The sequence below is a fragment of the Fringilla coelebs genome, assembly GCF_963513975.1.
Source record: "Fringilla coelebs genome assembly, chromosome: 25".
NCBI classification, from domain to species: Eukaryota; Metazoa; Chordata; class Aves; order Passeriformes; family Fringillidae; genus Fringilla; species Fringilla coelebs.
In genome coordinates this window covers 2,398,514-2,654,574 of record NC_140051.1, presented here as the reverse complement: position 1 = coordinate 2,654,574, position 256,061 = coordinate 2,398,514, and the positions used below count along the sequence as shown (strand labels likewise).

The following is a 256,061-nucleotide window of genomic DNA, read 5'->3' as shown; positions in this document are numbered from 1 at the left end:
TCCAGCACTGACCCTGCCAACCTGGCCCAGCAGGAGCTGTCCCTGCCCGTGGCAGGGGGCTGGAATGAGATGAGCTTTGCAGTCCCTTCCAACCCAAACCAATTTGTGACCCTGTGGTTCAAACAGAGCCAGCATTTCCCCAGCCAAGCACGGGATAAATCTCACAGATGCTTCAGGAGGTTTTGCTGCACTCTGTCTCCTGTCTGCAGGGTGGCACGGGAGGAGCAGTGCCACCACCGCTGTGGCCTTCCTCCAGTGAGCAGAGATCACTTGGCCTCGTTCACAGAGCGTGACACAGAGCCCCACAAAGTAACAGACATGGCCTCAGCATGAAAAACAAATTTGCTCCCTGGGCAAAGCCACCGTGGCCAGGTTAGCTGCAATCAGGCTGGCCGTGCTCCTGGCTCAGCAGCACTCCCAAAACTGCTCCCAGAGCACTCATCCTCATCAGTGATGTCCAATTTCCAAACTGAGCAAGGAGCAGCCCTTCCCAGAGCTGGCTTTGCAGTTGTTCTCATCGCTGGCTTGACATCAATTCCAGTTAAATGAGGGAAGGACAAAGTTATGCCCAAGCTGAGCGCTCTGAAATCCTCATCCCATCACTCTCCTCCAGCTCCAGCATGAATTGTCCTCATTAAGCAGGCTCAGCCCAACTTTAATGTTTATATCCTGACCTATAATCCACCCAGACCCCAGCACCACGTGCTAATGCAGCTGTCACCTCAAGGCCACAGTGACAGCCTGCCTGGCCAGATGAGCCACCAGGACTCAGGGATGTGACATCCTGAATCTGCTCTTTCCATCCAGACACTTCTGCTTGTGTGTCAACAGCAGAGAAAAAGAGGATTAAACAGCTGAGCTTTCAACACCCACTTCTGTGCCCAGCCTCAATCAATCTGGAATAGGATGGCCAGCTCCCAGCCAAATTTCGTGGGGATGCAGGCTCAGAAAAAACTCCTGGTTTCTCTGAGTTTCATGAAAGCACAGTCTGCTAGAGGAGAGGAAGATTTCCTCTCAGAGGGAAGGGCGGCATGTCTAGCTCAGCTCCCATCAGGCACCAATGAATCCACCAGGGAAGGACGTTATGCATGCCCTAAATGTGGGGAAATCATCAATTAGAGCTTGCTGAGCTCAGCCATGAGGCATAAACAACTCTCCAGGCTGCTGTAACTCCCCAGCTCATGGGAACCACTTGGGTTTTATTCCCCCACCCGCTGGAATTCTCTTCACCTCAGCCCCTCTCCAAGCAGAGGGAGTTTGGAGTGGCTGTGATTCAGCACAGCTCATTTTGAAGCAGTCTGGAGCCCAGCAGGCTTCCAAACCCTTCCAGGAGCCACTGGCCCAGCTGATTGCTGCTGACTGCTGTCAAATGGCAGCCTCTGAGCCTCCCCCTGCCCCCAAGAAGAAAAGCTGTTAATGCTAAAATTCACATTATTCCTTCCCAAAAGTAGTTTCCTTACTGCTGGTGGGAGAGAACAGCACTGAAGGTGGAGCAAGGCTCTTGATCAGACCCCCAGCCTGAGCTGGAGCAGCTTTTCCTGCCCTCCATCCTCAGCCTGAATTAAATCACAAACATCAGGGGGCCATTCTCTCTCTGCCACCCCCAGCAAACGCTGCTGCTCCAACAACAAACCCTCAGAGAGCTCGGGGAGGTGGTGACCTGTCATTAACAGAGCAAGGGCAGCCTGTTGTGGGCAAACAGAGCCTTAAATCAGCAACCAAACCAGCTGCCAGCACCTCGGTGGTCCCTGGTGGGGCAGCATCCCTGCCCTGAGCTCAGAGGGAGCTCTGTGCCCCCACCACTGCACCCCTTCTCCCCCAGCAGTGGGGTGAGAACACAGCAGGAAGGTCATTTCACACCTGGGTGATCTGGGTGTCATCTGTCATCTGTGGGGGCCCCAGTTCCACCCCATGGCACAGGGATGGGGCTGGGTGCTGACAGCAACAGAGGGAAAAGGGTGAGGAGCACAGCCCAAAAGGGTGAGGAGCACAGCCCAAAAGGGTGAGGAGCACAGCCCAGAGTGGTGAGGAGCACAGCCCAGAGTGGTGAGGAGCACAGCCCAAAAGGGTGAGGAGCACAGCCCAAAGTTCCACCCCATGGCACAGGGATGGGGCTGGGTGCTGACAGCACAGAGGGGAAATGGTGAGGAGCACAGCCCAAAGTGGTGAGGAGCACAGCCCAAAAGGGTGATGAGCACAGCCCAAAGTTCCATCCCATGGCACAGGGATGGGGCTGGATCTGACAGCACAGAGGGAAAATGGTGAGGAGCACAGCCCAAAAGGGTGAGGAGCACAGCCCAAAAGGGTGAGGAGCACAGCCCAGAGTGGTGAGGAGCACAGCCCAGAGTGGTGAGGAGCACAGCCCAAAGTCCTGCAGGGACACCAGGCAGGAGCCTGGCCAAGCACCAGGCACAGCCTCCTCTTCCTCCAGCAGCAGCTTCAGCCAGGGAATGCAGCAAAGAACGATCGGTGCAGAAAGCCTTTGACACACCAAGGGGAAAGAAAAGCCCAGAAAACAACACTCTCAGCAATAAACAGCGCATAAATTGCTGTTCCTGAGGCGCTGGATTAACTCTGGCCCCTGAGCAGGCTCAGACTCTCCATCCTGCAGGACCTCTCGGAGCAGCACTTCCAAGGAGCTGCTCATTAGGGCTGCAAACACCCAGAGCCCTTCAGACCCAGCTGCTCCCTGCAGTTCCTGCTCCCTCTCTCCTGCACCACTGCAGTCATCCAAGCCCCTCTAAAAACAGAGCCCAGCTCCCTCACTGGGGGTGTTTATCCCAACAGCTCCCTGCTGGGGTTTGCTCCACCCTGACACCCCCTGAGCCGGGCAGTGCTCGTCAGGAGCACTGAAAACAGAAGCAGCTCGGCTCCTGTGCTGCCTGCTGCAGCCGGGGTGATGAGTGCCTGTCCTTTTTTTCCCTGACTCCCACCTGCATCTGAGCATCCCCCTTTTTCTGCCATCCCCATGGCTACCAGCACTCTCTGCCAGCTGCCTGCCAAACCCCCTCCTCGGGGAGGAGGCACCAGTGCCTGCCTCCCCCTGCTCTGGAACTCGTTCCCTGGGATTGGATCCTGCTGTTCTCCCCCCAGATCCCCTGTTTATCCAAGCTGGGTGCGGTTTTCCCTGTGCCCTGAACTTCCCTGGCAGGGGTTGTCCCCAGGTGTGGTGCTGTTATCCATCCTCATGTGGCACAAGGAGGAAATCTCTCCTCTAGCAGATTGTGATTTCATGAAACTCAGAGAAACCAGGAGTTTTTTCTGAGCCTGCATCCCCACAAAATTTGGCTGGGAGCTGGCCATCCTATTCCAGATTGATTGAGGCTAGGCAAGAAGTGGGTGCTGTCCCACAGGGGACACAGAGCCCCCCCAGAGCCCCCACACAGCCAAACCAACCTCAGGACCATCAGAAGGCAGGGGGAGAGGCACAGCAAGGAAAGCTGAGTGGGAAATGCCTGGTGCTGCAGCTCCTGGGCTGGAGGGAAGCAGGCAAAGCCCCCAGACTCACTGAGGCACTGCCATCCCCCTCTGCCATCCTCCACCACAGCCGGGCAGCCCAGGAGCTGCAGGATCCTGTGAGAGCAGCTGCTTTTCTGGGGCATTTTAACTCAGGCCAGCTCAAATCCTTTCCTTGGGGTCAGCTCCACCAGCCTTGGCCAGAGAGGAGATGAGAGGCCCAGGGATGGGTGGCAGAATCCTGGTCAGGAAGAATTCCTGCACTGGAAGGGTTGTTAAACATTGGCAGGGGCTGCCCAGGGAGGTTTGGAGTCCCCATCCCTGGAGGTGCCCAAGGAACCCCTCAGTGCTCTGGGCAAGGTGGAGTTTGGACAGCTTGGGCTCGGAGTCTTGGAAGTCTTTTCCAACCTAAATATTGGATTCTAAACCTGATTCTGTCCAGTCCTGCCCCCAGTGCTTCAGCTTCCTTCCCTCCCCATCCCAGAGAGGGGCACAGGAGCAGGAGACAGGAATTTCAGTGTCTGGGGAAGAGGAGGAGTTAAGGACACTGAGCATTCAGAGCAGGGAGAGGCCACACTTAGCCTAAACCCAAGCCAGGCTGGAGGCAGGAGCAGAGCATCCAAACCCCAGGGAAGGGATGGACAGCCTCCAGATCCCTGGATTGGTGTCAGCCTGGAGCCCAGACAAGGACCCATTAATTCCTGAGCTGTCCAAGCAAGAATTGGATGAGTGACAGCTGCAGCACAACGGCCTGTGTCCCTGGGGTGCCCAGGAGAGGATGCTGGCTCTGAGCAAAGCTCCAGGAGAGCTCCCAATTCCCCTCCCCACCCTCCTCACGCTCCCAGCCAGGAGCCCTCTCCACCCCCGTGCCTTGGGAAGGGCTGATAAAGGAGCTGCCTGGCAGCACTGGAGCCTCTCCTCCTCCTCCTCCCATCCCTGTCCCTCTCTGCTCTGCCACTCAGGCAGGAATTGCTCTCTGGGGAGGGATGGGGGGCACAGGATTTTCAAATCCCTCCCTTGGAGCTGACAGCAGCCTTTCAGCCCAACAACAGATCCAAACGCTGCTGAGCAGAGATATTTTTATGAAAGCTTCCCCCCCCCCACATCTTCCCAAAATCATTCTAAGCTCCTTTTCTTAGGCACTTTGAAATAATTAAAGTCTTCCATCAAATTATACTGAAGATCTCTATGAAAAGCCTTTAATTTCCATTCACTTAATGTAACTCCATCCACCAGATGAACTCTGCAGGGGGCTCTTTTTGTTTGGAGTTTTTCCTTTTATCCCATCTCTTTTTTTATTATTATTATTTTTTTTTCCTACTCCTCCTCAAAAAACACCACGCTGGGAAACTTTAATTTGATTTTAGCCTGGCTGGAATTTTGGGCTGTGCCACATCCTGCATGGCTGCAGTGGGAATCCCTAGCTCTCCTTAACATTCAATCAGCTCCTGGTGGGCAGCAGCAACGTCTGAGTGTGGGGTGGGGACGTGAGAAATCCTCTGAGTGAGCAAAGAACCAGCACCAGGATCTCCCCAAGTCCATTGCTCCCTCTCACAGGAGTGCTGGGATAACAAAAATCACTCCAGAAAGCCCAGGCAGCAGAGAGGGGAGGGTTTCTTATTTTTATCTAAGTAGGGGAGATTGCCAGCCTGACCTTTAGCTCAGGGAATAAATAGCAGGGATTTTCCACCGGGCAGAAATGGCTCTTTCCACCCCAGTGACTTCTCCAGGTGATAAACCCCTTAATGAGCCAGAAGTTTCCCAAAAGAGAGCCAAAATCAGCTCCCAGGGACAGCTGGGAGGTGCTGGGCAAGTGTGTGCCAGGAGGCCACAGCTCAGGATGTCACCAGGGCTGCAGGAGTCCCCCTGTGTGTGCCACCACCTCTGGCTGTGCCTGCAGCAACCAAACCTGACAACAACCCCCAAAAACCCCTGACTGCCCCCATCACTCCTGCTGTGGCAGCTCAGGCACTTCAAGGCCTGTTTGCCTTGACACAAATGAAGAGAATCTGCTCCCCAAACTGTTGGGGCCATCTGTGCAGGGAGGGGGGGCTCAGCAGCACTGCCAGCACTGAGTGCAGGGCAGGCACACAGAGCCCTTCATCCTGATCCAGCTGTGTCCAGGGTGATGGAGAAGCAGAGCCCTTTTCCTCCCTTTTATCCTGATCCAGCTCTCCCAGGGTGATGGAGAAGCAGAGCCCTTTTCCCCGCTTCATCCTGATCCAGCTCTCCCCAGAGTGATGGAGAAGCAGAGCCCTTCTTCCTTTTGTTGTCCTTATCCAGCTCTCCCAGGGTGATGGAGAAGCAGAGCCCTTTTCCTCCCTTTTATCCTGATCCATGTCTCCCAGGGTGATGGAGAAGCAGAGCCCTTCTTCCTTTTGTTGTCCTTATCCAGCTCTCCCAGGGTGATGGAGAAGCAGAGCCCTTTCCCCCCCTTTATCCTGATCCATCTCTCCCAGGGTGATGGAGCAGAGCCCTTTCCCCCCTTTATCCTGATCCATCTCTCTCAGGGTGATGGAGGAGCAGAGCCCTTTCCCCCCTCTTTATCCTGATCCAGCTCTCTCAGGGTGATGGAGAAGCAGAGCCAACACCCTGGAAGCAAGGGGAATCCAAAGAAAAGAGCAGATCAGGAGGGAAGGCACATGCTCCTATCCAAAAGAGGATTTCCCTGATTTTTGTGGCTTTTCCTGGCTTTGTCCCTGCTCCCACTGCTGCTGACCCACTCTTCCTCGCTGGGTGTCTCCTGGCCAGCACATTTTCCCTGGCAGTGGGGTTAGATAAAGGAGACCAAAAAATGAGAGTCAGGTCTTGGCAGATCCCTGGGTTGGAGCAGAAGGGCTCCAATGGATCCAGGCAAGGAAAAATAAGGAAAAAAAGCCCCACAAACTTCAAGAAACAAATTTTAGCTGCTAATAACTGAGAGCTACAGGGCAGGAAACAGGGACAAGACAGAGGGATGCAGAGTTCTGCACCCTGAGAGAGGAACCAGACAGGGACAGAGGATACAGATGCATTTCAGGAGCAAGCAATGCGTCCTGGTCTACTTCAGAGCTTAAATTTAGTTTGTCCATGCTAAAGTGAGGATTCTGCCCCAAAACCAGGATAAGAAAAGGGGTGCCAGTGTCCCTGGGACTGGGCAGCCCTGCTCACATGGGTGTCACCCTATCCATAGGCCACATCCCAAACCAGCCATGGCTCCTTCCCAAGGCTTTTTAGGGACCTGTAGAAGCTTTGACATCCCCCCAAAAAACCCTCAAAAGTTTTGCAACAACCTCTGAGAGCAGTCTGGGAGAGTTAAAGCACTGGCACGTGGCACTGCCAGCAGGTGCCCAGCAGAAGGGAGATGGTAATGATAAACTGATTTTCTCCCTGGCAGAAGGGGGGACATGGGGTTCAGAGCCCCTTGTGGCACTCCACCAGACAAAGAATTATGGAGGAACAAGGGGAATAAAGCTTGCTGAGCCTCCAGAACAACAGGGCTTGATTTAGTAATCACAGCACCAGCAAACTCCAGGAGCTGGGAATTTGCTGGGAATTTCAAGGCCCCTGTGAGGCAAAGCCTGACACTGCTTCAGGATACCGAGATCTCCTCCCCAGCTCTGCTGCTTGGCCAAACTTTCTCTCCTCATGCATTAATTTTACCACCTGTACCTAGTGAGAATAATGTCACAGACCTCTCCAGCAGGGGTGTCAGGATGAAGAGTGTTCTGCAAGGCTCATACATCATCATTAGCTCTGGCCAGGAATAACCCAGGCACTGAGAACCTGGAGCAGCATTTTTCCAGCTGCACTTGGAATGTGTTTCCCCTCCTTCCAGCCCACAGCCTGCTCCTTCTGCCTAGCTGGCCTTTATTGCCATTTATTTGCACACCCTAAATGAAATCATCACGGCTCCTTATCCCCAAAAATGCGTCCTGTCAGTCAAATCAAGCTCTGCTTTGCACAGCAAAAAAACCAAAAAAGACAGAAAATCATGGAATCTCCTCAGCTGGAAAGGACCCACAAGGATCATCTGAGTCCCTGCACAGCACACAACCCCAACAATTCCACCCCATGCCTCAAAATCCCAAAACAAAACTAGAAGATGCTGCCATGAACGTTTCACACCTAGAGTCTACAGACAGCGCTCACAGAAAAACCTAAATATTTAGCAAAATGAGGAAATAACAGCTTTTAACAACATTTCCACAGGGATTCCTGCCCTGTGGTGCAGCAGCTCAGCCATTCCTATCCCCACAGCGGGACAGGGCATGGGAAATGTCACTCCAAGAGTCAACTGCAGACACAAACCGGGTGGGTTATGCGAGGTAAATTCCCTCTGCAAAATCCCTTCTCTCTTACCCCCAAACCAGAGCAGTGATTCACCAGATGAAGAGACTCTCATAATTCTCCCCCTGACAGCTCAGGACAAGCAGCACAGCTCTGGTAGCATCAGGTCAGTGCTCTGCCTCAGAGCGTGGGCCAGAACAGCGCGGGGATGAAGGTAATTAACGACGCGGTAACGAAGCTGTTTAGTCATCCGCTGTGCCGGCAATTCATCGCTGTCATGTGCAAAGGGAGAATCAAAGCTGCCAGCAGGGCTCTGGAGCTGCCTGCTGGCCCCACACGCTCCTGATGGGCTTTGGAGAGGAGCTGGAGTGGCCTTCTCCAAAAATCCAGATAAACCCCACACTGGCACCAGCGGGAGGTGACAGACGCAAGGAGCCCTCGTGGCATTTTTCCATCATCACGTTAAAAACCAAGACCCAAAGGCTCTCTCCCTTTTCCAGAATCCCAAAGGGGTTTTCCAGAACCCCACAGTGCCCGTGGCTGGCAGGACACTGAATGTCCTGGGTTGTCAGGTGAGTGTGGATTCTGTTCCCAGAGCTGGGGCAGCTCCCTGCTGTTCATGGGGCAGTTTTCTTTATTTCCCACAGCCAATCCTCCCTCCAGATCTCTTCTGTTCACAGGCCATTAATTATTAATTATCTTCTGTCCATGGCCAGTGAGTGTCCCTGCAGGGCTGATCAAATTCCATCATCCCATGGGGAGATGCTCCACCCAGGGGAGGAGCCAAGCATTCCTACCTGGATACAATCTGAGGTTTGGGACATTACAGCAGCCTTTGCCCACTGCATTCCCAGAGGAATTCCAGGCCCATCTTGATCAGCCCTGGAGCTGCAGAGGAAAACTCCCCCCTTGTGCAGGATCCTGCTGCAGCAGAACTACAGCTGGCACTGCAGGAGGGCTGAGCCCCCACATTCAGGTGTGTGCTTGGAAAACACTTCTGTGCCCAGATTTTGGGTTTATTTCAAAAGGTGGGGGGGCACCCAAGCAATTTCCTGGATGGGAACCAGATTTTTGACAACAAAAATGCACCAAAACCTCAACTCTGGGTTGATTTCAGCCTTTGCAGCAATACCTGAGAGCAGCCCAAACACCCAGCTGAGTTACTGCTGCCCTGACGCTGATTCTGTCTTCTTCCCTATCCACCCCCAATTTCTATCACTATTTTATTGTCAGCATTTGTGGTTTAATTTCCACTTCTCCTCTACCTTTTTTTCCCTTCCCCAACACCACTAAAAGCTGGCAGGTTTTAAAATCCCCGAGTATCTCGACGAGAGGAGGGCTGGAACAGCTCCTTTGGGGACAATGGATTCTATTCTCCTGCAGTGTGCCTACAAAGTCAAACCCAAATTCTTCCTTTTTATAGGAATTCATTCAAAGCCTATTGATCTGAGCCTTCACTCTGCTCTTAACAGCCTCTGACTTGGATTTTTTTTTTTTTAATCAAGGTTTCTAAAATGACATTCAGGTCTGTGCCTTTATCTTTTTAACCAGCCCCTTTACTCCTCCTTGCCCCAGCGCTGCTTCCCACGCTCCAACTCCATGGCAAAACCCCACAAACTGCCCCAAACTTTCTTTGCTCCCACCCCACCACCACAGCTGTGGCTCCTCCCAGGAATCCCAGGATTATGGATGTTGGATCTGCTCCCTGGGAGTGATTACAAGCCATTCCTAAGTTGGACCTGGGGACTCCTTATCCCTGAATTATTCTCCTGGAAGCAGCTCCTGCAATCTGCTGAGGCCTTGTGCAGCAGGGCTCACACTTATGGATGGTGGCAGCTTGGATTTACTCTGCCTCAAGGTGGGAAAGAGGAAACTCCACATGGGAATGGTTCTAAGAGCAGTCACTGGCTCCTGCCTGAGCATTCCAGGGCAGTGGAATTGCTGGTGCACCCCTGGGATCATCCCTGCAGCCCTCCAGGTACCAGAGCATTCCAGATTTTTGAGGTGGGTGCACAACCCTGACAATTCCAGAGCACAAACCCAGGATTGGGAAATCCTTATCCACGAGCAAAACAAGGACCTTACAGCACCTCCTTTGAAATGGCTTCCTTTATGGCAAATAATCCAAAATACGGGTGGCACCCAAGCCTTGACAGCTCCTGGAATTCCCTGAGCCACCTCCAGGTTGGGAGATGTTTTCCCAGGTTTTCCAGCCTGCTCTTCCTCACCCTTATTCCCACACCCAGCGAGTTTTGCTCAGGTGTCACAGCAGAGAAGCTGCTCCAGCTGGGGGAGCACAACCCTCACCCACCTCACCAGGCAAGCTGCAGATAAGCAAGGACACAGCCCAAGGAATGGGAATGTGAGCCCTGGAGAGGCAGCAGGCAGACAGACAGACATGGAACAGCGAGCACGAGGCTGCTCTGAGCTCCCCAGCGTGGCTGGGAGAGGCAGCAGCCCCGGATTTATGGCCAGGCTGGAATGCCTGGAGGAGCAGGAGGTCAGGGAAGAGCAGCAGTAAATCCTGCCTCCCCCAGCACAGCTGGGAATGGCAGCAGGAGGATGAAACCCTGGCACACCAACCTGAAAGATTCCCTGGTAACATCGCTCGAAATTTCAGCTCTCGTTTGGGCTGGGTTATTAGCAGGAGATTAATTAGAGGCAAACAAGGAAGGAGGTTAAGATGCAGCAGGGTGGGATCATGTCCACAGCCACAGGACTCTGCTCTGAGGGCAGGGACGCAGCCAAGAAACCCAAGAGTTTTAATTTGAGCCCACCATCATCCAGATAAAACAGAGTTTTATGCTGGTTTAATGCAAATACATGGCTTAAAGGCAGATAAAAGGGAGAGGAGGCAGCAAGGACAGCAAAAATATGCCAAGTCCTGAAGGGAAAAGGCATTTTACTCATTTTAATAAATAAAGCACATTTCCATTCATTCAGAAAGTGGATAAACACTCGGCTTGCAGAGCAGGAATTACTCCAGGTTGGTTCCTCCCCTCCCTGTTTGGAAAAACACTCCAGAACTGGGGCTCTTTTGCACCCAACTGGTGGGAACAGCAGTGCCAGGTGCTATTAATAGGAGCTGCCTACAGCCTGAGGGAGCTCTGCTGCTCTCACCAGGGCTCTCTACCCATTCTCAGATTTCATTTTCATTCATTAAAAATACCAAAAAAAAATTAAAAAACAAATAAACCAACCCCCCCCCACCCAAAAAAAGGTTTCCAACACACTTAATGAATTAACACATAGATGCTTCTCCCCCTGTTGCTTTCCCCTCTAACAACTTTGCCAAAGCAGGGAAAAAATAATTCAAGAACAGGGTTTCAGAAGTGTTTGTTGTTTTCTGGCTGTTTGTTGTGCTTAATTATAGACGTGTTACAGCTCCCGTGCCCACCTTCCCCTTCCTGCAGTTACATAATCAGCCCCAGCACACACTCCCACCCACCACAACAACATTCCCAACGAGTTTTCTACTCAGAAAACTCAATTTTCCCAGAGTTTTCTACTCAGAGAAGCAAAAATGAGGATGCTCATCAGCCTTGCTGCCCGTGGAGGGGGGCTGGGGTGGCCAGGAGGGCTCAGAGGTTTTTGTAACAGCTGGGAAAAAAAACCTTCCAGCCCCGTGCTGAGGTTTTATCCACGTGGTTGTGGAGCTGCTCCCTCCTCTTGGAGCAGCTGATGCTGAAGGTTTGGAGCATCAGTGTCCTGCCTTCCCACCTGAAGGGCTTCTCCAGGTTACAGCTCCACTGTCCCTGATGATTTATGGGATTTGTGAGAATTTCAGCAGATCCCACGCTTCCAACACGAGCACATCGAGGCATTGAACCAGGCATCCTCCATTACACACACACAAAGAATAAATCACACACTGTCCCTCATAAACAACCCCAGCCAAAATCCCAAGCTGAGGGAACAATTCCAATGTCACCACACAAAGTCACAGCAAAAATAATAAATCTCCAGCACACACAGGGAGAAACAGGTGAATGCCAATGGTGTGGAACCACTGAGTGGCCTGGGTTGGAATGGACCTCAAAAATCATAAATTCCACCCCCTGCCATGGGCAGGGACACCTCCCACTGCCCCAGGCTGCTCCAGCCTGGCCTTGGACACTTCCAGGGATGGGGCAGCCACAGCTTCTCTGGGAAAACTGTGCCAGGTCCTCACAGGAAAAAAAAAAATCAACAAAAATCCCATCAAACCCTACCCTCAGTTTGAAATCATTCCACCCTCTCCTGTCACTGCATGCTGGAATCAACTGGAATTGGTAATCCAGCTAATCAATTCAATTAATTAAGCCAATTAATCCAAAGAATCGTTCATTTCCTCCTGGTTCTGACCACGTTTGCTGTGCCCAAGGTTTGTTTAGCAAACCAGAGACTGAATCTGGTTAAGAAAGGGACAGTAGAAGTTGCAGGGGAGCAGGAGCTGAGACCTCCTTGGAAACAACGAGCCTGTTCAAACATCTGCAGCAAAACCAACTTTTGGGTGACTCCTGAACTCCTCAGAGTACAGAGATGCAGAATTGACCCTCTTGGTATTGATCAGGATTTCACTGCTCCCAGAGCTGTGCCTGGATGTGACCCCTGCCCTGCTCAAATCCCTCCTGCAAGCAGAGCTTTGGGAATATGGCACAGACAGGAAGCTGGGAAAAGGAAAGGGCATAACCTGACAAATTGGTGCCCCTGTGTGAGGCAAATAACTCAACATATCATAAGAAACACTTATAATGCATTGTAATCAGGAAATTATTGTCTTCAGATTGTAATAGCATAAATTACACCACCTGCATCGTCTCACCCTTCACATGAGACTGAAAACAGGGAAATTCAGGTTGACTATTAGGGAAAAGTTTTTACAGAAAGGGTGATAAAGTTCTGGAATGTTCTGCCCAGGGAGGTGGTGGGGTCCCCATCCCTGGGTGGGTTTAACAAAGCCTGGGCTGGCACTGGGTGCCAGGGGTGAGTTGAGGTGTTGGGGCTGGGTTGGACTGGGTGATCTTTGAGGTCTCCTCCAACCCAGTGATTCTGTGAATTCTGTGAAAATGGAATAAAAGATTTCAAAACACCTCTCAGCTGCCCCATCCCTGGGTCAGAAAAGGGCACAGTCCCACAGAACCAACAGTGGGGCTGGGGCCACAGCAGCACCCAGATCCGGGAGGTGACAATCCCTGGGAGGCTGAGGAGCCCCACGGGGAGGAGGAGGAGGCAGAGGGGGCCCAGTCTGGGGTCACAGAGCCCAGCCCAGGCAGGGACAGGCAGGGACAGAGGAGCCTGCTCTGTGCTGGTCACAGGGATGCACTCAGAGCCTCCAGCAGCCTCACAGATCCATCAGAGCCCCGGCCTCCAGCCAAGCTCCAGCCACAGGAGCCATTTATCACAATAATTAAAGGGAAAAAAGCAGCATTACAAGGATTCTGGAGCCATCAGTCAAGGAGCAGAAGAAAGGGGAAAAAAGCTTTCCCTGGATTCTTTTTCCAGCTTTCCTCCAGCAGCACCACGAGGTGACAGCTCCAGGAGCCTGGCACACCACTGGCCTTTCCCTCCTCAAATCCCATTCCCTTTGTGCCTTTTGGTCCAGCCCCCCCATCAAAACAAGGAGGAATATTAAAAAAAATGATTAAGACATAAAAGTTTATTGATTGATTTAAAATTATGCTTTGAAACAAAACCCTCTGGATTGGAAAGCTTGTATTTCACCGTGGGAAGGGGTGGTGGAACGCAGGGAACACGAGGAGAAACAAACAGCCCCGTCTCAGAGCATATATTCTGCCTTCATTATGCCCCTGAGAAGGTGTTAATATACAATGTACAACGTATTAATCACCCCTCTAACTTCCAAATGCGAAATGCATCATTAACATTCATGTTGTTTTCAATTAGTTTGCTGGATGGGAAGGAGGGAACAAAGACAGGTTCACCCAGTAAATTTTGTTGCCTTCCCAAAGAGTAGGGACCATAAAAAGCAGCCGGGGTGAAACTCCTGCACTCCCCACCATCCAGCAGGGGCTGCTGGCAGCAGCACCAGGGAAGCTTTTAATTGATGTGGCAATTAGGAAAAGGCAGGGTTTGCAGGCAGGCAGGTAATTTAGAAGTGTAAATTTCCAGAAGTGTTTTGGGATGGATTTTCAAAGGGTATCAGCCGCCAAAAGAGGCAGAAAAGCGCCTCGTGGGATTTGTAAGAGCCCCTCAACCAAAGCCCCCTGACTCCTGTTGATAATTTCATTTATAAAAAAGGGCTTTGAAGATTGTTTTTGATCCCAAGTCTTAGAAGTTTTCCTGTTCAGATACAAGCTGTCCTACAGAGAAAAGCTGTTTGTTTCTCATTCCTGAGGCTCTCATCCCTCACGGGCTCCTTTGCCAAAGGACAGAAGGTTCAAAGTCCCTCCTGTGGGACACCTGCTCAGTGCTGCCCATTCAGAGATGTCATCACTGAAATTGTTTCATTTCTGGGTGCTGAGCACTTCTGGAAGCTCCTAAGAGCTGCAAGGGCAGCACCACCAAGAGATGAGCTGGGAACTTTTCCCTCCAGCCAAACTCTCCCAAACCTTGTGGCCACTTCAGCTTTGCCACCGACGCCAATTTCAGGAATTTGGCTTTGGTGGCAAAGCTGGAGCAGCTCAAAAGAAGTCTGGGAAGAAAGCTGGGTTCTTCTGCTAAAGCAGCTCCCTCTGACAGATCAGTCAGGACTCCTGTGGCTGTCCAGGCCCCCTTCCAAAACAACCAGCCATGGGCCTTCCTGAGCTCGTTCCAGCCCCAGCTTTATCCTTCAGGAAAAGCATCCAATCACCAGCTGAAGTTGCCATTCATGGATAATTGACCACAAGCCTTAGGGGGGATATTACAGTTTTTAATTACTCTCACTTCTCAGGGCCGTCTGTCTCAGTCCTAAGGCAGAGCTCCTCGAGCTCCTGCTCCTTACAAGTGGCTCCTGCTGTATTTCTTAGACAAAAAATAAATAAATAAAAAATGCAGTCACCTTGGCAGTGGGAAGAAAACACAGGATTTCATAAAAAGGGAAAGACAAGCTGAGCCCAGAGGATGAGTCACATCTGAGATGTCACCTCAGAGGGAACACAGGCCAATTGCTCTCTGTTGACTCAAAGAGATGTGAAGGTAAGGGGGACGGATCTGGGCTGAGGGACGGGAGGAAAACCCAAACCACATCCCCTCAGCAGTCCTTGGCTGAATATGGGATTTAAAAGGATGCACCCAGAGCTGAGACAGGACGGAGCTCACCCTGCTCTGGTCAGAGATACCCAGCACAAACACCTGTCCCTGCAGGAGCAGCATCCCTCTGTGCTGGCTCCACTCACGAGGCACCAGCAGGGAGCTGTTCTCCCCCAAAAGTGGGAGAAAAAAATAAACAAAAACCTCCCACGGCGCCAAATCCCAGCCCCTCCCTAACTCACGGGAGCCGCGTGCATCCCCCTTGAAGTGTGGCAGCAAATCCCACTTAATCCCCCTCATTCCAGCACGTGAGCTGCTCAATAAAACAGCTTTTGTTTGAAAGTGACACCACCAGGGACAGAGCTGCTGCCTCAGCCTCCAATCCAGCACAAAACCGCCTCTCTCCCTTCTCCTAAAATCCACGATTCCCCCATGGATGGCACCTGCACAGCAGCCCCGGGGGTATCAGCCAAGCCAAAAAAAGTTGCCATGTGCTGGAGACCTGAATCCACCCAGTGGAACAGGTTGCTATGGTTCCCAAGATCGGATCCAGAACGATACAGGTATAAAAAAGAGAAAAATGCAGTGATTAAAAATAAATAAATAGACAAATCTGGGCCCGGTGCCATGAAAAATGTGAAGTTGTCCTTGACTCCAGAAGCAAATGAGGCATGAAATGTATCAAAATGTGATATTGAATATAAGGATGTATTTAATATTTTACAACACTGGAAATCTTGTTACAAAAGGGCTGGATCATAAATCAAGCTGAGAGGGGGCCAGGTCTTCCCTTCTGTCCCTTCTCACTGCTCCTGGAAAAGTTTGAGCAGGGAGGAAAGCTGAGCATCACTCCCAGGAGGAGTGGAGCTGCTGGGTTTGTCCATCAGCAGCAACAATCCCTCATTAATCACCTCATTATCAATCTCAGCATTCCATCCCCTGCTCTGCTCCAGAGTCACTGCTTATTTATTTTTATTTGTCTGAATTCCTGAAGATGTCCATCCCTCCAGAAACTCAGCCCAGAGGAGATCACTGCCCTCAGCTCATTAACCCCTTGTGTTAATTGCCTGCCTGGGCTGCCACTTATCAGCTTCTCATTATTATCTGTACAGAAAGATTTGTCACTGTGCCCTGCTGAGTTTGCCCCTGGATTTTCACTCTTTTATTGGATGCTGGAGAGCAGCAGCACCATCCCATCAGGAGCTGGGGGAATTCAGCCTGTGGAGCTCCCAGGCAAGGAATGAAACACACATTTCACTCCTTTCCCTCCTTATTGCCCAGCCACTCTGTTTTTGTTTAATCACACTCTTAAAAACAAATAACAGCAAAAAAAAAGTAAAGGGAATTTAGGAAAATTGCATCTCCAGTGGAGAAATGGATTTTGTTGGGTTTTTTTTTAAATACTGCATGCAATGGAAGCAACCCAGTGGTAAAAAAATGCAGCTTTGGTACCAAGCATTGCAATCCCATCCCCTGGTCATGGCAAACGAGCAGTTTTAATTTAAGCACCACCCTGGCATGTCAAGTCCTGTTTGTCACCATGTTAATGGACGTGTTTATTCACACATTCCCCGGAAAAAACATCCTCCTCCCTCCTCTCAGAGTCCAGAAATGGTGGCACCGACTCCACCAGGTCCTCCTGCCAAAAATATCCTTTACCCACCTATCCTCCCAACCTGCTTTCCTATGGAAACAGCAGAGCCACCCACAAACGAGCCCACCTGCAGCACATTGTCCAGAGCCAGCTCCTCCAAACCCTTCCAGCTCCACAAAAACAGAGGCCAGACAACAACCAGGCTCTCAGCATCCCCAGGGACAGGCAGGATGCAAGGAGAGCTCGCTCCTTATTAGAGAATTTACACCCAATCCAGCTTTTCCTGTGGCTGGGGCGCTCAGTCAAAGCCTGAAATTATTTAGTTATCAAAGAAGCCAACCATGAGAAAGCAATCCATAGGAAACCAGGCTTCATTACTCCCACTGCTGATGATACTACCCTGAAGACTGGGAGAAAAAAAAGAAAAACATTGGTACTTCAAGTGATGGAGCTTCCAACATTTACCTTGAAATTTATTGCCCAGAGTAATTGAATTGCTGGATTGCAAACTAACACCTGCTCAAGGCTTTAAAAAAGTTCAGCAGAGGCAGAGGAAGGCTTTGCTTAAATCACCACCCCTTGCACACCTGGAAAATAAAAAAAAACCTAGCAGTGGTTTCCAGTCTGGAGGAGCCACCCTGAACTCCCAGGGGGCTGCTGGGAGGGGGGGAAATAAAAAAGAGAATTCTTTGTTTCAGGCTGAGCAAAATGCTTTGTTCCAATTTCAATATTTATAACCTTAATAAAAAGATGAAGCGCATTTCAAAACTAAATTCTCCCTTCATGGCAAACAATCAAAGCTTGTTTCCCAGCAGATGCCAAACGAGCACGTGTGCTGTTGTACAGAATTTTAGCTCGAACATTTCATTTTCCTGCGCGTTTGTTTTGTGATGAATTTACCTAAAGCTGCTCCCTTCTCCAGGTATCAAACAGCTCCCGTGGATCTTGTAATCACTGGGCCAGAACCCCAGAGTGGTTTTAATTCCCACTGCCAAGGGGGAATGGAGTGGCTGGGCTGATCTCCACCTTCTCCTGCCTTGGAAAACCCCCTGTGCTCCACAGGAGGATGCTGAGGCCGAGGTGGAGTGGGGAGCCCTTCCCAGCAGAGCCTGTGGTGCCTTTGGGACTCCCCTTCCTCCTCCAGCCAGCCCTGCCACTGCCTCCTGCAGCCCCCAGCCCCAGGGACCCTCTGGGAGACCAAAAACCACCTCTGGGAGACCAAAAACCACCCCTGGGAGACCAAAAACCACCCCTGGGAGACCAAAAACCGCCCCTGGGAGACCCCAAACCACTTCTGGGAGCCCAAAAACCCTCTCTGGGAGAACAAAAACCATCTCTGGGAGAACAAAAACCATCTCTGGGAGCCCAAAAACCATCCCTGGGAGCCCAAAAACCATCCCTGGGAGCCCAAAAACCATCCCTGGGAGCCCAAAAACCATCCCTGGGAGCCCAAAAACCATCCCTGGGAGACCAAAAACCATCCCTGGGAGACCAAAAACCATCTCTGGGAGGTCAAAGCCACCTCCAAGCATGGCAGGGTGGAGTTTTGGTTGCTGTCTCTCCATCCCCTCCTGTGCTGGGCTTGGCTTCCCTTCAGGCTCTGAGTGCCCCAGCCCTAGAAAATGTAAATTCTGCAATAGGGAGTGAGCCTGCCTCGCATCCTGCCCGCCCTGAGGGGATGGTTGTTGGCTGTGCTCTGTTTTTGGGGGGTTGGAAGGATTTTTAGGGGAGATAAGCTTCGGAAACAGCAGGAAAAGCTGGAATTTTCAGGGATAAACATCCTGCCCCAAAACATCCCGCCTAAATGTCCCTGCTGGAAACTGACACCTTGATTTCCTCCTCTCCCCTCTCCAGGAGCCATTTCCCACCCAGCACTCTCTGCCTCAGCAACTCTGAGTAAAACATGTGAAAGTGTCTTTATTCATCTCTCCAAAAAGTAATTAGAAGCAGGAACAGGAGTCAGGAACGTAAACGTTATCCTTCCTCAAGGAAAGCAGATTTCTAATTAGCCAAGAAAGAGGCTTCTGTGGGATTCTTTCTGCAAACAGCTGCTGCTGAGGGATCATCTGTCTCTCTTCTTTTCCTCTTTTGCAGTGAAAAGTTCATTTATTTTAACATATAGAGCTGGTGCAGCACCCAATTAAGGCAGGCAGGGAGTCAAGGAATGGAGACAACTCAATGAACCCTGAGATGAACACAGATGCCACTTAAACCACCCTCATTTTCCTGTGCTCCACTCAATCCACGCAAAAGGTGGGAAAACAGTGCCAGGACCAGCTCAGCTCACAAGGAACAGGGAGAAAAAAGTGCATTCCTGGCTTCTTTAGCCCCTCTGAGAGGTCAGACAACTTCCATCCAAATATTCCACTTTATTTCTGCTGGCTTCATTTCCTCTCCTCCCTTCTAGGACATGACAAAGCTGATTGGTTTTAAATCACAGAAAAATCAAAGCTGTGCTACTTCTCACACACACATGAGATTTTTCGCATCAAAAAAGACATTTTCCATTAAGGAAGGTTTTTCACAAGGCACCTCTTTCTTACCCATTGTAATTTTTTTTTTTTTTTTTTTTTTTGCTTCATTATCACCAAGTTTGACAAGTTCATCTGAAGGAGGAAATGTAAATCACCCCCTACAGTGCTGCAGTGACAAGGGCACATTTTAATTTTGTGCTGAAGGGGACTTTTAAGCAAACCCCCAACCCATGGAGGACCATCCATCCAGCTGGGATGCACAATTCCAGTCTGAGATAAATCCAGTGGATAATCTCTGTGATTATTGATACCCAAGAAAAAAAAAAATGGTTTATATTACAGTAATAACAATAGTTAATGGGGCTAAGCAAGCTCTGGAATTAATTTTGGCTGCCATTAGAGCTGGAAATGCCTTCCCAAAAATTAATAAGAGGGAAAAATTAATAAAAGGGAAAAAGGAGCAGGTTGGAGGTGGGTGCTTGAGGAGCCTTCCCAAGGCAGGTACCTGCAATTGCAGGGGCTGGGTGGCTCCCAAGGTCCCTGTCTAGGCTCACATCCAAAATTCCTTCAACACATCACATGGGGAGAACAGAGCAACGTGTCCATCTGTGCCACAGGCAGCGCTTGCAGCCAAGCCCTCCCCTCCTTCCAGGAGAAGGTGGCTGTGCCATGCACAGACATATTGTGCACCTAAGAAATTGCATCAACAAACACACCTACAGAGGCTCAGCTGGGTCCTCTCCAGCCTGGCACAGCTTCCCGAGGAAGCAGCACAAACAGCGCAGAGCTGAGCGCTGAAATTCAAATTATTTCATAATCATCCCTAAATAATCCCTAAATAATCCCAACAGTCAGTGTCTGACCCCTCAAAGGCCACACTACTCCAAGGCACCCAGGGTCCATCACACATGTGTTCCTCTCTGCTGGTAAATTATTCCATGTGGAGAAGAGGAGAAAGGGGAAAAAAACCCCAAATAAACCAGAGCTGAGCTCTGAAATTCAAATAATTTCATAATAATCCCTAAATAATCCCAACAGTCAGTGTCTGACCCCTCGAAGGCCACTCTGTCCCAAGGCTCCATCACATACGTGCTCTTCCCTGCTGGTAAATTATTCGATGTGGAGAAGAGGAGAAAGGGGAAAAAAACCCAAAATAAACCAGATCTGAGTGCCAAAATTCAAATAATTTCATAATAATACCTAAATAATCCTGACAGTCAGTGTCTGACCCCTTGAAGGCCACGCTGTCCCAAGGCTCCATCACACACGTGCTCCTCTCTGCTGGTAAATTATTCCACGTGGAAATGGGGAAAAAAGGAAAAAAATCCCAAAATAAACCAGAGCTGAGTGCTGGAATTCAAATAATTTCAAAATAATCCCTAAATAATCCCTAAATAATCCCGGCAGTCAGTGTCTGACCCCTCAAAGGCCACACTGCTCCAAGGCACCCAGGCTCCATCACACACGTGCTCCTCTCTGCTGGTAAATTATTCCATGTGGGAAAGGGGAAAAAGGGGGAAAAAACCCCAAAATAAACCAGATCTGAGCGCCAAAATTCAAATAATTTCACAATAATCCCGACAGTCAGTGTCTGACCCCTCAAATGCCACGCTGTCCCAAGGCTCCATCACACACATGTTCCTCTCTGCTGGTAAATTATTCCATGTGGAGAAGGGGAAAAAGGGGGAAAAAACCCAAAATAAACCAGAGATGAGAGCTGAAATTCAAATTATTTCATAATAATCCCTAAATAATCCTGACAGTCAGTGTCTGACCCCTCAAAGGCCATATTGTCCCAAGGCTCCATCACACACATGTTCCTCTCTGCTGGTAAATTATTCCATGTGGAGAAGGGGAAAAAGGGGGAAAAAACCAAAATAAAGGAAATCCATAAGAGTAAAACCAGAGATCGTCCCGAGCGCTCAGTCGCTGCTGGTACAAACACACAAATCAAGAGGTGAGATCTCTATCAGTGCTCTGGAAACTGAGAAAAACAAAGAGGGGAGGGCAGAGAGAGCCCCAGAGCAGGGGGACCCAGAGGTGTCAGCACCACAGGGGGCTCTGCTCATCATCAGGGGAGCAGCTGCAGATTTTCAAAAGACAAATTTTCCAATAGCTGGAATGGAGCCTGATCAAAGGAACGCCTCAGGAATCTCTGGGAGGGGGCACAGCAGCAGACACTGCAGAGAAATCCTTTGTTCACGTCACTCCTCCTGCAAAACTCCAGTCTCTGGCCTCCCTCAGCCCTGGATATTCAGAATATTGACACCAGGTTTCCTGTGCACTTCAGCTCCCATTACACCATCTCAATCCAGCCCATCATAAACATCAGCTTGATTACAGAGCCTGCTGCACATAATAAATGTTTATAATGTGTATGTAGGAAGAGAGAGACACCTCAATATTTTTGCTTTGGTAAAGACAAATAGCCTCAATTGTTTAATCAATAAAAATGCCTCTCTGACTCCTGCTGTTATTACAAAGCTGTTCCAGACAGAGTGAAAAAGAACCTTTGCATCTGTGTTGGTGTCAGAGGAGATTCTGGGCACATCTGTGTGCTCCCCAAACCCGGCTCTGAGCACCCCAGCCCCATGAGTGATCTCAGCCAATTTACAGCCTCCCATTAAGGAAATGAGGATTCTTCCAGGAAAGGACTCGGCACCTCAGCCAAGAGGAACTGAATTATTCAGCAGGTGGCAATGACAGGGAGGGGACAGGCTGGCCTGGGGGCTGTGGGTGCACCAGGAGGAGAGCTGGGGGCTGGATTGGGGGAATGAGGAACATTTTGGGGTCCTTCAGTCCTGGATTTTGGGAATGAGGAACATCTTGGGGTCCTTCAGTCCTGGATTGTGGGAATGAGGAACATTTTGGGGTCCTTCCCTCCTGGATTGTGGGAATGAGGAACATCTTGGGGTCCTTTCCTCCAGGATTGTGGGAATGAGGAACATTTTGATGTCCTTCAGTCCTGGATTTTGGGGAATGAGGAACATTTTGGGGTTTTTTCCACCCAGATTTATGGGAATGAGGAACATTTTGGGATCCTTTCCTCTGGGATTTATGGGAATGAGGAACATTTTGGGGTCCTTCCCTCCTGGATTGTGGGAATGAGGAACATCTTGGGGTCCTTTCCTCCAGGATTGTGGGAATGAGGAACATTTTGATGTCCTTCAGTCCTGGATTTTGGGGAATGAGGAGCATTTTGAGGTTTTTTCCACCCAGATTTCTGGGAATGAAGAACATTTTGGGGTCCTTTCCTCCCAGATTGTGGGAATGAGAAACATTTTTGGGTTTTTTCCACCCAGATTTCTGGGAATGAGGAGCATTTTGAGGTCCTTTTCTCCTCGATTTCTGGGAATGAGGAACATTTTGAGGTTTTTTCCCACCCAGATTTATGGGAATGAGGAACATTTCGAGGTCCTTCCTTCCTGGATTGTGGCAATGAGGAACATTTTGGGGTCCTTTCCTCTGGGATTTATGGGAATGAGGAACATTTTGGGGTCCTTTCCTCTGGGATTTCTGGGAATGAGGAACATTTTGGGGTTTTTTCCACACAGATTTGTGGGAATGAGGAACATTTTGAGGTCCTTTGCTCCCAGATTTGTGGAAATTTTGAGGTTTTATCCCTCCCAGATTAATGAGAATGAGGAACATTTTGGGGTCCTTTCATTCTGGATTTGTGGGAATGAGGAACATTTTGGGGTCCTTTCCTCCTGGATTTGTGGGAATGAGGAACATTTTGGGGTCCTTCCCTCCTGGAACAAATCCAGGAACTCCAATGGACAAAATTTGAAGCACAGCAGAGGACAAAGTGCTGCCCTCCCCGAGGCAAAAGCAGAAACAGGAAACCACTCCCCACCTGGACATTTCTGCATCCCAACAATCCAGATTTGACCCAGACCCTCCAGTTTGGAGGGTATGACCCCTCCAGTTCCAACCTGTGCCAAAAGCAGATTCCCCACACCTGGCCCTGAGGACAGCCCTTGCTCAGCTCTGGGATTTCTCCTCTGTCTCGCTCAGAACCTCCCTGTGGTGCCAGGGAAAGCTGCAGGACAAGGATTTCCTTCAGGACAAGGATTTCCTTCAGCTCCTGGGGAAGGTGGGGTTGGCAGTGAGCAGGACACCCAGGAGGAGGAGGAACCCCAGGAGCCAGGAGGATTTCCACCTCACCATCCACCCTCACCATCCACCCTCTTCTCCACCATTTGCTTCTTCTCCACAAAGACATTTTCCCCCCTCTTCTCTTCCCTCTCTCTCCCTGGAGACTGTAAATTAACTGTCAATTCCCTGGTATTTTGCACCCTGTTCTTTCTGGCTCTTTTCCAGATCTCCAGGGTGCCATTCTTTATTTTTTCTTCTTTATTCCTCCTCCTTGCTGCTCTCTTTCCTTCACCCCTCTGCTCCTCCTGGCTGTCCCCTGGGGTTTCCAGCTCTGCACAGCTCCAGGCTGAAGGACTCCAGCTTGGCAGAGCCCAGCCAGGCTGATCTCACCCTCACCAGCTCCATCTCCTCCTCTTCCTCACCCTTTGCACTCTGCCAGTGAAGCCTGGCTGCCCTTTCTCCTGCGGGTGGCAGATTCCCAATGGGAAGGGAAAGGGGGAAAGAGGGAAATAAATCACCAGAGCCCACAAAATCCCAGAGATCCCCTGTCAATCAGAGCCTGCCCTTCAGCCCTGTCCAAGGCTGCTGCTGGCTGGGAGTAGAACTCATTTCAGTTATCAGTGCAGGAAAAGAGATTAGAGATGTTCTGGAGAAGGGAAGAATCAGGCAGTGGAGGAAGAAAAGGTTCTTGCAGAAAAGGAGAGCAGATATCTGCTTGTCAGGCACTGGTGGAAGCAAAGGGAATTAAGTGGGTTGAGAAGTGAGGGATGAGAGAGGGAGGCAGATCCTGCAAACCCCTCTGCCCCGCACCTCAGCGGAGTTGGGGTGAGGAGAAGAAATCAACGCCAAAAGCTCCTTCCTCCTGCTGCAGCAAACAGAGCTGGGAGCACCTGAACACCCAAACCTGACTGGGCCAGCTCTGCCCAAACCCACCCTGCCTCTGCAGGGATTTCCTCTCCATCCCACCCTGCCAAAGCCTCACCTCAGCCCTTCCCTGTCCTCCCCCAAAAAACCCACACGTGGATTTCTGCCCCCCAACATCATCCCCATCCCCAGATGCTGCAGGTCCTGCCCCCTTCCCTGGCACAGCTCTCCCTCATTAAGCTCCTGGCTGTTACTCATGCCTGGCTAAAAGCTCAGCTGAAGCCCAGCCAGACTCCAAAGGTCTCGCAGGCAGGTGAAATACAGCCCCTGGGATGATCTGAGAGCTGAGCCAGGCCTAAGGAGAGGAGAGAGGGATGCGGGAGATGGAGAGATGGGAAAGCAGGGGATGCATTTCTGCCCGAGCTCCTTCCATCAGCTCCCCTCCATCCACGAGGGCCCTGCAAATTCCCACAAATCCAGGGGAAAAAACCTCAAAATCCACCTCATCCCACACATCTGGGAGGAAAAACCTCAAAATGCACCTCATCCCTCAAATCTGGGAGGAAAAAAACCTAAAAATATACCTAATTCCATAAATCCTGGAAGCAAAAATCTCCAAAGGTACCTCATCCCACAAATCCAGAAGGAAAAAACCTCAAAATGTACCTTGTCCCACACATCTGGGAGGAAAAACACCTCAAAATACAACTAATTCCATAAATCCTGGAGGCAAAAACCTCCAAAGGTACCTCATCCCACAAATCCAGAAGGAAAAAACCTCAAAATGTACCTCGTCCCACACATCTGGGAGGAAAAACCTCAAAATGCACCTCATCCCTCAAATCTGGGAGGGAAAAAACCTAAAAATATACCTAATTCCATAAATCCTGGAGGCAAAAACCTCCAAAGGTACCTCATCCCACAAATCCAGGAGGAAAAAACCTCAAAATGCACCTCATCCCACACATCTGGGAGGAAAAACTTCAAAATGCACCTCGTCCCACACATCTGGGAGGAAAAAGACCTCAAAATATACCTAATTCCATAAATCCTGGAGGCAAAAACCTCCAAAGGTACCTCATCCCACAAATCTAAGAGGAAAAAACCTCAAAATGTACCTCATGGCACAAATATGGGAGGAGGAAACCTCAAAATGTACCTCGTTCCCAAAATTCAGGGGGAAAAGGACCTCAAAATGTGCCTCATCCCACAAAATTGGGAGGAAAAACCCTCAATATGGTCCTCGTTCCCAGAAAACCCAGAGGAAAAAACCTCAAAATGTACCTCATGCCATAAATCTGGGAGGAGAAAACCTCAAGATGTACCTCATTCCCAAAATCCAGGGGGAAAAGGACCTCAAAATGCACCTCATCCCACAAATCTGGGAGGAAAAAAACTTCAAAACATGCCTCATTCCCAAAATCCAGGGGGGAAAGGACCTCAGGATGTACCTCATTCCATAAATCTGTGAGGAAAAAAAACCTCAAAACGTGCCTCATCCCACAAATCCGGGAGGAAAGGACTTCAAAAGGTACCTCAAAGTACTTCCAATCAGCTCAGAAAACTCACACAAAAATGGAGATGAAATCAGAGGTTGAAAGGGAGGAAAGTGAGCAGTGGAGTAGATTCAAGCCACAGAATTTCTGCAGGGAAAAAGGGGGGGGAAAAAAAGAAATCCAACCTCCTGCTCCTAAAAAGGAAGGAGTGGGCACTCAGCTTATGGAGATTTCTCCCTCTGAAAAATTAATCCTGACAATACAAAGATGTAGACGAAAAAAGGAACAACTCTCTGCAGAGCACCCAGGAAAGAGAAAGCCAAGTTTGGTCAGGGAAGATGATTATTTTAACATAATCATGCCTCCCCCCAAGGCTTTTGAGAGGAGCTGTTTTGTGTTTTCCTCCACTGCAAGGCTGTAATAACCCCACAAACACTCAGTCAGCTACAGTAAAAGCCACATCACAACAAAGGCCATTATATGAAACACATTTTCAATAAAACTTAAAAATAAAAAAGAAGAAAAAAGAGAGAAAAAACAATAAAGCCAACATTTTCAGGGCAAAACCTCAATCAGTGCCTCTTGCCTGCCACTTTCAGAGGTGCTGAGATGGATTTCTGCTGGTTTTTAAGCAGATCAAGACAAATGTCCACCCTGAATATCTGAATATTTCCCCTCTCACATAATTTTCCACCTCTCTTCAGCATTACCCACCCACAGCTCCCTCAGTTCTTAAATGTTTATGTTGTTCCCCTCAGGAACAATTTGTGGGGGAGAAAGTCCTGCTTTCCCAGGGTCTGGAAGGTGGCAGGAGAGGGCAAGACCTCATTTCCTTCACCAACATTCCCAAAAGGATCCAAACCACCTTGAGCCAGCCCAGCAATGAGAAAAGAACACAGAAATTTCTTGATTTTTGTACAAAACCCTCCTCATTTTTGTACAAAACCATCCCAGTGAGATGCCTGGAAAGGCAGGACCTTAGCAACAACTGCTCCCCTCGGGAACAATTTTTGGGGGGCACTATCAGCCCTACAGAAAATGCTTTTTCCATCATCCTGCATTCCCAGTGTCTGGATCCTGGCAGGAGAGGGCAAGACCTCATTTCCTTCACGAAAACTCCCATGTGGATGGAACCACCTTGAGCCAGCACAGCAATGAGAAAAGAACAATGAGAAAATTCCTGATTTTTGTACAAAACTATCCTGATTTTTGTACAAAACCATCCCAGTGGGATGCCTGGAAAGGCAGCATCTCCTTCCCAGGGCCAGCAGATGATTGGGGTGAGCACAACCCTTCCCAAACCTCCCTTGGGGTTTTCCATTGGTCTCCTTGGGCTCAGCCAGCACTGAGTTTTGAGAGGGAAATACAAAAGCAGAGGAGAGAGAGCTTGTCCTGGGGTTAAGTCTCTGCTCAGTCTCGTTAAGCAGAGCTTAGGCCATATCCTGAAGCACAAGAACTTACAACTTTCTATTCATTTATGCTCTTACACTCCCAAGTCCCTAAAAAGTCTGATAAGCCCCATAAATATCAGCCCTGGGTTTCAATTACACGGGGTGAGGATGAACACCACGGGCTATTTTTCCACGATACTCAGGAATTAACCCACATATCAGCAACTGGAGTTTGACTGGAAATTACCTCTTTTTCTCCTGAATTAAAACATTCTAGAACAGGGAAGGGCAATGGAGGAGGAAAGGGGATGGGGGGCACTCCCAGCTCCCCCATTTCTCTTTTTCTCAGGAAAAAACCCCACGATGGCTTTTTATTATTCACTGGGTTTTAAAGTTATTGTCACAAGTCCTTAAGATGTCAACAATGAAGAATCCCATTGTTCTCCTAATTAATTCGGCAATCTCAGTGAAATAATACAAGCTGCAATTGTAATTCCAGGCTCACCCCTCGACCACTGGAATCAAGTAATTAAATAACAATCAGTGCTACCACTTGCATTTAGAAGATGGACTATTCCTTTTTATTGCTGCAATTAGGGAATGCACTCAATAATCGGAATGAAATACAAATTTACCCAGGAGCCTACTAAATTATGACCATTCATACTTTGTTGTCTTTCCATCCTAGCAAAAAAAAAAAAAGAAAGAAAAAAAAGGCAATTTTCCCCTTTCCCAGCTCCCTCAGCTGGAAAGGGCATTGCCAGCTCCCAGTGCAGGCCCAGCTGTGCCTTTCCTTCCTCCCAGTTAGGATAAGCTCTGTCTTTTTGATGAAGGTCCTTCATAATCACCTCAGATTTGAATAAATCAGGGCTGCAGACACGCTCACTCACAGACTGGGGCTGAGCAGGGGCCTGTCCTGGTGGTACAGGTCACAGCCAGATCTCATTCTCTCATGCAAATGCTAAATGTTATTTACAGAGCAAGAATATCATCAGAAAAATACCTGGGGGACACAGGTAGCTTTAAATGATGATATCTGGCTATAATTCCCATATTTTGGGTCTTGCCTTCCTCTGTCCCCCTGCACCTCGAGGTCCTGCACTTTGCATTTCAGTGCCAGAATTCCCAGCTCAGCTGAGCTGGAAAAATCCTCTGTGGAGTCAAGGCAGAGCCCTGTCCAAATTATTGGATCCCATCTAGGGTGGCACTAAAATGAAAGGGAACAGATCCCGCAGCCAGTGGGGAGAGCCCTGGCTACTGCCAACCTTCCTGAGCCGGGCAGGGATCACGTCGGGGTCACCAGTTATCACCAAAGGGGATCAGGGACAGACAGAGGTCTCTGACATACAGACTCCCTCATCAGAAGGCATGAAAGGCACTTTTTTATTAGAAATCCGCAGTTCTTACAGAAACAATGGTGGATCTACAACCTGATTGACTTTCAGGAATATTCTCTCACCTACTGGTCACAAAGGGACAGCTCCTTCTTGTAAACATCTTTGACAAACAGAGATTACCTGCCAGCTGCAGAGATTGAGGCAGTAATTGTTTTAATTCTTTCTCACAGCTTCCCAGGAAAATCCTGGGAGAACTATGTCTCTCTCTGTTCACAGGATCTGTGATTGCCACAGGCAGGGATAAAAACAGGGGCAGCACTCAGCTTCAGGAAATTATTACCAACCAAATCAGATCCTGAGAAATAACCCCAAACCTTAAAGCAGTTTTTCCAACCCCTTCCTTCTTCCCCCTGGTACTTTTTTTCTCTATTATCCAGGGGTGCTCCCACCACTGCTGGGGGCTTGGCCTCAGAACTTTGGGGCAGTTTGAAACAAAAGCTCCCCAAGCCTTGCTGGGCACTCCAAGCAGGGTGGCACAAGCATCCTGTGAGCCCCAATTCCTCATCAGGAACTCCTCCTCTGTCTCTGCTCTCCTCTCCTGCCCACCCTGCAGGCTCAGATGGCAGCTGGGCCTCGATGAGCCACAAACATCAGAGGCCAGACTCAGGTTCTGGCTCTGTTCTGGGGACAGAGAGCTGCAGTTGCCTGACCCTTCAGCTGAGACTTCATCAGCACTTGTGGTGCTGGCAGAGGCAGAGCTGCTGACTTGTCCTCCAGCTGCTGCTCTGGCTCTGCAGGGCTGGCAGGAGCCAGGAGGAGCAGCCTGGCTAAAAGCAGAACGAGGGCTGGAAGCACACTGCAGGGTGGGCACCGACACCGAGAGGGGATGCTCCTGGGAGGGATGCGGGAGATGGAGAGCTGGGAAAGCAGGGCGTGCATTTCTGCCCGAGCTCCTTCCATCAGCTCCCCTCCATCCAGGAGGGCCCTGCAAATTCCCACAAATCCAGGGGGAAAGGACCTCAAAATGCACCTCATCCCACAAATCTGGGAGGAAAAAAAAACTCAGAATGTACCTAATTCCATAAATCCTGGAGGCAAAAACCTCCAAAGGTACCTCATCCCACAAATTGGGGAGGAAAGGACCTCAAAACGTACCTCATTCCCACAAATCCAGGGGGGAAAGGACCTCAAAATGTACTTAATTCCAAAATCCAGGAGGAAAAGACCTTAAAATGTACCTCATTCCATAAATCTGGGAGGAAAGAACCTCAAAATATACCTAATTCCCAAAATCCAGGGGGGAAAGGATGTCAAAATGTACCTAATTCCCAAAATATGGGAGGAAAAAAACCTCCAAATGTACTTCATCCCCCAAATCTGGGAGGACAGGACCTGAAGTAAAGAAGCCCTGAGGAAAACCCCAGAAGAGGAACATTCCACTGCCCCCACCCTGCTGGGGTGCTGATATCACACAGACAACCAAGGTTTAAATCCAAACCAACACAAATTCACAGCTGGCCTTGTGCTTTAGCCCTGTCCTGCTGGGAATCTGAGGTGTTTTCCCCCAGCTATGACCAGAGCCAGCAGGATTATGGAAGCCACTTTGGGATGGGAACCTTCAAGGCAATCAGTGCAATAAAGGAAAAGACACCCACTGCAGAAGCACAGAGATAACTGGCAAGGACAGCAGCAGCAGGAGGAGGTGTGAAAATTAAATTGGATAAAAGGCAGGTGCTCAGGGAGGAGTGGGGGCTGAGGGGAGGGGGGAGGCAGAGAGGTAAAGAACCAAACTGAGCCGTGCTGCTGTCACTGGGACCTCAGAACACTGCAAAACGTTCCTGTCCCCTCCAAGGAGAAGGAGCAGCAGGAGATTTAAGCTGCAGAATCAACCCAGCACCCAGAGTTAAAGGAAATGACATCTTCCCCACGCTCTAGCCCTGCTCAGAGGTGGGAGTCAAGGAATCCACCCTTCCAGCTGGGACTGAGGTATAGAGGGAGGGCACAGATGCTGCTCTGGGACCCCATGCCCTGCTACACCACAATCCAGACATGGCCAAGGGGGTTTGAAAGCATTCCTGAGACCCTGGAACCCTGCAAAGCCAACCAGCCTCCAGGCGGAAAAGCCACGTGCCATCCATGGGATTGTCCCCAGATTCCCTACCTGTCCAGATCAGAGGGGAGCCACCACCTTGCCAGCAGGGTCAGAGGGGAGCAGGTCTGTGCTGCTGCCTGAGGCATCATCATTCCCTCACTTGAGGGATATTTCAGATGAGGCAGCATCCGTGCTTCAGAAATAATGAACTGTGATTACACAGGATGGTGGCCAAAACACATTAGAGCGAGAGCTGGGGAGAAATTCTCAAATAGTTTTTGTCAAACGAATGGCCCTCTTCCAAAAATCGGTAATTTTTGCAATTCAGCCCCCTCACCAAGAAGTTTCCAATTTTTCCCACAAACCCCTCAAGTAACACATTCAATTTCTTGTCTCCTTTATTAAGGGTTACTGAAGAAAACAGATTCTACCAAAATCAAAAAAGAAAAAGGGAAAAAAGAGCAGAAGGGAGACTGTGAGAAGGAATAATCAGTGTTTTGCTTTTTCACCTCTGAAACTGCAACTACATTTCCACGTGTGTATTTTTGCTATTTTGGAGCTTCCTCCAACTCCCACAGGTTTATTTAAGCCTGCAGAGAGGCCAAGGCAGAGGGGATGAGCCAGGTTGGGTGAGGATCCCAGAGGAGAGGGCACACAGCAGGAACACACGCTGCCTTTGCCTCCTCTCCCTAGTGCAGGGGTTCCCACAGCCTCCAAGACAAGCTTCAATCACTGGATTGGAAGAGATCTTAAAGATCATCAAGTCCACCCCAGCCCCAACACCTCAACCAAACCCTGGCACCCAGAGCCACATCCAGGCTTTGTTAAACACACCCAGGGATGGGGACTGCACCACCTCCCCAGGCAGAACATTCCAGAACTTTATCACCCTTTCTGGAAAACCTTTTCCTGCTCTCCAGCCTGTATTTCCCTTGGTGCAGCTGCAGGCTGTGTGCTCTGGCTGTGTCAGTGCTGCTGCAGACAGAGCCCAGCCCAGCTGAGCACAGGCACCTTTCAGGAGCTGTGCAGGGTGATGAGGGCACCCCTGAGTCTCCTTTTCTCCAGGCTGGGCACCCCCAGCTCCCTCAGGGCTCCTCTCAGGGTTTGTGTTCCCAGCCCCTCTCCAGCCCCGCTGTCCCCTCTGGGTGTGCTCAGTGTCCCAAGGTCCTTCCCAGGCTGAGGGGCAGAGCTGGGCACAGCACTCAGGGTGTGCCCTCCCAGTGCCCAGGGCAGGGCTCCCACCCTGCTGGCACAAGTCACTGCTCCAGCTGATTGTGCCACTCGTGTCTTTTTCCACAGAAAACATCCCCACCTTCCCTTCCACTTCAATGCCTCAGAGGAGTTTCCTGCAACAACTGCTGGGACCTCCCTCCTCTGCCTGGGTGCTGGTGCCCCTTCCTGGCTGCTGGGCTGCACATCTGACACGTTTACACCCAAAAAAAAGGAGTCAGTGCACTCAGAGTGAGGTTTGTTCCACTGATTTCTGCGCCATCCTTGGGGTATTTCTATTCCTGTGTTATCTGCAGCAAACAGAACAGCAAGGAAAAGCCTGGTCCTTGCAGCAAGGGAGATGTGACCTCTGCTTCCCTTCTCCAGCCCAAATATTCTCTGCCAGTCGCCCTTTCCCTGCTCCAGCTGTTCTGGCTGAGCTAGAGCAGAGGCTGGGCAGAGCTAAAGAATAAAGCAGGGATTTATTAAAAGCATCTCCTCATGGATGCACCTTGGGCAGCACAAGAGCCCAGCCAGGGCTGCACCCAAGGTGAACCAAAATGGTCCCAAAATGAACCCAAGGTTAACCAAAATGGTCCCAAAATGAACCCAGGATTAACCAAAATGGTCCCAAAAATGTACTACAGCTCACAGGGTCTCTCACTTTGATCAGTTCTGCTCCATTTGCATCTTGCAGTTCATTGTCCAATTCCAGTTTTAGGTTATGAAGTCCCATCCCCTCTTGTCCTTCTCTCCTCAATTCACTGTTGTTTACTCTTTTTGGGCCTGGAGCCTGTATCAATTGTCCTTGATCTCAAGTTGGAAAAGGATTGTTCAGTCAATCCTGTGAGGAGAGCTCGCTAACACTCACACAAAGCTCAGAGTTACACACTAAAGCAGCGCAGAATCTGAAAAACACGAAAGCTCAGACTCCAGGCATCACTGGAGCACAGCCCAGGCTGATGTTCCTTTCCTGCAGCTGCAGGAGCAGCTCCAGCTCGGGCTGGCACTGCCAGGGGCGAGGCAGTGCCTGCAGCTCCCGTGCTGGCTTTGTCCCCACGGGCAGCAAACAAGGCTCCCAACCTGTCCCTGCTCTCTGCCTGGCTGCTCGCAGCTCCAGGAGGTTTGGGAGGGCGCCTATTAATTACCCAAGCATAATGAACTAAAGCAATTTGTAGCAGAGCTTGTTTTGCTCGAGTCAGGAGTCTTTTATCTCGCGAATCAGTGACCCGAACATTCCGCCGCGGAGCTCGCAGATCCCAGGGATGCAACGCTGGGGTTTGTGCTCCCAGCAGTCCCTCTGCCTAGGGATAAACACACTTCACCCCTTCACAACACCTTGCTTTTTTCCCAGCAAAACCGCCCCAAAAATTGCCTGGAGGCTTTTCCCATGAAGGAGAGATAGCAGCTGGTCTGATTGGAGGCAATTCACCCACAGCACACAGCCTGCCCTGAAGCTGGTTTTAGAGCCACCAAAAGATTTCAAGTTCATTCCCTTTCCTGCTTCTGTGAAATCTGGTGGGCCATAATTGCTCCACGAGATTAAATTCTGGCACGCCTGTCCTAGATCTGGTGTCCTAAACTGAAAAATTTGGACTGAGTTGCAAGGAAAAACAGATTAACATGTCTTGAGGGAGAATGATGCCTTTGCCACCTCCAGCACCAGAAACATTTCTGTCCTCTAGGATAAAATAATGCAAAATATTCTGACTGCATAATAATTTCGCTTCTCTCTTTTGATTCTCCATTGTCCCTGAGAGTGCCCAATCTGAATGACTTTGAACTCAAGGATATCTTGGAGCAGGCAGAGGCTGCACGACGTGGGAAAAGATGAATTCACAGCTCACACGGAGGCTCAGCTGCAGGGCAGAGGGCCAGGAGATCCCAGCAGAGATCCCCTCACCCAGGAGATCCCAGCAGAGATTCCCCTCATTCAGGAGATCCTCTCATTCATGAGATCCCAGCACAGATCCCCCTCATTCAGGAGATCCTCTTATCCAGGAGATCCCAGCAGAGCTCCCCTCCATCCAGGAGACCCCAGCCAAAGCCCTGTGGCAGGGCCAGGGACAATCCCAGCACTCCTGCAGGGATGTGATCCCTGCCACATCAGCCAGGGATCCCTCATTGCAAGGAGCACCTTGAGCTCAAGTGGAAAAGGGAGTAAAGTGGAAAGTAAGCAAAACTCTCAATTCATCCCCCAAACCAGTGCAGACAGCACAATTTCAGAGCAGAATAAGGTTCTCCAGTTCTACAGCAAGGCAGGGAAAAAAACAGAACTTCACCAATAATTCAAACTGCTGCATCCAAAGGAAATCATGAGGCTGCTCTTGTTCCCTTAAAGATTTCTTTTTTTCTTCCTATTAAAAATATTGAACCCCAAACCTTTTCCACTGCAACACCTCCAAAAGAATAAATAAAAATCTACTCTCGAGGAAGGGAAATGCAATGCCACGAGGAGGAGGGGAAGGAAACCAAAAGAACAAAGCAGAATGGAGGCACCTCTGCCATCGATGTATTGAAAGCCCTAATCACAATCCCATAAAACAGTTACCTTGATTAAGGCAAGCATGATTTAGGCATGGCTCCCCCACTGCTGCTCCCTGCTTCCCTGACAGGGCTGGATGTGCCAGGGGGAGGCTGCTCCAGCCAGGCAGGGTCGTTTGGGATTCTGGAGATGCCTCTCACCTTCCCCTCTCCCTAATCAACTCAGCCACACTCACACAGCACCAATTCTCCTTCCCCACGTGCCCCCACTCCTGCACAACTCGTCCCAATTCCTGCCTGCTAATTAAAGGAAGAGCCTGGAGACGACGAGAGGGATGCTCTCCTTGGGTGCAGCTTCAAAACCTTCCCAGCCCCTGTGATGTTCCCGAGCCCTCGGGGCACAAACCACACAAATCCCAGCCCTAACCAGGGCCTGTTTGTGCTGCTGGAAACAAACAAGCAGGCAAACAACACCCAGAAAACCAAACCATTTCCTCTGGGTCTAAGGCAGGACCCCCTGGCACGGAGATGCCACAACCAGTGAGTTTTCACAACCAGTCCTATTTTCTGGAAAAATCCACTTGCTCAGGATTCTTCTCCTGGGAAGCTGAGAAGCCCCAAGAAAAAGGAAAACAATATTATCTCAGTTCCTTCTCCTGTGTTTTGCTGCTTTGGAATGTGGTTGGAGGTTGTTTCACTGGTTTCATGTGAATTGTTTTGACTTAATGGCCAACCAGTGCCAAGCTGTGTTGAGGATCTGGAAAGGAGTCAAGTTCTTATTATGATTCTTTCTAGCTTTCTGTAAGTATCCTTTCTGCATTCTTTACTATAGTTTAGTATAGTGTTCTTTAATATAATATGGTACCAGAATATTATAAATTCGCCTTCTAAGAACATGGAGTCAGATGCATCATTCCTCCCTCATCTAGGGAACCCAACAAACACAAGAGGAACAGGGCTGGAGCTGCCAGCAGCCCCAAAAACCTGTTGCACTCCCAGGAACACTCTTGCAACAAGTGTCCTTGGCCGTGTGAGCTGTGAGGGATGTGAGGGATGGGTGTTTGGGTGATTTACACCGAGCTGACAGGCAGAACAGGCTGCTCAGAGACGTCTCCTGGGAGGCTGATGCTGGAGGACAACATCCTCCAAGCCTTGCTGAGCAGACCAATATCAGCCCCGAGCCAATAAACTGAGATAAATCAACAGCAGCACTTCACTCCTGCTGAAGTCAGACTAATTACACCACACAGCACGGCCCAGAGGGGCCCAGGCACGCCTGCCTCAGAGAGAAACTGCTCACAAGGGCACCTGGTGACAGGACAGGGGAACAAATGTCAGCTTTGAGCTGACAGAGAGGAGGTTTAAATGAAATACTAGGGAAAAAAGCCGTTCCCTGCGAGGGTGGGGAGGGCCTGGGATGGATTTCCCAGAGAAGATGTGGCTCCATCCCTGGAATGGATTTCCCAGAGAGGATGTGGCTCCATCCCTGGGATGGATTTCCCAGAGAGGATGTGGCTCCATCCCTGGGAGTGCCCAAGGCCAGGCTGGAGCAGCCTGGGATTGTGACAGTGATCGCAGGGTCCCAGGGTGAGGGGAGAGATGACAAAGTTGACTCCATGTTCAGAAGGCTGATTTATTATTTTAGGATATATATTATGTTAAAAACTATACTGAAAGAATAGAAGGAAGGATTTCATCAGAAGGTTGGCTGAGAATAGAAAAGGAATGAATAACAAAGGCTCAGACTGACTGAGACAGTCTGGACAGCCGGACTGGGATTGGCCATTAATGAGAAACAACCACATGAGCCCAATCCCAGCTCCACCTGCTGCATCTCACAGCAGCAGACAATCATTGTTTGCATTTTGTTCCTGAGGCCTCTCAGCTTCTCAGGAGGAAAAACCCTTTCCTTAGGATTTTTCACAAAACATGTCTGTGACATGGGGTAGTGAAGATGTCCCTGCCCATGGCAGGGGTGGCACTGGATGGTCTGAGGGTCCCTCCAAGCCAAACCATTCCATAATCCTGTGTGAGCAGCCTGCCTTGCCCTCTGCCCTGTGCTTGATCTGCCTTTGGCCCCTGGTGGAGAGGCCACCCCCAGCAGGTCACAGCAGCAGGAGTGACCAGCACGTCCTGCACACAAAGGGAACAACAGCCTGCCCAATTAAACCAGCCAAGGAAAGCACTCAGAAGGCTGGGGGGTTACACAGCAAAGACCTGACATTTGAAAGGTGAGAAAACGGGAGGAAAAAACCACACATCTTGAACCCAAGGCTGCAGCAAAAGGAGCATTTGAATCACCCACTGCAGACAAGGTGAAATCAATCTGACAGTCCCAGAGTACAGGTAACAATCTAAAAACCCCTTGGAGTGGATTTGCTGCTGTAACAACCTAATTTTTATTTCAGTCCTCTCACACTCTTGGTGAGTAAACTCCCCTTTATGTGCACAGGGAGGGGATGTTCTGCATGGGCAAAATGAATATATATACACAACAGCTACACAGAAATCCTGGCCTTTTTGCTCCCCCATCTCTTGGCTGTCCTCACTGCCACCACCAGACACCTGCATCATCTGCAGCCATGAAGATTATTAATTTTTTAAAGTCTCATTTATTTTAGCTGCTTTCCTGAAAGCCAGCCCCAACCTGGAGCCCTTCTGCTGACACAAGGCCTTTAAAAAAATAAAAAAAAATTATAAAAAACCTTATTGTTGCTGTCGACGTTTACAAATTCTGCTGGATCCATCTGTCCAGTTAATTACTTTGTGCAGTAGCCTGTTAGCTCCTTAAAAAAATGAAAAAGCACCCAATTATCATTCTGGGCAGCTCGCTGGATCCCAGAGAAGCAGCAGCAGCACATCCCCAGTGCCACGGATGCTTTTGTTCCCCTTGTGAGCTGACAAACAAGCAGAGAGGGAGGGGAGCCCTGCAAGGATTGCTTCTGCTGCTGGGATGAGGGCAGAATTCCCAGCTCCTGGTGACGTGGGGCTCTGTCACTGTGACACTGCTGCTGGCTCTCCCTGTCCCACCCCCTCCAGCAGCTCCCCCCTACCCATCCCTGTCCCATCCCCAAATCTTCCCCACATCCCTGGCCATCCCTGTCCCCTCCCCAAATCTTCCCCACATCCCTGGCCATCCCTGTCCCCTCTCCAGATCTTCCCCACATCCCTGGCCATCCCTGTCCCCTCCCCAAATCCTCCTCTCTTCCCCACATCCCTGGCCATCAGGCACTTCCCAAGACCAGGGACAAGGATGGGGACACGGCTCTGGGGGACAGCTCCCCCCACACAGCCTGTGGTGATCACAGATCCTCTGAACAGGGAGAGGCAGAGCTTTCCCAGGAAGATCCTGGGAAGCTGTGAGAAAGCTCAGAGAGAGAATTAAAACAATTACCGCCTCAATCTCTGCAGCTGGCAGGCAATCTCTGTTTGTCAAAGATGTTTACAAGGAGGAGCTGTCCCTTCTTGACCAAGAGGTGAGAGAAGATTCCTAAAGGCCAATCAAGTCTTAGGCCCACCATTGTTTCTGTAAGAACTGTGGATTTCTAATTAAAAAGTGCCTTTTCATGCCTTCTGATGATGGAGTCTGTGTCACTTTTGTCTGTCCCTGATCCCCTTTGTGGTAACACCCCAACTCCTAAATGTCCCTCTGGGTGCTGGGTCCTTCAGCAGGGGGGTTTGGCTCGGGCTGCCCTTCAATGAGAGCATTTTTTTGCTGGAACAAGGGGCTGAATTCAGCTGCTTGGTGCTGTCTGCCTGCAGTTTGTTGCCAGAGTAACCGAGGCACCGGAGCTGCCAGGGCCATGCTTCAGGGGAGGGCAGGGGCTGCTGCCTGGCACCCACTGCCACGGCCCTGGGGACACGGGCAGAGGGTCCCCAGGTCCTTCAGGGGGCCAGCTCAGCCTGCACAGCTCCCAGATTACAAAAGGGAGATGCAAAATCACTTCACAAACAACTGTGAGCCAGCCACTGTGAAACTGGGGTTCCAATTCCCACTGGGCCACCTTGCTCCGAGCCTTTGGACCCATCTCTGAGCCATCTCCAAGCCTGTGCCTCGCTGCAGTCACCCCCCAGCCTGCCACCCAGGTTTTTCCAGAGGTTTTCCCACCTTCAAGAACCTGGATGTGCAGCACAAGAGCAGCAGCAAGGTTTGCCAGGTGCCTGTGTCACCCTCTGGCTGGAGTGACACAGCCCCAGCCGTGTCCCCTGCCTGCAGCAGCCAAACCTGCCCTGGGGCAGCCAGCAGAGGCTGAACAGAAGTGGTTTTCTTCCAGAGAGAGAATAATTTGTGCTTTGTACGCCCAGAGTGCAAGCACAGCCCTGTCAGACAGAGAATGCAGTCTCTGCACATCAAATCAAACACCCCCTGATTTTCCTGTTTCAGGGCTGAGGTTTGCCCAGCACAGCTGAGCTCTGCAGACCACCAGGCCACCCCTGCCCCTCCCTCCTTCCCCTCTCCCCACGCTGATGGATTTATAAATTGGGTTTTTCATCTGTAACCTACCACTCAGCTCGCTGCCCAGCCCATTTTGGAGCTGTTTCCACAGATGAAAACAGAAGGTGAAAAGACACAAACACAGGGCTCCCCTGACTTCTCAGCACCACAGAGGGCAGGGAAAACACAGAGCTGCAGACACGGGCTGAGCACAGCGTGGGGAGAGCTGCCGTTCCCCTGCACATGCAAAGGAAGCCCCAGCCCTGCCTCACGTGGGGTTTGGAGACTTCTCTGCATATGAAGGAGCTCTGTCTGTCTGCTGATTCCCTCTCCCAGCCTCTGTGAAGTCAGGAGACCCAGCCAACCCTGCCACGCACAGCGACTTGCTCCCTCGCCGCCTGCTTTGCAATTTTAATTTCTCACCTTCCTAAACAGAAAAAGATTTAGCATACCCTAGTCAGAAATATTTAATTTTCCAAAATTCTTCTCTCCTTTTTTTTAAAAAATTTTTTTTGCCTTCCAGAGCCCTGAAAGCCTTGAGATAATGACGTTTTCACATAACACCCATCTCAATTTACATAAATCTGCTCGGGAAGGATGGACTGCACATCACAGGGAGCACAACCACACTCAAAAAATCCTTCCCTGTGAGGGTGGGGAGGCCCTGGAATGGATTTCCCAGAAAAGCTGTGGCTGCCCCATCCCTGGAAGTGCCCAAGGCGAGGCTGGATGGGCTTTGGAGCACCCTGGGACAGTGGAAGGTGTCCCTGCCCATGGCACTGGATGAGCTTTGAGGTCCTTCCAACCCATTGTTATTCTATAATTAGCTCTATCTCTAATCAACCATGGACTGAAAAAGGCCAAAAAAACTCATCTCAGTCCCTAACAAGGAGAGCTCTACTTGTTGCTGAAGGTCTGGCCTGTGCTCAAGAGGTTCTGATGATGTCCCTGAGGTGCCAGAGTGAGGAATTAACCCCAAACCCATGCGTTATTGCCAATACCGGCACAGGCTGCTCAGCGCCCACGAGGCTAAAACACAGCACCACGAGAGAGGCAGGAAACCCCAAATTCCCTGTGCCCAGGGCCGTGGCAGCCCCAGGAGCAGGCAGAGGCTGAGTTTGGGGCTCTCTGTGTGGGGACAGAGGCCGGCACGGGGCAGTGCAGGCTGTGGCACTGATGGAGGAGCCCTGGGAAGCAGGCAGTAAATGAAGAGCTCTGTTAGTGCTCCTGTCCATCCAACAAGCTCAATCCTTCCCAAGCCATTTGTCTAATCTGTTCTTTAAAATCTCCAGTGACAGATCCTCTGCAAACTCCCTTAGCAATCTATTTTAGCTCTTCACTATTTTTACTGTTCAACAATGTTTCCCGATGTCCAGCCTCAATTTTTCTTGCTGCAATTTCTGCTGTTGAGGAGAGTTCATTCTCTCTCTTTCTTTGGAGATTGTTTCTCTTTGATTCCTGGGGGCTTGTGTTCAGGTTTGCAGGCATTAATAAATCAAACATTACAGCACAGAACTGATGGCCCAGCTTATCTGAGCTGCCCTCTGCAAGCCCAGCTCAGGAATTTGCTGTTGCTGAATTGCCACCTTTGCATACAGCCCAACACAAACAGGAGCTCTGCGGGTCAGAATCCCAAACTGGCAACCAAAATTTAACAGGAACAAATAAAACAAATTAAATCTACACAGCCCTGATTCTCCCTTACACAGAGCACCCAGACCCAGGCACCCAAAGCAGCAGTTTCTGTTCCAGACACGTTTGTTATTTTCAGCTCCAAGGTGATTTTTGTGCCCAAACTGCACAGATGAGAGCTCCCACCTTGGAAACTTTGCCTTCTGACCTTGGGAAAGAAGAGGAGAGGGAAGCAGTGCCCTGCCACAACCCTGCTGGGACCTAGAAACCACCAAGGCCACCAAAATGAGTTGTTCAACAGAGGAGGAAAAAAATTTGGAACACGCTGGGAAGCAAATGGAAAAAGAGCAAAGCTCTCCCAGTAACCACAACCAGAGAGGGGCACAAACTGGGGAGGGACATCTCTGCTCCAGGCCCTCCTCACACACACATTTCCCTCTCTAGCCCCCCGAACATGAAGCAGGTGCTGGAAGGAGCTGCCTGCACCCCATCCATGGGAAATGGAGCTGTGCTGATGCCATGGTCCTTGCCCTGATCCCTGTCCGGGTCACTGTGTGCTCCAACACCGTGCCCCCAGCCCTGGCTGGCCCCAAACACCAACTGCAGGGCCAGCTGTGTGTCCTGCCGTGTTTTGGGGCGTCCCTGGAGCCCATCCCAGCACCCCCCATCCCCAGGGGCACAGGGACAGCCCAGCAGGCACCACACAGCTCGTGCCATGGCTGGAGCCAGCACAGCCCTGCTCGTGGCTCCAGCAGAGCCCAAAAACCTCACCAGACCAGCCCAGAGCAAGAACAAACCCCCAGCACGCCCAGCCAAGCCCTGGATCTGCCCTGGCTGCCCTCACACCTCTCTTACAGCATTCTCCTGTTTGATGACATTTTGACCATGGCTCAGCATTCCAGGCTGTCCTGCAGCCTCCCAGGCCAGCCCTGGGGACAGGGACATCCCTCAGTGCTCCTAAACCAGCCAGCCCTGCCTGCATGTCCCACATCCAACACCACAGCACTCAGGAGCTCCTCACCCTCCCAGAGGATGGGGAGAGGAAGCAATGCAGTGAGTTTTCCCCCCTGCTCTCCATGCCAGAGCAGCCTGGCAGTGCCTGCAGGGAGCTGGGATCCAGGGACTGCCTCCAGCAGAACCCTCCCTGTCCTTTTTCATCCCTCCAGACCACTCCATAACGCTGTGACACCCCTGGTGTGCTCCTTTATCTCTCTTTACTCCACCCAGGCGCTGTTCCCAGGAAGGATGGGCCAGCAGCTCCCAGCTCATCACCTGAGACATTAACAAAAGCAGATGCAATTATTTGGAAGTGCTGCTCCCCTGATGGATTCCGTGCTGAGCCTCTGCAGGCTGTACCCATTTGTTGCCTGCCTTTTGCTCCCAGATCCCATAAAGAACTTTTCCCTGTCATCATTATGGGCTGGTGCCTTTTTGTATTCACTGACTAACTGCTCCCAGTGGCTCCACATTAAAAAAAAAAAAAAATAATCAAATCAGTGTAACTTGATTCCAGTTGCAAAATAACAATACCCCAAACACAGAACAATTCTCCTGGACAGGAGTAGAAACATGACAGGAAAACACAGAAAGCCCAGCACAGCTCCTTCTGCCAGACCAGAACCACACCAATCACATCTCCCTGCTGTTTAAATTAAAGAGCTTCATCCACACCTAGGAGGGAAAAAAGAAACCAAAAAGCCAGCACACGCACAGCAGCTGGTTTGATAATTCTCAGCCATTTCCCTGATAATTAGAGGTTTTAGATGCTCTAACAAGGGGAGCACCGGTTCCACCCACGGGGCAAAGTTCAGGAGGAGAAGCTGGAGGAAAGTGAACAAAAAAAAAAAAAAGTGCAGTGAATTAAAATTCAGCAGCTCGTCATCTCCGTAGGAACACCCAAGTACACAAGACAACAGCTTCCTTTAATTAAAAAAAGACTCATCTCAATCTGTTTTCCACAGTCTTTTTTTTTTTCTTTTAATTCTTCTTTTTAGGAAGGCCATTTGACATTTTTTGATAGAAAAATTCACAGCTGCTCGTCCAAAGCTACCTGTTTCCACAGCTCCAATTATTCACGGTTAAGAAGGGCAAAACAGGGTCACAGGAACCCAAATTCTCACCCATCCTTTCTGAATATACAGACCCAGTGCTCCTGGGGGAGGGAGTGGAAGGAAAGTGAAGTCAAACATCCACCTGCTCTTCCCAACCCTGTCATACCATACCCCAAAGGGCATCCCAGTGAGCCCAGCCTGGCCACCATCCTAAACCTGAATTTCACAGATGTTTTTTAAGCTGAATTTAGCTCAGTGAGCTGCCCAGCTGTGCTTCAGGAGCCAGGGGGAATTATTTATTTAAAATATTCTTAGCTTCTCTCCTGGTTTTTGTGCGTGTGTTGTTTTTTTTTTTTGTTGCCCACTCCAAGAGCATTCCCAGGGCTGCCCGATCTCTGAAATCCTCAGTGCCAGGGAAGGATCAGCCCAGGCAGAGTTGGGGGCACAGGGATGAGCTCAGACAGATGGCACAACAGACCCTGGGTCAGCTGCTGAGCTCCTCGGTGTGGAACACAAAACCTTGTGCAGGAGAGAGAGAGAAAAGCCAAGGCAGAAATAACTCCAGAGACCCCAGAGCAGGAGTGGGCCCTGCCCATGACCTTGGGAAGCACCCAGGGCTGAACTGAGCACAGAAATGACCCCAGACAGGGATCCTGCTGGAGCAGGGACACCCAGGGGACAATGACAACGACACCAGCCCAGGCCCTGACAAGTTCAAGGCTTCAGAGCTTCCCTTGAGCCAAAGCCCATCCCTTCTCCAGGAAGGATCCATTTCATCCCCACACTGGAGCTGTTTATTGAGGCACAAAGAGCCCAGCAGTGGGAATAAAAGGAGCTGAAACCTCCCTGGAAGGCAGCACATTTCCTGGTGGTCCCACAGAACACAGCCCTGGCTCAGCCAAGGATTCCCAGGGGGATGCACTCTTTAGAAAGATCACTAAATAACAAAAGGTTTGGGTTGGAAGGGATTTAAGGATCATCCCACGAGCCCAGGCTGCCCCAAGCACGTCCAACCTGGCCTTGAAGCACCTCCAAACTGGAGGCAGCACCCCAGCTTTAATCTCTGAATCATTTCTTTAGCTCCCAGATCCCTCCCTCCTGGGCTGGGGGAAAAAAGGAGGCTCAGCTTCCCACTGAAAGCACCAGCCCTGCAGTATCAAACTGTGGGAAAGGAAAAATCAAACACTAAAAAGCCCTTTTTAGGTGTCCACTCCACAAGGAGCTGCAGCAGAACTCTTCATTAGTCATGGCAAACTCGAAAGGAGCAAAAGGAACTAATGAGTAATGCAGCACCATAAAAAGGTAACAACCTCAATAAGAGGAAAATCAAACCCCAGCTCGAAACCTGCACGTAAACAAAGCCACAGAACCAGGGAGGGCTCGAGCCAAGGTGATCCAGCCCAGAAATTCCATCTGCACAAGTGCATTTGGAGCACTGCAGCCATCCAGAGCAGCTTGGAAATGGTGGGATCCTAGCCCTGGCATACGCACTAAAGCACAGAGACAACCATCATCTCCCTCATCTTGGCAATCCCTGCCAGGAATTGCCACTCCAGGAAGGAGCAGGTGAGGGCTAGTGGCTCCATCAAGCATATGTGACAGCTCTAAAAGCTGCATTTATGCAAGCAAATGGAGCAGAGCAGCTGCACTGCATTAACACCACTGCCTCTAAATGGGACTCGGGTATTTTTGTGACTGGAAATCTGCTCAAGGAGAAAAGAGCTCCGAGTTCTGTGCTCAGAGCAGCATTTCCAGCTCCTGGAGCACCATCCCATGCTCGTCTGCACATTCCAGCAGCACAGGCTTGTCCATGCTTTACAGGATGAGCAGTGAGAGTGTCCCTCTGCGGCATTCACATTCTCTGAAAAATCCCCTTGCCCAGGATTTTTTCCCTGGGAAGCTGAGAAGCCTCAGAGAAAAATGAAAACAATTCTGATCTCATTTGCTTCTCCTGTGTTTTGCTGCTTTGGAATGTGGTTGGAGATTGTTTCACTGGTTTCTTGTGAATTGTTTTGACTCAGTGGCCGACCAGTGCCAAGCTGCATCCAGACTCTGGAGAGAGTCACAAGTTTTCATTATTATCTTTTTAGCCTTCTGTCTGTATCCTGTATTCTTTAGCATAGTATTCTTTAATATAATATAGTAACATAAAATAATAAATTAGCCTTCTGAGAACATGGAGTCAGATGCACCATTCCTTCCTCCCTGCCACAGGGATCTCTGCAAATACAATATCCCTCACCAAAAAAACCCAGCCCAGAGAGGAGAACTGCTCCAACCACTGGAATTCCCAGCAGGAGGAACCGTGCAGACAACTAAAACCACACAGACCCCACCCATGACCTCAGCTAAGGGCTATAAAGAAAGATTTGAGCATTGACTTCAGTGTTTGCTCATCCAACTCAGGATTTCTGACCTGTTGTAAAAGTCCCCAGCAAGGGAATTTCCACCTCCACCTTCCCAGGCTGATGGAAAATGAGTTTCTGGTTCTTGTGGCCCTCAAGACGAGGTTAAAGCTGCACGTTGCCAAAAACTGAATGGACAAAACGACTCTAACTTATATTTTTTACCACCACACATCTCTTAAGCCACTTTCCTATTCCTGGAGGCCACCTGTGGGTAGAAACTTGGGCAATCCTTTCAACTCTGCAGGATTTTCCTCTTGACATGATGATATTCCCAGAAACCAGAGAGCCATGGAGTAAATTCTTATATAATATGATAATTGACTTGGTCTCTGAAGGATAAGCATGTCAAGATCCTAAAAATCATTTTTTTCCTTACCAATGCAATAAAGATGTGATTGAAAGTGTCGTGTTCTGGGTCTATGAGCAATATTCTCATAACTCATCATCTAAAACAAATTGTTCTTTCATTTGTACAAGTTAGAGGAGATTCCCAGTCAGACAAGCTGAAGGCAGGAGTTTAAACAGATTCTGCATGGCAGAAGGAATATTAATTTCCCTCCCCCCTGTTATGAATGTTAAATCACAGCTTCTCACCTAGGGTTAATTAATCTTTCCAAAGGTGCTCCAGCCCACCAAACACACCAGGAAGATCCTTCACACCAGGGAAGCCCCACCACAAATCTCAGAGCTCTGCTGCACGACCTTCCCTGGCAGGGAAGGAATAATTGAATGTGCAGAGAACTGCACTGGGAGCCTCATTCTTTGGAGGGAAAACAAAATTATCCCAGATCACGGGGTGGGTGTGGGAGAGGAGCTCCTTGGTGCTGGGGATCACTGGGATGAGCTGCCAGCTCCTGGCTGGGTTTGGGGAGGACTGGGAGGACACAAGGAGGTGTGGATGCCATGGTGTGTCCAGTTCACCTTGGTGTGCCCTGCCAGCTCCTGGCTGGGTTTGGGGGAGGACACAAGGAGGGATGGATGCCATGGTGTGTCCAGCTCATCTTGGTGTGCCCTGCCAGCTCCTGGCTGGGTTGGAGCAGGACTGGGAGGACCCAAGGAGGTGTGGATGCCATGGTGTGTCCAGCTCACCTTGGTGTGCCCTGCCAGGTCCTGGCTGGGTTTGGGGAGGACTGGGAGGACCCAAGGAGGGGTGGATGCCATGGTCTGTCCAGCCCTCCTGCTCCAGCTCACCTTGGTGTGCCCTGCCAGCTCTGAGCTGGATTTGGGGAGGACTGGGAGGACCCAAGGAGGGGTGGATGCCATGGTGTGTCCAGCTCATCTTTGTGTCCTGCCAGCTCCTGGCTGGGTTTGGGAGAGGACACAAAGAGGGGTGGATGCCACGCTGTGTCCAGCCCTCCTGCTCCAGCTCACCTTGGCGTGCCCTGCACAGGATCCTCCCTCACCTGAGCGCTCCCCACCCCCGCCGGGAGCCGGAGCAGCTTCCCTGGAGCACAAAAAGGCTCCGAAAGGTCTCCGGTGGAAGAATTACACAAGTCCCGTCACCAGCACGACTCAGGCGCGATTACCTGATTACAGAGCCATTTCCATAACAGACACCATTAGCACAGAGAGCTTTTGGCTTCTCCTTCCCCACCTCTATTGCCATAAAACACCATTCACTCCCATAATTGAACCTCCGGCAACAAAGGACCTCTAATGAACAGAGCAATTGCTGGGGGAGCTCAGACCCTAAATCCAGGCAGACAACAGCTCCTGGACCGAGTTCAAGCACATCCCCTGCTTAAATTCTTGTCTAGGGCCACTTGAAAACCCTGAAGTATTAAAGCATTAAAGGTGCTTGGGAGAGAACAAGGACGGTGTGCGGGCTGAGCAGGCTCCAAAGAGGAGGAGATGATGCTAATTATCCAGCTGGTAAAATGGAATCACTGGGGGGAAGAAATGAACAGCCAAGCCTGTTCCTGGTGCAAGAGCAGCTCTGTTTAAGCAGGGGTAGGGCACCAGCCCGGGAGGAGCAGAATTACATCAGGGTGGTGACAGGCAATCAATGAACACTCAATTAACACTTACAATATTACTAACTTAAGCAAAACATGTTTTTGCAAATGGTAATCTCTCCCTTGTACTGATACAGCCCTAATTTAATTTTCTTCAGCGCGCCAGCATCAAGCATGGAAAAGAAAAAGAATGAGGAGCCACCCTCTGAATGGGAATATCCTTCAAGAGAGGACTCAGAGTGGGGATGCAGACAGGGCAAGGCTGGGATTCCCACCTGGAATCACTTTCCATGAGGAGGCAACACTGGCCAAGCCTCCCCATGCCAATCCCTGCTGAAGCTGGGTTTATTTCCAGCTTCATTTCCTTGCCTCTTCTCCTTTCCCTCTCTGCAGCTTTAAGGTTGGTGAGGTAAGAGGTGAAAGTAACCTTCCAGAGCCCCGTGCCCTAATTAACATGCCAGCCACCCACTGAACGTAATGATGCCTCTTAATCTCTCTCCCTGGGTCTGCTGAGCTCCTCTGGGAGGTGGCACAGGGGATTTGTGGCTGCAGCATCCCCCAGGTGTGTGCGGGAGGCTCGGGGGTTGGTCAGTCTCATGGGGCAGCAGGAGGAGAGCAGAACCCTTCAGACACCCTGAACACATCCAAACAGAACCCTTCAGACACCCTGAACACATCCAAACAGAACCCTTCAGACACCCTGAACACCCCCAAACAGAACCCTTCAGACACCCTGAACACATCCAAGCAGAACCCTTCAGACACCCTGAACACATCCAAACAGGCCCATCCAGCCCTAAAAGCAGTGGGAAAAGGGCTTTTTTTTTTAAACTGGATAAGCCCTACACACGGGCTCAGCTGTCAGCAGCCCAATCCCTTCTGCACCACAGCCCTGCTGGATTTCACATCCCTGCTCTCCCCCACATCAGAAAAAAAAGCCTAAAAATTCATAACATAACTGCAAGATTTGAAGGGCAATAATGACCATTTTGAAAATCTTGTTTGAGTTGTGATTGACTCATGCTGAGCTTTTCCCACTCCAAACCTGCAGTTGACCTAAAAGAACGCTGGCAAGATGTATCATTTCAATTTAAAGAACAGCAAATGTACCAAGTCCTGGGTAATTTGCTCCTGTGCTTAAATATAAAGCTGTACAAAAATAAAACATGGCTTTTTCTTGTCTGGATTTATCCAGCTTGAGCACCCAGCCACAGAACCATGGCCTGCCTCCCAACCTTTGCCTAGCAGAACTCTCTCCCCCTGCTTAAGTACTCCTGGACAATAATCAAATCACTCTCTTTTGTGAGGAGAAGATTGGGCTTCAGTCTCTCTCTCTCCAGCCTGTTTTACAGCCCTCGCATCATCCCCGTGGCTCTCCCCTTATCTCCCTCCAGTTTGCCAACATCATTTTTAAGGTATAGATACCAGGGCTGCACACAATGCTCTTCCTGCTTGTATTCATTATTTCTCTGCTTAGACAGCCCGAGATAGCATTAGCACTCCTGAGGATTCACAGCACAGCACAAGACCAGCCAGTTATTGATAAGATAATGAAATTAAGCCCCTGCTTCTCACCTTGATGTGGCAGCTCCCAGGGGTTCCTCTCTCCAAGTGTGGGTTTTACTCCCCTCTCTCGTTAGCGTGGATTAGTAAATTATCACAGGGGCTACCTGTGCCCTCAGCCCTTCCCTCTGTAACCCAGGGAACTGGCTAAACCCCACACCCTCACACTCATCCACGTGGGAACACGGACAACTCGGCTCAGAGGTGCTGCAGACACCCCAAAATCCAATGTTTGCCACCAGAGCTCCGGGCTGGAGGAGGGGAGTCCCTGCCCAGGCACAGCCACAGCCGCTGTGCCTTGGTGCTGCTGCCTCCTGGGAGCCCAACAAGCTCCAGCAGCCCGATCCCAGCACTGCCAGGACATCCCTGCTCCTGCCAGGACCTGCCCTGCCACGCCAGCACCACCGTGTTCCCTCCAGGGCATCTCCCACGCGCAGCACAGCTCCCGCCAGAGCCTCCTTCCCAAGCCATGCTCCCCCTTCCCAAGCCATGCTCCCCCTTCCCAAGCCATGCTCCCCCTTCCCTGGCTCCAGCAGGATTTTGGGAGCTGGGAAAGCCCCTGGCCCCACTCCCCCACCCCGAGGTGCCTCTTGGGCAGCACTGCCAGCACGCTGCAGGCTCAGGGATGCCAGCTGGAAACTGCAAACTCATCCAGGATCCTCACCCAGGGGTTTGCTCCCAGCGCCTTCCCCTCTTCCCTACCCCCAGCCCCAGCAGTTGGGAGTTCATATGGCTGGATTTTCTCACCCACAGTCAGGGGAAAGGAAAAAAAAAAATTGTCATAGAAAATGTGCGAGCACTGACATCTTAAGACAAAAAAAGATGCAGATTTCTCAACTGTTCACAGCACATTATGGAAATACATTCTCAGGGACTATTAAATATGGGATTATTGACTAGATGAGCAGCAGCTCAATGGACTGGCTTGCAAATATGTCTTTAGACAATTCTTAAAATGCAGATTAATTATCTAACAGACAAGAATATTTTTTTTTTCCTACAGACTTTCTAATGATCTGTTGCATAAACAAGCATCCAGACAGTTTTGTTTGCACTTGTGGTGGCTGCGATGTTCTTCAAGAACTAAACGGTGACTGAGACTTAAATCTTATTTAACACCCAGCAGGAACACAACAAAAGGCACGTCAGTCCAAATCACTGAAAGCCACGTCTCCTGAGAGACCCTTGGGAGGTCCAGCTGCCAAAAGACCCCAATTCCCAAACACCAAAGTCCTGATATTCCACAGAGCATTCAATTCTTTCCATGTTTATGCCATTAAAACAACTGCATCAGTGTCCATCATTTAACCCCCCAACCCCTTTGGAAATGAGGGAGGAATGTAGGTCTAAAGAGATATTTTCAGTGCTCTGCAGGTTCAGGAAAACATCCCTGTGGGAATTCCATTTGAAATTCCTACTGGAATTCCCTTGGAGGTTGGAGCTGGGGGAGCCATTGCACCGAGCTCTGCCCTCACCTGCAGATTCCTTCTCACCTGTTCAGCCAGAATTTAAAATTCCCATCTTGACTTTCAGTTTATCATGGGTGTAATGCAGAGCCCAGTGGTCTATTTCCTCCCTGAAGGTAATTAACTTGTTATTTGTCAGCTGTGCTTCCAGCTCCCAACCCTCCACTGCTCGGTGCCTTTTGTGACGGGTTCAAATGCTGCTGGGTGTCAAACCCACCGCAAAGCAAGTGTGAAACATTATTATTCCAGCTTCACACCCACTTTCCCCCGGTGTGAACAATAATGCAACGTGTGAGACAGTGATGAATGGGGCCTGGAGAGGACCAGATGCTCGGTGAGCATCAGCACAGGCTCTGCCCCAAACGTTTCTGGGGCTAAAATGAGATGTGATGGCCAGAGCTGCACACACAGCCCTGAGCAGCACTCGGGAGCAGGAACAGGAAATAAGCAGAGAGCAAACAAGAAAGCAGCAAGGGCAAACAAGCAGTGTGGGTAGATGTCACTGTCACAGTTCCTGAAAAGTCCCTTCGCCAGGATTTCTTCTCCTGGGAAGCTGAGAAGCCTCAGAAAAGAGTGAAAACAATAATTATCTGATTGCCTCTCCTGTGTTTGCTGCTTTGGAATGTGGTTTGGACATTGTTTACCAACTGTCCCTTGTTTCATGGGAATTGTTTTTACTTAAAGACCAATCACCATCAGCTGTGTCAGACTCTGAGGAGTCAGTCACGAGTTTTTCATTATCATTCTTGTTAAACCTTCTGCATTTATCCTTTCTCTATTCTGTAGCACAGTTTTAGTATAGCCTTCTTTTATATAATATAATATAAAATAATAAATCAGCCTTCTAAGAACATGGAGTCAGATTCACTCATCTCGCCCCTACAAATACCACAGGTAGAAGGTGAGATTCTTTGATTACCTCTTTTTTGGGGTGGAAGAAAGCGGTTTTGGCACACCTAGGAGCGTACAGCTCAGCAGTGGTTGCCATGAACTGAGTTTGCAGCCCCTGGCTCAGCCACTTCACCCAAACCAAGCCAGATTTAGAGCAATTCTCCCAGCCACAGCAGCAATTTGCTGCTTCATCACAGCCTAGAAAGGACAAGCTGCCCGGTGTGGGTCCCACCACAGCCTCCAGCAGCAGTGACGAGGAGCCCTGCAGTCCCTGTGTCTCTGAGCAGGGACAGAGAGCCATCAAACAAACCCTCAGCATCAAAACACCGCAAAGAAAACATCAGAAAACATCAGAAAACATCAGCTCCTGTCACCTGAAACTCTGGGGTTTGAGCAGAAGGTTTGCACAAAGGTCGAGGCTGAACAGGGGGTTCTCAGGAATCCATCCCCTCCTGAGGGGGCACAGATGATCTCTGTGATCAGATCCAGCTGTGGGGAGAGGGGGAAGAGGCAAGGGAAGCTGATTTCCTGCTGGAGCAGCTGAGGTGTGAGCACACAGCTCAGATCCTGACCTGAAACCGCTCCAGCAGGAGCCAGGGATGCTCCCAGGTGTCACACAGCTCAGGGAGAGCTGCTCCCCACGGCTTGTTCTCCTCCTCCCCGACAAACACACCACAACAGCCCCCAAAAAGGTGAAAAAACTGCTTTTTAAAAATAGCAAAGTCTTCAAGGAGCCGAGCACATGCCTGAGTGGGTGGGAAATTAGTGTTTTATTGTGGCTCTCTGCTCACAGGGGCTGAGACCTCAGATGACTTGTTTGTGCCCTGCACGGATTTTTGCAGACTCATTATAAACCCTGGCAAAGAGGGGTTTGTAAGGTCACAGGAGAATTTCCATTAACTGGAGCCTGGCTGGGGATTGCCAGCATGATCTATGTCTCCCATTTATGCATATGCAGGGAGGCCAAGAGGAAGCTCCTTTGCTTTATTTCCACATCATTGTGCTGATGCTGAGCTCACCAAATAAACAAACTGAAAAGCCAGTGGGGAAGCAGGGGGAGGGAAAAAAAAAAAGAAAAAAAAAATTACAAAATGCTGTGCCTGGCTGTCTCCTTCATGAAGGATGCAAATGAATTCTGCAGACTTTGAAGGCAGAGATGAAAATCCCCCAGTGCTGGATGGCTCAGCAGGTGAGGCACTGGGTGGGAATTCTGTTGGTATTTTGTTACAGAGCTGCTCACGTGTGATGGGGACAAGGAATAAACGTTGGTATGGGGATGAGAGCTGCCTCAGGGAGGAGCAATTCAGAACCCTCTGGGCTCTCCAGTCCCCCTCCCAGCACCGAGGCACCACAGACCTCTCAAAGGCTGAATTTCAAACACGGAACGTCCCCAAGGAGCCAGGATGGAAGCACCACGGACCTGGGGGAAGTCACCCCTGGAGAAGGACGGCTGATGCCAGCTCCTTCATCCCTGAGCCATCCCCTGCCCCCTCGGGAATCCAGGGCTGGCCCCACCAGGAGCTCAGGGCTCAGCAGGGCTCCCCTGATCAACTCCACAGCAGCAAATCCAGCAGGATGCTGGCACAGCCCCGGCACCCAGAGCCCCGGCTCCAGCAGCAGCACATCCCCGAGCTGGTGGGCTTTGGGAAGAGCTGATGTCACTGCAGAGCCCCCTCTGAGCCACCCAGAGATGGGGAGAGCCCTGTTTGCCCAGCAGAGCATCTCCTGGGGCTGCCCAGCACCTGCAGCTCGTCCACACAGCCCCAGACCGCCTCAGCTGCACACAAACCACACCAACTCTTCATGTCCCTGCGTGTTCTCCCACAGAATCACCCAGGATTTGTTTTCAGGGAAGGGCTCGTTCAGGTTTTCCCTTTTTTGCTCAAATCTGAGTTACACCAGCTGCACACTCCAACCCAGCAGCTTTCCCTCTGAATTCTTGCAAAAGCAACCCCTTCCTGTCAGCATGTTCACTCTGCCTAACCCAGCTCTGATCCATTTCCACCTCCAAATCATTAAAGATAATAAATAAGCCCAGCCTCAGTGTGAGGAACCTTCACATAATCACATATCTACGCTCCCATCAGCACTCGGCCATTACACTTCTATTTTCTGCAGCTTAACTAAGAAAGCCAGCACTGAACTCTGCCCCTTATCCCACAGCTATTTATTGCCCACATTCTGCTATTTATTTCCTAAAATAGTCTCTTTTGGGTGGATTTAATGAAATATCCAAATAAATTAGGCCCTTTGGAAGATGTTGAACTCTTATTTCCTCAGCCTCAGGAAGGAAGGCTTCCCTACTGGGCAGCCATCCTCTGCATATAAACGGTGGTGATTTGACCCCCAGGGATAAACCAGCCAAGTATTTGAGGGATAATTACACCCTCCCAGCAGGCATAGAAGAAAAAACTCAGTTACCTGATATCCCAGCTCTTCCTCAGGTTTGGTTTCTGTACAGGCAGAGTGTGGCAAAAATTCCTGCTGCATCCATCAGCTCCCTCTGCCCACTGGGGCCTTGGAAATGGCTGGGAGGAGGAGGAGGAGAAGAACAAAAGAGGTGTCCTCCCCTTTTTGTTTACACCTGTTGCTATTTTACACCTGATTTATCCCAGATTACTGATTTGGATCACCCTGGGTCCATCTCTCCATCTTTGAACAATCCACTCCCTGCTAACTGCCCTCAGCTGGGCACTGCCAGCTCTGTCCTGCCCAGCAGCCCCTCCCTGTGACCAGCATGGAAACCATCCTGGTTTGTCCTCTGCAAGGTGTCCCTGCCCATGGAATGAGATGAGCTCCAAGTTCCCTTCCAACCCAAACCATTCTGGCCTTCTCCAGTCTGCTCCTCACTGCATTTTCCTCCTCCTTCATCCTAACCAAGTCCCACATCCATCAGCAACCCAAATCTTCCAGAGGCACCAGGACAAACACCAAAATCCCTGTGTGTAACCACCACAATCTGTCCTGCAGGCTCCATGCCACAAATGAAGTTATGATGGAATCCTTAAAGCTGCTCCATGACCTCCTCACAGCTTTTACCCCTTCTTTTATCTCCTCAAGCCCCCCATTTTTCCTGTCAGGGACCCCATGGCTGCCCTGAGGTGACAAAGTGGAGTTTGCATCCTGCTGTGCACAGGCACAGCTCCAGCCATCCCACAATCTCCTTCCTGGACAAATTTTTCCTTGTGGAGCTGCTGACACCCCAGTGATTCCTCCCTGCAAGCTGTTCTCCTGCTCAGCCACAATTTCACTGTTCCTCCTGTTCACACACAGCAAGAGGTGCCTGGTTTTAACAGATTCCTCACCTTTTACGTGCTGCCTCAGAAACCCCTTGCCCCAGAACAAAAAGCATTTCTGAGGAGGCTTGCAGAACTTCTGTCTTGCCTTCTGCCTGCCCAGAAGCATGAAAAATAAATAAAATCTGACCCCAACAAGTGCTGCCCACAAAGATCTCTCCCCAAAGTCAGTGAAAATCAATATCCACACCTCAGGAACATCAGCAAGCCTTTAAAAAGGGCAAGACACCGACTGTCTGGTCATGCTGAGTGCTGAGCAAAACCAGGATAAAGCTTAAATTGCCTTCAAAAAAATGAAGTTTCTTGGAGGAGAGTGTTCTCCTCTGCCTGCCTGACCCTAGGGATGCTTCAGCTCCTTCATCTCTCGTGTCAGCCCTTCCTCCTCCTCTCCCCAGTGAAAAGCCCCAGCTTCTCCTCCAGCCAAGCCTTCCCTCTGGCCCTGTTCCACATGGAAAACCAGCAGGCTCCTCCAGGAGGAGCAGGAATCTGATCCCACGTGGAGCACAGAGCTCCCACACCACAGCCAGGTGCTTTCCCACCAGAATTCCCCCTGCCATCAGCCAGGATTTAGCTGAGCATCCTCCCAGCTCCTGGGTGAGTTTGAAGTTCGCTCTCTGCTTTTCCTCCAAGCAGAGACATGGCTGTGAGCACACACAGATGAGATTTCCTGGCACACTGAAGCTTCCAGGCTGCTCTGCAGGCAGCCCTGCCCCTGCCTTGCCTCGCTGCTCCTTTGAGGAGCTCTCAGAAGCCCAAGTCCCTCAAATCCTGCCCCCCTCACCCCCAGATTGCTGAGTGCTCCTTGGCACCCAGCTGTCCAGACCTCTGCCAGCCCACATGACTCCTTGGCTGATTTTCCTTGCACAGCTTGCAAAAGAAATCTCCAGCAAGAAACTTGCAGCAGCATCTCTGTGCTACTGGAAGCTGCAGGCAGCTGCTCCAATTCAGCCACTGAGAACCAATCTTTTCAAGGAGATGTTCGTGTCTTTATCCCAAGATTTTGGGATAAAACCCTTCATTTTTGGGGTTCACCTTCCCCAGGCAGCCTGTTCCCACCACACACATTACAAAGGGTCTAAAAGAAATTGAAAGGGTCTAAAGGAAATTTTTTTAAAGGAGCATTCTCCTTCCCTGTGCTGCCACTCTCTGCTCAGCACAGCCTGTCAGCAGCTCCCTCTTCCCCAAAATTCCAGCTGTCTCATCCCAGGGTATTAATTCCTGCTGCCAGGTGCAGGGGAAGGCACCACCTGCGAACCACAGAGAGCCACAGAGCAACTTTCCCAACTTCTGGCTCTGCTCGTCAGGCCCAGCCCTGAAATGGAAACCGAGAGGGGCCGGTTCTGCCTCTCACCATCGATTTCTGCACGCAGATGGTTCCCTTCAAATCCCCAGCCTCAGACACATCAATACCCAAGCAGGCTCGCATCGAGACACTTTAAACACGCCTCGGCGCGGTGGGAGCCTCACTGCGGATCGTTTCTCCCCCTCTGGGATACGAGACTCGAGCAAAGCACGGCAGGGAAGCCCCAGCACGGCCGCATCCCCCTCCTACCTGCGAGCACACACGGCCGAGCACCCGGGAGCCGGCGGCAGAGGCGGCTGCCGGCTCTGTCAGACTCCTGGGGGATGCTCCCGGCTCTCTCCGATGCCGTAGACTCCCGACTCGCTGCCCAGGGAGGCGGGCAGGGCTCTGCCCCCGGCTGCCTGCAGCGGTCACATCCAGCCGGGATGTGGCTGCCGGAGGAAAAGCTGCCTCGCCTCGCCGAGACAAAGGGGCTGGCTCCTCCTGGGGGGCTCTCCCGAGGGGTGGGCGCTGCTGGAGCCCCGTCAGAGCGGCCGGGATGCGGTGGCAGAGCGAGCGGAGCTGTCCCTCAGCATCTCTCGCTAGCGGCTGGTCCCCGGGGAGGCGGGCACGGCGCTGGATGCTCCGGCCAGCGGCACCTCCCCGCGAAGGACACGCGTGTGGCGACAAAGCCAGCCCCGCGGGGGTCCGCTTAACTCCCCCGGGGCCACAACCCCGCCGTCTCAATCCTAGCCGGCCAAAGAATCCAGCCCGGTGGATGGCGAGAGCCGAGCGGCACTTGCAGCATCGCGCACCTACGCAGAGCCCCGGCCCGAGCCGCAGCTAAGCCGGAGTTTGGGCATCAATCAGCCGGAATAAAGTTGGGCCTAGGAAGAGGTTTCTGCGCGGAGTTTTCCCCGCACGCTGCCCGGGCTCGGCGCTGCCGGCTCACCGGAGGAGTCTGCGAGCATCAGCCCCGCACGTCTGCGCACACAGCGAGCGCCTCAGCGATCCCAGCGCGAATCATTCCCGAGCACAACTCCGCACAAACGCCTTCCAGAACAGCGACCCTTCCCTCCCCCATCCAAAGCCTGAGCGAATACGAGTTAAAGAGCGTTTTCCTCGCCGCCTCCGAGCGCGGCACGCAGGCTGCGAGCCCGGCAAGCCGCGGGCAGCATCCCTCCCTGCCCGCCGCACGCTCCCGCACCCGGGAGCCGCTCCCAGGTGATCCGCACGAGTTGGAGCCACACCGAGTGTCCCCTCCCCGCGCTCTTTGAACTTCAGCTCTGCTAAGAAGAGCCCGAGCGTGGCATTTTTCAACTCTTGGTGCTCTAAAACACCGCAAAGGGCTGGTCCCAAAGTCCTTCAGCGAGTGCGGGAGGCGGTCGGGGAGCACCGGCTGTGGCCGAGGGGGGCTGGATGTGACCGGGGAGGGCTGGATGTGGCCGGGGAGGGGGGGACCGAGTGCCAGCCGGGGGCACCGCCGGCAGCCAGCGAGCGGCGGCAGCCGCGGCTCCGAGCGCTCCCGGCCCCGCGGCTCCGCAGCGGCGGGCAGCGGCCGCACCGAGCATCCCGCGGGGGTCCCGGGGGAGCCGTGCCCGCCCCCCGCCCCAGCCGCCATCCCCCCTGCGCCCCGCATCCCCCCATGGCTGCCCGCGGCTCGTACCTGGGCTGGGCTCTGCCCGCGGCTGCTCCGGCCCCGCTCGGCAGCGGCGGCCGCGGGTCCCCGGCGGCGGCCGCGGGAACTGCAGGGGGCGGGCGGGGGGCGCTGCCCGGGCACCGGGACCGCCGGGCCCTACGGCACGGCTCGGCACGGCACGGCACGGCACGGCTCGGCACGGCTCGGCACGGCTCGGCACGGCTCGGCACGGCTCGGCACGGCTCGGCAGGGAGAGAGCGGCGCAACGGGATGGAGGCGGGGATGACAGAGGGACAGGGGACAGGGATGGATCAGGGGATGCGGCGCAACCCGGGGACCAGGATGGATGGAGAGATGAGAGAACAGGGCTGGATGGAGGGATGCAGGGAGAGCAGGGGATGCGGGATGGATGGGGGGATGAGAGCAGAACAGGGGACAAGAATGGATCAGGGGATGAGAGGAGAACAAGGCGAGATGGAGGGATGCGGGGAGAGGACAGGATCCGGGATGGAGGGAGGGATGAGATAAAGGGATGTGGGGAGAGCAGGAGAGTGGGATGGATCAGGGGATGCAAGGAGAGCAGGGGGTTAAGGATGGAAGGAGGACCAGGCAGGATGGAGGGATGCAGGGAGAACGGGGCAGGAAGAGCAACGGACCGGGGATGAACAGAGGAGTGGGCAGGATGGAGAGAGGCAGGAAGAAGAGGACACTAAGGATGGAAAGAGGATGGAATGCAGAGAGGATGGAAGGAGGACCAGGCAGGTTGGAGGGATGGAAGGAGGAGCAGGCAGGATGCAGAGAGGATGGGGCACTGAGCTGTGCCAGGGGAGGTTTGGGATGGAGCTCAGGAAAAGGTTCTTCCCCCAGAGGGTGCTGGCACTGCCCAGGCTCCCCAGGGAATGGGCACAGCCCCGAGGCTGCCAGAGCTCCAGGAGGGGTTGGACAGTGCTCCAGGGATGCCCAGGGTGGGATTTGGGGGTGTCTGAGCGGGGCCAGGAGCTGCACTGGATGATCCTGGGGGGTCTCTCCCAGCTCAGCCTGTTCTGTGGTTTGCTGATTCTAAGGATGGAGGGAGCACAAGAATCTGGGATGGAGGGCAAGGACCAGTGTGGCACTGGAACTATTGCTGCCAACAGTGACCAGCTTAAGCCCAGACTAAACATCTCTGACTGGGACAGCTGGGTTTGTAAAAGCTGTGCTTGCTCCCCCACACATCCCAAATCCTCAACTGCTTTGGGACTCCCTGCCAGCACCCCGAGTGCCCCTCCTTCTCCCCTCCCTGAGAAGGACATAAGTGAGATAATTTTGCTCCCAGCTGCTGAAATCTTCATATTAAAGCTCAACCTCCTCCTGGTGCCCTGAGCAGCGACCCAGGCTGGGGAAAGCATCATCCAGCCCTGGGCAGCAGGGGTGGGACAGAGCCCTCCCTGGTGTGAGCCTGGGAAAGGCCAGGCAGGATCCTGATCCTGATCCTGATCCTGGGATGCTCCAGCCTGGCCTGCAGTGCTGCAGTCCGTCCTCCTGCTTCTGTTTGTTTGTCATGGCAAGGAAAGCAAAGCTTTTAAAGCATCAATTAATTGGACTCTTGCATTAAGAGCAATGAACTATTATTTGACAGAAATTCATCTTCCCCTCCTGCTGAGAAGAAATAAGCTGGAGGAAAAGAATCAGCTTCAGAGGAGAAAAATAAAACGCCTCTGCCTCAGAGACAAATTACTCATGAGATACACAGGTAACAGGCACGGGGAGTTTGAGCTCATCCTTTTACACATCATTTCCCTCAGGACAACAGCCACAAGTCAGTGGCTTTGTGGCAGATCCCTTTGTCCCCATGTCCCTGCCCAGCAGGCCGTTCCCAGCATTTATTATTCCTGGAATTGATGAGCATTCCCCTCATCTGGGCTGCTAATTAACAACTGTGGCCCCTGCAGGTCCAGGTTCAGCCCTGCCTGGGCGAGCAGAGGTTTGGCTGACAGAGCTGGGGTACCCAGAGCAGCCTCAGAGCCACGTCCAGGAGTGGGAGCTGGACAGATCCCACCTCTCACCTCAGCTCTGAGCACACCTGGGCCAGGCTGGGCTCCCCCACCCACCTTGATCCAGGTGGATTCTGCATCCTCCCCGTGGCTCCTGCCTTGGGCCAGCACCCCACTCTCTTTTAGGGATTTTTTGAGTGGTTCAGATCCATCTCTGCCACGCCCTGAGCCCTCCATGCAGTTACTGGAGCCTCAACTCAAGACCTGGAAACCCAGAATTTCTCCAGAATCTCCACGGCATGGCCTAAATCAGAGCAGAATCCCCAGTTAAAGCACCCTGGCAGCCAACAGGGTGAGCAGAAAGCAGGAAAACAGAGGAGGCAGCTCCAGAAACTGCCTGCAAAGAAACCTGGTTTGGTTTGGGGGGGAAAAAACCCAGGATTCCAACCAGAGGAGAGAGGTTTCCAAAGTGCCTTCTGCTGGGAAGTGTTACGTGGGGAGAGGAGGGGGAGGGAAGGCACCCAGCGGGGTTTAAAATAGAGTTTGGTCATTTTATGAATGAGGGGATGTGACACAGCTCCCTGCCAAAGCTGGAGGGTTTGCTGACCTAGAAAAGGCTGTTTGGGGAAGGAGCTGTTGTTGGTGTGAGGCTGCAGATCCAAGTGTTACGGAGGGGGAGGGATCCCACTCACACTCAGGGCGCTCAGGGAGGAGGTGCTGAGGCTTCCAAAATCCCTCAGGGGTGCTCAGGGCAGGGCTCTGCTCCCCCCCAGCCAGCCCGGGGTGCCCCTGCCTGGGGAATCCCTGCCAGGACCTGCCCTGAGGTCACCCAGGCACGGGGGGCAGCAGGGCTGGGGAAGGGAGCAGCACAAAGGGCTGGGGCCAGGGCAGGGCAGACCCAAACCCCTCTGGGGTCTCAGTCCAGACACAAACACTTTTTGGGGTCACAATCCAGACCCAAACCTGTTATGGGGTCTCAATCCAGACTCAAACAATTTTTGGGGTCTCAATCCAGACCCAAATGCACTTCAGGGTCTCAATCCAACCCAGGGTCACAATCCAGACCCAAACACTTTATGAGGTCTCAACCCAGACCCAAACACACTTTATGGGGTCTCAATCCAACCCAGGGTCACAATCCAGACCCAAATACAGTCCAGGATCTCAGCACAGACCCAAATACTTCATGGGTCACAATCCAGACCCAAACACACTTTATGGGGTCTCAATCCACACCCAAACACACTTTATGGGGTCTGAGTCCAGACCTAAACCTGTTTTGGCGTCTCAGTCCAGACTCAAACACTTTTTGGGGTCTCAATCCAAACCCAAATACACTTCAGGGTCTTGATCCAACCCAGGGTCACAATCCAGACCCAAACACTCTATGGGGTCTCAGTCCAGACCCAGGGTCACAACCCAGACCCAAATGCACTTTATGGGGTCTCAGTCCAGACCCAAACTCTTTATGGGGCCTCAGCCCAGACCCAAACAAATTTTGGGGTCTCCATCCACTCCCAAACACCTTTTGAGGCCTCAATCCAGATGCAAACATGATTTGGGGGCTTAGTCCAGACCTAAATACGCTTTGGGGTCTCAATCCAGTCTCTGGGTCTCAACCCAGCCCCAAACACTTTCTGGTGCCTCCATCCAGCCCCAAACCCTTTCCCCAGCAGCAGCTTTGCCAGGAGGGTGTAGGGAATCCTGCACATGGATGAATCTGCCCCAATATTCCCCACATTTCAGGCTGGTTTTTTTGGGAATAATCCCACACCTCCAGCTCCAGACATCTGGAACAAAGAGCCCCCAGCAGTGCCCACTGCTTCCCTCCTAGCAGGTTTATTTATCCAAGCAATTAAATTCTCTTTTCCCTGTCAGCTGCAGGGAGAGGGGCTCTGATCTCAGACTGACGTGGAGGTGAGCAGTGAATCATTTAAAAAAAAAAACTGCTACATTTATCTTCATAGGTGGCTGTATTTCAGCAGAACAGTAAATAACAGCCCCTCTGCAAAAAAAAAAGAAAATAAAAGCCAAATTCAGGCAGAGCTGAGAGATTTCAGGGGATAAAAGGCACTGAAAGTCAAGATTTGACTGAGACACAAAGAATAAATCTATTATGGGTGTGATTTTTTTTCACCCAGGTTCATAACAAGTTTTTTATTGGTAATAGAAGACATCCAAATGAGATAATTTTATAGATAAGAGCTGCTCTGAAGGAAGCAGTGAGAGGAACAAGTAGCCTGTGGTAGTTATATAAAAAAGCCCAGCTAATTATAAATATATATTTAGATAGCTCCAAGAAGTTGGTAGGATGAGTTAGATAAATAAGGAACATTCTGTGGAACAGTTTGTTTGCCTTGTCTTCCATGCAAAAAGGAAAATGTGGGTGAATTTCACCGAGCTGGAGAGGCAGGAGTGGCATCTGCCACATCCTGATGCAGGGTTTGGGAGGATATTCCTGGTCCCAGCTGGGGAGGCAGCTCCCCAGCCTGATTTGGGAACTGCCAGGAATGCACGTGGGGTTGGGGATTTTAGTGCCCAAAGCTTCCCAAAAAGGGATCCCACCCCCCCCTCAGGTGCTGCACTCGCAGTGGGAGAACCCTGGGAGATCAGAGAGCCTAAAGAAGGTGCAATATTGAAGGAATTTGGGATTTTTGCCACTTTAGGGACGGGGAGCAGAGGGTGGCAGCAGCGACAGGATCTCAGGGAGGTCCCACAGGACATCTCAGGATCCATCCCCTCAGGCAATCATAAAAATCATAAATATTGGACTGATCATTTCCAGCCATCACTCTGTTCTTTTTTTTTTTTTAATTTTTTTGTTCTCCTCCTCCTCATTACTGCATCAAAGGATGTTTTCTCCTCTGTGCATTCCATTCACACCCCAAAGAGAAAGGGAAGCAGAAAAGTCGTTCAAGTGAGGCAGAAAATAAAAAAGAATCCAACCAAAACCCAACCTCTCTTTGAAATGTGGGGGAAACAAAAGATGAAGAGACAAAAGATGAAGAGACTTTCAAGGGAGGAAGGAAGAATGAAATGAGTCATGGGCAGGCTGGGACAAGGATTCAGGAGGGGACCTCTCATTGCTGCAACAGGTTCAGGGAATTCCCTGGCTGTGATTTTTGGGGTGATTTCACCTGCTTTTAGATCTCCACCAGTTTGTAAAACCTTCCTTTTCCAGGCAGAGGTCAGAGGGGTGGAGGCACCTCGAATCCCTGCAGAACTTTTCCCATCAGCACAGGGCACAGCATTGTCCAGCTCTCAGAATTCCATGGAGAGTTCCAGCTCTCAGAATTCCATGGAGAGTTCCAGCTCTCAGAATTCCATGGAGAGCTCCAGCTCTCAGAATTCCATGGAGAGTTCCAGCTCTCAGAATTCCATGGAGAGCTCCAGCTCTCAGAATTCCAGCTCTCAGAATCTCAGCTCTCAGAATTCCATGGAGAGTCAGGAAAGGAAGGCAGCAAAGGGAAGGCTCAGTCCTGGGGCAAGGAGCACCTGAGCAGGGAGATTTGGGTCTGCTGAGAGCTCAAAGCCTGAATTTTGTAAGGGAATTTCAAGCATGGAGCCCCTGAAGGAGCTCTTGGAATTCCAGCTCTTGTAATTTCATGGAGGGAAAGGGGAAAGGAAAAGGGGAAAGGAAAAGGGGAAAGGAAAAGGGGAAAGGAAAAGGGGAAAGGAAAAGGGGAAAGGAAAAGGGGAAAGGAAAAGGGGAAAGGAAAAGGGGAAAGGAAAAGGGGAAAGGAAAAGGGGAAAGGAAAAGGGGAAAGGAAAAGGGGAAAGGAAAAGGGGAAAGGAAAAGGGGAAAGGAAAAGGGGAAAGGAAAAGGGGAAAGGAAAAGGGGAAAGGAAAGGAAAGGAAAGGAAAGGAAAGGAAAGGAAAGGAAAGGAAAGGAAAGGAAAGGAAAGGAAAGGAAAGGAAAGGAAAGGAAAGGAAAGGAAAGGAAAGGAAAGGAAAGGAAAGGAAAGGAAAGGAAAGGAAAGGAAAGGAAAGGAAAGGAAAAAGGAAAAAGGAAAAAGGGAAAAAAAAGGGAAAAAAAAGGGAAAAAAGGGGGAAAAAAGGGGGAAAAAAGGGGGAAAAAAGGAAAAAAGGAAAGGAAAAGGGAAGTAAAAAGGCAAAGGGAACAAGGCTAGGCCAGTCCTAGGGGAAGGAGCCCCTGAGCAGGAGATCTGGATCTGCTGAGAGCCCTGAGCTCTGTCAGGGAATTCCGAGCACGGAGCCCTGAGGAGCAGCTGGAGCAGAGACCACGCTGCTGCCCTGGATTGTGGGGCAGGAATTTGTGCCTAAATCAGAGAAATAGGTTTGCTGAGAAGGAGAAGCCAAGGCTGGAGCCATTTGCTGTTCTGGGGGGGCTGTCACAGCATTTCCAGCAGGAAAAAACAACTTTGTTTCTCTGGGATGAGAATTTTCCCAGGTTCTGAGGAGCACTGAGCCAGCCCAGCCTCAGCAGAGTTTTCTCTCAGCTCCCATCTCGCAGAGGGAGACAGATGAGGCAGAGCTCAGCAGTGACAGGGGCAGCTTTATTATGGCACAATGAAGAAATTGCAGAGCAGAAAAGATGAGTTCAGTAGAGGCTGCAATCGAGGCTATTTGACTTGTGCTGCATGCACGGCCCAAAAGGAGGGTGATGAATCGCTCAGGGGGGTTCTGAAATGCAGTGCACCCACTAAATCCAAAGAAACACATCAGAAAAAAAAAAAAAATCAGTATTTGGAGGTGAAAAACCAGGTTAAGGGCAGGCACAGGGGGACGTGGGCAGTTCTGGAGTGGAGTTTTTGTGGTGAAGAGCCAGAGGAATGGGATGAAACTGAAGATGGTAGAAGGATTTAAAAACGCCACCAAGAAGGGTTTGATCTCCCCCTCACCACGAGGCCCAAGCAGCTGGAGCTGCATCAATCCCATCTTCATAAAACTGAGAGAAAAGGGTTTTTTCAAAGGGAGCTGACAAAAGGAAAGCACAAAGCTCTCTCCTCTCTGTGCTAATTCAGAGCTGAGGAGTTGTTTCAGCACCAGAAGTGGGCTCTGAATTGAATTTTGGAGAGACAGAAGGGAGGGAGATGTGCTCATTAATATCCCAGCATAACAATAACCCCAGATAATGCAAATTATTGCCAAAGCTCCAGAGAGCTGAGAGAGATGGAGATTCACTCTGGAGCTGCACTCCACGGAGTTTATTCAGCAGCTCTGAGTAAATATCAACAAGAAGGTTAAAATATTGATCAGGGGAGATGCTCCACGCTGAATAAGCTGCAGACATCTGGAAACAAACAAACTGCTGCAAGAAAAGAAGAGGCTGGGATATTTTGGGGGTTTCATTCTGCCAAAAAAGCCCAACTCGATGATTTGCAGCTGTAAACTCCCAGCAGCTGAGGAAGAAGGAGAAAAAAAATAAATAAATTATTTTCCTGATGAAAGGAAAAGCTGGTGGATTTTTGGTTTGGGATGGGGAGAAGAGCAGGAGGCTGAAGCAAGAAATGCACTGGGATGGAATAATGGAATTTTAAGGAATTTTAATTTTTTAAGGCTGGAAATGCCCTTTAAGATCAGTAAGTGACAAAATCAACCCATCAGCCACAACAGCACCACCAAACCACATCCACAGGTCTGGACATCCCCAGGGATGCTGAACCCACCCTGCCCTGCTCCAAGCCCTGGAATTCCCACCCTCAATCTCACCTGGAACAACTCCAGGCTGTCTCCTCTCATTCCCACCTTCCTTCTCCCAGGATTATTCTCCAGAAGTGATGGAATCAGGGCTGGACACCAACTTGCAGAAAGGCTCTGAAACCCCTCACAAATCACAGCTTTATTTTCACTGCCTGACCTCACCAGGGTGCAGCTGAAAGTGGCATCAAAAATTTTTGGCTCCTTCAAAAACCTCCCCTGAGCCTCCTTTTTTTAACAGCATTTTTAATATAGATATAAGTTTTATATATCTAATTTTTAATATTAATAACAGGTGTCTAAAAATGTTGGAAGATTTCTCAAATCAATATTTTAACCCAGGCATATGCTCAGTGTTAACCCCAGGCTCTTTCCCATTTAATTCTGGATCACACTTTGAAGGAAACACATCCAAATTTTTTTTAATTTTTTGGTTTTTTTCTTCCCTCCATTCTGGGAGTGCTGGGAAATATTTTCCCCCAAAATTTGCTCAGCCCAACTGGCAAAGAACTCGTGCCAGGGACTGGACAACTTCCATCCCACACCAACCTCCCATCAATATTTTGAAATAAAACCTTAAATCCATTGAGGAGTTGACAAAAACAAGGGGAAATTATGGGATTTTTTCCCAGCAAATACCAAAGGGATCTTTGCTGTGAGAACAAACGGATTAAACAGTTGGTTTTTATCATTTAGGGGGGGTGGATGGACAGAATTCCACCCTCACTGCTCAGAGCCCCCTGGAATCATGGAATGGTTAAATTGGAAGGGACCCTAAAGCTCCTATAACCCAAAAATGACTTGAAATGACCCAAAAATGAATCAAAATGACCCAAAAATGACTCAACATGACCCAAAAATGACCCAAAAATGACTCAAAATGACCCAAAAATGACTCAAAATGACCCAAAAAATGACTCAACACGACCCCAACCCCACCTGCACCGACTCCCTGAATCCCCCTGGTGCCTCCCCAGATGAATTCCAGGATTGTGGATGTGGAACCAGCCCAAATCTGCAGCCCAGCTCTCCCCCAGCCCCAGCTGGGATTCCTCTGAGCTGCTGAGGTTTTGAATCATTTATTTACAGCAAGGCAGTAAAGGGAATATCTAAAATAACATTTAAATAGGCAAAACACGAAGAGCATCATTAGGAAAGTGTAATAGAGCTCAGATTACCAATTATAATAAAGTAATAAAGAAATCTCTCAAGGAGCTTCATGTTCATAATGCAGACAGAGAAGGGGAAAAAAATAAAAAGGAAAAGCTCCCAAGATTTTAGGAATAAAGATGATTTGTTTCCTGTTTTGGTGGTGTTCTTATTTTATTTATTTTTGCCAGGGAAAGACAGGAATGTCACTAAAGGCAGGGAGCTCAGAAATCACCAAACTCTCAGCACAGATGTTCCCTGCTCAAAAATTCACAGGTTCCCTCAACAGCTGAGTTTTAATTTCACTTCTTTTTTACAGTTCTGGGTGGGTCCCAGTGGAGGGGAACAAGATCCAGCAGAAAAAATGGGAATTCAAATAAATATTGAGGTGAAATATCACCTGGAAGGGTTGTAGAGCAAGGATCCCCAACCTTCAGAACAAATTCCCTTTTAAAAATAACAATAAATGGAGAGGATTAGTTAATTTAATGGAATGATGGTTCTGGTTGGATTTAAGATGAAAAAATAAGACAGAAATGATTTGGGATTGAGAGCAGCACTCCCTGCTCGGGCTGAGTTGTCTCAGAGATTCATTAAATTGCTTTTTGTGAGCAGGGTGAGCAGAAATCCCTTAAAAAGGGCAGAAATCCCTGAAAAAGGGCAGGAATTCCCTAAAAAGGGCAGAAATTCCTGACAAAGGGGCAGGAATTCTTGAAAAAGGGCAGAAATCCCTTAAAAAGGGCAGAAATCCCCCAAAAAGGGCAGAAATTCCTGAAAAAGGGGCAGGAATTCCTGAAAAAGGGGCAGGAATTCCCTTAAAAGGGCAGAAATTACCTAAAAAGGGCAGAAATCCCTGAAAAGGGGCAGAAATTCCTTAAAAAGGGCAGAAATTCCCTAAAAATGGCAGAAATTCCCTGAAAAGGGGCAGGAATTCCCTAAAAAGGGCAGGAATTCCTGAAAATGGGCAGAAATTCTTTAAAAAGGGCAGAAATTCACTAAAAGGGGCAGAAATTCCTGGAAAAGGGGCAGAAATCTCTTAAAAAGGGCAGAATTCTATTAAAAAGGGCAGGAATTCCCTAAAAAGAGCAGGAATTCCCTAAAAAGAGCAGGAATTCCCTAAAAAGGGCAGAAATCCCTTAGAAAGGGCAGAAATTCCTGAAAAGGGGCAGAAATCTCTTAAAAAGGGCAGAAATTCCTGAAAAAGGGCAGAAATCTCCTAAAAAGGGGAGAAATTCCCTAAAAAGGGCAGAAATCCCCTAAAAAGGGCAGAAATTCCTGAAATAGGGCAAAAATTCCTTAAAAAGGGCAGAAATTCCTGAAAAAGGCAGAAATCCCTTTAAAAGGGCAGAAATTCCCTAAAAAGAGCAGGAATTCCCTTTCTGATCTCACCTGCAGCAGCAGCAGGACTCACCAAGGCTCCAATTCCTGCAGGGAATGTCCTGGAGGCTCAGCCCAGCTTGGAGCAAAGGGGGGATTTCTTTTCTCTGCCAATTAATTAATTAATTAATTAATAATTCACGAACTGTAAGCAGCAAAAAATACAATCAAGGTGCTTCAATCTCTGGGAAAAAAAATTTCCTTTGCCATCATTTGTCCTGCAAACACTCCAGGAATGAAATTACAGCCAAACCACCCCAAAAAATCCACCAGACAAAGCTCATTTTCCTTTAAGCTTATTTAATGATATTTGAAACGTTTAAATTTTCTATTTCCCAGCTCCTGAAAACAGATTTCTTTTTTTTTTTTCTTTTTTTTTTTCTTTTTAAGTGACCAATATTTAATTCCAGAAACATACAACCCGATCAGCTAAGTCATAAAAGAGCTATTTTACAAACATACATCTGGATAATTAGAACAATAAAGTCTTTTTTAGACATTCAAACATGATCAGTAAAAATACAGGATTATTAATAAAGATTTTTGTGTATTTTTGTTTTTTTAAAGAATACTTCCAGATTTTTTTTTTTCTTTCTTCTCTTTAAAGTAAATCTCTGTTAAGAGTACATGATTGTATGTTGTACAAAGAAAATAAAAATATTCTAGTATGAAGAGAGCTCCAGGAGACTGAATTCAAAATAAAACAGCAGTTTTGGCTGCAGTGTCCCTTTTGCAGTACATCTGCTTTCAGTTGGCACCTTTGGGGAGGGGAGGGAATCCAGGGATTTCTTTGGGGATCAGGGAGAAAATGCTGGATCCAGGAGAAGGAGAACTAAGAGCAGGGAGATTTAAATGAGAAAATGCAATTTTAACACTGGAATTTTAAATGAGAATAAGTAATTTTAAACAGTGGGATTTTAAATGAGAATATCTAATTTTTAACACTGGAATTTGAAATGAGAAAATGCAATTTTAAATACTGGAATTTTTAAATCAGAATGTCCAATTTTAAACACTGGAATTTTACATCAGAAAATCCAATTTTAAACAGTGGAATTTGAAATCAGAATATCCAATTTTATACACTGGAATTTTAAAATCAGAATATCCAATTTTAAACACTGGAATTTTAAATGAGAAAATCCAGTTTTAAACAGTGGAATTTTAAATCAGAATGTCTAATTTTAAACACTGGAATTTTAAATGAGAAAGTCCAATTTTAAACACTGGAATTTTAAATAAGAATATCCAATTTTAAACACTGGAATTTTAAATCAGTATGTCCAATTTTAAATGAGAATGTCCAATTTTAAACACTGGAATTTGAAATCAGAAAATCCAATTTTAAACACAGGAATTTTAAATGAGAAAATCCAGTTTTAAACAGTGGAATTTTAAATCAGAATGTCCAATTTTAAACACTGGAATTTTAAATGAGAAAATCCAATTTTAAACACTGGAATTTGAAATCAGAATGTCCAATTTAAACACTGGAATTTTGAATCAGAATATCCAATTTTAAACAGTGGAATTTTAAATGAGAATGTCCAATTTTAGGCACTGGAATTTGAAATGAGAATGCCCAATTTTAAGCACTGGAATTTGAAATCAGAATTCAAATCCAATTTTAAGCGCAGGCCAGGCGCTGTCTGGGAGCTCCTGAGGTTTGCACTCCTCCCTGTCCCAGGGCACTCAGGGATCTTCTGCAGGACCAGGGAATTCCCACACTCCAGAAAATTCCATCTTCAGCTTCTGCCTTGCCCACGAGCTGTGAGGCAGCAGAAGGGAAAGGATCCCCCAGAAAATGTTCCTAAATCCCATCCTTGTTCCCAGAACAAAAAATCTGATTGGGGAGGGGGAAAAAAAAATATATTTTTGGGATGAGGGACTGGGACAAAAAAAACTCCAGAGAATTTTTGGATAAGGGAATGCCCAAGCAAGATTAAAGTGAAAATTCTGTTTTAAAAGAAAGGGGAATCTTATGGCTTAAAGGAGGAAAAAACCCCGTGGGAATCCTGAATATCCTGAATATCCTGAATAGTGCACCTGAGCTCCAGCCCCGGGGTCTGGGGAGCTGCAGGTGTGCCAGGGAGGGAGAAGGAATTCCCTGGGGAAGGGAATTCAGTGGGAAAAGGAATTTAGGGGGAAAAGGAATTCCATGGAAAAAGTAATTTAGTGGGAAAAGGAATTACCTGGAAAAAGGAATTCAGTGGAAAAAGGAATTTAGTGGGAAAAGGAATTTCATGGAAAGGAATACCCTGGGAAATTAATTCCCTGGGGAAGGAATTTCATGGAAAAAGGAATTCCCTGGGTAAAGAATTTAATGGAGAAAGGAATTCCCAGGGAAAAGGAATTTAGTGGGGAAAAGGAATTCCTGGGAAAGGAATTCCCTGGAAAGAAATTCCCTGGGGAACGAATTTAATGGGAAAAGGAATTCCCTGGGAAAAGGGATTTCATGGAAAAAGGAATTCCCTGGGAAAAGGGATTTCATGGAAAAAGGAATTCCCTGGGGGAGGAATTTAGTGGGAAAAGGAATTCCCTGGGAGAGGCATTTCATGGGAAAGGCATTTCATGGGAAAGGAATTTAGTGGAAAAAGGAATTCCTTGGGGAAGGAATTTAGTGGAAAAAGGAACTCCCTGGGAGAGGCAGCCCCTGGGAAAAAGAATTTAGTGGGAAAAGGAATTACCTGGGAAATTAATCTCCTGGGAAAAGGAACTCCCTGGGAAGGGCATCCCTGTCCCCCCGGGGAGGGGATCCTGCCCCAGCCCCATCCCTGTGTGTGAGGATGGCCCAGGGCTGGAGCCCCCCGGGTTCTGTCACCCCCAGGGCTGGGGGACACCCCGGGCTCCTCCTGGGGATTGTCCCCACCCACCCTGGGGGTGACAGGGACACCTGGGCAGGGGGAATGAGGGGATTTGGGGGAAAAGCCTCTCCCAGCAGGCAGAAATGTGAATTCCCACCCTGGCTGCTGCCACAAGCACCAGAGGTGACCCCACAGCCCCCGGAATTCAGAACCTGGAGAGCCCCAGGGAGGATTCTGTGTCCCACCACACCACCCCAGCCTCCCCCAGCCCCACCTCTGCTGCCCTTCCAGAACATTCTTCCAGCGCCAGGCTGAGCCCCCTCTGCTCTGGAGCTCCATGGAAGCCTCTGGAACCCTCGAGGTCACAACAGCTGCTCCTGGTTTTGGGGTGTGAGGGGGGAAAGGGGTCCAAGCCCGGGGCTGGGCTGGTTCCCAGCTCCTCCTGGCAGCATTCCAGGCTGGGGGGCTCTCAGAGGGAATTTGGGTGTTCAAAACCTGGGAATTGTGGGGCTGAGGTGAAGAGGGGAGTGCTGGGTCAATACTGACAATAATCCCACCCAGAAGGACAGGCCTGAGTGCATCCCAAAATTCCAGGGAGCTCCTGGCAGCCTGCAGGAGCTGCTCCCCAACACCAGAACTCCTCCCTGCCCTCCCTCCGAGGGCTCCTGGCTGCCACTCCCGCACCAAAACCCCAAAACCGCCTCTGCTCCCTCTCCTGCCGCCTGAACTCAGCCCCACGGCGGGGAAGAACCAGAGCTGGGGCTCCTCTGACCAGGGACAGAGCTGATTTCCTGCCAAAGGGAAACAGAGGAGCAGGGGGATCCTGGTGCTGAGCAAGGATCTGTCTGTCTGTCTGTCCGTGGGGTGTGCAGCATGCTCAGCAAACCTGGAGGAGGCTGTGATCCCTACCTGGAGGAGGGTGTGATCCCTGCCTGGAGGAGGATGTGATCCCTCCCTGGAGGAGGCTGTGATCCCTACCTGGAGGAGGCTGTGATCCCTACCTGGAGGAGGCTGTGATCCCTGCCTGGAGGAGGGTGTGATCCCTGCCTGGAGGAAGGTGTGATCCCTCCCTGGAGGAAGGTGTGATCCCTGCCTGGACGAAGGTGTGATCCCTCCCTGGAGGAAGGTGTGATCCCTACCTGGAGGAAGGTGTGATCCCTGCCTGGAGGAAGGTGTGATCCCTCCCTGGAGGAAGGTGTGATCCCTACCTGGAGGAGGCTGTGATCCCTACCTGGAGGAAGGTGTGATCCCTACCTGGAGGAAGGTGTGATCCCTACCTGGAGGAAGGTGTGCTCCCTACCTGGAGGAGGCTGTGATCCCTACCTGGAGGAAGGTGTGATCCCTACCTGGAGGAGGGTGTGATCCCTCCCTGGAGGAGGCTGTGATCCCTACCTGGAGGAGGCTGTGATCCCTACCTGGAGGAGGCTGTGACCCCTACCTGGAGGAGGCTGTGATCCCTGCCTGGAGGAGGGTGTGATCCCTACCTGGAGGAAGGTGTGATCCCTACCTGGAGGAAGGTGTGATCCCTCCCTGGAGGAGGCTGTGATCCCTACCTGGAGGAGGCTGTGATCCCTACCTGGAGGAAGGTGTGATCCCTACCTGGAGGAGGCTGTGATCCCTACCTGGAGGAGGCTGTGATCCCTACCTGGAGGAAGGTGTGATCCCTGCCTGGAGGAAGGTGTGATCCCTACCTGGAGGAAGGTGTGATCCCTGCCTGGAGGAAGGTGTGATCCCTACCTGGAGGAGGGTGTGATCCCTACCTGGAGGATGGTCTGTGTTCCCCACACACCTGGCAGGAGCAGCCAGCCCAGTGACCCTGGGGACAGCCTGACCCACCCTGTGCCAAGCAGGACAGTAAAAATTCATTTTCACCAAATTCATTTGACAGACAAAACCAGCACAACAAGGAGATGCCTCGAAGGGCAGAGATCCAGAACTCCCTGCTGTCAGAGCCCTCTGGTGTGAAATCCAGCCTGGGGGATGGAAAATGAACGGAAATGGGCTCAGGCTGTGCCCAGGGTCACCCCAGCTCCCACCCTGGCAGGAATCCCAGCTGCAAACCCCACCAGGACAGCCTGAGGAGGTGCCCAGGAGCTGCTCCAGCCTCCCCAGGTCACCCATCTCCCTCTCATTGGCACGAACGATTTCCAAGAAAAAAAAAAGCAAAATTCCACAAAAACCACCCCAAAAAAACAACCCCAAAGCCCACCCCGAGCCCTCAGCAAGACATACTCCAGGTACTAAAACTTACTGGCCCTAAAATCAGCAGTACCTGTGGCTAACTCCACGGCAGCCCTTGTTCATTCAGTAGTGAACCAGGGGCACAGCTGCCCCACATCTTTGAAACACTTCTGGGTTTGCATTTTTTCTGGTTTTTTTCCTTTTTTTTTATGATCCAGAGAAGAGTTACAAAAGTGCTGCAGGTCCAAGTATTTTTTTTTTTATCACTTTACAAAGGAGACAATGATCAAAGCCAACAAAGTCGAGAAAAAAAACCCCAAAATTAAACCTCTTTCTCCTCTCCCAGCAAAGGAATGGGAAAGGGGAAAAGGAAAATTTGCCCATCTCAAGTGCCTGGCTGTTTTAGTGCATGGAAAATTCCTGTTCCACACGTGGTGACACGAGCAATTCCCATGCAGTTGGTTGGATGCAGACAAATTCCAGCCATAAATTCCATCCTAACACCTTCATGAGTAGCTCTTGGTAAGTCTGAGTGCCAGCAGGGAGTGCAGAGTCCAGTCCAGTGAGGAATCACCTGCACACAGGTCCCCCCTGTCCCCTCACCAGGCAGGGTGGGACACGTGCAGGGAGCCAGAACTGTCACTACCCAAAAATAGAACCAAAAAAAAAAAAAAAAAAAAGGCAGATTAAAAAATTAAAATGTGCTTTTGATACACGGAATGAAGTCAAATAAATACATTGATTTTTTTTTCTTTTAAATGTCTAAATACATTTTTTTTTTATATCCTACACCCAAAGCTCTGTACATTTGGTTTGGTTTTTTTTTTTTTTTTTCCTGTTCTGAAAAAAAAAAAAAAATTGAATTTCTGGTAGCAAGGAGAGGAGCAGAATAGAATAGACTCCCTCACTGACAAGATAGTGCAGATGCCCCACAGGAAAAGCACCCCATGCCCACTTTGCTAGAGAATGGTTCTGTTTGGATGCTCCAAACCCTCATCCCAGAGTCCACAGGGGAGACAGCGGGTGCTGTGTCCTGATTCTCTTCCTCCCATCTTCAGCCACTCCTGGAAACACGACTAGCTTTTGTCTGAAAAGGCGGAAAAAAGGGAAAAACAAAGGTGGTGAGAGAGAGGGATGGGCTGGGAGAGGAGTGTGTGGCATTTCTGACTCACTGAGAGCTCCAGACCCCCCTCACCCCCAGCCCCTGGTCAGGTGTCACTGTCAGAGCCTCTGAAAATCCCTTGGCCAGGATTTCTCTCCTGGGAAGCTGAGAAGCCTCAGAGAAAAAGGAAAACAATAATTATCTGATTGCTTCTCCTGTGTTTGCTGCTTTGGAATGTGGTTTGAGATTGTTTATCCAACATGTGAATTGTTTTTATTTAATGACCAATCACAGCCAGGCTGTGTGGGGACTCTGAGGAGTCAGCCCTGAGTTTTTCATTCTTATCTTGTTAAACCTTCTGATGTATCCTGTCGTGGTTTGAGAGGAAGTAGGTCACCTCTGTCCACAACTCCATCACAGCACTGCCCTTTCTTGGCTCTGAGTCACTGCCTCCCCCTAAATTCAGTCTCTGTGTCACAGGAAAAAGTGGTTTGACCACAGCATCCCAAAAAAACCTACTTCCTCTCAAACCACAACATATCCTGTCTCTATTCTTCAGTTTCCTTTTAGTATAGCATTCTTTAATACAATATATATCTATTATGAGAAGGCTGCTCTCCTATCCTAAGACATTAGTGAGCTGTGAGACTGCAGAACTTCCTTCCCTAAAGTCAAATAATAACTGACTTTCTCTTATACCCATTTCTTTTCAAATCAGCTATTGCTAGAACCTACTGAATTCCTTTTGAGAACTATTTATTTTTCATATACATAAACCTAGCATATTAATTGTTCTTAGGAATGGATCTTTCAACTAACCTACTGCTCTTTCTCACAAAAACACTTTTCTAAGACAAAAAGAATTAACGACCTGTACGACTTTTTTTTTTTTAATGCTGGTCACTACATCTTTAGGGCATCAATGTGACCCAGACTTTCAAACAGTTTCCTAATGAAACACAGAGTTTCAAAAATTATTTTGACCTTCTTTATGCAGAATTACTTGTAATATTCCTATCTATTTTGATACACAAAAAATCCCAGACTGTCAATTCCTCCTGGAAACCCAACAAACACCAGGAGCTCAGCAATTCCACCTGCAGGGATTTCCCCACCTTTTCCCCCCAGGGAAAGCAGAGCCAGGCTCAGCATCCCAGGAGCTCCCTGTGGGAATTCCCATCCCTCTGGCCTGCCTGGAGGAAAAGTTCACCCCGGGATGGAGATGGAACAGAACCTGGCAGAGCAGGAACCAGCTCAGCTGAGCCGCCAGGGATGAGCTGACCTTTCCTGCAGGCAGCACTGCCAGAGCTGCTCGAGGAGCTGAAACCTTTTCTGGGCATGTGAGAAAGGCCAGTTGGACCTCTGATCCCTCAGGATTTTCTATTTTCCTTCTATTTGTAGCCCTGCAGTTCTTTAGTGCAGAACTCCAAACTCCACACACAGTGGGAGCTGCTGCTTCCCCATTCTGGGCAGACACAACAATTCCTCCCCAGGCCTGGCAATCAAGGACACCTCACTGCCTCAGGGATGGAAACAAAAGGGAGTTGGGGGCAGCAAACTTGGGGTCAATGACTTCATCAGCTGGAGCTGGAATTGGCAGATTCACCCCCAAAATGCAAATGGACCAAACTTATAAAAGTGTGAAACCATGACCAATTCTCCATTTTTGGGTGGGTTTTGTCTGCCCTAAATGTATCAAAAGGACCTTCAATAAACAGAACTGCTTTTTATTCCCATAATCCTGCCTGGCCTATGTTTTTTAGGTGGCCCCAACAGTGGGTTTTGTGCTCTGGGTTGATTCTGGGTCCTACCTGAGTGCTCTCCTGTGGAGGCTGAGCCAGCCAGCCCCTGGCGCCGCAGAACGCTGTAATCCTCCTCCACCTCCTGCAAAACAGCAACAACAGCCCCACAACTCAACTGGCTCCCCCTCTGCCAGGCAAACAAAGAGGGCTTCAAACAGGAAAAGAGAAGTTTCACCACTGCAAAGACCCAGGTTGGAGTGAGCCCCCTCAACTCCTTCATCAGCAGCTTCATTTGCATGCAATATTCTGATTTCAGTGAAATTCAAGGCTGGCCACTGGGTGTTTCACATGTCAAACCTTCTGGAGTTATTCTGCAAAGAGAATCCCTGTCCCATGCAAAAATAATTCAGAATATATTTGGAAAATGATTTGGAATATATAGAGCCTGAAAACCTCAGTATTGGTCTGATATCCTCAGTGCAACTCAGAATCTTCATCTGACACCACGAGCACACAAGAGATTTCACAGAATCAGCAAGGCTGGAAAAGACCTTGGAGATCTTTGAGTCCAACCTGTGCCCTCAGACCACATCCAGCAGGGATGGAGACTCCAGCCCCTCCCACCTCTCCCTGAAGAACTTCTCCCCAGGAATCCACATTCCTTAAAGGAATCCATTCCTTTATGCCTGGACTCCACATTCCTCAGGTCCTGTTGAGAACTCCACTTTTGCAGGCTTGTCCTACCCCTCAGAAATTTCTCCAGATTAAAATCAAAGCAATAAAGAGCCCTCCAGCTCCAGCAGAGCTACTGGCCTGCTGTGATCCACACCTCAATGCACACAAAACAGCAAAAAAAGCAAAAGATCCTGCTCTAAAGTCTTCTGTGGCAGTCACATTCTCTAGAAAAACCCCTTTGCTTGGGATTTTTCTCCTGGGAAGCTGAGAAGCCTCAGAGAAAAGGAAAACAATTTTATCTCATTTGCTTCTCCTGTGTTTTGCTGACGTGGAATGTGTTTGGAGATTGTTTATCACAGGTGATTGTGTCATTGCATTCTGCTGGGAGTTGTTTTCACTCTTTGGCCAACCAGGGCCAAGCTGTGTCAGGGCTCTGGAAAGAGTCAGGAATTTTCATTATTATCTTTTTAACATTTACTAAGTATCTTTTCTGTACTCTTTAGTATAGTATAGTATTCTTTAATATAATATAAATCATAAAGTAATAATTTAGCCTTGTGAGAACACGGAGCCAGATTCATCCTTCCTCCCTGCCACGGGGATCCCTGCAAAGACAACAATCTTCCAGGAGTAAGAGCCAGAGATGAAGAGAATTGTGGCTGTGTGCTTGCCCACCAAAATTGTTTTAAAGCTTTTTTCTAACCCAAAACTGAACAGGCAGGGAAACGATCAAACACTCGGGCGAGCATCCAACCTTCTACGTGCAGTAAAAATGAAAAGAATAATGAAAAGAACAACAAAAAGAGCAAAAAGCAGCGCACCTTTAGCTTCTCCAGGGCGTCCTGGATGTTGTGGATGTACTGCATGAGCTGCACTCGGGTCTCCAGAGGGAGCTGGGGGCTGCCCAGGAAGGGACAGGGCTCCTCCAGCCCTGCCCAGCGCAGCTCCTCGGGGAAGGGCGAGCTGCCCCCGTCCGACCGCGCGTCCCTTGGCGACAGGGGCTGCTGCTGCTGCTGCTGCTGCTGGGGACAGTCCAGGGGTGGCTGCCTGTGTGAGGTGCACTGCAGGACCAGGGCTGACACCTCCTCGTCCGTGGAGCTCTCCTGCACCGTCCCGTATCCATCGAGGATCAAATAATTTCCTACGGAGACAGCGGGGATTGGAGCGTCAGGGCTCGGGGGGGCTGAGAAGAGACAGAAGTGGGGATGTGCCACAGCTCATCTCATGGGAAAAGAAGTCCCACAGCCCATCTCCTGAGAAATGAAGTCCCACAGCCCATCTCCTGAGAGAAATCAAATAATTTCCTGCAAAGACAAAGGGGTTTGATTCAACCATCCCCAAAAAGCTCCGGGGTTTGATTCAACCATCCCCAAAAAACTCCAGGGCTCAGGAGGGTTTGAGGAGATTTTTTAGGGGGGATGTCCCACAGCCCATCTCCTAAGCAAAGAAGTCCCACAGCCCATCTCCTGAGAGAAATCAAATCATTTCCTGCAGAGGCAAAGGGGTTTGAGTCAACCATCCCCAAAAAGCTTCAGGGCTCAGGAGGGTTTGAGCACATTTTTAGGGGGGATGTCCCACAGCCCATCTCCTGAGAAAAATCAAATCATTTCCTGTAGAGGCAAAGGGGTTTGAGTCAACCATCCCCAAAACGCTCAGGGGTTTGATTCAAACCTCCCCAAAAAGGCTTCAGGGCTCAGGAGGGTTTGAGCACATTTTTAGGGGGGATGTCCCACAGCCCATGTCCTGAGAAAAGAAGTCCCACAGCCCATCTCCTGAGAAAAACCAAATAATTTCCTGCAGAGACAAAGGGGTTTGATTCAACTGTCCCCAAAAAGCTTCAGGGCTCAGGGGTGTTTGAGCACATTTTTAAGGGGGATGTCCCACAGCCCATCTATCTCCTGAGGAAAACCATCTGTGAACACTCCAAAGATCAGTGGTGCTGTCAGACTCAGCTGGTTCTGAACAGGTTCAGGGACCAGGGATGGTTTTTACACTGTACATTAAAAAATAAAAGGTAATTAAATGGACAGCACCTGGACTCAATGATCCTCCTGGCTCCTCTCCAGCTCAGGGTATTCTGTGAGCTCATCCTTCCTGCTTGCCCAAAATCTCTGTTTTTATGACAATATCTGAAAATCCTGCTCTTGCACCCATGGCACCTGACAAACCCAGCTGCTGGCATTCCCAAACCCCACTCCCCAGCCCTGGCACTTTGGATGCATTTAAAGCAGAACTTGCTGATAAGCTAAAAGATAAAGGAATTACAGACAGAAAATGCTTTCACAACCTGCACCCAGAAACAGGAGTCCATTTAATGAATTTTTCCATAACACCACAGGCAAAGCCAGCACAGGAGACTCAGAACTGACTAAAACCAGATCCATCTCATTTTGATGTCCCCATACAGTTAAAAAAGTAAACAGTGGAAGAGGTGACAAATAAATTAGATGCTTCAAGTTGTTGGCTCAGTTTTAATAATTTAAAATGTCTCAGGGAGAAAAATTATTTGCACTATGTAGTTGGAAAGCAGCATTGGGGCAGTCATAAATTGGCTTATCCACGTGGATATAATCCAATTTTTAAATAAGAGCATATTTATGGATAAGAGACTTCTGTGGGGCTGTTAGTGCTGAATCCACCTGACAGCAGCTGCTTCTACCAGGAAATGCACATGAGATAAACCTCAGCTTCTGTGGTGTGCTCAGGAACCTGTCAAATAGTCCATGAGCAGCAAAACCAAAAAAAATAATAAAATAATCAACTTTTCAGAGGTTCAGAGTGTGGTAAGGTTACAGGAGACTATTACAGTGTAAAATTAACGTCGTGAGTTTCTTTCCTGAAGCTTGATCAGGAAAAGGGCTTTAAAAAGTGCTTTGCCTCCAGGGAAAACCTTTAGGGAGCAGAGAGATGAAGAAAACCCCAGAAAAACAAGGAGATGCCTGAAGCCCAGTGCCTGGATTCCCAACTCCCTGCTGTCAGATCCAGCCAGGGAGATGGATAATGGATGGAAATGGGTGTGGGACCAAACCCCAGCTGCAGAGCCCAGCCCAGGGGGGCACTCAGGCCAGCCACAATCGAGGGCTTGGCAACTCCAGGCTGTCACAGGGGGTGCCTGTGTCCCCCAGCACTTCAGCTCCTCCTCCAGAACATGAAGAATCAACCAGCTCCAAGTTTCTTTCCTGAAGCCCGATCAGGAAAAGGGCTTTGAAAAGGGCTTTGCCTCCAGGGAAAACCTTTTTTCTACAGGTCCCTTTAGGGAGCAGAGAGATGAAGTGATCCAGGCCAGCCACAATCGAGGGCTTGGCAATTCCAGGCTGTGTCCTGTGTCCCCCAGCACTTCAGCTTCTGCAGCACATGAGGAATGAACCAGCTCCAAATTTGCACGGGGCTAAAATGACTTGGTGAGAGCTGGGAGCTGACTGTCCTACCCCAGACAAGCAAAAGTGAAGTGCTGAACAGACCTGGCCAGGCCATCACCTCCTGCAGGAATGCCCCAGGCTCACCTGAGATCCGAATTTGCACCTCTTCCTCCTCCTCCTCTTCCTCCTCCTCCTCCTCCTTCCTGTCCAGCAGCTCGCTCTCGCCGGGGTTCTCGTCGCTGTGAGCTTCCCGAGCATCAAAGAAATGCTCCCCGCTCTCCTCAGCCCCCAGCCCCTCCAGCTCCGAGCTGGAGCCCTCCAGGTTCGTGCTGTCCATGGGCAAACTGCCCCTGGCAGGGGGCTCGGTGCCCACCAGCTGCAGGGCATCCCCCGAGGCCGGGCACTCCGCTGCAGTCCGGGGGCCGTGCCTCTCCTCTCCAGTTCTGCCAAGGGCTCTGTCCTCTGCAGGCTGCTGGAATTTGCTCTCAGAGCTTGGAGTTTGCTGCAGCTCGGTGCCACTCTCTGTCTGGGCTTCCTGGGACGTGCTCCTGAACCTGGGCAAGCGCTGTCTGTCCTCCAGGGTGCCCTTCTCAGCCAGGCCCAGCTGCTGCACCAAGAGCTGCTTCAGCAGCCCCACTGCAAGGACAGGCAAGGGTCAGGCAACAGCTCTGTGAGCACCCAGGAACACAAAATCACAGAATGATTCTATGCAGGGGCTGTTATTGAAGAGCTCTGGGTGTCAGGGGTGCAAACCCAAATCTGACTCTGACCATACAGTCAAGATGAGCATGTTTTATATTCTATCGTTATATAACTTTCATGTTAATTATTAAACTTATATTGTTCTATTATATATATATAAATTTCAGCTAAGCAAAGCCCCCCTTAAATTTCCAGCATAGTTTCTCATGATTCTTCTTATGGTTATATAATAATTATATTTAATCACTAAACAATCATCACATCTAACAATTATATCATTTATCACACTGCTTACTCAGGTGCAGTTGATCTGGGAAAACACAAAGCCTAACATTTTCAGATTCTATCTTTAACATTTTCCAGGGTTCCACTATCAGCTCCACAAAGGGGTGAACAGGATTTGGGCTCAAAGGGACCAAATGACTCCAACTTAGACCCTGCACAGGAGCTCACAGCTGTGGTTAGAGCAGGGGATTCCCACCTCAAGGAAATCGGGAATATTCCACTCAGGTTTGAAATGACAGCAAAAAAAGAAAAAGGGAAAAAATCTAAGAAGGGAGGTTTGAGCAGATTTTAAGAGACTGAAGTGGGGATGTGCCACAGCCCATCCCCTAAGAAAAGAAGCCCCACAGCCCAACTCCTGAAAAAAATCAAATAATCTCCTGCAGAGACAAAGGGGTTTGACTCAACCACCCCCAAGAAGCTTTAGAGCTCAGGGGTGTTTGAGCAGATTTTTACTGGGGATGCCCCACAGCCCATCTCCTAAGAAAAGAAGTCCCACAGCCCATCTATCTCCTGAAAAAAAACCATTTGTGAACACTCCAAAGATCAGTGGTGCTGATCAGGTTCAGGGATGGTTTTTACACTGTACATTAAAAAATAAAAGGTAATTAACTGGACAGCACCTGGACTCAGTGATCCTCCTGGCTCCTCTCCAGCTCAGGATTTTCTGTGAGCTCATCACCTCCCTTCCTGCTTGCCCAAAATCTCTGTTTCTATCATAATGTCTGCAAACCCTGCTCTGGCACTAATGGCACCTGACAAATGCAGGCAAAGCTCACAGAGCACAGAAGGGATTAAAGCAGACACAAAGGTCACCCTCTGACAGAGGTGTGACTCCTTGCTCTTGGTGGGAAAAACAGGGATAAAAATAAATGTATTAAAGGCTCCAGCCTCACTCTCCTGTTTTACCTTACAGTATGTCAGGACAAGTTGCATCTCCTTGGAGAAAACCAAAGAAATTGTCTCCAGAAATGATCCTGAGTGCTTGGGTTTCACCCTGCTCAGGAGCTCACAGCTGTGGTTAGAGCAGGGGATTCCCACCTCAGGGAAATTGGGAATATTCCACTCAGGTTTGAAATGTCAGCAAAAAAAAAAAAAAAAAAAAAAAAAAAAAAAAAAAAGGAAAAGAAATCTAAGAAACATTTTCCCTAAAATTCAATGCAAATTTATGCCTGGTTGAACTTCAACCCACATTCCTTTAGCTCCCAAATTATCCCAAGCAAACACTTCATAATAGGGACATATTGTTCCAAACAAAAACGTGCTGCTGTCAAGAGCCCCAGATTGTTCCTCCTCACCACAAAATGCTCCTGCAACACCCAAAAAAAGCTGTGATGTCACACAGCAGAACTGTCACTCAGCTCAGGCTCTTGTCACAATGTTGGAGAGCTGCTCTTTTAACTCTCAACACTCAGGAGATGCTGTAGGGTCACTAAAAGCGTCCTTACACACCCCCAGACTAAGATTATTTTAGCTGTGGTCTCTTAAAACAAGTCCCAAGAATATCTGTCCAATATTCAGAACTAGAAAAGAACTTTGAATCCTCTAAGAAGGAGAATAAATGGAATTAAAGGTCTGAGATAACTCTGAGACTGCAGAGAGCTGTCATTGCTTGGACAGAGAGATGGAAAAGGCAACTGGGGCCAAGGATGTGAGAGTTCTGCATTTTGGTAAAAGCAAATGTTGCACAGACTCTTCCCTCCAAGTACATCTGAGGGACTTTTTGTCCCTTCCAGAGTTGCCAAGGAGAGATTTGTGAATTAATGAATTCACTGAAATTTTAGGGAGTTATATTTAGGAGTTGCACTGCCAGAGCTGATCCAGCAGGCTGCAGAGCCCTGCGTTCCTCCTCTGAAAGGAGAGCAGAAAAAGTGATTGAAAACCTTCAAAACAATTTCAAACAATGATTTGCCCATCAGGAAAACTTCTCAACACACACAAGTGTTGATCTAATGAATCCCAACCACCTCCCAAGTACTCAGGAAATCTGAGCCTGGGCTTTGGATATGAGTTTAACAACGTGCAGGCTCTTACAACAACAACAAAAAAAAAAGGGGAAAATTGTATTCTGCAACACAAGCAACCTCTCCAGTTCTGCTCCAGTGCTACAGAAATAAGGCCAGGGCTGACTGCCTTGTCTTTAAAAACTGCTGACCAGCAATGGCACTGTGCACTCAGTTCTGCAATATAATTTTGCCATCAAAGCACTCCATGGATGGTAGGAATTCATGATCAGCCTCATCTGATACAGAAAACCCCAGAAAAACAAGGAGATGCTAAAGCCCAGTGCGTGGATTCCCAACTCCCTGCTGTCAGATCCAGCCCAGGGAGGTGGGTAATGGATGGGAAGGGGCTGTGTGACCAAATCCCACCTACAGATCCAGCCCAGGGAGGTGGGTAATGGATGGAAGGGGCTGTGTGACCAAATCCCAGCTGCAGATCCAGCCCAGGGAGGTGGGTAATGGATGGAAGGGGCTGTGTGACCAAATCCCAGCTGCAGAGCCCAGCCCAGGGAGATAGACAGTGGATGGGAAGGGGCTCTTGGACCAAATCCCACCCACAGATCCCAGCCCAGGGAGGTGGGTAATGGATGGGAAGGGGCTGTGTGACCAAATCCCTGCTGTCAGATCCAGCCCAGGGAGGTGGACAATGGAAAGGAGCTGTGTGACCAAACCCCAGCTGCAGATCCAGCCCAGGGAGGTGGATAAGGGATGGGAAGGGGCTGTGTGACCAAATCCCAGCCACAGATCCCAGCCCAGAGAGGTGGGTAATGGATGGGAAGGGGCTGTGTGACCAAATCCCAGCTGCAGAGCCCAGCCCAGAGAGGTGGGTAATGGATGGGAAGGGGCTGTGTGACCAAATCCCAGCCACAGATCCCAGCCCAGGGAGGTGGGTAATGGATGGGAAGGGGCTCTTGGACCAAACCCCAGGTGCAGATCCAGCCCAGGGAGGTGGGTAAGGGATGGGAAGGGGCTGTGTGACCAAATCCCAGCTGCAGAGCCCAGCCCAGGGAGGTGGGTAATGGATGGGAAGGGGCTCTTGGACCAAACCCCAGGTGCAGATCCAGCCCAGGGAGGTGGGTAAGGGATGGAAAGGGGCTGTGTGACCAAACCCCAGCTGCAGATCCAGCCCAGGGAGGTGGGTAAGGGATGGAAAGGGGCTGTGTGACCAAACCCCAGGTGCAGAGCCCAGCCCAGGGTGGTGGGTAATGCATGGAAAGGGGCTGTGTGACCAAATCCCAGCTGCAGATCCAGCCCAGGGTGGTGGGTAAGGGATGGGAAGGGGCTGTGTGACCAAATCCCAGCTGCAGATCCAGCCCAGGGTGGTGGGTAAGGGATGGGAAGGAGCTGTGTGACCAAATCCCAGCCATAGATCCCAGCCCAGGGAGGTGGGTAATGGATGGGAAGGGGCTGTGTGACCAAACCCCAGCTGCAGAGCCCAGCCCAGGGTGGTACTCACAGTTCCTCAGGGCGTCCCGTGCCCACTGCCCCTCGGGCACTGAGGCTGAGCTGCTGGCCGGGTGCTCAAAGCAGCCAGAGGAGTCCTTGAGCGCCAGCTCTGCCTGCTGCCCCTTCTCAAACTGCCCCTCAGCCCCCAGCAGCCCCTCCACCTTGGCCTTCTCAGACAGCATGGGGGAGGAGGACTGAGGGTTCAGCATCAAGGGAGACTCCAGGCCCAGATCTTTATCTAGAGGACAGAAAACGAAAATTCAGGTCAAACAAAGGTGATAAAACTGCAGAAAATTCCACTCTGGAAACACTAAGATTCTTCAGCATGGCTTTAGGGTTCTTTCCAGGGTTTAAAAAAGACAGACTCTCTAAGCAGAGAGAGATGGAAATAATAAAAGATGCATTTCCAAAAGGTTCTGAATGACTTGTAAAGAAATCATCCCTTTCCAAAAAAAATCTCAAAGCTGCCCTAGGATCCCCAGTCCCCTGGGACTATGGCTGGGCACACCTGCACTCCCTGGAGCAAATCTCCTTCTCCACTTCCCTGAGTCCCTGCTTTACCTGGACTCTGCAGGCTGCTGGCAGGAATGTCATGCTGCTCCTTGAGCTTCTGCTGCTCCTCTTCCTCACGCTCCTCTCTGCAGGGAGGGAAGAACAAACACATCCTTTCAGTCAGCTTCATCTGCACGACAATCCATGCTTTGGAGGACAATTTTTAGGCAGGAAAAGGGATGCTGGAGAAAGAAAAATCAGCTTTTCTTCCTCCTGCAGCTTTGACTTACTCGCCAGGGCCTGACTGGGGCAGTGGGATCACTCTTCTGCTGCTCCCCATCTTCACAGTTCCTGCCATCTGAGCTATAAGGTCCTGCCAGCTGCAGCAGAAACAGCAAATAAAACCATGCAGCAAGTGAGACACAATGAGCATTTCTCTATGCAATCCTCTCAAACCCAGCTGATTTTTTTTTTTACCAAAAAGAAATGTCTTTTTATTTTTTAAGTCCCCCCAGAACAGCCTGAAATCTCCACAGCAGAAAGCTCAGCTCACCTGGCTGCTCTTCAGCAGACTGAAATGATAGACAGGACCTTATCACTTGTCAGATCAACCAGTTAACTGGTATTTAAATACATAAAAAAACATGATTTCACACATCACTGAAGTGTATAGATGCAACAACAGGCACAGATCCCATAAAAACATCTATCCCTGGGTATTCTTTGGGAGAAAAGAGTTTCTCCCAATAAAGCTTTTAGCCATGGAATCCAGTTCCTGCAGTGGGGTGTTCATGATGCCAGAACGGGAATCTGCAAAGATCTCTGGTGTTGCATAAAGATGCAGGATTGTTTCTGTGTCTGATCTGGCAGTCAAGCCCAAAAAACCAGATTTTTAAGGGTAAATAAAAACATTTTGGAGGTCAGGAGAGTCTGGAGTGAGACAGTTGGGAGGGATTATCTGCAGATAATTCCTAAAGAGACCACCAGGCTTCCAGCTGAATTTGGAGAAGGAACTCAGGGAATTCATGGGGCAAAAGAGCTCTCAGGTCCAACAAAGCCAGCACAGCTGGGACTGACCCCAGGACTTACACATTCTTCTCTGAGACAGTCTGTGCCACCAGCTCGTAGATGTGAGCCCCCGTCGCCGACATGGAGATGACGAAGAAAGCTTTGTTATCTGCACCAACACAGGGAAGGGAACTGAAACTTCCCAAAAAGTTCACAAATTCACTTCCCAAAAATTCCCACATAACCCCAGCCCAAAGCAGGGAAAAGTCCATGAGATAACTTTCCAACACTAATACAGAAACGCTGACCTTGTCCTATCAAAGTGCCCTCAAAGGGAAAAAACCCATTTTGAAAAAGCTCCATTTCTCCTCTTTTCCCTTCTAATAATTTCCAAAGTGCTTTTCCTCTAACACAATCAGAGTACTTTCATTTAGAAGTCTATTTAAAACTCAAGCAAATGCCTATTACTGATGCAAAGAAGTTAAACAGCTCATCCATACTAAGCACGATGTTGGACAACCAAGAATTAAGCCTACGCAGTTTTCCGTGTTCTGCTCTGAAAATCTACACAAAATCATCTTCCTCAACTGAGCTAATCTTTATTTTTGGCTCCTCTCCTCGCTGTCTCAGTGGGCTGCACTGACCTGTGGCCACCTGGCGAACCAGCACAGTGTTGAGTTTGATGATGGGGCTGAAGGTGTGTTTGCTGTCAGCTGTGGATGCCAGGATCTTGCTGTGGCACTTCAGCACCAGTTTGTCATCTTGTTTCTGCAGCAGCACCAGGATGTCCTCCAGCAGCAGAGTGTACAGATCTGCCCAGAATGCAAAAAAAAGCCCAGAATGAGTTAAAAAGATTGCCATCAGAAAGCTGCATTTCTGATTACTCATGCAGAGGCAGCAATCAGTGCTGTGCCATTCCAGGCAAAGCTTGCAAATCTTCCTGGTGAAAACTCCAGCAGAAAGCTACAGATGGAAGTGGATCAGCTCATGACTGACTGCTGTGTCCCTGCGTGGCCCTAATGATACTCCAGCACATTTCAGAATTGACAAGAATAATTTAATCAGCTCAGAGAAGCACACAGGCATTATTAGAGGTGGCAGTAAGAAGCATAATTGCTGCAGCAGAGCTTTTCCCTCCTCTCCTTCCCAGCAAACTCCCCCAGAGGCAGGGGATGGGGGGATGGCCCAGACTCACCGATGGTTTTGTCACGATTCACCTTCCAGGTCAGGGGCCCTTCATGAAGCATTTTTCTCTTTGTTAGATCCAGGTTCTGTCACCAGGGGGAAAAAAAAAATGAAATTTCCATGGAAGCAAGTGATGATAAAACAGAGGAATGGCAGAGGGACTCCAGTTTGGAGCTAAGCAGCTGAATCCAGGCTGGGAAAAGAAACAAGGAGCAGGGAACCCAAAATCTTGTCAGAGATGCTGTTTATCACTTTTCCTCTCCCACTGCTCTTTTCCACGTGCCAAGTGCCACAGAGTGGGGGATTCTCCCACCAAGTCAAGCTCCTGGGGCATTAGGATGTCACCTGTTTCCTAGGAGGAGTTTTTCCAACCCCCCATATTCAGCTCCAGCATTCCAACTGATTAATGCTGCAGCACTCGATTTGCAAGTCAAGTGTGCCTACAAATTATTTACAAATCATCCCAATGATCTGACAGGCTTTGTAATGTCAATGGATTCTTCAGGCACTTCAGTGCTTGTGACATTTAGATCTGCAGGCAAGCAGAAGTGACAATTTTCACAATTCATCCCTTCCAAGTCTCAGAGTCTGCAATCAATGACAGCGAGATTTCGTGGCTGCCAGAAGTTCTTCCTTCCCTTGCTGAATGCTTGCAAGTTTATTTGGGGAAGGATACATGACACAGTTTTATAGAAAAGTTGGGGTTTTTTAATTCACACTGACTTTGAGGGAGATGGGGAAGCAACCAGCAGGTGACCAGCTTCCAACAGAACTGCAAAGATTTACAGGAGCCATGGAACAGAATATTTTTAATATTGGACTTCAGGATTTATTTGGCTGTGTGAATCTCCCACGTTTTTGTACAGGCTCTCCTTTAAAAGCCAATTCCACTGTTATCCCTCAGGGCTCTCCAAGGCCTCCCCAGCTCCAACAGCATCACTAAGAAATGCACTCACATGAGATAAATATCCACAAGAATCTCATTATCCATCAGATCTCTCTTCTGGGATACAGTGCTTGAGCTTGCAGGCCATAAAGGTTTGTTGCACAGAGCTGACAAGCTTCATCAGCACCATGATGTGCAGAACTGAGCTGTTAGAGCCACAGAAATCTTCAGGAAGGTGGCAAAACTCACATTTTGAGACTAATTGTTTTCATTTTCACACAGAAATATTTATCTCCAAAGACCACTTGACTGTGCACCAGAAGAAGCACAAAGTGAACATCGGGGCTGCAAACTCCATTCACACAGGGCTGGTTTTAATGCTCCCAACTCACCCTGAACTCATCCATCATGGGATCCTCCGACTGCTTCAAGTAGGAGAGGTCGAGTCTCCGCTGATAATCCTCCAGGTGCTGCAGGAAATGCAAGGAAATGTCACTTGGAGAAATGTCCAGAGTGGAGTGCAGGAAATGCAAGGAAATGCAAGGAAATGCAAGGAAATGCAAGGAAATGCAAGGAAATGCAAGGAAATGCAAGGAAATGTCACTTGGAGCAGCAGAACTGCCCAGAGCAGAGTGCAGGAAATGCAAGGAAATGTCACTTGGAGCAGCAGAACTGCCCAGAGTGGAGTGCAGGAAATGCAAGGAAATGTCACTTGGAGCAGCAGAACTGCCCAGAGCAGAGTGCAGGAAATGCAGGGAAATGCAAGGAAATGTCACTTGGAGCAGCAGAACTGCCCAGAGTGGAGTGCAGGAAATGCAAGGAAATGCAAGGAAATGTCACTTGCAGCAGGAGAACTGCCCAGAGTGGAGGAAATGCAGGGAAATATCACTTGGAGCAGCAGAACTGCCCAGAGTGGAGTGCAGGAAATGCAAGGAAATGTCACTTGGAGCAGCAGAACTGCCCAGAGCAAAGTGCAGGAAATGCAGGGAAATGTCACTTGGAGAAATGCCCAGAGCAGAGTGCAGGAAATGCAGGGAAATGCAAGGAAATGTAACTTGGAGCAGCAGAACTGCCCAGAGCAGAGTGCAGGAAATGCAGGGAAATGTCACTTGGAGAACTGCCCAGAGTGGAGTGCAGGAAATGCAAGGAAATGCAGGGAAATGTCACTTGGAGCAGCAGAAATGCCCAGAGTGGAGTGCAGGAAATGCAGGGAAATGCAAGGAAATGCAGGGAAATGTCACTTGGAGCAGCAGAACTTCCCAGAGTGCAGCTCTACTGCTGTGCCCAGCCCTGGGTGCTCCCTCTGGCCCTCCCACCTGCTTGTTCTCTGACTCTTTGACAGCCTGGTTGACGTGGTTGAGGATCTGGCGGCAGTGATCTGCTGCTTTCTTGACTTTCTCCTTCTCCTCAGGCAGCTCTGCAAGAATAACACAAAGTGGGACAGTGCTTCCAGCAAAGATCTGGCCAGCCCTGCAGTGCAGCTTGCTGACCTCAAACTGGACAAAGAGGAGTTAAACTCACAGAGGAGTCACCAACAGTGATAAAAATGAGATTTGTGACAGGAGAGAACTGATTGTGACCTGCACATCATCACACATAATGCAATTGTTACTCTCCCTTTTTTAGGGCCTTGTGACAACTACTCACAATAATCTGAGAGACCTAAAATCCTTATAAAATCCATATAAAATCCTTACTAAGAGTACAGGCACAGGTGAACCCATCAATTCTCAGCAGCAGCAGCAGCCACACTGAGAATTCACTTAACAGGAACATCACCCAGTACATCAAAGATAATGGAGTATCACATGCTTTCCTAATTAGGATTAGAGGGAACTTGTAGCTGCAGTCTATTTTTATGAGTAATGAAATTACCCTGCAGCAGGTATCAGATAGTAAAGCTGGGAAGGCATTTTGTGCTGTTATTTATCACATTTTTACCTGTTGTGCTGGAAATATCTTTCAGTGTAACAGATCCTAATTAAACCCCACCCTCTGCAAGAGCATGAGGACATTCTGTGCTGCTTTAGAGGTCTGATAGAATCACTTATTTCACACTGGATTTCCTTTTTATTTTCCTAAGGAGGAACCAACACTGAGTTTTGCTTTTTATTCTTATTTTTTACACCTCCTGTGCAGACAGCAGCAGCGAGGTCGCAATGAAAACAGAGAAACATAAAATTAAAGTGTTATTTAACACATTTACCTAAACAAAACCTGCAGAGATGGGTGCCCAAATCCCAGTGGCAAGGCTTTACCTGTGTATTTAGCAATGTTATCCAGCAGAAGGGGGTATTTAGTCAACCTCTGCATCTCTGTGGGGATGATATCCTTCAGCTGCAGCCGCCGGCACAGGGGATTGCTCTCAGCATCCTAAATTTCAACAGCACAATATCTGCATTTGTCATTTTTATTAAGGCCATAATTACCTGAATGCACAACATCTATTCATCACTTAAACATCTATTACTTCACTTTCCAGTAATTAAATACAAGACAAGAGATGCCAAGATCTATCACCCAGACGACACATCCGCTCCCCATCTGCAATTACCCAGAGGAAAAGCTCATCACAGCAGCAGTGCCTTCCTCCCCTCATTACTCCCCATGGGCATGGGCCCATCCCCAATCCATCTCAGTCAGCAGCTCCCAGGGAACACATCAGTCTGGCCTTTCACAGCACAGCAAAACTCAGGAGATTTGTCAAGATGATCTCCCAGAGCTCCTCCCAGCCTGTGCTGATGGAGATAACGCCACGTGGACCCAAAGCCCAGCCCAGGCAGGCAGAGCAGCTGTGCAGCATCTGTCTCCTGCTCCTGGCACTCTGAGCACTCTGCCCCACAGGATTTGGCATCCTCGGGCAGCAGGCACCTCGAGGGAGATGGCATCTCCTGCCTGGGACACTGTGCTGCCCTGCATTCCATCTGTGCTCCCCAGAACCGAGGGCTCCTCCCTGCAGAAACCACCAGGAGAGATAAATACAGCGCTGGACGTGGTCCCCAGCTGAAGGCAGCCTCAGCCATGACGTCACTAATAACCAGCATTAATTATCAGAACTTTATCTAGGAGGATTCATCGGGCTGGGCTGAGGCTACTCCAAGCCTGGTGGAGAAACTGAGAGCTTAGGGGGAAAATCTCAAAGCCTGGTGGAGAAAACTCAAAGCTTGGTAGAGAAAATTCAAAAGCCTGGTGGAGAAAACTCAAAGCTTGGTGGAGAAAACTCAAAAGCCTGGTGGAGAAAACTCAAAGCCTGGTAGAGAAACTGAGAGCTAAGGGAAAAAAGCTCAGAGCCTCGTTGGAAAAAACTCAAAAGCCTGGTGGAGAAAACTCAAAGCTTGGTGGAGAAAATTCAAAGCCTGATGGAGGCAACTCAAAGCCTGGTGGAGAAAACTCAAAGCCTGGTGGAGAAGAAAACTCAAAGCTTGGAGAAGAAAACTCAAAAGCTTGGAGAAGAAAACTCAAAGCTTGGAAAAGAAACTGAGAGCTTAGGGGGAAAAAACTCAGAGTGTGGTGAAAAACTCAAAGCCTGGTGGAGAAACTCAAAAGTCTAGTGGAGAAAACTCAGAGCTTAGGGGGAAAACTTAGAGCTTAGGGGGAAAAATCAGAGCTTAGGGGAAAAACTCAGAAGCCTGATGGAAAAAACTCAAAGCTTGGTAGAGAAAATTCAAAGCCTGATGGAGGCAACTCAAAGCCTGGTGGAGAAAACTCAAAAGCCTGGTGGAGAAAACTCCAAGCTTAGGGGAAAAAATTAGAGCTTAGGGGAAAAAACTCAAAAGCCTGGTGGAGAAAACTCCAAGCCCTGTGGCAAACCCACCTGCACGAAGGTCTGGAAGCGCGAATCCTTCTTCTGGCGGGACTTGATGACCTCGAGAGCAAAGGGTTGGTTGCTGCAGAAGGTGGCAGTGGCAAGTTTCAGCTTCTCCTCTGCTGCTCCACTAAACTGTGCCAGAAAGCCAAAAAAGCCAAGTTTAGATAGGCTGGAGCTCAGCACGAGGCACTCTCGGCAGGCAGAGCCACACGGGACTGGGATCACCGGGGAACAAAGGAATTACTGACAAAAATCAGGAGGCATTTCTGCTCTGCCTTAAGGCTTTGTCTTCTCAGAGGAGACTTTTACATCTCAAACTCTTCAGTTCTCCTGAATCCAGCCCTCCCACATCACAGAATCCCAGACTGGTTTGGTTGAAAGGGATTTTAAAGCTGATCCCCATCACGGGCAGGGACACATTCCACTACCCCAGAACATCCTGATCACTTCCAGGGATAGGGGCAGCCAAATCTCTCCATGAAGATCTCAAAAGTGAAGCCTGAAGCAGCACGATAAACTCCAAATTTATACATTCTAAGATTAGAAATCAGTATTTCTAACCATTTTTAACTGCACCAGGCTCACACTTCAGTGTTACTGAAATAAATCGTGCCACTACATTTTCCAAAATCCCACTCTCACCTTTATGTACCCAAAGTACCTTTCTATTCTACCCACACATCTTAAGGATATTATTCTTGTGCCTTAAATGACTCTTATTCCAGTCAGATGAAAATTCTCTGAGTTCCTCCTGCTTTCCTTCCCCCCTCATCCTCCTGCTCTGTTTTGGCTCCACAACTCGCAGCCCTTCAGCTCCCACTGCTGGGAATTACCTCCTCCCACCTCTGGCTCTGTTGGTCATTCCATGACACATTATTTTCAAATATAAGAAATATTAAAAGAATTTTACCCAGGAGAGCAAATCTTCCCCAATTTGGCCAATGACAGAAGTCTCGTTCCTTTTTCGGACAGATTTCATCTGATCGTTCAGTGCAACTTAAAAACAAGGGGAAAAAAAGGTAAATTTTATTAATAGTGGTCAAAATGCTGGCTTAATTTTCAGCATTTAACATAAAAACTATTCTAGGAAAAGGCTGGATTTGAAATAATTTTAATTAGATAATAAACAATATCCTGCAACTTAATAAATTTAGGATATCTAATGAAATGTGATGTAACTCCTTTGCACTTGTGCCTCACCTGGCTTCAAAGGACCCCTAAGAACCATTCCAAACTCATCTTTTCTGAGGCTCAATATCATTTTTCTATAAACAGGAATAACACAGAAGCCAGAAAAGCACACAGCTGATGATTCAGTGGCTGAAATTCCTACTGTGAGCAGTCCTTTCCCTAAACAACGAGGAAGGGCCACCCTTCAGAAACAAAGACATCAATCTTCATCAATCTGTTTTCTGCTGGACACATGATTCCTCATCAAAATATCTTTGTGAATCAGAGATGGAACAACTGTGAGCAGAATCAAGCCCAGGGCAGTGTCCTGAAGAATTCCTGAAGAATTCTGCTCCATCTCAAATATTGGGTGAAGCTGCCTCATGTTCCACCACCCTTCAGAAACAAAGACATCAATGTTCATAAATCTGTTTTCTGCTCTCCTCAGGAGCAGTTGTAGCATCTCAAACCCTGGCCCATAAAGCTCACTGCTCCTTTCATCAAGCCTGAATCAACACAGAAAAGGAACACTGGACACAATATTCCTCATTAAAAAATATCTTTGTGAATCAGAGATTGAACAACTGTGAGCACAAGCAAGCCCAGGGCAGTGCTGAAGAATTCCTGAAGAATTCTGCTCCATCTCAAGCATTGGGTGAAGCTGCCTCATGTTCCACCACCCTTCAGAAACAAAGATCTCAATCTTCATAAATCTCTTTGCTGCTCTCCTCAGGAGCAGTTGTACCATCTCAAACCCTGGCCCATAAAGCTCACTGCTCCTTTCATCAAGCCTGAATCAACAGAGAAAAGGAACACTGGACACAATATTCCTCATTAAAAAATATCTCTGTGAATCAGAGATGGAACAACTGAGCAGAATCAAGCCCAGGGCAGTGCTGAAGAATTCCTGAAGAATTCTGCTCCATCTCGAGCACTGGGTGAAGCTGCCTCGTGCTCCAGGGTCGCTTTGCTCCAATTTTCCAGCCACAGGAAGCCCAAATTCCAGTGTCCAGCTGCTCCTACCATGCAGCCCAAGGATGTCCTCCAGGTTGGAGAAGATTTTCCTCTTGTCACTGGAGCTGAGGATGCCCTCCCTGGTGACCCTCTGGTAGAAGACGTTGTGCAGGACCTTCAGCGTGCGCACGTGGGCTCGCTCCGTGTAGAACAGCTCTGGGGAGACAGGGACAGCAACGTGCAGCTCAGAGCAGGGCCCTCAGCTGCATTTCCCTCCCTGGTCCTGCTGTAATTCCATGTTTGAGTTGTTTGGAAAAGCCCATCCTTTACCCCAAACCAACAGCTCTGAGCTCACAAATCCATGCAGGGATTTGCTCAAATCTGCTGAAGTTTGGGAGCAGCATTTCCATCACCTGCTTCCCAAAGAAACCAAGCTTTTCTTGTTTTCTTTTACAGAACATATTAAAAACCTGACCTTTCAGTGCCTTAATATTTAATAACTACTTGATATTGTTTATTTCTCCTCTAAGGATTGGATCCATCTCACCTCAGGTTATTTCCCAGTAACAAGCAGGGGTTTCACACCTAAGAACTCCTCAAACCAAAAGTTCTACAATTCTCCAGCCACTACTTCACAAAATCACTGAAGAGAAACCTGATTGTAAATTTTAAGAACTTCAAAGCTCCAGGGGAAGGTTTCAGCTCTGAGCTTGGCCAGGTAGGACAGAACCCCCCATCTCACCATTTATCACTTCCTGACGTTTGATTTCGTAGGGTTTGAGCCCCATCAGCACCTCCCTGCTCACAAGCTGCTGCCAGCTGGGAGGGTCCATGTCCATGTCAAAGTCATAGAGCTCATCCTCACTCTGCACATCTGCAAAGCCAACACTGTCCATCCTGATGGGAGGAGAAAAAGAGTGAGTCAATTCCCATTTCAGGGAGAAGCTGAGTACATCAATCAGCTTTATGAATACACTGTCCCTGCCAGCTGGGGGCTGTTTGATGCCTGAACCTCTGGGCACATTCTCTAATTTTGCCCTTTACAGATTGACTGTTCTGACAGTGTTTTCATAACCCTCCTTTTAATGACACAGATCAAATCATTTGCAGTCAGATATGAAGGCAGTGAAAAGGGCAGGTTACAGCTTCTTGCCTCAGTCTATCTGCAGGTACAGAACCAACAGCAACACAGGTTGAAAAGGAAAATTGGGATCTCTCTACTCCCTAACTCAACTGCCATCCATCCAAATCAGTGGATACAGCAATCATTCCACTTCACTCACAGATCAAAGGGGTATTTTTGCATATGACTCACTCCACCTGCCCCACAAATGGCTGCCAGTGTCTGATTTCATGTGTTCTTAAAGAAAAGAGATCATGCAGACAACTGTGCTGCCTCAGAACAGAGAGCACTGCTGCATTCCGTTTCAGAACTGCTTGAAATCCAAACAAATTCAGTCAAGTTCAAACATTTCTAAGCACACTCACTTGCGAAAAGGCTTCGGTGTTCCCATGTCAACCATCCTGCAAGGAAGGAAAGGAATCATTAGGGAGCTTGTGCCTGAATTTCTCCCAGCTCAGAATGGAGGTCTGAGCTCCAAAGCAGAGCATTCTGTCCCCTCTCCTGACAGTTTTCTATCACAGCAGAGAAAAAAACCAAAGTTTCCTAATTCTACCAACAATATTTAACACAAACAACGTCACTGTCCTTTTATGCACTAAATTCCAGCAGCCACTGATCTCTCTACACTGATCTTTTCCAACCCATTCCAAGCTTTCCTGATTCTCTCTCAAGGCTCCCTCAAGCACCCAGAGTTACCTCTCAGACTCTCCCTCCTCCTCCTGCAGGTTTTCCAAAGGAGATGGGAATTCAAAGGTGTTGTTGGGTGTGCGGGGGGTGCCATCCATGGACTCGCTGGCAGGTGGGGCTTCCCCAGGCTGCTTCACACCTGGACACAGGATCAATGGGAAAGGTGAGGAACCAAGTGAGAGGACATCTGAGAAACATCTGAGAACCTCCCAGCCTCTCCAGAGCCTCCTGATTCCACCTTCAGAGCTGGAGGAACTCGATTCCCAGGGCGGTAAGAACAAATCCCAGTGACAAAAGCTTCAGGTGGCACCTGCTGGGTTTTTCCTGTTGGGTGATCCAAATGCCACACTGGCAGAACCCACTAACAACCCCTGCTGCTCGTGGCAACATTCCCTAATTGAGGAAAGCTGATTAAGGTGAGGAAGAGCAGCTCAAATGACATCAAAGCATTGCCTAATTGGCCCAGCTGGTTGCGTCAGTGCCCTGCACATCCTGTTCACAGCACACAACCTTCAACCACTCTTCATTCCACCCTACCTGTGTCACTGTCCTTGCTGCCCTCTGGAGAGGCAAAGGGCCCCGTGGCCAGGGGGGACATGGGGTTGGCAGGGGGGTAGGGGGCATCTGTGCCATCGCTGGAGGAGCCGCTCTGGCGCGCCTTGCTGGACTCGGGGGGCTCTGGGCTCACAGAAGAGGCTGTGGGTGAATGCTTGGGGTGCCTGGGCTTCTGCATCTCCATGGCCCTGCCAACTGGACAGAGAGAACCATCAGCCTGCTGAGAGCAGCCTCTCAGTGCTCAGAGAGGCAGCACGGCAGGGCCGAACAGGTTTGTGCGTCTTGGAGGCTGGGTTTTAACAAGAAGGTGTTTAAAATCACTCAGTCCTGCTGAAAATCACTCAGTCCTACTGAAAAATCACTCAAATCTAATGAAAATCATTCATTTCTAATGAAAATCACTCAGTCCTACTGAAAATCACTCAGTCCTACTGAAAAATCACTCAAATCTAATGAAAATCATTCATTTCTAATGAAAATCACTCAGTCCTACTGAAAATCACTCAGTCCTACTGAAAATCATTCAATTCTAATGAAAATCATTCATTTCTAATCAAAATCACTCAGTCCTACTGACAAATCACTCAATCCTACTGAAAATCACTCAATCTTACTGAAAGTCATTAATTTCTAATGAAAATCACTCAATCCTAATAAAAATCACTCAATCTTACTGAAAATCACTCAATTCTAATGAAAATCATTCAGTCCTACTGAAAATCATTCAATTCTACTGAAAATCATTCAATTCTACTGAAAATCACTCAGTCCTACTGAAAATCATTAATTTCTAATCAAAATCACTCAGTCCTACTGAAAATCACTCAGTCCTACTGAAAATCACTCAATTCTAATGAAAATCACTCAATCTTACTGAAAGTCATTCATTTCTAATGAAAATCACTCAATCCTAATGAAAATCATTCAATCTTACTGAAAATCACTCAATCCTACTGAAAATCACTCAGTCCTACTGAAAATCATCCAATTCTAACGAAAATCCCTCAGTCCCAGCCCAAAAAGCCTCAATCCCAGCCCAAAATTCCATTCCACACCCTGTCAGGGTGAGACAGGGCTGGAAGGGAATTGAGAGAAGTGGGGTCCAGATTGGGAGGAGCAGGATGGGGTGAGGCAGGATGGGTGGGATGAGGTTTAGGGGGGAAATGGGGCTCCTGGCAGGGATTTTCTGTGGCTCTCAGGGCACAGGGGCTCCTGACATACTTGCACTGCTGTCGTGTCGGCTCGGTCTCCTTGGGGGGCCCAGGATGTTGGGGAATCCTCTCCTCTTCCCTTTCTCCTCTCCTTCTTTCTCTTTCTTGATGCTTTGCTGCAGAAAGGGAAAAGCAAACTCATCACTCACTGCTTCAGATCCAGCTGTTTACTGAGATTTTAATTAGCCCTTTAAGGGAGGGGACACAAAGCTTCAAAAAGGTTTCACACTGTTTCACCTTTTTGGCTAGTGCAGAACTGCTTGAAATTCTCTTAATGTTTCAAAGGAAGCTGAAATGCTGATGAAAATAAGCAGCTACTGTGACCAGATACACCCCCATGCTGTGGGAGACAAGGGATCACACCCACAGGGATGAGGTTTTGGTGGAAATAATCATTATGTAACTGGAAAGGTGGGGGTGGCAGGGAGAGGAGCTCTCCTGCATCTCAAACCAGGAGGGTTTGGGTAAATTTCTCCAGAAAAAACTGAAGTAAACAAGGCAACAGCTTTAATGAGACCCTCCTGTGGTTCAAGGTTGTGTTCTATGAAATATTTCTCACCCCAAGTTTTAATAACAGCCAAAACCAAGGTGAACTCAGGGGTAGAGACAAAGGAAATAATTCCAATTATTTCCAATTCACGCCTCTACCAACGTAGATGCAGAACCCAATTCCAGCTCTTAGGTTTGCTGTGCAGCTCAGCACTCCAAGATCCTCTTGAAACACAAAAATCCCACCCATTTTTACATTTTTTTCCTGCAAAACCGGGGGTTGAACTGCACACAAATCCCCCGTGGCCACGGCAGCCGTACCTTGATCTTTGGCAGGAAACCAATGCGGCCCCGCTTCTGCTCCAGGTTCCGAGGCTCTTTCACTTTCACTCCCAGGTGTTTCATGTAGGTGAGGATCACATATTGCATCGTGGAGCTGCCAAACACAGAAAAAAAACAGGGAGCTTCAACAGGAAAATATTGGGAAAATGCACTGAGTCAATAAAATTAAGGTCAAGTGCCAAGGTTCTGTCCAGAAGTTAGTTTTTAAATTGGAGTGATGAAATGAAGGGAAATAAATCACCACAGAAAAATGGGAAGGCTCAGCCAACAGCAGAATTTATCATTTTTTAATTTAAAAATCAGGGGGGTTTAATTTATTTATTTATTTGTTTTTAATTTTTTTACTTATAGAGTAAATAAAGATGGACTACATGGATAGGGAGGCTCTGCACAGGCTGCCCCTGGATCCCTGCAAGTGTCCAAAGCCAGCTTGGAGCACCCTGGGACAGTGGAAGGTGTCTCTGGCCATGGCAGGGGTTGGAATTAAATCACCTTTAAGGTCCCTCCCAACCCAAATCATTCTGTGATAAAAGGCACAGAAGCCCAGGAGGTGAAAATACAATTTTGAGAATTACACAGAAGGTCCTAAAATTCTACACTAAACCCATATTTGATGTCACATTACAGCTTTGAGTTATGGTAGAAATAAGCAGCAGTAAAAGGTGACTGCAAAAAGGAGGAAAAGCTGCTCAGATAAAAAACTGAGCAGGACAAGGCACACACAGGAAAATAAATGTTAGAGCAGATTGAAGCAGTTACAACACAAAACAAAAATAAACACAAACTCTCGGCGACAGCAATTTTTAAGATGTGAAAAACAGGCAACAAACATCAGCAAAGAAGAGGCTGATGCTCTGAATTGCAATGATTTGTGCCAGGGGATTCAGGAGTTTGGAGAACAGCCGGGAGAGGGCTGTCGTGCTCCACCAGCACACACAGCCCGGGCTCCCAGCTCCCATTACCTCTTGTCTTCCTCCAGAGGCTGAGATGTCATCCTGAAAACAAGAAAGGCTTTTCAAATGAAGCTCCAAACCCAATTAACACCCGGTCCCATCCACCCAGAGCATCAGTAGTTGTGTTGAAGTGTCCTTTAGAATGTTCAGCAGTCCCAGCAGGGGGGGGAAAAAAATAAAATCAAGAATCAAAAGTGAAGGTTCAGCTGTGGAAATTGGATTCAGCCCACATTAAAAAGGAGAAAATGGGTTGTGAAGCTGTTGTTTCTGCAGGAAAAGGGCTCTGATCTAATAATGCACAGGCTGACAATGCCTGCACTATTTCACAGCAGTCTCCTGGACAAAAGAGCCTCCTGAGCCTCCCCTTCCCTCCTGAGCCTCCTCTTCCCTCCTGAGCCTCCTCTTCCTCCTGCCCCAGCCCTGGCTGCCGCCACCCCAACGAACACTCAGGGCAGCAATCTACACACAGCAACACCAAACCCCACTCCCCAATTCCTCCATCCCGCTTTTCCCAGCACCTTTAAGGTTCTTTTTCTCCCCCCACACTCCTGTTTGGTGTCACTTACAGGACCTCCTCGATTTTGGCCAGGATCTGCTCGGCACAGCTCCTCTCCTTCTCCACGGCGTTGCGGTCGCGGAGCCGCTCCGCGTCCAGCCTGCTCAGCTCCCCCTCGGCCAGGGTCAGCCCCATGCTCCTCTTCTGCCTGCAAGAGGGCACAGGGAGCATCACCTGCAGCTGGGCACGGCCCTGGGGCACGCAGGGTGGGTCACAGAGGGGTTTTGGGGTTGTTCTGTGAGGATTTTGGGTATGAAAACGTTCATCGCGGAGCTCTTAGCGCTCCAAGTGAGAAAGCAAATTAATTATCAACTTCTACTGCATGACTGTGAGAGCTCACAGAACTCACAGGTTGGATGAGACCTTCAAGATCATCGAGTCCAACCCAGCCCCAACACCTCAAGCAAACCCTGGCACCCAGTGCCACATCCAGGTTGTGCTAAACACACCCAGGGATGGGGACTGCAGCACCTTGGGCACCTCCATCACCTCCCTGGGCAGACCACCCTTCCTGTAAAGAAAGATCACCCTTCCTATAAAGACCATCCTTCCTGTAAAGAACATCCTTTCTGTAAAGGTCTTTACCCTTTCTGTAAAGGTCTTTACCCTTCCTGTAAAGGTCTTTACCCTTTATCACCCTTTCTGTCAAAAACTTTTTTCTGATATCCAACCTAAATTTCCCTTGGCCCAGCTTGAGCTCTGTGAAGGGAATTATTCCCTGCCCAAAGGGGAGAGGGAAGGAAAACAGGGACAGGAAAAAAAAAAAAAAGAAGATATAAGCTGATTATAAACACAATCAGTAAGAGAGATTTATACAACAAAACCAGAAGAAAAAATACTCTGACATTTCCTCACACAGCTTCCAGGAATGAAGAATCCAAACTTTAGGATTGCAATTGATGATTTAAGGATTGGCCATGGGGTGTATTCCTGGTATGTTCCTATCCAATCCAAGAGGAATTTTGTCTCCCTCAAGTTTCCCTGTGCTGGAACACTGACCAAAATCAAATATGAATGAAAAGGAAATTCCACAGAGAGCTTTTGGTACCTGAAATCTTCCAGGTTCCTCTGAACCTCTGGGCAGACTTTATCCTGCATGGTTTGGATGAACTGGCGGTGCAGCTCTTCAGGGAGGAGCTCTGGCCTTCTCCTGTCTGGGAGGCAGAAAATTCACCAATTATTCCTCTGGGAACAGCCCCCACCTTCAATAAATGACTTCAATAAAGTCATTTCCCTGAATTAACCCACCCTCTGCCCTTCACCCCCACCCTACCTAATTCCAAGGAGATTTCCTCTGGAACTGGGACTTTCAGGTTCTGCAAAAGGAAAGAAAGGATGGGAGAACCCACAGAGAACCCCAATAAAACACACAAATCGCTCCAGGAAATTCCCTCAAAAGCCAAAATCGTCCAATCTGAGCACCTGAGCAAACCATTTATTGCTGGTTTGAAAAGGGGAGGCTCCCATGAATGGATTATCATTCACAGGATTATTTAGGGTGAACATGTGGTACATAAAGCTCTGCTGCACTTTCTGGGAGTTTAATTCATGACAGCAAAGAATTTTCTCAGCTTTCCAACAGAGACATGAAATTTCCCAATCCTTGGAACAGCCACATCAATACCCACAGCAATTATTAACTCAAAAGCAACACAGAGGAGCCAGAACTTGCTGAATTAAATTATTTCAATTAAATTATTTCTCCTATCAACAACAAATCCCCTGGGATTTACTTTGTCACCAGGCACCTGAGGCCATTCATTCTCTGGTATCATTTCAACAAAAATACTTCAAATTTTTATTACATTTTTACATTTTATCAAGTTATTTATTAAACATTACTCTGATTTTGATTTTTAAACCTGCTTCTTTTGGAGGGCTTTAAACCCTCTTAGTTTTTCACAGTTCAGAAGTGGAGAAAGGTCAAAGTCAACTTGCTGGAGGGATAAAAATGAGGAAAATAAAAGGAACCTACTGCAGCTCTGTCCAGGAAAAACTGGTAAAACTCCAGGAAAACACGCCGGGTCTCTTTGGAGTTGGTCTGTTTGTACAGGTCTGTGTAAAGGTAGCACAGCTGTGGGCAACAGGAGGACAAGAAACAAGGTGAAAACCATGAAAACTCCAAGTTTTCTTTCCAGTGTTTGAAGGAATTCAGCAGTGAAAGCTTCCCCAGCTCCTCAGGGAGGTGCCCTGGTGATGGGGGCAGAGGGAAGAGGCTGGGAAAGGAGCACAGAGAGGCCAAAGATCCCCTGTAGACAACTGATCCCACACCTTGGGGTGGAATGAGAGGCTTTCAGGAGATTAATCATTATTTGTAAGCAGCCAGACATAAAGGGAACAGTTATTTCTGTGTTTCTCCCTTTATCCGAGGAGATAAATGAGGATTTTTCACCCCCAGGCCTGCACAGAGCCTGCATTTCCCTCCTTGCAGGGAGTGCTGCACAACATCTGGTAAATTCTGGTGAAGATCCCCAAATGTGAGCCAGGGAAACAATTCCAGAGCTGCTCACCAGCGCTGCAGGATCAAACTGGGACACAATCAAACTGGGAAACAATCACACTGGGAAACAATTCCAGAGGTGCTCACCAGTGCTGCAGGATCAAACTGGGACACAATCAAACTGGGAAACAATTCCAGAGGTGCTCACCAGTGCTGCAGGATCAAACTGGGACACCACGTGGTGCAGGAGGACAGCCAGGTGAGCCGGGCGGGATTTCAGGAGCTCGATGTTCTGGAAGCAGCTGCACTGCCCATTGATCTGCAGGGGACAGGGAATCACAGCTGAATTATTCAGGAATAGGAGAAAGGACAGCAAAAATAATTCTGAGTGAGGATGGGGGAGCTGTGCTGCTCTGACAGGAATGCAGGGTTTAATAAAAAGTAAAGAATGTGAAATAAATTATAAATAAATACATTTATAATTAATTATAAAATTATATCTCATTAAAAAAAAATAATAAGTTGAGGTTTGGAGAAGAAAGAAAAATCACAGACTCAAAGATGGATAGTGTCATAAACTCCCCAAATATTTCTGTTTGGAAAGATCAGCAACAACAGGAATTCCCAAATTCTTGTTTCACCATACAAGGAGTACTCAGCACTTTAGGAACAGGGGAGGAGAATTCTGCTTGGTGGAGGGAAAAAAGGCTAAAAGTCATTCCTTGTTGGAATTCAGGACATCCCTCTGTCCGTCCTGGAGTGCAGCACCCCTGCCAGGGGGCTCAGAGATCCTGGCACAGAGCCCAAGACCCCTGGGACTTTGATTATGAGCCATGGAAAAAGTTACCAACCTTATATGAGGATCTGCAAGCCATGAAAGTCTAAGTAGAATAATAGTTAGTTTGTCACGGGGTGGAAAATAGAGTTTTGGGGTTTTCAGAATGGGGGTTCAGGGGGAAAGATGGAGGAATCTGGGTGTGTCCAGCCTTTCTCCTTCTTCTCCTTGGCCTCCATCTCCTGCTGTGCTGGTGGCACTTTTGGGTTGGTTTAGAGTAGAAGCTCACTGTCTGACACAGCACAGGTGGAATTGGTTTGGACCAACTGGAATTGGTCTAACACAGGATAGGAATTGGGAAGTTATGGTAAATAATGCACATGTAGTTTTTAGTATAAAAAGAAAACACCAGAGTGTCTCTGCCTGACCTGCTGAACAGACCTCAGCAGGCCAGAGAAAGAATTTCATAGATAAGGAACAATAAACAACCTTGAGAACGAGAATAGAAGAGCTTTGAGTCCTTCTTTGACTGCCAGGCTGGGCAAAGAGACTTTGAGACACACCTGGGGGTCAGTGTGGGCAGCAAAGCCCCAGACTCACCTGCTCCTGCTCCGTGTCAAAGTCATCATCCTCTGCCCCGATGATCTGCGTCCCCACTCGGGACAGGGGGCTTCCAACACTGGACTGGGAGTCCTGGGGAAGAGAGGGAGAAAAGCACAACCTTGGGATTGTCCCTCTCAGGGGAACCTGGAGACGTCCTGATCGTTTCAACTCTGCACAAACTCCACCTTGGATGCCCCTCCCAAAATCCAAACATTCCCAAACATCAAATCAGGCAGGAGCACAGCCCAGTGTCATCCCTGCACAGAGGGGAAATGTGGTGCTGGGAGGAGGGCAAGGAGAAGCCAGGAGTGGTGCCAAGGATGATGAGACAGCTCTGCACTTCCTGCTGAGCTCCACTTGCAGCCCTGCTGGAAATGGCAGCCCCCAAATGAGTGAATATCCTAAAAAAAAAGGGCTGGACTCAAGAATAAAACACGTGCACCACGTCCTTGTGGCAGGCCCAGCTGTTTCACTGCTGATCAGGTATTTCTCACCTCTAAATGGCCCTGCTCTTAAGCTCCATAAACATTTACTCAGCTAATTAACTTTCCCTGCACCGCTTTAATTGCACTTTATTTTTTAAAGCAAAGTTCAGGCATTCTCCATTTAGAAAGCAGGGGAAAGCAGCAAGATTTTAATGGGACTGCTAGAGGAGATGTGAGACTTGATGCTTTGTACTCACAGTGTCTTGAAGCTCAGCCTTTTCTGGGCTCTCATCTGGATAAATCCTCTCCTTCAGGCCACTGCGAGGGCTCTGGGAAAGAAGGAAGTTCAGTTCTGGTAAGTACCAGCAGATCCAGGGAAGGGAGAACTGCACAGGGCACTTTGTCAGCCACAACAGCCAAAAACTTCTCCTTTCTCACAGGAAAAGGAGGTGTGAAAAACCAGAGTAAAATCTGTCTCCTACATGTGCAGTAAAACAAAAAAACCCCAAAACTCAAGTGAATGCAGAAGTTTGGTCAGAAATCTGGTGACAGTGAGCAACAGCAGAGCTGTACAATCCCCAGCCCTTGGCTTTTCCTTGATTTCTCCACTTTTTCTCACAGTTCAGCTCTCTCCTCCCATCTGCCAGCAATCCTCTTGCTGGGGAAGCCCAGCAGAGCCTTATTTGCAAAACCCACGTGCTGCTGGCTCATCCTCAGGGTGCCCAAAGGTTTTCCCAGCCAGGCCACTGCTCAGGCTGTTGCTTTCCAGCCTGGCTTTTTCCCAGCTGCAGAACTCTTCCCACTTCCAAAGCTTTCTTTTCACCCCTGATCCTTAAGTTCCTCAGAGCTGGATGGGAAAGCTGGAATGTTTGGTGTGCCAATCACCTGCACTGATCAAACACCATCCCATAACTGACAGCATGATGATTATTATTAGGAATGATGATTATTAGTTAGCTAATTATGAATTTTGTTGTTGCATTTATTAAACACAAACACTGAGCAGGATCTGGTCAGATTTGCAATGTTTCAAAACAGAGTTGTGGAGGCCTCCATCTCACCCACCTCCCTTCCACTTCCAACTGCTGGGACAAATTTAGCTCCCACACCCTTAAGTTAATCAACAAACTCAGGCCAAATCCAAGCAGAGAGCCTCAATTCCCCAGCACTAATCAGATGACTTAATTAAGGATTAGGCACCAAGGGAGAGCACACAGATTGATAACTCATGAGTGAACACACCAAGAGCCTTTGCTGCAGGCAGGAGCTGAAGCTGGTTTGGTAGAGGGAAGGATCTTTCCCCCTCTCAGGGCAAGCTGCCTGGATCTGAGTCACGCTGCTGCAGTTGGAATATTCCCTTCAAAGATGCTCTAATTGGCAAATGAGCTTAGAGAAACATGCTGGCATCCATCTTTGTCTGGTTACAGGGATTAATGCCAGGACAATCTAATCCTGATAAAACCCCCAAATTTATTCTCTCCCAGTCTCTAACAGCAGTCCAATAGAACAGGGAAATTTTTTCCCCATGAAAATCTTTTCCTAGGGGAAAGGTTTTGGTGCACACAGAGGAGCCTCTTCCAGGACAACACACACACAGAATCTGCCAAGGAAAGCCAAATACAAGAGGGAGAGAAGCAAAGCCCTGGGGCTGCCCCAGACTCACATCAGCAATGTCACTGTTGGGTCTGGAGGGGCTGTCACCACTGAAATCCAGTTTGCTGCCACTGTCCCCACTCTCTGCCTCCCCCTCGCTGATCTGCAGCGACTCTGACACAGACCTGGAGGACAGGACTCCATCCTGCAAAGATGAAAGCAGAGTATTTCAAGAGAACATCCTGAAAAATCAACTCCTGCAAAAGCCAGGCAGCTCACACTTCTCATAAACCCTTAAGTTATCTAGAAAAGGCTGCAGAGCTTTCCTAAGGGAAAACAACAACACCGAATTTTCAGCACTTTTAACACAGGGGGAAAAGGGAAAAATGACAGGGCCTAAATTCATTTTTTTTCCAAAAGTGAAAACAAAATTGTTTTAAAAGCTTCCAAGAACGACTTCATAGGTGTATTTTAAGTTGCACTGACAGATAATAAATACATCATTGCTTGCACTTGTTCTTAAAAGCAGGATTTTCAGAGATGAGAGCCCACTCTAAAATGTACTCCACATCCTGATTAAGGTGACAGTGCCAACTTCAAATCCCAGCTGCAGAGGGAGCAGCCTGCCTGTCCCAACAACTGCAGCTTGCCCAGGATGCCTTGGCAAGGCTGGGCTAGAGCAGAGGCTGGGCAGAGCTAAAGAATAAAGCAGGGATTTATTAAAAGCATCTCCTCCATGGATGCACCTTGGGCAGCACACGAGCCCAGCCAGGGCTGCACCCAAGATGAACCAAAATGGTCCCAAAATAAACCCAAGGTGAACCAAAATGGCCCCAAAATGAACCCAAGATGCACCAAAATGGTCCCAAAATGAACCCAAGGTGAACCCAAAATGAACCCAAGATGAACCAAAATGGTCCCAAAATGAGCCCAAGATGAACCAAAATGGTCCCAAAATAAACCCAAGATGAACCAAAACGGCCCCAAAATGAACCCAAATGGCCCCAAGATGAACCAAAATGGTCCCAAAATGAACCCAAGATGAACCAAAATGGCCCCAAAATGAGCCCAAGGTGAACAAAAATGGTCCCAAAATGAACCCAAGATGAACCCAAATGGTCCCAAAATGAGCCCAAGATGACCCAAATGGCCCCAAAATGCCCGGCCGGGCACGGGGTCTCTCCCTGGGATCAGCTCTGCTCCATTTGCACCTTGCAGTTCATTGTCCCATCCCAGCTTCAGCCCCTGCAGTCCCACCCTGCTTGTTTTTCTCTCTCCAGCCCACGGGGTTTGTTCTCCTGGCCTGAGATTTGGCTCATTTGTCCCTGGTGCCCAGCTGGAGCAGGAATTGTTTTGTCTCCCTGCTCTGTGCACAGAGCTCAGCATCCCCTGATGTGAGCCTAGCCCCACACACTAAAGCAGCACAGAATGTGAAAATCATGAAAGCTGAAACCTGAGGCATCACCCAGAACACCATGAACCCCTGGATTGTGCCTGGCAGCTCTCCCCAGAGCAGGCTGGGGCTGTGTTACCTGAGTGCAGCCCGTGGCCTTGGACAGCTGCTCCTGCAGCTGGGGAATGTGCTTCTTTGCCTCCTGGATCTCCTTGAGCAGGCGGGTGGAGGGGGTCCGGCTGTACTCCTCCTGCAGGACCTGCAGAAGAATTGTTTGTGTCTTTTAAATTAACACCTGCACGTCTGCACAGCCAAGGAGATGCTACACACAGCCGGCCTCACACAGCTCTGCTAATAAATTAAATTAACAACCCCTCCTTGCATCACTTCCCCCAGCTCCCTCCCACCTGCACGACTCCAGTACCTGCAGCCTCTCCTGCTCCTTCTGGAGCATCTTCCTCAGAATCTCCACCTTCTGGTTGTGGACTATGTTATTCTCCTCCTAGGAAGTACAGAGAGATTAAGGTTGGGTTTGTTGGGCAGAAAAGGGAAATGGACATGCACATTTTTCACTGACTTCCTACAAACAGGCTCTGAAAAGCCCTGTGAGAAGCAATCCAAATTTCCAACCCTATCCTATGTACTCTTTCTTAATTTTGAACAGCTATAACACTATAAAAAACTCTATTTCTAGAGGTTTTCTGATAGAAAACCTTTCTGATAGCACTGCATTTCTGACAGAACTGCAAATTTTTACTTGCAAAACGCATTTTCATAAGTGAATAAATACCCACAGACAGGAAAACAGGAATCCCATTCCCACATTCTTATTTCACCATACAAGGAGTACTCAGCAGTTCAGGAACAGGGGAGGAGAATTCTGCTTGGTGGAGGGAAAAAAGGTTAAATGTCACTCCCACCTGCTCCTGGTCCATGTTAAAATCATCAGGGGGGACAGGGGACTTCCAACACTGGGCTGGGAAATATCCCAATGCCAATTTGAAGTGAAAACAAACAAAAAAAAAAAATTCAGGAGAAAACCACCCGAGTCCATTTCTCCTTTTGGGAAGAGAACTCCAAGCCTTACCCCCATGAGCACTGGGCTGGTGATCCTTTCTGCATTCCCTGACGTGCCAGGCGAGTGGGGGGATGCCATGATGGGAGACATATGCCCAAAAGCTGCCAGATCCACGTCAGAATCCGCCAGGGGAATCTGGGGCGACCCTGGAGGGCGCCCCTGGACAGTGAGAGCTACATAGGAACCCGCTGTGGGGACACAAGGACAGGCACAGGTCACACACACATCCCTGATTTCCCTCACCCTGGAGACACAACTCACACCATCCTCCTCCAAACTGAGCCTGAGAGCACTGCCTGCATCAGAAATCTGATTGAATTTCAGATATTCCAAAAGCTTCCATAAGAATCAGCCCTTATAAAGCAAGCAATCCAATTTCCAGCCCAGCAGGTTACATTTGCAGTGCACACACACAAAAGAAACCACCAGCACCTCCTTCCTCACAGAAGAAAATCCACCAGGAAGGTGTTTCCTGTAGTGCTGTGCAGGTATCACACATGCACACCAAGTGTGGGGTTTCAGGTGGAATTCCAGCACCCATTGGTGGCAATTCAAACATTAATTCAGGAGAAGCTACAGGAGGAGAATTCATCAGCTTAAATTCAGGATGCCAAAATCATTTCAGTTCCACTTCCCCGTTTCACACACTCCTCGATCTCTCAGCACTGGCCTCACCCTTGGCAGGGTCCTTGCAATGATCACACTTAAAGGTGACAGGAGAGTCACCTGCCTTTACTTACACTTGATCAGCTTGACCACCTCCAAATGGTTCGAGTGTGTTACCAGAGTCCCGTTCACCTGGCAGGGAGGAGAGAAAATTCAGTGTTTGGCTCCTTGTTTCCAAGCAATTCCACACATTCCAGAGGAACAGCAGCATTTTCTTCTCCCCCATCTCCATTACTGCCTCTTTCAAGACATTACCAGATAAATTATTTATCCCTCTAACAGTTTATCTCAGTGAGCAGAGCCCTGAAAAAAAGAAAACTGTGCACACACTAAAAGAACTCAAGCAGGCAGACAAACAAAAAAAGGGCAATCCATCTCTGCCTGGGCAGAAAAACAACAGGGTAGCTAATTTAATTCATTAATTTCAATGCCTGGTTGCAGTCCCAGCTCCATCTGTGTCAGGAGCTGCTGCAGCATTTTGCAGCAATAGTTTACAGAGTCTTTTAAGTTACTGACTTGATTTCTTACTTGCTTGGGACTAAAAAAGAACATGGATGTGGGAGCAGTTAGGGGGAAAACAACAATTGAGGCAGGCTGTTTATTTACAGATCATTATTAACAACTCTGCTTTCCTCCCCTTCCCTGCCATTTCTGGTTTTATTGTATTTGTGATACTCCAGCCTGGCAGGATGCAGAATTTGTCCATAAAATTCTGAAATGAGGATCTGGAGGAGAGTCAGAACACTGAAGCTTAGACCATTCCTAATGCAAACATATCAATGGTTTGGTTTTTTTCAGAGAAAGAGCTCATTTAAGACAAAGGACCCATTTCTCTCCCCATTTCAGTGCCCTTACCTTGATAATTCTATCACCTGTCTGCACTCCAGCCCGCATGGCTGCTCCATCTGGAGAGGCAAAAAAATCACTCAGTTCCCGTTTCAGTACAATCATTTAGAGCAAAAATGGTTTTATGACTTCTGTAAAACATGCAAAATATTCCTGCACTCAGCCAAGCTTCCTCTCTCAGTGAAATCCTGGGGTGTCAAGTCTAGAGCAGTTTTGCTTTCACCTGGCACTGGATACAGCGGGACATGATCCCACCGTGTCCCAAGGAGGCATTTCCTCCCCTGGAATGCTCCAAACCCAGCAGATCCCAGAATGAACCAGGCTGGAAAAGACCTCTGAGATCAGCACAGAATGACCAAAGAGGTCAGCTCCAAACCCTGCAGATCCCAGAATGAACCAGGCTGGAAAAGATCTCTGAGATCAGCACAGAATGACCAAAGAGGTCAGCTCCAAACCCAGCAGATCCCAGAATGAACCAGGCTGGAAAAGACCTCTGAGATCAGCACAGAATGACCAAAGAGGTCAGCTCCAAACCCAGCAGATCCCAGAATGAACCAGGCTGGAAAAGACCTCTGAGATCACCAAGTCCACCCTGTGACCTGACACCTCCTCATCACCTAAACCCTGGCCCGAGTGCCACGTCCAGTCTTGTTTTAAACACCTCCAGGGATGGTGACTCCACCACCTCCCTGGGCAGGTGATTCCAGTGCCCAGTCCCTCTTTCAGTGAAGAATTTTCCCCTGATGTCCAACCTAAACTTCCCCTGGCACAGCTTAAGGCTGCGTCCTCTCATTCTCTCAGCAGCTGAAGACTCAGAGGAATAAATTCACTGCTCAACCCTGACCTTGCACATCCCTTCCCCAGCTGCAGCCACCCCACCTGGCAGGAGTCTGGGAGTTTTCTGCTCCAGCTCCCAGCCATTCCCAGATGCCCTGGCAGGTCTGGGGGCTGCTCTCACCTTCCTTGACAGACTGCACGAAGACGGGGTTGTCCCCGCTGACCGTCAGCCCGAAGCCGTTCTCATCCCGCTGGATCACCACGCACCTCTGCACCAGGCCTGGGGACACAGGGGCACCACAGGGAGGGCAACACACAGAGACACAAGCCAGGCATCAGTCCACAGCCTTATCCTCCCAGATAATCACACAGTACTCAGAGGAACAGGGACAACATGGCACAGAGTGACAGGAACAGGGCAGCAGTCCAGAAATGGAGAGGGATGTCAAGACAGGTCAAGCTTACTGCTCCAGCTACACAAAACAGAGATGCAGACAGCTCTGGCACATCAGACACAACCTGAGGGAAAAGCAGCTTTTAAAGAAGAGCAGCAGTTACCCACACCAATGAGCAGGATTTCTCTTGTCTGCATTAATAGCTCAGGAACACCTCACAGGTTCTACAGGCTGCTCTAAGACAGAAGCACAAATCCCTCAGAGCAATGTGAGAGGGGTTGGGCTAAAACAGATTTATTGATCAGAAGTTCTCCCAATTCTCAGCCAAAATCTCCTCCTGGGGCATCTTCTGCTCCAGGTGAAATGTTGCACAGAGCCAGAACAGCAGAGGTGTTCAAGCCACATTTAACTGTCCTGAACAGGATTTCTGGAATAAAGACCAGTCCAGGGCCAAAACCCAGGGAGATGAGTTTGAATGTGCCCCTCCTTTAATCTGCTGTGAGACATCAAAGACAACTTGTTTTGTTTCCTGGTATACTCAGCACAATGTGAACACAAATGGAGAGATAGATTCATTTCGTAGGTGCAGCATTTGGACCAGGTGGAATGCTGGGGATGTCTTTTGTTCCCCTGGAAATGGAACAAGGGAAAGACAAAGCAAAAGCAGGCAGCAGCCCTGGCATATTCCTTGCCAAGCTCTTTCCTAGGAGTAGCTGCAGAAATCCTCCCACAGCAGAGCCCTCATCTTGGAAAGTGACTTCAGAAACTCTGGAAATGCTTTCCAGGGTGATCTCCATCACCTTTATTTCTAACAGCTTGCTTTGCTTTTCCATTTCTAAAGGCACAGCAGGCAGAGTTCCTGCACTGGCACCTTGAGAAAGAAATCAGAGCTGTCCCAAATCAGATTCCAGAACTGCAGCACTTTTGTTTGGTGTGGAGGGAACAGGGGGAATTGGGAAGATGCTGTCCCAGCCAGACTGGCTTTTCTGGAATGAGCTTTAAGGTATGAATGGGAGCAGAGCAGGGAGTCATTCCCTGCCTCACACTGCTCCCAAACCACCAGGGCTCCTTTCAGCAACTCCCCATGGAAATGAGCAGCCCCAAGAGCCAACGCTGCCTGCCCAGCCAGTCCTGCCCTCCTCCAGCGTGGCACAGATGGAAATGGGTGTGGGAGCAGTGCAAAAAGCATTCCAGGGCTTCTCCAGCAGGAATTCCCCTCCTGCCAAGAAAGCAGGAGCAAAGCACGGGATGGGGAGTGGATGGGAAGGAAAATCCCCCCTCCTTTCACCCCCTGAGCACAGGGAGAAGTGAGGAAGGAGCCTCTCCCTCCTGCACCTCCCCTTCTTTTATATGACCAAGCTTCTTCAAGTCTCACTTCCCAAGAATGCTGCCCGGGGCTGGGGTGTGGGAATTGGTGCAGTTTGGGAGGAACAGCTCCTGTGCACTCCCTGCCAGCCCTGCAGCTCCTGAGCAAGGCACCAAACTCAGCCCTGGGCTCACCAGGACTGGCCCTGGATTGCTTTCTCTCCAGAAGCAATAATCCTTGGATTTACTGATGAACTTCCTCCTGATGCCAAAGCAGTGCCCACACAACATAAAGTGACCTGGCAGAGGATAACTGAGTTTAATTCAAGGTTATTCACGTTAAACTCTTTCAGTCCTCAAGCTTCAGTTTCACCCAAGACCACCTCATAAATTTAGAATGGAGAAACAACTGGAATCAGGACAACTCGACCTGAAATTAGTCCATAATTGCTTTTTCCTGTACTTGTTTTCTTCAGATAAGGGACACTTAACCCTTCTCCTAATCCAATATAAAAGGCTGAAATGAGGTAGAGGAGACAGCACACTTGACAGAGACACACTTTAGAGTGATTTTAATGAAGTTACCTGGAAGTTTTCTGGAGATAACACAGTGACCTGCAGAACTAGATCAGCTCTGATAGCACTCCCTGCCTGAAGCAACCTTCAAGGGCTTTTACTTTGCTCATTTTGAAATATCCCACCCATGATATTTCACTTTTTCCAGCTGAAACTCAGTGAGTATTACAAAATCATCAGATTTCATCATTGATAGTACTCAAAATAAAATTAATAATCATCTTACTTCCAGTTTTTCTTTCCTTAACAGTATCTTTATAAGCGAAGAGACATCACTTAACTATGCTTTAAAATCAGTCTCTGTTTGTGTCTGGAATGGATTCCTAAAATTCTGCAGGAAAAATCATCAATTTTAATGTTTTCTGTCCTCATGGAGATGAAAATTCCTCCAAACTCACTCAAGCCAGGAGGACAACAAAGCAGCCAAACCCGTGCTGGAGTTAAAGGGGTTAAAATTAAAAGTGAAAGCAGAGAGAAAAGCTGCAAGGAAAGCTGAGAGCAGCTTCAGTAGGTGGCACTCGTCCCTCTCCCTTCTCCAGCCCTGCTCCAAGAGCTCTTTGGGATGGTGGAAGGACAAAGTCTGGACTTCTCAAGGCCACTGACACCCCAGGGCCAGAATAATTGTCTCAAGCAGCCTGGCCAGACACACCTGGGCTGCCCAACAGCTTCTCTGGGAAGCTCATTTTTCTTTTTCTCTCCCCTACATCCTATTTGGAAGCTATTTAACAATACAGGAATTTCTTTAGCAACAAACAGAGCAGGGGTTCACTCTAAAAAACCTGACTGAGAGGATGGACCAGGCTGGGAGCAAGCTGGGCCAGGGGAGGCTGTCCCTGCCCGTGGAAAAAAATCATTTTTAAGGATTCTTCCAACCCCAAACCAGCCTGGGATCCCATGGGATGTGAATTCCATCTCCCAAGTGCAGTCCAAGCCTAGGAGCTGAGATTTGGGAACTAAAACCTCCCCTGGGGGCATGAGGCCACCATAGGAAAATGCAGTTTAACAGAGGGATTTGAAATGAATCATTCCATAAACAAAAAGCCCAAACCCCTTGGGGTTTTGAGAGTGGCCAAACGCTTCACTTCATTTGGGAAGCTCTTTGTCCATAAAATATTGTCAGAAATGCTGCTCCAAAAGCATAAACAGAACTTTTATGGAAGCAAATTTCTCTGGAAAAATGGTGGCCACAACATAAAGACACAAAGCTGCAAAAAAACCCTGGGGAGAGTAAGTTTCAATTTCAAAACACCTCAAATCTGGGGTTTCAAAACAAGAACCAAAAACTTATCACAAAGTTGGAGAAATTATGTGAAAGAGTTTGTGTCAAGCCCAGGCTAATATTCAGGCCAGAAATTGATGACTGCTAAATAAAAAGGAAGATATTTGAGGAGAGCAACCAAGTTGTGAGGAAGAGGAAAGAGAAGCTGATGCCTCACCTACTACCCTGAAAGGTAATTTCAATTTTAAGTTCATTTAAGAGATGAAAATGCTAGTTTGAGAAAAAGATATTTGATATCATGGGAGATCATGGCACTAATTAGCAAATTACAGCATAACAAACTACACCCATTCTCTCTCCTGACAATCTGAATTTCGTTGACCATACAAAGGTGAGAAGGTTGGGTTTATGAATGAAAGAGAGAGCTGAGAGCTTTATGTCACCATAAATTAATTTCTTTACATCAGAACAATTCCCTCCATGACCACTCTGCCCCTTCAAACTGCTCACACGCTTCAGGAAATTCTGGCTGCTGAATTAAAAATTTCAAGAGGTGAGAACAAACAGCCACCAAAGCCACTCCTCCTCTTCCTGCTGTCACTCCAGCCCTCCCTGTAATTCCCTTTGCAGTGGCCAGCCCCCATCCAGTCAGCAGAGAGGAAAATATCAGCACAGCATTTCTACTTGGAGGGCCTGGAATAGTTTGGTGCCTTCCAAAGCAAACAGCAGAGCTCGGCAGACATTCCAGAGAAACCTGGGAAAAGCAGACAAAAGGCAGGGCAAGGAGGGAAGGATGAGTGGGAGCTGCTCCCAGGGATCCTGGCCACGGGGACAGCATCTGCAGGAAGCTTGGGGAAGTCAAAACTGCCATTAGGAAATTCTGTTTGTTCCAGGGAAGTCAAAGCTGCCATTAGGAAGTTCTGTTTGTTCCAGGAAGTCCAAACTCCCCTTAGGAAGTTCTGTTTGTTTCTGGGAAGTCAAAACTCCTTTTAGGAAGTTCTGTTTGTCTGTGGAAAGTCCAAACTCCCCTTAGGAAGTTCTGTTTCTTTCAGGGAAGTCAAAACTCCCATTAGGAAGTTCTGTTTCTTTCAGGGAAGTCAAAACTCCCATTAGGAAGTTCTGTTTGTTTCAGGGATGTCCAAACTGCCCTTAGGAAGTTCTGTTTGTTCCTGGGAACTCAAAACTCCCCTTAGGAAGTTTCAGGGATGTCAAAACTCCCGTTAGGAAGTTCTGTTTGTCTGTGGAAAGTCAAAAACTCCCCTTAGGAAGTTCTGTTTCTTTCAGGGAAGTCAAAACTCCCCTTAGGAAGTTCTGTTTTTCCTGGGAACTCAAAACTCCTGTTAGGAAATTCTGTTTGTTTGTTCCAGGGAAGTCCAAACTCCCCTTAGGAAGTTCTATTTCTTTCAGGGAACTCAAAACTCCTATAAGGAAGTTCTGTTTGTTTCTGGGAACTCAAAACTCCTGTTAGGAAGTTCTGTTGGTTCCTGGGAAGTCAAAATTCCCCTTAGGAAATTCTGTTTGTTCCTAGCCATGGCCAGGCTGGGGCAGAGGGACAAACACAGAGATGTCCCAGCAAATTCCTGCCATGACCCCACAGCACCTCCAGCACTTTGTGGTAAAGGGTAAAACTCAGGTAAAACTGAGCACAGGGCTCTGGTTCTCCTGGCTGAGCTGGCTGCAGAGCCACAGGATCAGCCCCAAATCCCTGCTGCTCCCTGGGAGGGTGGCAGCAGCAAGGACAAGCTGCAGCAAGCCAGCTCTCCCCGAGACAGGTTTGCATCAAGGCACCCTCCAGAGGTGTTTACAGCTCCTGGAGGAACACTCTCACACCCTCAGGAACGTGACTATCATATTACTTTGCTTTTTTTTAAAAAAAAAGAGAAGTGTGTGATTCAAAATTCCAGGGGAGACGAAGAGATCTCACAGCAAGAACAGGACACACCTCCCCAGACTGCACCAGCTTTTCCAAACATGTCTGTGTTGGTTTAAGCTCCTCAGGGTTGGTGTTGTTTGGTTATTTTTTAGCTCTGACAGCATCACTCTGTATTCCAGAGGTGGGTTAAGGAGCTGGAGCACGGCCATGAACACCTGGCAGTTTTATTCCAGTGGAATGATAAAGCTGATGGTTCTGGAAGAGTCACTGCATCCAAAATCCCACAGCAGGTTTAGCAGCAGCAATTTGCTGAATAGATTAAAATCAGGAAGTGTCACAAACTGCTTTAAACATGAATTAAAGAAAATTTAAAAAAAAACAGTAAAGGAAAAGAAAGGCAACCCATGGCTGGAGTCATGGAAATAAGTCTTGGAAATAAGAAATGCAGCCAGGGTGTTTTAGCAACCTTAATAAATTCCACAGAGAATTCTGATAAAAACAGATGAAAATTCTCTCTGAAACTGTTGAAATTTCTCTCTGAGAAAATTCTGATAAATTTTTTCATCTGTAACCGTTACAGACAGTATGGCTGGGGCACACCAAGGCCCAAGTTGTTCAAACACAGTCACTGGGGCTCATCCTAGCAGTGACACCTCCACAGGTGCCAAATTTCAGATTTCCCAGTCCCTGGCACGCTACAAGCTGAGAGCTGAAGCAGGATGGAAGGGCAGCTCTGGCTGCTGCTGGGCTGCAGGGCCTTCCCAGGATGAGGAAATCTCTGCCTGGGTTGGGAGCTGAATGCCTGAATGGATCCAAACCAGCCCAAAAACGCTGTCCCTGCTTCTCCCCAGGGCCACCTGGCAGAAGGAGCAGCTCAGGTGTCAGCAGCGACACCCCCAAATGGAATAAATGATAATTTTCCAGCCACTAGCACGCTACAAGCTGAGAACTGAAGCAGGATGGAAGGGCAGACCCTGCTGCAGAGCCAACCATGCAGATCAGGGGAAGGGAAAAGCCTGGGATTCACAGACAGGAGAAGCAGGAGCTGCCCAGGGGGAGGCTGCAGCTTTGGCTTACCATACGTCTCGGATCTACTCTCCTCAGAACTAGACTTTGTCTTCTTGGAGGAGCTATCTGCACGAGAGCAGGAGAAAAGGAGAGAGAGATATAGAAAATATGGAGACCAAACATGAGGAAAAAATAAAAAAATAAAAAAACAAACTTCATGAAAAAAAAAACAAACAAACGAACACAGACTCGGATTTATCGGGTTAAATCGTGCAAAACACAAATAAGATGTGAACAAAACACAGGTGGAACATTTGGAATAAGGGTGAATAATACAGGGAGACACAGGTAACAGCACACAGAATCTGTTACAGGAGCTAGGACACGACCAGAGGAGCTCTCTGCAGTAAAACAGATAAAAACCAGTCCAAGCACAAGGCAGTGTTCCTCCCAGAGCCAATAACCAGCACAGGCACAGCACTTCAGCATCCTGAATTCACCCCTTAAATAAAAGAAAAGGGTTTTCTGCAGGCTGCACTGCAGAGTTCCCCTGTCACAGCACGGGCTCAGGTAACAGCTCTCAACTCTGGAGTGACTCCCTGCAAATTAAGATTACAGGATTCCTCAAGTTTGTTTCTGGAGAAATTAAATTCTTTCCACAAAATGAGTTCACAGCCTGAGAGCTCCCCCAACCTGAAATAATTTTACATTACCTGTCCCAAAGGACAAAGGAAAAGAAGATGAGCACTAAACCAGTTTTTTCCCCCATTAAACGGGCATTTAAAGCCCATTTTCATTTCTTTTGTGCACACTAGAATGACTCACACATCACCAGGGTGGTTTATAAACATCAGCCTGGTGCACAAAAATCCCCACATCCTACAAGCTGTGCCCCCCTTCATTCATCCCCCCTGTGCTCCCCAGGGAAAAACCTGACAGGAAAAATGCACCTTGCATGGGGCCAGGAGGCTCAGGCAGGAATTTCATGAGTGCTCCAGAGAGAACAAGAATCCTCTGTGCACCCTCATCTCCCTAATTTAACTAAAACCAAAGCAGCTAAATCAAAGCAGGGCAGCAAATCCTTCAAAATGAGGAGTTTCTCTTCAAATGCTCCACCTTGGGAAGCACAAATTCACTTTGCAAGGGGTAGAGAGGGATCAAAATCCACAAAAGAACAAAACAAAACCCCCCAAAATTCAAACCCCAGCAGGGAAACTCAGCCCTGGCCGGGCCAACCACATCTCTAATTTCAGATTTCACTAAAGAACTCCTCACTGCTAATTACAGCCTTTGCCTCCTGACTCTGCTCAAAGTGGAAGTTGTTATAATTATTTACTGATACACTAATCCAGGTGGATGATGAGGGTGTTTAAAATCAAGCCCACATTCATGCCAATGCCCACACTGCCTTTGCAGCACAACACAGCTCTGAAAAACCACATTAAAATCATTTTTCATCGACTTCCCAGTGCTTTTGTTGGGGTTTTATCCCTCGAATTTGGGGATTTTACCTGTGGGATCGAAGTCGTGGGTGCTGCTGCAGCGTTCAACCTTCTGCTTCTTGTCTGCTGGAGACTCTCTGCTCAGAATGCTGCCGTGTCTGGGGCACAGAAAAGCAAAATATCCTCACCCCAGAGCCCACACAGAGCTCACCCAGCTCTGCCTGCTCACCAGAAATTCAGATTAAAGCACAGGCATCGAGTTGCCTTAAAAAATTTATTCCCAGGCTGAATTCAGAGGGGAAAATGATCTCCCTTGCAATCTCTGGGAGTGGATCCAAGGCTCCAGAAGAGTCTTGGTAACCTCCAGAATTGGTAACAGCAAGTGCACTCTCTTTAGCACTCAGCATCAGCCCATATTTTATCTTAAAAGCCAAATAAATTTAATGAAAAAAAAACCCTCCTGAAATCTTAAATCTCCCAGCAAACTTTCAATATTTCAGCATGCCAAAATTAAAGATTTAGGATCTCCCTAGAAGGGAAGCACCTGTACCACCAGTGCCCCCTTCCTTCCCTGACCCTCTCAAAGCTCAGGTAAGATGAGCCCCCAGCCATGTCACAGAATGCAAATGGTCCCCCCATGCCAAGGACACCACCAATAAATCCATTTTTGGCACCTCATCCCCATCTGGATATTGATTTCCTCACATCTGTAATGGGTACTACAAGCTGTGTGTGTATATATATATATATATTGTTTTTAAAAGCATTCCCCCTGCAAAAATGCTGCAGCATAATTTACAATAAAGACAAAAAAGCAAATTTCAGGAACTCACCTCGAAGGTTTTTTGAGAGGAAACCTGAAAAAGAAAAAAAAAAAGTTTAATAAACTTTTATTTTTCCAAATTTGGTTTTATATCAACATTAGTGTTTACATACAAACAGTTGTTTTACACCTCTGTGGTACCTTCACAAAAAAAAAATCTCTATTTCCATGGAACTCCATGAACTTGCCATCTTTGAGACAAGTGCAACAAAGCTGAAATTAAATTACCTATTCCAAGTAGTATTATACACACAGATAACAAAAGCAACAAAGCCAAAGCTGAAGGGAGAACAAAGAATATTTGTATTTTTAACTGAGGAAAACGCGGGATTTATGAATCCTGGATTTTTTTTCCCCCTGGAATCCCTGACAGAACAAGGTGGTGCCATCCACCAAAACTTCTGCTCTCATGAAACACAACTATTTCCTTCTCTGACCTGCAAGTTCAGCTCCATTCCTACTCCATTTATGTTTTAGGAAGGCAAAACACACATTTAGAGCTGTGCAAGGCAGGAACAGGTAACTTCCATCACTTTCTGTTCTAATGAAGGCTCTGCAGGTGGTTTATAACTGATAATTTCCCCCCATATATAAATATATATATATATATAGGGGGAATATATAAATTAAATAAATAAATAAATAAATAAATAAATAAATAAATAAATAAATAAAATATAAAAATAAAATTATTCTTAATGCATTTTCTCTTATTAAATACATTTTTCAGGAAGTGCTGGGTGAGGGATTAGAGGGAACAAATTCAACCCCGCACAACTCGAACACCACAGAGGTGACCAGGGCAAGAAATGACCTTTTACTTTTACATTTTATTTTATGGTTTTAGTTGAAACACACCAATCTGCTCATGAGCAACAGTCCCCAAGTCTGGATTAGGAAAGGACAACAGGACAGGGACTGGGATTCACAAATTCACTGGGATTCAGGAAGGAGCAGAGCACTGACAGAGCAAGAGGTCACAGCCTGGAGCTGCACCAAGGGAAATACAGGCTGGATAGCAGGAAAAAGTTCTTTACAGATAGGTGATAAAGTTCTGGAATGTTCTGCCCAGGGAGGTGGCGCAGTCCCCATCCCTGGGTGTGTTTGACAAAGCCTGGATGTGGCACTGGGTGCCAGGGTTTGGGTGAGGAGCTGGGGCTGGGCTGGACTGGGTGATCTTTAGGGTCTCCTCCAACCCAGTGATAATTCTGTGAATTCTGAATTCCCTGAATCCTGTGAACAGCTCCAAAGCCAGATAAAGTGAAAGGAGGTTGGAGCCAAGGGGGGTTTGGAATCCTCTCCCAAATGAGAGAAAGGTGAGAGGGAGCAGCCTCAGGGATTTCTCCCAGAAGGGGCTGTTGGACACCAGGAGGGGCTGGGGTCCCCATCCCCGCATTTCTGTGACCCTGAGCTGAGCAATGGCCCCGTCCCACAACCAAACCATCCTCCCAGAGCTCTCCAGACCATTCCAACCGAGATTCCTTGACTGGCAGCACAAAACTGCCCCAAATGCTCCTCCTGCCACCTCCTCCCCTCCAGAACTCCACCTGGAGGGGCCCAGGCAGGAAGAGCCCAGTCCCAAAGCTCCAGCAGCTCCCTCCCCATCACCTGAAAACCCCGAGTGGCTGCACAGAGCCAGCCTGAGCCCTCTCCTGCAGCAAGAGCTGTGCCATCAAGTGTGGATCCACCCAAAACTGGCCAGCTCCCACATGCCAAGCCCCTGTGCAAACATGCACTAATATGGAACTCCAGAACAGCATCTGATGACACATTAGGCAAGGGAAATTAAAATGCTGTCTGCCTGTTCCTGAAAATAATTATCCACAGCAAGACACTTGCCATCTTTCAGATAACAGCATTGAATTTAGCTGAACTACAACAGCAGCTTCCAAATTAAGGGGGTAGATAGGGCCTGTGATTGCATAAACAGCAAAAAGTTAATTAATTGAAGGCAAGAAGTGGTAATCCTCCTTCCTCCTGCCCCCCAAAGCTCTATTTTAATCTTAAAAGCCTGGGAAATCCACTCTGAATCAAATAAGAAACATCCTCTCCTCGTTCTGCTCTACCTGCACAGCCACATCTCTGCAGCATCCCATCCCCCAGTCACCAATTTCAGGCAGGGAAGGAGGACTGGGTGCAGGACAGACAGCTTGAAACCCAAAGGAAAGCAAACAAAAGTCATCTCAGGCCAATCTAACCCTGCCTGAACCCTGAGCAGCCAGCAGATGCAGAGCAATCAAGTGTTCCAGTGAAAGGCAGAAAAGAGAAAAAAAAAAGAATCCAGGGAAAGATAGGAAAAGATGCTTAGGATGAATTACACCCATTTTTTTATCTGATGCAATCGAACTTTTGAGCTGCATAAAAAACCTTAACACCACTGGTAAGTATTTTAATGAAGCATTTCAGTGACAAACTTGATCCCCCAGAGGTTCTTATCAGCACCCAGAAGTGCTGCAGCATCAGGCAGAGTTTGTGGATAACACAGAGTGAGCTCACTGCTGCACCTCTGGCCTGGTTCAGAGCTCTTTGTTATCTGTGAAACACTCATGTCCTATTCTCCAGGTCCAGCAGTTGTGTAAAACCTTTCTGCTTATTATACCAGGCTGGTGATTAATTATTTAGGAAGGAACTTTAAAGTTTTTGTAAACAAAGCAGCGCTGAAAACACCGGAATCGTTTTCAGCGCTCTGACGTTACCGGTGAACGGCCAATTCCTGTGGGGAGGGAGCCAAAATCCCCTGGGCCCAACCCACAGCTGGGCTCACAGCTGGATGGCACAAGGGGCCAGGACCCAGCTGGCTCTGGGGAATCCTCCTCCCTGGGAAGGGACCCCCTTCCCAGGGCTGTGCCCCCTCCTGTGTCCCTGTGTCCATCCCAGGGCTGTGCCCCCTATCCCAGGGCTGTGCCCCCCTTCCCAGGGCTGTGCCCCCCCATCCCAGGGCTGTGCCCCCTCCTGTGTCCCTGTGTCCATCCCAGGGCTGTGCCCCCCTTCCCAGGGCTGTGCCCCCCCATCCCAGGGCTGTGCCCCCCTTCCCAGGGCTGTGCCCCCCCATCCCAGGGCTGTGACCCCCTTCCCAGGGCTGTGCTGGAGCCCCTTGGCTCAGCTTCCTGAGGCTCCTTCTGGGCCCAAGCAAGCAGGGATGGAGGCAGGGACAGGGTGGGGAGCAGGGATGGACACAGGGACAGGATGGGAGCAGGGATGGAGAGAGGAACACTGTGGGTTCAGGGATGGACACAGGCACAGGATGGGAGCAGGGATGGACACAGGGACAGGCTGGGAGCAGGGATGGACACAGGGACAGGATGGGAGCAGGGATGGACACAGGCACATGATGGGGAGCAGGGATGGACACAGGGACAGGGTGGGGAGCAGGGATGGACACAGGGACAGGTGGGAGCAGGGATGGACATAGGGACAGGATGGGGAACAGGGATGAACATAGGGACAGGCTGGGATCAGGGATGGACACAGGGACAGGATGGGAGCAGGGATGGACACAGGGACAGGGTGGGGAGCAGGGATGGACACAGGGACAGGGTGGGGAGCAGGGATGGACACAGGGACAGGATGGGGATCAGGGATGGACACAGGGACAGGCTGGGAGCAGGGATGAACACAGGGACAGGCTGGATGGACACAGGCACATGATGGGGAGCAGGGATGGACACAGGGACAGGATGGGAGCAGGGATGGACACAGGGACAGGTGGGAGCAGGGATGGACACAGGGACAGGCTGGGAGCAGGGAAGGAGGCAGCAGATGACCCCAGCACAGTCTCTGGGTGCTGCACAAGCACCACTCCCCACCCTCTCCTGCCTTTCCTTGGCTTCACTTTTAGGGATTCCCTAAATCAAGGGAGCAGGGGAAGGACAGGCTTTGTCCAGCCAGGCTGGAGGTGAAGCTCTCCAGCCCCCTGAGAACCTCCCCTCCTGGATCTGGAATCCCTCCTGGGCACTGAGTGATGGAATCACAGCAGTTTCAGGTGGAAGGCTCAGCTGAGCTGAGGCCACCACACTGATCCTTGCACTCAGCCCCAGATTCCTCCCTTCTCCCATTTCCCTGCCTGAACACCACCTGGAAGCCATCCCTCACTTCCCAAACCCTGTGCCACTACAGCAGGAAGCAGAATGAAAATGGATCAAATCCAACCAAAGATCACAGAGGAGCTCCTGGGAGTTTATCTGTGTTTCACTGCAACTGATCTTCACTTGGAAATTATATTAAATTTGAAAGCAGCCCTGAAAATCCCCTCACCGTGCTACAGCACCCAGCACAACATAATTCAAATTAAAATATATTTCACCTCCTACTGTAAACAGCAGCAAGGAGGCAGAGCAGGGTGTGGTGAACAGCTGGAGCCTTAATTCCAAAGGGAGCTGGCAAGTTTAGGCTCCACGATAAAAACCCTGTAGACATTTTGTCTGATAACTGATGAACATCAGCACATTTTCAAACGAGTTGTTCCACTCTCCCAAACACCAGCACCAATTAAAAGCCAAGGCAGATTTTGTTTTTAAAATGCTGGGTCTGAATAATTTGAGTCATTTAAATGCATCAAATGACTAAAAGTGTGTCTTCTTAGTCATGCTGCATTAGGAAAATCTATTTAAGTGAGGAAAATACACCTACAAGTAGTAACAGAATAGATTAAACTCTGGATTTCAGGTTAGCTCACACATAGGCACCACCAGTGCCTAATAACCACCTTGAAGCCAAGCAGAAAAAGGTGATTTGAAGAATTAATGTGTCAAAAAATAGGAGAGCAGGGAGGATTCCCAGCTTCCAGCAGTACAAAGCATTCCATTCTAGCCTGGGAGGATGAAAATACAGCTGACCATAAATAGCACAGCACCCAGATAACCATGTTGGGTTTTTTTGGTTTTTTTTTTTTTTCCCCTCCCCTACTAAAATATTACCAGAATTCAAGTATCTGCTATCTCCAAAGCTGATCAAAGAGAAAAATATTTAGATTCAGAAAAGGGCCTCAACCTTGGAAATATTTATTCATGTGCCTAACTTTAGTTCCAGGACTGCTCACATGCCTGAAATGAAGCCTGTGTGTGTTTGCAAGGAGAAATTACTGCAACTTGTGCCCAGATGAGTAAGAAATGTTGTGAAACCCATGCAGAAGAGAACAGCCAAAAAGTGCTTGCTTGACAGAACTAATCTTTAATTAGGAGATGAACAGTTGCAATAGAAGCTGCTTCAGTGCTTTATTAGTTTCATTTAAATAAGATGTTGCTTGTTGCAGAAAAACCCTCTGAATGAATTATAAATTTCAAAGAAAAGCAGCCAACACAACTGATCATGCCAAATTCAGGAGGAGAAACAGCCCAGGGCTGATCATTGGTTTGTTTTAGGGACATGTTTAGAAGGAGAAAAGGAAAACCAAAGGTTATCTCAAAGTTCCCCAATAAAAAACCCAAATTCTGGCTTTTTAAAATCTCATCCTAATTCAGGAGGTTTCCACCAACTCATGAGTCAATGAGAAGCCTTTGGGCACCACCAGCTCTGTGGAATTTGGTGAAAAGTGATTTTAACTCGCTCAGAATTCCAGAATGGTTTGGGTTGGAAGGACCTCAGAGCTCATCCTCCCAGGGCAGGGACACCTTCCCCTATCCCAGGCTGCTCCAAACCCTGTCCAGCCTGGCCTGGGACACTGCCAGGGATGGGTGCTCAAGATTTTGGGAATGCTGAGCAGAATTGCTCTCTCCTCTTGTGCACACATCCCCAAACAGATCCTGGAAAAATCAAAGTTTGCTCCTGGGTGAAAGGTATAAAAAATCACTGAACAATTCCAGACTATTCCTAATGCACCCAGCTCCTTTAATACCCATTAAACTTCATTTCCAACACCCTGACTGGACCTCGCTGACAGCACCCAGAGAAATTCTGCATTTTTTTAGTCCAAATCTAGGAGATCTTAAATGCTCTGCAAGCACAGTAAGTATTGACATAAATGCTGTTCTGCAAATACCTCCCAGAATCTCATCTTGGAGGAGAGAGAATGAAAGAAAAACAAGGAAGGGAATCTGTTTTCCAGGCACAGAACCACCAGAGCAGGATTTTAAAAGGTTTCAGGGCAGAGTGCAGCACCAACAGGAGCTGAAGGCAGTTTTGTGTCCCAGGGAAAAAAGCACAGGGCAGTGGCAGAGCCAGAGGGGCTGAGATCCCACCTGACAGGCAGACCCAGGGAAACACAAATGCAGCAAGTGAGAGAAAACACAGGCAGCACCTGCAGCTGGAAGCTCATCAGCCAGCCTGGGACAGCCCTGAGCCAGCACATCCCCTCCATGCTCAGCATCAACAGCAGCTTTCTGCTGGGTCACCCTTCCCATCAAAGGAGCTCAGGAGAACACTGAGCTTTTTCCCTAAATTAAAAATAAAAAAATAAAAAAACAAAACAACAAACCTATTGCATACTGATGGCAACAGAGTGGAGACAGGGAGCAGGAAAAGAGGGATCCAGATGGGATTGCTGGGAGCTGTCAGGGCCCAGGGATGGGTTTTGGGGCTGGCAAGGAGGCGCTGCGAGCTCTGTGTTATTTTTGTGGGAGTCCGAGGCAGCACAGCTGACACGGTGACTCATGGAGGAATCCTCCCTGGCATTACTGACCTTGCACTGCTGACAGCTCATGGACAGGAGTGCAGCCTCCAGAAAAGGAACATGGGAAATTTAGGGAAGCGACTGGAGAGCCCACAGAGGCATCACCTTCCGTGTCCAACCCCCCTGAACGCCCCCAGCGCTGCATTTGCCTCAATAAAACATCAGTAAATGCCTCCCACTCAATATTCCATCATCTTTCAGGCCACTAATGTCTCCAGCCATAACCAGAATAGGCCATTCCATTTTCCTTTTAGGAGAGAAAATGCAGAGTAGCCAATGGAGCCCATCAGCATATTTCCTGATGGATCAGGAGATGGATCAATGCAAGGGACTGCTGCCATGGCAACCAACGTGCTGAGCAAAACACTTCAACTAGGTTAAGATGAGTTTGATAAAAAAGCAAAGTCTGGAAGGCTGGCAAGTTCCATCTGTAAGATGGGGAGGGTCAGGGCTCCAAGAGGGAGGAATTTCTACAGGGAATGAGAATTCCACTGGTGCCTTGCCTTCACGGCTTTCTCTTTGAGCTTTAAAAAAATTAAATATCTATATACAGATTTCTCTGTCATACTTGTGGTTGAGGGATTCATCAAGAGGGGTGAAGAGAAGGTGGCAGCATGAGAAGGGAGCAAGAAAAGAGGAAAAAGAAACCAGCTTATAATCAGGAAAGAAAACCAGAACGTAAAGATAAATCTTCTCCATAAAACAAACAGCAAGAATTTGGAGATTTGCCTCCACACATGGAATTTCCTGATGATACAGGAATGCATCATCATACTATGTCCTGTAAAAATGACAGGCAGGCTACTCTGGGTTTACTGCAGCCAGCTGTAGCTCCTTCCTCAGCGTCCTTCCCTGCAAAGCCCTGAGGTGGGAAGGGCTCCAGCCAGAAAAGGAGGAAGAAAAGCATCTCCAGAGAAGTTCCATCCACAGTTCAGCCATTCACTCCCAGCCCAGCAAAGTGCCTCGGCTATTTTCCACGACACAAGCACTTGGATTTTTCCAAGAGCTGATGTCAGGGCTTTTGATGGAGAAAGAGCTGCATTTAGTGGGCAGGCAAGGAAGGAGGGCTTCCCCAGCAGCCAGCTCAATGTGGCCTTTGTGCCGCTCCGCTGCTCCGGCCAGGACCCTGCGAGGACTCTGAGTCCCCAGAAACTCTCCAAGGGGAGGGCACAGGGACATTTCCAGCAGCCAGAGCTGTTCTTCCACTCCTGACTGCCTTCCAAGGAGCAGCAGCAGCTTTCCCTCTGCAGCCCTGAAGTTGTCACACAAGGGCATTTATTGTTGGATATCCCTCCGAGGGGCTGGGAGCAGCCAAACGAATGAAAACTGGGGAGGGGGCACTGGAGGGAACATAAATAAACCAGGCTGCTGGTGTTTCCTTAATGCTGCCTTTAGATTCAGCCTAAAAGCGAGATTTGAGTAATAGGGGGAAGGTTTGGCCACTGAATGTAGCTCAGAGCAAGCACAAAACCCGCTCAGAAATTTGGTGGGGAATGGAGGCTGCCAAATCCCGGGTGATTTCCTACTGGTTTCCCAACGTGACTGCTTACAAATTACTGAATCTCTGTTTCCACCTCTGGGAGAGAAAAAATTGACAGCTCCGAAAGGGAAAAAAAATTAAAACACCACAAATGCTGAAAGAGGCCAAGTGTGTTTCTAAAAAGGCTTCCAGAAAATGTTATTATCGCAAAAATGAACATGAAATTTACACAGCAGAAAAGAAACATTCAGGATTTGTTCCTTCCCAAGCTTTTACTGCGTGACCCATTTAATACAAGTGACCAGGTAGAGGAGAAAGGTCAAGCTTGTGATTTCAGAAGTTATGACCCAGTTTTCTCACTCATTTATTTATTTTGAAGTAGGCCATAGACAAATATTCCCAGGCCTAGAGAGCTCAAGCTTCCCTGTAGCAAGAAAAAGCTGAAATACGTGGTTTGCCCATACTAGAAGAGCCCCAAAATATCCAATTTAATACAATAATTATATTTTCACACCATCTCATAAACACATTTTCACACCATCTTTGCATCCTGAGCTTTTGCTATTTGCAAGAAGGGAAGGAAGAGGGGTAGAACACGTTTGTTGTGATTCATTCCTCCAGCTTTCACTTCTGAAAAATCCTTTTAAACCCCTTTGCCCACAGCCTGAAAGAATCAAATGGAGCACTGGGGTTTCTTGCACAGACAGGGCGTGGAGTCCAAATTAACCTGCCCTCCCTAAACTGCAGCTAATTACAGGGAAATGAAATGTTTGCTTTGCTTGCCAATAATTGCAACGCAGAGCTGGCTCGGTGGCAGCTCCTCCTCCACGGCGTCTGCAACAGCTTCCCAATGAACTGCCCCAAAAAATAAAGGAATAAACTGATTATATTTCCCTAAGCAGAGCAGAGAGACCCAAAACTGTGCAGGTTTGCTTTCACCTGACACACACACACACCCAGCTGGGATCACTGGGGCTGCCCCAGCGTGGGGAGCAGTTTTTGCATTTCATTAGGCACCAAGCCTAGTTCCTTATTAATGCCATACCCAGCTTGTGGTTGTTATGAACCAGCAACGAGCCTGGTGTGGAAACAGTCCTTAAAAACAGCAAAAGACAGCAATTAGAAAGGGAGGAGAGGGAAAAAAAAAAAAAAAAAACAACCCATCCCCAACACAGAGTGCACGTAATACAACTGGAAATGTAGCTTTCAAAATAGCATAATGCTGCCTCCAATTAGGCAGCTTGAAGTTTTGCAAATATATGTACAAGGTTCAGAGGCACAGAGGAGTATTTGGCCCAGAGTTCACATTTCTGGGGAGTGAGTGCAGTTGCCTGGCACAGGAACACCACACCTCCATGGCTTGGAAGGACTGAGAGTCTACTAAAGAACCTGTAGTAAGTTAAATAAATAATAATAAATTTATTTTAAAATTATAAGATAGGTAAATAATAATAAATTTATTATTCCTCCTGTGTGTCTTTCAAAAGATGTTTTAAAGAAGGGACAAGGCCAAGCTGCTGTGCTCCTCAGCACTGTCAGCTCTGCCTGGTTTAATTTGGCCACCAAGGTGAGCAGGGGAAAGGATGGGAGAATTGGGATTGTCCAGCCTGGAGAAGAATTGGGATTCTTCAAAATTGGGAAAGGCTGGGAGAACTGGCATTGTTCAGTCTGCAGAAGAATTGGGGTTCTTCAAAATTGGGAAAGGCTGGGAGAATTGGGATTGTCCAGCCTGGAGAAGAACTGGAATTCTTCAAAATTGGGAAAGGCTGGGAGAATTGGGACTGTCCAGCCTGCAGAAGAATTGGGATTGTCCAGCCTGGCTTTGGGGTGACCTCATTGTGGCCTTCTAGGAGCTGAAGGAAAAATGGAGAGACTCTTTCCAAGGGCTGGGGTGACAGGGTGAGGGGAATGGCTCCAAACTGACAGGGAGCAGGGTTGGGTTGGATATTGGGAAGGGAACTGTTCCCTAAAAATACACTGTACAGGTTAAGCAACACTGTGGTAATGGTTTCTTGGTTCTCTCTGTGCTGCAGCTTTCCTTTGTAAAGCTGTGGATCCAATTTTTCCCTTGGTGTAAATTAAGCCACTGGGAGCACTTTGCCTTTGGGTGGTTTGTGGTGGATCCCTGGCAGTGTCCAAAGCCAGGCTGGAACACCCTGTGACAGTGGAAGGTGTCCCTGCCCATGGGACTGGGTGACTTTTAAGGTCCCTTCCGACCCAAACCACCCTGGGATTCTGTGATTTCCCCTGACTCAGGTGTAGCTACGACCTGACAACATCAGCAGCACCTTCCCCCATGGATTTACACATTCCAGAGGCATTATCAGTCTGTCTGCCCTCCTGCACAACCCTAAAGTTTCATTAAGTTACTCCTTTGACAAACGAGGTCAGCAGGCACCTTGTCTGAATTTAAATTTCCCTTCAGCCCTGGCGAGGTTGTTTCCAAGGTTCACGTGCCTTTACTGCTCTGGAAATGTAAACCAAGACTTGCCTGCTCATCAGAACCAGCAGTTTATGAGTTCAAAGCTAAGCAGACACTCTACCCAAAAGCATTTCCAGCCCTGCCTTCCCTTCTCCCACTCAGTGATGAACCTTTGGCCAAATTACACCCATTCTGCATGGGATGTGCAGACAACATCCACCCCTCTGACCTCTGCAGAGCTTCTAAATATTTCCCAGCTGCCATAAACTAATTTACAGTTAATATGCCTAAAACCACCCAAAGGCAAAGTGCTCCCAGTGGCTTAATTTACACCAAGGGAAAAAATTGGATCCACAGCTTTACAAAGGAAAGCTGCAGCACAGAGAGAACCAAGAAACCATTACCACAGTGTTGCTTAACCTGTGCAGTGTATTTTTAGCTCTCAGTCCTTCACAGCTAATTCTGCTCGAGTTTTACTCCTGTAGATACAAACACCAAGGGCAACCAAACTATTTGAGCCTAAATTCCAAGTATGCAACTAAATGAGCATTTCACCTTGCTGGCTTCCACACCTCCCAGCAGGGTTTCTGTCCCAGCATTCCCTCAGATTTTAGAAGCATCCATGGAAAGTTTCTCCACCATACATTGCAGTTTTCCAAAAAAAGAAAATGTGATGTCAGCTGAGCTATAAAGAGATTAGCAGTGCTGTATAGTGGAGTTGAAGCTATCTCAGTTGTTTCAAAGGCCTAAGAAAAAGAAAGAGGCTTCTGGGACATGCAAACCTATTATTTCTGCCATAAATGCAGCTCTGGCCCATAAAACACAAGAGGAAAGATGCACATAGCACACATTGCATGAGGAGGGAAAAAATGTACACAGGCATTTGTGGCATGCTTTGCTCCTTCCCATTTCACCTCCCCTCCATCAGCATAAATCCAGAAATACCGACTGGGAAGGACTGGAGCAGAGCACAGGATGAGGATTTCTCAGCATATCAAGCCCTGTTTTTTCCACTGTAAAATGGAAGATAAAAATCCAGGAGTGAAGCTCTTTGTAAAATGGCTCAAGATCCTGAGAACAGCCTGTGAGTCAAACCCTGAGCTATTAATAGGCCTCTGGATGTGTTGGTATTAGTATCTGCCTCTTGGGACTCGTCAAATAAATAAAAATACAAGCGAAAGAGAAAAAGAAATCCAAACAAATATTTAGTCAGGACAGTTCCCAGCTGCTAAAAGGTGACTGCAGCAAAATTCTCCAAGATATGTGGAAGGGGTATGGAGATAACCAAGGCAGCAGAAACAGCAGTGCCAGATTGGAGCTGCTCCCCCACTGGGTTCAGTCACACCTTCAGCTCCTGGTGCCTCCCCCTCATCATGCAGCATGATGACAACTGCCAGCCCTCACTGTATTTATATTTATATTTTATAAAAACAACAAATCCCCCCAGCATCTCAAAGCCTTTCTACATCACAATCTCACTTATTAGTACAAAACACAGCATTTTCTCTCAAAGCTGATGGCTGTCACTGTATCAACACTCAAATCTGTCCACATCATCACTGGGACTGATACAATTTGTTAAAATTTTAGAACACTTTACAACAAAATAATAAAAACCGAATAAAACCAGTGAAAAATGTATTCAGAAAAATAAACCCCACCCAAAGAGATGGTTGCTTGAGCACCAGCAGCTAATTTAACATCAACATGCATAAAATATCAACTTATCAAAAATCACATTCCCTGTGGCTGGCGAGGAGGGTCTGGAATGGAATGACTGGGAAATGGAAAGAAGGGAGTGCTGCCAGCATCTACATCCAAAGCATCTTTCCAGGCTCTCAAAACCTTTGTTCTTCAGCTCAGCCACCAAGGCACAGATTTGCACAGCCAACACATTAAACTGGCCATTTTCACAGCAAAAACGCAAAGGAGTAACTCAGGTTCACGCAGCAGCTATTAAAAGATGCAAGGAGAAAAAGAAAAAGGAGACAAACCTCCCCTCCCAGCTTTTTTTTGCAAAAGGAAAAATCCTTTCTCTCTGCCCTGCATCCAGGCAGGTATTCCTGGCTCGGGGAATAGGAACAAAGGCTCGGCGTTACCTGTTCCACACAGCGGGGCAGGGACATCCCAAAGGGCCGCGGCAGGGACGGCTCCGATCCCAAATCCGCCCGGCCGGAGCCTCCCGGGGCTCGGGGATGCTCGGGAGGAACCGCGGATCGATCCCTGACCACGGGAGCAGCAAACTCCACCTCTCCTGTCCCACCTCCTCCCAGGCAGCACCCACAGAGCCGGGAGAGCGAAATTCCGCTTTTCCAGCTGTCCCTGCCCAGCTGAAAAATAATTTATCTGTATTTCTGGATGTGTTTGCTTTCCGTAAATCTATATGTGTGCATATAAATGTATGCAAATATATATATGCATTATATATATATATATAAAAAATAGATATTATATATAATATATTTTATATATATATATTATATAAAATATATAAATGTATATTATATATATATTTTTATATATATAAAATAGATCTGAAAATATATCTTATATTAAAAACATATAAATACATATTATATATAGACTGTATCATAGTCTATTATATATAGCCTATAACTAGATATATAATATATGTATATATAATTTTATATAAAATATGAAATAAATATGGAATTGTAAATACAAATAATATATAATATTATCGATATGAATATATATAATGTTAATACAATATATTATTTATTACATATTATTATATTATATATATTGTATGACATTTTAATATTATATATTGTTATATTTATATTATGTATTGTTATATTCATATTATATACTTATATTATATATTGATATATTTACATTATATATTGATATATTTACATTATATATTGTTATATTTATATTGTATATTTATATTATATATTGATACATTTATATTATGTATTGATACATTTATATTATATATTGATACATTTATATTATATATTGATACATTTATATTATGTATTATGTGTTGTATGACATTATTTTTATATTATATATTGTTACATTTATATTATGTATTGTTATATTTATATTGATATATTTATATTATATATTGATACATTTATATTATGTATTATGTGTTATATTTGTATTATATATTATATAGTATTTATAATATGAATGTAATATTACATACATTATTGCGTATAATATATCGTAGAGATATGAATAATAGATAAAATTAGAAATATAACGTTTTATATAGACATATATAGATTTATGTGTTATATATAAAATATCTATTCTATATATATGATATATCTATATATAGTATATATGATATATCTATATATAGTATATCTATAGATATATATAGTACATATGATATATCTATATATAGTATATATGATATGATATAGTATATATGATATGACATGGTTTTCATATATTTTTAAAAAATATAAAGATATATATAAAAATAGAGATTTGTGTGCATTCCCGCCAGGAGATGCCAGCTCTGACCCCAGGAGCTGCATCATGAGGCACAGGAACAAAGGCTTGGCAGAGGGCACCGAGATTTTCCCCTCCATCCACTCCAGCCTCGCCCAGGGTCAGGCTGTGCCACGCTGGGCACCCCTGGCACTCTGGGCACCCCTGGCACAGCAGAGCCCAGCAGCTGGAACTCCCCACATCTGGAAGCTTCCAGCAGCGACAGGCAGGGATGGGGAGAAGGCAGCACTGCCCTGCCACTGTCACATTCTCTGGGAAAATCCCTTGGCCAGTTTCTCTCCTAGGATGCTGAGAGGGTGGCTGCCTCATCAGCTGCACAGTTGAAAGGCACTACTTTTCATTTTACTGGAAAAAGCAGCTCAAATAAATTTATACCTGACTGCTGAAACAATAAATCATCGGGCAAACTTTGTTCCTTTGTGTCTTTTGCTTATCCTAAAAGCAAAATACACATACCATGAAAAGAAAGGAGGCTGTGACAGAGATGGTTAGTTACATATAGAGTAAATTGATTTTACTTATTAGCAAAATGCACATACCACTAAGAGAAAGGAGGCTGTGACAGAGATGGTTATAGAGCATATTAGAGTACTACTCCATATTAGTTATAAATTGGTTTTACTTATTAGCAAAATAAACACACCAGTAAGGGAAAGGAGGCTGTGACAGAGATAGTTATAGAGCATATTAGAGTATTACTCTATATTAGTTATAAATTGTTTTTGCTTATTAGCAAATACACATACCATGAAGAGAAGGGAAGCTGTGATAGAGATTGTTTGTTATATATAAATTTACTCTATATATATAAATTGTTTTTACTTATTAGCAAAATACACATAAAACTAAGAGAAAGGAGGCTGTGACAGAGATGGTTATAGAGCATATTAGACTATTACTCTAATATAGAGTAATACAGAGTAATAATCATCTCTCTAATACAGAGATGGTTATAGAGTATTTAAAGGATTAATCTGTATTAATTATAGAGTGAATTGTTTTTATTTATCAGCAAAATACATATACCATGAAGAGAAGGGAAGCTGTGATATTGTTTGTTATAAATAAATTTACTTTATATATATAAATTGGTTTTGCTTATTAGCAAAATACACATACAACTAAGAGAAAGGAGGCTGTGACAGAGATGGTTATAGAGCATATTAGAGTATTACTCTAATATAGAGTAATACAGAGTAATAATCATCTCTCTAATACAGAGATGGTTATAGAGTATATAGAGGATTCATCTGTATTAGTTATAGAGTAAATTGGTTTTACTTATTAGCAAAATACACATACCACTAAGAGAAAGGATGCTGTGACAGAGATGGTTAGTTATATATAGAATAAATTGGTTTTACCCTAGATATATAAATTGTTACTCCCTTACATACAGAGTAAATTGTTTTTACTTATTAGCAAAATACACACACCATGAAGAGAAGAGAGGCTGTGACAGAGATGCTTAGTTGTATACAGAGTAAATTGTTTTTACTCTAGATATATAGAGTAAATTGTTACTCCCTTACATACAGAGTAAATTGTTTTTACTTATTAGCAAAATACACACACCATGAAGAGAAGGGAGGCTGAGACAGAAATGGTTCTAGAGAATATTAAATATTACTCTATATTAGTTATAGAGTAAATTGTTTTGACTTATCAGCCAATCACAACCAAGCTGAGTCGATGCTCTAGAAAGAGTCACAAGTTTTTCTTCAGTATCTTTCAGCCTCCTGTCTGTATCCTTTCAGTATTCTTTAGTACAGTCCAGTGCAGTATTCTTTAATATATTATAGATGACAAAATAACAAATTTGCCTCCTAAGAAGATGGAGTCAGACTCAACACTCCTTCCCACGAGCCAACACCAGGCTGCCCCTCTCTGATGGTTCTAGAGAATATTAAATATTACTCTATATTAGTTATAGAGTAAATTGTTTTCACTTATCAGCCAATCACAACCAAGCTGTGCCGATGCTCTAGAAAGAGTCACAAGTTTTTCTTTAGTATCTTTCAGCCTCCTGTCTGTATCCTTTCAGTATTCTTTAGTACAGTCTAGTGTAGTATTCTTTAATATATTATAATGACAAAATAACAAATGTGCCTTCTAAGAAGATGGAGTCAGACTCATCACTCCTTCCCAGGAGCCAACACCAGGCTGCCCCTCTCTGCCAGGCACACCCAGAGCTCAGAGCAGGGGGCTGTGAGGTTTTGGAGTGGTGAAGCCCCAGGGAAGGACTGCAGGGTGAAGGGGCTGTTTGCTTTTTCTGCCCCAATAAGCTAATGAAGTTTGGGAGCAGTGCTGGCGGGATAGAAATTTCTTCACGCTACACTGTCTGTTTGTGTTTGATTAATGTAAATCTTCCCAGGGCCGAGCACACCCCGGGCTCCAGCTCTCCATTAACCAGCCAGAGTGCCACGTACAGACTGAGCAGGGCAAAACCAAGATCTCTATTTTAGTCCTTGCCATAAACCCCAGAGAACTCCACCAAACTCATTTCTGGTGATTTGATTTGAATTACTCTCCTCCTCATTAAATTCTCCTTTTTTTTCCCCTTCCCCAAATCACCAGGCCTATTAAAAACTGAAACTGCAGCAAACCACTTTAATACATTAATAAGAGTTCTTTTCTTTTCAGATTATTTTCTTTTTCGATTTCCTCAGTTCTCATGATCAAATTTTTTAGCCTGTCCAAGGGATGCTGGTACCAAACATCATCTCCAAGCCACAACTGCAGCAAGGCTGCAATTACCCAGAAGACAGGAAGCCAAAGAAATCAACTCCTACCCTTCCATCTCCCTGCTCCATGCAATCATTTCCCAGCCAGAACTTGTATTTTCCATGCTTCTCCCTTTCCCAGTGGCATGCATTATCATTTTTGAAATAGCAGAGGGCTCCCTCTCATTGGTTCCTATTTTGAAACGTTCGCCCAGCTCCTCAATTTTCTAGGAATTTCACAAATCAGAAAATGTCAGCTGTCCAGAAGAAAATGGTAACCAGAGGGAAGGAGAAAGCCAGGCCAGGATCAGCTCAGATCCTCACAGGAACATTCCTGTCACAATCCTTGGGAAGCACAAGGGGAAAAAATGATCAATATTGGGCTTTTTAACCACTGTGGAATCACAGAGTTAATGAAACCAGGGAAAAGGGGCTGAAAATCCCAGTTTATTATTCATGCCTGAGTGAGAATCACATGCACCAAGCAGCCTCTGCTGAGGGTGTCAAAACAGAGGTATTTTTAAACTTGGGTTACATTCTAAAATCCAGCATTTCCACATTTTTCTCCCTAATGCTCCTCATCATCAAGTGAAACACAGATGGGACAATCTGACAGACCAATAAACCTTAATTTACTAATGGATATTTTGGTTAAAACATTGATATTTCCTATTTTCTGCAAATTCACATTTCCCAGCTGCCTGTCTCAGTCTACCCTTATCACCAATTAAAGGCTGCAGGTTGCTTTACAATCATAAAAATACATAAAACATTTTAGAGTATTATGTATTATTTTATCTATTTATTTCTATTTTATAGTTATATATTTTATCTTTTATATATGTGTTTGTATATATATATATAAATATATATATAATATCCTTGCAAAAAACCCTCAAATTTATCCATTTTAAATTTTCATGCAAAATATTTAGCTTGAAGTCATTAAAGTCAGTGAGGAGGAACCAGGAATACAAAAGGAATATGCTTCAAGGCTTTTAACTCAGAAGGGACATTTTGAATTCCCTGAAACATAACAATTCTGTTGCTGGCATGAGCACTTGGGAAAATAAATGCATTTGTACCATAAAACAAGCTTAAAAGGGTCAGAAATGGATATTGCAGCTCCTCTTTGTTACAAAGGAGTCAAACAGACTTTGAAGAATCCAAATAAAATTTCAGTCCATCAGGAAAAACATTCAGTATTTTTAAGAAAAGGACTTTAGGGCACAGTCATGTAAGACTCAACTGTTGTCTGCAATTTATTTTTTTTTTGCCTATGGAAATAATTAACTTTAAAAAAATCAGAGGATTAATTTTTATTTCTATTTTATCAACAGTTTTTGGGAGAAAGCAACACAATACATCCCTTTCAAGTACAAACCAACACAGCTGACAGGAAACAGTGTAAAAACAAGAAAAAATCAGGAATGGAAGCTTCTATCTTGCTTCCTACTCTGATTTCCCAGATTTCCTTCCCCCAGCACGCTCAGTCACAGGACACAATAAGAAAACAATTTGGAGGAGGGGAAAAAAAATGACCATAAAAAGCAAGAAAGTCTGATGCAATCAGGTTTTTAGGAGAAATTAAGGGATAGCCAAGAAATGGCGAGGACTGGAAATGGAATATCACTGTTTGAAATCCACGGGGATTTCCACAGTCCTGGACAACAGCAGGGAAGGAAGATAAGGAAAAAATATGGGAAAAAATACAAAATTAAAAAAGAAATCTCTCCTAAGAACATGGGGAAGATGGAGTAGGAATAAATAGTGATTTAGAGAGTTGTCTTTGCCTGTTTAGAATAAAGAATAATAAATTAAGTGTTTCTAAAGAATCACACAAGTTCCAAGCCTCAATATCCCAAATATCCAAAAACTTTCCAGTCTCTTTCCAATCTCCATCCTCTTTACAAGGAACAGCAATCCTGCTCCCCAATATTTTGTACTGATTGAGGAATTCTCTCCTCCTGGCAAAGCTCCTCCACTCGTTCAATCCCAGCTCTGTGCTGATCAGGCTGGGCTTTGGTAACAGCTCTATTCTGAATAAAGAATAATAAAATGAATGAAAATTAAGTGTTTCTAAAGCATCACACAAGTTCCAAGCCTCAATAACCCAGAATTCTGCAATCTCTGAGCTCCATTTCTCTTTACAAGGAACAGCAATTCTGGTCCCCAATATTTTGTATTGTTTGAGGAATTCTCTCCCCCTGCCAAAGCTCCTCCACTCGTTCAATCCCAGCTCTGTGCTGCTCAGGCTATGGTAACAGCCCTATTTAGAGAGTTGTCTTTGCCTATTCAGAACAAAAAATAATAAAATTAATAAAAATTAAGTGCTTTTAAAACATCACACAAGTTCCAAGCCTGAATATCCCAAAACTTTCCAATCTCTGTGCTCCATCCTCTTTACAAGGAACAGCAATTTTGGTCCCCTGGGCTTTGGGAACAGCCCTATTTAGAGGGTTGTCTATGCCAATTTAGAGTAAAGAATAATAAAATTAATGAAAATTAAGTGTTTCTAAAGCATCACACAAGTTCCAAGCCTGAATATCCCAAAATTTTCCCATCTCTGTGCTCCATCCTCTTTACAAGGAACAGCAATTTTGGTCCCCTGGGCTTTATTTAGAGGGTTGTCTATGCCTACTTAGAGTAAACAATAATAAAATTAATGAAAATTAAGTGCTTTTAAAACATCACACAAGTTCCAAGCTTGAATATCCCAAAATTTTCCCATCTCTGTGCTCCATCCTCTTTACAAGGAACAGCAATTTTGGTCCCCTGGGCTTTGGGAACAGCCCTATTTAGAGGGTTGTCTATGCCTATTTAGAGTAAAGAATAATAAAATTAATGAAAATTAAGTGTTTCTAAAGCATCACACAAGTTCCAAGCCTGAATATCCCAAAATTTTCCAATCTCTGTGCTCCATCTCTCTTTACAAGGAACAGCAATTTTGGTCCCCTGGGCTTTATTTAGAGGGTTGTCTATGCCTACTTAGAGTAAAGAATAATAAAATTAATGAAAATTAAGTGCTTTTAAAACATCACACAAGTTCCAAGCCTGAATATCCCAAAATTTCCAATCTCTGTGCTCCATTTCTCTTTACAAGGAACAGCAATTTCGGTCCCCAATCCTGATTAAGGAATTCTCTCCTGGCAAAGCTCCTCTCCTGGTTCAATCCCAGCTCTGTGCTGCTCAGGCTGGCCTTTGGTAAATATTGACACAGAATTTCCAGACCTTTCCCCCAGCAAGGAGCAGGCCTGGGAAAAGCAGAACTTCCCAGAACTTCCCAGAGCTGCGCAGGGTGGGAGGCGAGCGCTCCCCGAGGAACGGAGTCCCCACCCCTGTGGAAAGGATCCAGGAGGATCCAGCATCCCATCCTGCCAGGAAACCCTCAGCCTTCAGCTCCCCAAACTCCCAGGATCCTGTCTGGGATCTGGGAACTGCCCCTGGAAGCATCCAAGGCCATGCTGGGATGGTGCAAGGTGTTTCTACCCAGGGGACAAAATCAGCTTTAAGGTCCCTCCAAACCCACCCCAGGCTGGGATTCCATCATGTGGCATTTGCAGCTTGGAGAGGCCAAACCCCACTCAGAATTGTTGGGAAGTTCAATCAGGTATGGATGAAAAAAATCTGTTCTTGACAAAGAATTCCATACAGGCACCACCAGGATAGGGGATAGATGGACACTGGCACTTTTAAGCAGTGAATCCATAATATTTTAACACATCACATCAATTAATAAAAAGCTTGCTAACACTTTTTATTAGCCCTAAAAATCCCCAGTGAGAGAATGGCTGCCCAGTTCCCCCATGAGAATATCCAAATACTCCACAGAACTTTATATTAGCACTGAATCCCTAAATAAAATCTGTTCTTGACAAAGAATTCCATACAGGCACCACCAGGATAGGGGATAGATGGACACTGGCACTTTTAAGCAGTGAATCCCTAGTAATTTACCACATCCCATCAATCAATAAAAAACTCTACAATACTTTTTATTAGCCCCAAAAATCCCCAGTGAGAGAATGGCTGCCCAGCTCCCCCATCAGAATATGCAAATACTCCCCAGAGTTTTACATTAGCACTGACCCTCGTTCTCTCCCTTTTCTCTGGGCTCAGAATGTTCATTTCTCCTATTTTATATCAAGGAACAAAGTCCATCCCACACATCCTAAATAAACAGGAACTAGCAGAAGACTGCTATGGGTTGGGTTTGGTTTTTTTTTTTTTTTTTGAGAGAATGTGTAAATATAAAAGCACAGACAAGAAGAAATGGAAGAAATCTGACATATTTCAGCAAGGGCTCAGAGCCCACCCAATGACCTCCACCTTTCAGACACCTCTGAGAAACACCTGAGTCTTTTCAAGAGTGAAAATCCTGCCCCACAAAAAGCCACAAAGGTGTTACAGGCACAAAACTGCACTTTAATCAAGCGTGGGGAATTTTATATTTTCTTTTCTCCATCAAAAAAAAGACTCTGGGTGTTGTCTCAAAACCTTTTATTGCTCTACAAGCAGCAAAGGACTGAGAAATTTTCTCTCTGGGTACTCTGGATGTGTTTTATGGAAAGCAGGAGACAACCTGATGAGGAAATGAGTTAATATTTCATGTGAGTATCCCAGCTATGCTGGGTTACATAAGAGGCAGTGGAAGTTAAAGACATAGCAGCTTCCTCTCAGGCATTTCTGCAAGCCAGAGGAGACAGCTTAGAGCAGATAAAATAATCATTTTCCAAAGCCACTGCCTCACACAGACCAGCCCTTCGTTACCTCAGCTCCTTCAATTACTGGAACTTAGCTGGGAAAACAAAAAAACTGAGGCACAGAAACAGGAAATTGTTTTTGCAGTAAAAAAGGAGATGGACAATTGAAGTGGGAACTCTGCTCTGATCAGCCATTCTGCCTCACATCAGCACCAGAATTCCTTTTTTAAAAAAGAAGTGACACCTTGTGATGTACAGAAAATATCACAGCTATTTGGCACATTCAACTGATTTGGGAAGGCAATGCACAGGCCAGAATTCCTGCAAACTTTCAATTTTCACAGCATTTTGCTATGTAAGTTAAGCAAATGTTTTTAGGATGGAGATGAGAATGCCTCAAGAAAAACCCTCAATTTTTTAATTTTTCAAGTACAATCGTGGGCTGTAACAGTCACTGAGTGAAACCTGAGGACAGCATCTGCACCATGCCAGGGAAAATTCAAATTAAAGCTAGCACAGAAGAAATAAAAGATTAAATCACATGCAGAAGTACAACCCACAAAGGAAAAAGCAAAAGTGATTTAGACAGGGGAGAAACTGATCAAGTGAGTGGGTGGGAAAATCAACTTTCTTGCTGGATACAGCTCAATTTTTTACTGAGGATGATTCAGCACCCAAATCCTGTGCTCTGGACAAAACCACCTCCTGGGCTGCAGGCAGCTGAGCCAAAAGCCCAGCTCAGCACAAGTTAGGATCAGACTGGCAACCCAGCTTAGAGTCAATCATTACAAGGCTGGAGCACAGCTGTCTGCTTTTAAAATCAGCCCTAAAAAAAACCCCAGAACACTGAATTATTAAAACTTCCAGCACAAAATCTTAACTCTGAGCATTTGCTGCTAATAGATATTACTGGAGTGATCTAAGCCAAGAAAAGAATTACAGAAAATTATCATTTTCGACTGTGTCACCCAACAAGCAGCTGAATGGTTTCTACAGACAGTAATTAAAATAAGAAAGTTCTGGTACAAATATGGAAACTGATTAAAAGACAGCTGTGAAGTCTGCTAAATCTGTGATAAAAAAATAAATCTGCACAAGCAAAACATGAAAGATCCTTTATGAAAAGAGAACCCTCTTTCAGTTTCATTGTCTGGGCTGACTTCTGGCATAGGAAAATGAGTTCTATGGAGCTGCATTGTAAAGGTCACCGAGTTTCCTTCCTTGATCTTTTACCATGAACAATTTTAGAAGGCATTAAACATTTCAGAACAGCCTATCTAAACAAATTTTTGCTTATCCTGTCATTGAATTAAGTTCAACCAATTCCAGTAAGTCTGACCCCAAAAAAAAAAAAAAAAGCCCCCCCAAAGCAGCGCTAAAATGTAATATTGATGCCAGCCACTAAATGCAAACTTGAGTCCATGCCAAAACAGCATAAATTAGAAAAAAGTAATTATTCTATAGCTGACCATTTGAAAAGAGAGCAGTGAGAGCTGGGAAACTCCATTTGCTAAGGCAAAATCCATTTCATTCACAGCAAACTGAGCACACTTGTTAAATCTGTGTCATAATTCAGAGAGAGAGAAAAAGCACAGGACTAGTTCCATGGGTTTAGCACTCAATACCTTGTTCTGGTTGACTCCAGGGCTGGGAATTGTCAGCAATAAATACTTCCAGGCCTATAAAACTCCATGAACTGCTCACTATTTGTCAAGAAGCAGGGAGGGAGGGGCAGAGCTCCATTTATTCTTTCCAAAGAATTCTGCAGGTCCTTTTTAATTCACCATAAATTTCATCCCAGCCCACTTTTACAGTACAAAACATAAACAGACTCAAGGACAGGATCAACATCAAAATGTTGACCCCAGAACAAGTCAGGACTGGCTTTATCATTATTGCATCCCACACCTGCAGCATTACAGACCCAAATGCAAAAGCAGGGCAGAAAAACCCAAGTTAAAACGCAAACAGCAATACCTGTACTCACAGCCCTGGCCTCTGCAAAGGCAGAAATCCATTTTTTAATGCATTAAAACACACTTTTATTTTACCACTGCTTCAGTACAACAAAAACCACTAAATTTTTGTGTTTCCAGGTACTGTTCATGAGCCAAACACCAGTTTATGACCCCCAAAATTCACTTTATTTCTGACTCTGACTCCCTATGGATACCCACAGCCACTCCAGGGCTCCATCTCCCCTTCCCCTAAAGCCCAGCACCAAGGGCACACACAGGGAGGGAAGGAAAGGTTCAAACCCTGCCAGGAAGTTTTATTGTTTAACTCCAATTTTATTGTTTAACTCCTACATCTGCCCCTGGTTTGTGATTCCAAGGCAGGAACGTTCCCACAGCTCCTCTGAGGGGCCTGGCAGCTGATTCACCTGAATTTTTGATTATTTACTCATTATTTGTACTGTGCTGGACATGAGGTGTTCCTGCCCCTCAGCAGGGCAGAAATCAAAGAAATTTTAACCCATTGACTGCTTTGCAGGTAACATCTGACCATCAAATAGACAACATGAAGTGTTATAACTTGTTTTAGCAGGGCAGGCACACAGCTCACCTACAGAAAGTTGAATTATCCATTAAATAGATAACAAAGTGTTATAATTTCTGTTTTAGCAGGGCATGCACACAGCTCACCTACAGAAAGTTGAATTATCCATTAAATAGATAACAAAGTGTTATAATTTCTGTTTTAGCAGGGCATGCACACAGCTCACCTACAGAAAACTGAATTATCCATTACATAGATAAGATAAAGTGTTGTAATTTCTGTTTTAGCAGGGCATGCACACAGCTCACCTACAGAAAGCTGAATTATGCTGGCTGTGAGCAGCTAGATCAGAGTCACCCATGCCTGAAAGAAACCACAACCAAACAGCCTTTCCTTTCCAATTTCCTCTGCATCAACCAGACACATGGATCACCCATCAGCTGTCCACATCCCACAGGACTGACAAAATGTTGTGTTAGCACCAGAACCAACAGCTGAGCTTCAGGAACTGAGATGGTCCAAGAGCCCTGTATCACTGTCACATTTTCTGAAAAATCTTTCTGTCCAGGATTTTCTCCTGGGAAGCTGAGAAGCTTCAGAGAAAAGTGAAAATAATCATTTATCTGATTTGCTTCTTCTATGTTTTGCTGGTTTAGAATGTGGTTTGGGCACTGTTTACTCACAGGTGAATGTTTTGACTTAATGGCCAACTGGGGCCAAGCTGTGTCAGACTCTGGAAGGAGTCACAAGTTTTCATTATTATCTTTTAGCCTCTGTATCCTTTCTCTACTCTTTAGTTTAGTACAGTATTCTTTATATAATACAGTATCATAAAATAATCAATTTGCCTTCTGGGAACATGGGAGTCAGATTCACCATCCCTTCCTTTGTCAGAGATCTCTGAAAACACCACAAAGCTGTAAATGTAAAAATTAAGCCCTGGTCATCAGCAGAATGTCAGTGTTGAGTCTTTAACACCCATGTGCTGTGCCACTCACAGCTGGACAAGATTCTAAGAAGTCACTGCAACATGTTTTTGCAATTTGTCGAGCCAAGACAACTTGGATTTAATTCTTTGAAGCGAGTTATGCCGTTCTTTTGGATACAGCATTCTGTGTGTAAAAAAGGCACTTGTGGTCACCAGGACCAGCAGCTGAGCTGAAGGAACTGAGATGGTCCAAGCCAGCACATCTGCAAGGAACCTGTAAATGTAGAAATGAAGCCCTGACTGCCAGCAGAATGTGGGTGCTGAGGCATTAAAGCAAAGGGAAAAGCAGTTTGCTCTCTGTTCAGTAAGAGAACTCCTCCCGAGGTATTTGCTGCAGCAGGGAAAGCACCAGGATGCCAGAGCAGGGCTTTAATCTAAAGCAAACATCTCCACGTGATGGAGCAGAGGGAGAGGGGGAGAGCCCAGGCAGCTCCTGGTCCTACAGACAAAATTCAGCTGCTGCTGGGTATTTCTTCCTGAGCTTTTTCAGGGAATTGGGGAACAGACCCAGGGATGCTGCCACCAGCCTTAGCTCAACTGAGAGAGAATTCCCTAAAATCCCAGAGGTTTGAGGGCTCCTCACTGCCACACAGCTCCTCGTTGTATTTTACATTTATTCAGATTTACTGCCACAGCAAAGTGATCCAAATACGACTCAGAGGAGAAGATGAAGAGATTTTCACATTGAAATTTACAATTTAAATAAACAAATCACAGTCCTTGTTTGAAGTGCCCAGAGTCCCTTTGTGCTCATCCCCAAAACCAATTACAAACTACCTTTTTTATTTAACAAAAAGAAAAAAAGAACAACAAACCCCACCTCATTATTTGCATGTTCTTTGTTATTTTTCTCTTTCTTTGAAATGCTCTTTTGGGGCAAGCTTTTTGATCTAAAAGGCATTTAATTAAACAAAAAGAATAAAAGAAAGGAAAACCCTAAATCCCTATATACACTATACAGCACCATTCATTTGGGGGGAATATATTCCACAAAATTATATATATAATATATATTCCCAGGGATTGTGCCTGCATTACCAGGACCAGAACACAGCCAGATTCCCCAATTAAAAAAAACAGAGAAACCAACTTATTTCAAGTGTAAACTTTAAATTCCTTGAGACCTTTGCTGATCAAATCCCATCAGTACCCCAAGAATCAATCTGGAGATGGGAAGGAGCCATTTTCTCTGGATATGGAGAGCGACAGATGGAGCAGAACATTTTCAGCAGATTTTGAGCTGCTGTGATGTTCCTGTGAGGAGGCTCAGCTGAGCCACCTCCCAGGATCTGGGATGATTATAAAAACAGAGATAAATTTTAAAAATTAAATATAAAAATATTAAAAAAATATTAAATAAATAAAAGAATGGAGTGGGAAGGGACAGGTTCTTTTCATCTGGCTGAATTCCAGGGAGAGGATTTAGAGTTTTCCAGGCAGCCCCAAACTGCTGCAAGGCTGTTTCCTCTCCCCCTCCCAGCTATTCTCTGCTTCTGGGAGAGGGAAGAGCCTCCCCCAGGGACTGTCCCCTCCTGCTGACCCCCATGCCATCCAAAAAGGGTTTTCCTGCCCTAAACCTGGGCTTGTGCCTGGATGAGCAGGGCCAGGAGCTGCAGGGACAGAGGGAGGCCAAGGTGAGGGAGGGTGAGCAGGTGCAGACACCAGAAAGCTCTGCTGGATGTCCTGGGAGAGGGAGAGCTGAGAGCAAACCTGCTGGAAGGGAAAGGGAAAGGGAGGGGAGGGGAGGTCAGCCTGGGCTGTGCCATACGTTCAGCTGAAGCTGCACTGGTGAACATCCAAAGTAAACACCACGGCAGCATTTACAGCCAGAACCAACATTCCTGCAGCTTTCCAGACTGCAAGAAACATGTGCTTGCCTTTTTCTTCCTCCCACTTTTCCCCCTCCCTATTTCATTCTCACAGCAGTTTCCATAACGTGAGTGACCTGAGTGTGAAACTTGGGGCTTCCACTCAAAGGGGCAAATAATATTTACCAATTCCCAGAATTATCAAACTCTTACACCAAATCACCCAGCAATGAGATATCCAAAGAGATCAGATACCTAGACATCTAGATATCAGATAGATATACTGCAAGAAACATGTGCTTGCCTTTTTTTTCTCCCACTTTTCCCCCTCCCTATTTCATTCTCACAGCAGTTTCCATAACGTGAGTGACCTGAGTGTGAAACTTGGGGCTTCCACTCAAAGGGGCAAATAATATTTACCAATTCCCAGAATTATCAAACTTTTACACCAAATCACCCAGCAATGAGGTATCTAAAGAGATCAGATATCAGAAAAATATACTGCAGGAAACATGTGCTTGCCTTTTTTTCCCCCCCTTTTTCCCCTCACTATTTCATTCTCACAGAAATTTTCATAATGTGAGTGACCTGAGTGTGAAACTTGAGGCTTCCTCTCAAAGGGGCAAATAATATTTACCAATTCCCAGAATTATCAAATTTTTACATCAAATCACCCAGCAATGAGGTATCTAAAGAGATCAGGTATCAGAAAGATATACTGCAAGACACATGTGCTTGACTCTTTTTTTCCCCCTCACTATTTCATTCTCACAGAAATTTCCATAACATGAGTGACCTGAGTGTAAAACTTGGGGCTTTCAGTTGTCCTCAAAGTGGCAAATAACATTTACCAATTCCCAGAATTATACCAAATCACCCAACACTGAAGCATCTAAACCTAGAGATCAGATATCTAGGTGAATAATCCAGATATTTCTAGGAAGTAATGATCAAGAGAGCTCTGTTCTTTTAGATCGTTAATTCTGAATTGTTGGAAGGTGTTTGCCTTTACACTATTTCTGAATTGTTGGAAGGTGTTTGCCTTTACATTAATTCTGAATTGTTGGAAGGTGTTTGCCTTTACATTATTTCTGAATTGTTGGAAGGTGTTTGCCTTTACTGCTGATGGTTCAGGGCAGAGCAGCACCTGCACAGGTGCTCCTCTGGGCACCCCACAGCCTTTAACGCATCCTCCCAGCAAAGCAAACCCCGCAGGAACTGCAGAGGGCTCCGTGCAGGATCCCAGAGCACCTTCCCCAGCAGAGCCACCGAGGCTGCTGGTTTCAGATCTGTGCCCACAGCAACCACTTCCACTCCCCAGACCACAGGGCAAACCACAGCCTATCATTTGGTGCCTCTTTGGAACAAACTGCCAGCTGCAGAGCTGCACTCCAGCTCCAGGAGATCTCTTTTACCCTTGGCACACCAGGATCCCCCCATCCTCACATTTAGCAAGCCCATATGATATAAATTCACTCTCCTCTACTGCAGGTCCCCCTGGATGTTTGCCAGAGCTGATGCTGCTGCCTCAGTCAGGACAGAGTCTGCAGCAGCAGGGAAAATCCCTCTTTTAAATCCCCAGAACAGCAGCTCGCTTCTGGCTGAGGTCACTGCCTCATTTAGGACACGATAATAATTATAATTTATAAATAAATAAATAAATCCTATTGACACAGAGCAGAAAACAGCATTGTGAGCAGCAGCTTTGAAAGAAGAACAGGAACTGCTCGCAGAAGAACAAGAATTATTGGGACATAATGACACTGCCACACGGGAGCTGCTGTCACCCAGAGCCAGCCGGGCACTCCCAGGCTCTGAGGGGCTCCTCCAGCCCTGCCCAGCACCCTGGGCTCCAGCCCTGCCTTCTCAGCCCTTTCTGCCCTCCCTGAGCAGCTCCTGGCCCTGGGGCAGGCAGGAAACCTCTCTGCTGTCTGGCAGCTGCCACCAGCTCTCCCTCTCACTCACTTCCTATTGATTTCTCCTGTCTTGCACTGCAGCTTTTTCCTATTTCCTCTCTCTGCTGGCTCGGGATGGCTTCCCTCCTTGAATTCTCTGCCTCTCCACGTTCTCCATCCCTTTTCTGGCAGCAGAACCCTCTCTTTGCATCTGGGCACAGCAGCAAGGCAGCGGTGCCTCTGTGGCACGGAGCACTCAGAGGAGACGCCTTGTCTGAAGTGCTGCCAAGGAGCTGCACCAACAGCCACTATCATAACAGGCTAAAAAAGACTTTCAAGCAGCCATCAGATGCTTCAGGTGAGCCTGCAGGTTGAAGCTTGTATGTTTATGGGAGTGGTGGACTCCCAGTCCTTTGCCTGTCTCACATCAGGCTGGTGCTTTATTAACGGGGCTTCTCCTCCACACTGGGAAATGCTTGCTCAGGTCAAGCCAGGTCCCACCTAAGTTTTCCAGACCCTCTCCAGCACTGCAGCTCACTCTGGAAAAGAGTGTTGAACTCTTCTTAGGTGACTGATTCCACTTGGGAAGTCACCCAGGACTGCAGGTGATAGCACAAACCAGGATTCACCACCTGCAAATAAATTCAGGAGCGGCTTCTCACACAGACAAGGGTCAGTTGTGCTGCTGCTCACAGGTTCAGCGAGGAGCAGCATCTGAACAAAATTCAGGTTCCCACCAATATCCCTGAAAATTTCCAAAACACATTCCAAGAGCTCAGGAGTGAAACCAGTTTGAGTTTTGCCCTCGCAGCCACAGCTCTTGTGCCAACTGAGAGCAACCAAGAGCTGCCAGAACATGGAGATTCCCTCTTAGGTTTTTAACTTCTCTGGAGCACCAGGAGAGGCCCTGCTGCTTAATTCACACAGTTCAGCTTTTACCCAACCCTGCTCCCTGCCCATAAAAGATTTATTTTGTGGAAGAGCTGAGCCCCAGTGTCACTTGTGACCATGCCCCTCCTGCCAGGACAGCTGACAGCATCCCAGGGACAGACAGGACAATGACCCACACCACACCAGAATTATTCCAAGTACAGAAACCCGTGCTGTGATCTTTCCCAGTGCCACAGCAATTCCATGAAACCCTTTTGCCACCGAACATCCCAGCCCAGACCTTTCAGAGTTGTCAAAACAGAGCTTAAAATAGCCCCACAGGATCACATTGAAGTGTTTGCCAACAAATGTAAACAGCAATGTTTCTTATTTACCAGGCTGCAAGAAAGGGTTCCTGCCCATGGGCCTCAGAAGTCAAACAGACACAACACTGAAAATCCTCAAGGAAAGGATGCAGGGTGATAACAAAACATCCAGGCGATCTGTGAATGTCACAGGCTGAGCACTGTTTGTTTGGCTTTTACTATTTATACTTATGCTTACATTTGAAACATAAGGACGCTGTTTTTTCCTGTCAGTTTAATGTATTTATTTTTACGTGTTTTCTTTTCAAAGAAAAATGAGTAAACGTTGCTTCTTCCTGTCTTTTTCTAAGCGTGCTGTTGCTATTTTGTATGTATCCTGTCTTGTATTTTATCCCTTTTGCATTCCTAATCAAACACTGCACGTTTTACATCCCTTTTCATTTTACTGATTCCCTTGCTGCTGTTTCTCCTGTCCTTATTTTAAGCCCTCTCTTCTGATGTTGAGATATTACCAACATCCAGGCTCCTGACCCTTCGTTTAATCAAGCTGAGACATGAACTAAGACTTCTATTCTTTAAACCTACTAATTATCCAGAGCAGGGCCACAGAACACAGCATCACCTACCTGAAAATATGCATTTAAATCTATTTTCTCTTAGTGCTATTGACATCTCTTACACTGGAAAATCTGCTTATCTCAAAGCAGATAAAATATCAGAGGGAGTGCTTAGGCAGAGGAATATCTGGAATGCTGCAAGAAGCATTTTTACAGCAATAAAACCACCAGAAATTCGAGGATAATACAAATGGGATTCATTAATAAATCTCCAACTGCTAATTTTCAGAGGGAAGGAAGAGGTATTCAGGGAGAAACCTGGAGGATAAAGGCTCAAGGCAAGAGGCTGAGCTTATCTTCCAAGCAGCACAGCCAACATATCTCCCTGGTGACCCCAAGGACCACCTCGAGGAGGAGTGGAGAATTCAGTCTCCAGAGCAAAGCAAACACTGCTCCTCTCTGAGACACTCTGCAGAACTGCAAACTACACACAGGGCTGCCCAGGTGGGGGTGAGGATTCTAACCACGAGGGATGAAGGATATTGCTCAAAATACTGCAGGAAAAATGGGAAAGCAACAGTTAATGTGAAAATCCCTGATGGTTGTACTCCAAAGTTCTTGGGAAAACAGAAGCTGTCACTGAAGCTACTTAAATTCTTTAAATTCACTGGGAGACCCCACTGCAGGAAAGAACCAAATAATCCTGGTGTCCAGCCATGAAATATGGAAAATAACAAGAATCCTGGTGTCTAGGCATGAAATATGGAAAATAACAGGAATCCTGGTGTCTAGCCATGAAATATGGAAAATAACAGGTCCAGGTGTGTGTACCACCTTCCCCAGGCAAATCCACCCATGCTCCCTACAGCCTTGGGATGCACTGCTGCAATCTCCAGTGCCTAAATCACTACTTCTGCAATAAAACACCACTTCCACACTAATCACTACTTCCACAAAACCATCACTTGTACAACAAGGTCCAGAGCAGTTGTGAGAGGGAACAGAGGACTCTTTGATTTCCAGCAGGACAACTGTGCTCACTGCTGTCACCCTCCAGGACAAAGGAACCTCCTCCCACACAGGTCATGGAAGTTAAAGGACACCAGTGAACACCCACAAACCCCACCAGTGACCTCAGCAAACTCCAAGGGCAAGCTGCACTTTCCTTCTTAAGCTAGGACAGCACTGAGTCTTTTTTTTTTTTTTGCTGCCAAATTCCTGTAGATGCAGACCAGAATTTTGAAAATCTAAAACTGAAGGAGCCAACATCCTGGTCCCTTTCCTAACCCATCGATTTGAAATGTTAAAAAGCCATGAACAGGAGTTCTGTGCACAGGGAGAATTATACAATTGGGCTCACAGATGAAATATCATTCCTGCCTCCACCCAAATAATCACAACGCCCACAAGCTCTACTCAAAACTAGAAAATCAAGCTCACCTCAGCTGCTGTCTCCAGTAAAAGCCCTAATAAACTATGCAACACCAAGTGGTAGCATTTGTGTCCCAGCCAGCAGTAAACACCCCAGACAGTCCTCTCTTCTGCCAGCCTCAAGGACAGCAGCATAAAACAGGAATTTATGCACAGACTCTGTCAACTGCTAATTTCCAAACATAGCCAAGGCACAATGATGAAAAGCCCCACTCAAAGGCTATTATTCTTTTTAATCCTTAGATGCCATGCTGCAGCCCATTTTCCATAAATACTGGATTTTACTAACTCTACTAATTTAAAAAAATGCATGACAATATCTAACTAGTCAGTAACACTAAGGTGTGACTTTCTGGAAGAAATAAAACCCTTTTTTCCCCACCATATAGTCAAAGAATTCCCAATCACTACAAGGACTTCCAAAGAGCCAGAGACAGGGAAAGTGCATCTAAGGCAGATAAGAAACAATTAGAGTCTATTTTAATACCAAGTCAGGAGCAAATCACCAATTAAAACTTCTCAAGGGTAATTATGTGTAAATTCTACCTCTGCTGTTTTCCAATCATAGCAACAGAAACTACAGCAGGGTTATAAATAAAACTCATTTGCAAGCAACTGCAGAGAAGAGTCACCAGTTCCTCAGCGAGGTCCTGCAAAAAGCAAGAGCCTCCTTTCTTTTATTGGCCTTTAATAAACAGAAAGAAACATAAAGCAAGTCCTGCAGCCGTGCCATTGCTCAACCCTGAAGTGCGTTTGGAACGGTGACAGGAAGAAAAACACAGTTAGCTCCGAGAGTGAAAAAAAATTAATGGCGCACAAATGTTTCTTCAGTGTCATAACAGGATACAGCCGAGCTCGGGCCGGCCTTTGGTGGCCCAGCAGAGGCTGGAAATGGCCGAATTTCAGAATTCCAGCCTGGCCCCAGCGTGGCCTTGGGAAGAATAAAGGCCTTATCTCAGCTGGCCATGCACAGCACACAGCAACGCCCAGAGCTGGCCAGGAGAGCTCCAGAGGCAGGGAATGTGGGCACACTGCAGCAGCAACAGGAAAACTCCTCCAAAAACCCTGCCCAGCTGCCTGCCACCCCTCAGCTGGTCACAGATGGACCTTAAAGCTGCCATCCTCCCACCAAAAACAGCATCCAGCCACAAAAATCCCACCCAGCACCAGTGAGGGACCAAAAATTGATTTTTTTTTTTTCAGGTTAAAAGAGATGGGAAATCTCACCTAAATGCAGAGCTGGATGAAGCTCAGTCACCTGAGTGATTTTAGATTCCTTTAGGATAAGAAAGGTCCCCTGGATGTGCAGATTTCCTTCCACTAACGATCAAGTCGAGCCAGATGAGCAGCTCAGGGATGTCTACCTCAAAGAGTTCCTAAGCTCAGCAAGATAAATGCCACCTTAGGAGGCCTCTGAACAAATACAGCATAGCTCAGGGAGGATTAAATTAAGAGGGTGTAAATGTTTACAAACATAAAGGAGCAGAGCAATAAGGCTGGAGATGAAGAGTTTGATACGCTCCAATGGGCACCAGGACTATGAAAAAAAAAGCAGCTGACAAAGTAAAAGAACATCCTGAGGGAAAGAAGGGGAAGTTAAATCAGTGTTTAACTCTCTCAGATCACCAGCAGCCGTGCAAGGCACCACGGCTCTCCTGGAGAACGCTTTGCTGATGTGTTTTTAAGCCTCAAGTGCTCTTTAGGAGATAATTTTCTGTCTGCCTGCAGCCTTTAGGTGCTCCCCCAAAATGCTGCTGGGGAGCAGCGAGTCAGGAGCTCTCCCACCAACTGAGGAGCCTCAACATCTGTTCTGCCTTTTTTGTTTAATGCCTGATATCCCCCCACTCCCCCAGGCACTCACTTGCTCCAGACTGAAGGCACTTGAAGAAAAAGACACCAGAAATCGATGCTGCTTTGGGAGTTCTGATAACAGAACCTGAGCATAACCACTACCAAAACGAGCTGGGTTAAGGTTTAGTCCACAGAGAGAATGAGCCCAGACACACTCAGATATGAACTGGCCTGACTGTGTTTCAGCAGTGCCAGACACTAAAATCCATTCAACTTTCCTGGGAAAGGGAGCAAAAATAAGAGAAAGGGAAAAAAAAATAGAGGGGGACTTAATAAAAACATCATTTATCACCCTGGCTCCAGAACAGCATTAGAAATGGCCATTCATACATTCCTAATTTATGTATTTAATGGTAATGATGACATCATCAAGAGATATAAAATATGTCAAGGATGAGAAGTGCAGCCTGCACGAGGGAAATGTGACAGCTGTCAAATCATTGCCACCTTAAACTGCAGGGATGGCAAAGGAAATATCTGCTGTCTGTAATGTGGATTTAGGCAGCTCTATTTATGCAAAATGCAGATATGTAAAGCTAATATGGAGAAAAATCCAGGCCCAAGCTACCCTGTTATATTCCTAATACCATCTGGCACGGATGCAAGCTGGGTTTTCCTGGTTTAAGGCAATGCCCACCTCAATCCCACCAAGGAAGGTGACTGACAAACACAAAGAGAATTGAACATGTCAGATGATTTATAGCATGGAGATCTAATGACAGTGGAAGCATCAATATTATTTCTATTGCACCTGCTTTGCATCCTAAGCTTTAGAGGCAGATTGAAAGAGGCAACAGAGACTCCCTGAGCCTGAAAGGAAAGGGGAATATTCTGCAGGGACAAGAGTGATCAAAAGCCATCCTCTCCAAACCCTGCACAATGCTGGGGATGAAGAGGAATGGCAGAGCTGGGAACAAACACCACAACCATGCCTGGGCTTCTGCTGCAAGGTTCAGCCAGGGAATAAATCAGGAAATAAATTAGAGAATCACCAGAGAATCCCAGAATGGTTTGGGCTGGGAGGGACCTTAAATCCCATCTCATTCCCATCCCCCTGCCACGGGCAGGGACACCCTCAACTACCCCAGGATGCTCCAACCTCGGACACTTCCAGGGATCCAGGGGCAGCCACAGCTTCTCTGGGCACCCTGTCACCATCCTCACATTTTGCCCTAATGACCAAATCTAACCCTGCTCCGAGTTTGAAACCATTCCCTCTTGTCCTGTCACTCTAGGGCTATTAAAATAATCCCTCTCCACCTTCCTTGTAGCTCCTTCAGGTCCTGGCAGGCCACAATGAGGTCACCCCAAAGCTTCTCCTCTCCTGGCAGAACCATGACCATGACTTTGCACCCCAGAGCTGGGGCTGCTTCAGGCCAGAGGTGGAAAATGGAGACAAGAAAAGATCCAGTTCCCCCACATTCCCCCAGAAATCCAAGGGCTGTGGAGACAGCTCCTCACCTGACACTAAAAGCCTTTTGATCCAAAACCCTAATGGAACACCAAACAGAAACATCCTCCTGACATGACTGAGAGCAAAAGGAAATGAGACATTTTTTTTTATTTGGCTGCTCCAATTCAATAATGGAAAGTATTTTGTTTTACTAACAAGTAAATTAAATTCCATGTTCTCGTGTTTTTCCTTTCCACGCATCACTCAGCTGCTCCTTGGGATGAAAATCCTGTCATTCTTTTTGATATCATGCAACTGCCACAAGACATATGGCCTGAAGTACGTAACAAAATCCTCACAAATCCACTGAAATGCCTTTTTACTGTCATTGCCTTGCCTGCTACACAGAAAAACACCCTGCAACTCAAGAATCATTCACGCACTGCAAAACAGAAAATTCTGCTAGGACAAACTACAAAATTAATTGCCAAGATTTAATACTGTGTGAAAAGTTGTAAACACAGATTGTAGACAAGTCTGAGCCATCCCAGAGCCCTTTGGACTGTGCTGTGAGGAGTCACAAAAAGGCCTGGGTTTAAGTGAGAACCACACTCAGTCTCTCTCCTGCCCACACCTGGAGCCTAAAACTGGTTGAGCTCAAGCACCCAAAGCATCACTGCCCCATCGCAGCCCCAGCCTGGCTGCTGAGCCACAACTGCGTGGTCATGAAAGGCCTCGGCCACACACATTCACACCTTAACCACCAAACAGCCACGATAAAGACACAATCAATTACAGACAATGGCTTTTACAGCACACAGCGTCAAAAAAAGCTATCTGAAGACACTCACTCGCATGTTAAAATGTTTCCTACTTGACTTTCTTTTTTTGTCACATTTTTTTTTCCCCTTCCTCTGAACCACCCAAGCACAAACAAGAGAGCTCCAGAGGTAATGAAAGGCACCTGCAGAGCAGCCCAGAGGCCCGAGCAGGTATCTAAAGGCAGGTTCCTGCTAAGGTAGACACCAGCAGACATTCCTGCTTGTCAACTATCCCTCCCGCCCTCACCTGGAGTGACCTCTCCGCAGTACTTGACCCAAGGAGACCCAAGTGCATCCTCACCACTCTCTCCGAGCTCAGCTTGGAGCTGGGTACTGAATTCTGGTGGCTTCTGCTGCTCCATCCCCTTGCAGGAACCCTGCTTTCGGTGCTCCCCGCAGCACCAGCCCGTCCTGGGAGCTGAATTACCACCCTGGCTCCCACAAAGTCAGCCTGGCAGGCCTGAAAGCTGTTGGACTTGAAATACTCCAGTTTCAAAGTGAACCCAGTTGCTTTGACAGTCAAGACACCCTTGGTTCCCAGAACCTGTGATTTAATCCTGCTTTTCCGATCCTGTCTGTCACTGAAGCCAGAACACAAAGTACGTGAGCTCTGCGAATAGTCACGCTTCAAAAAAAGAAATAAAAAAAATAAATATATCAAGAAATCTCATTTTATACTGACCTGTCCGTGATTGTGGACTGTGTGCCACTCATTGGAGCCTTTGGCAAGAAGTCGTATTATCCAATTTACATTTTACTCTTATTGCAGGAATATGAACGAGGCTTTGCCCCTTACATGCACCGAGGTTCAGGATCCAGCCTTGCTCCAGAAGAGGCATGCACAGAGGACAAACGCAGTTCAAGGGCAGGAGAAAGGAACAAAAAAAAAAAAAAAAAAAAAAAAAAACAAAACCAAACCCAATCCAAAACAACTCCAAAACTCTTCTTTGCAGTCACCCAGAATATCCAAACCACGGAAGTGGGGCGTGGGGGATAAAGGAAAAAACCTCCAGCAAGAAAAAACTCCAACAACAACAACAAGAAACAACAAAACAACCTCGGTGGACTCGGGGGGAAAAAAGACAACCTTGGCAGAGGCGGCCGGTGCTGCCGGTGGCGGGGCCGTGCCCGCGGCCGCCGGGGCTCAGGGGCTGCGCTCGGGGGGCGGGCGGCGCTCCCCGCCCGCGGCCGGGCCCATCCCCGCTGCCCGCCCGCCCCGACCCCCGCCCGTGCTGCGCCCGCAGGGGGTCGGGCAGGGCGGCCGCCTCTAGGCCCGGGGCTCCATCCCCCGCCGCTCCGCCTCTCGCTCCGGCCCGGGACCCAGCGGGGCGCTGCGGGCTGGCTCTGCTCCGCTCTGCTCTCCGCGCTCCGCTCCGGGGCCGAGTCCCGCCGCGCTGCCGGCCCCGCTGCGCTGCTCTCCCGGCCCGGTGGCGGCCCCGCTGCGCTGCTGGGAGAGGCGGGAGCGGCGCGTCCGGGGGAGCCTGCGCCGAGCCGGGCTCGCCCCTCCCGGCGCCTCCGGGGGGCTCGTACCTCCGGCCGCTCCGCCCCGCCGCCGGATCCCTCCGCCGGCCGCCCTCCTCTTCCTCCTCCCTCTCCTTTCCTTCTCCTCTTTCCCCTCCTTCTCCTCCTCCCCCGTCTCTTCCCCCCCTGCTCCTCCCTCGCAGCCCTTCCCCGGTCGCTGCCCGGGCCTTTCCCCTTCGGGAAGCGTTTTCCAGACCCGCGGGGTGTTTCCTTCTCTTGCCGTCTCCTTGTCCCTGCCGAACAGCTTTCCATCCCCCGCGTCCCTAACCCGAGGAGATTTCCCTTTTTCCCCTCTACCCTTTCCTCCCTGTTTTCGTTTTTCCCGTCTCCATTCCCCGTCCCCAGCCCGCCGACACTGCCGTGTCACCAGCGCTCAGAGCAGGGAGCGCCCGCGCCTCCATCTCCATGGAAAATATGACACAGGCGAAACTTCGAGCAGAAAGAAAATAAATAAGCAGCGAACGAAACGAGTAGAAAGAAGTGCCAGGAGCTGTGCAGAGCGGAGCTTTAGGCTGTGCTGTTTGCTCCCAGGCCTTTCGTGGCTCTGTTGTCCAGTCCCGCATTTCCCACGCACGGAAATTTCATCGGGAATTTTTCCCAGTGGTTAAGGTCATCATAAATCCAGGAACTGATCCCTCCCTGCACGTACATTCCAGAAACACTGCGGCCCAGGGCCTGTTCCTGCTCCCCTTCTAAAGCTCCAGTAGCAAAACATGAGCCACGCGGGGTGTTTGGGCTTTGAAATTTCAGCAGGTAAATTTCAGTGGATTTCCCTCTCCGCAGCCGCAGCCTGAACACAAACACGGCTTTGCTGTAAATCCCTGCCGTGTACAGCACAGTCCGAGACAGGAATTCCTGTCTGGAATCTGCACAGAATCCCAGAATGGTTTGGGCTGGAAGAGACCTTAAAGATGATTTTGTTTCAAGGTTGTTCCAACCTTTCACTATCCCAGCTTGCTCCAACCTGCACAACCTTGAGCACTTCCAGGGACCCACCACAGCTTCTCTGGGCAACCTCATCACCCTCACAAAGAATTTTTTCCCAAAATCCCGCCTAAACCTACTCTCTGTCAGTGTGAAGCCATTCCCCCTTGTTCTCAAGCACCTGGAAATAACATCCACACCTGAGAACCTCAGGAAAATTCCATGCTGCTCCTCCAGAAATTACAGCTCGTGAGCAGCCCAGATGTGCAATGAAAAGCAGGATGTCCCCGCTGCCAGTAATTCCTGCCCCCTCTGCACAAAGGAACTTGTGGAACATCACTCTCCTCCAACAGCAAATGCCAGCAGACTAAAATAACCTTATTAGCTAATCCCAATCATCTGGGACACCACGCTTCTTCCCTTTAATTAATCTTGCCGGGATATACTTCAAAGCCGGGACGCTGGGCTTGGGGAGAGGTGGGGAACAGGCTCTGGGGAGCGGGAGCAGCTCCCTGGCCGGGCACACAGGACCATCCATACCTTGCCTGAGGTTGCTCTGCCCCACGGAGCCGTGTCCCGCTCGCAGCGTGCCCCAGGAAGCCAGCAGACTGTCTGAGCACCCGAAGAATTTCTTGTTTTGAAGGAGTTCAGAGCAAAGAGGGGAAGCGTGGGATGAAATCATTTTCTACATGATGCTTCGCATCTATACGCGGGACATTTATACTTCCTTTTTTGGTTTCCTTTTGGGGGAAAAAAAAATAGAGGCTTGGGGAAAAAAATAAATAAATAAATAAAGTGTGGGAGTGCAAGACAAACAGCCACGTCTGCCTGTCCTTCTGCAGCTGTGTGCAATGCAGTCATCAGTGCTGATGAAGTGACTGAATGCCTCCATATATCTATATTTATTTATTATATATCCCTTTATTGCATCTTCTCTGCAATAAATCCCTCCCTGCTTTTAACTTTGGGAACATCGAGTACTGTGCCTGGAGAGGGGAAAGCTCCTGGGAGATCTGATTCCTGGCAGGCCCAGCATTTGCATATTAGGCCTCGATGCTTTTTTATTACTTTAATTATATTTTATTGTGCATGACAACATAACGAGAACAATTAGCTGGAGGAAATCCTAAGACAGATTCTGAAACCGTAACTGCTTCTCTTTTCTGCAAATGCTGATTTTTTTTTTTTTTTGGTGGGAGCTGGTGGCATACTTAGATTAAGATAGATGTCTATTTATGATAATTCTGTTTCACAACCTGAAACATGGGGTGGGGAGATCAATAAGCAATTACAGTGTGCCCATTTTTATTTTCTTTTTTTCTTTTGGAGCTCTGAAGTTGTCACTTCACCTGAATTTACACACAGAACCATCCCATGGCAGGAGGGTCGGAGCAAGATGATCTTTGAGGTCTCTTCTGACACAAAACCATTTCATGATTCTCTAATTAACCTCCTCAATCTGTTTTTTAGTCCAGAGCAGAGCTAAGCAGGACCCTGAAGTCGAGGAGAATAATTCCTGTAGAGTAATTCTTATTTTGCCTTAAAATAACGGTCAGATCCTTGGAGGTGCTTCCGAGGGGCTCCTGTAAAATCAAATTTATAAAGTGTTGAGCGAGGATCCTTTGGCCAAATCCCTTTTTCCAGGCTCGCACCGAGGAGCTGTTGCCATCTGCTGGGAAAGGCTCGAATGGCTCCTCTAACCTGAGCCCCGGGCAGGTAAAAGGTGAAATTTGGGAAAAGGAGCATTCCCAAGAGCTCTGGGATGGTGCAGCTCTGGAATGCTCCCAGGGGGTTTGCACCGCTGTCAGCTCAGCTTAAACAGAGATAAAAATCAGCAAAAAGTGATGCTTGAAGGTTTTAAGTGTGGAGTGCCTGGGAGCATTTCTCTTCAAGAAAAATTTCAGTTTGTGTTTGAGTTCGGATGATCAGGTGAGTTTCACTGAGCTCCACCACAAAAATCAAGTGCATAAAGAAGCTTTTGCTCATTGCAAGTAATCAATTTCACTGGGAGAATACTCAGGTATTTTGAGCTGTTATTTATGCTCAGTACAAATTGCTTGAAGGTTTTAAGTGTGGATAAACAGTGCCTGGGAGCATTTCTCTTTCAGAAAAATTTCAGTTTGTGTTTCAGTTGGGATGATCAGGTGAGTTTCGCTGAGCTCCACCACAAAAATCAAGTGCATAAAGATGCTTTTGCTCATTGCAAGTAATCAATTTCACTGGGAGAATACTCAGGATTTGGAGCTGTTATTTATGCTCACTACAAATGGCTCAGCCAGCTCCTGTTTTTCTGCTGCTTTTGGAAGCCAGCTGCCAAACCTTTGCACCTCAGAGGAGAAAAGCACAGGGGAAACAATTCCCAAGCTCATTTCCCAAACGTGCCTAGAAATTTGTGACTCCTAAGGAACAGAGGACCTAATCCAGAAAACACAAATAAATTTGTGCTGTGCTCCACGTTTCTGTGCAATTCCCAAGCCTTTTTTCATCTCCCACCTTAAAATGGGCACCAGATTTTCCTCCCTACAATCCTGCACTCTCAGAAATGCTGGCAACACACCCAGGGTTGGTTGTTGCACACAAGGCTTTGCTGCTTTTGAGACACAGAGAGCCTAATCTAGCAGAGCTTCTAGATTGACAGCTTATTACAGTTCCTAAACCTGGATAATCCACGGGGCAGTCAGCATTTTTATAGCGCTGAGCTTTCCTTCCATATCAGCACAATGAAAGCAGCAAGGACAGATGAACCTGCTGGGCATCCTGCCCTGAGTTTCCTTCTCTTTCTCCATCCTCTGGCTGGAGGGGGAGTTAAAAAGAGGTAAAATCTAAATAAATAGAGAATATAATTTCTCTTCACGTTTGAGGGTTGTGGCACTGGATAGATCTCATTCTGACACAAGACACAGTTCAAACAGCACAGCACAAGTGCTGCTGAAAATTTGTGTTTTGTAACATTTGAGAAGCTGCAGCAGCTGAAACTTCCTTCCTTCCATACAAAATTATCGACCTGCAAGCATTTCTTACTTTACAGAAGCTTTTCCACGTACCTTGATCTGTCATGTTCCTTCTTTTAGTAATTTTCTGAGGTTCTTTTACATTCTGACTTACCAGCTGCCAAGCTGCCCCTGGAACTGGAGGCAAACTGGGCATTGACTTCTCTGGCCATGGCAAACCCCGTGGTATTAATGGAATAGCAGATTTCAAAGACTTTAAATGCTGCTTTTACATCAGTGCCTGGACTACTGCTGCAAGGGAATAAAGCTGTGGATATCAAAAAAATTCAATTTTTTCGAGTACAAATAAGGAGTTCAGCTACAGAGAGGGCAGAGGACTGGCAGAGGAGGTTAATTTTACAAAGCTCCACTGCAGGGCCAGCAGGAGAAGCAAAAGGCAGGCAGCAGGGTTGCCTGTAAGGAGATAATAGGATGATAAAAAATGAAATTAATTGGGTGTAGAGGGGCAGATTTCCCTTTTCACAGACAAAGCACATCTGACCACTGACAATGCCAGATTTTGTCACTTCTGAAGACACCAGACCTGTGAGACACTTGCAGCTCTGAAGCAAAGCTCCAGAACTCTGCTGTACTTTCTTCTCTGCTTCTGGAACTGCCTCAGAGGTTCCACGAAGTCCCAGCACAAATTCTTGCAGGCTCTGAGACCTCTCCATCCCCAGGCTGGGCTCTGTAAACAGAAAACATCTCCAGAGGGCTCCGGGCTGCTCAGCAGCTGCTCCCCAGCCCTGGAGGGTTTTAAGCTGGACTTAAGGGTTACCTGCAAACAACTAAATTGGCTTAACTATTTATAGAAGGCAAGACTTTTGGTGTGCTGGATCTCAGCAAGCAGAGAGGCTGTTTACCAACACACCACCACAGGGCTTTCCCAGGCAGTAATATTAATTTATGATTGGGAAGGACTCACCGAGTGGAAACACAGGAGAAGCTCCTCCCGTGGCATCCAGGGCATGGAAAACAAAAGGAACATTTCTGCTCCATCCTACTGACCCACTGAATCTTTGAGGTTGAAAAAGATTCAAGTTGAAAAGGTTTTCTGAAAAGCCCTCCAGAACCATCAAGTGCAACCTGTGACTTCAGAGCAGCACCCAAACAGAGAAACCCAATTCCTCATATAATTAAATAATCTTTATTTTTATAAAACATAGTACAAAGCATCTACACCATTCACTGGTGGAACATTAGTTGCTATTACACAGTAATTCAGACACAAGTTATTATTTCACACTAGTTCTGCAGTTTCCTCTCACAGTTTGCTCTAGCCACTATGGACTAGCCTGAGGACAGGTCCCACCCTGTGCTCCACACCTTGGAATTTGTACTTTTGGGTCTGTGATTCTATGCTGGAGCCCACTAAATGGGCTGTGAGGCCTTGCTCTGCCTCATAAAGCCATTTTTAATTGCCCTTTTGTTTTCTTGTTTACTTTCCAAAGCCTCAGAGCTGAGCAGCGCTCTCCTGCTTCCAACCAAGTTTCCCTCCTGTTCAGAAAAGGGGACCACTCAAACCATTGTCCTTCAAAATCCCTTCAAACAGATGATTCACAGATGCTGCAGCCTCTGCCATCCTCACCCACCTGGGCAGGTAAAGGCTGGAACCCCACAAAGCTGCACCCCAACCCTCAGCAAAGCTCAGAGCCCACAGCCCCAGGGCTGCTCTGCAAACTCTGCATGGTGGCAGCTCAGCAGCAAGGACCAGCCTGCTCTCACCTCCAGGACCTGCTTCCACCTGCATTTCTGCAGGAGCTGCTGCTGCAAGCCCTCAATCCCTGCTCAGGCTCTTTTGGCTCCAGATTCCTGCCCTCCTGACCAGGGAAAAGCCAGCAGACCCCTTTTGCTCAGCTTGGGGCTGGCTGGGAGGATGCAGCAGCACAGCTGACCTTTATGAGCACGTCCAGCTCACTCCCTGCCCTTTAGCACCTTTGCAAAACACCTCACTCCTGCTTTTGGGATGCTGGGAAGTGCCCAGCTCAGGTGACAAAGCGCTCACAGCAGGATGTGCTGCACTCAAAGCAAATTTTATACAGCACAGCCTGACACAAACCACCCAAAATCCATCAGAGGTGGCTTGGTGCTGAATGGAAACACCCCATGAGGTAGGTAAGACTGGACCCACTTCCCAAAGTGGGTTAAGTTGAGGCAAAAAGTCTCCTGGATGTGCTCAACAGAGCAGCAGAGCTGGGGAAAAGAACCAGCAAGCCCCAACCAGCCCTTCTGGTCTCCTTTCAAGGCTTGAGAGTGCTGGATGAGTCAAGTTTCCTCTCCAGGACCAGCTCATCAGTTGGCTCTGCTCATCTGAAGGGGTTTTTTTGGGGCTTCTTCAGGTCTTTGGCTGCAGCAAGCAAGGCTCAAGCAAAAAGGGGGCACCTGAGCTGCACTGGAGGCTCAAGGGAAATGCTAAAATCACAGCAAAAACAAAGGAGCAGCTTAAGGACATGCAGTGAAATAAACTCCAGAAGCTGCCAGCTGGGCATGGTTTTTCCCTACAAATGGGACTGGATTAGTATTGCTTATTTTTCTCCCAGTCAGGTTTATTTTTGCTTTAAAAAGACCAGATTCTGGGCCTCTCATTTCTTTAATTACTGAGCTGTAAAATAAATCTCTCTGACCCTTTCAATGTTCACTTTTATGAAGTGACTCAGACCCAGTCAGAGGGAAATCAAAGCCCAGGGGTCAGGGCATCAGTTCAGATGAGGGAGAGCCAAGGTCAGTCTGTGGCTTCCACAGGGCATATTCTGGGCAACCAGAAATCCCAGTTTGGATCTGGGGCACAGCAGAGGGAATTTGGGTGTTCTGGAGACAAAATCAGGGCTTGGCTCATCAGCAAAGAAACCCCTGACTGGCAAATCCTGATGGGGCTTCTCAAAGTGGAGTGTGCTGGTTCCCCAAGGAGCTAAAAGCAGGGTTTGGAGGGGCGTTTTAACAGTCAGGGAAGAAGAGGGAAAAATCAGGAAAAATTTTCCCTTCTGGGTCTGTGTCTTTGGATGTATTCACAGAGCACCCAGTCCTGTAATTAGGCAGTGCTGATTAGAGCTAGCTTCTGGACACTACAGAAAAGAAGTTATCAATATGTTAATGAATAAGTTATTGAAAGGAGTTAGAAAGGGTAGGAAACAACAACCTACCTACAATACTGATTTTTCTAGAGTCTCGCTCTAGCTCGACCACCAAAGTCGTTTCTCCCACGGGAAACACAGGAACGATGAACCAAGTGCAGATAACAACCATCACTTTTTTCATATAGCACCTCTCAAGTAAAAATCTGAAAGTGCATAACAGATGGAGCAGCTCCATCTCCCCCAAATCACAGAGGGGGGATTAGGCACAGAGTTCCAGTTGTGAGACTTGCCCAAGGTCACACAACAAGGTGGTGGAAGAGCCAGGAATCCCAGCTTGGATGCAAGACTAGAACACTCCTTCCTACCAGCACGGAGAGTCACTCTAGCTGCCTGGACTGCACAGGACGTGGAGACCTGGCGTTTCCTCCTCCTCTCTTCCCAGGTCCTGAAGGAGCTGGCTACACACAGCACTATTTACACCTGCACTGCTGGACTAGTCATGTTTATCTATAAATGAGCCCTTCTTGCCCTCCCCGTTCAGAGCTCTGCCAGCCGAGCTCTGCAGACCCAGTGAATCCGTGGCGTAGCTCCATGGATTTCAGCGGAGTTAGGCCAGGGATAAATCTGCCTCCAGAGCTGCTAACGTGCGTTGGCTCCTCTCCCACCACGGCATTTCAGGCACGATCCCCTCCTTGCCAGCCCGAGGAGCTCCCTGCTCATCCTCCCCTCAGTGCCCTTTGAGATGCCCGTTGCTTTTCCAGCCCAGCTCGCGGCTCCTGCGGCTCCTCCACGCCTGGTACTTCCTGATGCTCTTCCTGCGGGCGAAGCGGCAGATGCTGACCATGAACACCCAGGACACCACGTACATGACCACCCCTCCCAGCTTGATGTACCAGCGGGGCCGGGGCGAGGCCAGCTCGCAGTACATCAGCCAGGCCCCCACGCCGATGCGCACGCCCGTGAAGAGCACCACGAAGAGGAAATCCACCAGGTCGCCCGTCAGGGTGTGGTAACGGCCCAGCTCCTTGAGGAACCAGCGGGCCTGCAGCAGCGGGTTGGTGATCTCGCTGCCGAAAATGACGGCGTTGACGTCGGCGGCCGACTCGCCCAGCGCCAGGGAGGCGGCGATGCCCACGATGCTGACCAGGTGGTGGGCCAGCATCAGGGCGCCCTCCGTCTGGAAGTACACGCACCAGCACAGGTCGAAGATGAAGTAGCCCAAGCTGAGGCACAGCCCGTGCACCTGAAGGGTTGTGTTGGGTGACCCTGAAAGGTAAAAGCAGAGCGTGAAAGCGTGGAGGCTGCAGGGGGTGGGACAGGGCAGGGGTGGTCACCTATGGCTCACGCTGGTGACAATGCCACAGTTGTCAATCCAGCAGCTGCACACACACAGTGGCCACACACTCTGCCAAACTGCAGAGGGAGGGGCAGTGTCACTGACATATTTTATGAAAAACCCTTTCCTTAGGATTTTTGCTCCTGAGAAGCTGAGAGGCCTCAGGAACAATATGCAAACAATGATTGTCTGCTGCCGTGGAATGCAACAGGTCCATCTTTGATTGGTCTCATGTGGTTGTTTCTAATTAATGGCCAGTCACAGAGTCCTGTGTCTCTCTCTGGTCAGACACAGGATTTTGTTATTCATTCCGTTCTTTTCTCCTTGCTTGCAAGCATTCTGATGAAATCCTTTCTTCCATTCTTTTAGTATAGTTTTAATATAATATATATAATAAAATAATAAATCAGCCTTCTGAAACCTGGAGTCAGAGCCTCATCTCTTCCCTCATCCTGGGACCCCTGTGAACACCACCATGGTGCTCACCTCTGGCTCTCACTGGTGACAATGCCACAGTTGTCAGTCCGGCAGCTGCACACACACAGTGGCCACACGCTCTGCCAAACTGCAAAGGGAGGGGCAGTGCCACTGACATATTTTATGAAAAACCCTTTCCTTGGGATTTTTCCTCCTGAGAAGCTGAGAGGCCTCAGGAACAAAATGCAAACAATGATTGTCTGCTGCTGTGGGATGCAACGGGTACATCTTTGATTGGTCTCATGTGGTTGTTTTTAATTAATGGCCAATCCCAGTCCGGCTGTCTCGGACTCTGGTCAGTCACAAGATTTTATTCTCATTCCATTCCTTTCCTTGCCAGCCTTCTGATGTCTCCTTTCTCTTTTCTTTTAGTATCCTCTAAGTATATAATTTTCTTTTAATATACTAAATATCATAAAATAATAAATCAGCCTTCTGAAACACAGAGTCAAGATTCTCATCACTTCCCTTGTCAGGGTTGCCTGCAAATTCCACATGTGGTGACCCCAAGTGAGGAACATGACCACAGGGCAGTACACAGCAAAATACAGCACCAGGCTCTCCATTCCTCTGGGGCTGTCCACCAAAAAGCAGCTGAGATATCACTGCAGGCATCCTCCCTCGGGCGGGCTGGGCACTGGGGAGAAGCCCAGGGGAGGTGGGGTGGTGGATTTCCTCACTCACCTGGGTGGCTCAGGGGCCAGGGGCCGTCGATGAAGCCGATGTAGGCAGACAGACAGGTGGCCAGGATGCCGTGGGTCAGGGTGACCAGCCTGCAGCTCCACTCGAGGTTGCGGTGCCGGTAGCGGTGGCAGAACCACTTGTAGAGGCAGAACCAGGCCAGCAGGCTGCAGGCTGCGCGCAGGGGCAGCGGGAACAGCATCCTGTCCTGGGAACAGCAGGACACAGGGGAGCAGAGGGACAAAGTGAGCAGGAGGTCAGGCCTGTGGCAGTGTCAGCACAGCCCAGCACGGCTTTGCTCCCTAACCATCCCAGCCCTGAGTGTGCAGAGCTGCTCCTGATGGGGCTGCTTGCTCCTGGCACATTTTCTCTGTGTGAAAACCACTTTATTCTCCTCGCTGCGGGCTTCATTTCATCCTTGCTGGCACCAAAACCTCTAAGTCTTTTGGATGCAAAAGAATAAGAATCTATGCCTATAAGTATTTCTTTTTGCAGCAATATTTCTTTTATACATCTTCCCTCACACACACACTGCAATAATCTCTCAAACAAGCAAAAGAGAAAGTGCCAGAACAAAATACAGCACATAAACACCTGTGGATGTTGCTGAAACCCTCCAAATACACATTAATCTGTTCTACACCTCGTTCATATAATGCCTTCCCATGAAATGTGTGTCCCACTGCCCCTGAGCATTCAGGGCAGTGCAGCTGAGTCAGGCTTTGGGATACAGGAGTTTCCAAAGCTGCCCTGGTAGCTGCTGCCCAGCTCTGGCCTCGCCCCCGGGCCTGGGGAGCACCAGAGGGACTGCACGGGGTGAGGAGTCAGAGCTGCACAGCCCAACCTTCCTGTTTGGCCTGTTGGAGCATTCCCAGGCACGACTGGAGGCTGGGTAAACAAAACCATTATGCTTTTATGGGCCCTGGGAACGGGGAGAGATGGAACAGGGATGGGATTAACTGCTCTGAGCAGGCGTTTCCATTCACATCCCTGGTGCTCCAGGTCCAGACTCAGAGCAGATAAGGAAGGGAGAATTCTGATGTGACAAAAGGGCAAATATAATTTAAAAAGCAGCAATAATTACAGAACAATAAATAAAAATCCTATATAATAAATAACAAATAATTCTATATAATATACATATACACAATAAATTATCAAACAACATGCAATCATATATAAAATTATGCATTTCCCTATATTTTGTATGCTCACATATATTATGTATCTATAGATAATAATATATGCGATAATATCAATTAGAGATATAATATATCCATTATACTGGATATTATGTTATAATTTGTATCACTGGTGGCAATGAGGCCCCGAATCAAAGCAGCCTCTACAACAAACACAAACGCCTAAAAACCCGGTGTGCAGAACACCCCTAAAACCATTAAAACCCAAACGGGCACCTCCAGCAAAGCACCGTTATCCCGTTATCCACATTTTTTCAGTCCGAGCGGGAAGATGGAGGAGCTCCCGGACCGTACCAAGAGCTCGAACCGCAGCCGCGGGGCACCGCCTGCGCACTCCCGGCCCATCCTCCGCATCCCGCGGGATGCAGCGGCCCCGGCCGCATCGCACAGCGGCTCCCGCGTCCCCTGGGGACGGGGACAGCACAAGGACAGCGACAGGACCCTTCCCCAGCACCCACCTGTCGGGCCGCGCTGCCGGAGCCGCCCCGGATCACGGAGCGAGCGGCGGCGGCCGAGGGGCACCTGGCGGCCGGGAGGAGGGACGGCAGGGATGGGGATGGGGAGGAGGAGGAGGGACGGGAGGAGGGGATAGGGGCGGCAGGATGGCAGGAAAGGCGACCCGCGGCCCTGCAGAGCATCCCTGAGAAGGGGCACACACGTCCCCGGGAACCCGCACATCCCGGGAAGGGGCACACACGTCCCTGGGAGGGGCACACACGTCCCCGGGAAGGGGCGCATCCCGGGGAACCCGCACATCCCTGCCCTCCCTGCTGCATCCTGGGATGCCCTGAGCTGGAAGGGATCCACCAGGATCATGAGCCCAGCTCCTGCACCCCGACAATCCCACCCCGTGCCTCAGAGCGGTGTCCCAAAGCTCCTGGAGCTCTTAGGGCCGTGTCCACTTCCTGGGCAGTGCCCAGCACCCTCTTTTCCCGATATCCGACCTAAATCTCCGCTGGCACAGCTCCAGCCTGTCCCTGACCACCGAGATCAGCGCTCCCCCTGTGAGGAAGCTGCAGACCCCAAATTGTCCCCTCCAGGTGAAACCAGCCAGGTGCCCTCAGCCCCTCCAGACCCTTCCCCCGTTCGGCCCAGGTGCCACAGCAGGTGGTGTCCCCTCGGGGCACACCTCCAGGAGCACCGCGCAGCCCGGGGACACGGAAAGCAGCGCCACGCCCGCTGCAATCACCCCGCGTGTGCTCAGAGATACCGGCACGGAGCACACCCTGTGAACCTGCCCTCCTCACCCCGACCAGAGCGCCAGGGCTGTGTCAGGGCAGGCATCTCCATCCACATCCCGGTGCTCCAGGTCCGGACTCAAAGAAGGAAGGGAGAATCCTGATGTGACCAAAGGGATTGACCAGCTGGAGAAGGCTGTGGAAAGAGGAACGAGTTGTAAAAATGCTGAGGTCTTTTCCACACCTGCTCATGAAAAAGATATGTCTCCACACCCTGGGAATTTTGGGATCCAGGGGAAGAAGGGGATTTCTGGAATAAGATGATCTTTAAGGTCCCTTCCAACCCAAACCATTCTGGGATTCAATGAGCAGCCAGGGAGAAAAACAGAGATGTGAAAAACACCTCCCGAGGGGTTTTGTCACCAGGAACGGAGCAGTGCAGCTGCAGCAGGCTGGGAGAGCTCACACCCTGCCCTGCACATCCCCTGCTTATGCAGCAGCTACAAAGCTGGGATTCTATCAGCAGCCAGGAGGAAAAGCAGAGATGCTCACAAAGGAACACTCAGAGCAGCAGCAGGTCCGAGGTGACATCCCCCGAGGGGTTTTGTCACCCGGAACGGAGCCGTGCAGCTGCAGCAGGCTGGGAGAGCTCGCACCCTGCCCTGCACATCCCCTCCACCCCCAGTTTATGCAGCATTTATAAAACCCAGCAGTTTCTTCTCGCTGCAGACATTCAGCACTGCCCATTCTCTCTCCTGCCTTCCCCATCCCAAACTCAGGCTTTAAGCAGGACACCTGAAGCAGCTACAAAAGTTCCTCCACCTTTTGTGAGCTACAGGCAAAACAACTTCTCACACCCAAAATCGTGGGGCTGGTTTTTTCCTTCATCCCGTCAAGTTTTACCTTTTGAAATGCACAGGGTGGGAGTGGCTTGCCCTGCCTCTTACAGCACTCGTAATTAGCGCTTTCAGCTGGGTGCTCACCAAGATACAGATCTTACTTTTCCAGTTCAGGCCAGGTGCAGGTTCCTACTGCTACAAAATGCTCATCCTGCTGCTATTTCAGCACATCCTGGTGAACATTAACAGTGCATTTGCCTCTCTGACAAATCTGAGGGCTCATCTTGCCTCCCTCCACCTTTGCTGGCCCTCCAGTAGCCTCAGGAACACCTGAGCTGGAGCTGCTTTAATATTTAGCTCAGGACAAAGAAAAGTGTAGACAGACAGGAGATTATAGGGCTGATGTTCTCACATTAGGAGCATGGGTAGGTGGAATATTAGGAAAATAAAATTCTTGGCTGTGAGGGTGGTGAGGAGCTGGGATGGAATTCCCAGAGAAGCTGTGCCTGCCTTGGAAGTGTCCAAGGCCAGGTTGGATGGGGATTGGAGCAACCTGGGATAGAAACAGGGGATTTTTGGGATGAGATGAGATGATCTTTAAGGTCCCTTCCAACCCAAACCACTGTGGGATCCTGTGAACAGCCAGGAAGAAAAACAGAGATGTTCACAGAGGAGCACTCAGAGCCCTGACAAGGCACAGATCATTTCATGCAGGAGGTGGGACACACAGAAGTGATGGAGGGTTTTTTTTTTTGGTAAACTTTGCATGATGAGGTGCGGAGTAGCAAGTGAAATCATCCCCCTGTGGATTGTACCAGAAGTGAGGTGCAGCTTTATACACCAATTTTCCTGTTTGCTTTGTGCAGAGTCAGCCATTTCAATGGGCTGCACTGGCTCGTTTGGCCTGCAGATGAACAGAGTTCAGCAAAACAGCTCAGGGCAGGATCCTCTGCAGACAGTTGTGTGCACACTGCTGCCTCATTTAGTACAGCCACAGCCTCCCTCTGCTCTCCTGGAGCTGTTCTGACCAGAGCTCACAGCACTGAAAAGCATCACAGAATGTATTTATTATCTTACCCCACTCCTTGTCCACAATTAAACTGGGAATAAACAAGAGCTGGAAACCTGGGAGTTCAGCAGGCCGTTACTGAAATTCAGCTTTTGTGGCTGTGAAAGCCCTCAGGGATATTTGACAGACTAAAAGCAGGAATCTCCATGAAAAATCACATTCTTTGAAATAAGAAATGCAGTTGGCTAGTGGAGCTGGGTGATTTTCTAGCATCACGTTAGAGGGTTCAGCACTAAAATTATCCTTGGGTGCCATTTGGCAGATGAGAACCCGAGGGCACTTGTTTTACACCAAACCTCCCCAGGTAACCGTGGTTGCACAAGCAGTCTGGGTGCCCTGGGATACTCCCCAGTACTGTCCCCAGTTGAAGGAAGAGGTTTTGTTCATTGGAAGCCAATCCTGGCTCTCCTCAGGAGAAGAAACAACCAGAACCAGCCACTCAGAGGTGATTAAGGACATTTTATAACCCCCAAGATGTTCTCATGCTTTTGATTGCATCTCCAAAAAAAGCCACAGACAAGTTACCCTGCAACCCCTCAAACTGGGCATTGCCCCAGTGAAACCAGAGAGACAGAGAAAAAACAAAACCCTGGGATGGAGGAGCCCATGGCCAGAATTTAGGGGATTCTTGTGTCCAGCAGGAGCAAACCCCTGAGTCTGGGGGCTCCCAATCTCTCTGCAGCACTGATTCCTTGGCAAAGCAGGAATGTGCCCACAAACCTGAGCCTCACAGCTCCAGCCTGACCTCCAGGGCTGCTGGCTCAGCCTGGGCTCATTTCCTCAGCACTCTCTGCTTCCTTGAGCTGCACAGAGGGAATGCTCCAGTGACTTTGGCATCCCCAGCCTTCCCTCCAGCCCTTTGGCCTCAGCCCTCGCTCCAGCTGCCTCCTCCAGTCCCAGAACAAAAGAACATCACGACCATCGGTTCTTTTTCAAAAGAGAACATGTTTTTATTAGAAGTTCCATGACTCAGAGGAGTTTTTGGAAGAACACAGAGCCTGGCAGGTGCCCACACCTCAGGAGGCCACTCTGGCTCCTGCTTTCCCAAAAACATTCCCAGGAGCTTGCCTGGGTTCACAGCTGCAATGCCTTCAGTTGGTGTGCCCAAAGTGAGGTTATTTCAGGTTATTTTTTAATCTCTCCAGACACCTTGAGGAGCCCCAGCCCCAGGCTGGTATCTGCCCTGAACAGAGCCAAATTCAGTGAGATAAAGGCAGTGCAGGAGCTGCATCCCCACTGCTCCCCTCCCTCACCTCTGCATTTGCTTCTCAGTGAGGCTTTTGGAGGAGACTAAATCTGAACTGTGGCCTTGAACAGAGGGAAATTCACATTAAAACCCCAGGGAAAATGTCAGAACAAGATTCTGAGAGGTAAAGAAAACGAGAGAACTGTTCCATGCTCTGAGGCCTGCTGGTGTGGAGCAGATATCACACCCAGATCTGCCTAAACATTCCTGTCACCCCTGGAAATAATCACATTTTTGACTCATTAGCCATGAATTCAGCTTAAGGGGTTTGCAAATGAGCCAGCCTTGGAACAGAAAGAGCATCCAGGGGGGCTCTTCACTATCCTCCCTCTCCCACAAAAAGCCTGATTATTCTTCTGAAGCAATCCCAGCCGAGGCCAGCACCTGCTCATGGAGTTTATTGGCACCATCTAATTCCTGACTCTTGTTTGTGAGGGCCTGAGTCAGTCCAGAGAAATCACTCTGCTCTGAGATCAGCACCGAATGGAAGTGTTAAAAAAGGAGCGAAGGAAATGTGTCATTAAAAACAAGGAGGTAAAAACACTGCCTCACCTTGAGTACCATCACTTCACACTCAAAGGACAACTCCACTACACCCCTGCAAGCACTTCAGTCTTGTTCAGAGTCTTTCACTCGAGTATTTAGCCAAGCACATTGTCCAAATCCAGGATTATTAAGGAGGGTGAGGCTCAGGAAATCTTTGCCAGGTCACGCCCCTTACCCAGTCCCGCTGGCAGGAAAATGAGATTTTTTTTCATATTTTTCTCTACTCTGCATTGGAAATGAGGACAGAACATATAAACTGTGCAATTACTGTTGCAGATTGATCATCTCTGGCATTGCTGGAGAACTCAGGGAATCAGTGCCAGGCTCCTCAGTCTCCACTCAAATCCCTCTTCTCTCAGCTTTCCGTGTTCCCAGCACCGATCCATCTCCTCCAGGGGCAGCAGGAAGTCAATCCTGTGTCATTTTAGGAGTTCTTTTCACAGGAACAAGCTCCAGCAGCCAGGGGATCATCCTCTACAACCCATTAACGAGCAGCCAAGGAGCTTCCACAGGCGCCCTCCTACTCCCGAAGGGACTGTGCAGGCAGGGAAGGCGCTCTCCCCCACAACTTCCTCCTCACAAAGCGACAAATTTCAACCATGAACCCCAAGGACACCACGTACATGGCCAAGCCCCCAGCCTTGAGCAGCCAGTTGGGCTCAGGGGACGTCACCACGCCGTACATGATCCGCGCTCCCGCGCCGATCCGCAGCACCAGGAAGAGCAGCACGAAGAGGAAATCCACCAGCTTGCCCAGGGCGGTGTGGTAGGAGCCCATCTCCCTCAGGAACCAGCGGGTCTGCAGCAGGGGGTTGGTGATTTCGCTGACAAACACCACGGCGTTCACCTCCGTGGCGGATTTGCCCAGCCCCAGCACCAGGATCATGCCGCAGATGCTCAGGGTGTGGTGCAGCAGCATCAGGTCCCCCTCGCTCTGGAAGTACAGGCACCAGCCCAGGTCGAAGATGAAGTAGCCCAAGGTCAGGGACAGCACGTGGATCTGGAGAGGGGTGTTTGGTGAGCCTGCAAGGGCAGATGTGCATGAGCCTGGCGTTTTATTTCATTTTATTTATGTTTTTCTGCTTTACAGGTCAGTACAGGTCGATTGTGCTTCTCGCCTCCTGAATTTCCAGCCTTATCCAAGTGCCAGGAATTAGGTGGCACTATTAGGAGGCAATATTTGGTTTTGCTTCCCCTTCACATCCCATCCTGCCCCACCACTGCTTCCCTTCTCCTTCCAGCCTTTTGGAAAAGCCAGACCTCCATCAGCAGCACTATCTGAGATTTAACCACAGAAACCAGCCAGCAAAACCCTACAGCTGAATTTCAGGAGTTTTTAGACCCTTCAAGATGTGAAAGCACTTTGTTCTCCACGCCTTGCTACACCTGATGCTGCAATAAACTCAACCTGGAAACTTCTAATTTGTACACGGACAAAAAAAAAATTAAAATAGCAAAAGGATGAACAGTGAGAAATGGTGGAAAAAGAAGCAGCAGAATTAAACAAAATTTGGCCCCTAAGACACAGCTGTAAGAGGAGAGGAAATCAGCCCCTACCTCCACCTGTGACAGGGGAGCACAGGTGAGATTCCAAACATACCTGCGTGGGTCAGAGGCCAGGGGCCATCCAGGAACATGACATAGCCAGAGAGGCAGGTGACAATGAGCCCGTGCAGGAGGGTCACCAGGCGACAGCTCCACTTGCAGGAACGCTGCCTGTTCCAGCGGCACAAGCAGCTGTAGAGACACAGCCAGGCGACAAAGCTGCAGGTCACCTCCAGGACGATGGGAACCATCCTGCTGGACACGGAGGGACAGCGTGAGGAGGGCAGAGCCCCTCAGAAAGCCGTGCTCATCCCGAGCACCCTCCGAATCCCCCCAGTGCATCCGTGGAAATCCCGGACAAGGTGGGGAAAAACCCCACAAAAACAGGAACGAGCAGAACAAACCTGGTCCCCCCGCCGTGAGCACCGTTCCCAAATTTCCCCAACGGGAAAAACCACAGCGCCAACCCTCCCGCTGCCAAAGCGCCTCTGCCACCGGGCGGGACCTGACCCCATCCCCATCCCGGCACGGAGGTGGGGGTACCCGAGACCCCCAAATCCTCACCCCGCTGCGGCTCTGCGCTCCTGGGACCTGCGCCCGGCTGGGGCTGCCCGGGCGGGAGGCGGTGCTGGTGCTCCCGGAGCCTTTTATCGTCCCTGCCCAGCCCTGCCCAGCTCTGCCCTGCCCAGCTCGGCCCGGCCCGGCCCCCGCCGCATCCCCCGAGGATGCTCCGCTGGCTCAGCCCCGCTTCACCTGCCCCGGAGGCGGAGCGGGATGCGCGGAGCGGAGCTGCGAGCCCCGGGGCAGGGCCAGAGCCGGGGCAGGGCGGGCAGGGAAGGGGAACGGGGCGGGGGAAGCGGGAACGGGCGCTCGGTACCTCCGCCCAGCCTCGGCTCGCCCGGCTGGAGCCGTCCCGGAGGGCGCCCAGACTTTATTTTGGCCGGGCGTTTTCCTCCCTGGTGATGGAGAGTAAAGCTGGATCAGGCTGGATGGGAGGTGCGGGTGCTCTTTATCTTCTTTTCTTCCTTTTATTTTTTTTTTTCTGTTGTTTTGCCAAGTGTCCTGGAGTCTTCTTCCGATCTTTCTCTCAGGGTACAGGGAGCACCTTTGTGCGGATTGCAGGGAGGACTCGGAGGGTTCGGGACGGGCTGGGAGTGGTGCTGGACACTCGGTGCTCAGGGAGATGTGACACAGAACGTGCAGAACAGGATGAGTGAGCCCGGAGCTGAGCTGGGGCCAAGTTCATGGCTAGGAGTGAGTAACCAGGACGGGGCTGTGCTTCTCCCAAGCCCTGCCAGCCAGCTCGGTGTCAGCACTGTGTCATCCCTGACTCAGTTCGCTTTAAAATCTGATACTGTGTCCCCCAAACGACCCAAATTTCCCCTGCAGCCAGAGCTCTGCACTGGGAGGGAAACCAGAAAGCACGAGAGCCCTTCCCAGTGAGATCTGCCACGTGTGCTGCACTCCACAGGATGCTCCTGTGAGTTATACACTCAAATATCCTTTTAATTGGGTCGTAGATTATAGGTTGCTCTTATATTTGAGCTAAAACTTGCTGATTTTTTGTCTCCTTTTCGAGCATTTTGAAGCAGGAGCCCCAGCACAGAGGAAGGGGGTCCCACTGCAAAAAAGCTGAGCCTGAATTTAAGCTAAAATGGGTTATTGGACAGCTAGGATCCATTCCAGTTCTACCAGAGCTGGAAATCCCGAGGCTGTGAGCATCAGGAATGATGAGGGATCTCAGTGGCATCATTTGGGCACTGGGAAATGCTCAAAATCTCCCTTCAGGTGACAGGGAAACCTGGGAAGGACAAGGAATATTCCCCCAGCTTGCACTCCCTCTCCTCACAGGTGGACATCAGAGGAGGAAAGAAACGAATGAGCGATAAAATAAATTAAATACCAACGAAAATTTGTTCGTTTTTCAGTTTTTCCCAGCCTTGCTTGAACTTGGGCAGTGCTAAATGTCAATTTCTGGGCTCTCCTTGGAGAGGGGCAGGCACAGCTCAGCTCAGAGGTCACCGAGTTCCCACAGGGAGCAATTGCTCCCTGCATTGTTCCTCGTGGCCGTGGGAGGTGACTCCTGCTCCTGGAAAGCTGGAATTTCCTGCTCTGCTGATCTGGAATCCCTCAGATGCTCTCCTGCCAGGCTGGAAGCCTTCCTGGGTGCCAGGGGAACGGAGCTCTTTCCCTTCCAGCTGCAGCTTTTTGTGGAGCAAACAAACTGCTGGTGTTTGTTTTCCCACTGGGGGCCAGTTCATCAATAAATCCCGGGGATTTGGCGTTGTGTTTATAAACTTTGGGGAGGAGAGGAAGCCTCAGGATGTTTTTGCACAGCGCCTGGCACAGCTTGGCCTTGATCTCAGCGGAAATATTCACGTGCAGGTGCTGCTATTCAGCTTTTAATAGAGTGGTGGTTTCCCTCCCAGTTTTCAGGAACATTATTCCCAAATTCATGCAGGTGGGAGTAAATGACTTAGAGGAACTCCTGAGAACCAAATGGAATGGTTTGGAATATAAAGCCAAATTTGGATTTTAATGTATCTTCTCAAGGCTCTAAGAGCATGTGGTTGTAAATTGGAAATAGATTATTGGAAATAGCTGATTTAGCTTTGTTTTTAATCCCTTTTGACCAAGGGGCTCACAAACCTCTGCAAACCAGGACCAACTCACTTGACTCTGAAGGCAAAATACAAATTACAGCTCAGCTCCCAGGAGTTAATTCAGGAATTCCTGGGTAAAACGTGCAGGCCGAGGTTATGAAGACAATCAGAGCTCACTGTTGAAATAACTGCTGATAATCTGTGAAATAATTTGAGATTTTCACAGTAGGAACAAGCTGGAAACTACAGCTGTGCTGAGGTTTGGGGTAATAAATGTCTCAGTGATGGGTGGCAGGAGAACCAGCTGAGATGTTCATCATTCCCTAAATTCTGATATTTGGCACAAATTGAGCTCTGGGTGAAGGAAATTGGATTTTCATCACCATTGCTTATCAGGGATCAACTTCTTTCTCCAAGGTCATGCAGGAAGTAAAATAAGAGTGGCCAGAAGGTTCAGATTGGTGTTTGAATTTGTCCTTATCTGCTAATCTTAAATATCCATATCAACCCAAATTAATTAAAAATAAAGGAGACTTAAGAGTGGAATTGTAACCATAATTTTTCTGGTGACAGGCTGTGAAAATTGACCTCTCCTTTGGAACCTCATGGAATTCCCAAGCACTGGCACACACCAACCTCAAGCAATGCTATGTGAACACAAAAACAGAGAACAGAAAATAAATTCCTGACAGCTCAAAGGCCAGAGGGCATCTCAATAACAGCTTGTTATAAAAACCCAAAAAAAAAGAGGAAAAGAAATAAAAAAGAGAAGGTCAAGACTCATTTTCATCCCATTCATTTGTGTAAATCAACACAAACCACAATTTCCCCCAAAGTTTCCAGCAATAACAAGACCTGGACACAAGTTTTGCAAAAGACAATTTTTTTTTTTGGTTGTTTGTTTGGTTTTTGTTTTTTTTTTTTTAAAGGAAAAAATAAGAAGGCTCTAAAAATTTATTAAAAAAAAAAAAAAAGAGGAAGAAAACAAACAAAAAGCACCTTTAGAAAGGGAGCAGGAGCAAAGCAAGTGGATGGGGAGCAGCAAGGCTCCCACCCAGCCACGGGGCTGCGGTGAAATGAACTCAAACCTCGGCTCAGTTTGGGGGCTGTGCGTGACAGGAACAGCAGGAGGGACCCTCCTTCCTTTTGGGGACCTCAGGGACGGGATGGGGACAGAGAGGACAGACAGACAGAGAGAGGGGAGTCCTGCACAGGAGCCCTGCCCGGGAGGATGCGGAGCTGCAAGCGGAGGAGCCATGCGAGGGATGGAGGGACGGTGCCAGCGCGGGGGCTCGGCCGGGGGGACAGTGCCACTGTGGGGCTGGGGAGGAGGGACAGCGTCCCTGTGGGGCTGGGGGAGGGCTGGGCTGCAGTTTGAGTCCCTGCACAGCCCCGCTGCCGGGGGCTCCTGGCGCGGTGGAAGGTTCCGGAAGGCGCCGAGCGCGGTGGGCGCTGCACGGCCGGAGGCAGAGCTGCTCCTGCCCTCGCTGCACGGGCTCTCAGTGGAGGTAGGTGGGCTGGTTCCATCGGTACCAGGAGCTGTTGGCAGCAGGGAACAACAAAAAGTGTCACAACGTGGCAGCATGGGACACAGGGCAGTGCCACATGTTGGCAGCGTGGAACAACAAAGTGAGAATCATCCTGATTTCCCTCTCTACCTTGTCACAGACACATTTTCTGAAAAACCACTCTGCCAGGATCTTTTCTCCTGAGAAGCTGAGGAGTTTCAGCTTCTCCATGTTTTTCTGCTTTGGAATGTGATTTGGAGAATTGTTTACCCAGCAAGTAAAATTGTTTTTGCTTGATGACCAATGACAGCCCCACCTGTGTCAAGGCTGTGAGCAGCCACAAGATTCTATTCCCTTCTTTTCTACTCCTTGCCAGGCTCCTGATGAAATCCCTTCTTCTATTCTTTTAGTAAGTTGTAATATATAATTTCCTTTTAATATAATATCTATCATAAAATAATAAATCAGCCTTCTGAAACATGGAGGCAGGATTCTCATCTCTTCCCTCGTGCTGGGACCCCTGGAACACCCCCACACAACCTGACCTTGGTCAGCACGTCCTGCAGCGAGTGGGAGTGCAGAAATCACATCCTGCCCCTCCTGAGAATCCCAGAATATCCTCAGCTGGAAGGGACCCACTTTTTTTTTTTAACACAGAAAACTTTCAAACCTTTGGTACATTTAAACCCAGCATTGCATTTTGCACAGAACCTCTTTTCCTAACAGGCTGGATCAAATTCTGAAGCCTGAACACTTGGGTCAGACTCTGATAGTTTTCACAAGAAGCAGTTTTATTTTTTTTTTTCCTGCTAAGAGCCACAAATTAATAGATTTCGTATGAAGACAGGAATAGAACACTTTCTAGCATTTAAAATCTGGATTCCAATCCATATTTTAGAGCTTGGGTCTAGCCCACAATCCAACTCATTTGGCAATGCTTTCTCTTCTAATTGAGATATCTGGTTCAAATTCAAATATCTAGGTCAGATATCACCAAATCCAACTTCTGTCCCTGCACAGGACACCCCAAAAATCCCTCCCTGTCCCTGAGAGGTGAAGCTTCCCACAGGAGCACTGCTGCAATCCCTAAGGGTTTTCCTGTTCTTCCTGGAGATCCTAGCGTTTTCCCCGAAGCCCTGGGTTGGTTTGGGGTTTTTTTGTGGGTTTTTCTGCCTTACCCTGAAGAGTTGAAGCCAGAAGAGTTCATGGCAGCTTTGGAGTTGCTCTGGGCTGTGCCGGGGCTGCTGGCATGGAGGGCACTGCCAGGGGACGAGGGCCTGCTGGAGTTCCCTGGGGAGCACGAGGATGTCACTGCGTGGGACAGAGCACAGTGAGCCTGGCACCTCCTCCTCCTGCCCAAACATTCCCACCCCACCCCTCTGCCCAGCCTGCAGCTCCTTGATTCCTGCCCTGGGCAAGGTGGGGGACCCCAGGAACATCCCCCTGTTCCTGTATCTGGGAATTTCTGGTTTCCAAGGAGATCTGACACTGATCCATCCTTTATCTGGCTCCGATTCCTGCCCTGGGCAAGGTGGGGGACACCAGGAATGTCCCCTGTGTCTGGGAATCTCTGGTCTTCACAGAAGTCTGACACTAATCCATCCTTTATGTGGCTCTGATTCCTGCTCTGGGGAATATGGGGACCCCAGGAATGTTCCCTGCTCCTATATCTGGGAATCTCTGGTTTCCAAGGAGATCTGACATTGATCCCTCCTTTATCTGGCTCTGATTCCTGCCCTAGGGAAGGTGGGGAACCCCAGGAATGTCCCCTGCTCCTATCTCTGGGAATCTCTGCTCTCCAAGGAGATCTGACTCTAACCCATCCTTCATCTGGCCCCTCTGATTCCCTGCCCTGGGGAAGGTGGGGGACCCCAGGAATGTCCCCTGCTCCTGTATCTGGGAATTTCTGCTCTCCAAGGATATCTGACACTGACCCATCCTTCATCTGGCTCTGATTCCTGCCTTGGGCAAGGTGGGGGACACCAGGAATGTCCCCTGTTCCTGTATCTGACAATCTCAGCTCTCCAAGGATATCTGACTCTAATCCATCTTTTATTTGGCTCCAGTTGTGCCTGGCTCCCAAACCCAAACACCCCAGCCCAGGGTTATGCTGGAATTGTTCTTTTGCCCAGGGTTTCCCGTGTTTTTACCCCACCCCACTCCCAGCTGTGTGGGGCCACTCTGCCTGGCCAAAGCCAAGGCTCTGGTGGAGATTGTCCTGCAAATGTGACCCAGAGGGATGAGAGGGCAGAGGAAGGAGGGAAGGGAGGTTCCCCAAGGCTCACCAGTCCCAGGCATGGTGCTGTGCACTGGATTGACGGAAAGGGGCCCCAAGGAGCCTGAGGTAGAGACCTAGAGAGGAACAGAGGCACTGAGAGGGGAGAAATCACATCCTGCCCCTCCTTTCACAGCCCCCGGCAGCGTGCTGGCTCCCAGGGACCAGCACCCACAGCTGGGGCTCTCCTGGGTGCTCCCAGTCATGTCCCAGGGCAGAAACACCAGTCCCATATCCAAGGGAATAGATTCTATCATCTATATCTCTCTATCAATCATCTATATCTCTCTATCAATCAATCATCTATATCTCTCTATCATCTATATCTCTCATCTATATCTCTCTATATCTATCATCTATATCTCTCTCTCTATCATCTATATCTCCCTATCAATCATCTATATCTCTCTATATCAATAATCTCTCTATATAATCTATATCTCAATATCATCTATATCAATCATCTATATCTCTATATCATCTATATAATCATCATCTCTATCATCTCTATATTATTTATCATTATATATATGTGTTATATATCTATAGAATTACATATTTAGCTATAATTATATTTATAGGTATTATTATATACAATAGTTCATGTCTATATCATTTTATACCATAATTTTATTATCTAATCTCTCTAGCATCATCTATATAATCTCTATAATAGTTATCATTATATAAATGTGTTATATATCTATAGCATCACATATTTAGCTATTATTATATTTATAGGTATTATTATATACAATATTGCATGTCTATATCATTATATACCATGATTTTATTATCTAATCTCTCTAGCATCATCATTATTATCTATATCATCATCATCTATATCATCTCTATATTATTTATCATTATATATACGTGTTATATATCTATAGAATTACATATTTAGCTATTATTATATTTATAGTTATTATTATATACAAAATTGCATGTCTATATCATTATATACCATCATTTTATTATCTAATCTCTCTATCATCATCTATATCATCTCTATAATATTTATCATTATATATGTGTTATATATCTATAGAATTACATATTTAGCTATTATTATATTTATAGGTATTATTATATACAATATTGCATGTCTATATCATTCTATATCATCATTTTATTATCTAATCTCTCTATCATCATCTATATAATCTCTATAATATTTATCACTATATATATGTGTTATATATCTATAGAATCACATATTTAGCTATTATTATATTTATAGATATTATTATATACAATATTGCATGTCTATATCATTATATACCATCATTTTATTATCTAATCTCTCTAGCATCATCATCTATATCATCATCTATATCATCATCATCTATATCATCTCTATAATATTTATCATTATATATATATGTGTTATATATCTATAGAATTACATATTTAGCTATTATTATATTTATAGGTATTATTGTATACAATATTTCATGTCTATATCATTATATATCATCATTGTATTATCTAATCTCTCTATCATCATCATCTATATCATCATCATCTATATCATCATCATCTATATCATCATCATCTATATCATCATCATCTATATCATCTCTATATTATTTATCATTATATATATGTGTTATATATCTATAGAATTACATATTTAGCTATTATTATATTTATAGGTATTATTATAGACAATATTTCATGTCTATATCATTAGTATCATTTTATTATCTAATATAAATATATCCAAGGCCACAGGAAGAAATCAGAATTAGTGTTGCACATGCCTGACACTCTCCACATCCATCTAAATTCATGGATCAGCTGTGGAAAAGCCTGAAATGATCTCATTTTCTGGAAGTCTCGAGATAAACTTGTGGGAGCCATTGTCTTGGTCTCAGCCTGGGCATTCTCAGCCTGAAACTTCTGGTTTTGGGCACAAAAAAATCCCCATCTCCTTCAGGGAGCCCAATTCTCAGGTGGCAATTTGGGAGCTGCCATCCAAATGAGCATTTATTCCTGAGGGCAGCACTCTGTTCAGGGACAGCAGTCACAGGGGAATAATTCACCCAAGCTCCTGCTCTGGGAATCCATACGTTTTTTTGGGGACCAAACTTTTCCTGCCTTCTGATGGAGGATTCCCAAAGCCAGAAGATTTCAAGATAAAATTCAAATTCTGCCTTCCACTCCTGTGGGAGCTGCAGAATCTGAACTTTAACTTGAATTTCTGAAATTTTGTCTCTTATCCACTGAGGAGGCTGCTGCCACTTTTAAATGGCAAAGGCACCAAGCAACTCTTAAATGAAGCAGCAGAACTGCAGCTAAATTGAAATCAGTGTATGCAATCCTCATCCCCCATTAATTTGGGAAAGATTTCCTTCATCCATCTCAAGGGGAAAAGCTTTGGGATAACATCATGATTTGACTAAATTATCCTACAATTAAACTAATCAATTCCTCCTAGGGAACTTGTCTTTCTAGTGTTTTCAATAAACAGAATTATCGCTTAATTAATCTTTATCATTTAGCTGATTGTTTTCAATTGATAGAATAATAAATTATATTTATTTATTTATTGATATATAAAATAATAAATTCGGGGTGGGATTCCACTCAGGTGGCTGAATCCCAAGCCCCTCACCGTCCCTTTTTGGGGAAAGATTTTCCTTCATCCATCTCAAAGGGAAAAGCTTTGGGATAACATCATGATTTGACTAAATTAGCCTAATCAATTCCTCCTAGGAACCTTTTCTTCCCAGTGTTTTCAATAAACAGAATTATCACTTCATTTATTTTCTTCCCAGTGTTTTCAATAAACAGAATTATCACTTAATGAATTATTATCATTTAGCTGATTGTTTTCAATGGACAGAATAATAATAAATTATATATATATAATAAATTATATATGTAATATATATGATACATATATAATATAAATAATTTTTTATATATATAATATCAATAATTATATATGTGTGTGTGTATATTTTATACATATATATAAATATAAATTCTGGGTGATATTCCACTCAGGTGGCTGAATCCCAAGCCCCTCACCCTCCCTTTTTGGGGAAAGATTTTTCTTCATCCATCTCAAGGGGAAAAGCTTTGGGGTAACATCATGATTTGACTAAATTATCCTACAATTAAACTAATCAATTCCTCCTAGGAAACTTTTCTTCCCAGTGTTTTCAATAAACAGAATTATCACTTAATTTATTTTCTTCCCAGTGTTTTCAATAAACAGAATTATCGCTCAATGAACTGTTATCATTGTTTTCAATGGATGGAACAATAATAATGTTAATAATATGTTAATAATAATAAATGTTGTGTCTGGGGTTCCAGTGGGGGGCTGAAGCCCCAGCCCTCACCAGTCTGGAGTTGTAGATGGGTGATTTGATGGGGGATGGCATCGGGCAGCTGATCCTCTTTTCCTTCTGGCGCCGGTTGCAGAACCAGACCCGAACCACTTCCTTCTCCATGGAGAGCTGCTCTGCTATCAAGGAGATCTCCTCTGAGCTGGGCTTGGGGTTCTGCTGAGAGAGGCAGCAGGTTAAAAAGCCCAAAAAAACCCAATAAATCTGCTCTGAACTGGGCTTGGGGTTCTGCTGAGAGAGGCAGGAGGTTTGAAGGCTCCAAAAGGCACAAGGAGATCTCTGAACTGGGATCTCTGGGTTTGGGGTTCTGCTGAGAGAGGCAGGAGGTTAAAAAGCCCAAAAAACCCCAATAAATCTGCTCTGAACTGTGATCTCTGGGCTTGGGGTTCTGCTGAGAGAGGCAGGAGGTTTAAAGGCTCCAAAGATCACAAGGAAATCTCTGAGCTGGGCTTGGGTTTCTGCTGAGCAAGACAAAAGGTTTAAAAGCTCCAAATAATTCAAGGAGATCTCTAAACTGTGATCTCTGGGTTTGGGGCTCTGCTGAGAGAGGCAGGAGGTTAAAAAGCCCAAAAAACCCCAATAAATCTGCTCTGAACTGGGCTTGGGGTTCTGCTGAGAGAGGCAGGAGGATAAAAAGCCCCAAAAAGCACAAGGAAATCTCTGAGCTGGGATCTGTGGGTTTGTGGCTCTGCTTAGAGAGGCAGGAGGTTAAAAAAGCCCCAAAGAGCATCAGGGTCTGCTGGGAGGACAAGGGTGGGGCTGGCTGCGAGCTGGGGAGGAGACAAAAGCTCTGTGTGAGCTGAGGGTAAATATTTGGGTGAGAGATTATGTTCTGTGGAGCACAAAGTGCCTCTGGTCCCACATCAGCCCTCTCGGGGGATGAGTCACAGCTCCTGCCCCGGTACTGCACAAATCTCTTCCCTCTTTGACCTTAACAGCCCCAAAATCAGAGCTGGGCTCACCCAAATGTGGTGGCCTTGCCACTGTCCAGGGTGCAGGAGCCCAGAAAAGTCACAGCCTCTCTCTCTTTCTGTTTAGAAAGGGAAATAACAGAGCCCACCCTGCCCCCTGAGTCATTTATTTTCATTCCTTGTGGCTCTGTCAGAGCTGAAGCTCAGAAATGTCAAAGGTGCCTGGCACAGAGGTGCCAAGATAATATTCCCATTGCAGAAAATGCCTTCTCCCAGCTCAGAATGAGCTGCTGAAATGATCTGATGATGACTGAGCAAGTTTTGATGTGAGGGAGAAACCAAGAAAAAACAGGCTCAGGAACAGTTTTGATTTGAGACATTTCCAAGGCACAGTTTGGCCCTATTGATTAAAACTCTGTTTGATGCCTGAAGTGATTTTTCTTGAAATTCTCGGAGTTTAAATAGTAGAAGGGTTCAACTTCTGAACAGGTTTGGGAAAAATATTCGGAGCAACAAGTTCTGGGGTCTCACAAGAGCTGCTCCAGGGGGCATTGTGGCCACAGAGCTCCTGTGACACACCTGCAACTCACAAAAAGCAGATTTGGGTGCAGAGATCAGCTTTGGCCTCGTGGGTGATAACAGGAAATGTGGTGCTGAAATGATAATTTCCTTAGAATAACATTCAATGGGGAAATAATTGGGAATTTCTTTGGGTTTAACACTTTTTTCTTGTTAACCCCTTCAAGCATTTTTGAACCTGCTGCCAAATAATTGGGGATTCCTTTGGGTTTAACGCTTTTCCTGTTGCTTCTTCAAGCATTTTCTAACCTGCCATCAAATAAATACCCCCCAAAAAAAACCTCTTTTCTTGAGAGAACTCAAGCTTGCAAATGCCAGGCTCAGGGAGAGCTCCCAGCAGACAGAAAGATTTTCCCCTCACATCTTGGAATCTCTTCTCCAGCGTGGAGCGGATGTTGGTCTCAATGCTGGTCCTCTTCTTCCTTTTCCGCCCAAACATCTCGTTCACGGAGGGGTAGGAGTTGGGGGTGCTCATGGAGGAATCCAAAGGAGCAGATTCTGGGGGAAGAGGGAGGGGAAAAAAGAGATATCCAACAAGATGATGAGTTATCTTCATTCCCAGATGCTTCCTGTGAAAGTATCTGGTGCCTTCTAAGATTAATTAAATTAATTTAAAGGTGCCTTCTAAATTAGATTAATTGTTCCTGCATTTGGATCCTCCCTCTGATGATGATTAAAATTGCTCCAAATCCATCAATGAGCTCGTCCAAATCAAAGAAGAAAAATGTTTTAACCCCCACCCTGTTTTTCCTTTGTGATCCCCAGCCTGCTCTGACAGCACCAGGGGTGTTCCAATAATTTCATTTCACACAGAAAAAGATGTGACCAAAGCATTTGGCTTGGGGTGGCTGAGGTGTGACCAATAACCCAGACATCCTGAAGGGTGAGGCCAGCACAGGACACCACCCCAAACCCTGCTGCCCCTGGGAATTCCCCTCTCAGTGAAATCCTTCCTTTTCCAGCTGCTCCTCCTGGGCTGATCCCTCAGCACCTCCTCCCCTCCTTCTCCAGCTCCCACAGGGAGGGGCTGAAGGGATTTGAGGTTCCTGGATGGATCCTCTCCTGCTGCTGGTCATGCCTCAGGTTTCAGCTTTTCTATTTTTCAGGTTCTGTGCTGCTTTAGTGTGTGGGTCTGGGCTCACACCAGGGGATGCTGAGCTCTGTGCACAGAGCAGGGAGACAAAACAATTCCTGCTCCAGCTGGGCACCAAGGACAAATGAGCCAAATCTCAGCCCAGGAGCACAAACCCCGTGGGCTGCAGAGAGAAAAACAAGCAGGGTGGGACTGCAGGGGCTAAAGCTGGGATGGGACAATGAACTGCAAGGTGCAAATGGAGCAGAGCTGATCCCAGGGAGAGACCCCGTGCCCGGCCGGGCATTTTGGGGCCATTTGGGTTCATCTTGGGCTCATTTTGGGACCATCTTGGTTCACCTTGGGTTCATTTTGGGACCATTTTGGTTCATTTTGGGACCATTTTGGTTCATCTTGGGCTCATTTTGGGGCCATTTGAGTTCATCTTGGGCTCATTTTGGGGCCATTTTGGGTTCCTCTTGAGTTCATTCTGGGTTCATCCTGGGTTCATTTTGGGGCCATTTTGGTTCACCTTGGGTTCACTTTGGGACCATTTTGAGTTCACTTTAGGACCATTTTGGGACCATTTGGGTTCATCTTGGGTTCATTTTGGGACCATTTTGGTTCACCTTGGGTTCATTTTGGGACCATTTTGGTTCACCTTGGGTTCATTTTGGGACCATTTTGGTTCACCTTGGGTTCATTTTGGGACCATTTTGGTTCACCTTGGGCTCATTTGGTTCATCTTGGGCTCATTTTGGGCTCATTGTGGGGCCATTTTGGTTCCTCTCGGGTTTATTCTGGGGCCGTTTTGGGTTCACCTTTAGGCTCTTTTTGGGTTCACTTTGGGACCATTTTGGGTTCACTTTGGGACCATTTTGGGTTCACTTTGGGACCATTTTGGGCTCACTTTGGGACCATTTTGGTTCACCTTGGGTGCAGCCCTGGCTGGGCTCCTGTGCTCCCCAAGATAAATCCCTGCTTTATTCTTTAGCTCTGCCCAGCCTCTGCTCTAGCCCAGCCTTTACAAGGCATCAGTGCCATCTCTGCCTTGATGTCACCCACCTGCATCACTGAGCCACTTCTCCAGCAGGGGCTTGAGCTTGCACATGTTCTTGAAGCTCAGGTTGAGCGCCTCGAAGCGGGAGATGGTGGTCTGGCTGAAGTCATTCCCGTAGAGCTTCCCCATGGCCAGGCCAACGTCCCCCTGCCAGGGGACACCCAAACCCCACACTGAGCACAGGGAGACCCCTCCCAGCTGTCCCAGCCCCAGCAGAGTCACAGAGGCACAGAATTAACCAGCCTGGAAAGGGGCTCTCAAGCTGCATGAAGGGAAATTTAGGTTGGATATTAGGAAGAAGATTTTTCCAGAAAGGGTGATAAAGTTCTGGAATGTTCTGCCCGGGGAGGTGGTGCAGTCCCCATCCCTGGGTGTGTTTAACAAAGCCTGGATGTGGCACTGGGTGCCAGGGTTTGGGTGAGGTGTTGGGGCTGGGTTGGACTCGATGATCTTGAAGGTCTCATCCAACCCAGTGATTCTGTGAATTCTGTGACCTTTGGGATCATCAAGTCCAACCTATGACCCAACACCTCCTCATCAAATCAACCATGGCACTGAGTGCCACATCCAGTGACCCCACCACCTCCTTGGGCAGGTGATTCCAGAGCCCAATCATTCTTCCAGTGAAGGATTTATTCCTCTTGTAGCCTAAACTTCCCCTCAGGCTGCTTCCAGGATAGCTTCAGCCTTGTTTCCATGACCTGCCTGCCAGGGAAAGAGGATTTATTCCCCCCAGGAATCTGCCCCCACCCCTGCACACAGGAGAAGGTGCAGACATCAAGGATATGGTGGTGAGGTGCTGGCAAGGGTTTGTCTCTTGGTGTATTTGGATGTAACCCAAAAACCCAAAATAACCCAAAATAACCTATATGGATATAACCCAATAACCCAAATTAACCCAAATTTACCTGTATGGATATAACCCAATAACCCCAAATATCCTAAATTTACCTATATGGATATAACCCAATATAACCCAAATTAACCTATATGGACATAACCCAATAACCCAAAATAACCTATATGGATATAACCCAATAACCCAAAATAACCCAAATTTACCTGTATGGATATAACCCAATAACCCAAATTAACCTATATGGATATAACCCAAAATAACCCAAATTTACCTATATGGATTATAACCCAATATAACCCAAATTTACCTATATGGATATAACCCAATAACCCAAATTTACCTATATGGATATAACCCAATAACCAAAAATAACCCAAATTAACCTATATGGATATAACCCAATAACCCAAATTTCCCTAATCCAGCCTTTCCTTCATCCACAGCTCTGCCCCAAATCCCCCCCTCCCTCTCACCTGCGTGAACCCCAGCTTGATCCTCCTTTGTTTGAAAGTCTTTGCAAACTTTTCCAGCTCCTCCAGGTCGCTGGGCTCCTCGGAAGCCCCTGCTGGGGTCAGGTGCTTTGCCACTTGCAAGTGCTGGGGGACGTCCAGGTGGGGCTCAACCGAGGAGCCAGGCAGGCCAGAGCGACCCACAGCCTGCCCAAAACACCCCAAAAAAGATGCTCAGAGTCACAGGGACAGGAAACCAGAGAGTTCCCAGGGCCACCTGCCCTCCCTGCAGCAGCAGGGGGAGTTTGCCACGCCCTCAGGTGTGTCCTTACCTGGGAGGCCAGGCTGGGTCCAGGCTGGGAGAGGAGGAGGCTGCCCTGCTGCTGAGGGAAGGAGAGGAGGTTTGGCTGCAGAGCTGAGGAGATAAAAAGGAGACATGTGTGGTCAGTGAGCACCCCCAGGAAAGCTCCATTTGGTATTTCTTGCCCAAAATATGAGAATTTCAGCCCTTAGGGACGTGTCTGGCTCTGAGTGGATTATGAGGAAGAAAAGGTTCTTCCCGTGGCTTTTTAACCTGCAAGGGATCATTGCAATAATGATAGAAGTGAAATATCTCGTTTGCTGATCCCTGCGTGTCACTCATCACGCTCAGGCATTGTAGAGACCTCTAATCTTGATTTTAGGTGCCAAGCAGCAGAGAATTTTCTACATCCTTCCTGGGGATTTCACTCAGTTCTTAATTGTTGTAGCTCTTAGAAAAATGGACATCTTATTTCCAACGTAAGCCCTTGTGACTCCAACTTTCAGCCACTTGATCTTGCTGAAAAAAGCCCTGATCCTCCAGTTAATCTTGTGAGCCCTCCCACTCTGCTCTCAATTCCACATTTCATTTTCAAATGTCATTTGGAAGCCATCTGACCCCTTCTTTCCTACCCTACTGTATTTCAAATAAATTGAATTTCTTTCAGACCGTCGGAGCTGACACGAAATGATGAAAGGAAGAAAGAAGGGAAATCCATATATCCAACAAAAACTGGGATTTATGGAGAGTGTGTAATTGTTTTGTTGACAAACTGCCGAGTACAAGCCTATATCTCTTAGAGGGAATGTCCTACAGGATTAGGTTGTGTAGTTCCCTAGAAATTTAGTTGGTTTCAAGTCCATTGTGAGTGAAACCTATAGAATTTAGTGAGGATTTATAACCTTGCTCAGAGCAGTCAATATATTTAATTGATTATAACTGACAATTACAGGGAGATCCACAGAAATTTATGGACTTCTGCTAATAAAAAGAAAAACAGATAATCTCCAGAATCAATCACTGCCCCCTCTCTCTCTGCCTTTTCTTATTTAATTTAGATCTGATGTGCACAATCCCATTTATTTACTTGGGCTGGGGCTGGAATAAGCCTTCCCCAACGCTGGAACAAATTCAAATTTCAAATCCAGGCTGGTAATGAGGTGCACATTTTTAGCAGTGCAGGTAATTAATCACTGCAATGGCTTTGCCTTGGGACATGGCAGATGCTCTGTCATTTGGAGTCTTTAAAATCATGATTGAACACCTCGGCTCCAGCTCCGAGGGAAATGAAGGGCTGGATTCAGGAATCACCGGTCTGACAGCTGAGATGAAGATTTCAGCAGCAATGTTTAGGCTGACAGGGTTCCCAAAATCACTGTGGCTGTTCATTCCTACCTCTACAGACTCTCCCACCCCTGACTCAGGAGTTTGGGTTTTACAGGGAATGAGGAATGAGAGCTGGGAATTTATCTGACAGCTTCAGAACACAACCAAATTCAAATTCATGTCCCTGTTGGAAAGGCTCAGCCCCTGGCCGAGCCCCTTTGGCCACAAAATCCATTTATGGACCCACAGTCCAAAATCAGGAGACACTCAGAGCATTCCCTGATGGCCTCAGGGACAATTCTGGAATATTTTCTGCCTTGTTTCAGGAGGAAGAAGACTCCACTTGAACCAAATTCCTTTCCATTTTCACTCCCCACTGGCTGTGCACGCATGTGGCAAAAGGATCATTAAACCCTGGCAATCAGCCATGCAAAGGGAATTGTCCTGCACAAAAATCCAGCTCCTGGCCAGAATATCCAATCCTGGTCAAGCCTGGAACTGGAAGGGGTGACATGCAAACATAGCTGCCAAAAAACAGTCCCTGAACAGATAAATTCCAATCTATCAAAGGCAGCAAGTTCTGCTTTGCAGTAAAAGATGTTTATTATTCATGAATAAAAGCAAGGCAGCAAGGAATAGATTGTCCTGACCGTACTTCAAACTAACAAATTCAAAATTATTTGTAAATGTACATCAAGTATCTTTATCCATCAGTGTCATTTGGCAGAGAGGAGAATTTATATCTTGTCAGGAAGAAATAAATTCCCCACTCACTTTTGGAGTGTGTGAACCAGTGGGTTCAAGCTGCAGAGATTTAATGTTATAATCCTGAATTTCAGTTCATGTGGAGGGAGCTCTGTGCTGGGATAAATCAAAGGATCCAAACCCCCCCCCTTGGATCTGCCAGGTTATGAACTAAAGCCCAAAACATCCTCCATCCCCGGGCTGGGAGAGATGCTGTAAGAACATTGGGGGTAAAAACAGAATTGCAGGGAGTTTATCAAGCCTGGAGCGAGTCCTCGGTGCTGATTTTGGGAGCAGGGAGTCCCTTCCTGCCCTGTGGAACACCCAAACCTCTTCCTCCCATCCCAGAGCTGCTCCTTCCCTGCACTTCCCCTCCCTCCAAAGGACCGGCCCGAGCTCCGAGGAGCTTTCTGGAATTAAGGAGGAGCGGGAGGGAGCAGCTCCTTCCCTGCTCCGCCGGAATTCCAGGCTGGGATCGCTGCTGGCCCCAAGGTGGCACCCGAGGAGCGCGCAAGGCTCCGGGGCCAGCAGCATCTCCCGCACGGACCGGGATCATCCCGGGCTGGGATCATTTCCCAGGCAGCATCGCCCTGGGAAAACCCCACATCCACCGGAACGGAGCGTTTTAAATATTTATCCATCTCTGTCGCCTTGTCTTTTATATTTGGCGATTGATATTTTTATATTTTTTTATCTATTTGTAACCCTACAGTTCTTTAGTGTGTAACTCTAAATTCCAGGTACAGTGGGAGCTGCTGCTGTCCCATTTGGGGCAGACACAACAATTCCTCTCCAGGAGTTCAGCTTTTCTATTTTCCATCTATTTGAAAGAGATGATATTACATTTAATACTAATACTAATGCTACTACTACTACCACAAATAATAATAAATTATATTTAATAATAGTATATTATTGTATTTTCCATCTATTTGTAATCCTGCAGTTCTTTAGGTTATAACTCTAAACTCCACACACAGTGGGAGCTGCTGCTGTCCCATTTGGGGCAAACACAACAATTCCTCTCCAGGAGTTCAGCTTTTCTATTTTCCATCTATTTGAAAGAGATGATGTTGCATTTAATACTAATACTACTACTACCACCACCAATAATAATAAATTATATTTAATAATAGTATATTATTATATTTTCCCTCTATCTGTAACTCTGCAGTTCTTTAGTGCAGAACTCCAAACTCCACACACAGTGGGAGCTGCTGCTTCCCCATTCTGGGCAGACACAACAATTCCTCCCCAGGCCTGGCAATCAAGGACACCTCACTGCCTCAGGCTGAGAGATGGAAACAAAAGGGAGTTGGGGCAGCAAACTTGGGGTCAATGACTTCATTAGCTGGAGCTGGAATTGGCAGATTCACCCCCAAAATGCAAATGGACCAAACTTATAAAAGTGTGAAACCATGACCAATTCTCCATTTTGGGTGGGTTTTATCTACCCTAAATGTATCAAAAGGCCTTTCAATAAATAGAACTGCTTTTTATGTCCTTAATCCTGCCTGGCCTCTGTTTTTAGGTAATCCCAAAAAAGGAATCATCTCAGCTTTTCCTTCTCTTACCTTGTTGTCCTGCCTGAGACTGGGACAGAAGGAACTGTGGGACTGACTGCATGTGCCCAGGAAGCAACACCAGCTGCTGCAGGGTGTGGAGAGAGCTCATGTCCTGCAGAAAAAAGCAGAGGGAACAATAAAACTCAAGGATTTATGCTCCTCATGCAGCATCTCCTCACAAATCCATGCTGAATTTCGGTATTTTGAGGGTGCAGGTCAAAAAGTTTCAGGTGTAAGAGAATTTTTTGTGCGTACAGAGACCTCCATGTGGAGAATTGTCTGCTTTTCCCTGGAAAAGTTAACTCTTGGTGACATTTTTGAGCTGGAGATCCAAAGGTTACAGGTGCAGAAGAATTCTCACTGAATTTGGGGAATTTGGGGGCTGCAGGTCCAAAAGTTTCAAGCATAGGAGAAGAATTGGGTGCATACAGAGACATCCATGTGGAGAAGTGTCTGCTTTTCCCTGGAAAAGTTAACTCCTGATAAAGACATTTTTGAGGCAATCAAGCTCTGGTTACTAGGACAGTGAAACCTCTTGGATTTCAGTTTCTTCAAAGCATTTCCAGAGTGAACTGCCTGAAATCACTCAGCAAATTGCTGTCCCAGCTCACCAACACTGCTTCCCACAGCACTGTTCTGTTCTGAAGACTGGGGGGACTGAAGAGTCCCTAAATTGCATCATGGATCTGAACACCTTGTGAAAGGAGGAGGGAAAGGATTCCTGTGTGGCTGCCTGGCATCCAACCCCCACTAGAATTTACCAAGAGTTAAGTGCTGAACTCCACATTTTTTACCTTAGGAAAAAAAAATAAAATAAAATTCCCTGGAGGAATTAATTTCTCCCCTGGTGTAAATCAATTTGAGGCAACGAGAGGCTGAGATGAGGAGTTCATCTGGTCTAGAACCCTATCTCCAGCAATGGCATTAACCAGACACTCATGAATGAGGGAGAGCAGGGCAAACATTATCAGACACTTCCCCACGGTGCTGTCTCAGCCTCCAATTATTTCCAGTCCAAGGGATTTCCTGACCATGGGGTGGTTTCAAACCCTCAGAGGAAATCTCACCCCAGCACGTGTCCAGCCTAACCTTGAACCCACAAGGAAAAGCCCAGGAGGAAGATGAGGATTCACTTTTCCAGCTCAGTGTTCCTCACCCTCCCTGGCCACAGGAATTTGGGGAGGGGGTCAGGAGCAGCCCCTTTCCCTGGGATCCAGGGGCAGCCAGGTCACTCACCCCTGCAATTTGGCTCCCTGGCATCATGGATGATCCCTGCACGAGGTGCCCCGACCGAGGGGGGATGGCAGACTGCAAGGAGTCGCTGAGATCCTCGGTTTTAATCTGCAAAAGAGCAAAAGAATTGTGGAATTAGGGAGCAGGGATTGAGCAGTGGGCAGCTGGGATCCAAGAGGCTGCAGGAGGCTCCTCTCAGGGATTTCTCTGCCGTTTCCATCGTTGAAAATCACGGTTTTTCCACACTCCTGCTCCCCACTCTATCCCATGGACAGTTCTCCTGCTCTGCCAAGCACTTTGCTCAATTAAAACACTTTAGGAAAACAACCAATTTCAAGCAGCTTTTCAAAGTTTAAAGCCTTTTGTGGAATTTTAACGAAGACAAGAAGCAAATCCGATAGGAGGACTGGACATGGGAAACCTCTCTTTATTCCCTGCAGGAAACAGAGAATGGTACAAGGGGATGGGAAAGGATGGGTCATGGAGGAAAAGACCTCAAAAAAGCAGAGTAACCTCCCAGAATTGAAAATGCAGAACTACAGGCACCAAATTAATTTGTTCCGTTTCTACCAAAAAGCAACAAGAAATTGCAAGGGAAATCTCCTTCCTCAGTTACAATCTGTGGGAAAATAACTGGGAAACCTCACAGGTGTCCAGTGGCCTTTTTGAGCTACTTGAATGTTCTTGCAAAGTTCTTGTCTCCACAAGAAAATAATGATTTTAAAATCCACATTCTTAGAATACAATGGGACCAGAATTGAATCCTTGTTTCTTGTTTATTCCACAACCTCCATGTTCATTTCTACCTTTGCTAATACATTTTTAAAAATTAATTTATTAAGAAATAGTAATAATAAAAATCTGTTCCAATTCCTGTAGTAGCTGAAGTCTTCTGGTAGTGCTGACTGGGACAGGAGGGAGGGGAGGATTTTGGAAGTTTTTAGGTAAATTCCTGAAAGGTGAGTGAGGAGTGTCCATGCACAGGGGACAGGTAAAAGATCCAGAACTGTCCTCCAAGAAAAGATTGACCCGAACCTTTTCTCACCCCTGAGCAAGGGTTATTCCTCATCATGGCAAGAAGAGCCTCTAATTCCCAAAAACTGGAAAAACCAGGAGGACTCTACAAAGGACACAACTTGAAACTCCTGAAGATTCATCCTGACTCGAGTGAGCATCCCCAGATCCCTCCCAAACCCCACATCCCCAAAGGTGAGCAGGGTCTTTGCCCCACTGATGGGGCCTTGAGGCCCTACAACCTCCTGCCAGCAGAGGGGGACAAGAAATCCAGCTCCACAAACCCCATCCCAAGCGAATATTTTGGGGTCAAAGGGGCTTTTCTGCCCACTTGAGCAAAGCAAAGAAACACAGGGAATAATTTCAGTTGGAAGGGATCTCTACAACCAGCAAGTCCAAGCTTTGACGGATCTCCACGAGAGGAGAAAAGGAGGAAAATGGATCACAAGAAGCTCAACAGCTCCAGAAAAGGGAGCTGCAACGTTCCCCTCTGCGTTTTGGAAGGTGCTGCTCGGAGGGAAGGCGATTACAACACCCCCTTTCATTACAACTCCAGCTCTGGACACCGCCGAAACTCGTTTTGCAATACTCCCAGCTCCTTGCAGCAAGAGGTAGACATGCTATGAATTCCAGCTCTTTCCTACCTTTCAGGTTGGCATGATCATCCCTCTTAGGCTGGCAGGGCAAAAAAAAAAAAAGAAAAATCAGGTGGAAAGATCTTCTCGATCGCTATCGGCAGCGATAAGCCGCTGAATGTCAGGAAAAAGGCTCAGGAGGACACCCCGTTACCCCTGAGCCATCCAGTCACTCCAGGCACGTGCTTCTTGGCATTAAAAAGAATCCATTGGAGGCAAATATGGAAAAAAAATAGTCTTGAAAAAAAGTTATTTAAAAAAAATTTCAAAATTAACGTTTGTCTGCTTCATCCAAGGCTGAGCAGTCCCAAGGAATTGAAGTTTTTGGCGTCTCAGAGAGCCGGGCTGCGGATCCTGCCTGAGCCGTGATCCCGCTGGCAGTGGGGTGTTGAAGAGGCACGAGCCATTTCCAAACTGAAATCAATTTTTGCAGCTGCCAAGCGGGACGAGCTGGCGGCGCTCCAGGCACAAAGGGGTGTGTAGCTGCATCCCGGCATGGCTGGATGTGAGAACGGGAGGTGGGTTTGGCAGAGCACCGGCTCCCGACTCAAAAACAACAACAACATCTCCCACTGCTCCTTCCCCCGGCCCTGGAATTCTCCCTCCTGCGCAGTGGGCGGGAACCCGCGGCTCCTTCTTGACAAATCCTTCTCCCCCTCGCACCTATTTCCATCGGGTTTAGGCTCAAATTTACCTCACCCTCCTCTTCCTCTTCCCTCTGTGCAGCTGGCTAATTGTTGATTAGGAGGTCGGGGTCTATCCAAAACTTTGGGGATGGTTTATGCAAATCCAGCTCTTTTGGTTTCTTTCCCTGGCTAAACCGGCAATATTGCCAAGTGTACATTAAAAAAAAAAAAAACCAAACCCCAAAAAACCCCAAAAAACCACACACATTGTGGGCGAGGCCACTCAATATCATGAGACTCCCTTAAAATAATGTAAATCTCAAATTAATAAAACGAGGGGAGGAGTTGCCTCCTCCTTTCCCAGTGCATCTGCCTCAGATTTGCAGAAAATGCCTGCAAATATGGGAAGAGTTTTCCTTGATGAACCCCAAAAAAAAACCGAGGTTGAAATGATGAAATCCTCAGAGAATCACCTCGTGGGGGTATTTGAAAATACTGAAATATTGCAAGTGAGAAGCAGTGATTTGGGTAAAAGCAGGAGCAGATCCCACAGGGATTGCTCAGGATCTTGGTTTTATGGGGTGATCATGGATGGGGAAAGGGGAATGAGAAGTCATGGAGAGACTTCATTCCCACTGAATTTTACTCAGAAAAAAATCACAGTATTTAAGGAAAGCAGCCTGGTCTGGTGGAAGCTTTGCTGCCCACAGCAAGGGGTTGCAGTGGGATGATCCTCCACCCCAAACCATCCCAAGGGAAAACGAGCAGGGCAAAGAGCAGGACCCGCAAATCCCCAGGGCTGGGGTGAGGTGTGGGGGCTCTTGGCTGTGAACCTCCAGCACCTTCCTCCCTTTGGGGCCCGAGGGGAGGCCCAGGGCAGGGCTGGGAGCAGGTAACGGCAGCTGGAGGCACGGGAGCTCCTCTGGGCCAGGGCAGGAATCACACTTGCAAATCTCAAGTGGATGTTTGGATGTTTTCACAGCCTCGAAACAGGGTCAGCCCCCGAGCAAGCCGCGTGAAAAACACGGGAAGGGTGACTGGCTGGAAAAGAGAGAGTCCCTTCCGAAGTTGGCTTGAACAGCTGCGAGGATGGATGGTTTCTTACCTATCTCTGGCCTAAACACAAAAACAAAAAGCAAAACAAACTAAGAAACACATTGAGGGTGATGGAAAATGATCAAAGCTCCGGAGCCCGCTTGCGTAACTGATTTGTGGAAGGTGTTTCATAAACATTTCATAAGAAGGAGAATTATGAAGAAAACATCTCCCAACCTGCCTGCAATTACTGCACAAACTCTTCCTTACCAGTAGGAAGAAGGGGAGAGGAAAAAAAAAAAAAAAGAAAAGAGAAAGGTACATCTGTTTTGTAACTGATCTGTGAACTTCTGGCAAACGCTCGGCTCGTGAAAACATCCTGCAGACATCTTGGAGGGCTCTGGAAAACTGGGAAATTGGGAAGATTCTCACCTCAGCAGCCCTGCTTGCTGCTATTCCCTTCAGATTCCGTGGGCTGGTGGTTGGATCCCACTGGCTGAGCTGGAGCCCTCCATGGGGAATCCCAATTTAGGGATAATCTCAATGTTTCCCCCATCTATCAGAGCCCTCCTTGGGATGAGCTCCTGCTGTGACACACACACAGTGCTCCATCATCCTCCTCACTCAGCCACCAATTCAGAGCCTCAAATCTCCCAAATCCAGGTCTGGATCTGTCCCATCCCAGCCCTGGCAGCCCTCTCCAGCCCCAGTTATCAGGCAGGAACCGCATCAGTGGGAGATGGAGACACCCCCATTTGTTGTGAAGCTCCTATTCAGCCAGTGACCTCTTTGAAACACATTTATCTGCCTCCACATCTGCCTTATCTCACAGCCAGAGCCGAGTTTAAGAGTTTGACTCACTCCCAGCCCCGCAGAGAGAGGGGAGATGAGGATCAGGTGCACACACAGAGGGTCTGGTGAAAAGGAACAGCTCTGAGTCACCCCAAAACGCTTGGAGTCACCCCAAAGTGCCTTCAGCACAGCAGGGCTGCCTCGAGCTGCCCCAAAACCCTTTGCCTGGGGCTCAGGGAGGAGGATTTAAGCTGGAAACAGGCACTGAGCTGGATCTAAGGCTCCTGCAGCTCCCTGAGCCTTCCCACCTTGGGATGGCGTAAGCGCTCCGCCGTGAATTACCCGCGCACGTGGGCCCCATAAAATAAAAAACACACTAATAATAAATTATGGCAATAATAATAATAATAATGGGGTTGCAATTACTATTTCCACATGTACTATCCTGCACATACAGCTTAACAGCCACCTGGAAAGAAGGCAGAAAACCTTTATGGCAACGCCACGAAATTCACCCTGCAACGTTTATATCCCACTGAAGGCTGGGGATTTTTGGAAGCTGTGACAGAAAGGAATCCAGCGTGGGATCAACTCCCAAACAGGCTCTGTCCTAAAGCTCAGCCATGGCAAATTCAGATGCAATCCCAAACCTCAGCACACCTGCATCACCCTCCACAAGGCCTTGGAGTTTATTAATTGAGGTGTGATCTGATAGGGTTTATCCTCAGCTTAGCTTGGGATGGCAATGGTTGTGCTGGAGTCCAAGGAGGGGTGGGAAGGCAAAACTTTAGGAGCAACCAAGCTGCACACTCGACAGGAGAAAACAAACACAGCCACAGGCAGCTCTTGTGGGCTCTCTGGTACAGCTCTTCCCTGGAATTTTTGCTTCCAAACAAACAGGGAAGAGAGAGAAGTCCCCCCCTTGCTGTGCTGAACCTCAAATGATCACCTGTGGCACAGGGAGAGGAGAACCACAGCAGAGGTGGGAAGAGCACCTGCCCTGCCTGGCCGCGCTCAGGGTGACACCTGCTCAGGTGGGAGGGTCCTGCCCCACAGCCCGGGGGGCACAGAGCCCCCGGGGGCTCTCAGGGGCACAGAACTGCTGGAAAGATACTGAAACAGCAACTTCCAGCACCTTCCCTCTCAGCAGGGATCCCAGGCACGTGGTACCATCCCAAAGTGGGAGCAGATTTACAGGAGATGCCGTTTGCTCGCTCAGGGCACCCAGAACCTCCCCTCCAAGCATGGGAAAGGATTTCCCCACCATCGAGGCTGGGATTCCTGCCCTGTCTCCCTGCCAGGACTCCCCCAGCCCCAGCCTTCCCGTGGGTTGCAGCACTGCTCCCTGCACCTCTCTCTCCACATTTCACTTGCCCAACTCCCAAACCTCTCCAGAACTCCACCTCTGCCTACACCTCCGTGCTTATCTGCTCTGCTCCCACCCTGGGCTGCATCCCTGCCCCTTTCCTTATCACCCTGATTTCACACACACCACTCCATGGCTTCTCCCCTGCCCTCCTGCAAGCTCACACAGGTCCCCTGGAGCCCGAGCACGTTCCTGTTCCACTCCAAAAATCCTTATTGGGATTTTCTGGGCTGAGAATCTGCCCTGCATGAAAAATGTCCTTTTTTTTTTTCCTCCCCCCTCCATGCATCCCTTGCCCTTGGGGAGGAATCTCTGTCTGTTCAGGACTCTCTGTGCCTCCTGGCAGTGACAAATGCCAACACCTGGCACTGTGTGGGTACCCCTGGATGAGTCACCCATGGGGACAGTGCCACCCTGCCCAGGTGGCTCTTGGTGGGGACACACTCCCCACCACATTTTAGGAGGAATTAACTGAGAATCAGGCTGGGGCTGGCAGGAGAAGAGCAGCTGGAGGGATTGCAATGACCACACCAGGCAGGGTGATCAAAAGAGAAAGGGAGATGGGAGAGCATCACACAGGGCTCCCTTGTGGCTGGGGGGATGAAGTCCAAGGGTTGGGGGAGCTCAGAGCCAGCTCTGCTCCCAACCCACACAAATTCCACAGGCTGGGGAAGCAGCCAGGAGGGTCCCTGCTGGATAAACCCACTGATCCCAAAGGGAGCACTTCTAGGGAGGGAGAAAATGCTGGATAAACCCACTGATCCCAAAGGGAGCACTTCTAGGGAGGGAGAAAATGCTGGATAAAGCCACTGATCCCAAAGGGAGCACCTCTGGGGAGGGAGAAAATGCTGGATAAAGCCACTGATCTCACAGGGAGCACCTCTGGGGAGGGAGAAAATGCTGGATAAAGCCACTGATCCCAAAGGGAGCACCTCTGGGGAGGGAGAAAATGCTGGATAAAGCCACTGATCTCACAGGGAGCACCTCTGGGGAGGGAGAAAATGCCCTCTGATGTCCAAAATTAGAGGCCTTGCTGGGAACACATCAGCTTCCCCTCGGTGTGCTGGGACCTGCCCAGGTGCAGGACGGGTGCAGGGCCCCACCCTGGCTGGGTGGTGCAGGTTTGGGGGGAATTCTCAGAGCTCAGCAGATGAAAGACCTTCAGGGACTCTCTGAGTCCTTCTCCTCATTAGTGGTGACTCCCTGAGAGTCACATCCAGCACAGCAGTTCGTGCCACTCAGCCCTCAAAAAAGGTGCTGGGCCAGGGACAGCCTGCCTTGGGCTGAGCTTCTGGTGTGGAAAACAAGTTTTGTGACCCTTCAGACAGATCTATGAAACTGGGCTCGACCCTGGTGAGCACAGAAAGCGTTTCCTGAAGGATGAGCAGGGGATTTGCACAAAGATCTCTGTTTCTCCCTCTCAGGCAGATGTGGAACAGCTGCACCCAGGTGTTTTGCCAAGGAGACAGGTGTAGGGACCACGCTGTAAATGAAGTTTGCCCTTTAAAATCAGGAGAGCAGGAGTTTGGGAAAGGACTGCAGCTGGATGTTAAGGAGCAGATAAAATGCAGCCCAACTCTGGGCTGTTGTCAACAAATTAATTCAGTGGTTTCAGTCCACCTCTTGAGAAAAACAATTAAAAAGGCCAAATCCTGGCTCCTAATTGCATCCCCCTGTCCCTCCCAATTCCCCTGGCCTGTTTGGGAGCTCATTCCCAGCGAGCTCATCCGAGGTGCCAGAACAAACCCAGCCTGAAGAAGGGGTTCCTCTGCATATCTGTCCTAAGCAAAGCAGGGCCAGATTTAGGCACAGAGGACTTTCCCTGGAGCCAGGGCTTTCTCTGATGCTTTCCCAAAGGGCTGCATTTCAATGAGGAACCTGCACACAAACAAATTTATGCAATCAGCCTGTCCCTAGGACAGAGCAGGGAGACTTCAAAAGGGAAAGGCCAGGGCAGAGCTGAGCTTAGATGCAGTGTCAGGTGAGGCAGGTACAAGGCCAGCCCTGATTTGCAGCCAGGGGAGGCTCAAGAGATGAAAAGCAGATGCAAGACTTAGGCTGATCCCCTGGGGCAACGGGGAGAAGAGAGAGTGAAATCTGAATTGATCCCCAGAGGGGAGAAGGAAGCAGGATGTGAACCTCCCCTTGAGAGGAGGGCAAAACAGGACTGGGATGGAAATCTGGAGGGCAGACTGAAACCTGAGCTACCCACGGGGGAGAAAGCCAAGCAGGAACAGCAATGACATCCAGGGAGCACATGAGATCAGGGGGAGGTGGGAACAGGGAGCAGAGTGAAAAACTGTGAGAGAGATCCCCGGGGGGGAGGGAAGCCCTGGTGGAGCGAAATTAAATGTGCAGGGAGTTTTGCATCCCAGATATTAATAACAAACTACCCAGCGAGCTGGGCCCTCCTGTGCACCTTCAAAAGGATGGAGGGGAGGAAGAACTCGTCTGTGGTTGAGCACAAGACGATGAATCAGAGGATGGGAGTCCATAACCCAGCTCTGCCAGGGAGCAGCCCCTGGCTTTCAGTCCAGCCCAATGTCCAGGGGCAAGTGGCCCACGGAGCATCCCCTGGTCCCAGCTGCAATCACAGAGCTCAGCATCTCTGGGGAAAGCCAGGGAGCCGGGCTGTGTCTGCAGGACACCTCCCCAGCTTGCAGAGGCACCCAGGGATGCTGAACCCATCAGCAAAGAGCCCTCAGACGTGTGGGTGGAAGGTACCAAACGAGGTCAGGGTGCTCATTAATGGCACTGAAAAGGGATTTCACATCTCAGGTGCAGTTTGCCCACTTTGAATCTCTCACATCTGTGCCCACAGGACATCAGCTGTGGAGCCCTGACATAACTCACCCCCGTGCCTCAAAGCAACTGCTGGAAATCCCACACAAACCTCCAAAATCAAAGTTTCTTTGGGCAAGGACTGTCAGATGTGAACAGAGCAGGGAGAGGAGTTAGACAAGGAGGTCCTGGGGGGAGGGAACCCCTTCAGCACCTCCTGTCAGAGCAGGGCAGTAGCACACAGGATGCTTGACCTGCTTTTAGAAAGGAGGAATTGTGAACAGACCCAGCTGGAAAGGCTTTCTAGGAAGGCTGCTGGAAATCCATATCCTCACTGCATCCCCTGCCTGGGGTGAGCCAAAGGCAGCAAAGAGCAGGAATAAAGAACCAGCACTGAAACTGGGTCCTGCTCAGGCTCCCCAGTGCCTGCCTGTCTGTCCTAAACTCTGTCAAATCTCCCAGCCAGATCAGCTTCAGATTGATGTGATTGATGATAATGACAGGTTTGATAAACAAATGGCAGCCTGTCCTGCAAGGTCAGCCTTTTGCTGGCATGAAGAGTGCCTGGCACATTTGGGTAGGGAGCAGAGGCAGATCCTGCCCAGCTCTGCTCACACAAAAACCTGTCAGCATCATTTCAAGGGGGACAAAAACCTGGGAGCTTCATTTCAAGGGGCACAGAAACCTGGGAGCTTCATTTCAAGGGGGACAAACCTGGGAGCTTCATTTCAAGGGGGACAAACCTGGGAGCTTCATTTCAAGGGGGACAAAAACCTGGGAGCTTCATTTCAAGGGGGACAAAAACCTGGGAGCTTCATTTCAAGGGGGACAAAAACTTATCAGCATCATTTCAAAGGGGACAAAAACCTGTCAGCATCATTTCAAGGGGGACAAAAATCTGTCAGCATCATTTCAAGGGGGACAAAAACCTGGGAGCTTCATTTCAAGGGGGGCAAAAACTTGTGAGCATCATTTCAAGGGGGTTAGAAACCTCTGAGCATCATTTCAAGGGGGAAAATAAACCTTTGAGCATCACTTCAAGCGGGACAGAAACCTGTGAGCTTCATTTCAAGGGGCACAGAAACCTGGGAGCTTCATTTCAAGGGGGATATTTCCCCTCCAGCTCTGGAGAGCAGGCAGGGCTCGCAGAGGAGCTCTCATTCCCTCCTTGGAAGGAGGAGAGCTGCTGCTGCATTCCTCCCTGGACCAAGAAGGTGCTGCCCTCCCTGCCCTGCTCCAGCAGCTGTGCATGGTCCCTGCTCTCTGCACAGAAGGCAGCTGTGGCTGGCTGCACAGCTCCCTGAGCTCCCTCACAAGCCCTGGCACCTCCCAAAACCATCAGCCCTCCATCCCTGTGCGCTCTCCAGCAGGCAGCATTATCCCAGGGCTCAGCTCCAGACACCTGGCTCTCCAGAGCAGCTACAAAAACAAACAACCCCGAGTTTCCTAAAGGGGAACGAAGCCCCAGCAGGGCCGGGGAGACCGCAGCACCTGGGCAGGATCCCCGCTCGGCAGCAGGAGCGGCTCCCGTTCTCCCGGTGCAGCGCTCCCAGCCCCCGGCTGGAGGCAGATTTTGCCAGAGTCACTCGGATCTGTCCCTGGCCACCATCCCAGCCCGTCAGGAGGCAGATGATGTCCCCGTGCAGGCTGCCAGCAGCGAAGGTGAAAGTTTATTGCTGCGCCTTTGCATTTCCCTGGCCATAAACAGGAAACAAGCAGCATTAGACTCGCTAAATAAAAAAGCCAAACCAGATAGGCAAGGCTGAAGATGCTGCTTTTTCCATCCACACCCTTTCCCCTCTCATTCACATACAAATTACTGTTGCATCCAGGTGGGAGGAGAGTTTGAAGAGGGGAGGGAAAAGGGGGGAGAGCAGGGATGTTTGCCAAATAGGCTGAGGGATCAGAGGCAGCTTTCTCATAAAGCACGGGGCTGACCCACAAACTGCTAGAAAACCTCAAAATCCACAAGAGTTTCCCTCCCTCGCCGTTTGCAGGGTGAGAGCAGCCCCAGCAGGGAATTGGGAGGCAGGGAAGGGGTCTAACCAGGTCACTCCACCCTTCCCATCCTGCCTGGAGCACTGCACGGGAGGCAGGGAGGGAAGCAGACCTGAAATGTAGGCCATCTACAAAGGCTGGGGGAGAGGCTTAAACGATGTGAGATTTATGATCTTCAAAGTGATTAGAGCCCAGCACTCCAAATAAAGGCAAAGAGAGCTCCTGCAGTCGGTTTGGAGTTGGGTTTCAAACCATCCTGCCCTGGCTTCGGTTTGAAAACTTGAATTGCAAGCTAACGAAAAAAAAAAAAAAAAGAGAAAAGACATCCAAAACCAACCTCAAACCCCAAACCAAATTAAAAAACCCACCAACCTCCACCCCTAATGAAAGAGCACAGCACCTGATTTTACATGAAAACACTTTGATATTTCCAGCTCTCCTCTCTTCCTTTTTTCTCGTCATTTGAAATCTATTTGCTGAATTGAGGATGAATTCACCAAGAGCTGAGGTCAACCCTAAACGTGAGTGTGGAGCCCGTGTGCATTCGGGCTCCTGCTCGTTTAAGAGAATAATTTAAAATAATAATTATTATTTTAAATAACAATACTTTCAAATAGCAATTATTATTTTAAATAATAACGATTTTAAATCGCTCTCCCCATGGCCTTGGGAGGGCCAAGAGAGGGAGACAAAGAGCCTTGCACAGGCCTGTGTCCACTCAGGGGCTGCTGCATCCCATCCCTGGCATCCCTGCAAACCCCCGTGGTGGGCTCTGGGCAATCAGAGCAGATTAGAAAGAAAATAAAACAATTAAACCAGCTCATTCCGAGTTTTTTGCTTTTTTAAGCCTTGCTAAATGCCCAGCTAAGCTGGCTGCTCAGTTACACAGACAAGCTGGAATAAACTCCTTGGATTTTGTGGTGCCGTTTTGGTGGAAGGAGGAAAATAAAAGTGGAAATGCTGGGGGGGGGGGGGAGAAAAAAGGAAAAAAGAAACAAAAAAAAGAAACCAAAACCAAACATAAACCCACAATTTCTTTTCAGGAGGAGGAGGATATTGCTACTGCCTGCAGACCTGGCTGCCCCCACAACTTCCCCAGCAGAGGAGCACAGAGCGTGGTGGGTCAGAGCAGCAGAGGGTGGAACTCAGCCCTGCTCCATCCCCTCCTCCATCAGCCCAGCTCCTGATCCAGCTCCTCTGTGGTGCTGCCCCGGCACAAGGACCTCCTGCTCACTCCCATCTCCCCAAAATTCCCTTTTATCAGCCCTGGTGAGCAGCTTGGATCCTCCTCCGTGCTCTGGGCTGGAGACACAGGGCTTTTTGTTTGCAGCTGGGGATTCCAAACTCCTGGAAGATGGCTGAGCATGTCAAGACACCTTTGATAGGAAAGGGAGACCCACCCAGAGCTGCAGCAGCCAAAGCAAACAAACAAACAGCGCTGCGGCTGACGTTTGTCACTGCGCAGCCACCGAGGCACAAACAGCCACGTGCAGAAGGTGCAGCTGCCCAGTGCTGCTCACAGGGAGCCTTTGGGAAGGCTTGGAGCCCTTGGGGTTTGGGGGATGCACGTGGGGAGAGCGTGGGTGGCTGTGCATCACAGCCCCTTGTGCATCCCAGCTCCCTGCAGCCGGGCAGGGCTTGGCTCTCCAGGCTCCTCTTGGCCTCGCCAGGGCTCAGACCAGCTCTGCTGGCCACAGGAGGCACCAGCTCTGGGCTCAGAGAGCATTCTCCTGAAATCTCAGGATGCCTTTCAGAGAGCATTCTCCTCAAATCTCAGGATGCCTTTCAGAGAGCCTTCTCCTGAAATCTCAGGATGCCTTTCAGAGAGCATTCTCCTGAAATCTCAGGATGCCTTTCAGAGAGCATTCTCCTGAAATCTCAGGATGCCTTTCAGAGAGCTTTTTCCTGAAATTTCTGAATGCTTTTCAGAGAGCATTCTCCTGAAATCTCAGGATGCCTTTCAGAGAGCATTCTCCTGAAATCTCCAAATGCCTTTCAGAGAGCATTCTCCTGAAATCTCAGGATGGTTTGGAGCCTTAAAGCTCCTTCTCTTCTTAAAGCCCTTCCCATCCCAGCCCTGCCCTGCCAGGGACACCTTCCCCTGTCCCAGGTGCTGCCAGCCCCATTGTCCAGCCTGGCCTTGGCTCTGCCAGGGATGCAGGGGCAGCCAAATCTGGGCACCCTGTGCCTGCCCACCCTGCCTGCAGAGCTCAGGGGCTCTAGAGGGCTGCCACCTCCTGATGTGACACTCAGGGACTTCCAGAGCCAGGGAAGGTCTGCAGGCACTCAGGAAGGCTTTCAGCTGGACTGAGCAGGGGGAGAGCAGCACCCACAGCAGGGACACGGCCCCTCAGCTGCTCTTTCTGCAGTTGGGGCTTGCTTGCCCCATGTTTTATCTGCTGCCTTGCAGACAGGAATTTGATCTGTGCACTCCAGGACCTCAAAGCAGCTCATTTTTGGTGCTGGCTGACTCTCCTGAGGCAGCCCCTTGCCTTTGTCCCTGCCCACCAGGGGGCTGCCAGTGCCAGGGTCCCAGCACTGGGGCTTTGGGGAGGCATTTGTACCCTTGCCACCATCACCGAGGTGCTTTTTGTTTCTAAATGATGATCTAAACAATTGTAAAAGCCAGAAAACCCCTCGAGCAAACGGCCATTTAAAGGAACTCTGTAATTAGCTGAACTTCTCTGAATCAGGGAGAGGGAAAGCAGAGGTGCAATCTGTCACTGTATCCCACAAGGGGAGCTGGGGAGAAATTCTGTGCCCTGTTTAATGGCAGCTTCTGACCTAACAGTTTTTATCTCTTTGCAGCGTGATGAGCAAATAAAAACCAGCCATTCCAGAAAGGAGGAGAATACCTGGGAAGCCAGGGAGCATCTTACCTGCCTGTTAAAGTCCAGCCCATTCTGTTCATTCCCTACAAGGAAACAAAGAGAAAAACATCTCAGTGTGGATGGCAGTCAGCACTGGTGGGAGCTTTCCAGAACTTGGGACACACACAACCAAAAAATCAGCCCAGGGAGAGCAGGGAGAGGAGGAGGAGGGTGCAGAAATGGAAGGATGAAGGCTTCTGCAGCGTTTAGGTGGTGCCAGCCTTTTGCTGAGGGATAATGAAAGTGTTCCTGCCTGGGAGACACCTGGCCAAGGGTGGGGGGAAGCACGAGGGAGATTCCAGCGGAGGTGAGCTGGAGGACATCACAAACGTGCAGGGCAGCCCAGGGCTAGCTGTGGGCAAGGCCAGCAGAGAGGTGGCCAGGGCTGCTCCCCCAGGACCTCCAGGAGCTCTCGTGGCCCTGGGTAATTGTGGGTACCTGGAGGAACACAGGGTGCCGTGGGGTTGTGCTCGAGAGGCGTCTCCTTGATTCCAAAAGAGATTGGCAGGCACAGGGGGAAAAATCAGACAGGTTTCAGCCTGAAGGTACCGCACAGGCCCTCACTCATTCCCCTTTGATGATAAACATCCCCCCCCTCCCCATCACACCTGCCAAATTCATCAAGAACATCACAGAGCAAAGGTTGTGCTCTCCACGGATCCGAGTGCTTTAAGGGATTCCACGAAGCTCTCGAGCTGCAGAGGCAGCCCCAAGACACCCCTGCCCTGTGCAGCACATTCCCCAGGCCTTTCCCTGCCAGCCCAGCTTGTGATCCAGAGCCTGGAACCCTTCACATCCCACTGGCAGCAGCCCCCAGGCCTCCTGCTCCTGCTGTTTTCTCCAGGATAACGTTCCCCACCAAACAGAGCCCTGGGATCTGATCAAGCTCCGACACATTTTCCAGCAGTTCAGGGCTCCTGCAAAGAGCAGGCAGGAGGGCAAATCCAGCTCTCCCATGGATTTTCCTCAGCTGAACGAGACTTTCTCCTTTCCCAGCACATATTTTTCCATGCACAGAGCATTCCCAGGTGAATCAGCGTGGATCCTGAGGGGGAGTGTGCTCGGTACAATTATCCACGGATGGCAAAACACTGGAGAGTCAGGGATAACAGAGCTTCGTGGCTGCTCTCTGCTGTCTAGAGACAGCCCTGGAGATTTAATCTGGGACATTTAAAAAGCACTGACTGTGGAAACAGAGCTGTGGGACTGCGCTATCGAGCGGGGCCACGGCAGAACGAGCTGCTGCCCCCTCAATTTGACATCTGCCACCCTCTGCACCTCCAGCAGCTCTGAGCTTCCCCCCAGTCTGAAATGTCCTCACTATCCACACCCCAGCCAGCTCTGAGCTTCCCCCCAGTCTGAAATGTCCTCACTATCCACACCCCAGCCAGCTCTGAGCTTCCCCCCAGTCTGAAATGTCCTCACCATCCACACCCCAGCCAGCTCTGAGCTTCTCCCCCAAGTTTGATATCTCCATCTCCTCACCCTTTGCATTCCAACCCTCAATTTGAAATCTGCTCACCATCCACACCCCAACCAGCTCTGAGCTCCCCCCTCAATTTGAGATCTCCATCTCCTCATCATCTGCACCCCAACCCTGTTTGAAATCTGCTCACCATCCACACCCCATCCAGCTCTGAGCTTCCCCTTCAATTTGAAATCTCCATCCCCTCACCATCTGCACCTCAACCAGCTCTGAGCTTCCCCCCAAGTTTGAAATCTCCATCTCCTCACCCTCTGCACCCCAAACCTCAGTTTGAAATCTGCTCACCATCCACACCCCATCCAGCTCTGAGCTTCCCCCTCAATTTGAGATCTCCATCTCCTCACCCTCTGCACCTCAACCAGCTCTGAGCTTCCCCCCAAGTTTGAAATCTCCATCTCCTCATCCTCTGCACCCCAAGCAGCTCTGAGGTGCCTCCCCAATGCTAAAATCTTCTCCATCTCCTCAACCCCCTGCACCCCAGCCCTCAATTTGAAATCTGCTCACCATCCACACCCCATCCAGCTCTGAGCCCTCTCCCCCAGCCTGGCTGTGTTTCTGCCCAGCTCTTCCTGCTGTCTCCCAGCTTTTCCCCTCCCCAGTCCCAGCCCTTTATCTCTTTTCCCCGTGCAATTCCCTCGCTCCAACCCCCTCTGCTCCCTGTCCAGCTCCCTCCAGCTGCTCCCTCCCCAGGAATGGGGTTCATTCATTGCGTTCCAGCCCCAAAAGCCAAGGAGGGCACATCCAGAGATGGGAATGCTGATAGCCTTAATGGGTGATCACAATCAGCATCCACACACCTGAGCAGGACCGCGGGAGCATCTTCAAGGCCTGCAGTTTCTACCTTTGAAACCCCCACGGGGTGTGTGGGGGGGTGTTTGATTCCATCTGGAGGCAGCAGCTGAAGGGAAGCAAAGCCAGGAGGGAAAGGAGGAAATAAAAGTTCCCAGCTGCTAAAATAGAACAGGAAGGAAAAGGTAATCTCCTGGTTTCTTGGAGACAGGAGTTTCACTCACGTTCAGTGGTGATGAGGCAAGATTCAAAGAGCTGCAGGGGATTCCCTGGTCCCAGTGACGACGGCTGAGTCACCAGCATTCACCCCAAAACTTGGAACCTGAGAGGTGCAGCTGGAATGGAGCTTCCCTGCACGGCCTCACATCCTCCAGCACAGCCTGCCCTGCACAGTCCCACATCCTCCAGCACAGCCTTTCCCTGCACAGCCCCACATCCTCCAGCACAGCCCCACATCCTCCAGCAGAGCCTTTCCCTGCACAGCCCCACATCCTCCAGCACAGCTTTCCCTCCCTGCACAGCCCCACATCCTCCAGCACAGCCCCACATCCTCCAGCACACACAGCTCTCAAGCTGCAGAGGCAGCCCCAAGGCTCCCCTTCCCTCTGCAGCACATTCCCAGACCTTTCCCTGCCAGTCCAGCCCAGGCTGTGATCAAGAGTCTGGAATTGTTGAAGGCTGTGCCTGGAACTGAAGGCTCTGCCTTTCCCTGAACAGCCCCACATCCTCCAGCACAGCCCCACATCCTCCAGCACAGCCTGCCCATCTCCTCCTTTTCCCTCCCTCCACAGCACACACTCAGACCTTTTCTTTTTTCCTACAAAGCCACAGCATCCTCCAAGTCCCTGCAGATCAACACGTGGGGGGGATTTGAGAGCACCCAGGCCAGGAATTCTGTGAATTCTGTGCCAGCTGAGCAAATACTCCCGAGCCTGGCACTCTCTGGGGTGTCTGAGCCTGAGGGAGCTGCCAGGGCAGACACAAGGAGCAAGAGGCACCTCCAGGGGCCATCTCTGAGCCACCCATCCTCCTGGCACCAGTGGCCTCTGGAGATGACAGCTCCTCCTGGCTGACTCCAAAGGGACCCAGGGGCAACCAGCTCAGCCTGAGATGTCCAAGAGGGAGAGATTTAAAACTGGGAGGGGTGATTTCTGCTGCCAGTGGTTATGTAAATGGGAGCTGGATACACAAATCTCTGCAGGACCGACCAGTGTTTGGGCACAGATTTATTTGCAAACAAATCTGCCCCCTTTTTTTTTTTTTTGCTTCTGTTTCAGTAAATGTAAGAGTCAAGTGATTGCAGCTGCCAGCCAAGGTTTGGGTGTGATAGGGATAACAACTCTCCTCTTTTCAGTTGAACTGTAACTTTCCTACAAATGCTTTATAAAAATAGCCTCAGTTTCCTCCCAGTTTCTGTCAACAGCAGGACTCACACTGCAGCAGTCATTTCTCTCCTTAAAGGAATGAGCTGTTCAAACAATCTGCACTTAAGATTTAATCTTTTCTAGCTCCAGGAGATAAAAAGAAAGAAAAGTGTAAGTGGCAGCAGATTCTCTCTGCTGCTGCAAACTGCCAGAACTCCACTCATTTTAATGGAGCTTCAGCCCAGCCAACAACTTGATTTTTTTGCTGCACGAGCCAGACGCGATGGCATCCAGAACCTCCAGAATCTGCTAGATCAGAGCTCCCCTTGCTGAAATTCCACGAGGCTGGGGAATCCCTGGGATCTCAGTGGGGAAAGGCAGCTTGGAGCCCCTGCAATTCCCAGCAGCTCTCCCGTCACCAGGGCTTCACCCTGCTGCTCTGGGTGCTTGGAAAAGCAGAGATAAGCTGGGCTGGCTCCCCAAGCCAGCAGCCCAGGGTTGTGCTGCTCTCCTTGGTTCACCTGGCAGCTGTTTTGCATAGCCCTGGCATCAGATCTGGTGCGAGTTTGCCTGGGGAGGTTTCTCTGGGGATGGGAGCAGCGCAGCAGTTCCGGGCAGTTCCCCCCACCCGCTGCCATTCCCTGGAAAACCCAGGCAGAGGGATCCACGGGGAGCTGCAGAGCCAGTCCAGCCCTGCAGGATGAAAGCATCCTCATGGGGGAAAGGAAAATCAGGGTGGCCTTCATCTTCACACGGGCAGGTGTCACCTGCAGGGAGTGGCACCAGCAGGGCTCGTCCCTCCTCCCAGCTGCGCTCTGAGCTCAGCCCGGGCTCTGCAGGGGCAGGGGGACGAGGGGGGGATCCCTGCAGGGACAGGGGGATGAGGGGGTGATCCCTGCAGGAATGGAGGGATGGGGAGGTGATCCCTGGAGGGACAGGGGGATGAGGGGGTGATCCCTGCAGGGACAGAGGGACAAGGGGGTGATCCCTGCAGGGACAAGGGGGTAAGGAGGTGATCCCTCCAGGGACAGAGGGATGATCCCTGGAGGGACAGAGGGATAAGGAGGTGATCCCTGGAGGGACAGGGGGACAAGGGGGTGATCCCTCCAGGGACAGGGGGATAATCCCTGGAGGGACAGAGGGACAAGGGGGTGATCCCTGCAGGGACAGGGGGATAATCCCTGGAGGGACAGAGGGACAAGGGGGTGATCCCTGCAGGAACAAGGGGGGTGAGGGGGTGATCCCTACAGGGACAGGGGGATAATCCCTGGAGGGACAGAGGGGTGATCCTTGCAGGGACAGGGGGATGAGGAGATGATCCCAGCCTGCATCAGTGTTGGGAATTCCTGCAGGGATATCTGGGAGGGAAATGGGGACTAGCTGGGGGAGCAGGGCCAGGCAGGGCGTTCAGCCTGGGCTGAGATGCTGAAACTCTCAGGTGCCTCACTGGGAGCCAATTGCTGCAGGCTCCCTTTGCAGCCCTGCAGAGGAAGCAGGAGCTTCCAGAGGGCAATTCCTCTGGCCCCAGAGATAGATGGCACAGGGATGAATCACCCTCTGCAGATCCCTGTTCCCAGCCTGGGGTGAGCAGGTCAGGCTGCAGCCTCAGAGGATCGAATATCTAAAATTAAGATTAATCTCACCTATCCTGGAGATTTTAGCACCCCACCTGAGGGAGCACAATGCCACGGGAGGTTGGCAGGGCAGGCCGGGTGCAGGGGGCATTTTAAGGGACATGTCTGATAAATTCACTGGTTCAAATCTCTCACCTCAAACAAGGTGTGAAGTTAAAGATTGCCCAAGTGCTGGTAGAGAAGGGTGGCAATTACTGTGACTAGAAGCAGTACTTGTCCCACAAGCTGTAAATGAAGCCCAATGCTCACCTGCACTGAAGGAATACAAGGTATTCATCATGAAATACTCCTCAGGATTTCCCCTGATTTTGGAAATTCAGGCAAAACCAAGGCAGTGCCTTCACGCTGCCCTTCCCAGCAGCCACACCAGCGACTTCCCCAGAGCCAGCAGGAAGCCCTGAGCTCTGGGACCTCCCTTAAATCCCCTTTTCCCCATGGATTGGCCACCCCTGATTCCCTCCAGCTGCTCCCACCAGCATTGGGGGTAGCATGAGCTGCAGCTGAGCAGGCACCAGGCGATTCCCTGGATTCCCACATGCCCTGCTGGGATGCTTGATGCTCCCAAGGCACCCAAAAGTGCTTTTTAAAGTGTGAGCAGGACGGGGAGTTTCTGAGCTAGGGCTGCAGTTTCAATCCGAACTCTCTGCTCCAAAAACACGAAACCCCCAAACCATCAGAGCATCTCCCTGGGAGAGCCGGGGCTGGTGAGCAAAAGTGAATCTTGTGCTGACTCAGGCAGCTCCAGACTCCAGGGGAAGCTTTCACTCAACACTCAAGTGCTTCATTTGGCTGCAGAGCCCTGGGTTATAGAAATGCCTTCCCTTTGTCAGCAGCGCCTCGGAGCAGCCCCCAGTGCCTGGGCAGCCCCTTTGTGTGGGGCAGGCGAGGGGAGAGCAGGACAGCCAGTGTGGGAGACCTGGGCACCTTCCAGAAGGAAACCCGAGGGCAGCAGTTGTTCCCACGGAAAACATTTCACCTGCAGGTGCTGGGAGAGGGCAAGTCTCTTCTCCTAGACCAGAGGCAAGAGGCAGATCAGACCAGCTCTTCCTTTGCCCCTCTAATTCAAGTCAAACCAGCCTTTTGTTCCCCTTTCCCCTCCCCATCCTTTTTTATCCTCTTCCATAATGGGATGTTTAAGAAAAAAAAATAAAATAACCCAACCTCAAACCCTAATCACCCTCATTTGAATTTCAAATATCCCCCTCCTGGCCTCCCCCACGCCCCAACTGACTTGGAGCTGGGAATATGGAAATTTCTCCTGCTTGCCTTAAATGTGGCTGTGCTATGAAAATCATCAGCCTTATGCAAATCCCGAGCAGCCCCGGTTGCCATAGCAACCAGCTGTTTGCAGCCCAACTGCTGCAGCTTTCATTTGCCAGGGACTTGTCCTGGGGCTGTGCATGGCTGCAGGGGGAAGAGAGCAGAGAAATCCTGCAGGCTTTGAGGAAAGTTTCACGAGGGAGAGCCAGCCTTGGGGAGCAAAGGCGTAGCCCAGGACCGAGCTCGGCGTGGGGCCGGGAGAGGCCAAGTTTCCTCAAAAGACTTTGGCCTGGCAAGCTGCTTCCAGCCCGAGCTGAGGAGGGAACTACAAAAGGCAGGAGGGAAAAAACTCCCAGAAAAAAAAAACAAAAAACAACCAAGCTGGGAAACGGCACGGGCTGAGCATTGCAGTCTGCCATCCCTCACCTGGGCTGGATCCTCTCACCTGAGCGAGGGGCTGACACAGAGGCTGGAGCCCCCAAAACCTTATCCCAGCATGACCCCCCCTTTGGAAGGGTCTGTCCTCTGGAAGGATCCATCCTTTGGAAGGAGCCATCCTTGGAAGGATCCATCCTCTGAAATCAGCCATCCTTTGGAAGGATCCATCCTTGGAAGGATCCATCCTTTGGGAGGATACATCCTTTGGGAGGATCCATCCTTGGGGAGGATCCATCCTTGGGGAGGATCCATCCTCTGGAAGGATCCATCCTTGGGGAGGATCCATCCTTGGAAGCAGCCACCCTTGGAAGGATCCATCCTTTAGAAGGATCCATCCTCTGGGAGGATCCATCCTTGGAAGGATCCATCCTTGGAAGGATCCATCCTTTGGGAGGATCCCTCCTTTGGAAATATCCATCCTTTGTAAGGAGCCATCCTTGGAAGGATCCATCATTTGGGAGGAGCCATCCTTTGGAAATATCCATCCTTGGAAGGAGCCATCCTTTGGGAGGATCCATCCTCTGGAAGGAGCCATCCTTTGTAAGGAGCCATCCTTGGAAGGATCCATCCTTTAGAAGGATCCATCCTTTAGAAGGATCCATCCTTTGGGAGGATTCATCCTCTGGAAATATCCATCCTTGGAAGGATCCACCCTCTGGAAGGAGCCCTCCTTTGATAATATCCATCCTTGGAAGGAGCCATCCTTTGGAAATATCCATCCTTGGAAGGACCCCTGCCCTTCCAGAGAGGCTGTGCCTCATGGCAATGCCACCAGCATCCTCCTGCCCAGAGCCCAGCAGAGGCCAGGGCCCAGCACCTGCAGCAGCTCACAGCCTGCCCAGAGGTGTGAGGAGGGAGCTGGGCTCTCACCTGGCAGCTCAGGGCTCAGCTCAGGTTGTGGCAGGGCAGACTGAGGCAAAGCCTTTGATTTTCCATCTGCCCAGCACGGATTTAATGCCAAATGTGCCGGCACTGGGAGGGGATTTGGCTGGGCTGGGAGCTCTGGTGTCCGGTTCCAGAGCTGCCCTCGCCCTGTCCCCACTGCCAGGGGACCCAGGGTGTCCTGTGGCAGCAGGGGAAGGCGGCTCATGCTGACACCTTGCCTTGGGATGAAGGTGAGGATGAAGAATGGCACCCAGGGATGGCTGGCGCAGCAGGCTCCCCCCAGAGGGGACACTGAGGGGCAGACACACCACAGTGCTTGATTTTCTGGAGGTGTACAGGGAAGGGTCTCTCATATTCCCACCAGGATACTGCAATGAGGGCTCTCTGCAGGGCAGGCTGAGGGCAGAACTCAGCTCTCTGAGGGGCAGCTCCAACCTCTGCTCCCTGTGACCCAGGGCACGGCTGGAGCTGTGCCAGGGGGATTTGGGATGGAGATCAGGAAAGGTTCTTCCCCCAGAGGGTGCTGGCACTGCCCAGGCTGCCCAGGGAATGGGCACAGCCCCGAGGCTGCCAGAGCTCCAGGAGGGTGTGGACAGTGCTCCAGGGATTTTGGGGTGTCTGGGCAGGGCCAGGAGCTGCGCTGGATGATCCTGTGGTTCCCTCCCAGCTCAGGACATTCTGTGATCCTAAAGCACTCAGAAGAGTTACCCAAGCTGCCATGGCCACCAAGAGCCCCAGCAACCCACCCAGCACCCTTCTGTCCCCATCCCCTTCCCCTGCAGCTCCCAGGCTCAGCCACAGAATCACAAAATTCCCAGAATCACTGAATTCCCAGAATCACAGAATTCCCAGAATCACAGAATTCCCAGAATCCCCAGGTTGGAAGAGACCTTTAAAATCACCGAGTCCAAGCCAGCCCCAACACCTCAACCAAACCCTGGCACCCAGTGCCACATCCAGGCTTTGTTAAACACACCCAGGGATGGGGACTGCACCACCTCCCCGGGCAGAACATTCCAGAACTTTATCACCTTTCTGTAAAAAACTTCTTCCTATAATCCAACTCAAATTTCCCTTGGCACAGCCAATCCCCCCATCCCAGGTGATGCCTCACGCTTTGGCATTCCTATTTTTCACATTCTGTGCTGCTTTAGTCTGTGGATCTGGGCTCACACCAGGGGATGCTGAGCTCTGTGCACAGAGCAGGGAGACAAAACAATTCCTGCTCCAGCTGGGCACCAAGGACAAATGAGCCAAATCTCAGGCCAGGAGCACAAACCCCGTGGGCTGGAGAGAGAAAAACAAGCAGGGTGGGACTGCAGGGGTTAAAGCTGGGATGGGACAATGAACTGCAAGGTGCAAATGGAGCAGAGCTGATCCCAGGGAGAGACCCCGTGCCCGGCCGGGCATTTTGGGGCCATTTGGGTCATCTTGGGCTCATTTTGGGGCCATTTGGGTTCATCTTGGGCTCATTTTGGGTCCATTTTGGGTCATCTTGGGCTCATTTTGGGGCCATTTGGGTTCATCTTGGGACCATTTTGGTTCACCTTCGGCTCATTCTGGGACCATTTGGGTTCATTTTGGATTCATTTTGGGGCCATTTTGGTTCACCTTGGGCTCATTTGGGACCATTTTGGCTCATCTTGGGTTCATTCTGTGACCATTTTGGTTCATCTTGGGTTCATTTTGGAACCATTTTGGTTCGTCTTGGGCTCATTTTGGGACCATTTTGGTTCATCTTGGGACCACTTTGGTTCGTCTTGGGTTCATTCTGTGACCATTTTGGTTCATCCTGGGTTCATTCTGGGACCATTTGGGTTCACCTTGGGTGCAGCCCTGGCTGGGCTCTGGTGCTGCCCAAGGTGCATCCATGGAGAAGATCCTTTTAATAAATCCCTGCTTTATTCTTTAGCTCCTCCAGCCTCTGCTCTAGCCCAGCCTTCCCAAGGCACCCCAGGAGCCCCCCAAAACGCATCCCACAGGGCACCCCACATCCCCCCAGATCTGGGGTGCCCAGCACAGCCTGCCCTGCTGGCAGAGCTCAGCTCCTGGGGTTACAGGGTGGGGAGGGAAGATGCTGGGGCTGCCTGCAGCTATTCCCTTCCCCGTGGTTGCGTTTGAAGCGCTTCCCTATCGCCCTTTTTGTAAAAGCTTTGGCTTCCCCCCCATAGCCTCAACAGATGAAATCAAAGGGAAGTAGCTCTGCTTGGTGTAACCTGTTTTGATGGAGGAGATAACCGGGGAACAAGTGTCTGACACAAACAAACAGACAGACAGGGGCAAGTCCCACCTCAGCGTTCTGTTGCATCAGATATCAGGGCTTAGATAAACCACAAGAAGGGGGAGATCTCTGCCCCGGGGCTGCAGGACCAGGGGCGACACTCGGCACTGCCAAGCCCCCACAGTTCCCATCAAAAAAAAAATCAGCGTGGAGCTGGCTGGCATGGCTTTCATCAGTTGGAAAAAAGATGAAAAGAGCTCCCAGCCAAGCAGAAAACTCGCTGCTCTTCGTTACCCCCCATGGAGGCTCAGCCCCGCTGCCAAGGGTTGGAGTGGGGCAGGGAAAGGGGAAAAGGAGCCTAAAAGGAGAGGGGTGATCCCTGCTCAGCCTGCCCCTCATCCCTGGGGTGGTGGGGAAGGGAAACCAACCCTTGTGGGGACAGCTGGTGCCTGTTCCCCCTCGTGCACACAATTGAAAAAATTCAGAGGTAAAGTAAATTAATATTCACAGGGCTGGGCAGTGAGAACCCTTAGAAATCATATTTTAAATATTAGTTTGTAAAATGGCATCATTTCACTGTAGCTGGTAGATTTGGGACCAAAAAAATCCCAAATTTCTGGAAAATGTCTTTTTTTTAAAAGCTCTGAAACAGCCCCGCTGCCAAGGGTTGGAATGGGGCAGGGAAAGGGGAAAAGGATCCTAAAAGCAGAGGGGTGATCCCTGCTCAGCCTGCCCCTCATCCCTGGGGTGGTGGGGAAGGGAAACCAACCCTTGTGGGGGCAACTGGTGCCTGTTCCCCCTTGCACACAATTGAAAAAATTCAGAGCTGAGCAGTTAAGGGAGGGTTAATATTCAGGCAGTGAGAACCCTTAGAAATCATATTTTAAATATTAGTTTGTAAAATGGCATCATTTCACTGTAACCGGTAAGTTTGGGATCAAAAAACCAACAAATTTATGGAAAATGTCTTTTTTTAAAAAACCCCGAAACAGCCCCACTGCCAAGGGTTGGAATGGGGCAGGGAAAGGGGAAAAGGAGCCTAAAAGGAGCCTAAAAGCAGAGGGGTGATCCCTGCTCAGCCTGCCCCTCATCCCTGGGGTGGTGGGGAAGGGAAACCAAACCTTGTGGGGGCAGCTGGTGCCTGTTCCCCCTCATGCACACAATTGAAAAAATTCAGAGGTAAAGTAAATTAATATTCACAGGGCTGGGCAGTGAGAACCCTTAGAAATTATATTTTTAAATAATAGCTTGAAAAAATGGCAAAATTTTACTGTAGCCAGTAGATTTGGGACCAAAAAACCAACAAATTTCTGGAAAATGTCTTTTTTTAAAAGCTCTGAAACAGCCCTGCTGCCAAGGGTTGGAATGGGGCAGGGAAAGGGGAAAAGGATCCTAAAAGCAGAGGGGTAATCCTCTGATTAAATGATTTTAAATGATTTTAAATGATTAATGATTAAAAAAATTCAGAGCTGAAGTAAAAAGAGGATTAATATTCACAGGGCTGGGCAGTGAGAACCCTTAGAAATTATATTTTTAAATAATGTAAAATGGCAAAATTATACAGCAGCAGAAGTTAAGGGAGGGTTAATATTCAGGCAGTGAGAACCCTTAGAAATTGTATTTTTTAAATAATAGTTTGTAAAATGGCAAAATTTCACTGTAACCGGTCGATTTGGGATCAAAACACCACAAGTTTCTGGAAAATATCTTTTTTTTAAAAGCCTTGAAATACTTTCTGTGGAATTGGTGTGGATGAAGAAGAATGAAATAAAATAATAAAAAAAAAGAACACTGAGCTCTCCAAACCTCCTCTGCAAGGCGAACGATTTGAACAATTTTCTCCAAAAAGAAAACCCCCCCCAATTCTTTCAAACACTTTCAAAGTATCACAATGCCCCAAATTACCCTTTTTTCTTTTTTTTTTTCCCTTCTAAGCCTGGAATTGGCGGGGATATGAAAGGACGAGATTATTCCTCTGCTGCTGCCACTTCCCATCAGATCTTTAGGCATCAGGTTGAGATCAAAGTCTTGGTTTCCAAAAGCGTTTTGGTACTTAATTCCTTAATTTTTCTTTTTGATTTTTCAAGTTTTCATTTCTTTTTTATTTATTTTTTTTTCCCCCCCAACTTCTTTTGGTGATGAAAAAACCTTTGGCTAGCTGCACCTAGGAGGATTTCTGGGTGTAATTTTAATTTTGCTAAGAGAGCTCTCCCTTTTTTGGGGGGAGCTGAGTGGATTGCCTTAATTCTGCAGGAAACGGGAAAATTAATTAATGAGTCATCAACAACCACGAGGAGCCTTTTCCCACATGAAGCAGAGAAGCCAAACACAACATTATTAGTAAATATTCCTCTGCCGATGTAAAGGAGCACAAAAACTTCCCGGGAAGCGGAGCACAAAGAGAGCTTTGTTGTTTATAAACAGAAAACAGCGCGGGGAAGGGCTGGGGAAACACCTGAGCTGCACCTTGCACAGGTGAGGGATGGATGCTGCCACCCCTGAGGGTCCCAAGGGGTGTCCCCAAGGGTGGCAGCTCGGTAGGGGCTGTGCCTGCTGCTGGGGACACCCTAAAACAGATCAGCATCCTCACCGGGACAGCCTCAGAAAAAAAATTAAATATCAAAATATCATCAGGACAGCCTCAGAAAAAAAATTAAAAATCAAAATATCATCAGGACAGCCTCAGAAAAAAATTAAATATCAAAATATCATCAGGACAGCCTCAGGAAAAAAATTAAAAATCAAAATATCATCAGGATAGCCTCAGATAAAAATAAAATAATTAAAAAATCCTCACCGGGACAGCCTCAGAAAAAAAAATAAAAATAAAAAAAATCACCGAGACAGCCTCAGAAGAAAATTTAAAAATTAAAAGATCATCAGGATAGCCTCAGAAAAAAATAAAATAATTAAAAAATCCTCACCGGGACAGGCTCAGAAAAAAATTTTAAAAATCAAAAAATCACCAGGATAGCATCAGAAAAAAATCAAAAAAATATCAAAAGATTACTGGGACAGTCTCAGCAAAAAAAAATTTAAAAATCAAAAAATCATCAGGACAGCCTCAGAAAAAAATCAAAAAAATATCAAAAGATCACCAGGACAGCATCAGAAAAAAAAATCAAAAAAATATCAAAAGATTACGGGACAGCCTCAGCAAAAAAAATTTTAAAAATATCAAAAGATCATCAGGACAGCCTCAGAAAAAAATTTAAAAATTAAAAAATCCTCACCGGGACAGCCTCAGAAAAACATTAAAAAAAAAAAAAAATGAAAAGATCACTGGGACAGTCTCAGAAAAAAATCAAAAAATATCCAAAAAATCATGGGGACAGACTCAGAAAAAAATGAAAAAATCATTGGGTCAACCTCAGAAAAAAATAAAAAATAAAAAAATCACTGGGACAGTCTCAGAAAAAAATCAAAAAATCACCAGGATAGCCTCAGAAAGAAAAAAATCAAAAAATAAAAAAAACCCCAGGATAGCCTCAGAAAAAAATTAAAAAAAAAAAAAATCAAAAATCACCGGGACAGCCTGGGCAAAAGCAGCGATTTAAACAGGTTCTTTGTGCCGCTCTTTGCAAATGAAGGAGATTTACTCGTCCTGATTTCCCTGCTTGATTTGAAGGCTCCGAGCTGCTGCGAGTATTTTTTGTTGTTTTCAAACAAATTGACTTCACTGTTCTGCTTTCTTTTCTCAATTACCACTAGAAAGAGGCGCTGCAGCTCTTGCTAATGGCTGTCTGGGATGCTTCAAGTAAAAAAAATCCGAATTTTATCCAACCAAATGTGCTGCCAGCTTCTGGTTTAACGCTTCTGATTCCCACTGCCTTTAATAACAGAATTAAATCCCCATTTTCCTTCATCTTGATTAACCCTGGCACCCATCAATGAGCATCAAATATTCCAGGGGGTTCCAGCTCCTGATTTAAGGCCCTGGAACAGCTCTCAGGGGTTTTTGGAGGAGCTTGGGGTGTTTGGGAATGTGTTTGGTGTTTGTTTATCCCAAAGCCCCGAATTTGGGGTGATTTGAGAGCCCTGAGCAGGAGCTGAGCTGGCCAAAGTCAGGCAGAGCTGATGGATGGGAACAGAACCAGATTTGATCTCTGGTTTAGATTTTGTCAAATAACAGCCAAGAGCACAGAGGATTCCTAACCACGGGCTGGGGTTGGTCCCTTTAAAACCTGCAGCTCTCTTGCTCACCCAAAATCTCAAATTTGATGAGAGGAAAATCATCCCATGCAAAGTTTTCCCCTGCTCTCCCACATCCCCCTGGCCCAGGCTTAGGGCTCTTCATCACCCACTGAATATTTCACTCCTCTCCTTTTTCTCCACCGGTTTTTCCTTCCAAAGGTGTTGATTTCCAAGCTTACACAGCACAGCTTTTAATAATCTTAATTTGCTGCACCTAGTGGGTGCTGAAATGATTTCTCAGTGTTGCTCATTTGCCTGCAGAGGGATGTGACCGTGGCCCTTTGGGAAATTACAGGGCCCTGTAAATGTCATTTACAAATCTCAGCCACCCCAATCTCGCTGCAGGCAGCCCCAAAGCACAAACCTGATTTTTCGGGTGCCTGTTACACCTGGTGGCGGGCAAACCTGGCAGAAATCAGTGCTCACAGCATCACTGGCACCTCCAAAGGATCCCAAAGGATTTCCCTCAGTTTTCCAGATCCAAGGAATTTGGGGGTTCCATCAGGAGCTGGAGCCTGCTCAGCATCGGGCTGAGGTGACAAACCCAATCACACCCATGTGCCTGCTGCATTTGGTCATTCCCAAAGTCCCCCCTGTCCCTTCCACACACACACAGAGCCCAACAAGGGGCTGTTTTTCCTTGGGGAAAACTCCTGGCACAGCCCTGTGCAGGCAGAGCTGAGTGTGCCAGGGCTGTTCCAAAGCCATCCCTGCTGTGGCAGCGAATTTCAGCGTCAGACCCACAGGGGACAGGGGACAGGCACCCTAAGAGTGAATCTAAAACTCAGAACTGCTGGGGACATTGGGGAGACACCCTGAGAGCAAATCCCAAACTCAGACCCAGTGGGGACGTTGGGGAGACACCCTGGGAGTGAATCCCAAACTCAGACCCAGTGGGGACATTGGGGAAGCACTCTGAGAGCAAATCCCAAACTCAGACCCGCTGGGGACAGGGGGCAGGCACCCTGAGAGTGAATTTCTATGTCAGACCCACTATGGACATTGGGGAGGCACTCTGGGAGTGAATTTCAAACTCAGACCCACTAGGGACATGGGGGAGGCACCCTGTGAGCAAATTTATAATTCAAACACGTTGGGGACATTAGGGGGGCACTCTGTGAGCTGGGGACATTGAGGAGTCACTCTGTGAGCAAATTTCAAACTCAGACCCACTGGGGACATTGGAGAGGCACCCTGTGAGCAAATTTTGACCTGACACCCACTGTGGACATTGAGGAGGCACTCTGTGAGTGGATTTCAAACTCAGACCTGCTGGGGACATTAGGGGGGCACCCTGGGAACTGGGGACATTGGGGAGACACTCTGTGAGCAAATTTCAAACTCAGACCTGCTTGGGACATTGGAGAAGCACCCTGTGAGCAAATTTCCACCTGAAACCCACCGTGGACATTGCGGAGGCACTCTGTCAGCAAATTTCAAACTCAAACCCACTGGGGACGTGGGGGAGTCACCCTGTGAGCCAATTTCCACCTCAAACCCACCGTGGACGTTGGGGTGACACTCTGTGAGTGAATTTCCATGTCAGACCCACTGGGGACATTAGGGGGACACCCTGTGAGCTGGGGACATTGGGGAGACATTCTGTGATTGAATTTCCATGTCAGACCCACTGGGGACATTAGGGGGACACCCTGTGAGCTGGGGACACTGGGGTGACACTCTGTGAGTGAATTTCCATGCCAGACCTGCTGGGGACATTAGGGGGACACCCTGTGAGCTGGGGACATTGGGGTGACACTCTGTGATTGAATTTCCATGCCAGACCTGCTGGGGACATTAGGGGGACACCCTGTGAGCTGGGGACATTGAGGAGACACTCTGTGATTGAATTTCCATGCCAGACCTGCTGGGGACATTAGGGGGACACCCTGTGAGCTGGGGACATTGGGGAGACATTCTGTGATTGAATTTCCATGCCAGACCTGCTGGGGACATTAGGGGGACACCCTGTGAGCTGGGGACATTGGGGAGACATTCTGTGATTGAATTTCCATGTCAGACCCACTGGGGACATTAGGGGGACACCCTGTGAGCTGGGGACACTGGGGTGACACTCTGTGAGTGAATTTCCATGTCAGACCCGCTGGGGACATTACGGGGGCACCCTGGGAGTGGGGGACATTGAGGAGACACTCTGTGAGTGAATTTCCATGCCAGACCTGCTGGGGACACGGGGGAGGCACCCTGGGATTTGCTGCTGTCACACAGGAGGGATCTTGCAGGGCTGATCAAGATACCAACGCAATCCTAGCCCTGAGCACATTCCTGATCAACTGCCAGGCTGCAAGAGCAGCAACAGGAGCCCAGAAAAAGCACGGGGGAGAAACTTCCAGCACCCACATTCCCCCTTTTTTTTTTTTTCTTTTTCTTTTGTTTCCCCTCCCTCTCCTGGCCCTGCCACCCCAGACCCTTCTTACCTGGCTCCACCTGGTCAGGCTCGTGTCGGGTGTCTGTGGAATCTGCAGCATCCCCGCTCATCTTGATCTCTGGAAAAGGAGGCACAACTGATTTTAATAACAGGTCACAGTCCCAGGCAACAGGCACATGTGGCTTCCACTAAACAGCACAAATGAATGTGTGTAATTATAATAAACCATCAGACTTTCAAATTTCTGATTCCTCAACATCCAGGCACTAGAATATTCATCAGCTCTGAGGATGCACTTTCCCTCCTGTTGCTCTTTGCAGCCCCCCTCACTCCTGTGCCCCCTCCCCAGTTTGCTGAGGGGTTTTCACCCCTCTCATCCCTCCTCACCCACGGGATAAAGGGGTGGATTCAGCACTGGGAGCTCCCCAGCCCTGGTCAGGCTTCCCAAACCTGCTGTGGTGCCCTGGCTGGGGCAGCACCTCCCACACCTGCCGAGATGGGGATCCCTGCAGCTTTCTCCCAAATCCTTCCCTTGGCCTTCAAGACAGCTCAAACCCAACTTGTTTTCCCCACTGCCTCCATCTGCACTTTATTTTGTCACTTAGAGGTGTCCACAACCCTCAAAACCCACCCAAGATCTGCCTTGCCACTAAGAGCTGTCCCCTGCATTTCCCTCCATCCTCTCCCAGGCCAAGAAATTTGTCATTTACCCTTGAAGTGATGACTGCCACCACACCCGGGGCCACTTTCTCCTTCGGGGACAGCTGCAAGAAAAGGTGGGAATGGTCAACTTCGCACCGGGCTGCTCATCCCCCCCTCCCTTAACACCTCAACAGAGGCCAAGGACACCGAGGTGGGAGAAGGGGGGATCTCTACTCCAATTCACATGGACACCCCCCCAGCTTCTCCTTTTCCACGGGAATTTTAACTGTTTCCAGACTCGTTGTGAAAAAAAAGCTAAAAAAGGAGATAATTTTTTATTATTTGTGCGATTTGCATCTGCTTCCTGCAGCCAATCCCGGCCACGGACTCTTCCCATTTGCATCGGGAAATAACAACAGCGGGGAAGCGGGGCCGGTGTTTGCTGTGGTTTTGCCGGGGTAGGGGAGGCAGGTGGAAGCCACCTAAAAGCACCATGCAAACCCTTTTCCTCTTCCCCAGATCCACCTTTTGTTATTCCCAGCCCCGTTGGATTTTTATCCCAATTTCCCTCTTTTGCTCCCACCAAAACAGGCAGGGCTTTGTGTGTGTGTGTGTGTGTGTGTGCAGGTTTTCTTCTCCCATATTCAAAGTTGCCCTCGTGTGCAAACAGCAGATAATCTGCTTTTTTGGCCACGATTTCAAAGCTTTGATCAAGTTGAAAGTCTGTAACTTTCTCCAGCAAATGAATAAAGGTAGGAGAAAAAAAAAAAAAATCAGGATTTTATACCAGAGCACAGAAACTTTCACATACTTCAGAAACTTCCTTTCCTTAAATTATATTAAGGAGTGAGGGGGGGAAAAGGAGGGAGAAAAGAGTTGTGGGATTTTTTTTTTTTTCCCCCTTCAAATAAACCCTCTGCAATTAAGACATGAACGTTTAGTGGGGCTTCTAAGCATTTCTACTGCAGGAAGAGTAATTACCATCAGCTATAAACATCTTCTTGTCTTGTACCACTGCCAAGGGACCCTAACTTAGGCAATCTACAAAGCACAAAGTTTTGCTGGCTGCCAAAAAGTATTAAAAAAAAAAAAAAAAAGAGGCATAAAATAGAGGAAGAAAAAAAATCTAAAAGCCTGCAGAAATTTGGGTGCTTCCTTTGGTGAGAAAGCTTGAAAGCTTGTTAAAAGAAAATAAAATTAGGGAAAGCAAATATCTAATTCCCAAGAGAGAGAGAGCTGGAGCAGTTGAGAAGGAGCTGAGGAAGGACAGACAGACAAGCAGAGCATGAAAAGCTCTGTCCCTCCTGCAGGAGTGACCCCCACACCCCCCTGCCATTAAAAACTGGGATGGGTGGGGAGGGAAGGAGGAATTGCTGCTGCAACTTGATTGCATATCACATGTTATCCACCAGGTAAATCCCCTCCTCCTGCAGTTGGGAGATAATGAGATGCCCTGGGATTCCCATGCACAGGAATTTTATTTTCAGTGGGATTCAAAAACCCCCTATAAATGTGCACAAGTTATTACAGTTTGAATAGCTTGAATTTTATTTTCAGCAAGATTCCAAAACCCCCTAGAAATGGGCACAAGTTATTACAGCTTGAATTTCTTGCTGGGAAAAAGAAAATTAAAAAGGGAAAAGTAAGCAGGAGGAAAAGGAAAGCTCTGCCTGCTGATCTGAGAGGTTTAAGGTTTAGGACAGATTTTGTATTCTGTATCTGTATTTAGGATTTTGTAATCAGATTTTGTGTCCCTGTGGATGACAGGGCAGCTGCAGCACCCTCCAAGGGATCCTGGGGAACAAGGGGCAGACACACAGAGCAATTATTTTCTAACCTAATTGCAGCCAACACCTTTTGATGGACACCCAAACCCCTTCCACTACAACCAGAGCGATGCAAACCCAGCTTTGACCCCTGCTCCATCCCAAAAACCACCTTCAGCCAGGGCAGCCTGGCAGCCCAGCTCCTTCCACACAGCTTTGCCAGCTTAGCAATACACACAGCATAATCAGGCTTGGAGAAAAAAAAAATAAAAAATAAAATAAAACCTCTCTGGGAAAAATAACCCAGCTTAGGACAGCCTAACTCTAAACCACAGCCCTATTAGGAGCCGCCAGTGTGGCCTGGGCCATATTAAAAATGTGCTGCTCTGCCCCAGCTCCCAAACAGAGCCGGGGCAGGGGCAGGCTGGGTGGTTCAGCCAGACCAAAGGAGCTCTGCCCGTGCAGACACTTGTGCAGGATATATCTGCATCTCTATTTGTGCCGAAACAAACGCTGTCAGCAAATAAAGCCTTTCCCAAGCCCTGGCTGCCCGTGGCTGTCGGGGCTGGGAGGAGGTGTGATGGCTGTGAAAGGGGAATCTGATCCTGGAGGAGGGGGAGCCGGGCTTGCCTGGGGGCATCACCCGCGGCTTTGGGTGCCTGAGCCCCTCTGCAGGCTGCAGGGAGGGGAAATATCCAAAATGCCCCGGGAGGGGGTGGTGGCAGCCAGCAGGGAAGTGTCTCAGCAGAGAGGAGCATGGGCAGCCCCCCTGAGGGCTGAGTCTTCTCCTAAAATCGTTAAAGTTGGAGAAAAACTCTAAGATAAAAACTGGGGTTAAAGCTGAGCTCAGCTCTGCAAGCAGCTTGTTACAGAGGAGCTGCTCAGGGACCCCAAAACTGAGCTGCTTTTGTGGAGGGGTGGAAAAAAAAAACCCTGCCACTGTGCTGGGCTCCAAAGGACTCCTGAAAGCTCCAGCCTTCCTGCCAGCATGGAGGGGGGATCAGGGCAGAGGGAGCACAGCCCCAGCTCCAAACCCAGCCTGGGGTGATGCCACCAGCTCTGACAGAGGATCCAGCTGGGGAATGTCCCTGCGTGGAAAGAGTCACCCACGAGCCCAGGGGATGGCTGGAGGGATGGATGGAGGGATGGATGGATGGATGGATGGATGGATGGATGGATGGATGGATGGATGGATGGGTTGGAGCCTGGAGGGGACACATCTCCCCAAGACACCAACACAAGCACACCCAGAGCAGGTGCTCCAACCAGTCAGGCTCACAAGACCACGAGCCTCCCTCCTTGGCAGCCTCTCCTCGTGGCCAGGGCTCCCCAGCCCACTCAGGCCGGCCACAGAGGCATCCCAGAGCCCTGCAGAGGTTGGGGCACGGCCGTGCAGGAGAGGCTTTGGCCACCTCTGTCCCACCACTGAGCCTGGCTGGGGTGGTGGCACTGCTGGCCCTGCCCTGCAGGCCTGTCTGCCAGCCCAGGGGCAGGCAGGGCTCAGGGAGGGGCTGCCAGCCCCCAGGTGTCCCCCGAGGAGCAGGACACCCACAGGGGTACCCCAGGGAATGAGCCCAGCACAGAGTGATGGATGCATCCTCTCCTCCCCTCCAGCAGAGTTTTGTGCTGCTCAAAGCCCAGGACAGAAGTCACTAACGGGGCTCCTGTACCCCAAAACGGCACTGCCTGCCAGGCAGGACGGGGCTCTCGGGGTCTGGCTGCTCCAGTTCCAGCATCACCCCCAGGGATGTGCTCCTGCCCCGGGATGGAGCTCTGCAGGCTGAGCCGGGGCTCAGCACAGCTCCGGGGGTCGGGCAGGGAGTGCTCCGGTTCCCAGCTCGCTGCAGGGCAGGGGCTGCTCAGAGGGGATGTGAGATCCCCTCTGGATCAGACCCCGCAAGCAGCTCCTGAGTGTCGCTGCTCATTCATTCCTGACCCAACCCAGCCTCCCTCAGCTCCCTCCTCATTCATTTCTCCCTCTTTGTCACGAACTTTTCTCCTTTCAGCCCGTGTCCCATCTCTCTCTCGCACACCTCCCTCCAGCCTTGCCGCATCCCTCCGCGGGTTTATCCCTTCTCCCTCCTCCCAGCTCCATCCCAGCGACAGGACGGGCAGGTCAGGCGCTAAACTCTGATTTTCCAGGCACCCGAGAGCCCTGTGCGCTGCCCCTGACCCCGCCGGGGCTGGCAGCGCCAGCGCTGCTCCCACGTTGTGGGCACGGCTTGGCAGCCCCCTAAACGGATCCGGGCAGCATCCATCCCCCGGCAGGAATGTGGGCACTCCACCAGGCGCCCCGACGGGAGAAAAGAGAAGGGAAAAGAGCGAGGAAAGGTCACGGGAATGAGATCAAGCCCATTTCCTGCCCGAGCCCACGGCCCCGGCTGCTCCGCGCTGCGCTCCGTGCCCTTTACCTGCGTGCACGGACTCCAGGTTCACCATCCTGCCGGCGGGGGGAAATCCGCGGTGTGCCCAGCCTCCTGCCGTCAGCCCCAGGTTGCCAGGGGCTGCCAGTTTGCCCTCCCTCCTCTGCCACCCGCTGCCTCTCGAAGCGGCCGTGGGTCCGCAGCCCAAGGGACCTAGAGCTCCATTGCCTGTTGCCATGCAGGGCCAGGTGAGCATGCGGCGCTGCCACGCCTCGCCCCACCTCCGGCTCCCTCGGGTGCCCTGACACCCAGCAGCCTGGCGTCAGGCCCATGCAAACGCTGCCATTTGCATATTAGTAACTCGGGAATGGATGAGTCCCTGCAGCGCTGCCAGGCTGCGGGGTGGGGTGGGAAGGAGGGCAGGAAGGAAAGAGCGGCGCTCCGCTCCGCCCGCCCTCGGCCGCGCTCGGGCAGCACCCGCAGCACCTGCCCCAGAGCCCTGCCGCGCTCCCTTTGAGCTCCTCCGGGTGGGTATTGCCCCCGGGGCAGGTGTGCGAGTGAAGGAACTGAGGTTTGGGTCCTCTCAGGCTGGGCTGGAGCCTCCCTGAGCACCTGCGGGTGGGCAGCGCCCCCAGGGCAGGTGTGCGAGTGAAGGGGCAGAAATTTCACAGGATCACAGAATGATGAGCTTGGAAGAGACCTCTGAGATCATCGAGTCCAACCTGTGCCCTCACACCTCAACCAGACCATAGCACCCAGTGCCATGTCCAGGCTTTGTTTGAACACCTCCAGAGATGGTGATTCCACCACCTCCCTGGGAAGAGCATTCAGTGCTTTATTATTCTTTCAGTGATTTTTTTTTCCTAATGTCCAACCTGTACCTCCCCTGCTGTAGCTGCAGGCTGTGTCCTCTGGTTCTGTCAGAGAGACCGACCCCAGCTGGCTGCATCCTCCCTTCAGGAAGGTGTGGAGAGCAACAAGGGCCCCTCTGAGCCTCCTCTTCTCCAGGCTGAGCAGCCCCAGCTCCTTCACAAGCTGAACAGCCCCAGCCCCCAGGGTCACTCTGGCAATCCTCTCAGGCTGGGCTGGACCTCAATGCTGAGCACGAAAAAGGAAAGTGAAAAGCATCAAAACCCCCTGTGTTGGCTGGAGATGAAGAGAAGGGTTAAATAATAAATAATAAAGATAAAGGCTGGCACATAGAGACCCTGCTCTCCTGATGTGCTCCATCTCTGTCCCCTAAGGAGAGGAGAGAAGTGGCAGCCAGCCTCTTCCTCCTCATCCCTGCTGCTTCAAGCTGCAGTAAATACTGTGGGAATTAAAGTAAATACTTCCCGGGAAGCCAGGCAAGAAAAAAATCCCCTGACGTTGGCTTCTTCTGCAGAAAGAGCCAGAGGCCAGAGCCGGAGCTGTGACAGGGACCGAGCCCCCCGACGGAGCCAGGCAGCTGCTCCGTGTCCCTGCCATGTGCCACCCCGGTGACCCCGGCCGCCCTGGGGACAGCCGTGTGACAGGGCCGAGCTCCAGCGGCGCTCGCAGCCCCGCTGAAAGCGTTAACGCTCAATTAGTAGCTGCCAGGTACGAGCTATCGCACATTCATCTCTCGCTGGGTAATTCACGTTCCAGGGCTCTCGGCTTTCCCACATGCCGCTCTCCCTCCCTGGAAAGACAGGTTTCTCCGAAGGGATGGGTGGGCGGGCAGGATCTCCAGCCTCACCCGCAGCCCGGGCCGGAGCGGTGGGGCCGCAGCCGCCCGCGGCTTGGGCAGCGAGGACATCCCCGGGACAGGGAGGGGAGCCCAGCCAAACCCTAACGAGGAAAAACTGCGGGGAAGCTGGGGGTTCCCGGCTCACCCCGACATTTCTTTCCAGGGCAGGGGAGATTTCAGCCTCCAGGAAGCAGCGAGGTGGCACCGGGTGCTTGGCACGGGCAGCTCCCTGGAGCTCCTGGACTCCTGCCACCCCTCCAGCCACTGAGCCCTGGGGCTTTCCTGGGCAGCTGCCGCCCTCGTTTCGTGTGTTTTGCTCTGGGTTTTCCCCATCCTGAAGCCTGACGTGATCGGGTGTCTTCACTGCGTCAAACAGGAATTTATTTGCTGGTGGCTCCCAGCCAGCTTGAAAGGCTGGCGACCACGGGAGCTCTCCTTCCCCCACATCAGAGCACCTTTTGTTCACCAACCAGGAGTTTCTCATCTCTCCCTGCTCTTCTTGGCGCTTTTCCCGTTCTCCAGAGCCCACCGGGAGGGCGGCTCTGCCGGTGGCATCTCCAGCCGGACAGGAATCCCGGGCATCCTCTGGGCAGGGATGCTGTCCCGGCCACGGGCAGGGCACCAGTGCCCTCTCCTGGCCCCAGACACGGCTGGGAATGAATTTTTCTGGCTGTTATTTTGTGCTCAATGAAACAACGGAGGAAAAAAATGGAATATTTAGGTGGTTTTCTCCCTAAGCCCATCCCCTTGGGTGCCCTGAGCTTTGGTGATGTGCAGGAGAGAACACAACCCCCTTATGAAAATTAAGGGATGGATCACAGCATCACCACTTCTTTCTGCTGTTGAAATGAGATGATCAGGCAAGGCAGGATTGGTTTTACTCTGATCCCTGCTAAAATCACTCCCAGACACCATCAAACACTCTGTTCTTTTTTTTCCCGTGCGGTCATCAATGACCTATCCCCTCCCCTCCTCGCTGCAGGCACCGTGCTCTCCCTCTCCCGCTGCTCCAGGTGTCTCCTGGAGGGAGATGAGCTCTGCAGGCAGCACCCGATTTATGGGACACGGCCTCGGGACGGGCCCTGGAAGCACAAAGTGCGGGGAGACGCTACAAAAATCCCCGACGTCCTCTTCCGGCAGGGCTGGAGACATCCTGCGATCCTGCAGGGACCGGCTGGACCACGAGCGTCCCTGTCCCGACATCCCGGCATCCCGGCATCCCGACATCCCGGCATCCCTGTCCCGACATCCCGTCATCCCGGCATCCCGACATCCCGGCATCCCGACATCCCGGCATCCCGACATCCCGACATCCCAGCATCCCGACATCCCCACATCCCGGCATCCCGGCATCCCCACATCCCGAAGCCGGCCGGGCGCAGCCGCGCTCCGCCAGCACCCACTGCTGGAGGCCGGGGAGCTGCACCGGCTACGGCCGCTCCAGAGCCTCGGAATTCCAAAGGAAAGCCCGCGGGGGCTGCTGGAGATGGGTCCCGACGCTCCCGCGTGTCCGTCCCGACATCGCGAAGGGACAGCGGTGCCCGGAGCCCAACCCCGCCCTGCTCACGGCCCGCCTGCCCCAGAGCGGGGTTTGACCCCAATTCCCGGGACAAAACCCCACCGAGAGCAGAGAACACCCCCTGTCCAGCACAAAGTCCCCCCTGCCCGGAAAAGGGTGAAATGTTGGCTGCTCGTGTGAAATGAGGCGGAGAAGCGCTGGAGGTGCTGCTCCCAAACCGCATTCCCCACGCTAGAGGGAATCCGAACTCCACATTTCATCGCTCCCTCCGGCAGCCACCGGCAGCTCCGGGCTGGCCCCAAAGTGCTGCCCTCTTCAGCTGGAGCCATTTTAAATTTACATTTTATCTATTTTAAATTTAAATTTTCCTGGAAGAATTCACCGGGAATATTTTCTCCATTCATCAGGAATATTTTCTGTTTTCACCAGGAATATTTTCTCTGTTCACCAGGAATATTTTCCACACCCAGAAAAGCCTCGTGGGACCACTGGGTGAGAGGAGCAGCCCCCAGCCCTCAGGATCTGCTTCTAGGGCTGGGTTTATCCAGCAGAGCTCCCACAACTGCTTGGGATGAGCCAAACCTCTCCCTGTGGAGGGTCTGAGGTGCAGCACCAAAACTGAGCCCAAAATTTTTGCTGAGCCCAAAATTCCTGCACATGCCCCCCCAGTCCAGGGCTCTTCAGCAGGTGCAGGTTTGAGCCTCACCCCTAAAGGAACAAACCTGAATTCACACACAGAGTATCATGCACAGAGGAAGTTTTAGGCCAAGGATGCTTTAAAAAATCAGTTTATTTTACCTTACAAATGATAAATAATTTGTCTTAAAAAAAAAAATTCATTTCAAGTGTGTTTTACTTCATGTTCCAATATTAAAATACTTTTCCCTTCTCCCCCCACCCCCTTAAGCGATTGATACAAAAATAATTGCGACCAAATTCTTTCTTTTCTTCTTTTGCAAAAATTCCTGTCTTTTAGGCAAAAAGGCACATTGTGAAGGCTTTTCACCAGGAGGCACAGGGGCTCCTCAAGAGCTTCTCTCCCCTCTGTGCTTGTCCTAATTTGAGTGGAAGAGGACACAGACCCAAGCAGCACTTCCAGTGCTTTTTGTCTGCTCTCTCCAGGAATATTCCAGGGCCAAGGACAACTTCAGTGTCACCCTTGTTTAACATATGGGGGAAACCAAGGCACAGCAAAGCAGTTACAGTTATTTAAGAGCTTCTTGTGAATAGCTGGCAGAGCAGGACATAAAACTGGACGTGGATGTAGAATCCTGTCTTCTTCAAAACCCACCTGGGATCCTCCTCCTCCTCTCCTCTTCCCAACCACAGGGTTATGGTGATAGCCACGAGTCTCTAGATGGTTCTTTCTTAGTGGAACAGTCACAAGACCAACACAAAAAGTTGGGCCTTCGCTAGTCTAGATAGGGATTAATTAAAGCCCTAATTAGCAGCCCTTCAGGGGCACAAGATGCTGGGCTATATCCCCCTGGTGTGGCTTCCATCCACAGGGGGATATAACAGCAAGTCAGGCACTAGGAAAAGCTACAGGCAGGCTCTTGCTTTGGGTGAGCTTCAAAGCCCCCTGGTTCAGGGGCTGTGGTCCCAAAAACCAGCTGCTTCCCCGTGGCTGTGTCACCAGGAGGTGCTGAAGGCAGCGGAGGGGGTTCTTCAGCAGCAGAGACGTCAGCTCAGCAAGATCCTCGCCCTGCCCGCTCAGCTCGAGGCTGGGAAGCGCCCTTTGAGCTGCAGAGCAGGGCAGCACACCCCTTCCCCTGTGCTTCACCCCAAAACCTGCACCTCCTGCTCCAGGCAGCCAGAGCATCACCACCCAGCGAGCTGAGCCTGCTGCTCACAGCACGAGGCAGCAATCCACGGGGAGGAAAGGCCACGAGGAAAGGCACAGAGCACAAGGCACCGTGTGAACAGCTCTCCTTCCTGGGAGCAGCCAGCTCCCCGCTGGGGCAGACGAGCCACCCCCAGCAAGCCCGGCCTGGCTCTAGGTTTCCTCATCCCAGAGGCAGAGCTGCTTTTGAGGCACGTAGTAGTGGAAGGTGTAGCCCTTCTGGCAGCTGCGGATGCCGCACTTGTAGGAGCTGACCCTGCCCGCGGCGTCGCGGCTCTTGCAGTACTTGAGCATGCAGGGGTACCACTCGATGCTCAGCGAGTAGCTGCACAGGCAGGGCCGCCAGCGCTCCGCACACAGCCCGCAGCGCTGCAGCCCCGGCAGCTCCGAGCCCTGCGGCAGCACCTCGAACATGGAGCCGTCCACCCCTGCGGGAGCAAGCACAGACAGCATCAGCGGGGAGGGACACCAAAGTCATCCCCACGCGGCTTCCAGGCTGAGGAGGAGGTTGGAAAATGCTTCCAAGGGCTGTTTGGACTTAAATCTGAGTGGGAACCACAGGAGGAATAAAAGACCCCAGGGAAAGCAAAGTCCAGCAGGTCCCAGCCCTGCGGCAGCACCTCGAACATGATGCTGTTCACTCCTGCGGGAGCAAGGACAGACAGGATCAGGGTGGAGGGACACCAAAGTCATCCCCACATGGCTCCCATGCTGAGGAGGAGGCTGGACAATCTTTCTGGGAGTTATTGGGACTTAAATCTGAATGGGAACCATGGGAGGAATAAAAAACCCCAGGGAAAGTAAGTTCCAAGCTCCGCGGCAGCACCTCAAACATGGAGCTGTTCACCCCTGCGGGAGCAAGCACAGAGATCAGGGTGGAGGGAATGGCCACCAGTCATCCCCACATGGCTCCCATGCTGAGGAGGAGATTGGAAAATGCTTCCAAGGGCTGTTTGGACTAAAATCTGAATGGGAATCACAGGAGGAATAAAAGACCCCAAGGAAAGCAAAGTCCGGCAGGTCCCAGCCCTGCGGCAGCACCTCGAACATGGAGCCGTCCACCCCTGCGGGAGCAAGGACAGACAGGATCAGGGTGGAGGGACACCAGAGCTATCCCCACGCGGCTTCCAGGCTGAGGAGGTTATTGGGACTTAAATCTGAGTGGGAACCATGGGAGGAATAAAAGACCCCAAGGAAAGCAAAGTCCAGCAGGTCCCAGCCCTGCGGCAGCACCTCGAACATGATGCTGTCCACTCCTGCGGGAGCAAGGACAGACAGCATCAGGGTGGAGGGAACAGCCACCAGTCATCCCCACATGGCTCCCATGCTGAGGAGGAGGTTGGAAAATGCTTCCAAGGGCTGTTTGGACTAAAATCTGAATGGGAATCACAGGAGGAATAAAAGACCCCAAGGAAAGCAAAGTCCAGCAGGTCCCAGCCCTGCAGCAGCACCTTAAACGTGGAGCTGTTCACTCCTGCAGGAGTAAGGACAGACAGGATCAGGGTGGAGGGACACCAAAGTCATCCCCACGCAGCTTCCAGGCTGAGGAGGTTATTGGGACTTAAATCTGAGTGGGAACCATGGGAGGAATAAAAAACCCCAGGGAAAGTAAGTTCCAAGCTCCGCGGCAGCACCTCAAACATGGAGCTGTTCACCCCTGCGGGAGCAAGGACAGAGATCAGGGTGGAGGGAATGGCCACCAGTCATCCCCACATGGCTCCCATGCTGAGGAGGAGATTGGAAAATGCTTCCAAGGGCTGTTTGGACTAAAATCTGAATGGGAATCACAGGAGGAATAAAAGACCCCAAGGAAAGCAAAGTCCGGCAGGTCCCAGCCCTGCGGCAGCACCTCGAACATGATGCTGTTCACCCCTGCGGGAGCAAGGACAGACAAGATCAGGGTGGAGGGACACCAGAGCCATCCCCACATGGCTCCCATGCTGAGGAGGAGCTTGGACAATCTTTCCAGGAGTTGTTGGGATTTAAATCTGAATGGGAAACATGGGAGGAATAAGACTCCAAGGAAAGCAAGGTCTGGCAGCTCCGAGCCCTGCAGCAGCACCTCGAACATGGAGCTGTTCACCCCTGGGGGAGCAAGGACAGACAGACTCAAGGTGGAGGGAACAGCCACCAAAGTCATCCCCACATGGCTCCCATGCTGAAAAGGAGGCTGGACAATCTTTCTGGGAGTTATTGGGACTTAAATCTGAATGGGAACCATGGGAGGAATAAAAAACCCCAGGGAAAGTAAGTTCCAAGCTCTGCGGCAGCACCTCGAACATGGAGCTGTTCACCCCTGTGGGAGCAAGGACAGACAGGCTCAAGGTGGAGGGACACCAAAGGACAGAGCCACCAAAGTCATCCCCACACAGCCCCCAGGCTGAAGAGGAGCTTGGAAAACCTTTCCAGAGGTTATTGGGACTTAAATCTGAATGGGAGCCATGGGAGAGTGAAAGACCCCAAGGAAAGCAAGGTCTGGCAGCACCTCGAACAGACATCCCTGAGGGTGAACTGACATCCCTCAGGGTGACCTGACATCCCTCAGGGTGACCTGACATCCCTCAGGGTGAACAGACATCCCTCAGGGTGACCTGACATCCCTCAGGGTGAACTGACATCCCTCAGGGTGACCTGACACCCCTCAGGGTGAACAGACATCCCTCAGGGTGACCTGACATCCCTCAGGGTGAACTGACATCCCTCAGGGTGACCTGACACCCCTCAGGGTGAACAGACATCCCTCAGGGTGAACTGACATCCCTCAGGGTGACCTGACATCCCTCAGGGTGAACAGACATCCCTCAGGGTGACCTGACATCCCTCAGGGTGCTGCCATGAGGTAAAGCCAAAGGAAGCAGCCACCAAAACCAGCTCTGGTATCTCTGCACAGTCCCCACGTCAAGGAGGAGGTTGGACAGAGCATCTCCAGGGACTTAAATCTGAATAGGAACCACAGGAGAACAAAAGACCCCGGGGACAGCGAGCCAAAAGACACAAAACCAGTGTTGTGCTTCCTCTGGGTGGTGGAGCAGGTGAAAAGGTTACTTTTAAAATCCCAAATTAGGTTCACTCAGGGAGCGCCAGCAGGAGGAGCGAGATGTGCTCACACACAGGCAGGGTGACACACGTGCCTCAGAGCCAAAACAATCAGTGCTGATCCCCAGAAACCTGGCAGGAGCCTCCACGGCAGCGTGCCAGCCCACTGACAGGAGCGGCTCCGGGGAAATCACCTTTCTCCAGCCAGAACTTGACATCCTCCTCGCGGGTGTAAATGGCCTCCCTGGCCTCTGCGCAGACGTTGTGGATGTGGGAGCTCAGCTGGGCTGCCTTGCTGAAGTTGACAGCCACGTCCATGCTGAGGTGCTCCAGCCCTCGCACCTCCTCCGCCTGCCTCACCGTCCGGGGGTTTTTCTGCAGGGGAAAATCATCACAGCTTCGATCCTGGGCGCATCTCAGTCCTTACAGATGTGGTGCCAACACCAGGTGTGAGAACAGATGTGCACCTGCGCCCTACCTGGGTGAGAGGCACCTTAAAATAACCTGTTGGTGCTGAAACCACAAGGTGTTACCCTTGCCTGTGGTGGTTTCTCCATGTTTTGTCCTGCTAAGTGGTCCCAGATCAGTCCTGGCCTCACTGGGGCAGGGATTTTCACACCCTCAATACAAATTAGGCTCAACTAAACCCCGACACCAACGAGGCTCAGCTAAATCTGGGTCAATACCACTGATAAACTCAGTTTAACACCAAACCCCTCAAGCAGGAGGGGTGGGCTGAAGAGCTGAGCAGCCAGGCAGGAGCCTGGGGAGGGCATCCAGGCAGGAAAACCCCAAGGATTCCTGGCTGGAGGGGAGGAGGGAGCTTGGACAATCTTTCTGGGGGTTATAGGGACTTAAATCTGAGTGGGAACCACGGGAGGAATAAAAGACCCCAAGGAAAGCAAAGTCCAGCAGGTCCCAGCCCTGCGGCAGCACCTCAAACACGGAGCTGTTCACCCCAGGACAGACAGGATCAGGGTGGAGGGACACCAGAGCCATCCCCACATGGCTCCCATGCTGAGGAGGAGCTTGGACAATCTTTCCAGGGGTTGTTGGGATTTAAATCTGAGTGGGCAGGAAAACCCTGAGGATTCCTGGCTGGAGGGGAGGAGGGAGCCCCGTACCTGGCGCAGCTTCGCCATGGACTCGCTGGGGATGATCTCGTTGCGGTGCAGCCGGGTCACAAAGCAGAGGGCCTGGAACTGGCTCTGGCCCCTCTCCAGCTCCCCCAGGATTAAGGCACGGAAAATCTTCACCTCCTGACACAGAGAGAGAAATAACAAGAGTGAGAGCTGCAAATCTTTGGCACGGGTGAGGTGAACTGAGAGGTCAGGGTCAAAGAGAAAGGCTCCAGCCCTAAAACAAAGCCAGAGGTCTCCTGCTTGTGCTGCCTGAGCACAGGGGGGTGATCCCAGCTCCAATCCCACCCCAAAGCCTGCAGCACAACCCCTGGTGTCTGCAGAGAATGAAGGGTTTTCACAGCCCCACTGTGGCAAGGCCAAATTGCTGCCAGGTCACATCCCACACCCAAGAGCTGAGGGTTCCTGTGCTCTCCCAAGAAGGGAAGCAAAGCCCCAGGGAGCCTCGATTGGTTTTGCTGAGCAAATCTCACACAGCCATCATCATCATCTTCATGCCTTACTGAGTAAGCAGCCCCAGATTTCCCCTGCTGCCTTCCCTCACTTGCTTCTTGACAAGCAGAGAAAAAGTTGCTCATCCCTGAGTGTGTGGAACAGAAGTGAACATGGAATTGTTAAAGGCAGCAGGAGCCATGATGATCAGCTGCAGCTGACTTCCTTTTCTGTCCAGGTCACTAATTTTGTCATTTTCTATAACACGAATTGCATTTCCAGAACCAGCTTGGAAATCAGCCCCAGTTACTTCCTGCAGAGCCACAGAATTCCTTGGCCACCAGCAGGACCCTGTGCCTGATTTCTTTGCAGGGATCAATCCCTGCCTCTGGCTTCAGGGGCAGCCATGGGAATTCTGTGGGAATTTGCCATCCCATCCCACTCCACGGGCTGGAACAGAGAGACCAACCCCTGCCTCTGGCACCTCCTGCAGCCAAACCCTGCACAGAGAGCTGGGCAGACACAGGGGGGGCACAGCTGTGCCAGCTGCTCAGATCCCTCTCCTCCTGTGGATGGCTCACTGCCCTGGCCTCTGCCAGCCTCCCTCTGCCCCAAAAAGGAGCATCTCTCTTTTCCATCCTCCCTCTGCCCTAGAAAGGAGCATTTCTCTTTTCCAGCCTCCCTCTGCCCCAAAAAGGAGCATTTCTCTTTTCCAGCCTCTCTCTGCCCCAGGAAGGAGCATTTCCCTTTTCCAGCCTCCCCCTGCCCCAAAAAGGAGCATCTCTCTTTTCCATCCATCCTCCCCCTGCCCCAGAAGGGGAGCATCTCTCTTTTCCAGCCTCCCCCTGCCTCTTTTCCATCATCCCCCTGCCCCAGGAAGGAGCATCTCTCTTTTCCATCCCCCCTCTGCCCCAAAAAGGAGCATTTCTCTTTTCCAGCTGAGCTTTCCTGCTCACTGAGCCCACTATTTATTTCCTGCCTTCTCTCCCATGCCCAGAGGAGCACCGGGAATGCCATTCAGTGCACATCTGGACAGCTGCAAGAACAGCATTTCCACCCCCCAGGATGGGAGGAATCATCTCACTGCTGCAATTGCTGACTGCACCATGCAGAGCAGGGCACTGAGAAGAAAGAGATTCCAAAAATTCTTGTGAAATCGCTGCAGAATTTTTACTTTTTTTCCCGAGAGGTGTCCCACTGAGGCACTGGAACAATCCACATTCCCCATCCACATTTGGCCCAGCTGCCTTCCAGCTTCCAGCTGGGAGCTCCCCCAGCACGCAGGGCCCGTGGATGAGTGGACTAAAAGCAGCAGCTGACTCTGGCATATTCCTCAGCTGAGGGTTTAATTCCAATTCCCTTTGAACAGGCTGGGAAAAGCAAGCAGGGACAGCCACGTTTTGCATTCAGGCCGAAAACCTCCACAGGCAGGAGATTAAAAACGATGCAGCACTTCCCAGGTTGGAGGCAATTTCTGTAAAATGAGAACGTGCTGAGCAGCTGATTAATCCTCCTGATCCATCTATTTAAGAATTAGCCTTCAGCCAGGCAGCTCTTTCCTCCTCAGGGCTGATGCAGACGAGGAACTCACAACTCCCTCTGCCCAAACTGCCAGGGATTTCCAGAAGGGAGATGCACTGGGGCAGGCTGGGCTGACAATATTCAAACAGCTTTAAAAAAAGCTTTTTATTCAAGGATCTGGCATTCTGAGGGGGGAAAATCCCACCTTTAGCTGGACCTTGCAGTGACCACTCTGTCCTGAGCAAAACCAGACTCTTCTCTTGCCTGGCTTCGGTCCCTCTCTCCCTGCAGCCCCAGGTGGAGCAAGAACCAAACCAGGCTGCTTCAAAAAGATTCCAGAGGGAAAAAGAGCTTTACTAAGCAGACAGGACTCAGTTTCTTCATGCACAAAAGGCCCTTCTTTAGTCACAAAGCTCATATTTACAGGAAATATCAGAAGGAATGTGTCAGACTTAATTGGCTAACAATACACTTATTTATTTGTGTGTATTGGTCAGTAAATGGCCAGGCTGTATGTCTGTCAGATCTCTGTATTTGGTTATAGAGAGTTGGTTTATATATTTTAAAGTTTATATATTTTAGGTAATTTCTATATTTATATTTTATATAATATATATATAAAATTTATGATGATAATTATAAATATCATAGTCATTATAATATATATTTATATATTTATACATTTATGTTTACATATAATTTTATTTGTTTCTATTTATATTGATATTTTATTCATAATGTTTCTATATTTACAAGTTAATATATATTATTTATATATTATATATATTATATATTTTTTATATATATATATAATATATATATTTTAAAGAGTTAATCTGCGTAGTTTATATATTTTCTTCACTGATTCTCATGGGACAGATTTATTGCTTATGCAGGTACAAACTTATTTTTCTTACTAGAATAGGTTGTTCACTGCCTTTATTCTTATGATTTTTTCCTTATGGGAACTTATAAGGAACTTAAAAGCTAAAGCTAGCTTAGCTAGAATAGCAGGGCCTAAACCATATTTTATAAAATATAAAATATTTATAAAATAAATAGATATACATATAAAATATTTATAAAATAAATAGATATACATATAAAATATTTATAAAATAAATATTAGTAATAACATAAAATATAAAATATTTGATATTATTTCTATATGTATGTAACAAAGAGGCACCAAAGCTTTCCCCAAAGCTTGGAGAGCACCTTCCCCTCCCCAGCCTCCTTTTCCCAGCAGGAAAAGCAGTGAATCACTGCCAAGGTGGGTACCCAGCCAAGCAGCAAACAGCAGCCTGAACTCCATGTTCCTGCAGAATTTCCCAGCAGGGAACAAGTCCCAGCAGAGCAGAGTAGAGAGGGACTCTCCAGAGAACTCAGGGTGGGGAATCCTCAGCCCTGAGTGGGGCAGTGACACCTGGGGATGGGTGACAAACCCTGCAGGGGACAGCCAGCCCTGCAGCAAGGCCACAGCGGCTGCTCAGGGCAGCAGGGAAAGCAGTGCTCCCAAAATCCTGCTGTTATATCATGGAAATCAGTGCTCCCATTCCCAAAATCTGCTGTTACACCATGGAAATCAGTGCTCCCACTCCCAAAATCTGCTGTTACAGCACAGGGATCAGTGCTCCCAAAATCCTGCTGGTTCAGCACAGAAATCAGTGCTCCCATTCCCAAAATCCTGCTGTTTCAGCAGGGATATCAGTGCCCCCACTCCCCAAATCCCAGTTTCAGCAGGGATATCAGTGCCCCCACTCCCCAAATCCCAGTTTCAGCAGGGATATCAGTGCCCCCACTCCCAAAATGCCACTGTTACACAATGGAAATCAGTGCTCCCACTCCCAAAATCCCGCTATTTCAGCACAGAAATCAGTGCTCCCACTCCCAAAAAATCCCATTGTTACAGCATGGAAATCAGTGCTCACAAAATCCCACTGTTTCAGCAGGGATATCAGTGCTCCCACTCCCAAAATCCCAATTTCAGCAGGGATATCAGTGCTCCCATTCCCAAAATCCCAGTTTCAGCAGGGATATCAGTGCCCCCACTCCCAAAATCCCAGTTTCAGCAGGGATATCAGTGCCCCTACTCCCCAAATCCCAGTTTCAGCAGGGATATCAGTGCCCCCACTCCCCAAATCCCAGTTTCAGCAGGGATATCAGTGCTGCCACTCCCAAAATCCCAGTTTCAGCAGGGATATCAGTGCTGCCACTCCCAAAATTCCAGTTTCAGCAGGGATATCAGTGCTCCCATTCCCAAAATTCCAGTTTCAGCAGGGATATCAGTGCTCCCACTCCCAAAATCCCGCTGTTTCAGCAGGGATATCAGTGCCCCCACTCCCAAAATCCCGCTGTTTCAGCAGGGATATCAGTGCTCCCACTCCCCAAATCCCAGTTTCAGCAGGGATATCAGTGCTCCCATTCCCAAAATCCCAGTTTCAGCAGGGATATCAGTGCTCCCACTCCCAAAATCCCAGTTTCAGCAGGGATATCAGTGCTCCCATTCCCAAAATCCCAGTTTCAGCAGGGATATCAGTGCCCCCACTCCCCAAATCCCAGTTTCAGCAGGGATATCAGTGCTCCCATTCCCAAAATCCCAGTTTCAGCAGGGATATCAGTGCCCCCACTCCCCAAATCCCAGTTTCAGCAGGGATATCAGTGCTCCCATTCCCAAAATCCCACTGTTTCAGCACAGAAATCAGCTCTCCCAAAATCCCACTGCTGCCTGTGCCTGCCCAAGGCACTCCCAAGGAGGAGCAGGGAAATCCTCCAGCTCCTTCCCTCCCCAGCCTGCCCTCACCAGAGGCTGGCTGTCATCTGGGGGCGAGAGCAGCTCAGCCCCCCCTGCCTGGGGATTTTTTCCAGCAGGGATTTACAAGCCTGTGTGGTCCAGCTCCCAGCCCAGCAACGAATCCACGAATCGAGCGGAGCAAAGCAGTTCCCAGGGAAATAAATCACTTCAGTGCCTTCCTCCTGCCAAGTTTCTCTCCCCTAAGGACATCAGTGCTGCTGTGGGGACCCAGTTTTGTCTTTGCAGTGGCACAGGGGAGGAGGAGGATGTGCTGCTGGGGACAGGGGGTGACACCAGCACGGCTGGGCTCAATCCTGCGCTGCTGTCGGCAGCCTTTGCCCCAGGGATGGAGCACAGCTGGCCAGAATTCCAGGAGTTTGCACGGCACAGGGAACTCAGTGCTGCATCCACAGCCGGGGTCCAGCCAGCTGAGCTACCCTGAATGGGTGGGGATTGTGGTTTTTAACCCCTCTGTCTCTGGAATGGAGAATTTGGATGTGCTGCCTCTTATATTCAGGTATCTGAAGAGGCAGATCAAGGATGGGCTGGGAGAGGGCAATAAAAAGCAAATTTTCTGAGCAATAAATACAATTCTACCGAGTAACAAACACCAGGGTGTTTCAATGACCCCTCCCAAAGACTCCTGAACGTCCCTCAGTTCCTACTTTTGGTATCTGTTCAGAGAAGAAGCTCCTTTCCAAACCACACAGATAAAATCCGTGGTCAGATGCTTCCCGTGCCAGCTGGTGATTTGTCACCTAACACGTGGCCCCCTGGCATGAGGAAATTCTGACACCACCACCCCAAAAACATCCCACAGCAGCTTTATCAACACAGAAAGGACTGGCAGTGCAAGGGTTAAAGCTTCCTCCCTCGTGTTTCCAAGCCCAACTTTTCCAGCAATGGAAAGGGAAGAGAAACTTCTCCCTATCTTTGTGCTGACCTTGAAATAAACCCACCCACTTTGTTCTCAGGCCGTGTTTAACAACTGGCAACCTCACTCCACTCCAACCAGACACCACACTCAGGGTTGCTGAGCCCCCTCATTTTTTTTTTTTGCAATTAAAAATTTGATTTTTTGCAATACATTTTATGCCTGACCACAGAAAAAGAAGGGTTTTCATTCCCTTCTTTCAAACTACAAGAAAAGAAGGGGGCACCCCTGCTCTGGCCAGAAAATGAGCCCAGTTTGAACTCTCACTGCCCAGTTTGTGCTGCACCAAGGAGAAAATAACCTGGTGTGCTCTGAGGACACAGCTCCAGCTCTGGAGGCAGGCAGGGATGGAAGAGCAAAGAAAATCCCAGTCCTGTGGAAGCCCCAGGCACTGCTCAAGTCCCACCAGTGTCAGAGCAAAGCAATGAACAATGATCTCATTTAGCTCCTTTCTTCTCCAGCCCCTGGTCTGGCAACCACAAACTGCCAGCAGAGAAAAAAAATAAAAAATAATTAAAAAAAAAAAAGCAAATAAACCCCTGACTTTGGACAAACCCCCTGCAGTTTGAGCCAGAGGAATGGAAAAATCATTTGTGGAAAAACCCCAGCATCCTGGCCACATCATCAGGCTCAAGGGCAGCAGACAACAACCCCAGCTGCTTTTGGGAGCACGCAGAGCCCCACGACCTCCAGAGCGGGCGGGAGTTGTGCAATTTGAGCGAGAGGAGCAGCAGGGCAGAGCAGGAACTGTCTGGGTGCAGCTGCAGCAGGTCAGAGGGGGAAGCCCGGCCAGGCTGCTGCCTGCTCACACATTACTCACCTCACCACAAAGCAGCTCCCCGCTCCTTTATGTTCCCCTGGCTTTTCCCTGCTGTTTCCCAGAGTCAGGCCCCAGCTGCCCTAAAACTGAGGGTCAGGAATGCACTTCTGCGAGTTGGATGCTTGCAAAGCCCTCCAGGGACCAGCACTTCCAGCAGGGGCTGTGGAGCTCAGGATTTAACCCAGAGAGCCCCAACCCAGAAGAAATTCAGCTCAGTAAGGATGGGAGGGGGAGAGGATGTAGCACACACTCAGTGGGGTTTGTGGGTCAGCCCTGAGCTCTCAGGAGGAGCTGAAGCAAATGAAAAATGCTGAAAAAATCACCAGGTCACACCCCAGGTTCCCAAAGGACCTGCCTAGAGGATCTGCAGGGAGTTTGGATTTCCCTGGCCTGGGAATGTGCAAGTTTGCAATCAGAGCCCTTCCTAACCTCCCTGCTGTGCCATGGTTTGCAACTATTTAATATTTTCTTTAATAGGAGTCACAGGGCTGCTTCCCTGCACATGTGCTGGAGTATTTGAAACGTGCCCCATTTGAAATATGCCACCACTTCCAAAATCACCATGCTGGCACCTCAGGGAGGAAAAGGGACAAAGGGACACCTGAGGGGCTCGCAGGGAGACTGAGATTGAATAGGGAAGAGGCACCAGAACAATCCCTGGCAAAAAGGCTCCAAGGTTCACAGCAGGCTGGGACACAGCACCTTCCTATCTCATGGGTCTGGGCTTCCTCCTGCTGCAAAGCAAAGTCCACCTGAGCAAAGAGCCAGGACGGGGGGTTGGAATGAAGATAACACAGCCGTGCCACCCGGGGCAAACTGTGCTTCCCTGGGCAGTGGGAGCTCCCTGCCTCCAGCCAGGCTCGGCATCTCCATGGGATGTGTGGGATTTGGGGATTCAGCTCAGCAGCATCACCTCCCTGACTGCGGGCTGGGAGCAGAGGGTGCAGGGCTGTGCTCAGACCTGACCGCTGCCAGTCACACCAGTGAGCCCACAAAGACAGCAGGGACCCACCTGAGGGATCAGCTGTACCCCATGGCACCGTGGAGAGACATCCCAGAGCTACAGCAGGGCATGGACACCCCCACACCAGAGCCAGGACACCCCCAGATCTCCCCAGCCCTGCCCCTGCTCCCTGCCTGGCTGCGCTGAGCCTGCCCCGCAAAACTCCGAGGAATTGTGCAAAACTCCGAGGAATTCTGCAAAGCTGTGCTGCTCACAACTCAGGCAGGAGCACCAGAGCTGCTGGACTCGGCTGGGAAGCTGCTGCCCGTCCCCACTGGGATCTTTCAGCCTCTGTTTCCAGCGTGGAGGCAGCTCCGGCACAGGTGTGACACCGGCGGGGACAGCAAGCCTGGCTCACTGTCCTGGAGCTGCGCCGGAGAGCTCAAACAAAGCCCCCGACGTGCGAGAGGATGGATGGATGGATAGATGGATGGATGGGCTTCTCCCTGTGCATTCCGAGGGTCCTTCTGGCTCCTGGACCCCCAGTCAAGATTCTCCAGCTCCCGAGTTGGGATGGACTCGGATGTGGAGGGAGGACGGGAAGGATCGCCACCCCCAGCGCTCATCCCACAAAAAAGCACTCACGGAGTGCACGAAAAGCCCTGACCAGACCCTCCCGCGGGGTGCCAGGGGCCAGCGCTCCCATCCCGCAGCCTTTACCTTCCTCCAGCCCCGCCGGCACCACCGCGGGACCCCGCGGCACCCGGGGATGCTCTCCCAGCTCCGCTCTTATCCGAAACCCCCGGGATGCTCTCCCAGCTCCGCTCTTATCCGAAACCCCCGGGGATGCTCTCCCAGCTCGGTCCCTGCCCGAAACACCCGGGGATGCTCTCCTTGCTCTCCTCGCTCCATACCGGTCTGAACCCCCCGGGGATGCTCTCCCAGCTCCGCTCTTATCCGAAACCCCCGGGGATGCTCTCCCCAGGTCGCTCCCTGCCCGAAGCCCCCGGGGATGCTCTCCCCCGTCCCGTACCTGTCTGAAATCCGCCGTGAGCGTGACGAGGGCGCCGTCGGCCGCCCTTAGCTCCAGGCTGACGCAGTCGGCGCCGCTGTCGGCCTGCAGGCTCTCCTCCGTCACTTGCCCGCCGGGCAGCCGCACCCGCACCCGCAGCTCTGCCCGCGCCGCGGGGCCGGGCAGCGGGGCCAGCGCCAGCCACAGCAGCGCGGGCAGCGCCGGCAGCCGCGGCCGCGGGCCGCGCATCCCCCCGCGCCCCGGGCTCAGCGCAGGGCGCGCATGGGGCGGGGGGCGCGGGCGGAGCGCGGAAGGCGGCGGGGGAAGGCGGCCCCGCCGCGCCCCCGGCCCCGCGGCGGCGGCTCGCTCGCCCGGCTCATTCAGCGCCCGCCCGCTCGCTCCGGCCGTCCCGCCGTCCGTCCGTCCGTCCCTCCCTCCCTGCGCGGGCTCTGCCCTCGCCCCCCGCCCGTCACTTCCCCCCCGGACCCGGGACGGCCCCGCCGAGCAGCGCCCGCCCCGTCGTTAAAGGAACAGCGCCGGGCCGGCGGGGGAGCGGCGAGCGGCGGCCGAGCCCAGGCTGCGCACGTGGATCCATCACCCAGAGCCCGGGATGAGCACATGGATCCATCAAACAGCCCTGGATGAGCACATGGATCCATCAAACAGCCCTGGATGCACACATGGATCCATCACCCAGAGCCCTGGGGAGTACATGGATCCATCACCCAGAGCCCGGGATGAGCACATGGATCCATCACCCAGAGCCCTGGGGAGCACATGGATCCATCACCCAGAGCCCTGGGGGAGCACATGGATCCATCACCCAGAGCCCGGGATGAGCACATGGATCCATCACACAGAGCCCAGGCTGAGCACATGGATCCATCACCCAGAGCCTGGGATGAGCACATGGATCCCTCAAACACAGCCCAGGCTGTGCACATGGATCCATCAAACAGCCCAGGATGCACACGTGGATCCATCAAACACAGCCCTGGCCCCGTGGATCCATCATCCAGAACTCCTTGAACACCTCCAGGGATGGGGCAGCCGCAGTGAAATACACTCAGAGTTTTCTGAACGTGTTCTTGCCTCAAGTCAATGGATATTGATGTGATTCCTCAGGCTCCCGGTGCCACAGCTCTGGTGTGAGCCATGCTGGAGGCATCCCCGTCCCTGAGGATGTAACTGGGACCCCTTCAGAGTCCCTCTCCCAGAAATGGGGGACCTGGGTTACTTCAGAGCCTGCACTCGCTCTCCAAACGCCCCCAATGTGCCCTTCACCTTCCCTGTGATCATTTCCAGATGGGCAGATGCTGCTGAAGGGCCCCTTTGATTTCAAAAGGTCTCTCTGCAAACACAAAGGTCACCGTGGCAGCAGGATCAGGGCATTGCAGAAAGAGCTTTGTGAGGAGGAGCACAGAAATAAATGGAAACATCCATTTAAAGCCACGCTTCCAGGCAGGGAGATCACTCTTGTCCAAATAGTGCTTTTTGTGTGACCTCACACAAGCTTTAACCCTAAATTTTCACAGCTCCCCTCAAGCAAAATTGGCTCCTTGAAACGTTTTTCAGGACAATAGCGGCGCTGAAAATAAGAGAAGGAAAAGTTAAGAGGTGGAAAGGAGGGAGGAAAGCAATGGATACAAAAAGAGAGGGAGGGCCCAGAAGGTAGGAAGGCACAGAAAGATCCTCATGACAAAAGCTGCAAAAGGAGAAGGCCCCACTCACACAGTGAATTTATTCAGAGGAGATTATGCAAAAAACCAGGAGGATCCCAGCAGGGGCTGGAGGGAAGAGCCATGAGGCCAGTGGGCACAAACAACCCTCAGAGGACCTCCAGCCAGAGAGTTCCTCTCATCCCAGATCTGGAATCCCCATCCCTGTGGCCCTGGGGCTGATTCAGATTTATCTGAGCCCTGGATTCTGGGGTGTCAGAGGTGATTTGGGAGCGTCCCTGGCTGCCTGGGAGTACAGGGTGTTCTTTTCCTCCTGGTAGCTCCCAGAGCAGAGGAAATCATCAGTTTGGCTCAGCAGCTTGCCAGGAAGGCTGGAGTGCTCCTGCAGATTGTGGTTCTGACCTGGGAATGGTGGGTGTGAGCCCAGCCCCAGAAATAAATGGACACACAGATAAGAAATACAGACAGGGGATTAAAAATGCTGGCAGGACACAGAATTAAAGAGCAAGGAGCTGTTTGGGAGGTAGCAGGGAGCAGGGAAGCAATCAGGGAGCACGGGAGGGACGGCTTTGCTGAGGTTTGGAAGGGACTGGAAGGTGCCAAGGGACAGAGTGGTCAGCAGGTGACAGTGAATGCCTGAAGAGCAATGCAGCTGCACGACTTTGGGACAGGTCTGAGCGGCCAAACCAAGGCTTGGCTGCCTTTCTGTGTGGATGGAATCTCCTCTGAAGCCCAGGGAAGGTGAAATATTCCCCACAGCTCAACGTACCCCCGGCAGGATCAGCCCGACTGCCTGTTAATGACCTGCGCCAAGATTTTCTGGTATGTGAGCACATTGCAGCTTTTCACCGGGAGAAAACTTCCATTAAAATGCCTCAGCCACGAGGTTGAGGGGGGAAAATGTGCTGTTAAAATCCCAGCTGAGCTCTGCTGTGCAGTTCCAGTGCGTGGGAGCAGGGAGGTGCAATCTGACCCAGGGCTTGCCTCGGTGCCTCCGCCATCCCCGGGGAAAACCACGGGGATTTGGCCAAGCTCCAAATCTTCGCTGCCTCTTCCCCAGCTCAGAGCTGGGTTTGCAGAAGCTCCGTGGCACCTTGGAAAATGTGAAAAACGCCAATCAATTGTTTTTAAAATTTGTAAAGTTTAATAGTAATTAAATGGTTATAAAAGTAGTAATACAATTAGAGTGATAATAATTTGGACAATTTGGATTAGGACAACATGAGAGAATAGAGTTACAGATGTCCAGGTACCTTTTCTGGGCAAAATAAGCCCGAAAAAGGCCCCACATTAACAGAGGATTAACCCTTAAAACCACAGCCTGTTGCATATTCACACACCTCACACATGGTGCATCAATTCCATCCACACACAGGATTCTGGCTGGGCAGTGCCAGCTTCTTCCTCTGAATCCTGACGGAGTCATCCTGCCAGAGCAAGGCTGGAAGGAGTTTGTTTTGTCTGATAATGGAGCAATAAATTCTTTTTCTCTGAAAGATTCAGGTGTCCTGTGGCTGCTAGCTCGATGTGAGTCCTTTCTAAACCCTCCCTAGCCTTAAACCTCTCCCCTAAACCTCCCTGAGCCTTAAAGATCCAGCCTAGACCCTCCCCTAGCCTTAAAGATCCAGCCTAAACCCTCCCTGAGCCTTAAAGATCCAGCCTAAACCCTCCCTCTCAACGTGATTCATTAGTTGTTTTTTTTTTTTTTAATGAGCACAGCACCCTGGCTTGGTCAGGGCATGGAGGAGAGGGACAGGGCAGCACCAAAGCTGCTGCACCCACCTGGTCTGTCCCTGCCAGGTGTTCAGCAGCAGGGTCTGTGTGGGATCCCAGGAAATTCCTCTGGCTGCCCTGGGGGACTCGAGACCCTGGCAGGGGCTTGGAGACCTTGGCACAGAGTCAAAACCACCTGTGCCTTTGATTTTAGCCCTTGGAAAAAAACAATTCCAACCTTCTATGAGGATTCACAAGCCATGAAGGTTTAAGCAGAAGATAGTTAGTTTGTTACAAGATAGAAAAGTAGGATTTTGAGTTTTTAGAATGGGAGTTCAGAGGCCAGGATGGAGGGATTTGGGTGTGTCTTGTCCTTCTTCCTTCTTCTTCTTCTTGGCCTCCATGTTCTGGGTGATGTTGGCACTTTTGGGTTGGTTTAGAGTAGAAGCTCACTGTCTGACACAGGTGATTGGGAAGCTATGGTAAATAATGTACATGTAGTTTTTAGTATAAAAGATAACACCAGTGTGCCTCAACCCAACCTGCTGAACAGACCTCAGCAGGCCAGAGAAAGAATTTCATAGATAAGGAACAATAAACAACCTCGAGAACGAGACCAGAAGAATTTTGACTCCTCCTTCAGCTGCTGGGCTGGGAAAAGACTCTCTGAGACATCTGGGGGTCATCCTGGCCACAGAGACCCCCGAGGGTTCAGAACAGACCAGCAGTGCCCCCAAACATGGCAAGCAGCAAAGCCCTGGCCCTGCTGGGGCTGGGCAGCAGGATGGAGCTGATGGAGGGGTTCTGCCTGTGGGTCACCACGGGTTTCTGTCCCCTGCCCTGGCCCCAGCAGGTTTATTTCCCTGCCTGAGCTCGGAGCTCCTTCCAGCGCTGGTAACTGCTTGCACAGATGGAGTTCAGGGCAGGAATGTGAAGCCAAAGGGGAGGAAACCCAAAGTTTTGGTTGTGCTCTGCAAACCCCACTCAGATCTGAAGTCTTCCAAATCAAAACCCACCAAGAACAAGCTTTTACTGCCTGCACAGTGCCTGAATTTCACATTTTGTTTACTCTGGTGTTAATCCCACCTCCAGTTGGTGTAACTGAGGTCAGGGGTCAGGCCCAAACGTTCTGCCTTGAGCTCTTTAATCTCCCATCCTTCATTTTTGGTGCTTTTAAAGCTACACGAAAGAACCATCAGTGCTTTTTGAAGGATTCAATCCAAGCAAGTATTTTGGGGAGCTGAACACACAAAACCCAGCTATTTGCCATTGTTCCCAGCACTACAGAACTGAAAGAGCTCAGGGAGAGTTAATTGGATTTTTTTTTTTTCACTCTCCTGGTCCCCCAACTTGTAGACTAAATCCCAGCTATTATCAGGAATATTACTACCAAGGACCTGTGGCTTGATCTGAAGCCCTGGGAAAGGATTTGTGTTGTGGTGTTCAGCAGAGACCTTACTGTTGCAGAAAGGAATCAGGTTTTGAGTCATTTCTCATTAATTAAAAGCATTTCCACCTCCCTTCCGAGCGTTCCCTGCTGCCCCTCCTGAATGCCCTCCTTTCCTTGGCAATTACATAAACCAAGCTCCTGAAAGGGGGTGAAAAAACAGCTTTAGTGGCTTAGAACAATGCCCAGCATCTCCTGGCTCTGACCTGGTTACCACCCTATTCTCTGTCCTGGGCAATTAAGGGGTTGAGCAGTGCAGCAGCCTGGGTGTAATTAAATGAGCAGAGCACTGGGAAGTTGATGGAGTGCTTTAAAGCTGCTGCAGATGCTCGTCCGGAGATGTTGTCCTGATTAGAACCACGTTAATTGGGATTCCACGCTCTTTGATGCAGCTGCAGGGAGGCTGGGAAGGGCAGCAGGGGAAGGGCAGCAGTGGGGGAGGTTTTTGGGGTGTGCAGGAGGGGTTCTGCCCCTTTTCTCCTGCATCAGTTCGTGAGGAGGGACTCAAGAGCACAAACCTGGTGTTACCTGGTTCAGGAGGAAGAGGGGAATTATTGAATTTGGAGGGTCCCCCGTAGCAGGGAGGAAAGATGAATCTGACTCTCTGTTCTCAGAAGGCTCATTTATTATTTTATGATATTATATTATATCAAAGAATGCTATACTAAACTGTACTAAAGAATACAGAAAGGATACAGAGAAGGCTAAAAAGATAATAATGAAAACTCCTGACTCTTTCCAGAGTCCTGACACAGCTTGGCCCCAGCTGGCCAAAGAGTCAAAACAATTCACAGCAGAATCCAATGAAACAATCACCTGTGGGTGAACAATCTCCAACCACATCCCAAGGCAGCAAAATACAGGAGAAGCAATCAGATAATTATTGTTTTCCTTTTTCTCTGAGGCTTCTCAGCTTCCCAGGAGTAAAGTCCTGGGCCAAGGGATTTTTCAGAAAACGTGTCTCTGACAGGGAAGTGCCACGAAATAATCATTCTGAAGCCCCAGCACACAATCCATGTGAGGATCCCTCACAGGGCTCCCAAAGCCCTGGATTGTGGGAGCTGGTGGAGGTCACCCAGCCAAAACTGGGCTGCCCTTTCTTAGGAATGCCAAGAGAGCTGGGAGGCTCTGCTCCTCCAGGAGACACTTCAGAGTTCCCACTGAGGGTGTGGATTTGGGAAGTACAAGGAGATTATTGGAAATAAATCTCCCTCGTGGTCAGCACTCGTCCTTAGATGAGCAAAGGCTCCTCTGTGGATGCCTCCTGTGGCACTGGAGATTTGGGCATGTGCCCCTTTTGCCCCTCTGCTGAGGGCAGAAGTTGTACCTGAAGGGTTGAATTCCCATTCCCTTTGTCTTTAAGTCAGGCTTGGTGCTCCTGATTTCCCTTTTCTGTCCCGCTCCCACAGCCCTGCTCCTTCCCTGCACATCTGGATCCAACTACCCAGCAGCAGGATCCCTGCAGCACATTCCTCCCCTCCCTCCTGCCTCTGTGCTGCTCACAGAGGGAACAAGCACAAAGAGGGGGAGGTCAGAGAGAGAAAAAGGAGAGCAGGGCATGATGGAGAGGTTGGAAGTTGAAATGTTTTTTTTTCTTTTCCTTTCCTGGATTCAGCTCTCAGCCTGTGTGTCTCTCAAATGCTGCAGGAATTCAGGAATCCCATTAAACCACACTGGAAAAAAGCCTTCTGGAGCTGCCCCCGTGCCTGGAAGTGTTCAAAGCCAGGGTTTGGAGCAGTCTGGTTTGGTGGAAATGGGACAAAATGAGTTTTAATGTGCCTTGCAACCCAGACTGTTCTGGGTGCTCTGAAAGCTGCCCTGAGTGGGCAGAGGGAAAACCTGCCAGGCGTTTGCAGGGATGGAAAGGTTTGGGAAGGTTTTGGAAAGGTGGGAAGCTGTGCAGGGATCTCCCAGAGCCCAGTACCCCACTGGGGGAGTGCAGACCCCTGGGCACGCAGAAAGCTCCGTGCTGCTTTTGGGAATGAAGCAATGCAGGAAGCCAAAGTTCATGAAAGTGCATCAGCTCCTGCCCTCGGCGTGTTTGGAGATAAAAACGGGCAAGGTCTGGGAGCAGCAGCTGCTCTGAGCCCTGGATCACATGCTGCCATGAAAACAAGCAAATCTCCTGCTGGGAACATCTGAAATAACAGCCCCAGGGACAGACAGCCTGCAGGGGGGAAGGAGCTTTCATGTCTCCTCCAACCCAAACCATTCCATGTCTCCTCCAACCTGACCCATTCCATGTCTCCTCCAACCCAAACCATTCCATGCATCCTCCAACCCAAACCATTCCATGTCTCTTCCAACCCAAACCATTCCATGTCTCTTCCAACCCAAACCACTCCAACCCAAACCATTCCATGTCTCCTGCAACCCAAACCATTCCATGTCTCCTCCAACCTGACCCATTCCATGTCTCCTCCAACCCAAACCACTCCAACTCAAACCATTCCATGTCTCCTCCATCCCAAACCACTCCAACCTGACCCATTCCATGCCTCCTCCAACCCAAACCATTCCATGTCTCCTCCAACCCGAACCATTCCATGCCTCCTCCAACCCGAACCATTCCATGTCTCCTCCAACCCAAACCATTCCGTGTCTCTTCCAACTCAAACCATTCCATGTCTCTTCCAACCCAAACCACTCCAACCTGACCCATTCCATGTCTCTTCCAACCCAAACCATTCCATGTCTCCTCCAACCCAAACCATTCCGTGTCTCTTCCAACTCAAAACATTCCATGTCTCCTCCATCCCAAACCACTCCAACCTGACCCATTCCGTGTCTCTTCCAACCCAAACCATTCCATGTCTCCTCCAACCTGACCCATTTCCTGTCTCCTCCAACCCAAACCATTCCATGTCTCCTCCAACCTGACCCACTCCATGCCTCCTCCATCCCAAACCATTCCATCATCACCGTGCTGCCTCTCCAAGCATCCCCTGCGCTCCCGAGGAATCCAGGCAGGAGATTGTCACAGACACATTTTATCAAAAATCCTTTTGTTAGGATCTTTTCTCCTGAGAAGCTGAGGAGCTTCAGCTTCCCCACGTTTTGCTGCTTTGGAATGTGATTTGGAGAATTGTTTACCCAGCGTGTGAAATTGTTTTTACTTGATGACCAATGACAGACACCTGTGTCGAGGCTGTGAGCAGCCACAAGATTTTATTATCATTCCTTTCTATTCCTTGCCAGCCTCCTGATGAAATCCCCTCTTCTATTCTTTTAGTATAGTCTCAATATATCATTTTCTTTTAATATAATATATATAATAAAATAATAAATCAGCCTTCTGAAAGATGAAGTCAGGATTCTCATCCCTTCCCTCATCCTGGGACCCCTGGAACACTCCCCACAGGAGATGCTCCCCACCACATCCCTGCTGCTGCTGGCACGGGAGGGGTTAATTCAAACCAGCACAGTTTAGGCTGGAATGATTCCTGTGGAAATTAAAGGGAGGAAAAAAAAATCCTCCAAGTGGTGAATTTTTAACTGGGAGGCTGACCAAGGAGCAGATAAAGCAATGCCAGTGTGGAGTTAATATCCTTTAAATAAAAAGGATGTGAATTTTCTGTGCCTGGTGTGAGATATTATAAATCTCAGTGAAGCCCTCAAATTCTAAAAGGATATAAATCTAATTAAAGTGATATAAATCTAACAGGGGAAATGCACTGTAAATCCAGCCAAAGTGATATCCATCTAAGGAAAGCAATGCAAATGCACCAGAAACACCATAAATAAAATCAAAGCACGAGAGGAGATGTAACGGAAGCAATCTGAACCCTAAATCAAGTGCTAGAAATACAGCAGGATGATCTAAAACTAATTAAAGTGATTTATAAAATGGACATTTGGAGAAGAATCACGACCCTCAGAAGAGGAGAAGAGCTGGAGAGGGGGACCAGGAGAGGTTTATGAGCAATAAAAACACAAAGAATCAGCCAAGGTTAATGAGGTGCTGTGCTCCAGCTGCAGAAAGGGGCAGGGAAGCTCCTCTGCCCACAACTCTGAATCCCATTTTGAGCCACATATTATTTTTTCAATAATAAATTGGAAATTATATTATTTATATTAATTTTCCAATAATGTCCGGAATTCTGAGCCACATTTCACAGGTCAAGGCAGTGAAATGGGGAAGGTTTGGTGGGGTAAATGGTGAAAATAATGCCATTTTTTGCATGCAGGAGAAGCCAGAAATCCTCCAGCCCAAGGTCCTGGGAGCTGTGGGGGATCCTCAGCCGAGCAGGGATTTGTGGCAGCTCAGGAGAACTCAGCCAGCACAGCCCTGACATTTCCCCCTGACTCATTCCCAAATTTTCCAGTGTACAGTGAAACAACAAAAAGAAAATGAAGGATTTGGGGATTTTCTCCACCCCCTTCCCCTCCTGTGTTTAAAGGCAGAACTGTCCCAGATCTGCTGTCAGAGACAAGCAGATACAGTGGGGACTATTTTTGCCTTAAACTTGAAAAATCTCATTTGTAGTTTCCATTTTCCTGCACTTGCACATAAAATTAGTTCCTAAAGGTCTTTTTTAATTTTTTTTTCTTTCACCGAAGTGATGCAATAATTGACCTAATCCAGCCACAATCCAAATAATCACAATCAATAATGCTGTTTGTCTTTGGGGGGAAAAAAAAAATCAATTCCAGAAAATAACCAGGTCTGCTTAAAATTCTGGCTGCCTTTAGCAAAAAGAAAGTATTTTCATTCTGAATAATAAAGCACCCTCAGTTCAGCTTTACAATTGTGCTTTTCCCTTCCAATCTTCCTCCACAGTGCCATATGTTTTATTCTTGCAATTCTAACATTTTCTCGTGCTTGAAATTCATTTGGCATTTGAGCATCTGCAGTGGCCTGAATTTATTTTTTTTTTTTTTCCCAGAGCAAAAGAAAATATCTATTTTGTGGAAACTCACTGGGAAGCAGCAACCCCCTCCCCAAACCCCCAACCTCAACAATTTATATTCAAAAATCAGCCTGGAGGCTCCCAAACCCTGCTGTAACCCCAAACCCTTTTCCAGCTCACAAACCCTTTTCTGGATCCCAATCCTGCTCCTATTCCCAAACCCTCCTGCAGCTCCCAGCCCTGTTTCCAGCTCCCAAACCCTGCTCTTATTCCTGAACCCTGTTGAAGCTCCCAAACCCTGCTCGTGTTCCCAAATTTGTCTTAACTCCCAAACCCCTCTGTAATTCCTAAACCCTGCTCCAGCTTCCAAACCATTTTTCAGCTCCCAAACCATTTCCAGCTCCCAGCTCCTTTCCCAGCTCCCAGCCCCTTTCCCAGCTCCCAAACCCTTTCCCAATTCCCAAACCCTCTCCCAGCTCCCAAACCCTTTCCCAATTCCCAAACCCTTTCTCATCTCCCAAACCCTTTCCCAGCTCCCAATCCCTTTTCTCATCTCCCAATCCCTTTCCCAATTCCCAATCCCTTTTCTCATCTCCCAAACCCCTTCCCAGCTCCCACTCTCTTTCCCATCTCCCAATCCCTTTCCCAGCTCCCAATCCCTTTCCCAATTCCCAATCCCTTTCCCATCTCCCAAACCCCTTTCCCATCTCCCAAACCCTTTCCCAGCTCCCAGTCCCTTTCCCATCTCCCAAACCCTTTCCCATCTCCCAGTCCCTTTCCCATCTCCCAAACCCTTTCCCAATTCCCAATCCCTTTCCCATCTCCCAGTCCCTTTCCCAGCTCCCAATCCCTTTCCCAATTCCCAGTCCCTTTCCCAATTCCCAGTCCCTTTCCCAGCTCCCAGTCCCTTTCCCAGCTCCCAGTCCCTTTCCCAGCTCCCAGTCCCTTTCCCAGCTCCCAGTCCCTTTCCCAGCTCCCTGCTGCCGTTATCCCGGAGCCAGCCCAGCCTCCCCATCTCCCTGTCCCCAGCCCCGGCTGCTGTCCCCACGGGCAGGAGATGGAGGCAGGCCAGGGGACAATCTGTTCCTCATTGAGGTCATCCTGCAGCTTCTGCTGATGTGGCGTTTGGGGGATGGAGCAAGGCAGAAAAGCAGAACCAAATAAATAATCCATGATCCCTTCCTCAGATAAAGCAGGAGAAGCACGAGGCCAGCCAAGGAAACCAAACTCTTCCAGGTGACCCTTTACCCTGCTCCCACACCACTGGGGGAAAACCACAGATGGGCCCTGGGTCAGACTTTACAGGAATATTTTTCATATCTCCAGTCAGTCTTTCCAGAGGGTTCTTTTCCTTTTTTTCTTTTTTTTTTTTTTCTTGTAGTATTTTTCGGGTTTTTTATTTTTTAATTTTTTGCGTGGTTTTTTTTTTCTTTGTGTTTTGCTTTGGTTTTGCTTTGGGTTTTTGGTTTAGTTTTTTTTTTCTTATTTTTTTGTTGTTGTTGTTTTTCTTTGTTTTTGTTTTTTTTCTTTGTCTCTCCCCCAGTCCTTTCAGAGCAGGGCTTCCCCCAGCCCAGCTCTCCAAGCTCTCCCTGCTCCCCTGCAGCCCAGCCCAGCTGCTGTGACATTTTAACCGCCCACCTCCAAGCACAGCCAGCTCAGGCATTCTGTCGGCTTCTGGTGAAAAATCCCAGCTGCCTGAGAGTTTCCTGCTCCCCTCCCTCGCCCTCCCCCTTCAAGGAGCTGGGGGAAGCAGGAATGCAAAAGCTGAGAAGCCTCCAGAGCTGGGAATATTTTTCTTCCCTTTCTGTGGCAAGCGAGAGAAATCAGCAGCACCTCTTGAGAAGCCACCCCAAAAAATGGAGCCTCAAATCCCAGAGCTCCCAACCCTCCCTCAGGAAGGGCCCAAACCCTGAATTTCAGATGCTCCAGAGGCTGGAGAGGTTTGGCTGTGACTCTGGAATTTGGGATGTGCCTTTCTGCAGAGTAGAACCCGTGGGCTCCACGCTCAGCTGGTGACTCGGGGAAGCAGAAAAAGCAGGAGAGGAGACAGCAAGGGGGCTCAGGAGCTGGAATCAGACCGAGCTGCCAGAGGGGAGCCTCATTTCCTTGCCC

At 48.9% G+C, this 256,061-nt stretch overlaps 5 protein-coding genes across 7 annotated transcripts; all 5 read right to left on the bottom strand.

Annotated features, from left to right (window-relative positions):
- Positions 1-71,937: 71,937 nt before the first annotated feature.
- ARHGEF12 (Rho guanine nucleotide exchange factor 12) lies at positions 71,938-156,547 on the bottom strand. 2 transcript variants are annotated; one of them, XM_084221378.1, is made up of 41 exons: positions 156,522-156,547; positions 117,678-117,701; positions 116,914-117,002; positions 115,472-115,528; positions 109,208-109,306; positions 108,259-108,308; positions 107,478-107,535; positions 106,747-106,925; positions 106,084-106,161; positions 105,799-105,918; positions 104,337-104,471; positions 102,931-103,002; positions 102,246-102,338; positions 101,079-101,189; positions 100,406-100,504; positions 99,704-99,746; positions 99,479-99,584; positions 98,441-98,578; positions 97,884-97,916; positions 96,901-97,015; positions 96,101-96,206; positions 94,862-95,074; positions 94,334-94,463; positions 94,003-94,038; positions 93,257-93,411; positions 92,584-92,730; positions 91,301-91,386; positions 90,397-90,522; positions 88,841-88,955; positions 87,899-87,999; positions 86,975-87,052; positions 85,707-85,782; positions 85,156-85,323; positions 84,593-84,680; positions 83,794-83,883; positions 83,573-83,649; positions 83,022-83,249; positions 78,723-79,214; positions 76,041-76,360; positions 74,614-74,686; positions 71,938-72,787 (listed from the first exon to the last, which is right to left on the bottom strand). In XM_084221378.1, exons 6-41 carry the CDS (start codon positions 108,295-108,297, stop codon positions 72,777-72,779), a joined length of 4,335 nt encoding a protein of 1,444 aa, XP_084077504.1. In that variant the 5' UTR covers positions 108,298-108,308; positions 109,208-109,306; positions 115,472-115,528; positions 116,914-117,002; positions 117,678-117,701; positions 156,522-156,547; the 3' UTR covers positions 71,938-72,776. The 2 variants fall into 2 exon arrangements, with proteins under 2 accessions (XP_084077504.1, XP_084077503.1); XM_084221377.1 differs by lacking the exon at positions 156,522-156,547 and adding an exon at positions 154,219-155,104.
- Positions 156,548-162,772: 6,225 nt separating this feature from the next.
- On the bottom strand, positions 162,773-164,741 carry LOC311162884 (TLC domain-containing protein 5-like; the record flags this gene model as incomplete). The annotated part of the gene is made up of 2 exons (XM_084221479.1): positions 162,773-163,311; positions 164,543-164,741. 2 exons carry the CDS (start codon positions 164,739-164,741, stop codon positions 162,773-162,775), a joined length of 738 nt encoding a protein of 245 aa, XP_084077605.1.
- A 494-nt stretch (positions 164,742-165,235) lies between these two features.
- Positions 165,236-172,415, bottom strand: LOC311162848 (TLC domain-containing protein 5-like; the record flags this gene model as incomplete). The annotated part of the gene is made up of 6 exons (XM_084221428.1): positions 165,236-165,346; positions 166,036-166,146; positions 166,200-166,381; positions 168,574-168,662; positions 171,186-171,642; positions 172,220-172,415. The coding sequence occupies 6 exons, from the start codon at positions 172,413-172,415 to the stop codon at positions 165,236-165,238; spliced, it is 1,146 nt and encodes a 381-aa protein (XP_084077554.1).
- Positions 172,416-176,193: 3,778 nt separating this feature from the next.
- On the bottom strand, positions 176,194-226,815 carry POU2F3 (POU class 2 homeobox 3; the record flags this gene model as incomplete). The annotated part of the gene is made up of 14 exons (XM_084221489.1): positions 176,194-176,306; positions 177,454-177,586; positions 178,561-178,627; positions 181,907-182,068; positions 183,764-183,900; positions 185,540-185,681; positions 186,867-187,049; positions 187,175-187,257; positions 190,788-190,890; positions 192,015-192,119; positions 205,138-205,172; positions 221,838-221,906; positions 222,499-222,552; positions 226,608-226,815. 14 exons carry the CDS (start codon positions 226,813-226,815, stop codon positions 176,267-176,269), a joined length of 1,521 nt encoding a protein of 506 aa, XP_084077615.1. The 3' UTR covers positions 176,194-176,266.
- Positions 226,816-230,639: 3,824 nt separating this feature from the next.
- OAF (out at first homolog) lies at positions 230,640-244,543 on the bottom strand. Of its 2 annotated transcripts, none has more exons than XM_084221490.1 (4): positions 244,282-244,543; positions 235,790-235,924; positions 234,860-235,040; positions 230,640-232,057 (listed from the first exon to the last, which is right to left on the bottom strand). In XM_084221490.1, the coding sequence occupies exons 1-4, from the start codon at positions 244,507-244,509 to the stop codon at positions 231,783-231,785; spliced, it is 819 nt and encodes a 272-aa protein (XP_084077616.1). In that variant the 5' UTR covers positions 244,510-244,543; the 3' UTR covers positions 230,640-231,782. The 2 variants fall into 2 exon arrangements, with proteins under 2 accessions (XP_084077616.1, XP_084077617.1); XM_084221491.1 differs by lacking the exon at positions 230,640-232,057 and adding an exon at positions 232,126-232,693.
- Between the last annotated feature and the right edge of the window lie 11,518 nt (positions 244,544-256,061).

Bases quoted from the DNA above. Each gene is read 5' to 3' on its own strand.
- ARHGEF12 (XM_084221377.1), bottom strand. From the start codon at position 154,250: ATGAGTGGCACACAGTCCACAATCACGGACAG. The intron at 93,412-94,002 runs GTGAGTGTGCTT...TCCTCCCATCAG, and splicing joins ACACCGAAGCCTTTTCGCAA to GATGGACAGTGTTGGCTTTG. The intron at 83,884-84,592 runs GTAAGTCCTGGG...TTTCTGCTGCAG, and splicing joins ACTGTCTCAGAGAAGAATGT to CTGGCAGGACCTTATAGCTC.
- OAF (XM_084221490.1), bottom strand. From the start codon at position 244,509: ATGCGCGGCCCGCGGCCGCGGCTGCCGGCGCTGCCCGCGCTGCTGTGG. The intron at 235,925-244,281 runs GTACGGGACGGG...TCTCTGTGTCAG, and splicing joins TCACGGCGGATTTCAGACAG to GAGGTGAAGATTTTCCGTGC. The intron at 235,041-235,789 runs GTACGGGGCTCC...TTTCCCCTGCAG, and splicing joins CCATGGCGAAGCTGCGCCAG to AAAAACCCCCGGACGGTGAG.